The sequence below is a fragment of the Ahaetulla prasina genome, chromosome 1, assembly GCF_028640845.1.
Source record: "Ahaetulla prasina isolate Xishuangbanna chromosome 1, ASM2864084v1, whole genome shotgun sequence".
Lineage (NCBI taxonomy): Eukaryota > Metazoa > Chordata > Lepidosauria > Squamata > Colubridae > Ahaetulla > Ahaetulla prasina.
Genome location: NC_080539.1, coordinates 337,301,025 through 337,589,382, shown reverse-complemented (window position 1 = coordinate 337,589,382; position 288,358 = coordinate 337,301,025). Strand labels below are relative to the sequence as shown.

General features: G+C 39.0%; 1 protein-coding gene across 1 annotated transcript; it reads left to right on the top strand.

The window, feature by feature from the left end:
* Positions 1-87,810: 87,810 nt before the first annotated feature.
* Positions 87,811-280,715, top strand: BEGAIN (brain enriched guanylate kinase associated). The gene is made up of 7 exons (XM_058162712.1): positions 87,811-87,928; positions 88,834-88,862; positions 196,236-196,397; positions 205,091-205,157; positions 265,985-266,092; positions 273,469-273,552; positions 278,826-280,715. Exons 1-7 carry the CDS (start codon positions 87,842-87,844, stop codon positions 280,194-280,196), a joined length of 1,908 nt encoding a protein of 635 aa, XP_058018695.1. The 5' UTR covers positions 87,811-87,841; the 3' UTR covers positions 280,197-280,715.
* Positions 280,716-288,358: the final 7,643 nt, after the last annotated feature.

Sequence of the window (288,358 nt, the reverse complement as noted above, 5' to 3'; positions counted from 1 at the left end):
GTGGGAAACTGCTTTGTCAGTTCACTGAGCACAGGAGTCTCTTGTCTATGGGGATTCTTCCAGGTCATGGTTGTCCCAAAGCTGTTTTTTTTCAAGAGGCAACAGGACTTTCTTGGTTTCCAGAAAGTCCACTTGCCTCTTGAAAAAGCACCTTTGGGACACGAATCCCTTGCATTGCTTCAGGGTGGCCAAGCTACATGATTGCTCGCTGATAATAAGTGGAGCCTCCTTCCAATTAGTTATAGTTTGCTCTCATGATAATATGGCATAGTAACATGGCACCAATTGTAGAAAGTTAGTACCCACCCCTCTCCTAGAAGAATGAAATATTTTGAGAAATATATTCTTCCTTTTTAATATTTCCCTGGATAAGAAATGGAGAAATATGTTTTCTTAGAGGGAGAAAGCAGCCCTCACATTCCCTAATAGATGTCAGCATTTAAGAGATAAAGAGATAGATAGCTATATTCATAGGCAAAAATTCCCTGCAGCAAGGTCCAAACAAAGACAGAATGGGATTAGCCCTCACTCAAGATGTTAATTTGTCTCTCTAACTCAGCATTTTGTAGGCCAAATATGCCCACCCACTTTCTGGAGAGCTTAAATGACCTCTCTGCTAAAGGGTTTCAGTTTATGAGCAAGAGTTGGCTGTATTTTAACGATTTTAATTCCTCAAGGTGCTCTGGCACCCTGCCTGATTTGTAACTCTGGGTTGCAGGTATTGCTGAGGAAAAGGAAGGTATTCAGACAGAATGGTTTAAGTTTCCATGACAGCTGTGACTCATTGATCTTCAGTGTGTATTCCCACATTTCTAATCTAATGATTGGTATTTTGTAAGCAAAGAAGCTTTTTGAATTTTTGTACAGGTAATCCTTGACTTACAACAGTCCATTTAGTGACCACTCAAAGTTACAATGAAGAAAGTGACTTATGACTGTTTTTCACACTTACAACCGTTGCAGCATCCCCATGGTCACGAGAGGCTGGGCGAGGCTAAGCACCCCTTGACGTGAGTGACATCAAGTTGGCCATTCCTACTCAGTCACATGACCACCCAGCCACGCCTACCCAGTCGGTCATTAGGGCAGAAAACTGGTTTTTAATTTATTTGAAGCCAATCACTGGCCCTAACACTTGAATACATAAGTATCTTAATTCTTAAGCAGTTCTTATTAGACTTACACTCCTGGGGGGAAATTGACCATTGTAATGGTATGTGGGAACAACTCTGGGAAACAGGGTAAAGGAATACAACCAAGGGAATGGTCAGATAAAAAATAAATTGGCTTGCTGCAGGAAAGAGGATGGGGTGGAAGGCTCAAAAGGGACCCTCTCTAGTTTCTTGGGTTATAAAGATGAAGGGGAGGAAAATATATTTTCAGGTTTGCAAGATTCTCTTCATATAACCTTCAAATAAAGTAGAATAACTTTTTCTGGCCATATTTCCTGTCTGATTTAACTTGCAAGGCTGACAATCATGTACTGAAGGGACTTGTGATAACTTCTCATCAAATTAATAATTTATAAACTGGCATCCTTAGTTATTTTAGCAGTGTTTCTCAAACCTGGGAATTTTAAGACATATGGACTTCATAGTTCCAGATTCTGGGAGTCTTAAAGATGCCAGGTTTGAGAAATATTGTTAGCATCTCAGATTTGAATGGCTGCTCTAGTTCATAGGTTTGTTTTAATTTAAAAAAATCTACTGCCAAAATCTGTAAGCAATGCGTTCTACTTTATTATCCATGCATTTACATGGTTATGTCAATCTGCTTTAACTTTTCTGGGGTGAAACTAGTAAAGAATTAGGAAGAAGACAAAATTGTCAAAATATGCCACTGTTCTTGTTGTTAGTTGCGAAGTTGTGTCCGACCCATCACGACCCTATGGACAAGGTTCCTCCAGGCCTTCCTGTCCTCTACCATCCTCTGGAGTCCATTTAAGCTCACACCTACTGCTTCAGTGACTCCACCCAGCCACCTCATTCTCTGTCGTCCCCTTCTTCTTTTGCCCTCAATCTTTCCCAGCATTAGGCTCTTCTCCAGTGAGTCCTTCTTTCTCATTAGGTTGGCCAAAGTATTTCAATTTCATCTTCAGGATCTGGCCTTCTAAAGAGCAATCAGGGTTGATCTCCTCTAGGACTGATGGTTTGATCACCTTGCAGTTCAAGGGACTCGCAGGAGTCTTCTCCAGCACCATAGTTCAAAGGCTTCAATTCTTTGGTGCTCAGCCTTGCTACTGAGTAATATGCTACTACTTAGTAAGATAAGAGGTACTACTAATTTACTTGGACTTCAGTAAAGCATTTGATAAAGTAGACCATAACCTACTACTAGATAAAGTAGAAAAATGTGGGTTAGACAGCACCACCACCAGATGGATTCGTAACTGGCTGACCAACCGCACTCAACATGTAGTCCTCAACGGAATTACATCCACATGGAGGGAAGTATGCAGTGGAGTACCCTAAGGTTCTGTTTTAGGCCCAGTACTCTTCAACATCTTCATCAATGACTTGGACGAGGGGATAGATGGGGAACTCATCAAATTTGCAGATGACACCAAGCTGGCAGGAATAGCCAACACTCCAGAAGATAGGCTCAAGTTACAGAAAGATCTTGACAGACTTGAACATTGGGCGCTATCTAACAAAATGAAATTCAACAGTGAAAAAAGTAAGGTTCTACATTTAGGCCAAAAAAACAAAATGCACCAGTACCGTATATGTGGTACCTTGCTCAATAATAGTACCTGTGAGAGGGATCTTGGAGTCCTAGTGGATAACCATTTAGATATGAGCCAGCAGTGTGCAGCAGCTGTTTAAAAAGCCAACACAGTTCTGGGCTGCATAAACAGAGGATAGAATCAAGATCACGTGAAGTGTTAGTACCACTTTATAATGCCTTGGTAAGGCCACACTTGGAATATTGCATCCAGTTTTGGTCGCCACGATGTAAAAAGATGTTGAGACTCTAGAAAGAGTGCAGAGAAGAGCAACAAAGATGATTAGGGACTGGAGGATAAAACATATGAAGAACGGTTGCAGGAACTGGGTATGTCTAGTTTAACAAAAGAAGGACTAGGGGAGACATGATAGCTGTGTTCCAATATCTTAGGGGCTGCCACAAAGAAGAGGGAGTCAGGCTGTTCACCAAAGCACCTGAGGGTAGAACAAGAAGCAATGGGTGGAAACTGGTCAAAGAAAGAAGCAACTTAGAACTAAGGAGAAATTTCCTGACAGTTAGAACAATTAATAAGTGGAACGACTTGCCTTCAGAAGTTGTGAATGCTCCAACACTGGAAATTTTTAAGAAAATGTTGGATAACCATCTGACTGAGATGGTATAGGGTTTCCTGCCTGGGCAGGGGGTTGGACTAGAAGGCCTCCAAGGTCCCTTCCAACTCTGATGTTATGTTATGTTATGTTATGTTACTTTATTGTAAGATTTTTTTAACAGACTATTGCAAGGTTGAAAGTACATCTCTTCCCCCTGCTCCCCATGACTGCCGCCTCACCTGCAGAAACTAGGGAGGGTTCCTTCTGAGCAGCGGTGGGATTCAAATAATTTAACAACCGGTTCTCTGCCCTAATGATTTCTTCCAATAACCAGTTCACCAAACTGCTCAGAAAGTTAACAACCTGTTCTCCCGCAGTGGTGCAAACTGGCTGAATCCCACCATTGCTTCTGAGACATTTGACATGCCCACATTCTACTGTGGGCTAAGCTGCCTCTTATCCAACCATTCCCCTTGCTGTTGCTTCCATCCCCCAATATCACTCCCACTTGATTATACACAGCTTTAATTTCATGTAATATCAAGATTTCCAGCATCATGTGGTCACTTTCTCTCCAAGTTCCCATTCTCTGTTTACTAAATTCTATTGGCTGGCATCAAATCACAGATAGCATATCCTCTTGTGCATTCCTCCACCCTCTGAAGGAAAATGTATTTACTAAATTGACCCAGATTGGCAAAGTTTGTTTCCCAATAATTCTCACTCTAATTCTAACCAAAACTTTAATGATTTTTTGCTAAAATTAAAGCTTAAGAATGACGATCCTCCCAATCCACTAAAAGATTGTCACAATGGAAAGCGGGTTTTTTTGTTCGTAATGTTTTAGGGTGCAGCAATGATGTTGTGCAGTGGCAAGGGACACTTTATTGAGTTTTTGTTTGTTTAGTAAAATAGGCACATCACCTATTTTACTTCATTTGAGAAAGAGCTTTGTGAGCCACAGAATAAGGCTTAGAGGACTGCTGATTACCTTTCATAGCCAAAGCAGCTTGGAAACTTTTCTTCCTGCTTTTTTATGACTTTGCTTTCTCATGCTTTGGAAAACCAATAAATAAATGGATTGACTTTGCTGCTAAAATTCCAGATGAGGGGCATAATTACTGGTTAAATGATGTGCTAATAATAATGTCATTTATGAAATTAGATTGATCATGTATTCTGTCCTACCTCACAGCACTGTCAAAAATATCTTCCAAAATAAAGGATGTTGCACACTAAGCAGGCTGTATGGAAGATTAATACAGTAATCACTATTTTTAGCATTAGATTTTTTTGGTAATATTCCTCAGCCTGACTCCAGATCATCTTTTCCTTAAACACAATCTGTCAAAGTGCTTAATTATGTTTTCCTTCCTTAGCAATGCTAATTATATATTTCAGTACATGAAGTAAAATCACTATGCCAGCTGATATTTCCTGTGCATCAGCACCTGTTTCTGAACCTATGGGATTATTTTCAATCACCTTCTGACCATTACTGCTCATTCTTAATGTATTATGTGTAAACAAGAATGCATGAAAGTAATGAGTTACAGTTACTGAATATGGGTGCCTTGTCCCATTCATTCTTTGTAAGGCAGTATAACTGTAATTCAGGAAATGAGATGAAAGTGAGAAATTCTAAGCCCTCAATCTGTTATTATGGATCACAGTTCAAAGTAAAAGTGAACACTTTCATGTAGACTATATTCTGATGAATAATGATTTTTTTTTTTAAAAAAAAAGACTCATGAAATTCCTATGACACTGTGCATATTTATTGTGGCATGAAGTTTTACAACAAAAAACACTTCATCAAATGAATATTTGTTTGAGATTTCCAATAGCTACCATCTTTAAAACTGCCTTTGAAATGTCAGTTGAAAATCTGGATAATGACATGAGATCTGCAAAAACAAAGTTGCCACAAACTGGAAAAAACAGACAAGCTCTGTAGGATGGCAGCACCACAAAGGGAAAAAGTTGTGCGTGTCCCCCTCACACTTTCAGTGAAAATGGTATGAAGCCTACAAATGAATTGATACATCTTTTCAAATCAGTCAACATTGTGAAATGAGAGAGGTTCTGAGCTTCTGCTTTAGAAGTGGAGGTACCTTCACATAGAGTCACCCAAGGTTTCCCAACAAAATACTACAAAATTGGGGAAGAGGTAGAGCCCACCCCATTCTCTAGTGTTTCTCAACCTCAGCAAGTTTCAGACATGTGGTCTTCGACTTCAGCTTCAGCTCCAAGATTCTCCCACCCAAGCATTCCTCAAAGGAAGTCCATACTGCTTTTATTGGAACAATTTTTTTCTTCAAATTTTTACAACAGACTCATAGGATTATTTTCACTGGAAAGGAGATGGAATGATTTTAGCTTCCCCTCCTATCCAATATGGATGTGATGATAATGCTAAAATTCTCCATGTCTGTTGACTTTTTTTTTTGAACCAAACTCATTGTTGTATGCTTGAGACATTTTTGAGCTGAGTTTTAAATTGACCATCTTTTAAAATCTTAAAAGATGCAACCATATTTTATTCAGAATGAGATGTCCCACATCAAAATAGAGATCCTATTTAAGACACTACCCTTAGTCAAAGTTTCTATAATACTGACTCCTTTTCCTCCATTTTAACTCTTATGTAGAAATAGTTATTAATAATAAATAATAAAGAGGTCTCATTCTATTTAAAAAATCCTAAAGGGTAATTAATTGAATAAGAATGGATACAAGACATTCATTTCACTAATCATTATTTTAAAGGAAATATGTCCCCCTTAATAGCATGTTCTCAGCAACAGTTGATAAGAAAAGGCAGAGTTTTCAGGTTTACATCCTTTCTTGTTTCTTTCTTATTTCTTCATACAAATATTAACTTGCCCATTTACTTTTCTAGCAACAGGGTTCCCCTTAGTCTGGAATGCTAGCTTCATGTCATGATTAAATCAAAACAGTTCTCAAGAGCTCTTAGAGCTAAGGCTCCAATTAGATAAAAATATAGCCTTGATGTAGTTAGCTTTCTCTGTAAGCACCTCATGAAAGGAGGCAAAAAATGTCAAATTTCTGCCACAATCATCATGAAGTTCATTTTGCTTCCACTTATGCCAATTTCAGCTGGAGGCAATGATATTATCAACCATCTCTAGCTGGATTTGATAAAGTTTATGTCATATTAAATGCAACAGCACATTTTTTGACAATGAATAATTTTCTGCCCAATTTTTTGTGTGGCTACCCAACAAAAAAAGAGCTCTGACTCTTTATTGCTGGTCTATTGTTTTTCAAAATTCTGGAAGAAAACAGACCACTACACACAAACCTTTTGGCCTGATGTTGAGTTTACATGGCACTCTCCATTGCATGATTTCTTCTGTATTCCTCAGCATAATATATTTCAGTTAGAAGGATAAAAACAAACTGACTGTTAGAAAAGATACTTTTTGGCACATTTTTCTTTCAAATGGAAGATAATGCTTAAAATACTCAGTTATTTCCCATCATCCAAAGATGTTTAAAGGTAAGAGGCTGCAGAAGAGAATATCCATGGCTCAAAAACTCTTGCCCATTCATTAAATCCTTTTTTTAAAAAAAATTAAATGAAACACGGTCCTTTACCACCAATTATCTCACTGGAATAAATTTTCTTGCTGTATCCAATGTTCCCTTGGGATCTAATTACAATCTTACAAAGTCAGAGTGGCTTCTAATCATACTGCATAAAGTTAATTATATGATTTTACCAAAAAGGCAAATGTTGCAAGTCACAGATATGCCAAAACTTTGCTCGAATAACCAAGAGGGAAAAACAAGGTAGCATTTTATATAAGTTGTAAGAGATAAAGAGTTGTAAATAGCAAGAGAAACCATCTAACAACAATCCACTCCACATTCTCCACTCAAGAGATGTCAGTCTGTGTTCTAAGTTAGATCAGAAAAAAGGGATTGCAAAAAATATCCTGCTGTTAAATCCTAGATTTTATTGTGTAATTGACAGGCATCCTGTTCACTTGTCCTAAACTTGCAGAACTTCAGCCTAATGGAAGTATGCCTTATTTAAAAACATACAAGCAAAGAGAAAAAAAACAGAAAATAATGACCACGATTCTATTCAGTCTTCATTCATTTTCAAGTAAATGCCACTCCATTCATAATACATTCAAGCAAGGGAGGGTCCCTGAAATTCACAAGGAAAGCCAATGGGTGCCTGATCTATCTAGGCAGGATAAATTCAGTACAAATAGAATAGTTAACTCTAACCAGGAAAGGTAGCATATTTACCAAAGGAAGGTAGGAAAAGGCATTATGCAAATACTAGATTGTATCAGAGTAATGGCTCGTTCAAGGTGAAAGGAGACCAGCTAAAACTCTGTACCAATAAAGGAGAATATTTGTAGTGGAGTGTCAGATTATTCATGAACTGGCAGAGATATGGTAACAAGGTCAGCCAATGAATAGGCATAGCAACTAAATCAGCCAATTGGGAGCTGAGACAGACTGGAGCCAGGGCGTGTCTTAGTCTGCAGCTTCTGAATCTGTGCAGAGAATCAAAACTGAAACCAGAGTGTGAACTTGTCTGCTCTGCTAAAATGAAACTAATTGTTCTCTCCTGCCTTGTGTTTTGCTTGTAACTTGAAGAAGAATCTATATTGTTATTGTACATTTATCTTCATGTATTATTATGTATATAAAGAAGTTAATGAATCCAGCTGAATCAGTTTATCTGTGTGTGCTTCTGGATTTGATTTTTGCAAGAAACTCTGATATGGAGGGTTGAAATGAGGGGTCTCTGAGGTTGGTTGTTTTCTTGCAGATGTTTCATTACCCAAACTACATAACATTATCAGTGCTAGGCAAAAAGCTCTCTATTAATAAAACAATAAGAAATTACCAAGAGCCAGTTGAAACTTAGCAGTCAATATTTGTAATGTAGCTGGTTCCACAATTTCTTGAAGGCTTGTCTAGACTCTTAAGAAACTGCCATCAGACACTAGACATATTTCTGCAAATCCAAGAAGATGGGCCCATCTGGAAAAAAAAAGAGAAAACTATATCCACTTTCTGGAAGGGCTTTGTCTTTGATACCTTTTTACAGAAGAGAAAGCCAGAAGTTTATCCTCATCAGAAATTTTACCTGCACCCAAAACGTCTGATTGCTATGTGGCCTCAGAAGTCTTCCCAGTGAGTGATGTCTGCTTGGGTAAATAGCATTTGTACAGTAGCTAATCTAGATTGGCTTTTTTTCCCATTTTCAAATTGTACAGAATGATGCAACCATATTCTATGAATAAAACAAGTCATGAGATTTTGATTGGGATTCAAATCTGCTCCCCTTCCCCAAATCGTCATTTGTACAAAAAAAAAATTTTTTTTTCAATAAAGGAACACATAACAAATGTAGGGTTTGATTTGGAAGCACAAGACTAATTTTCATTCAAATTGCAAAGAGGATATTTCTTTTTTTCTAAAAGTGTGAAATTACACTTTTGTAGTTCACTCCACTGTCTGTTTGTATGATATTTTCTATCAATTTGGCAAATTTGTTCATATCTTTAATCAACATGTTCTGGCTTTCATTTAACACATCAGCTGAACCTCAATAGACAAGAAATGTGGATTTTAAAAAAAATATTAAAATATTAAATATAATATCACAGTCTATCTAAAGACCTTTAGAATTACTTACATAGAATGCTTAATGCATGTTTTCACAATCCTTAAAGCCAAGTTTACTATTCATTCAGAATTCAATTCTACTTAATTCATTGGTAAATATGCTTAGGATTGCAATTCCAAATTCCAAAATAGGACACATAAATATTTTAAATTGCAAATATTATCCTAGGTTTAGCGCAGAGGGATTATAGAAAATGGGGCAATGGAGAAATCACAGTAATATAATGCCATCAGCTTCTTAAACAATTCATGCTTTTCAAAGAGCAATTCTGATTACACTATAAGGTGAAATGAATGAAAACTGTCAGAAAATGTATGTAGGTGTGCAGTAGCCAGGCAGCTGGGAGTTGTGTGTGACTGATGTGACGATAAGCAAGTTAAATGAAGAGAAGGAATTTAGTATATTTGAAAAGGAGTTTGCAAAGATGTTATAATAATATGCCTCTCTCCTTTTGGAGATAATTTGTCCAGATGTTTTATTATGAATACCTTTGTCAAAGAAACTTAATGGCACCATTTATCATGATGTGGTTTTAATATCTGCACTCTAGGCTCTGTTTACATCATCTTTCAAGAGGTTTTTTTTTTAATTTCCTATGTACAGATCCTTCATTGGTTCCCCCTTTTCTTTTGCCTTTTTAAACATGAGAACAAAGGGGTTTTTTTTGGTCCAGCAATCTATTTTCCAAAGTAGCCAAGTAGAGGTTATGCAGGAAAAAGTATAATAACCTTTTCCTTTTTGCAGATAAGATGACCATCCACATGTTGTTAAAAAGGCAATCTGAGATTTAACATAAAAATAATTACTCTAAATAAAAAATATAAGCTATTTAACATAGTTGGGAAAACTCTTAGAAGGAACATTGGATAGTTATTCAGTCTACTTATTGTTGTTCATCAATTTTAGATTGCCAACTATCCCTAGTTTTGATCCATTCTTTTTAAAGTAGACTAAACAGATGTTTACATAAACCATACCTTCAGTTAAAAGATCATCTTATGCAAAGCAAAACACACCCATCTTTACAGAGAACCAATAAAGTTGCAGTAAAATTCATTCCCATGAAGGTGATATAAAATAAATGCATACAATTATCAAAGAAAGCCACCAAGTGAGGTATGGAGAGGTATGGTGAACTGAAGATGGCTTTGCAAAAGCAAGGCTAACAACTGTGGAAAGGACCAAGGAACCAGTAAATAAATTGATTCCTTGGAACTGTCTGGATAAGAAGAGAATAGGAAATTGCTCACATGTAGATTTGAGACCACAGAACAACAATTTTCCATGGGATTGAGTGCAGGGAGATTATGGGATTAGCAATCTTGCTCACAACTACAGGGAAGCCTTTTAAAGCAGCAATTCCCAACCTTTCCGACCATGGGTGGGTTCCACTTTTCTTTGCTACCAGTTCACAATGGGAGAGGGCATGTGCGTGCTCGCTTTGCTCATGTATGGCACTTCTGTGCATGCTCAGAAGCTTCTGCACATGCGCAGAGTGTCCATGATGATGTCTGGCCGGGTGGGCGGAGCCTCCCACTTCCGTTACTACCAGTTCGCAAGATCCGGACCAAACCGGTAGCAACCCACTACTGTTTCCGACTTTGCAGATCGGGTTGCATGCATGCACAGTTCCATTTGCACAAGAGGCAGGCACCCAAACCCACTGCTTGCACAAGTGGATCTGTGCACACAGACACATTCACCCACTGCTTCCATGCCCAGTTCCAAGTAGGACCATATTGGTCCGTGGCCCAGGGCCTGGGGATCCCTGTTTTAAAGGACATTAAGTTTGCAAACCTTACTTATTAGTGTGCTAAAGCTGTTAGAGACTTTCAAATCGATAAATTTGAAAAATCCTCATTGGGTCAATTTATCTTCAATTCTGAAGAAAATAAAAATTAGTTATAAGCTTAAGAACTTTAAAAAATGTTAAATAAGATTTTGATCTAAGACAGTTATAAAAATATTAAGGGTTCTGATAAATTTAACTATAAAAATAAAAGCCTCTACATGGGAAAACAGACTAAGTTTGACTATCCTGTCATGTCACGACAAAAGATAAGTGATAAATTTAAAAACTGGAAACTAGAGGGGACTAAAGTTTTTAAGCAACAGAAAATAAAATACAAACCCGGACTTACAAAATGAAACAAAGCATTATAATGTCAGAAATATTAAAGGAGATCTTTGAGGCATGGAGCCAGAAATTAATAACTATTATGTCAACATTGTCAGTAATGTTGTCTGCTTCTGTATCAAAAAGATGTTAATGAAGGAATGACAGATGAGGAACAAATTTTACCTGACAAGACAAAGAACGTGCCAAATATGGAACAATAAATGATAGCCACCAAGCAGCTCAGATTTGGGTGCTCTAAGCAATACTTTTCCCATAAGAGTGACAGGGATCTTTGTCCTAACCATCATAACATGTCACTATTTAGGAGCATTATGAGGCAGAGGAAAACATATCTAATTCTTCTTTCCCTGTATGAGATGGAAAGTGGCAAGTTATGTGGAGAGGACTAGGAGTCCCTAGTTTCAAGAAGGAGGAGAGTATCGTCCTATTTCTAACCCAATGTTCATACATGGTGCTATGTTTTTAAGGAGAAGAAGCCATAAACAAATACGTCCTTTGATCTGCTCATCATAATGAACAAGATATTTTTTTTATTCAGCATATTATGGGGAACGCCTATCATATGCAATTCTATGTTGATAGAATTAAGTCAGGCTTGTGAAGTTGTTTTGCTTCATGGCAGTTATTTGTTTATTTAGGTCAGCATTTGTCCTGGTGAATGATTGTAGTTTTCTGGGATCCCCATTACCTACCATGTGAATTTCTAAGGTGGTAATAGTAGGGAGTGAACTCTGGACCTTTGGCATACAAAGCATGTGCTCTGCCACTGAACTATGGCTCTCCCCAGTGAGGATATGTGTGCTTACATTTTCATAAAGTTTGACATTTGTTGGTGCAAAACACCACCCAGGGAATTTATGTGCATAAAAAATTGCTGCGGGCATGACTGGGTGCCACATACAAAAAGATTCCAACTCCTTAGAGTGATTTTCTTTATAGTGCTTCAGAGCAAGGTGTCATTCTATTATTGTAATTGGGGCTCACTCCTGGAATAATATATTAGTCCAAATTAATGACAACCATAACTTGACCCTTTCCATAACCAATCAACTCCTTGTGGCCATCAGTAGGTCTTTGTACAGAAGGAATGACAGATTTGGGCTTGCTGCAAAGTAACACGGTATCTTAGTTTACTTTGTCCTGCCACTCATAGCTTTGTCATGAGTGTCAGTTGCAAGAACCAAAAAATAAAGTCACAATTAAAGAACCCTCTCTTTGATATTATTAAAATTTGCAACATCATGAGAGAGCTTTGATCACATTTTTTTTTTCATTTAAAAAAGTGAGTGACCTTTAATAATGGTTTGCTCTGCAACTGACCAAAAATAGAGATGCCATTTCAACATACCTAATGTGAAAATATATACCAGGAACTGCTGAAGCTGAATATACCTAATAAGCTACTGGTATTTCTGACTCTAACATTGCAGGCACTAGAAAAAGAGAGTATAAATAAGCAATCCTTTTAAAGTGAGTATTTAAAGTGTTTTTTTCTCTACATTGCACAGCATGCATTTTATTTAATTATTTTTATTTATTTATTTCGATTTTTATACCGCCCTTCTCCCGAAGGACTCAGGGCGGTGTACAGCCAAGTAAAAATACAGTATATACAGATTAAAAGAAATTAAAAGAAAACATATTATATTGTGGCCGAAAATTTGGATTTAGAACTGTACTAGAGGGGGAAAATAGGCCTTGGTATGGGAATCATGCTACTGCAAAACAACATCCGAATTGTTTATTTTAATATGATTTAACATGCCTGATTCTACTTTTCAGGAAATGATGCTGCCTTTTAACAAGATATTGTTTTAATGCACCATAGTACAGTGATAGCAAATTAGAAAGAAAGGGTTTCCTATAGTCACAGAAAAGAGAAAACTATTTTATTTATTTATTTATTTATTTATTTATTTATTTATTTATTTATTTATTTATTTAATCAAATTTTTATACCGCCTTATCTCCCGAAGGACTCAGGGCGGTTTACAGCCCGATAAAAATACAAATATAATACAAGATAAAACACTAAATTAAAAAACTTATTTAAATAGGCCAAAATTTAAAATTACAATTAAAATGATAAAAACCCCATTAAAATTAAATTTAAAATTAAAATTCTAGTCCAGTCCTGCACAGATAAATAGATGTGTTTTAAGCTCGCGGCGGAAGGTTCGAAGGTCAGGAAGTTGACGGAGTCCTGGGGGAAGTTCATTCCAGAGGGTGGGAGCCCCCACAGTGAAGGACCTTCCCCTGGGTGTTGCCAGTCGGCACTGCCTGGCGGATGGCACCCTAAGGAGTCCCTCCCTGTGAGAGCGCATGGGTCGGTGGGAGGCAATCGGTGGCAGTAGACGGTCCCGTAAGTAACCTGGCCCTAAGCCATGGAACGCTTTGAAGATGGTTACCAAAACCTTGAAGCACACCCGGAGGCCACAGGCAGCCAGTGCAGTCTGCGCAGGAGAGGTGTCACATGGGAGCCACGAGGGGCTCCCTCTATCACCCGCGCAGCCGCATTCTGCACTAACTGGAGCCTCCGGGTGCTCCTCAAGGGAAGCCCCATGTAGAGAGCATTGCAGTAATCCAGGCGAGATGTCACGAGAGCATGAGTGACCGTGCATAGGGCATCCCGGTCCAGGAAGGGGCGCAACTGGCGAACCAGGCAAACCTGGTAAAAGGCTCTCCTGGAGACGGCCGTCAAATGGTCTTCAAAAGACAGCCGTCCATCCAGGAGAACACCCAAGTTGCGCACCCTTTCCATTGGGGCCAATGACTCGCCCCCAACAGTCAGCCGCAATTGCAGCTGACTGTACCGGGGTGCCGGCATCCACAGCCACTCTGTCTTGGAGGGATTGAGCTTGAGCCTGCTTCTCCCCATCCAGACCCGTATGGCCTCCAGGCACCGGGAAAGCACTTCAACAGCTTCGTTGGGGTGGCCCAGTGTGGAAAAGTTCAGCTGAGTATCATCAGCGTACAGTTGGTAACTCACACCGAAACCACTGATGATCTCACCCAGCGGCTTCATATAGATGTTGAACAGGAGGGGCGAGAGAATCAACCCCTGCGGCACCCCACAAGTGAGGTGCTTCGGGGTCAACCTCTGCCCTCCCGTCAACACCGTCTGCGACCGGTCAGAGAGATAGGAGGAGAACCACCGATAAACGGTGCCTCCTACTCCCAATCCCTCCAACCGGTGCAGCAGGATACCATGGTCGATGGTATCAAAAGCCGCTGTGAGGTCTAATAGGGCCAAGGCAGACGAACAACTCCTATCCCTGGCCCTCCAGAGATCATCAGCCAACGTGACCAAAGCCGTCTCCATGCTGTATCCAGGCCGAAAGCCGGACTGAAACGGGTCTAGATAGACAGTTTCATCCAGGTACTGGGGTAATTGACGTGCCACCACACTCTACAACCTTCACCACAAAGCGAAGGTTGGAGACCGGACGATAATTACCTAAAACAGCTGGGTCCAGGGAAGGCTTCTTGAGGAGAGGTCTCACCACCGCCTCTTTCAAGGCAGCAGGGAAGACCCCCTCCAGCAAAGAAGCATTCGTAATCCCCTGGAGCCAGCCTCATGTCACCTCCTGTGTGGCCAGCACCAACCAGGAGGGGCACGGGTCCAGTAAACGTGGTGGCATTCAACCTCTCCAATAACCTGTCCATGTCCTCGGGAGCCACAGGGTCAAACTCATCCCAAACAGTCTCAACAAGACAGCTCTCCGACCTCTCACCTGGATCCACCCAATTTTGATCCAAGCCCTCCCGAAGCTGAACGATTTTATCATATAGATAACCACTAAACTCCTCGGCACGTCCCTGCAACGGGTCATCCCGCTCCCCCTGTTTTGTGTAATGCTTTATAATAGAGTGTTAAGAGCATCAAAGTAAGATTTGGGAAGGAAGAGAGGATGGAGTTCTGGTTCTTTCATTTGCATAATGCATGTCATGGAGAAAATCAATTCCATCTCATTGTAAATGGAATGTGCATCGCATATATGTGATTGGCTGTCAAGTACAAAATCAGCCCTGTCATTTTTGATGAGCAGGAGGTGCAAGGTAGGAATTGCAATTTGCATCTCCTCCCCCCCCCCCCATTTATTAATTAGAAAGCTGGGATTTACATGATAAAAACATACTTTAGCTGTTTAGATTAAACATTTCTGGAATATTTTTTAATAACGAACTGTTTGCTCAATCATGTCAAGAATTGTCCCTTGCTGATCAAAGCCACCAATATTTGCTGCAATGCATAGATGAAATAATTGTTGTGTGAATAAATGTTAAGCATGATTTGATTTGCATTGGCAAGTTGCCAACATTTTTGTACCAGAGGATACTCCCACAGCTGTTTCAGGGGCACAATGATAGCTCAGAATACAGATCCCCTTTAAAAACACTATTTTTATAGCACAGTATCTTTTTAGGATAGGATAGGATAGGATAGGATAGGATAGGATAGGATAGGATAGGATAGGATAGGATAGGATAGGATAGGATAGAACAGAACAGAATTTTATTGGTCAAGTGTGATTGGACACACAAGAAATTTATCTTGGTGCATATGCTCTCAGTGTACATAAAAGAAAAGATACTTTCATCAAGGTACAACATTTACAACACTTAATGATAGTCATAGGCTACAAATAAGCAATCAGGAAACAATATCAATATAAACCGTAAGGATTCAAGCAACAAAGTTACAGTCATAAGTAGAAGGAGATGGGTGATGGGAACGATAAGAAGATTAATAGTAGTGCAGATTTAGTAAATAGTTTGAGAGTGTTGAGGGAATTATTTGTTTAGCAGAGTGATGGCATTCGGGGAAAAAACTGTTCTTGTGTCTAGTTGTTCTGATGTGCAGTGCTCTATAGCGTCATTTTGAGGATAGGAGTTGAAACAGTTTGTGTCCAGGATGTGAGGGATCTGTAAATATTTTTACAGCCCTCTGTTTGATTCGTGCAGTATGCAGGTCCTCAATGGAAGGCAGATTGGTAGCCATTGTTTTTTCTGTAGTTCTAATTATCCTCTGAAGTCTGTATTTGTCTTGTTGGGTTGTAGAACCAAACCAGACAGTTATAGAGGTGCAGATGACAGACTCAATAATTCCTCTGTAGAACTGTATCAGCAGCTCCTTGGGCAGTTTGAGCTTTCTGAGTTGGCGCAGAAAGAACATTTTACAATATTTTGTCCAGTTGATGTGACTCAGAAAAAGAAAAAAATGATTTAAAAAACCTCCCTCAGAATTGCCTTTACATGTGGGTAACAGAGGCTTCCTCCACCAGTTTGACTATTTTCTGTAGCTTCCCTATCAAATTTACTGCTTCTTCCAGGATGTATATTCTACAGCTGCTAAAATATATACTAATTTGGGGCTAAAACACCAAGCAATGATTGCTCTTCAACTACAGGCATCTTCAATTTATCATTGTGCCATCAATTTTATTCAGAATGGTATATACATTTCACATCTATCTAATCAATATTTTCTTGGACTGTATATTTCATATATTTACTGGTTTGATCAATTTATTGGAAGGACAGTGGTAGATTCTTGAAAATACACAAAGTAATAATGGATGTAGAAAGTCCCTAGAATAGACATAGTTTGGGATGGAGTCAACATCTTTGTTTATATAAATACAATTATGGTTCTTAGGCACAACTAATAATTAGAATAGAATTTTAGCTAGTGAATAAGTACTGGCTGATAACTTCAATACAAGCTGATCTGATTGAATGAATCTAATTTTTTTGAAAGGAATCAACTGATTTAGAAAACAAACAGGTATGTTTTTGTTATCTCATGAATCAGAGATTCGCAACATGTGGCACTCACACTATTGGTAAATCTGGGGGTTACAGTTTGATAATATCCATGTATCATAGTCTCATTGGAAAAGATCCTGATAATGGAAAAAATTAAAGGCAAAAGAAGAAGGGGATGGCAGAGGATGAGAAGGTTAGAGAGTGTCATTAAGTCAATGGACATGAATTTGGGCAAAATCCATGGTCACGAAGTGTCAGACAAGATTTAGCAACTGAACAACAAAATGAAGTGTCACAATCTCTCTTGTAAATTGCTTCTTCAAATTTAACTTTCTTCCTCTCTTTTTCCCCCTTTATGGCTAACTCCCATTTTGTTCATGAAACACATTAGATTTTGTATTGTTACTTGGCAAACAGTTGATTTCCAGATTTCTCTACCAGAAACAACATTTAATCCTTTATATAGTAACCATATTGGTTAACGGGAACATTTAGCCTTGGGAAGACTGAAGGGGAAACTGAAAGAGATGTCACACAGAGACTCAAGAGCTATTTTGTCTTATCCCGGAATGCAGGATAGAGAATAATGATTTAAAGTTAAGGGAGGCAAATTTCAGCTAAGTGCTAAGAAAAGGTCTCAACAGTAAGAGGAGTTTGACAGTGGAACCAATTACTGAGAGAGGTCTCCCCTTCAGTGGTGATGTTCAAGCAGAAGCTAGACAGTTATCTTCTAAGTTTGCTTTAATTTGGATTTCTACTCTGAACTGGGAATTGGAATCAGGAGCCTAAATGATCTCTTCTACCACTATGATTCTATGCAGCCCTAAATCCAAATCTTGAACTGAATATATATGTTTATAGGGAATTATTGTGGAAGATGATCTTGTCTGAAATGGAACTTAAAGAAGTAATAAAAAAAAAACCTCAAAAGAGCTGCTGGCCACAGAAAAAAATGATATTCACAAAACTAACTAGTGTTGAGACTATGGATAGAATAAAAATAAGAATTTGTAATGTGACAAATCCAGCTTGGTGGCTTTTTTGAAGGCATCAACTTTCAACCAGTCTGCAGTTAATAGTTAATTTATTTTCATTATTTTGTGAAGGTGTAGTCAAAGAGTACCTTATCTTTCACGTTATGGTTGTGATGACAGAGTGAAGTGAATTTAACTTCAGGCACAGATTTACAGTAGAATCTGCACAGATTCGTTTACTCCATAACATTGGGACAGGTGATGAATTGGTCACACTATATTGTAATAAGATGTGGGTAAACAGTGTTTATCAAACAATGCATTGACATTTTTTATACCAAAATAGTATGGAAAATGAGTTCTTGAAACCACTGCAAGTATCTTACAGGCCTGTGTTCTTAAAATAAAATGTTGAGGACTATTTACATTCTATACACATTTTTTAAAAACCCCTACGTTCTCCTTCCTATCACTTCAGAGAGAAGAAAAAAACATGTCTCTCCCCCAAATTTGACAGTCTCCTAGAGTTCAGTTCTACCAGTTGAAATCATCTTCCATATTTGCTCCCTGAGAAACTACTGTATATCAAATAGTTCATATGTTGTCTGATAACTCTATTGCACTATGCTGTGATTCCATGCCAAATACTTCCATAAAAAGAAAACTATTATTACATATTAAAATAGCTTTATTTGTAGAGCAGGGGTGTCAAACTTATGTCACCATGGTGGCATCGCATGACTTATCAGGACTTTTTTCCCCTTCACTAAACCGGGCATGGGCATGGCCAGCGTGTGATGCATCCAGCCCGTGGGTCGGGAATTTGACAGCCCTGTTATAGGGTCAGTGGTGGTATTCAGCCAGTTCTATCTGGTTCAGAAGAACCGGAAGCGGTGGGAGTGGGAGGCTTTGCCCACCCACCTGGACGTCATCATGTCCCATTTTTGTTGCTCTGTGCATGCACAGGTCCTGCATATGTGCGGCAGTGGCGCATGTGAGCAAAGCAAACCAGTAGTGAAGGTAAGTGTGTAGGGTCACTTGTGTAGGGTCATTCCCTACTTCCACCCCAAATTATAGATGCCTAATCACCGAGTTCAAGGAAAACAGTCAAAGTGTTTAGAGGATTTCACACCTGATACAAGATAATATAATACCAGCTTTTCTTAAGCTTCAATGAAGAAAGCTGTTGGGAAATAAAAGGAGCATAACCCTTATAGGGAATTTTTGTAGGAAGGGAGCAAATGCTTTATGAACCCATTCAAAAAGCACCTATGCCCAAGGAGCTGCTGATCCAATTCTACAGAGGAATTATTGAGTCTGTCATTTGCACCTCTATAACTGTCTGGTTCGGTTCTGCAACCCAACAAGAAAAACACAGACTTCAGAGGATAATTAGAACTGCAGAAAAAATAATTGCTACCAACCTGCCTTCCATTGAGGACCTGTATACTGCACGAATCAAGAAGAGGGCCGTGAAAATATTTGCAGATCACTCGCATCCTGGACATAAATTGTTTCAACTCCTACCCTCAAAACGACGCTATAGAGCACTGCACACCAGAACAACTAGACACAAGCACAGTTTTTTCCCGAAGGCCATCACTCTGCTAAACAAATAATTCCATCAACACTGTCAGACTATTTACTGAATCTGCACTACTATTAATCGTTTCATAGTTCCCATCACCAATCTCTTTCCACTTATGACTGTATGACTATAACTTGTTGCTGGCAATCCTTATGATTTATATTGATATATTGACCATCAATTGTGTTGTAAATGTTGTACTTGATGAACGTATCTTTTCTTTTATGTACACTGAGAGCATATGCACCAAGACAAATTCCTTGTGTGTCCAATCACACTTGGCCAATAAAATTCTATTCTATTCCAAGTCATACTGAACTATTTTCTCCCTCAGCATGGAGAAAAAAAGAATGTTTTTTTTTTAAAAAATGATTCTTATTGCTTATCTGAATGTTCATTAGCACAGGACTATTTTTTATTTTATTTTATTTATTTTATTTGTCACAACAGTATATATAAGCATAAGCATGAAATAACTATACGATATATAAGCAAATATATAAGCATAAGTATGTAATAACTATATGAAACTGGATACAATCAAAGGGAACATTAGGACAGGAACGGTAGGCACGCTGGTGCTCTTATGCACGCCCCTTACAGACCTCTTAGGAATGGGGTGAGGTCAATAGTAGATAGTCTTTGGTTAAAGCTTTGGGGATTTTGGGAAGAGACCACAGAGTCAGGTAGTGCTTTCCAGGCATTAACAACTCTGTTACTGAAGTCATATTTTCTGCAATCAAGATTGGAGCAGTGAACATTAAGCTTAAATCTATTGTGTGCTCGTGTATAGTTGCGATTGAAGCTGAAGTAGTCTTCAACAGGAAGGACATTGTAACAGATGATTCTATGAGTTAAACTCAGGTCATGCTGAAGGCGGTGGAGTTCTAAATTTTCTAAACCCAGGATTTCAAGTCTGGTGGCATAAGGTATTTGTTGTAATCAGAGGAGTGGAGAACTCTTCTTGTAAAATATTTCTGTACACACTCAATTATATTTATGTCAGAAATGAGGTGTGGGTTCCAGACAGGTGAGCTGTATTCAAGAATTGGTCTAGCAAATGTTTTATATGTTCTGGTTATCTGTAATCTTTCTGGAGAAGAAGCTACGCAAGATGAAGTTTACAACTCTTAAAGCCTTTTTTGCGATGTAGTTGCAGTGGGCTTTGGCACTTAGATCATTGGATATGAAAACTCCAAGGTCTTTAACGGGGTGAGGGTCATCAACAAGGTAATGTTCACACAAGGTAATGTTCACACAAAGTCGAGGTCTTTTTGAAGGGTAGCCGTATTGTTGGTAGTGTTAAATAGTTTAACATCATCAGCGAAGAGAACACAATTACTTATAATATGTGTTGGTCCTAGAACGCTGCCTTGGGGGACACAGCTATTGACAGGAGCAGGATTTAATAGGGCACTGCCTATTTTGATCATTTGTTGTCTGTTTGACAAGAACACTGTTATCCAATTATGGAGGGGTCCGGAGGATTTTAGTTTTAGAAGAAGTTTGTCATGTACCACTGACAAAAGCTTTACAAAAGTCTATGTAAATTGCATCTATTGCTTTGCCCTGATCAAGATTTGTAGTCCATATGTTTTTGCAGTGAAGAAGTTGCAAATTACAGGATAATTTTTTTCTGAAACCAAATTGTTTATTAGAGAGTAGGTTGTTTGTTTCTAGGTGGAGGGTGATGGATTGGTTGATGATTGATTCCATTACTTTGCAAGTGACGCAGCATAAAGAAATTGGTCTGTAATTTTCAACTAGGCTGGAGTCTCTTTTTTTGAAGACAGGGATGACCATGGCTAGTGACCATAGTTTGGGAAGGGAGCTGGTCCTGAAAGATTTTTCAAAGATTATGCTTAGGGGTTCTGCTATATTAGTGGAAATCTTTTTTAAGAAGTATGCACATAGACCATCAGGTCCAATAGATAGAAATGGTTTCAGTTTGCGAAGGGCCTTTTCAACATTATCTTCTGTGAAATCTATTTGTGTTAGGTCGTTGTGATCATTGGTGGTACAACTGGGGAATGTTGAGTATGAGCCATTGTTGTTAACAAAGACTGAGCCGAAGAACGTGTTAAAGATTAAATAATGTGTTAACTATCTGTACAATACTTGAAAGGATATCAAACAAAAGATTAAAATCTGTTCCCTACCATCTCCAAATGGACACAGAATAATGATTTAAAGTTATAGGAAGATAGATTTCAGCTGACTGTTAAGAAAAGTTCCTAACCGTAAAAGCAGTTTGATAGGAGAACCAATTACCTTTCATTAGATGTGTTCAAACAGAGACAAGACAGCCACTTGTCTGGGATGCTATAATTTGGATTCTAGCATTGAGCAGAAATTCGGACTCAAATCCATTAAATGGCCCTTTCCCTTTCTATGATTCTAATGCTTCCCAAAGAAACTCCATTTCTGAAAGGTTAGTCCAAATCCATTTCTATGTCCATCAGAAGGAATGGAAGGCAGTAGGGTTAACTTGAAGCTATACGTTTTATGGTTATCCATTTTATGGTTTGAATTTTATGGTCATTTTTCAAACCATAAAATATATAAAGATCAGAGTTGTTTTTACATTAAACAGATCCTTTCCTGTCCAAGCAATGACTGTTTTATGTTTACATAATATATTAATACACTAATTCCAACTTTGATTTTATTTAAGTGTGGTAACTGTCTTGGAATATTAGTCCATCTCTCACAGACCTCTCAGTATTAACTTTCTGGTAAATACCAGCTGTCACATAGGACAGTGATGGTGAACCTTTTTGCTGTCATGTGCCAAAAGCAGAGGGAGAGCAGGAGGGTCACCTGCGTGTGTGCCCACACCCATAATTCAATGCACCCTGCTCCCCACGCATGCACCTGCGATTCCCCCACACTCCCCCTGCTTTTGGCACGCGATGGCAGGGTGGGCCCGTTAGGCCCGTTTTTGGTCCTCACCAGGCTCCAGAGGCTTTCTTGGGTGAAAACGGCCTTCCCCACCCCCATCTCGGAGGCTAGAAAAAGCCTATTTCCCAACTTCCAGTGGACCTGAAAGGCCCAAAAATCAGCTGGCCGGTGCACACATGCACGCCGGAGCTGAACTAAGGCAACAGTCGCATGCCTACCAATATGGCTCTGTGTGCGACCTGTGGCACACATGCCATAAGTTTGCTATAAGTTTGCCATCATAAGTTTGACAAGACATAGCAGTTTTCCCAGTCCTGTCTGAAAATGGGGCCGGTTTAGCTCACGCTGGTAAAGCCTGTTATTAAGAACACAGTAGCCTACAATTACTGCAGGTTCGAGCCCGGCCCAAGGTTGACTCAGCCTTCCATCCTTTATAAGGTAGGTAAAATGAGGACCCAGATTGTTGGGGGGGCAATAAGTTGACTTTGTAAAAATATACAAATAGAATGAGACTATTGCCTTATACACTGTAAGCCGCCCTGAGTCTTCGGAGAAGGGCGGGGTATAAATGTAAACCAAAAAAAAACCCAAAAAATGGCATTTTCAGTGACTAAGTCTGGTACCTTTTGTGCACTAACGTTGTGCCATCACATGATAAAATTCTGAAAACAAACAATGTTCCACAAACTTGTTCTCTAAGATCTATACACTGTATATAAAAGAAAAAGATATTCAGGATTTATACCTAAAGCTTAACTAGGACACCATTCTGTCCACCTCTAAAACGTGAAGGCATTAACTGCCTCTAATGTATGCTTTTATTGCCCTTGTACAAACATTACTATATAGCCATAGTGACTAGCAGAAAGTCATAGCCTTAGCCAGCATGGATGTGTCTAATCCTTTCCTAAAATCAACTAAGTTAGGAGCTATCACTGTTTGTGTAAAGAAGCATTTCCTTTTATCTGATATGAATTGCACCCACACTGCTGGCCTTTATAGCAATTTTGATGTTTCATTAGACATCTCTACGGTATACAGAAGAAGTTCTACATATGACAAAGAAGAGAAGCAAGAAGCACACATCCTTTCCACCCAGTTCCTTCCCTGTACTTGTTGGTCCCCATTCAGAGGACAATTGTACGCAGCAAAAACTTCCCTCTCTTTGTAGAGGTGACTCCTGTGATTTGAAATCCTGAACTCCCAGTGTTTAAAACCAATAAAGGAGAATTGGAACGCTTTACCTGACTCTGTGTTCTCTTCCCATGATCCTAAAAACTTTAACCAAAAACTTTCTACTATTGACCTCACCCCATTCCTAAGAGGACCATAAGGGGTGTGCATAAGCGCACAAACGTGCCTACCGTTCCTGTCCTATTGTTTTTCTTTTCTTCTTCCTATATATATATATGCTTATACCTCCTAATATTTACTCATATATATGTTTATATACTATATAATTTTTTTGTATGACACATATATATTGTTGTGACAAAATAAATAAAATAAAATAAAAAATAAAATAAAAATATTTGTAGTGCAGAATTCAAATGAGGGATCCTTGATGCTCTCTGAACTGGGTTGTTTTCTTGCAGACATTTCATTACCAAACTAGGTAACTTTATCAGTGCTAATAAGGAGTGGGGTTTGCTCTCAGTTTATATTCTAGTGACTTCTGTCAATGTTGATGGAAGTGGTCTTAAAGTTTCTTTAGTCAGGCTGTTTACAGTCGGCTTGTTTTGGTAGTTCTTTGATTGGGGTATTGTTTACTTAATTGTTGGTCTGATATGAATCCTGAAGTTAATCTAGGGTTATCTGGGTGCCGATTGTTGGTGGGGAGGCGTTTTGGCCTTTTTGATCTCTTTTTGCCTTGTGGATCATTTCATTTGCATAGTATGTAGATATTGTTTATGTCTATGTATCTATTGATGGCTAATTTGTCAGAATGCCAGGCTTCTAGGGTTTTTGGACTTGACAGTCTTTTGCTTGTCTGTCCTATGGTTCAGAGGAGTTTTTCTGTTTCTGACTTGAATTTATAAGATGTAACAGCAATTGTAAGTACTCACATCATTACAAGTATTTTTATACCATCCTTCAATCAAATCCCCAAGGCAGTTTACAAGAAGCATTAAAATTAAAACGTAAGTACAAATAGCAAAACATAATAAACTAAAAGGTCATGAGATAGGAAAAACAGCACAAAATAGTTAGGAGTTTAAAATTATCTCTCAAGAGCTTGGAGCATAAAAGGTCTGTGCCAGGAGGAAAAAAAGTCAAAATGCTGTAAGTTATTCCTAAGAATTTTCAAACAACTGACTCGGTTCCCAATCTGTTTCCATAGCTAAATAATTGAAGAAGACTTGAACCTCTTATTTTATGACACCTATCCAAATGTTTATTACTCTGTGTGTGTGTGTGTGTGTGTGTGTGTGTGTGTGTGTGTGTGTGTGTATGTTTGCAGCCATTACACTTTTAAAATTTAATTAAGAAATTAAATAAAGGAGAGGTCTGTTCTTTTTTCAGATATGGTTTATGTAATGCCCTTTACAAGGAGGTTTAGCACCAACCATGAATCACTGCAAAGATTCAGTCAATAGCCACGGGAGGGTGTATGTCAAAACAGACAAAATGTTGCTTGCCACCAACATCTTGACTTTTTTATTCCACCTCCCACAACTTTCCTTGAAATATTATTTTATTTGATCTCATATTCTAGCAGTTTGCTATGAGTAGTTTCAAAAGTGGTTTTTATTGGCTTTCTGCACTTCTCTGCTGTTGCAATTTTAAGGTACCTGTGTTCTAATTACATCTGGAAGAAAAACATCACTTCAATTTTAAAGAGAAATAGCTTGTGAAATAGCTGTTCCATCCAAAATTTGAGTCATTGATTAATTCCTTTAACCCATCAGAATGAAATCATTTGAACTCATTGGGATTTTTGTTTTATGCTGTTCAATCCCAATTCTCCCTTTCCCATCCCATTTCCAAAATCAAGACGCATCCTTCAAAATGACTTTGGTCTTATTTTTTCTCTTTTATTAAAAAATGATGGATTGAAACAGTTCATTTCAACAAGAATGAAATGATTTGCAACAATCACTGTAATTCTGAGCCAATTCTCATTTTATATTATCATTATAACTTGCTATTTTATCATTTTGTACTGTGCCATCTTAATAATTTTTATTGCTAAAGAACAGCCTAGAAATTCTTTAAATAAATGTTGATGGACATTTTTAGAAATGTTTTTCCAACATAATTTAAGAACTTGTTGAGCATTATACCGCTGAAAGTTTCAGGGCAAATCTAATGATCACCCATTTCATTTTAGTAGCCAGATGTGGCTTGTCTAGTCTTTATTCTCTCTCCCCCCTCCTTCACAACAACCCTTATTCAAATCCTGCTTTGGCATTGGTATATCTTAGTTCACATGATATTATTGGAGATAATGGGATTTAAGGATTTTTAAATGTTTCTGCTAACAGCTATGTTTTCTATGTGCTATAGGCCAGTGATGGCTAACCTTTTTGCAGTTGCATGCCAAAAGGGGGGGGAGCGGGGGGATTGCACATGCACGTGCCCATGCCCAAAATTCAATGCCCCCCATACCCCACACATGCATATGCACGCATGCCCCCCCCACGTTCCTCACACTTTTGGCACACGAAGGCCCGGTGGGCCCAGTAGGCCTCTTTTTCACCCTCCCAAGGCTCCAGAAGGCCTTCCCTACATCCCCAGAGGCCCTCTGGAGGCCAGAAACAGTCCGTTTCCATACTTTCCATGGGCTCAGAAGGCCCAAAAATTAGCTGGCCGGTGCATACATGCGCACTGGAGCTGAGCTAGGGCAACGCTCACGTGCCCACAGATATGGCTCCATGTGCCACCTGTGGCACAAATGCCATAGGTTTGCCATCATGGCTATATATTTCATAGCAGAGATTTAATTTTAGTTTTCTTTCTATGTTATTCAAAATTGGATTAATGATATATATTATAGTTTTTAAAATGGCAAATTTAGTGAGAGAGTCCTTATCCATGGAAGTAGCACAAGTTACTTCTGCAACCAAAAATGCCTTTTCTAATGTCTTCCTCTAGACGTTTTGTCAACAACAATGCAAACAGTGCCTATGGAGATTCTCAGTAATCCAGATCATGGTTGCACCAATGGTGCTTTTTCAAGAGGCAACTGGACTTTCTTTGTTTTTCCTTGAAGACATTGGGCTCTGGTTTTTTATGAGCAATGTGATACAGTATATGCTTTGTAATGCAATGAGATATGTGCAGATCTGTACATTGAAGAAACAAAACAATCACTTCACAAACACATGGCACCACATAAGAGAACAAACCCATCAGGACAAGATTTAGCAGTCCATCTGCATTTGAAAGACAAAGGTCACTCTTTTGAAGACAGCAAAGTCCACATTCTGGATGATGAGGACTATTGGTTTGAAGAGGGGTCAAAGATTGAACAGCTCTCTCTCTCTCAACAAAGGGGGAAGGATACGACACTACCTATCTCCTGTTTAAAACACAGTTCTTTCAGCAGTTCCAAAAGGGTTCCACACCCAGTTGCACTATTCAGGTGACCTAGGGCACAGATAAATCTCCAAGTGGACCCAATGACTCTCAGAAAGAGTGCTAATGACTACAAGGAATATAAATCCTTCCATTTCCCACCATTCAGTCAGAATTGAAGAAGTTTCTTGTATGAGAAACGAAACATCTTCAATGAAAAACAAAGAAAGTTCAAGTGCTTCTTGAAAAAGCACCTTTGAAATGTTGGAAGAAATATCCATCTGGGTTCAGTTCCAAGTGGGGACAAAGACACTGGAAACATGGAGGCTGCTTGGAAAGATGGTTTAATGGTGGTCAGGATAACATGGCTTGAGTTCCTGAACAGAAAAGGCTGAGATCCTGTGTGCTCCCTGGCTTTATGCTTTTTCTGAGCTTTGAACTTTCTGGGGCACAGGAAGAGTATCCTGATTGGTTGTCAAACTCCCAGGGGGTGTAGGTCTTAGCTAGCCTTGCTGGCTGATGTAATCTTCCCAGGTGCCATGTGGTGAGTTTCAGTTGCTAGATGGGTTCTATTATGATGCAGATGATGGTGGCCCATTGAGAAAGGTGGGGAGAATGAGTTTCTACCTCTGACCCATTGACAAAGGTGGGTGGGTGGAATCAGGAAGCTGCTTTGTCTTTAAAACATGTTTCTCCATTTCTCATCCAGGGAAATATATTCTGCCTTTTTAAATATTTTCTAAAATATTTCATTCTTCTAGGAGGGGGGTGGGTGCTAAATTCCTACAGAAACAACAATGCAAATAGTCTTGGGCAGGATGTAAGAGCTGAGGAATGAAAAGGGCTTAACAAAGAAAGAATGGAGATGCTGTACTCAAAGCCTCTCAAGCAATATTGTCCTGATGCAGCACAATAATAGCTGCCTTCAGGATGGATCCTGGAAAGCAGGATCCAGCAGCTTGACAGATTCATTTTGTTAGAAGATTAATGCTGCTGCTTCTAGCTCCCTGAATATCCACTGCTCTTCTATTTAAATTCAGAAGAAAGATTTATTTGCAGGTTAGCAACTAACAGAGCATACAGAAAGTATTTTCCCTTACTCTTTTATGAGAATGACTTAGTGCAAAACTATTTAAAACTGTTAAAAAAATTGTATTGTACAAAAGTACATGCAACAGTTTAAAGCACAAGTGAAGTTTTAGTTATAAAATTATACTCTTTTAGTATGTAAGCTACATGGGGTGTGAAGGAACTGCATAAAAATAGAAGAACAATATAAAGCAACATTTAAACATCTAAAAATCAGATGTAACTTTTTAGGCACTCGGCCATACTCTTGCTTCTGAATTCATGACAAGAGACTACAAAGCCTGGAGACTCAGTCTCAAAATGTTGAGTTCAAACTTTTAAGTAGAATTTAATATTATTTAACTGATTTATGGTTGTTCAGGAAGTATGTGCTACTTTTCTACTGAAAATGCATTTGCAACTATATTATTTTAAAAAATGGATAAAATTGACAGATAAATACAAAGGTTCATCATTCCAGTACAGAAAAAAAATCTGCTGCTATTATAGTTAAATTGTAAAACTTCACTGCAGGGCAAAGAAAAAAAAGGCAATATGTATTGGCAGAGAATTATTTTACCTTCTTGCTCAGTCTAAAATAAAAATTATTTTCATTTTAATTCCCCACAAAACTTAGTGTAAAAGGCAAATGAAGACATGTTTAAAATTCTCTTTCAGAGCTCATTTTCACTGTGGAAGTGGGACATTTGGAGGAAATTGCTTCTGCTGTCAAAATGTAGGAGGTAATACCTGTAGCAAGTGGATATACGCCTCTGCTATTTTTAGTTCATTGTTAATAGGTGCCATGTGAGCATCAATAATAGCATAGTACAGCACCTGAAATTACTCAGGTGCCAAAGATGAGAATCAGCTATATCAAAGTCCAATTGCTTATGCTGTGACTCCTCAGTGTTTCTCACTACTGTCTACAGTCCTACAAGGAGCCTTGAAATAAATAACATATTTTCTTTGTTTAGAAAGCTATCGAATGTCTTTTTTTCCCTTCCTTTCAGTTATTTTCCACTTTTCATGTTAGAAAAACAGTCATTGGAAATGATTTTTGCCCATTTTTTTCCCCCAACACAGTTACTATTTTTGCTCACATCATGGGATCTGAAGTTTGCCCATTCAGGCAAACAATCTACAGTCCGCTTGCACCATATGATTTGAAAGTGAGAACCAAGCCAGATTCTGAAGGGAGGAAACTGTAGCTTAATCTGAAAGTTTTGTTCAGTCAATGTGGAATTCCCATTGACATGAGAAGTTACATTGTTTCCAGTTAGAGGCTCCCATGTCACTTGTGAAAGCCCGAGAAACCTTCTAAAATTAGTCTTGGCAAGCAGGAATCTTTTTTCCCCAATTGACTGTGACATGTTATTTCTCTAGAAGAGCCTCATAAACATTTAAAAGTACAATTTCCCAGCTCCAGATATGTATTCACTTAACCCATGCACTAGAATAGAACAGAACAGAACAGAATAGGAAGGGACCTTGGAGGTCTTCTAGTCCAACCCCCTGCTTAGGCAGGAAACCCTACACCACCTCAGACGAATGGTTATCCAATCTCTTCTTAAAAACTTCCAGTATTGGAACATTCATAACGTCTGGGGAAAGTTGTTCCACTGATTAATTGTTCTGTCAGGAAATTTCTCCTTAGTTCTAAATTGCTTCTCTCCCTGATCAGTTTCCAACCATTGCTTCTTGTTCTACCCTCAGGTGCTTTGGAGAATAGTATAATTCCCTCTTCTTTGTGGCAACCCCTGTGTTCTATCCCCACACCTCAGGTCGGGAGACACATGAATTGACTCAATTAGCCAGCAATTTAGTTCATGGCAGCTATCAGCTCTGGCAGCAAACCAGTGATCGTCTGCCAAGGTTTTCTTTATCTTCCCTGATACTGGCGTCACAGAAGCTCGTTACTGGAGCAACCAGGAAGTCAGGAACAAACAGCAATCCAGGCCAAATGCTCAGTCAAATAGTTCAGCTCAAGTTTTCTCCAGTCAGTTTGTTTTGTCCATCACAAGTAGTAGAGCAGCCCCTCCTGCTTTTATACCCTGTGGGGTGTGGCTCTGTGACTCTGCCCCACCCCTTCTTTTGTTGTTCCCGCCTCTCTTGTCTACGAAACCTGGGATCTAACCAGGACTGATTGTCCACAGCTGGGTCTGGAAGCGTTGCCTGGGCAGGGGGGAGATAAAGGAGACAGAGACCTCATCACCTCCTCCACCTGGCCTGCCTCTGGCTCCTGGAGCTGAGCTAGAAAGGCCGGCCCTGCAAAAGGGAGCCCTGATGGCCCTTCCCCCTCACTCTCTGAGTCACTTTCTGGCAGGGGTCCAGGCCCGGGGGTGGGGGCTGGAGCCACAACACCCCAAGATATCGGAACACTGCTATCATATCACACTAGTCCTGTGATGGCGAACCCATGGCACGCATGCCACAGGTGGCATGTGGAGCCATATCAGTGGACACGTGAGTATTGCCCAAGTTCAGCTCTGGCACACAGGTCCACTGGAAGTTGGGAAACAAGCTGTTTCCAGCCTCCAGGGGGTGGGTAAGGCCGTTTTCGCCTTTCCCAGATTCCAAGAAAACCTCTGGAGCTGGGGAGGATGAAAAACGGGCCTAATGGGCCCACCGTGGCATTGCGTGCCAAAAGCATGAGGAGTGTGGGGGGAATCATAAACGTATACACGGGGGGGCAGGGCGCATTAAATTATGGGTGTGGGCACACATGTGTGTGACCCTCCCATGCTCCCCTCGCTTTTGGCACACAACAGCAAAAAGGTTCGCCATCACTGCCCTAGTCCTTCTCAAATTCAGTCTCAAAAGATGATACTTCACTAGGTATGATCTAATAGTTATTAGCATCCTTTTTTTTTCAGGGTGAGAATTTTTTATGTTTACATTTAGAATACAAAATATTGACAAAATGCCTAAATAATTAAAATACATACACAGCGGTACTTCGGTACTCGACGTTAATTGGTTCTGGGTGGCACAACAAGTATTAAAAACTACAAGTGCCAAACAAACCAGGTGATTTACCACATGAGCCTTTGTTTTGGACGGGAAGAACTTTTTGACTGTCTTTTTTCCATTGTCAACTTCCTATCTGCCTTCTATGGTTATCCCCTCTCTTCCTTTTAACATACGTGCTAGTCGTTGCCGACTCTAGGGGGCGGTGCTCATCTCCGTTTCAAAGCCGAAGAGCCAGCGCTGTCCGAAGATGTCTCCATGATCATGTGGCCGGCATGACTCAATGCTGAAGGCGCACAGAACGCTGTTACCTTCCCACCAAAGGTGGTCCCTATTTTTTCTACTTGCATTTTTACGTGCTTTCGAAACTGCTAGGTTGGCAGAAGCTGGGACAAGTAACGGGAGCTCACCCCATTACACGGCAGCACTAAGGATTTGAACCGCCAACTGCCGACCTTTCGATCGACAAGTTCAATGTCCTAGCCCCTGAGCCATCATGTCCCTCTTCCTTTTACAGCGCGCCAAATACCGAAGAAGCACCGAATAGCGGGACAACATTTTCACATCAAAATTTGTCGAGTACCAAATTTTATGAGTTTTGAAACAGCCAAATATCAAGGTACCACTGTATATATACTCTGTTAACTGAAACAATATTTAAACTTGAAGAAAACATAATGGAAACATTAAATAAGGGGAAAAGGATAAACAAATAACTAAATAGATTATAATTTTTTTAAAAAAAACTACCTTACAAAATATATTAAATGTATCAATGGCCACTGGTTTATTAATAAAGTCAGAGTACTATAGCATAGCATCATATAAAATTGTATAACCAACACAAAATATAAAACATCAAAAGTCTCTGCCAAAGTACATACTTGTACGTACATACAAATACACACACAATAAGTAGTACATATCATGGCAATGGTTTGATCAGTAGTAAATATAGCCTTTTCCATATCCATTAGGTTACACATTTCCAAAAGCCATCTCTTAAGAATTTCTCAATTATTTTACCGCTCCTCGCCCCCCGCCCCACCCCTCCGTTTTGCCTCTGGCCCAAATGTTCAATACAATCATAACTCCTTATAAACAGTCAAATCCCAACCTCTAATATATAATTTAACATTACATTAGCAACTTTTTGCATTAATCTCCTTTTATGTATGAAACTATCATTGCAAAAAGCAACCAGTGAATTGCATGGTCACATCATACAGGTAACTGAATCTTTATTTTTTCACACCATTAGTGAAAAAATCCTGATGTCAAGTTTATTCTTTGGGGAGTCCAATACATTCTAAACACAATTTTTGATTAATCAGCTTTAATCTGAAATCTGTTGCTAGTGCCTTAAACATTTTAAAAGGATCTGATGCCATTGATGGAGTACTTGGTAGAATCTTGATTGACTGATATGAGCATAATTCTATCAACACTCAGTTTTTCTAGAGCAGGGGTGCCAAACTCAAGGGCTGAGGGTTGGATCTGGCCTGTGGGATACTTAGATCCAGTCCACAGGCCTGCCTTGCAAACAGTGAAGGACCGGCCCATGGTGCCTCTACCAGTGAAAACGGAGCTCGGAAGGGCCACGTGTGACCTGCCTGGGCTCTGTCTTTGGCTGCGCCAGCCTCCTGCAGCCTTCTGCCAACAAAAATGGAACTTGGGGAGGCCACACACAGCCCACCCAGGCTCCGTTTTCAGCCACAACAGCCTCTGCCAGTGAAAATAGAGAGGGGGTGGGAGGAAGGAGAGAAGAATGAATGGGTATTTGGATAACATCTGAATGAGGAACAACAGCTTCAGATGAACCCTGGCAAGCTTGAGCGGCTCTGAGTTGTGAGGCCTACTAGTTCTAGGACTATGCTGCCTTTGGTGTTAGATGTAGTTCACTGTCCCTAGGACCACATACCAAGTTGTTAACTTTCAATTATTGACCTAACCAGTATCACTACATGCTTAACAGTATGATGAAGATAAATGTGTTATACAATATAACTACAGAGAACATTTAACAGCACAAAACAAAAACATCCTTCTGAGCAATTCTATTGGAAAATTCCAGTTGTCATAACAACCTCAGTTGCAGCTCCTTTCCTATCACTACAGGAGATTTCATTTACTTATGACACTTCCCAGAAAAACAAAGCCCTTTTGAAAAATTAAACATAAGCCCAGTTCAAGGGGAAAAAAGGAGAAACTTGACCTCATGCATACAGTGACAAACACAAAGAACATTCTTTTCATTTCATGGTATACTGAAAAACTGTACACATTCATTTCAAGCCTTCAGTATACAAGATGGCCTTGAGAGTCATTTCATTCAGTCAATGAATGGAAGATAGTATGCATTCTCTATTGTCTTTATTAAGATTGCTAGGTGTTCAAAAACACTTCACGTGATCTTGATTCTAACCCTCTGTTTATGCAGTCTAGAACTGTGTTGGCTTTTCTGACAGCTGCAGCATACTGCTAGCTCATATTTATTTCATATTTTTAAATGGTATTTTAATCTGTATATTGTATTGTTTTATTTTGCCTGTACACCGCCCTGAGTCCTTCGGGAGAAGGGCGGTATAAAAATCAAATAAATAAATAAATAAATAAATAAATAAATAAATAAATAAATAAATAAATAAATAAATAAATAAAGTGATTGTCCACTAGGACTCAAGATCCCTCTCACAGTTACCACTGTTGAGCAAGGTACCACATATACTGTACCTGTGCATTTTTTTTCCTTGCCTAAATGTAGAACCTTACTTTTTTTCACCATTGAAATTCATTTTGTTAGATAGTGCCCAATGTTCAAGTCTGTCCAGATCCTTCTGCATCTTAAGCCAATCTTCCGGAGTGTTGGCTATTCCTGTTAGCTTGGTGTCATCTGCAAATTTGATGAGTTCCTCATCTACCCCTCATCCAAATCATTGATTAGTTGAAGAGTACTGGGCCTAAAACAGAGCCCTGGAGTACCCCACTGCATACCTCCTCCATGTAGATGTAGTTCCATTGAGGACTACATGTTGAGTGAGGTTGGTCAGCCAGTTATGAATCTATCTGGTGGTGATGCTGTCTAACCCACATTTTCTATTTTATCAAGTAGTAGGTTATGGTCTAGGGACGCAGTGGCTCAGGGGCTAGGACGTTGAGCTTGTCGATCGAAAGGTCGGCAGTTCAGCAGTTCGAATCCCGAGTGCCACGTAATGGGGTGAGCTCCCGTTACTTGTCCCAGCTTCTGCCAACCTAGCAGTTTCAAAAGCACGTAAAAATGCAAGTAGAAAAAATAGGGACCACCTTTGGTGGGAAGGTAACAGCGTTCTGTGCGCCTTTGGCGTTGAGTCATGCCGGCCACATGACCACGGAGACGTCTTCGGACAGCGCTGGCTCTTCAGCTTTGAAACGGAGATGAGCACCGCCCCCTAGAGTCGGGAACGACTAGCACGTATGTGCAAGGGGAACCTTTACCTTTACCTTTAGGTTATGGTCTACTTTTTTTTTTTTTTTTTTTTTTTTTTGTTTACATTTATACCCCGCCCTTCTCCGAAGACTCAGGGCGGCTTACAATGTATAGGGCAATAGTCTCATTCTATTTGTATATATTTACAAAGTCAACTTATTGCCCCCCCAACAATCTGGGTCCTCATTTTACCTACCTTATAAAGGATGGAAGGCTGAGTCAACCTTGGGCCGGGCTCGAACCTGCAGTAATTGCAGGCTTTGTGTTCTTAATAACAGGCCTTACCAGGCAGAGCTAAACCGGCCCTTAAGCTAAACCGGCCCTTACTTTGCCAAATGCCTTACAGAAGTCCAAGTAAATTATATCAACAGCATTCCTCTGGTCCAATAGAAGTCTGGATCATAAGTATTCTTTTGGGGGTCTATTATAATTTTGAATGGTTGCTAAGCAACTATTCATAAATCAAAGACTACCTGTATGCAGTAAATATATAGATGTGATTCTGGCATTAAAAAAACGTATTTCCAAATTAAGTAAGTTTGTGTCTAGCTAATGGAAAGTTATCAAGAAATGCTAGGATTCTGGTCTAAGTAGATTGGGAAATTGAAAAACATGCCAGAAGATAGTAATGGGAAACCAATTCCATAATTGTAGACCACTTTTGATAATTGTCAGACACCACACAATTGTGAGACAGAATTGCAAGCAATCAAAAACTAACACTCAAACTCTTTCCCAGTTTCACACAATGCATCTTTTCTAATATTATCCTGCATCAGTTTATTTCACCCATACAATCTGGTCAGAAACCTAAAGGATGCAAGAAATATTACCAGATAGAAATTTTCTGTATCTATTCACCAAAGCATTTTCTATTCAGTAGAAGATGCCAAACCCTGACTCCTGTGAATGCCATACTAAGGTCCTTCACAGTTGAAAAGAAACAATATTTTTTTCTTTTTAATAATTTTTTGAGATAGAAAATGTAGTAAATATTCTCTTTAAAATACTGTGGAATCATAGCAATAAAAAAGGAACAGTATGGAATTGACTCCGTTGTAATCTTGAAAATCTCTGCCCTTTTGAACTAAATGGATGTTGAACAGGATATTAACTACTAGAACAGACACAAGAGAGATGCAGATTTCAAAGTATGCACCTCCCTTTTTTCACACATCCAGCAATGCACATTTCAGACCCCAAAGGGGACAAATGTAGTATTCTGTACAATGTACAAGGCTTAGTAAATAGAACAATGTAGCAGCAATATTATTCAATAAAGCATAAGAAATTGATGTTTTTCTTCTTTTTTTAAAAAAAATCTTATATTTCTCCGTACAGGCATCCTTTTTTATTCTTTCAAATTCAATATAATGTTAGAAAGCAATTATGGAAAACTTAAGACTCTATATAGCTGCCTGCCCATAGGAGGATAATTTTCTGAAAAACTGAATAGAATGGGGCCACATTTGGTATGTGAGGAGGGTGAAACTAACAAAAGAAAGATCAAGTTAAAAATGAGCTATAGCCAGCTCTGGGCTGCGGAGAAAAATGTTCTCCAAAAATTATCCAATGTAGTCCACGAAATAAGCAAATTCATGGCCCAGAGTAGAACTATTATTTAGATTTGGGAAGAATCCTAGAAGCTGTGCTCTGCATGATTTTCCTACTTTGTTGGTGATAAAAATGCTAACGATGCACTGACATTTAACAATATATAGGAATTAATGGCCCAGGCAAATCTCACTGTGGGTGTAATATTGATCATGTAGAGATGTTTCAGAGGACTGATAGAATCTGATAAAAATCCAATACAACTGGATATTGGGAAGCAACAGGAAATTTATGCCTGCCCTCCCTTCTCCATACAATGCAAATTAAATTTGCCCTGGAGCACTTGAATATTGGGCAGATAACAATTGCAGGCACCCATACATCTTCTGTTCTCCCGAATATTTCACTGTGTGTGGTCTTTCCCTGGTACTCATGAAAGCACACCAATAAAGAATTCTCTGCTGCAGTGATGGAACTGGATTATGTGTTAAAACTAATTTTGTTCGATTTGATGGCTCCTGTTAGATTTGTACATTTTTTTCTGATAGAATGGGGAGCATTGGTAAGAAATGTCAAACCATCAGGTGATGTTCTCTGTTATCTGAATTTTTTTTTAAATGACACAGCAGGGTAACTGCCCCAGAAATTAGTGTGAATTGATTCACATCACTTTAGATAAGCTCACAGTTCAAGATGGGAATGTATCATATGTCTGTCTATATCAATGCAAACCCACATTTCTCGACACCCTGGATGCATGTGTACAATGAAACCATTTAATTATATATCTAATTAATATGATACAGATTCACAATTGATCTAAACTGCTAGATACTGCAAACTATGAGTGGGATGGAAGAGTTATTTATTTATTTATTTTATTAGACTTCTAGACCACCCTTCTCCCGAAGGACTCAGGGCGGTGTACAGCCAAGATAAAAATAAACAATGTACAATTAAAAATAAATTAAAAAACTTATTATACAGTTAGGCCAATAAATTAAAATATATAATCTAAAAAACCCCAATTTAAAACTTAAATAGCAATTAAATTTAAAATCTAAACAATTTAAGAAAGCCCCGCGCAAACAAACAAATATGTTTTCAGTTCGCGGCGAAAGGTCCGAAGGTCAGATATTTGGCGTAAACCAGGGGGAAGTTCATTCCAGAGAGTAGGAGCCCCCACAGAGAAGGATCTTCCCCTGGGGGCCGCCAGCCAACATTGTTTGGCAGACGGCACCCTGAGAAGTCCCTCTCTGTGTGAGCGTACGGGTCGGTGGGAGGCATAAGGTAACAGCAGGCGGTCCCGTAAGTACCCAGGCCCCAAGCCTAGACTAGGAGTATAAAAAGGAGAAGTATCAATAACCATTCTGCCATTTAGCATGGATAAAAGAAGAATGGGAATGTTGCTTTACTAGTGATAGGTCATATTCTAATACATACAGAATACATTATGTTGTTGTCATATTAAGGCAGAAAATGTGGAACATGGCAATGTCCCCAAAAAGGAAGGGTCTACAAGGATAGTTGAAGAATGATTCTGCAGTGCTGCTGCCCATCTATGTGCTTATGAAGCAGAAAGCAAGCTTTTGGGTATACTGGGCATAGACCACTATTCAAAACCCTGTAATTCTAGTGTAAAGATGTTTTGAGCTGTAAAGTAGTGCAAGATCAACAATTGTAAGCTTTGCTAAAGACAAAGATGAAGATTATCAAGCTCAAAATTTAAATCATAACCAGAAATGGAGTGAAAAAGATCCATCATCTGAAGCATTTTTGGCTGACCAACGCAACCAATCTTTGCTTGATCAAAACAGAGAACCTCAGCCAAAAGCCCTCATGACAAAAGAAGACACACAACAAAAGAAGTCAAGGATCCTCAAGCTCTGTGGTAGAAGAAAAGATTGAAGCCAAACTCAAGTTCTCACAGTGAGACTTTGAGTTTGGCTTCTTAATGAAATTACATTCCAAATGTTCAACCCCGTGAGCCTGAGCGCTTTTCACACTGTCAAGCCCAAAAGTACCCTTGAGTCAGAAGGAAGAAGATCGAATGGTTTGCACAAAATCTCAAAGTCAAATGGAGAGATGGACCTGAAATGTTTGGCAAGTGATGCTTTTGTCCCTGAAGTATGTATATCCTGAGGGAAAAATATTTTGCCTGTGGGTACAAGATCCGCTTTTGGACATTATGGGCAGCATAGAAATGAAATGCCATGTCAAGTAAGAGCTACTCTCCCTTGGGAAAGCCTTATTTAGTACAGCTGTGAAATGCCTACCAGAAAATCTGCTTCTTTGCTTCAAAGTACTTGGGTGGTGAGCCAGTTTAAAAGCATTTCATAATATGCATGCTAATTTGATTTGGTATACTGTTGAATAAAATATAGCCTCCTCATTCTATTTATAGGTTGCAAAATTAGGGGAAATGTGCTTGAAGGTGATGAGAAAAATCTCCAATTTATTTTCAAATGATTTTTATCAACCAGGCCACTTTTTGATCCTCCACAATGCCCTCAGTGTATGTAAAAACATTAGCTACTCAAATAAACAAGTTTAAATAACTAATTTTAATTAGTTATCACAAAATATCGGAAAATATGCTTCAAAATTATTATTTCTTGGGAAAGGAGGCAGTGAGATAAACAGAAAGTTATCAAACACGATCAGAATTTATTTTTGTATTGAACAATTTCAGCCCAATATAAATGAGCTTGTCAAAACACGAGTTCAAGTGCCTAACGTTATCCATGCTGGCAGCCAGCAGAGGCCTATACCCTGGGATGTAATACAGCAAGTGAGAAGAACACTCACAGGCACAATATAGAGCGGAGGTCTCCAGTCTTGGCAGCTTTAAGACTCGTGGACTTCAACTCCCAGAATTGCTCAGCCAGCAAGTCTTAAAGTTGCCAAGATTGTAGACTCCTGATATAGAGGTTTGTTCTAAACACTGTAAGTTAAAAGGACATAAAGGCATGATGCGGGTCAGCATTGATGGAATCGAAAGGTGATTTAAAGATTGCTCAGTGTGTCTTCATACATTCACAGGAAACTTCATGTATGCCAAACCTGCTAATACAAGTGGTTTCTGCTATATTGTGATCTATAGGTATTGGCTACCAATTATCATGTTCAGAGCTTTTCCCCAATCCTTGTTTTTAAGCCTAAAACTTATTTTTTTTACTTGCATGAAAAATAAGCATGAGATTGACAACATCTCCCCTATCTCCTTTAAGGACCTTACCTCACAGGAAATACAAGCAAGCTGGCCTTGGGAATATAAATCCAGATCATTCACAAACTTGATTTTAAGCTGAGCATTTACATTAAAAAACTTTTATGATTAAGAGAAAACATCTAGAGAAAAGCCTTCATACTGGTAAATATAAATGGTTAGAAAATACTTCTTGCTTCAATGTATAGTTCATCCGTTCATCCACTAAATCTAGGCAGTATTATATAAGTATCAAACATCTATTTTATAAACTGTCTCTAACTTTTTGCTCTAGGCCAGAAGGGATCTCAGAACAAAACTCTTGGTTGAAGTCAATAAAAATTCAGGACCGGTATGCTCTATTCCAAACTATAACCTTGAGTTACAGATGAAAAATACTGCATAAAGAAAATAATGGTAATGATCACTACACAAAAGGCTGCCATTAAATGTTTGTTTTTCTAGTACAGAATGTGCAGCAATCCAACAATGTAGTCAACAGGCAACTACTTCCCACGTAATCAACTCTGACTCCTGCTCACTTCTGAACAAAGCTAATGCTATGCCCTACTAGCTTGTAAATCTGACTGATCAGTACATTCTAAGGATGCTGTTGTGGCCCAATCAGGCCTACATTCTCTCTCTGATCATTTCTTTTTCAGTCTGCTTGAGGTATTGTAGCTAGTAGAAATATGGTATCTTCAGTTCTGATGATTAGACTACTCAACTGAGATGAGTCGACTCTTTTCTCAAGAATTGTATTTTCATACAAGATGATACTTTATGATTATATTAATATGGCGCTGCTTTGGGATTCCCATCTTTCAACTTTTTATTTATTCATATCATATATTCAAAAATATAGATCATTTTTCTTCATTACTTTTCTGCTTTATTTTCTGCCTGAAGCACACAATTCCTTTGAAAATGTTAAGAAGCGAGAAACTAGTACCACCAAATATTTTGATAGCTATATACGTAATTTTCTCTTTTCTTTAACTACCATGGGAATAGCTAAAATATTTATAAATTAATACCATGCTTTTCATTATAAATATGCATGTTGCTGCTTCAAAAAATAATCATTATTTAAAAGTTCAAATGAATGAAAAGAGTATGTCATACATTAAAACCAAGAGCAACTAAAAGCAATTCAATTGTTTCAGAAATGTCAGGTGGTGATTTTTTTTTTTATGTATCTAATAACAGAAAGTCTGTAAAAAGTTCACATTTTACCTAACTGAAAAATCATTCTATTTAGTAAAATTAAAATAAACAGCTTTAGTACATGACATATATAATTCATGTACCATCCCATAGCTCAGTTTCAACAGTTAAGGCTAATACTTAATTGGTTCATAAAAACAGTAAGCCATAAACCATGGTTTATGAAACATAGTGGCTAGGTTTATAACTCAAGATGTGCCAGATTGAAATCAGATTGTGTTTTATGTGTTGTAAACAAACCATTATATCTAAAGAGGAGGCTGCAGTTTAATGTTAGTTACTAACTGAGATATGAAATTAAAATTCATAAAATTTGGTGGGAAAGTTTCATTTCTCAGACTTACTTTTCTTGCTATAAATCTGTAATAGAATTATTCTGACAGAAGTTTACAAATTTACATTTTGTAAACTTTTTGAGATGTTACTCAAGAGGATGTGGGAAGAGTGTACAATTTGTAAATTGTAAAGGTTTATCCCACATCTTACTTGGTAACAACTGAAAGCATCCATCCTGAGATATCTACCTCAGCCTACAAATATTATGAATGGGCAACCTTATGGCCAAGTCAATGAAATTAATGGCTGGTTTCAACCAAATAATCCCACCTATATAAAGCAATTGTGGCATTTAGATTAATTTTTAAAAACCCTCTTGCAAATGAAACAAAGTAGTAGGTACGCATACATGGCTTGTTGTTGTTGGCTTGTTGTTGCTTTTTTTGTTTTGTTTTTTTGTTTGTTTTTGCATTAGCTTGTTCTGTTTGTTTGCCTCATATTTTTTTCATGAAAAATATACTTTTTATTTTCATAACAACAAACACAACACAAATACACAAAATATGTCTGGAAGGAATATCCAATTTTCTACCGAAACCTAACTCTTTACAGAAATGACCACTTATAAAATGCTGTGTTTTATCAAAAAATTAAGTTTCACATACATAATTCCTTGGGGAAGAAGGTAAATAAAAATTAAGATTGATGAAAATAAATAGTATTTTGATAGAATATGATGTTATTAGAAGCTCACTGTGACTGGAAGTCTTCCTTGTGAATGAGCAATGGGTTTTTGTCATAAGGATGTTGAAGAGAACCATGGCTGTGGTAGTTGGAAGATGCGTTTTGCAGGTAATCAGAGGTGGGTTCTTGGATGAGTGTGCATTAAAATGATTGAATGTGAAAGTTCATTCATCTGTCAAGATACTTTGTTATACATTGGAGCAATATATAATAGAAGAAAAGGCCTACTGTTCTGGTGGCAGCAGATTGTTAATACAATGAATATATTTTAGAATAAAATAGAATAGAATTTTTTATTGGCTAAGTGTGATTGGACACACAAGGAATTTGTCTTGGAGCATATGCTCTCAGTGTACATAAAATAAAAGATACGTTCATCAAGGTACAACTTTTACAACACAATTGATGGTCAATATATCAATATAAATCATAAGGATTGCCAGCAACAAAGTTACAGTCATACAGCCATAAGTGGAAAGAGATTGGTGATGGGAACTATGAGAAGATTAATAGTAGTGCAGATTTAGTAAATAGTTTGACACTGTTGATAGAATTATTTGTTTAGCAGAGTGATGGCCTTCGGGGAAAAACTGTTCTTGTGTCTAGTTGTTCTGGTGTACATGCTCTATAGCGTCGTTTTGAGGGTAGGAGTTGAAACAGTTTATGTCCAGGATGCGAGGGATCTGTAAATATTTTCATGGCCCGCTTCTTGACTCGTGCAGTATACAGGTCTTCAATGGAAGGCAGGTTGGTAGCAATTATTTTTTCTGCAGTTCTAATTATCCTCTGAAGTCTGTGTCTTTCTTGTTGGGTTGCAGAACCCAACCAGACAGTTATAGAGGTGCAAATGACAGACTCAATAATTCCTCTGTAGAACTGAATCAGCAGCTCCTTGGGCAGTTTGAGCTTACTGAGTTGGCGCAGAAAGAACATTCTTTGTTGTCCTTTTTTGATGATGTTTTTGATGTTAGCTGTCCATTTTAGATCTTGCAATATGATAGAACCTAGAAATTTAAAGGTTTCTACTGTTGATACTGTGTTGTCTAGTATTGTGAGAGGTGGAAGTATGGAAGGGTTTCTCCTAAAGTCTACCACCATTTCTACGGTTTTGAGTGTGTTCAGTTCCAGATTGTTTTGGTTGCACCACAAGGCTAGCCGTTCGACCTCTCGTCTATATGCGGATTCGTCATTGTCTTGAATGAGACCAATCACTGTTGTGTCATCTGCGAACTTCAGTAGCTTAACATTCTCATTCTGGATAAGAAATGAATCACTTTTCTTATCCACAATGATCCATCTCCAATAAAAATACAAAACAAGGACATTTCTTTTCACATCTGAATTGCAGTCTCTTCCCATAATCCTAAAAACTTTAACCAAAAACTTTCTACTATTGACCTCACTCCATTCCTAAGAGGACCATAAGGGGCGTGCATAAGCGCACAAACGTGCCTACCGTTCCTGTTCTATTGTTATTCTTTTCTTCTTCCTATATATAAATATGCTTATATCTCCTAATATTTACTCATATATATGTTTATATACTATATAATTTTTTTGTATGACACTTATATATATTGTTGTGACAAAATAAATAAAATAAAAACAAATAAATAAATAAAGTATAGACTGCAGAAATGTTTCTAATGAATTAATAACGATCAACCTGGCTAGATATCCAACCCCCATTTCTGAAGATTCATTTGGAATTCACATAATTCATTTCCTCTGCTTCAATACAAAATTGTTAGTAATAGGTTGGTTTCAAAAGTTTTTATATTAAGAAAAAAACTTTTCCCTTAATGAGGCATTGATCAAATCCAATCATTTTGAAGAGCTGAATTTGGATGGGATAAATTACATTTGAGCATCATCATGACCACCATCTACTAAGTTATTATTTTAGATATTTTGTATTCCACGGGTGCTCATGCTTTCATATTTTAACATTTAGAAAACCTAGAAAAGACTGACCCAAGGAAGCCATACTAGTCCAACTGCTAAGCAGCTTTGTCATAGAAGAGATAAAGACATATTTTGCCTGGATTGTGCACTGATGTATATTTTGCTGTAATAAGCAGTAATTAGTTTCTGAGAAAAACATGTTTTCCTGAAGGATTTGACTGAATCTAGTAAGTCACAGTTCAGAAATTAAAGAAGAGTTTTGAACCAGAAGAGACAGAAGCAAATATGGTTATTCCCATATGCTACTTGGCCTTTTCAAAATAGCTTTAAAAGCAAACCAAACTTTGGTTCAAAGGTTTATTGATTTTACTTCTATTAGAAATTGTCCAAGAATTTCTTACCTCAAAAGAGGTAGGAGACTATCTAAACTTCTTTCAGATTCATCACCATTCCACAACAGATCCAGCTTTTAATTTTTGAGTCTCAAAGAAGCATGTTGACATGAATAATAAAGCAACTGCCACACAGAGTCATACAAATTAATTTTCAGATATATTCAATTTCACAGCAGTTGAAGTCACTAAAATATGTGAATCAGCTCATGGTATTAAAGGGCATTTTTCAATTAGCTTAAAGTGAGAGGAGTTTTAAATGTTTTAGTATCTGAGTTAGTATTATGGACCTGGGAGAAGGGGTGATGCTGCCCAAATAATGCGTCATTTTTTTAACCAAGTTTCTCAGAGGAGAAAGAATAGAAACAGCTTATTATTTAATTTGCCTACTTGGGTAATTGCAAACACTTCCACACAGATTTTTTGGGGGTGGGAAAAATAAAGAGAAATTTTGGATTTTCTTGCCCAATACAATTTTAACAAATTTTGTGAAAATCTTAAAAATGGAAGGGCCTTGTTCTCTTAACACGTTTGACTCAGCTACTGACACAATCAAATCTTTACCATTGATTCCACAAGTTATCATTGCACTAACTAGGGTACTGGGGCCTTCTGGACGGGGCAGCCATGGTAAATTTCACTCATTATCATCACCACTATCACCACCACCCCATCACCATTTTAAGTATACAAAATTGTCGCTCACTCTGTTTAGAAGAGGCTTCCATCCCACAAGCTCTCAGATCAAAGGGATGCTGGCAAAGCTTCAATACATCATCCCTTCTTTTCCCATCAATCAGGCACCAAAGTATGTGGGAAGGGAGTGGCCTTCAAAACAAATTGTGATAATTCTAAAACAATGGCATACGTGTGGTGGTGTGAAGATACCTACCAGGTTACATCACCAGGCTCAAAGATGACTCAGCCTTCCATCCTTCCAAGGTGGGTAAAAGGAGGACTCAGATTGTTGGGGGCAATATGCTGACTCAGTAAACATCTTAGAGAGGGCTGTAAAACATTGTAAAGCAGTATATAAGTCTAAGTGCCATTGCTAATGCTACATCATCACACAAATGCACGTAAATTATGTACTTCCATCCTAACAGCTCTTATACAAGTTTGTAAGTTGTAGCTTTTGTGCCATGATATCATTGTGTTTCCTTATTTGCCTCCATGAAAATATTCATATCCCAGGCTCAATTTACACACACACACACACACACAAAATGCTACTCTGGTTTCTGCTGGCTGCCTATCTCTGCAGCAACTCCTTCCTCCGACGAGGCTGTTGTAAGTTCAGTCACTTTCAATTATTTATGATCTGGTGGACCTCATTTTGCCCAGATTCTCTGTCAGTAACTGCTTCTTTCAGCTCTTGTAAGTACATGCTCGTGTCCTAACTGATCGTATCTAAACACCTCAAACACAACACAACATTTGAAAGACCTGATACTTTGAAGATAAATGATGGTAAAGGAAATAAAAGGTCTGCACCATTCCCACTTTCTAGCATGGTGCCAATTTACCAGATGCTCCAGGGGGCACTGTTGAGCCATAACAAATTATAGGATTTGACACAGGGCACATTTTAAGCATGTTTGAACATCAAGCTTTCCATATTCCTGAAATATATGCAAAATAAACCAGGCACAAATTTAATATTGCTAAGAGCCAGTGATGGATTCTGTCTTTGGTGAGAGTTTATCATACTTAATACATTATGAGAAACTAGAGGATAGAGCGCCCACATATTACTAAATGTTGTAACTCTTTTATTTTATGAAATTGATTTATCATATAGTGTATGATCTGATGAAGCAAGGGTAATATCCTTGCTTTTCTGAAAACTTCCTTCACGGTAATAAAATGCTTTTGTAATATTCTATCTGGCTATATAAAATGCCTCTCTTACTCAAGCTGCCTACATTTTCCTATAATGTATTGATCTGAGGTAGTCAATAGAATCCTTATAAATTTGATCTGTGCTGGAATTTGCATCGCAGTCCATTTTCCTGGCATAAAATTAAATGAACATGAATGTTACTTCTTAGCTAGGTCATAGGGAAGAACATGTTGCTTAAACACCCTGATCAAGACTACAGACTCAATCAACTAAACCAGGGAGAGTTACTGGCCTGGGTCTAATGTAAAATAGACTCAGGCCTATGTGTTACCAATGTAACTCCCCAATCATCCGAATGTCTTTATGTGGAATTATCTTTCTCTTTTTTTTCTGAAGTAGACAAGAAAAGCTAAAGAGGCTAATCATCGAACAGTTTGCCTCTAGAAGTTGTGAATGCTCCAGTCACTGGAGCAACTGGATAGCTATTTATCTGGAATGGTATACAGTCTCCTGCTTCAGCCGGAGGTTGGAGTAGAAAATTTCTAAGGTCTCTTCCAACTCTGTTATTCTGTATTTCTGTAAAACAGGATCTTCCTAGGTGTTTGTCGATTGTTTTTAGGAGTCTTATGGGAATGTGGAAGGCAGCAGAAATGTTTGGGACCAATAAGTACCTTGATTCTGCCCATTATCCCTGACTTCCAAAAGTTCAGGGAGGCTATATTCAGATGGACATTGTTATCCTGTTATTTAGTTTCACATTTTCACAGTTGGAAAATAGCGATCAGACCTCATGATCTACAGCAGGGGTATCAAACTGGCAGCCCGTGGGCCAGATGTGTCACATGCAGGCCATGCCCACCCCAACTCCGCGAAGGGGGGGAAATCACAAAATGTCACATGATGGAAATGTGACTCCAGAAGTTTGACACCCGTGATCTATAGTAAAATAGTTTTCTCATTCTGGAATGTTTATTTGTGTGTGTGTGTGTGTGTGTGTGTGTGTGTGTGTGTTTTATACTCACACACACCCCAACATGATGAGTGCATTTTTACAATGTATGAAGTATCCCCCCCCCATAATTTCATTAACTATAGTCTTGTTCTCTGCAGTTCTACTGGTTGGAACAGAAGCCCTACATTTCTATCTCAATTTCATGCTATTGAGGTTTGTCACTTTACCAAGCCTAACTCATATATTCAGGATTGGCAGTCTAGGACTACACAAAATTTGTTTTCATATGAGTAAATCAGGTCTTGTTTTATAATTTCTGAGTTATATAATAATGATCTTCCTTTTGTGAGAATGATTTGGGACTAGGATTGCCTATTATTCTGCTACAACATTGACTAATTGTGAGTCAAATTTGCATCTACTGCTATGACAAGTTGTGTAAGTTTAAATATCTGATCAACTCAGAAGTGGCTAGACTCAGTCCAGTTGAAGATATTTTATCTGGGCTGCAAACATCCAGATGACTATGGTAGTCAAGAGTTAGATTTTTCTGTACCTCCTTGATGCCATCTAGTGGTTATTCAGATTTTTGCAACCTATATATGTTTATGGTTGGTTAATTCATGATCAAGTTAAGCAAATCCAGTCTATTACTTTCTAGTATTATTTATCTCCCCAAATAATCTAAGAGGTCTGGAAACCTGTCCAGCAAAAATTGGTAAAATGCACATTATCAAAGTGTTTTCTTATTCACATGACTATTGCAATTCTCACTGCAGAGGAGAAGAACACAAAAGACAAATTCTATTCCAGCAAACTAGCATTTTGAATCACTGTCACAGAATGCAATGAAATTGGAGAAAACCTATAAAGTATGCAATGAAGCAAAAATACCATGATTGGCAGTCAGGCCTGCACAGCATGAGAGAATGGCCATAAACACTAATCAAAGTGAAGGATGAAAGGAGAGAAAACACTTACAAATAGAATTTTCTTCTGCCTGGGGAATAACATGCATTCAGTTAACATGCAACTCTCTCTTTGTTGGTCAAGGGCTTCATGACCTTCTGTTTAAAATTATAATCTTCTTCCTTGCTTCAAGTCATGTAAAAAGAGATCTAAAGATAGAGGGTTGATCCTACAATTATTAGACAAAGTGAGCACTTTGCCTAAGGGATAAAAGCTATGGTTAAGTCCTGAAAACCTGGTTTGAGTACCTATATACAGCCTGGCCTTCTCCCAAGTGGTGTTCCATCAATAGGCTTGAGAGACAATTCAACAGTCAGTTTTGGACATGGAACTAATTTGGGGGTGTCCTCTGCTATCTCGCTGCTGATAACAAAATATTTTACCATCCATAATGCCATTCAATGTAATTCTGATTTTCTTGCACCTTAGTATGTAGTACTTTAACTGTACTACTATGACTGCCTAATTATACTGTAGTTTGTTTTTAGATATGGCCAAACTTCCATTAAAAATTAATGGTGCTCTAGTCATCTTTGAAGAAGCAGAGACCACTCTACAGCAGAGATTGGCACCCAGAGGCCCAACACTAGATGCCAAACCTCTCTGGACAAAAAAGAACATTGTGAAATAAGTCATGTTTAAGAAATGTTTTCCAAGCAGCTGATCCCTGTCCAACACTCTTCCTACTTTACATAAATGACCTTTGGGATCATATTAAAAGCAACTGTGTTCTCTTCGCTGATGATGTTAAACTATTCAATACTACAGACAATGTAACTACCCTTCAAAAAGATCTTGACTATGTATCAGATTCAGTGGTGGGTTGCCCCCGGTTTGGACCAGTTCTATAGAACTGGTAGTAAAACCAGCAGGAGGCTCCGCCCACTGACCCAAATGTCATCAAAACTCTTCTGAGCATGTGCAGAAGCTTCTGTGCATGCACAGAAGAGCCCACACGCACGTGAGTGGAGCAAGTGCGCATACAGGGGCACGATGCGACCAGTAGTAAAGGTAAGTAGAACTCATTGCTGGTCAGATTGGTCTAACAAGTGGCAACTTCAAATCTCAAACAACAAATGCTCAGTCCTGCACAGTGGCAAAAAAAATCAAAACAAAAATACAAATTAGATGGACCTTATAGATGACCCTCACTCTGTCAAGGACCTTGGAGTACTCATTTCTAAAGATCTAAGTGCCAGAGCCCATTGTAACAACATTGCCAAAAAGGCACAAAAAGGCACTAAGAGTTGTTAATCTAATCTTGCGTAGCTTCTTCTCTGGTAATATTGTACTACCAGTGGTGGGATTCAGCCAGTTTGCACCACTTCGGGAGAACCAGTTGTTAACTTTCTGAGCAGTTTGGTGAACTGGTTGTTGAAAGAAATCATTAGGACAGAGAACCGGTTGTTAAATTATTTGAATCCCACCACTGTGTACTACTAATTAGAGCATACAAAACATTTGCTAGACCAATTCTTGAATACAGCTCATCTGTCTGGAACCTGCACTGCATATCGGACATAAATACAATCGAGAGAATCCAGAGATATTTCACAAGAAGAGTCCTCCACTCCTCTGCTCGCAATAAAATACCTTATGCCACCAGACTACAAATTTTGGGCTTAGACAACTTAGAACTATGTCAACTTCAGTCTGACCTAAGCATAGTACATAAAATTATCTACCACAATGTCCTACCTGTTAATGACTACTTCAGCTTCAGCCACAACAATACGCGAGCAAATAATAGATACAAACTCAAAGTAAACCCCTCCAAATTTGATTGCAGAAAATATAACTTCAGTAACAGAGTGGTCAATGCCTGGAATGCACTACCTGGCTCTGTAGTTTCTTCCCCAAACCCCCAAAACTTTAAGCTTAAACTGTCTACTGTTGACCTCACCTCATTCCTAAGAGGTCTGTAAGGGGCGTGCATAAGTGCACCTATGTGCCTACCGTCCCTGTCCTAATATTCCTTTTTTACTTATTCTTTGCATGTATCCAAATTATGTTTATACTTTTACTTGTTATCTTAAATATGATTGACAAAAATAAATAAATAAAAATAAATAAAATAAAGATATGGAAATGTTTGTGGTTCGCTCACAAGTTGAGCAGCTGGGAGATGTGGAACTCCATCTATATTCATATTCAGCTATGATGTAGCCTATGTGTACAATAAAACCAGGCAGGCATTTTACAGATTGAGAGAGATTTCCTTTTACAACAAGTAAGTGTTCTTCTTGGTGAGTCTCATTTTTTTTCTGGATTACAAAATTAAAAGAAGATTTAAAGACTTAAAGTATAAAGAATATTTGTCAGAAAGCTTAAAAACCAATGATATAAGAAAACTTAAAATGGATAAAGGGGAATGTTGTTTTTAGAAAGATTAAGTTTTCTATAAAACTGTATTGGGAATAACTGACTAAATTAGGCATCTGACTCAGGTCTTCCTAAGGAGATGTGAATGTTATTTATTTTTTACTAAAAACCATAGGCAAGTGATGGAATTTACAAAGCAAAAAATAAAAGCAAATTAAGTAATCTGAGTACTCCAGTAATGACAGAGATGGAAATGTGACATGTACCTACAATTACAACATCAAAACACAAGAAGAGAAAAGAAGGGGGAATTTTGTTTTTCTCTTTAACCTTGTTTAATACTTTAACTTTTGGATTGTCACACAATGACATCACATAAGGCTGCACAATTAGAGGACAGAAAAGAGTCCTTAGAACAGCCTGCAGAGGGGGAAAAAAATGGATCATCTTGATCACAAATTGCCTGACTCACTTGAGACTAAATTTACAGCTTTTGAAAAAAAAAATAGATGAAAGTCTTGATACAATAGAAAATTCTATAAAACACATGTCTGGAGATACAAAACAACTTAACGATAACATGGAAATTTTGGAGAATAATAGAGTTATAGATGAAAAATTGAAGAGATAGCTAACGTAGTTCTATTGGAATTGAGAAAGAAAGAATTCTGTCTGAGATTTTGAACTATCCTACAGAGCTCTAATGAAAATATTAGAGGAAGAATTATACAAGAATATAGAATAACAGAGCTGGAAAGAACCTTTGAGGTCTTCTAGTCCTGCCTCTACTGAAGCAGGAGAACATATACCATTCCGGACAAATCGCTGTCCAATCTCTTCTTAAAAACCTCCAGCGATGGGACATTCACCACTTCTTCAGCAAAAGCTATTGAAAATTTCTCCTTAGTTGACATTTTGGGATTGGAAAACACAAAGGCAAAGTCAGATAAAATTTACAGAATAAATTCAAGATTTGGGAGAGCAAAAAATATTTCAAGGGATGTTTTAGCCCATTTTGTGAGGATTAAGTTCTGCAATAATATTTCAATACAAGATTGAAGATGGTGAATGAAGATTTCTTTTACTGGGACAAATGAGGTTTGACTTTTAAACAGCAGAGATTCTGATTGAATTCCATTCAAAAGGTAAGAGAATTTTTGGAAAAATTTAAATGAGAACTGAAAGGAATCCAAATAGAACCTGCAGAGGAGACTGTACGAAAATTGTATAATGCAAAAGTACTCTAGCAGAGATGATACTATTTATTAGTATTAGTATTTCTCATAAAATTAAACTTTTGTATGTTCAGTAAGAGAAGTAAAAAAATGAACTATGTAAAGCAAAAGAAATGAATTTACAAAGTAGGGAAACAGAAAAGAAACAGAAAATAAAATGATATTGAAACTTAAAAGAGGACACATTGTATTAAGAATGCTATACAAACATTTCATCAGTAGTATAAAGAGCATGATATTTCTTTGGAGGAAATAGATTTTTTTTTTAATTATCAAGGATTACAGAGAAACAAAGATAAAATATGATTGAGCTTATAAATATATGGGAAGTTTCTAAAGCTATACAAAAGGTAAAGGTAATGGTTCCCCTCGCACATACGTGCTAGTCATTGCCAACTCTAGGGGGCGGTGCTCATCTCCGTTTCAAAGCTGAAGAGCCAGCGCTGTCCAAAGATATCTCCGTGGTCATGTGATCAGCATGACTTAACGCCAAAAGTACACGGAAAACGCTGTTACCTTCCCACCAAAGGTGGTGTCGTGTCCCAATCCTCCTCTGACGGCCGGGTCGAGGAAGTCCGTATCGAGCGTGCCTCTGCAGCTCTGCCAAAGTCCTATCAGAGCCCTCAGGGCAGGCAGGAATCCAAGGTGTGACTTCAGCAATCCAGATTAGACTTTGCCTGACTCAGAGAATGCCAGAAAGCATATCCTTTATATAGGCCAGGGTGTGGCTTCATGACTCAGCACTTATCCAGGCCTGCCCCTCCCTTCCTTTTGCTGATGTTGCCTCTCCATTCTCCGGAAGCGAGGACCTGTCCACTGCATCATTTCGTCCCCAGCTGCCGGTAATCCCAGCTCGTGGCTGGCTTCAGGCGCACATGCTATCGGAGGGAGGTTTGTTTGCTCAGTTTCTCCGGGCATGGTGCCAGGACTGGGGGCTGGAGGCATGCTAGGACATTCTCCTGTACTATCAGTGTCTGGCAGGAGATGAGAAGGGCCCGGCTGCGGCGAGGGGGGCGAGCGAGGCACAACTGGTGGTCCCTATTTTGTCTACTTGCATTTTTACGTGCTTTCGAAACTGCTAGGTTGGCAGAAGCTGGGACAAGTAACGAGAGCTCACTCCGTTACATGGCAGCTAAGCTGCCGACCTTTCGATCGACAAGCTCAACGTCCTAGCCCCTGAGCCACCGCGAGATCGAACCAAAAAAAGGTTAGACCAGATGGATTATTATATTCTTATTACAAATATTTTGAGAATGAACTTTTATAAACTTTGAAAACATAATTAATTCTATTGTACAGGATGGAAATATGCCAGAAACTTGGAAAGAGGTTAATATGGCACTAATATCTAAAGAGGCATGGGGGGGGGGTGACGCAGCTCCCTGCAGCCCATTTTGCTCCCAGGAGGCTGCAGGGAGGCCTACTAGGACCAAAATGGGGTGTAGGAGGCACCCCCCGTGGCCCATGGTGCGGGAGGCCCCCCTGTGGCTCGTGTTTGCTCACAGGGGGCCAAGTGCTGACTGTCACACCAGGCCCACTATGGCCATGGCCACCTAGCTGGTCATTAGGGCAGAGAACCAATTGTTTAATTATTTGAATCCCACCACAGACTTGAATTATTAATAGAAAAGCTAAAAGAATTGGTGCATTAGCTGGTTTTAAGATTAACAAACGGAATACAAAGATGTTAACAAAAATTGAAGCTGCAAGATCAAATAGAATTGATGAATAAAATGGGTTTTAAGATTGAGAAAAAAGTAAAATAATTGGCATTTGACAAATATGAACAGTATGTAATTTCAAAAAATTATGTTAAGACATGGAATAAAACATATATTAAGGTGGAATAAAATGCAATTGTCATTGTTGGGGAATCTTAAAGGTGCTTTTTCAGGAGACAACTGGACTTTCTTGTTTTTTCTTTTGAAGACATTTCACTTGGCAACAAAAGAAGAAATTCAACAAAAGAAAAAACAAGAAAATACAGTTGCCTCCTAAAAAAGCACTTTTGGGACAACCATGACCTGGGTAACTAAGAATCCCTACAGACTCATTGTTGGGGAAAATTTCTGGAATTAAGATGAATGTTTTTCCTGGAATCTTGTTTTTGTTTCAGACAATACCCCCCCACACACACTTTTTTTTTTTTACAATTGTTGTACCCATTAAACAATGGCAGAAAGATATATCTAATTTTTTGTGGCAGAGGAAAAAAAGCATGAGTTAAATACAAGATGTTGAAAATGCAAAAGAAAGGAGGATGGTTTGATTTGAAATTACACTTTGTAGCTTTCTGTCTACTTTGGAAGAAAGACTGATTAATGCTGAGAAACAGAAGATATAGAAGGACATGGTTTGAAAGTGGGATGGCATGGATGCTTATGTTACGATAAAGCTAAAGTTAATATTAGACTTCAAAAATCAAATAATTAGATGTGCATACTCAGAATGTGGAATAGATATAAACCTAGGTTGTATCCAAAAATACCTTTGTGGCTGTCAACACAAGAAGCTTTTCACAGATGAGAAATGATAAACACAAATGGTTAACCTATTGTGACATATTAGAATTTTGTCAGGGGGAATGTAGAAATGAAGAGATGATCTGGTGGCAGAAGGAGTTTAAAACACCATTGTGTACAAATGATGAACATGTTATTGCTGAAGTACATAACATGCATTTACTGAAATTTCAAATAGATGAACAAATAATGCTTGATAAAACAGGCTAAATTTTTTGGTTACTCATTCAGATGGAACAACAGAAGGGTATGTGTGGATGAAACAATTGAAATTTATGTTGTGTTATAATTTTGAAAAGAATTTTTATAAAATGATGATTTCAAAGTAATATACAATTAAAAACAGGGTTTTTTTGGAATTGATTAATAATCAGAAAACAGTCATGGAACTTTGTTTTTATACATAACAACTGCAGCAAGATTATTATATGCACAAAGATGAAGAGACTTGACATTTTAAGAAGCTGTGATAGTTTTAATATTACTAAGTGCACTTAAGAGTTATACTCAAACCAATTTAATCTATTTTTATATAGACATATTTGTATCGCTATGTGTAAAGATGTTACTGAGCTCTATCTTATCTCTTTAGTGATCCATTTCCTCTTTTTTAATTTTTTTGTTGACATAGCTATCTCATCAGAAAGTATCTTTAAAACAAAATAAATGCTTAAAATACACATTTGCCACTATAATAATAATAATGGTTAGATTCTTATTAATAATCATTAGATGCAAGGAGAAATGAAATTGTTGTTGTTGTTAGTTGCAAAGTCGTGTCCAACCCACTGCGACCCCATGGACAATGTTCCTCCAGGCCTTCTTATCCTCTACCATCCTCTGGAGTCCATTTAAGCTCATGCCTACTGCTTCAGTGACTCCATCCAGCCACCTCATTCTCTGTCGTCCCCTTCTTCTTTTGCCCTCAATCTTTCCCAGCATTAGGCTCTTCTCCAGTGAGTCCTTCCTTCTCATTAGGTGGCCAAAGTATTTCAGTTTCATCTTCAGGATCTAAAGAGCAGTCAGGATTAATCTCCTCTAGGACTGACTTGTTTGTTTGCCTTGCAGTCCAAGGGACTCGCAGGAGTCTTCTTGTTGTGTCTTGCCCGCTCTCACCGCAGCCGGGGTCTGCTTATCTGCTTCCGAACGCTGAAGAATGTTCTCCCGGCCCCAGCCCTGGCTTCATGCCCAGACAGGCTGAGGAGGGGGCATCTCCCGGCCCCAGCCCTGGCTCCATGCCCAAGCAGGCTGCAGAGGAGGGAGCACCCCCCGGCCCCGGCCCTGGCTCCATGCCCAGGCAAACGGAGCAGCTAGACCCCTCCCCCTCCTCCACAGCATGTGAGCCTGAGGAAAGTTTATTTCCAACAGCTGCTGATTGGAGTGACCCTCGCATCAGAAGACTGGATAGGTGGAGGCAACAGAAGGAAGGGAGGGGCAGGCCTTAATGAGTGCTGAGTCATGGAGCCACACCCCATGGCCTATATAAAGGATCTGCTTTCTGGCAGTCTCTGAGTCAGGCAAAGTCGAACTTATCTTGCTGAAGTCACTTTTTGGTCTCCTGCCTGCTCTGAGGACTTTGCTAGGACTTTGGGCAGAGCTGCAGAGGCAAGCCTGATTCGGATTTCCCTGACCCGGCCGTCAGCGGAGGAGTGGGACACGACACTTCTCCAGCACCAGAGTTCAAAAGCCTCAATTCTTAGGCGCTTAGCCTTTCTTATGGTCCAACTTTCACAGCCATACATTGCAACCGGGAAAACCATAGCCTTGACTATACACACTTTTGTTGGCAGGGTGATATCTCTGCTTTTTAGTACGCTGTCTAGATTTGCCATAACTTTTCTCTCCAGGAGCAAGCTTGGCTGCAGTCCCCATCTGCAGTGATCTTGGAGCCCAGAAAAATAAAATCTGTCATACCTCCATTTCTTCCCCATCTATCTGCCAGGAATTGAGAAGGCCGGATGCCATGATCTTAGTTTTCTTAATGTTGAGTTTCAAGGCAACTTTTGCACTCCCCTCTTCACCCGCATCAAGAGGCTTTTTAGTTCCTCTTCTCTTTCTGCCATTAGAGTAGTATCATCTGCATATCTGAGGTTGTTGATATTTCTTCCGGCAATCTTAATTCCAACTTTTGATTCATCCAAGCCCGACTTTCTCATGATGTGCTCTGCATATAAGTTAAATAGGCAGGGTGATATTATACAGCCTTGCCGGACTGCTTTCCCAATTTTGAACCAATTAGTGGTTCTGTGTCCAGTTCTCACTGTTGCTTCTTGACCCGCATACAGGTTTCTCAAGAGACAAATAAGATGATCTGGTACGCTCATCTCTTTAAGAACTTGCCACAATTTGTTGTGATCCATACAATCAAAGGCTTTAGCATAAAGCAGAAGCAGAAGCAAACGTTTTTCTGGAACTCCCTAGCTTTCTCCATGATCCAGCATATGTTGGCAATTTGATCTCTAGTTCCTCTGCCTCTTCGAAAGCCTGCCTGTATTTCTGGTAGTTCTCGATCTACATACTGCTGGAGCCTAGCTTGTAGGATTTTAAGCAGTGGTGGGATTCAAGTAATTTAACAACCAGTTCTCTGCAATAATGATTTCTTCCAACAACCAGTTTGCCAAACTGCTTGGAAAGTTAACAACCGGTTCTCCCGAAGTCGTGCGAACTGGCTGAATTCCACCACTGACTTTAAGCATAACCTTACTAGCATGTGAAATGAGTCCAATGATGCGATAGTTTGAACATTCTTTGGCATTGCCTTTCTTTGGAATTGGAATGTAAACTGACCTTTTCCAATCCTGTGGCCACTGCTGAGTTTTCCAAATTGAAATCAAATTACTGAGCCCCAATTATATAATTATTTCTTTGGGCTGTATATTGAGTCAGAAGAAAATTTATCTATGTCTAGGAAGGTGAAAGGCGTGTCTTCAAATATTAACAATTTGAGAAATATAAATAAGAGGTACAGATATGATAAAGAAAAAAAAAATGGAATAATTAACTTCAGCAGCAAAGTTGTGAGATTTAAATTAAGGCTAAGAGATATGTTTGATACAAAGCTGTACGAGCTAATCCAAATGAGGAAACTGACTACTGGTAGTCCTTAACTTACGACCAATTGATCCCAAAATTTCTGTTGCTAAATGAGACATTTGTTAAGTGCCCCATTTTTGCCCCATTTTATGACTTTTCTTGCCACTGTTAAGTTAATAACACGATTTTTAAGTGAATATGGCTTCCACACTGACTTGTCTTGTCAGAAGGTCAGAAAAGATTATCACATGACCCGGGACACTGCAACCATCATAAATATGAGTCAGTTGCCAAGCAACCAAATTTTGATCATGTGACTATGGGGATGCTGCAACCGTTGTAAGTGTAAAAAAAAGTCATAACTAATAGTCAAAAAATAATCACTTTTTTCAGTATTGTCGTAATTTTGAATGGTCACTAAACAAACTGTTATAAGTTGAGGACAAGTTGTTCTAAACTGAGGCAAGACAAGAAACAAATGGGTGGAAACTAATCAAGGAGAGAAGCAACCTGGAATTAAAGCGGAACGGTCAGGCCTGGAAGCCATCTTTTGCATTGGACCTTCAGGCCTACTACTTTTACTGCTAGAAATCTGCTTGGAACCCTAACAGGAACTTCCTAACAGTGAGAACAATTAACCAGTGGAACAGCTTGCCTCCAGAAGTTGTGGGTGCTTCATCACTGGGGTTTTTTAAAAAGAGATTAGACAGCCTCCTGACTGCAATGGTAAAGGGTCTCCTACTTGACTAGGGGGTTGGACTAGAAGACCTCCAAGGACTAGAAGACCTCCAGCTCTATTCTGATTGAGGACTACTTGTACACAGAAAGAATATAATAGTAACAGTATCCTGCGAGTCTGACTGCATTTTCTCTTCCTTTCTGGTTAGAGATTCAGCCAATCTTGAGTCTTTTTCTAATAGTTTACCTCCTCCCTAGTCTTATACATACTTCTGTACCTATTCTTGTCTTTACAGCTTTTGGATGGCTTCTCCAAGGTCATCTCCATGGCTCCCCACACTAACAGTAGTCTCTGTCTTTCATTTCCCCTCCTCCTTCTGTTAACATCTTCTGAAAGAAATCTTAAAAACCCATTGGAGCTCTAGATAGAAATCTTGCTATTCCAACCATGTTCCTCAAAGAAGGGATTATATATCACCTGAAGCAACCTTGCCCACTTCTCCTTGCTTAGCAAGCTGAAGTGGGAAGCCAATTCTCCTTGGCCTTCTGTTTCACCTTTTCAATGCAAGAGCAGTAGGCAAGATAATTATATTTCAGGGAAATGGAATGAAGCTTTTTTGACACTTAGATTCCTTTTCAACCCCCTTCCTCAACACTGCTTTCTGTCGTGCCTCAAAATGCTGCAGATTGGTGGTGGGGGTTTGAAATGCTTTTTCAATAGATCTTTGCTGGGCTATATTTAGAGAGAATCATCTTAACACTTTTTCATTTTCTCATGGGAAATCTATCATAAGCTATTACAGTGGAGTGTGTATGAAACATGGAATACATTGACATCACATTCCTTGATTTTCCCTAATTACTAGGTCTTATGATGAGGAGAATCAAGGCACATGGGGGCATTTATTAATGATAAATATTGAAGGACCAGATCTGAAGGACTAAGAATCTTTTAAGTTATCACAAAAATAATAATATACAGGAACTCTCATCCTCCCTGATGCTCCATGCCTCTATGTAATGGAGGACACAGGTTTGCCTCTTGACTATTTGAACCTTTAAACACTTGATCAATTAGGAAATTAGATGTTGAGTAACAGACATTAAGAGATGAACATTCATGTACAAACTAATCAACATCAGATTTTTTTTTCTCGATGAAGAGTTTCATAAGTATCTGTGAGATTATCTGTTTGGTCATATGATGCAAATCCACCCCTACACACTTGTACTTTGATGTCTGATACGAAGATGTAAATTGTGATTTTGCCTAATTCAGTTGCCTTCAAATGTATGAACTACAACTCTCATCATCTTCAGATAACTTTTCCATTTCATCCTCCATAAACAATTTGCCGCTAATAGAAGGAGATTGAGTTAGGCTGCCATAGGCTTTTTTCCCCCTTTGAAGGTTATTGCAAGAAAAGAGGATGGATGCTGAATCTGTTTATCATATAAAAGTATAAAAGGTTTTAATATTACATAGATGTTACAATAGCAATTCCCCGTATAAGTCTTTAGGAAAATATTTGCTTTATTAATAGAATGTGCTTACCTAATTTGTTCTGTATCTGTAAAGTTCTCAACTACTCCAGTGTCTCAGTGAATAACTTATTTAATCCAGCTTCTTTTATTCCGGTTATAACCTCTTCAGAGCATCCCTATTCCTGAAAATTCCAAGTTACTATTTAGAATTAATTCAGCATTATTGGGTTTTAGTTTTCAAAGAAGTATTTGTTCTTTATTTTCTCTTGAAATCAGGTCAACAGTGACTGATTTTGTTTGCCTTTATACCATTAATACACAGCCCCAACCAGAAGCTTTCTGAGTGTGTTGAAATGCAACTCTTTCAGAATGCTCAATGGTTATGCCCGGTGACCAATGAGTGGAATTTAGTCCAACACATCTAAAGATGGTCAGAAGACTGAGTTGTCTTTTTCACCCAACTGGCATTTAAGGTAGCATACATAATTAGATTGACTGGAGAAGAGCCTAATGCTGGGAAAGACTGAGGGCAAAAGAAGAAGGGGCGACAGAGAATGAGGTGGCTGGATGGAGTCACTGAAGCAGTTGGCATGACCTTAAATGGTCTCCAGAGGATGGTAGAGGATAGGAAGGCCTGGAGGAACGTTGTCCATGGGGTCGCGATGGGTCGGAAATGACTTTGCATCTAACAACAACAGCATAATTTCCTATCTGTTTCATTTTCATAATAATAGAGACAATGCAATTCAGAAGCATCCCATTGTCAAGAGTTGAGCTAACAACCAGCAGGTAAATTGGTAAAATGATATGCTGGTAGAATTAGTTTTGTGAGAGAAAGAAGAAGCAGATGGAAAGTAGTAGAGCAGAAGGTAACAATTTAGAGGCACAAGAAGAGAACCTGCTAGTTTCTGACAGCCCTTCACAGTTCTCTAAATAATTATTTGTGCAATAGAGGAAAGTACAGATCTATTTTATTGCTTTATACTAAAAGTTAGCATCTCACAGGAGAACAACTAAACCTGGCTGCCAAACTAGAAAGAATATGATCTTCTTTTAGAAAACCTCAGCTGAAATGGTGCTTCCATTTCTTTATATATTTATTCTAGTGGCAACTGCATCGTGTATCCTGAATATTTTTGAAAACTCAGGCTTAAATTATCTTTCACTAACATAGTATCCTCCAGAGATACTATCAAACTCTTTTTCAAGTTCATCTAGCATGGCTTTTGGCCATGTTCAAGGGATGCTTGGAGTTATAATCTAACTATTCTGGAGGAGACTAGCTGGATAGAAGCCCAGCCGGAATATTTCATGATTACAAATAAAACTACTTGACATTTTATTTCAATAGTCAATTGCATTGAAGGTGCAATGCACACATGACTTAGTAAAACATAGGTCCCAGTGGCACCTAGAAAATAATTCTACAAGGAATAGCTATATTAGTCTCCCTTTATTTCTTTGTCGGTAAATTTAAATTTAACACAAAATAGTTTGTCGTGGAAGCGATTGCCTGCAAAGGCTCCTGAATTGGGGCTGAAAGGAGAAAGCAGAATCAATATGCTCCTTCCCATGCTTAGGTAAATCAGGTTGTCCTGATGGACCAGTCTCACCGAAAAAAACTACTTAATTCTACAAGGAGTTGAGAATTTTCTATAATTAACTTCTAAACCCAGCAAATACTCCTCATAATCAGAATTATAATAATAGCTAAAGTACTTTCATCTGAGATCTATCTATATGGTCACTAAACATTGACTTCATAGCACATAATCACTGAAGATTGTTCATTTATGGATACTTATATGTGGACTGCATAAAACTGGATGAAAGCAGGAAGGTAAGAGTTACATATATCTCTTTGATTCCCTCTAGTGGTTTTATTTATTTATTTATTTTATTTTATTAAATTTCTATACCGCCCTTCTCCCGAAGGACTCAGGTTGTCTGAATACTTGCCATAAGATATAGCACTCCAGATCTAATGCAATTGCAATGTATTCTTGCTTGATTAAAAAGCACAATAAGAAATAGATAACAGCATATGTATTCTCTATGCTAACCTTTCTCGCTTGTCAGAGAGCATAAGCATTTAAGAAGATAATGTAGTTTACTATTTTTCACTTTTTGACTATCTACTCCATCATGTTATAGAGTATCATAGGAAATAAATGCTAGCATAAATCATTTGTAAATTAAAAGATACATTCTGATATTTTGGGTTGTTATTTTAAAATAACATCTGAAGAAAGGGAATGGTGATGGGATTTATTTTTCCTTCTGACCCGTGATAATCCATCATCCAAATTTTTGACAAAGCTCCAGAATTAAGCAGCATGGATTCATCTTGTATGATCCACTCTCTGAAAACTGTTACCAAATTGCTGTATAATACCTAAATGTTAGCTGCAATCCAAGAAGCTCCAGTTAAAACTAATGTCATTATTTAATTCAAAAGCTGAAATTAAGGGCAATTTCCATCATTTATTGGTTATTTTAGAAATGCATAAATTTACCCAACTTTAAAATTACTTTAGCAGCATATAGCATAAATAATCATGCAATACAATTAAAAGTATTTTAAAAACTCCACCCAAACTACACAAGAAAAGCAACCATTAAAAGCCATCCACTCCACTCCAAGTCCTGGGTAAAGATGTAGCTTTTTAGAGCTCTTTTGATTAAAGCCAGGATGGAGGCCAAATATATCTTGGGGAAAATAGTTTTGCAGGAGGTGCTGCAACAGAGAACATATTCCGAGACTTCCAGAATACTTCATTTTAAACTGCATAGTCTTTTCTGATGTTCTGGGTAATTTTCTAAATATCTTGGCCCTTCAAACATCTTTTCCACCAACTTAATGCCACACTCACTTTTCATGTCATTGGCAATGGGATGGTCTACTGCAGTATCATATTCTTACTTTATATGTGTCTTTTATCAGTGTTTTATCAAAAATAACAGAGAAATGTTCTTTGTTATACAACCAGGAGACAAGGTAATTTAGAGATAAGGGCAGAAATTGCTACAAGGTTGCTTTTGGTAATCCTATGTAATTCCACCAGAGAATAATATTTTAGAGTGCTGATAGCAGGAGGTACAGGAAGATGGAAATCAGATTTTTATCTTTGTTTCATGCACAGCATGAACTCTATTTCAAGACCAAACAAGATGAGTTGATGGAGATCAGTAATGAGATACCTCATCATCTTACCTGGTGCTAAAAAACAGTGATGGAGGCAACAAACAATTCTGATCTGGACTATAGTTTGGGGAAATAACATTTCATTTCTTTACCCTCTGTGCCTTCCTGTTGGTTTTCCCTATCCCCTAACATACTGTTATTTACTCCATTAGTGTGAATAGTCGTGTATGTTTACATAGCAAGTAACAGCAGAGCAACAATTATTACATGGACAACTTAAAAGAAAGCCCATCCTTAGCACCAGAAATCCATCCTAAACTTAAATCTCCAATCCCTCTCTCAGTCCTTAAAAAAATGGAATAAAAGTAATCTAATTAGATGTTTCTGAAACCACTTAAAAGCATATTCTAGTCCCTGATCTCATAAAATGAAAAGTTCTAATATGTCGGCATCCAGAGATTTAATTGAACCACGCTACTTGAATTTCATATTATCATCTACTGCCATATGGCATCTGGAAAAATAACATCTTTCAGCCCTGGAATATAACATATTGGCAGTGGTTTAGATGTCACTGAAACAAAAAGCAATGTGAAAGCAGCTTTAATGTTTTATTCATAACACCTGAAACTCCCATCAGATTCTCATGCTAAAACTCTTTGGGTTAGATATTCAGGTGAAAGAGAAAAAGAGAATATAAAGGGTATCACCCACTCCACCTGGAGACTTTCTCCACTTCACTAGGCAGCCCAGGGTGAATGCAGCGGTGATGGTTTCCCCCAGTAGTCCTGCCAATATCTCCCCACCACCACTTTCCTTTACTTACGAACATCAGAGAAAGGCTAAAAAAAGGAAAATACCTTTCCTTTCCTTCTAATGAAAGGAAGGGGGGGGGAACCACTTAAGGGCAATTTAAGCTCAACAGCCATTAGTTGAACTGCAGAGTCCTAGCTAGGCCACTAAAATGTATTATCAGACACACAAACACACACGTCTGTTTTTGTACTATTTACTTTATGACTTTATGAGAAGCAATGTGAAGCATTTGGGATTAATAGAACAAGAGCTGGATTCAAAGAATAAGTTTAAACAAAGGAACTATAGGTAGACTCCTTCCAGAATAAAGAGTGAGCCTCAGGGAAAAATAGCTACGTAATGAATCAGACAGGGTTTTGAGCACATCTAATACACAAGAAAATTACACATGCTGCTTACATTGCTTTTGGAAGGCTGCATGTGATTTTGAAGTCTTGAAAAATTTCTAAATTTGTCAAGTATGTTCTGTTTTCTTTCTCAATAGTCAGTCCTCCTCCTGGAAAGATTCCTAGATAAAAGCCCTTAGTAAGCTCTCTCCTGGCTAGTTAAATTCATGGGGTGAGATTAATTCTTCTTAAACAGGAACTAAGCCAAGGGTATCTCCAAAGTTTCCTTACCAGTTGGTTGGGGATCAATTGTACGTATGTGTTCTGATGCAACAGGGACCTCTAGAGCAGGGGTCTCCAACCTTGGCAACTTTAAGACTTGTGGACTTCAACTCCCAGAGTTCCTCAGCCAACAAAGCTTAAAGTTCCCAAGGCTAGAGACCCCTGCTCTAGAGGCTTTTGTGGTTAGAAGTCCTTTCAGCTCAAAAACTCTTGGTGAGGGAACCTAGTTCCCCAGATAGGTGAGTGCCTATTAGGAGTGCCTCCTGGTTATGTGTAAAGGCAGGGCTCACAATTTGATTCAGATTAATTGATTAATTTCCCCTCCTCTAAATAGAATCCAAAGAACTTAGAAAAAGTGTCTACTTCTACCGTATTCATCCACTGAAGTCTTCCCTTCTAATTTCTAGTCAACCTAACCAGTGGTGACATCTGAACCTGTTTACCACTGGTTCGCTGGCTGCGCATGTGCACTGCACGCGCATGTGCAATGCATACCACTCACCAAATGCGAGGTGCATGCGTGCGCGGTGCATGCCAAAAGGAGGCATGGGGTAAGTAGAACAGCGTGCGGGGGAGGGTGTGATCAGCTGTGGTTCGCAATCTTTTTTTAACTTTTAAAAGCAATTTTTTACAACCTATTCGGCTGAAAAGGTGATAAAAAATGCTTTTAAAAGTTTTTAAAAAGCCTCTGACATCATGCAGCTCAGCTGGGATCGTCAGAGCCTTTTTTTTTTTTTATTCTTTAAAAGCATTGTTTTAACAACCTCTTTGGCTGAAGAGGTTGTAGAAAAATATGTTTTTAAAAGTTAAAAAAAGGCTCTGATGATCGTGTGGCTCAGCTGGGCATGGGTGGGGGAGGGGTGCAGGGATTTTTGCTACTGGTTCTCTGATCGGCCGATCCGGTCCAAACTGACAGCATTTCACCTGAACCTAACCTACTACTAAACATCTCTCCTTGATGTTTAACAGCTAATAGGGCGGAGGTACAAGCAACATCCAAAAGGAAGTTTTCTCTTCTGCATGGTGTCCTGATTATCAGCTGCTCATCAATAGGACCATATCATTTAACAGTTCACAGGATGGGAGGAGGGGTATGTGCAGAATTTCAATCTGACAATGTAGGGACATTTTATTAAAAAAAAATCTACAAAAGAAATTGCCAGGTTGAACCCAATGGAAAAATAGAGGATGCTTTTTAAAACTTCTGAGGTAACTAAGCAGCCTCCTCCACCTTTAACTTTTTAAAAATGCTATCATCTTGCTGTAAGTATACCATATTCTTTGCAAACTAAAGGCTTCTCCTGCATCTCCTGAAATAGCAAAGTGACAAAGTGACACCCTATCTCATGGGTGTCAAACTCGCCATGTCACATTGCCGTCACATGATGTTTCACTGTGTTTTTCCCATTTGCCGAACTGGGGCGGGCGTAGCCTGCGCATGATGCATCTGGCCCACAGCCTGCCAGTTTGACACTCCTGCAGCCTATCTGCAAAGAACCTGTATTCAACAGAGTAGCACCTTTTGTAGTCATGCCATTAAAGAAAAATGAAACTTATCCTGTATATTTTAGAAGATGTGTCAATTCATGTCTGATCCCCTTGAGTTATTTCTCATTTTAATTATTCTATGGCCTAACGTGCATAACATCCTCAGCTATGAGTTAGTTGGTTTTATTTTGACTTGGGTGATCAGTAAATCTAGCTGTATGGTTTGTATACAATGGTTTAGGACAATATAATAGTAACAGAGTTGGAAGGGACCTTGGAGGTCATCCAGTCCAACCCCCTGCTCATGCAGGAGACCTATACTAGGGATTTGAACCGGTGAACTGCCAACCTTTCTGATCGACAAGCTAAGCATCTTATCCACTGAACCACCTAGCCAGGCTCTTGGGGCACCAAGATAGTGTGCAAGCTCAGTCAAATACTGTATGTCTTATTGAATAAGCTAGGCCATGGGTAATGAAACCATATAGAAGCAAAATTTTAGAATTTTTAAATCTCAATTAATGTTTTGATTGGGGTTAGTTTGAGAAACTTACAAAGTTCAAGAACTTTGCTAACTTCTCTAGTAAGTTGCATGCAATTCTGCCATCTCCTCCAGTATTGCTTGCAAACCATGCCCAGAGACTGGAGGAGTACAGACACCCTTAGATTTTTTTAAATGCTTTACAAGGTGCTGCATATTAACACAATATATAATAAGCAACGCCACTTAAATAAAAAAAATCACCCTTGTCTATATAATCATGGAAATATTTTGTAGCTCAAATTTCAGACACTGAAGATCTTATTCACAATCTTCTTAGGCATGAATCTCATTGTTATATTTTATTCTTTTTTTAATGCCCAATTCTACTTAACGTGTATTTTAATGGCTATGAGGGAAAGATTCTTGGAGGATCTATGGTTGCTAGGAAACTGTTGCCTCAGTTGTGCAGATATTCTACACTGCGCATATTATTCTGCATCAGATTTTATTGTGGTTTGGCAGCCTTAGGAAACGGAGGTTGGTTTTATATTTTTTTCCAGGGAGATGTTGGATGACTTTCACAATACAGATTATTTACAATAAAAATGCCTGAAATGTCATCATTATCCAAATCTAGTGTCACTGTTTTATAATCCCAAACTAATACTGTTCATCTGACTGATCTAAATCTTCAAAACTTAAAGCGATGTGATCCAAGGGGCAAAAATAGATGTGGAAGGGATGACTGGGCCAAGTGCATGAAAGGTGATTGCACAAAAGAAGTACACTGAAGTGCCTTGGTCCAAAGAAGCCAAGGAGTGAGGGAACTGCTGGATAACTATAGAAAGAAACAGGGAATGAATTGAGGAGGAAGGACTAGATGGAAAGACTGAGGGCGGAGTGAATGATGGTGTTAATGGGATCTTCAAAAAGAGAGAGTGAGAAGTTTAAAGAACAAAAAAAATGTGTAAACTGGTGTATTAACATGACACAAACAAGGATAATTTGGAAAGATAGAAGGGGACATAGATGTAGAGTGAATGATGTTCATATACACTCTTCTCATTTTCTTCTTGTCTCCTACTTGTAATTGCTTTTCTTTCTACCTTTTCTCTCTCTTTTTTTTCACGTCGCATAATATTGCATACCTTGAACTATACATCTGTGGAATATACATGTGTATTTACATTTTCCCAGATGTTCATTGGCCTGGCCAAGTGCTCGTTCAGATGGATATTAAGTACTATCCATCTAATGTCCCAAAAATATAAAACAGGTTTTCAACTTTGTAATTAAATTTATTGAATCCAAATATATTGGACTGCAACAATTACACAAGAGCTGTAGCAAAAGTGTAGGGGTACAGTCAGCAGAATTTTGCTCTTTGTGCTATTCATCAAGTTTCAGCTAACCTTGGAAGCAAATACACCCCAATCCTCCCAGTGTGTCATGGAGAATTATTCATGAGTCTAATTTGCCAGCTCAATATGTTTTAGTTTAATTAATCTTTAAAGCAACATCTTAGTATTATCAGAAGCTAGCATCTTGTAAGTTGTTTTATCCACATTAACAAATTCAATATTGGTCAATGTTGTTCTTCAGGGACCTTCAATAATCTCTAAACAAACAAATGTTGCTTATTGCTAAGGCTTAAATGGAAAGTTTGCAAAATCCTATTCAGATATTTCCATCGGTGCACTTAGATCCCAAAAAATTATCATGTATGTATCCTAATATCCAAGCGAAATGTTGGAGGTGTGATTGTGATGACGCTACATATTTTCATATTTGGTGGACTTGCAAGAAAATTAAGGTCTTTTGGATAAGAATTTGGTGGATTATTCAAAATGTACTGAAGAAGAAGATAAAGTTCCTGCCACAATTTTTCCTTTTGGGAATTATAACGGATTGTACAGGGATTGAGACTAAATTGATTCTGAATTTAATAACAGCAGCAAGACTGTTGATTGGACAATACTGGAAGAAAGAAGAGATACCAACAATAGAAGAATGGATACTGAAAGTTATTAATTTGGCTGAGATGGCTAAAATCTCAGCTTTTTTAAAAGACAATACGCAGGAAAGATATTTAATTGAATGGAAAAAATGGATTGATTATCTACAAAATAGATATCAGATTAAGAAATATCAGATTGCCTTTGAATAATTAGAAAGTTATTTTATGTAATGGGAGGGGTTGGGAGATGAAAAGCTTTGGATGTGGTTACCTGGATTGGAAGGGAAAATTTTATTCTATGTTTGATTTATGTATAACAATACCTTGTGATTGACCCGGGAAGCCGGGGTGGGGGAGGAGGGGAAGGGGTTTTGGGAGGGGGGGGAAAAGGGGGAAAAATGTTTTTGTTTTTTAAAACTCTTTCAATAAAAAAAAAAAAGATATTTCCATCGGAAAAGATGAAAACAAGAATCAGGAACCAAAACAATTCCATAAGTTTGCCCTATATATATATAATTCTATGAATGTAAAATATATCCTTCTTTTATTCATTAAAATGATTTTATTCATTTATTCTTGTGCTTTCAAAAATTGTTGAGCGATTGGAACATTTTCTATTTGTTTTCTACTTATGGTCTTTATAGAGGCAAGGGTGGTAGGGAGAGATGAAGCAAATTTTTTAATGCATTTGAGAGGGTCATTATGGATGACATCTTTATTTGCCAGTTCTAACCTACTGTTCAGAAAGCCAGTCTGGCATAGTGATTAAGCCATGAGACTAAAAACCAGGAGACTATGAGTTCTAGTTACATCAAGCACATAGTCAGCTGTCTTACTTTGGGCCAGTCACTCTCTCTCAGTCCTAGGAAGGAGGCAATGGCAAACTACTTCCAGTGTTGAGCTTCAGGGTTCAGTGACCATGATCTAGACAACAGATTTTCTGCTATTTCACTGGCATTTTCAGAGCCAAGGCAACTGGTTTCTTATTTTTATAGCAAGATATCCTGATATGCTGTCTTTAAGTACACTTTCAAAATCTTGCCAAGAAAACTACAGGGATTTTTCAAGGCAATTGCCAGGAGTTAAAACTAGTAATAATCTACTATTACTATTTCTTACTGGTAACCATCTTTTCATGAGTCATTTAGAGATGGGGAAGAGGGATAATCGCTTAATGCATTTTTTTCTTGGCCTTTTATAAGTATAATTTATTTCATGAGTATATATTATGCTTGAAAGCCATTCATAAGTTTCAATTTTGAGGTTCTTTTTGAAACGTCTTAAATCCTAAGAGTGTGTTTTTGACTCAAATAACTGTTTTGAGGGCTTTTTTTTAAATAAGAAATATTAGATTAGATTAGATTAGATTAGATTAGATTAGATTAGATTAGATTAGATTAGATTAGATTAGATTAGATTAGATTTTAACTTTCCTCTTTATATTTAGTTTAGATTACATTCTCAAGTGAGAGCCAGTTTGGTTGGGTGGTTAAGGCACCAGACTAGAAAACAGGAAATTGTCCCACCTTGGGCACAAAGCAAACTAGATAACCTCAGGCCAGTCACTTTATCTCAGCCCTAGGAGGGAAGTAATGGCAAATCATTTCTGAAAAAGACTTATCCAGGCTGCCTCCAAGAAAATCACACAATTGAATGGAAGAGAGAGAAAAAGATTCTAAATACACCCTAAAATCACATAGCTACGGAGAATGCTTCTGAGCTGGTTTTCCTGTATGGCATAATAAATTTGTTTACAATTCTTCATGGAAACTGGACAATGGTTGAGCATGAATTCCTTGACCTCATTTGCAAAAATAAGGGTGTCACTACAACATTATGTTTTTATAGTATATCCACCCTACATTGGAAAAATAAGAAAGCCATATACTGGAAGAATATCCACACAGTTCATTATTGACCGGTGGCAGAGATTGTGGCAGATGCTGACACTGACTGGTAGCAGATTGATACAGAGGCTTTCAGGAAGCCTTATTCAGGCTCAACATGGGAGTGTTTCTAACAAAGGATGGCTTTTTCTCATAGAGTCCACCCATATGGTTCAAATAAAGGTCCCTATCACTTGACGTCTTATTACTAGATTGTACATTTGGCTGCTGAACATATGAGTGGAGTCACCTGTTGTTTTTGGTTTAAGTAATCATAAAATAAGTAATTATAAAATTTGAACCAGTTATTTAAATCTCTGGAAGTACAAGGCCACTCTGCATTGAAAAATTGTGATATTTTTGCATTCGGAAGCCACAGCCGGTGCAGTGTGTGGCACCAAGAATAGCCCATGTAACACCACTGCTCCACAACTTGCATTGGTTGCCGGTCTGCTTCTAGATTACAATTCAAGATGTTGGTAATCACCTTTAAAGACCTTCATGGCATGGGTCCAGGCTACTTAGAATAACAGAGATGGAAGGACTTCTAGTCCAACCCCCTGCTTAGGCAGAAAACCCTACACCATTTCAAACAAATGGTTATCTAATCTCTTCTTAAAAACTTCCAGTGTTGGAGCATTTACAACTTCTGGAGCCAAGTTGTTCCACTTATTAATTGTTCTAACTGTCAGGAAATTTCTCCTTAGTTTTAAGTTGCTTCTCTCCTTGATTAGTTTCTACCCTTTGTTTCTTGTCTTGCCCTCAGGTGCTTAGGAGAATAGCTTGAGTCCCTTTTCTTTGTGGCAACCCATGAGATATTGGAACACAGTGTTCCTTCTTTTCATAAGACTAGACATATCCAGCACCAGCAACTGTTCTTTATATGTTTTAGACTCCAGTCCCCTAATCATCTTTGTTGCTCTTCTCTGCACTTTCTAGACTTCCAACATCTTTTTTGACATTGTGGCGACCAAAATTGAATGCAGTATTCCAAGTGTGGCCTTACCAAGGCATTATAAAGTGATATTAACACTTCACCTGATCTTGAGTCTATCCCTCTGTTTATGCAGCCTAGAACTGTGTTGGCTTTTTTAGCAGCTGAAGCACACAACTAGCTCATATTTAAGTGATTGTCCACTAGGACTCCAAGATCCCTGTCACAGTTACCATTGTTGAGCAAGGTACCACATATAATGTACCTGTGCATTTTGGGGTTTTTTTGCCTAAATGTAGAACCTTACTTTTTTCACCACTGAATTTCATCTTGTTAAATAGCTCCCAATGTTCAAGTCTGTATCTTAAGCCTTCTGTATCTTAAGATCCTTCTGTATCTTAAGTCTATCTTCCGGAGTGTTGGCTATTCCTGCCAGCTTGGTGTCATCTGCAAATTTGATCAGTTCCCCTTGTCCAAGTCATTGAGTTTTTATTTCTTTATGATTGTAAGCCACCCAGAGCTACCCTGAGGTAAGATATGCAGCCCATACAGTTTACGAATAAACAAAAATTTAGACTTTTCACCATTTTTATGTTCAGGCTAACATTGAAGTTAAAAAGGAACAAGCAACCGAAACTAAGGTCTAATTAGGTGTGGGGCAGTGCTGGGTTTCAAATTTTTTTTACTACCGGTTCTGTGGGTGTGGCTTGGTGGGCGTGGCTTGGTGGGCGTGGCATGGCTTGGTGGGCGTGGCAGAGGAAGGATACTGTAAAATCTCCATTCCCTCCCCACTCCAGGGGAAGGTTACTGCAAAATCCTCATTTCCTCCCAATAAGCTGGGACTTGGGAGACAGAGAATAGATGAGGGGGGGCAGTCAGAATTTTTACTACCGGTTCTCCGAACTACTCAAAATTTCCGCTACCGGTTCTCCAGAACTGGTCAGAACCTGCTGAAACTCACCTCTGGTGTGGGGGGAATCACAGCACTCATCTAGTGATTGGAGTTGCCCCCATCGAGCTCAATGGTGCCTGCTAGTTAGTATGTTCATTTAACTGGTAACATACATTGAATTTAGCCAATGAACTTTGGCCAATTGAAATGTTAGCTTGTGATTAGAAATGCAAACCTTAACGCAAAGTGTAACCACCTGAAAGCAGCAGCATAAAGTGCAAATTGCATTTTCTTTTTTAAAAGGTCTCTGTAGCCTCAGTTTGATTTCTTTTGCCTCTTCCCTCTCTTCCGTTGTGCTAACGTATGAAAAACAGTAGTAAAACCGCAATTGTTATTGTCATTGCTGCAGTCTTTTGACATTTATTCCAGGGCTCCTACCAATGATATCATTGTCACCCTTGCTCCAAAGTAAACTCTGTGCTGACCTGCATTCCCCCTTTTCGTGCTGCCAAAACCATAGTTCCATATATGTCAATTTTTCCATGCAGAGTGGCATTGAAATGCCAGAGATTTAAATTGCAGGTAGAACATTTATCATTCTGATTTAACCCAGAATCAGTACAAGGTTTCCAGGTGAGCATGGTTTTTTTTCTTTCCAAAGCTCATCTTTCTGGCCCTTACATCACATGGATTTGTACAAATGCACATACTCTTCAGAGCAGAGCAAGCAGCACTGGCAACAGCCGGTGCTGCTGAATCATTGACAACTTCAACCTTAACCATCTTCTCGTGCTTGCCTTGACAACTAGTCTACTGAACTGCAATTGGATGAAACCCCTCTCTAAAAATAGCATCACATATTCACTGAGTGTTCCTTTGGCTTTGCCTCCCCCCTCCTCCTTTATGGGAGTTTGTACAGAAAGGAGGGAAAGTAACAGGGAGGAGGGGAAGATAAGACACCTGTGAGGAGCCAACAATCATTTTAATAAATACGGGTTGCTTTTGACAAGAAATCTCTAGAGTCGTATTTCAATATCTGCTTTGCAATCTTAACAGCTACACATTTTGTTGTGGGGGTTAGAATTGACTTTTATGTTTACAAATAATGACCTGGAGAGAGAAATGCTAAGCCACAGAGCAGCCTGAATCAGGGTAGGGGATGAGGGGAGATGTAAAAAGATTTCTTTTATAACCCTTTGATGACACAAATATAAGTCAGACCCGATGTAGCCTTTAACTTGAGCTGCATTCATGGTGATACCATGTTCAGCACAGCTTAGAGTTTTGGAAAAAAAATATTATTATGAGCGGGGGCTCATATCGTTCTTTGGGGGCGCGCGCTCGATGTTTGCAGGCGACCGCGCGCCCCGAGCCCCCAGACTTCTCCCGTTTCCCGGATGGTCAAGACTCTCAGAGCCTGGGCCTTCGGCTGATGCTGTGCAACGCACGGTCCGTGGCCAATAAGGCCCCCCTAATTCATGATCTTATCCAGGGGGGTGCCGCGGACCTTATGGGCGTTACGGAGACCTGGTTGGGTGCAGAAGGGGGCGTGCCCCTTGTCGAGATGTGCCCACCGGGTTTCCGTGCATTCCATCAGCCGAGGGCTCAGGGTAGGGGTGGGGGGGTGGCGGTTGTGATTAGAGAGAGTCTGGAGCCGAGGGAGACCACTGTACCTCAGATTGCCGGGTGCGAATCCCTCTTTGTGAGATGGGGTCATAGGTGTCAGATGGGCTTGCTGGTCGCGTACCTGGCTCCTTGCTGCGTGACAGCTGCCCTGCCCGAGCTCCTGGAGGTGCTTGCTGGGGTGGCAGTTGAGACCCCCAGACTTTTAGTCATGGGGGACTTTAACTTGCCATCTTCCGGCTCGTCATCGACAGCAGCTCGGGAGTTCATGGCTTCCATGACGGCCTTGGACCTGACCCAAGTAGTTGATGGCCCTACTCACATTGGGGGAGGCACTTTGGATTTGATTTTTGTCTCTGGTCAGTGGTTGAGAGATCTGGACTTGAAGGAAATAGTCATTGAACCTTTGTCATGGTCAGATCACTCTCTCCTTCGCCTGGACTTTCTGACCGCCATTCAACACCGCAGGGAGGCGGAGCCGATCGTTGGTTCCGTCCCAGGCGCCTGATGGACCGGAGAGGTTCGGACGGAGCTTGGGCCACTTCCTGAGAGTCTGGCTCACGGCACGGCTGAGGAACTTGTTGCGGCCTGGGAACAGGCGCGGTGAAACCCTAGACCGTGTCGTGCCTTTGCGGCCTCTGACCGGCGCGGGTCCCAACCGGCTCCTTGGTTCTCCGAGGAGCTGAGAGGATGAAGCGCCGGAGAAGGCGCCTAGAGAGTTCCTGGAGGTCTAGCCGTTCGAGGCTGATCGGACACTAGTGAAGTCCTATAATAGGGCTTACCTAGTGGCATTGAGGAAGCGAGGCGTAGCTCGCCTCCTCCCTCATTGCATCGGCAGATAACCGCCCAGCCGCCCTGTTTGGGTGACTCGTTCCCTCCTTCATCAGGGGCGGGATGACCCGTTGCAGGGGCGTGCTGAGGAGTTTAACGGTTATCTATACGATAAAATCGTTCAACCGGGACGGTCTGGACCAGAATTGCGGTGACTCAGATGGGCGTCTGAGGGTGGTCTTGGTGACATTTTGTGGGATGAGTTTGACCCTGTGGCTCCGAGGACATGGACAGGTTGTTGGGTAGGCTGAATGCTACCACGTGTTTACTGGACCCGTGCCCTCCTGGTTGGTACTGGCCACTCAGGAGGTGACACGAGGCTGGCTCAGGCTATTCTGGCGCTTCCTTGGTGGAGGAGTCTTCCCAGCCGCCTTGAAAGAGGCGGTGGTGAGACCCCTCCTCAAGAAGCCTTCCCTGGACCCGGCTGTTTTAGGTAATTATCGTCCGGTCTCCAACCCGCTCGGCGAAGGTTGTAGAAATATGGTGGCATATCAGTTTCCCTTGCACCTGGAGGAAACTGTCTATCTAGACCCGTTCCAGTCCGGTTTCCGACCCGGTTACAGCACTGAGACGGCTTTGGTCGCGTTGGTGGATGATCTCTGGAGGGCCAGGGATAGGGGTTGTTCCTCTGCCCTGGTCCTATTAGACCTCTCAGCGGCTTTTGATACCATCGACCATGGTATCCTGCTGCACCGGTTGGAGGGATTGGGAGTGGGAGGCACCGTTTATCGGTGGTTCTCCTCCTATCTCTCCGATCGGTCGCAGACGGTGTTGACAGGGGGGCAGAGGGCGGCTCCGGGCGCCTCACTTGTGGGGTGCCGCGGGGTCGATCCTCTCGCCTTCTGTTCAACATCTATATGAAGCCGCTGGGTGAGATCATCAGTGGCTTGGTGTGAGGTACCAGCTGTCGCTGATGACACCCAGCTGTACTTTTCACACCGGGCCACCCCAGCGAAGCTATCAGTGCTGTCCCGGTGTTTGGAGGCCGTCTGGGTCTGGATGGGGAGAAACAGGCTCAAGCTCAATCCCTCCAAGACAGAGTGGCTGTGGATGCGGCATCCCGGTACAGTCAGCTGAGTCCACGGCTGACTGTCGGGGCAGTCACTGGCCCGATGGAGAGGGTGCGCAACTTGGGCGTCCTCCTGGATGAGCGGCTGTCTTTTGAAGATCATTTGGCGGCCGTCTCCAGGAGAGCTTTTACCAGGTTCGCCTGGTGCGCCAGTTCGCCCCTTTCTGAACCGGGATGCCCTGTGCACGGTCACTCACGCCCTCGTGACGTCTCGCCTGGATTATTGCAATGCTCTCTACATGGGGCTCCCCTTGAAGGGCATCCGGAGACTGCAGTTAGTTCAGAATGCGGCTGCGCGGGTTATAGAGGAGCCCTCGTGGCTCCGTATGACACCTATCCTGCGCAGACTGCACTGGCTACCTGTGGCCTTCGGGTGCGCTTCAAGGTTCTGGTAACCACCTTTAAAGCGCTCCATGGCATAGGGCCGGGCTACTTACGGGACCGTCTACTGCTACGGATACCTCTCACTGGCCCGTGCGCTCTCACAGAGAGGGACTCCTCAGGGTGCCGTCAGCTAGACAGTGCCGTCTGGCGGCGCCCAGGAAGGGCCTTCTCTGTGGGGCTCCCACCCTCTGGAACGAACTCCCCAGGACTCCGCCAGCTTCCAGACCTCCGAACCTTCCGTCATGAGCTTAAAACACACCTATTTATCTGCGGGACTGGACTAGTTTTTAAATTTTCTAATTTTAAATTTTCTAATTTTAAATTTTTAAATTTTCTAATTTTAAATTTTCTAATTTTAAATTTTCTAATTTTAAATTTTCTAATTTTAAATTTTCTAATTTTAAATTTTCTAATTTTAAATTTTTAAATTTTTAAATTTTTAAATTTTTAAATTTTATAGGGGTTTTAATTGGTTTTAATATCTATATTATTTTAATAATCAGGCTTTTGAATATGTTTTCTTAATGGTTTCTTAATTTGTATATATATATATATATATATATATATATATATATATATATATATATATATATATATATATATATATATATATATATATATATATATATATATATATATATATATATATATATATATATATATATATATATATATATATATATATATATATATATATATATATATATATATATATATATATATATATATATATATATATATATATATATATATATATATATATATATATATATATATATATATATATATATATATATATATATATATATATATATATATATATATATATATATATATATATATATATATATATATATATATATATATATATATATATATATATATATATATATATATATATATATATATATATATATATATATATATATATATATATATATATATATATATATATATATATATATATATATGCTGTTTTATTTGCCTGTGAACCGCCCTGAGTCCTTCGGGAGATAGGGCGGTATATAAATTTGAATAAAGTAAAAAAAGATTGTGCACCACAGCTGATCACCCCACCCCGATGTGCACTGTTCTACTTACCCTATGCCTCCTTTTGGTGTGCACTGCACACACATGCCTTTGCTTGCTGCCATTCCGCCATGATTATTTTTACAAGTAACCTAATTCAGGAACGTTTCCAACACACCTTTCTCCTCCTCAATGGCCATAGAGATTCTCAGTCTCCCAGGTCACAGTTGTCTCAAAGGTGCTTTTAAAGGTTACTTTATAACAAGATAGTCCTTGCTGATTCAAATCCTCATTTATTCTTAGACAAAAAGCAGAATATAGAGACTGTTTAAGGGATATTATTGGTTATATTCATCATTTACAGTCTGCAGCACAATCCTATCCAAGTTATTACCCAGGGGGGAATCAGCCTACAGTGTTCAATGAGTCTTACTCCCTAGAAATTGTTTAAGGAACTCAGCCATAAATATCCCCAAATGTATCCCCAACAAGTGTGAGGAATAGCTCAAATTGTTCCATATTGTGGCAAACAAGACATTTATTCAAAATGAAAGCTTTCATCATCATGAGCTCATGATGGATGTAATTGAGCCTAGGTATCAACTCAAATGTTAAGGTTAAACCACAATTTCATTTGGTTGACTAGAGTAATCTGAATTTACAGAAGGAAAACTTTCTGAAATATTTGTGAAAACAGGACTAGAATTCACAGTCTCCCAGTTTCTAGCCACTTTCCTTAATAACCACTAAACCAAACTGGCTCTCTGCTTAATTCATGTTTTATGTATTTTTATTGTTTATTAAATTTGTACACTGCCTAACTTCAGGATACTCTGGGAAGTTCACAAAGTAAAAACACAGGAAAAAATAGCAATAAAACAGCGTAACTATAAACACAGAGGAGAAAAAAGGTGGCAAAAACAGACAGCAATTAAAACACAGATAATGCTACTCAGAAGCAGGGGTGAAATGCTCCCAGTTCAGACCAGATCGGCCAGTCCAGTAGCGATGGCGGCAGGTGGTTCAGAGAACCAGTAGCAAAAATCCCTGTCCCTCCACCCACCCATGCTCACCATTGCCTGGTCGCCCGCTTCCCCGCTTCCCACTTCTTTTTAAAAAATGCTTTTAAAAGGTTAAAAAAATGGCTCTGATGATCACAGCTGAGCCACACGATTGTCAGAGCCTTTTTTTTACTTTTAAAAGCTTTTTTTTACAACCTATTCAGTAAAAAGTGCTTTTAAAAGGTTTTTAAAAAGGCTCTGACGATCCCAGCTGAGCTGCCTGATCGGCCGAATAGGTTGTTAAAAAAAATGCTTTTAAAAGTAAAAAAAAAAAGATTGTGCACCACAGCTGATCACCCCCACCCCCGATGTGCACTGTTCTACTTACCCCATGCCTCCTTTTGGTGTGCACTGCACACACATGCACCTTGCATGCGCAGCCAGCGAACTGGTCATAAACCGGTTCAGATTTTACCACTGCTCAGAAGGGACTGACTGGGCAAACAGCCTAGTCTTCAAGGCTCCCAAAACACTAGGAGGGTTGGAGCCACCCTGATCTTTGGAAGGAGAGGGGAAACTACCTCATTCCAAAGAGTAGCTGCTGCTACATTAGTAACATTTCATTCCTACCTTTATTTTTAAATAGGGCCCTACTTTAATTTACATAGTAAACCTACTATGGTTAGGGCTCAGATATCAATTTCTGGGCCCTATTTCTCCAGCTTTTTTCACAAAACTAATCTATTATCTTTTCTTTTTTTTTAATAATGCAGACATTTTAATATAACTTCCTTTGTTTAGCCATTATTCCTTATGCACAGCTATAATTGTAGTTCTTCAGTTCAGCATCCTTAGAAACAAACCTTTGGAGAGTCTGTCTATGCAAGGGACAGGCCATATTTGTAGTTTTGCTTAATAGGCCAACTCTGTCCTCTTGTCAGTTTTGCAAAATCCTGTTTGCACAGTGCTTGCCCATCTTCCCATTTCTTAAAACCTAGGGACACTTTCATAAATCAAAATGGCATCAACAGATGAAAGGTCATATCTCAAGGACATAGGAAATTGTAAAAGGACAAATTCAAGATGTCCAGATTTGCTCTGCCTGAAAAAAAATGCACCGGATATCTGAATAGAAACCTTTGTACTTAAATTGCACAATGCAATTAAAAATAGCCCCTATTCCTAGTATAAATGTAATATCTCTACGTTATGTTGCACACCTGCAGATGTTATTTATAGTTTAAACTTAATACTAAGTAGAACTATGTACTAATTCTTTGATTGTGTAATCTTCTGTCATTCGGTTACTTCATCAGCCAATGTTATTAATAAATAATTTGTATCTTGTAAGGTCAAACTCAGCTGAGTTTTCCACAAATGAATCATTTCAAAAAGTGTGGCATTGTATTGCATTGTTCCCCATTGTTTGTTCCACAAACAACATTAATTGAAGATCTACATAGTTTAATATTTTAAATATATACAGTGGAGGATTTATTTAACCCCTGGTGATGTAGTGGTTAGAATGCAGTATTGCAGGCTAACTCTGCCCACAGCCTGGAGTTCAATCCTGAAAAGACTCAAAGGTGGCTCAGTCTTCCATCCAACTCAGTAAAATGAGGACCCAGCTTGTTGGGGCTAATTTGCCGACATTGTAAACTGCTTAGATAGTGCTGTAAAAGCACTACGGATCCGTATATGTTAAAGTGCTATTGTAATTTATACGATTTGTACAGTTGCCCATTTCACCAAATTACCCTAAGTTCTGGTTTCTCTGATAATGAAATTGTATATTCTCCTTTTGACATTTATTCAAAATGAAAGCTTTCATCATCATGAGCTCATGATGGATGTAATTGAGCCTAGGTATCAACTCAAATGTTAAGGTTAAACCACAATTTCATTTGGTTGACTAGAGTAATCTGAATTTACAGAAGGAAAACTTTCTGAAAATATTTGTGAAAACAGGACTAGAATTCACAGTCTCCCAGGTCACAGTTGTCTCAAAGGTGCTTTTAAAGGTTACTTTATAACAAGATAGTCCTTGCTGATTCAAATCCTCATTTATTCTTAGACAAAAAGCAGAATATAGAGACTGTTTAAGGGATATTATTGGTTATATTCATCATTTACAGTCTGCAGCACAATCCTATCCAAGTTATTACCCAGGGGGGAATCAGCCTACAGTGTTCAATGAGTCTTACTCCCTAGAAATTGTTTAAGGAACTCAGCCATAAATATCCCCAAATGTATCCCCAACAAGTGTGAGGAATAGCTCAAATTGTTCCATATTGTGGCAAACAAGACATTTATTCAAAATGAAAGCTTTCATCATCATGAGCTCATGATGGATGTAATTGAGCCTAGGTATCAACTCAAATGTTAAGGTTAAACCACAATTTCATTTGGTTGACTAGAGTAATCTGAATTTACAGAAGGAAAACTTTCTGAAAATATTTGTGAAAACAGGACTAGAATTCACAGTCTCCCAGGTCACAGTTGTCTCAAAGGTGCTTTTAAAAGGACAAATTCAAGATGTCCAGATTTGCTCTGCCTGAAAAAAAATGCACCGGATATCTGAATAGAAACCTTTGTACTTAAATTGCACAATGCAATTAAAAATAGCCCCTATTCCTAGTATAAATGTAATATCTCTACGTTATGTTGCACACCTGCAGATGTTATTTATAGTTTAAACTTAATACTAAGTAGAACTATGTACTAATTCTTTGATTGTGTAATCTTCTGTCATTCGGTTACTTCATCAGCCAATGTTATTAATAAATAATTTGTATCTTGTAAGGTCAAACTCAGCTGAGTTTTCCACAAATGAATCATTTCAAAAAGTGTGGCATTGTATTGCATTGTTCCCCATTGTTTGTTCCACAAACAACATTAATTGAAGATCTACATAGTTTAATATTTTAAATATATACAGTGGAGGATTTATTTAACCCCTGGTGATGTAGTGGTTAGAATGCAGTATTGCAGGCTAACTCTGCCCACAGCCTGGAGTTCAATCCTGAAAAGACTCAAAGGTGGCTCAGTCTTCCATCCAACTCAGTAAAATGAGGACCCAGCTTGTTGGGGCTAATTTGCCGACATTGTAAACTGCTTAGATAGTGCTGTAAAAGCACTACGGATCCGTATATGTTAAAGTGCTATTGTAATTTATACGATTTGTACAGTTGCCCATTTCACCAAATTACCCTAAGTTCTGGTTTTCTCTGATAAAGAAATTGTATATTATCCTTTGGACATTTATGAATTAAGAAGCCAGTCATAAGCATTGTACTGCAGGGTGACAAAAGATGAAAAAAATTAAGATAAGAGTCAGCATAGACCACAGCTGGATACTCAACTGCGCAAAATGTTCAGAAGAGACCCTTCCCAGTTTCTCAGACTGTAACAGAGACCGGTGGGGGATGTACTTTTAAACTTATAAGATTCTGCCAATGCAGTTTTACAATAAAACAGAATTAGTTCCTCTGGCCATGTTTTCTATCTGGTCTGCTCCATAAAGCTATCATCAAACTTGGAAGTCTGAAAATATACTTCTCCCCCACATGCCTTTTTTACAACCTGAGAAACTAAGGAAGGTCTCTTGGTATGTCCCACCCACTGTCCAGCTGTGGGCAACACTGTTTCTTAATGATTGCTCTCTTTGCCACATCTCCCAAAGTCTTTCCCATTTACCATTACATTCCCACATACATTTGTTTGTTTCCATTCCGCCATTATTATTTTTACAAGTAACCTAATTCAGCGAACATATCCAACACACCTTTCTCCTCCTAAATGTCTATAGAGATTCTCAGTCTCCTAGGTCATAGTTATTGCAAAGGTGCTTTTTAAAAAGGCAACTCGGCTGGGTTTTTTTCCCTTCGGGAAGAAGATCCTTTGCCTCCCAGTCCAAGAAACTTCATCAGTTGTGATGGTGGGGGAATGGAATGAGAGGTACTGACAGTTGAGACTGGATGGGGGCGGGGGGGGGGATGGATGGAAGGTTCTGAGAGGATGATGGGAGGGGGGAGGGGATGGTTATATCTCTTGGCAGTCAGATAGTTGTTAGCACTCTCTCTGGGAGCTGTTGAGGCCACTTGGGGGATTTATCGATGCCCTCAGGATCACCTGAATCGGAGTGCAAATCAGGGGTGAAGTCCAGAAGGTTCTGACAGGTTCTGGAGATCCGGTAGCAGAAATTTTGAGTAGTTCAGAGAACTGGCAAATACCACCTCTGGCTGGCTCCAGAGTGGGGTGGGAATGGGGATTTTGCAGTATCCTTCCCCTGCCATGCCCACCAAGCCACACCACGCCCACAGAACCAGTAGTAAAAAAAATTGGATTTCACCATTGGTGCAAATGGTTGTGAAATCTTATTAAAATTGCTGGTCTGCATTGTAGACACCAGATAGTTAGTGTCTTATTCCTCCCCTTCTGGGAGGGTTGTTAAATTCTGACATAGATGGACTCTTTTAGCCCTCTTTCAAACCAATGGTCTTCCCTTTGCAAAGTGTGGAGTTTGCTCTCTTCATAAGGGTGACCTTGGTCTTTCCAATGCAGACAGACTGCTGAATCCTGTCCTGATGGATCTGATCTCCTAGGTTGTGCCATGCGCTTGTGAAGTGGTTGTTTCATTTCATCAATGCACAGATCTGCAGAAATCTCACTGCATTGTATTGCCTATATCACATTGCTCAGTTTGTGCCCAGGTGTTTTATCTGCCTTAGTGTAGTCTTAGGTTGAAAGTGTTGTTGTGTTGTGAAGCTTCTTGGATGGGAAGCGAAACCTCTTCTTTTTCTTCTTCAAGGAGAAAAACAGTCCAGTTGCCTTTTTGAAAAAGCACCTTTGAGACTTCCTCTTCCTAAGGAGGAAGTCCTCGACTTATGACCACAATTGAGCCCAAAATTTATGTTGCTAAGCAAGACATTTGTTAAGTGAGTTTTTCCCCATTTTATGACTTTTTTTTGCCACCTTTGTGAAATGAATCCTTGCAGTTGTTAAATGAGTAACCCGGTTGTTGAGTGAATCAGGCTTCCCCATAGACTTTGCTTGTCAGAAGATGGCAAAAGGTGTGTTCACATGATCTGGGGACACTGCAACTGTCATAAATAGGAACCAGTTGTCAAGCAATTGTGTCATCTAATAGATGTGGGTATGTGCATAATATTTATTTGTTTGTTTGTTTGTTTGCCATGTTTATGGGCTGGTGACCCTTTGAGAGCTGAATGCAACGAAATTTTATTTTAATGTATGCCAATTCGTGTACATCTGAAGTGACAATAAAGTTATTCTAAGTCTAAGCATCCAAATTTTGGTCACATGACCATAAGAATTCAGCAATGGTTGCAAGTGTGAAAAATGGTCATAAGTCACTTTTTTCGGTGACATTGTAAGTTTGAACGGTCACTAAATGAACCGTTGTAAGTCGACTACCTATATTTCCCTCCCCCCCCCAAAAAAACCCAACAACCCTGTGAGGTGAGTCAGACTGAGCGGGAGCGACTGGCTCAAAGTCATTTAGCTGGCTTTTATGGCTAAGGCGGGAACTTGCTCTCTTGTTTTCTAGCCTGGTGCCTTAACCACTAGACCAAATTGGCTCTACCATTACATCTTATATGTGCTTCCAGTTCTTTCAAAATATGATGGGCCAACCTTGCTGCATTTGGTGGCTCTCTAATGTATTTGTTTAAATGAGACCCTTGACTGCTGCCCTAAAACATTGCCTTAATTGCATCACTGTGCTTCTCTGCTTTTTTTATCCCAGGCCAGTAGCAAAGCTAGGATTATGATGACCCTTGTGGTCTGAGTTTGGTATAGTAAATCGCATCATGTTGTGCAGAATTGCTGTATGGCTCCAGGGCTTGAAATATTAAAATATGGATTTCTTCATATTATGCAGACATGATATATACTACAGCTATGTTGTGCAAAATGTGTGCTCTGAAATAATTCCCAGAGGATAGTCTGAAGACATACTTCGCTGAAGCTAAGCAGATCAGTACCTACTCTAAACACGAAACTGCCCAGGAATACTATATAGTTGAGAAATTAGAAAAGCCAAATCTGTAAAAAATAAGATTCTTGTATATTAAATTGTATTATCTATCTCTGTGAAAATCAGGGCTGATTTGCACATTCATGGTAGACTTTCATCTGCAAATGAATCATCACAATATTTCTGTAACATGCTTTTTAATGAAGCCAGCTCATCCATCCATCTATCCATCCAGCCTTCTGTTAAGTCTAAATGTTTAAGTAACCAAGTGATGTGAATGCAAATATGGAGCTGGTTCTGTGGACAACATATAACTGAAGCATTGTACAAAATTCATCTAGAAAAGGCTCTTGGCTTCTAGGTAACTCTAGATGTGTCCAACCTAGATTTTCACTCTCTGAAACCCAAAAATACAAATGGTTTACTTTAGAAGATTATTTTTTAAAATATCATCTTCTTTTCCTAAACCAATTACGGTGATTGAATATATATGTTGCCTCAGCTTTAAATTTTCCTACTTCATGTACAAGCTCTTATGCCAAACCTTCCATGGAGACGTAATAGTGCTAAACACAAAATTGGCCCACCACTTTAGTGGAGTACTCAACTACTTATTGATTGTGTACATTGATGAAATTGGGGAGAAAATCATTTGAATGGATATAAAAATCTCATTTACCCCATGCAGACTCCAGTCTCTACTACTGACATTGATGAAAAGACACGTGTGAACCAATCTGCAACTGAAATATTCAGGTGGCTCAAGTGACTAAGACACTGAGCTTGTTGATCAGAAAGGTTGGTGGTTCGAGTCCCCAGTATAGGTCTCCTGTGTTAGCAGGGGGTTGGACTAAATGATCTCCAAGGTCCCTTCCAATTCTGTTATTGTTACAATTTCTAAAAAGCTGTTCGTTATATCTAAGTATTCATGTTTTGGTTTTCAAACTGGAGAGCTTTAGGTGTTAATTTTTTTGGACTTCACACTAGAAACCTCAAGATCTGCTTTCAGAGAGACAAGTTACACAACTTTCTGTTCTATTATTATTCATTACTGAGCAATAGGAGGTCCTATATAAATTCCAGAAGTTATGATTTCAGTACCTCATTTACTCTCACAAGGACCATGTGAAATTGAGAGAATTAGAACTGATCAAAGGTCTTCTACTGAACACTATTGTTCATTGAGCTTTGAAACATACATTTTCCTAATTGCAGTTAAGGATTTCTAACACAATTTACCAAATATCCTATCTTACAATAAAAAAGCAAATTGAAATAGACTTATTTGATGTGTAGAGATAAACTTTGAGTTTTTGAGAAGGTTTTATTTACAGATGGGTCATCCAAGATAGGATTCAATTCCATCATATCACCTCTTTCTATAAGGAAAATAAATTAGTGATCTCAAAATCTTTCAGACTTCCAAGAACAAGAGTTGAGCCATTAAATGTACTCTTATGAGCTTTTACACAAAAACAAAGCTTGGTTCGCTCATCCATCAATAGGTTTGGCCACTCAGAACTATTGTCTGTGTTACTTAAGATCTATACAGTAGATCTATACTATCCAGTATTGTCATATTAAGATTTGCACCTGATAACTTTTGTTCACAAAGCAACTTTATGTCCAAGCTTCTATGCTATTATCTAAGTTCCTTGTGGAATAATGTGTTGGAGCACAATAAAATCTGATGAAGACATCTTTCCAAAAGCTAAAACCAATTGAAACATAAGAGCTTCCTGGAAGTTGAATATTCATTTCAAACCATTTTTCACAGACACACACTGACACACAGACACACACACGGGCATACTAACTTGAAAAAATGGCAGTGTGAACGGCAATATGTAACTTGAAAAAAAATGGCAGTATTATGCAGCATTTGCTGCATAATACTTACAGACTGTGGATTTGACTACCGCACGGAATATTCCTTATGAGCAATAAAATCCCCATTTGGAAATTAGACTTTCCTAAAGAAATATAGAGTCCTTGGGCTCTTTGAGCTTGGTTGTTTGCTTGTAGACATTTAATTACCCGACTAGGTAACAATTTCAGTGCTAGAATGGAGTGGGGTTTGCGCTGTGTTTATGTACATTAGCTTGTCCTGTCAGTCTTGTTTTCTGCTTGGTAGTTCCTTAATTAAGCTATTGTTTACTGCTAGATTAAGAATAGTCTACAAACAGAGAGAAAACTCCATTCTCTTTTAGCAAATGTTACCGAGTCAGGTAACAAAATGTTTGCAAGCAACAATCAAGCTTAGACAGCCCCAAGGACTCCACAACTCAATCTTGAACTGCATATATTCCCTTCTATGGTTTTTCATGAATAAGGCCAGTACTGTGTCTCACTTTATGAAAAAACTAGTTATTCCAAGGATTGGTAGCATGCAGCCCTATGTTGTTGCTCTGTGACCTTTCTGATTGCTAAGTTATTGGGAGCTGTAGCCAACACTTTTGGAGATGCTAAGTTGGTGAGTCCTAACCTTGCTGTATTGTGCTATATTATGTTGTAGCTGATCAAATTGAAAAGTGTCTGGTTACATCCTAGTGTCAATTCTATTCTTCAATCTGTTTCTCCCTAGTTGCCTTGTGTCAGGCAGAGAATTACTCCTGTGATTATCCACTTCCTCCCCACCTCTTATTTATTAGGATGAAAGAGAATTTGCTTTAGAAATTTCTTCCAGGGAAAAATGGGAATTTCAATGATATGCTTATACAAGATCAAGGGGTATGTCTAAATATATATTGTTGCAAAGTTATCTCTTCAGTGTTCAGCAGCCTCTCTGTCTACACTTTCATTTGATGCGAAGGGCAGATGTCATTCCTTTCAATGGGCTTTTTTCAACCATAGCGCTACTGGCAAGATTCATTTTTCTCGCCATGTACATGTATATATCCGAACTAGACTGTGTTGTTTCTCTGTGTCATAGAATATATGTGGATATGTGGGTACATGCATATTTTTTGTCATGTTTATGTAGTGAATATTGGAGGTGGTGACCTTTTGAGAGCTGTTGCAATGAAATTTCATTTTAATATGTGCCCATTAGTGTACATTTAAAGTGACAATAAAGTTATTCTAAGTCTTAAGTGGCACTATTAAGAAGGTTACATTTCCTAAGAAAGTGGTTTTTTTAAAAAAGGCATTTAAGGCATTTTCTCCTTCTCTTAGTAAAATTTGGGCATTTTTCTACCTGCAAATTTGGCGAAGAGCTTTAAAAAAGCCATTTGTGGCCAGCTCTAGTTGCATTACTGCCAGCTCACTAGTTCAGTAGTCTAGAAGCAAATCCCAAGAGGCGTTGCATAGGGCAGGGAGGTAGTATACTAATTATTAGGAGAGTACAAAGTTAGAAAAGATGCTTTGCATCACTAATGCTTTTCACCAAGCAACCCTTTGAAGCTGCTTCAGAAAAGCAAGGCCAAGCTCCCGAATGAATTAATTTGTGTTGCTTCTCACACCTCCCTTCCAACAGGGGGAAATTTGTGTATGGTCAGCACATTTGCAGAGGTCTCTTTCAGCTACAAGAATCCGATAGGGCACATCATGTTGTTACTGAACACCAATGAGGCAGATCTCTGCCAACTTGCACAGACCTATTAGTTATACATGTTGCTAGGTTAGATTACTATGTTAGATTTCCTTTGAAGATTGCTCCCCTTCCAGTAAGGCCCATTCATCAAACAGTGGGTCCACCACCGTGTGCATTGTATATTCCCTTGATATCACTGATAAAATACTTGCCAAAAAGGCTGGCCACAATATTATCTCTATTATCTACACACCTCTTATCTTCCTCTTTGTTCTTTCCTCGCAGCTGTATGAAGATTTAGATTAGATTTAGATTTATTAGATTTTTATAGGAATCAGTGCATAGGAATATGCACTGATGCAAATGGGAACCTGAATTTGATCTTCTATGTTTGTGTAAAACATAGGAGACGTGGGCTGATTCAGGAAGTTGCACCAGCATATGCGAGTTTCTTGGGAAACACAAGGCCATAGGGATGGTGGGGGGGGAGAGCATTCCAGTTACATAGCACATATGCCAACTCTTACTCTTGAGATTTAGGGTAATCAGGCACACCTATTGATGTGACATTTGGATAGGGTGTTTATTCTTGCACACCAAACGATATGAGAAAACAGGGGGGAGATGAATCAATAGATTCTCCATGCACTTCACTAGAACTGCCAAGGCAACAATGGTTTGGAGGGGGTGGACAGGACGATATCAATATAGTATAGAAACTGTGAAGTAAATGGATCATAGGGAAATAGGAATGATTTGGGGATCTGTTCTCACTGGGGAAAAAAAACAGCAAAATGTTACCATATGGAAGTTCATTTCCGACTTTAATTCGTCTTAGCTTTTTAAGTATTCTAAGCACTTTCTGTTGCACAGACTATATAAAACCAGAGCACCTCAAAAAGTAAGGGAACTTTTTACTTTTTTGGAACGAAGCTTGGGGGGTGGGGGTGGGGGTGGGGGAGGCAAGACACTTTTGGAAAATGTGCGATGACAAGCTTGCTTTGTGATGTTACCCTCTAACCCACAAAATCGGGGACAAAAGGTCCTGGATTTCATCGTACTAAGAAGCCGGCGACGGAAAGAGGCAGGTGGATAAAGGGACACTTCACCTCGCTGCAACACCAGAGCCTCGCTTTAGCCATGGCTTCACCGGGAAGCAACGGGTTAATGGCGAGGCTTCCCGATGTCCCGGTTCCGTACACCGCCACAACCCGGCGCCTTCCCGGCGTCCCGGACTACATCTCCCATCATCCCCGGCCGAGCGTGGCCTGCGCCGGTCGGGGCTGTTGGGAGTCTGGTCCAGCACACCTGGAAAGCGGCAGGTTGGGAGCAGGCTGCGGGAGCCGGCGGCTGCCGGGTGCGAAAAACATGAAGCGAAAGGGTTGCGTGTGCCTCGCGCTCTCTCTCCTCCCCGGCTCTGCGGGGAACGGGCGGAACCGGTGGGTGAAGAGAGGCTTCCTCCTGGCCATGTCCGTGGGCTGCAAGCCGGAGAAGAGGAAGAAGAAGGAGAGGGGGAGGCTCAGGCTAACGGCTCGCCCTGAAACTTTCCCCGAGGTGTGTGATCCGAGCCCGGGCGGGGAGGCGGCTGGTGCAGCGCGGTGCCGCTGCTGCAAGAGGAAAGAAAAGCGGTAGAGAAGGAAAAGAAGAGAGGCAGAGAGAGAGAGAGAAGCGGGGGGAGCGTGTGGCAAGAGATGCAGAGAGCTGTTAATTTTAAAAGGCTCTGAATTACGGGGGCGGACGGCTGGGTGGGGGGGGGCACTTGGAGGAGAAGGAGGGGTGGGGAAGAACCTCTGATCATTGAAACTCTCCGCCCGACTTTCAAGGCTTAAGCGCCGCACTCCCATCTGTCGAGATCTTTGGAAACGTGACGAGGGAAAAAACACGCGCGGCCGCGCCCGCGCGCGGCCGCCCGCCCGCCGAGCCCGTGCCAAACATCTCCGGTTTCCAAGCGAAGCTTAAACCGTTGGATGGTTCCAGCCGGCAGCCTCAAATCGCTCTACCGCGTCCCTCCCTCCGTCCGTCCTTCCCTTTCTCCTCCTCCCGCTGCTGCCGCTGCTCTGCCCCTGCGATTTCAAGTTTCTCTCTCCTGGCATCCGAGCGGCACAGTAACCTGTTACTGGCAGCCCGTTTTCCCTCTCTTCCTGCCTCTTCTCGGCGCTCCACATTGAGTCATCCCATGCTTGCTCAGGCCTCCTGGGTGCCCAGCGTCTTTTCTGCAGCCTGCTGCGTTCTGCTGGAGTTTCAGGCTCTCAGCCCCTGTGTGTGTGTGTCCGTGTGTCCGTGTGTGTGTTCGTTCATGTTAATGCTCACCCCGAGACCTAGCCTCCGTTCGCAGTGGGCTTGGGAGTCACTGGCCGGCAGCAACTCCTTGGGGTAGATAGCCTGAGCTATGCATTAATCTGCCCCGGGAAAGCTGCACTCCCTTGCCATTCACTTGCTCCTTGTTTGATTTCTTATAGGCCTCTGCGGCAGAGATGGAGAAAATAAGGTAAGCCAAATATCTCTCTCCCCCCCCCCATGCGCTCACACACACACATTTCTTTCTTTTAAGGCAAACAGTCTTGGGTGTATGAGAGAGCCCTTCTTCTTTCAGTAAGCATTGGTGCTTTCTGTCATGGGCTGCACCTCCTGCTTTGGTGTACCCGAGGAGCAAATGGCATGCAGGGAATGAGTGAGGTGCTACCTCATTTGTTTTTTTTGTTTTTTTATTGAATGTATTTCTGCAAACATGATAATTGTGAAAGGAGCATCTCTGCAGGCTGAAATGTTTCTGTTCCAAGTGGTGAGGAACACTTGCTTAAACAAATGCAGTAGCCGCTGCCACCACTTCTCAGTTTGACTGCAAGAGCCTGCTTTCCCCCCTGTTCAGTGAGAAAAGCCAGATCAATAATGCCCAGGAAAGGGATGGGCCGTGGGGGTGGGGTGGAGGGAGTAGGGGGTGGGGTGAAGCTATTACATTCATTCATCTTTTTAAAAAATCTTTGCATCAAATCATCTAATTGCTAATGTTCATTTCTGTGTAAATGTGGCAGCACTAATATTTGATTTTATGTTTCATGTTTCTTGAGTGATGGCAATCCCTCTTTTAAAAAAAAAAAATATGTTGCTTTCTCTGTGTTCAAAATGCTGTCTGCCTGTGGAAGTTTCTTGTGGATGTTACTCCCTCCTTTAAGTCAAGGAGGAGATGACAATTGGAAGAGGACACATTTTCCAGTTCATGTCTTGACCGCTAAGTCTGCTTTAGAAATTTCTTGTATGTCTTGCAATAACTAATTCACCTTAGATAAAGGCCATAACACCTTGTTAAATTGTTGTCAGCTCTAGCAAAGTGTTTTAAATATATATAAGCAATCCAGTCTATGCTTATTGAAGAAGAAGCCCCACTGAACACTACCAGATTTATATTGGAGTAAACTAGTTTCATGATGTGAGCAGCAAAGTGGAATTTTGAACCTAAAAATAATTTATTTTGTTTAAATAATTAACATTGAGGGTTATTTTCTAGGACTCTGGTTTATTAGCTTTATTCCTTCCAATTTTTAGCATTGTAGGCAGCATATCCAACGGTTTTGGATTTCTCAGTATTAAAAGGGTTTCCATTAAGTTGGCAAATCTTCTAAATAAAAGACAACCAAAATCAACTAAGAGCTGAGTTCTTGAAGACAGGTGAATGATTCTGTTTCTGAGAATTTAACTTGAAAAAACAAGGTCTGGTTTATTTTTAATGGGATTGTGGGAAAACGCCATCACTGGAACATTCAAAGTGTTTTAGAGTAGTTGTATGTGAAGTTCATTCATTATTCTGTTGAGTCATAGGAATTGAAGATTGGAATTTCTCAGGATGATGGAAAATGTCTTGGTGAATATTCATTAGAGGACTTTGAAGGAATATTGCAGTATGATTTGTCAGGATGTCCCTAAATGTTAATTACTTATACCAAGAACAACTTTGTCAATATTTTTGAGTTAATTATTGTAGATGGTCCACCATTGAATTATGAAAAAGGAAAGGATTTGAAAAGAATGAGTTAAATGATGTTTTTCAAGGCAAAGAGAATAGTAGGTCAATGCAAAGGATTAAAATCATAATTCCTGAGCTAGAAATGTTTCTGCCTTGAATAGATTCTTGTTTCCATTGTCATAGTCATGATTTTTGTAGGGATTTTGTTAAAAAAGCAGTTTATAAAAATATAAATCACAGGAAGGCCTAGATCTCCAGTACTTGTACGTTTTTTCATATCCCAGTAATTTATGATGGGAACACAAATATGCTCTTTTGGCGTATAGAATGGAGTGAAAAGAAAATAGGCTTTAACGGTATGCTAACACTATGAGGGAGCTTTGCTTGATGCAAGTCAGATTGAAGAAGAGATGAAACGACATCCCTTAGAGTTTGCTGTCCTTAATTAATCTTCTGGAACACTTTTCTTTGGGGCGGGGGTCAACTCTGTTATTCCACAGAGAAGATGGATCTTCACATAGGTGTAACTGACAAAAAACACAGATCCCTTTTCTTTTTTTATATCCTGTGTTGATGTAATTTTGCTGTAGTTATTATGAAAAGTGAAAATCAACGTACTACATACCCTTAAAATCCTGCAGTTGGTTTTTTTTGGGGGGGTGTTATCTTAATTGCATGTAAATTCTGCTGGGAATTGTTCCTCTCAAACACGAGCTGGCAGTCTGCTTCTGGATATACAAAGACATTCACCTTACCCTTTGCTTTCCAGCTAACTTTTCAAATCCCTGCTGAGAATACTTTGCCTTTGGCCCTGCCTCGCCAAATAGAGGGGGCATGGACACATCCTAGGCTTATGATGGTGTTTGGGTTAGCATTTTGTTTGTTTTAGCAATGAGCTTCCATTTACAATGCCTTAGCACTTTCTCATTTCCAGCTAGGTTGTCAGCAAAAGTGTGCTAATACTAAAATGAGAAGAAGTGCTATTGTTTAAATTCATACATGTGGGTTTTCTGTCGTTGGAGGACATCGCACAAAGATGAAAGATGCCTGTATGGAGCATTTAAAAGAAAATGCTTCAGTAGGAATCATGGAGGCATCCTTCGCCTTCTTGTTTTTCCTCTCGTTTTCCATCTACCTGTGGCCTTTGTTGAAAACCATCAAAAAAGTAAGGTTATAGCTATGTATGTTTTTCTCTCATGCAAGAGTGATTTCCTTCCCTAGGATAACAAGAAAAGCTGTCATCTTATCTTATCTTATCTTATCTTAGCTTATCTTATCTTATCTTTCTATCTATCTACCTACCTACCTATCTGTCTAATTTTCTGTCAAAAAAGTAATTTGAGAAATCTGCTAGATGATTTCTCCAGAGGAAAGAGGTAATTCTCTAGCCATTTCTCAAAATCAGGACTTCTCCCTAGCAGTGACTGCAACACTCCTCCTGAAAAGCTCAATGCAAGGAGATCTCACCAGTATCTTCCCCTGGGATTTAATTGAAGTGGGAAGCCAGGCAGGTTGCAGCCCACTGGAGAGAGAATGGTCCAGTCAAGGCAGGATAGCTGCACACTTTCTTTTGGCTACCTTGTAATTATATCGGTGCAAGAATACCACATACCCGTTATGAAAAATAAATCTCAAATTTATCTTCTCTCAAAAGTCTAAAGCAAGTTCTTTTTCATCAAATTGAATGAGAATTGTAAAATGGGGCACGATATTTCTTTGCCTTGCACTAATTATATATTTAAACATTTAATAACAGGAGTCCAATCACAGCAGTGGCTTCCCCACCCCCAATGCCGGTTGATAAGGTTAATTATCAGCATAACTCCAAAAGGTTTTTGTAGAGATTCCTCTCTTTGGTCTGGAGCACGTCCTTCTGAATCATTAAAGCAGTTTATAAAAATATAAATCACAGGAAGGCCTAGATCTCCAGTACTTGTACGTTTTTTCATATCCCAGTAATTTATGATGGAAACACAAATATGCTCTTTTGGCGTATAGAATGGAGTGAAAAGAAAATAGGCTTTAACGGTATGCTAACACTATGAGGGAGCTTTGCTTGATGCAAGTCAGATTGAAGAAGAGATGAAACGACATCCCCTAGAGTTTGCTGTCCTTAATTAATCTTCTGGAACACTTTTCTTTGGGGCGGGGGTCAACTCTGTTATTCCACAAAGAAGATGGATCATCACATAGGTGTAACTGACAAAAAACACAGATCCCTTTTCTTTTTTTATATCCTGTGTTGATGTAATTTTGCTGTAGTTATTATGAAAAGTGAAAATCAACGTACTACATACCCTTAAAATCCTGCAGTTGGTTTTTTTTGGGGGGGTGTTATCTTAATTGCATGTAAATTCTGCTGGGAATTGTTCCTCTCAAACACGAGCTGGCAGTCTGCTTCTGGATATACAAAGACATTCACCTTACCCTTTGCTTTCCAGCTAACTTTTCAAATCCCTGCTGAGAATACTTTGCCTTTGGCCCTGCCTCGCCAAATAGAGGGGGCATGGACACATCCTAGGCTTATGATGGTGTTTGGGTTAGCATTTTGTTTGTTTTAGCAATGAGCTTCCATTTACAATGCCTTAGCACTTTCTCATTTCCAGCTAGGTTGTCAGCAAAAGTGTGCTAATACTAAAAATGAGAAGAAGTGCTATTGTTTAAATTCATACATGTGGGTTTTCTGTCGTTGGAGGACATCGCACAAAGATGAAAGATGCCTGTATGGAGCATTTAAAAGAAAATGCTTCAGTAGGAATCATGGAGGCATCCTTCGCCTTCTTGTTTTTCCTCTCGTTTTCCATCTACCTGTGGCCTTTGTTGAAAACCATCAAAAAAGTAAGGTTATAGCTATGTATGTTTTTCTCTCATGCAAGAGTGATTTCCTTCCCTAGGATAACAAGAAAAGCTGTCATCTTATCTTATCTTATCTTATCTTAGCTTATCTTATCTTATCTTTCTATCTATCTACCTACCTACCTATCTGTCTAATTTTCTGTCAAAAAAGTAATTTGAGAAATCTGCTAGATGATTTCTCCAGAGGAAAGAGGTAATTCTCTAGCCATTTCTCAAAATCAGGACTTCTCCCTAGCAGTGACTGCAACACTCCTCCTGAAAAGCTCAATGCAAGGAGATCTCACCAGTATCTTCCCCTGGGATTTAATTGAAGTGGGAAGCCAGGCAGGTTGCAGCCCACTGGAGAGAGAATGGTCCAGTCAAGGCAGGATAGCTGCACACTTTCTTTTGGCTACCTTGTAATTATATCGGTGCAAGAATACCACATACCCGTTATGAAAAATAAATCTCAAATTTATCTTCTCTCAAAAGTCTAAAGCAAGTTCTTTTTCATCAAATTGAATGAGAATTGTAAAATGGGGCACGATATTTCTTTGCCTTGCACTAATTATATATTTAAACATTTAATAACAGGAGTCCAATCACAGCAGTGGCTTCCCCACCCCCAATGCCGGTTGATAAGGTTAATTATCAGCATAACTCCAAAAGGTTTTTGTAGAGATTCCTCTCTTTGGTCTGGAGGGAGCACGTCCTTCTGAATCATTAAAGCAGTCTCACCTTTTAACAGCTGGTGAGGCTGCTTCGGAAGCTGTTCCTTGTCACTTGCACTTGTACATGGATGCATGGACACTTGATTTTTCCTCCCCACATGAGTGGAGACTAATGGGAACTTTTTCTGAAACACTTGCATGAGCCTAGAAAATCTACTTTAATGGTTAAGCAAACCAATCTCAGATAAATGCTAGGACATTCTGAAGCTCCTGTTTCAAAGGATTTGTGCAGCCCTGCCTTTAACTCTCTGAACTGCTTTTTTTTGTTCTGATTCAGTATCACAAACTGTTACTACTTTTAAAAAAAAAAAAATTAGTAAATTATTTAAATGTTTATCCCTACCTGATCGGTAATCATCCATTGAGCGTGAGGATTTCATGGTTTAGTCTTTAATAAGTCAAGGCAATTAAGAAAACAAGAGAGGGCAATGTAAATGACATTTTTTTCCCAAGGAGTAAATTACTTCAGAAGTAAACATTGTTTGCAACAGCATTCTCTTAGCACTCAAAAGTAATTCTTATTGAACTGAGTAAGATAGATAAATTTATGGGATTGCAAGCTGAGATAGTCAGGCTCCACTCTGCCGAAGAATCTGCACATCTCCGTAAAATGTCACGGAAGGTCTGATCCTTAGATTTCATGGGAACAGGAACAATCTTTGTGCCCAAATTCTGAGATCTTAGCTTAGTTCTGTATAACAAGCATTCTTAGCCAGAAGCAGTCCTTTATGTCTGTAATTTTGTTGTTGTTAGTTGCGAAGTCATTTCCAACCCATCACTATCCTATGGACAACGTTCCTCCAGGCCTTCCTGTCCTCTACCATCTTCTGGAATCCATTTAAGCTCATGCCTACTGCTTCAGTGACTCCATCTAGCCACCTCATTCTCTGTCGTCCCCTTCTTCTTTTGCCCTCAATCTTTCCCAGCATTAGGCTCTTCTCCAGTGAGCCCTTCCTTCTCATTAGATGGCCAAAGTATTTCAGTTTCATCTTCAGGATCTGGCCTTCTAAAGAGCAGTCAGGGTTGATCTCCTCTAAGACTGACCGGTTTGATCGCCTTGCAGTCCAAGGGATTTGCAGGAGTCTTCTCCAGCACCAGAGTTCAAAGGCCTCAAGTCTTTGGCACTCAGCCTTTCTTATTGTCCAAGTTTCGAGTCTGTAATATACTCATCTAAAACAAGCCCTGAAAAACAAACTTTTTAAGGGGTGGAGGAGGACATCCACAAAACAGTTATAGATCAAAACAGATTAGTATTGACAAAACAATGCCTGAATTAAGGTGCTTAGATTTCAGCTTTTTCATCCAGCTATGTTGCACTCCTGGATACAGGTAGTCCTTGACTTACAACAATTCATTTAGTGACCATTCAAAGTTACAATGGCACTGAAAAAAGTGGCATGACCCTTTTTTCCCACTTACGACTGTTGCAACATCCTCATGATTAAAGTTCAGAGACTTGGCAACATATTTATGATGGTTGCAGTGCCTCAGGGTCATGTGATCACCTTTTGTGACCTTCTGACAAGCAAAGTGAATGGAGAAGCCAGATTCACTGAACAACTGTGTTATTCACTTAACAACTGTGGGAAGAAAGGCCACAGAAAACCTTTGTGAGTAGAAGACCTCCAAGGTTTCTTCCTGTCCCATGATTCTATGGTACAATAGAGTAGACATGAATTTTTCTTTTTACACAAAACCAGTTTTGACCTATTAAAACGAATCAGTTTTAGTTAAATGTAGACATAGTTCAGACATTGTAATAAAGCCTGTGATTGGTTGGTTAGTTAGGGTTTTTTTCCTTACACAGTATGGGAATGCATTATTTGTAAAATGGCTTAGTATATTGTGGGAACACAGCCAATTTTGGTTTATTCAATAAATTATAATGTAATGTATATGTCAATGTAATCTTTAAGTAGCCCTATTGAAATTACTCTGACTTTAATTAATCATGTCTGATTTAAACTTCATTGATTTCAGTAGACCAGTTCTGAATTTGACCAAAAAAAACCTGAGTGAGGATTTCAGTTGATTATAAGAGAAAAAGTTAAAAAATAAATCACGGGGAAAAAGATTAACAGATTTATTCTTCTTTTTTTCTAACATAATAATTTCACATTCTTCATGTAATTCATTGGAATAATGCATAGTTTAGCAGTCTTTTTGGTACCAAGGATCTTATAAGTTGTCTGATAGAAGATTTGTGTTATTTGCATACCTCCACAACAATATTCACACACACACACACACACACACACACACACACACACACAGAGTATATGTCATTTCTCTTCCTCTTTCATTCTCTTTCCTCCCCGAGTCCAATTTTGCCATTAGGATTGGGAAACCAGATTACTTTGTTTTCTGATAAATAATAGGAAGCTACTAGTAATCTACTTCTTGTCAGTTGGCTCATAATGGTCATTCATTTTCAGCTCCAAAGGCCAAATATTAGATGTATGCAGCTTTAGGGTAAAAGTTGCCCATCTGTGTCATAGTATATTTCTTCTAACACACATAAATCCGAGGTGGTGATTCATGAGAGTCTTCTCCGCCATACATACAAAAATACTACCAAGACCAACTCATCCTTCAAGAAGCTCAAAGCAAAATGAGTGCTTTCTTCCCTATTGTGTCTGCACAAATGCCTGCATAAGTACAGTAGTTCAGGCTGAGGAAGACCCCAGGACAATCAAGGAACAGTGAGTGAGAAATGGAACTTATTTTTCAGATCTTAATCCTTTTAAGGTCCTTTTAATCATTTTCTTAAGAGAAATGTATTGCTTCTGTAGGCACAAGTGTACTGTAAACTGAGAGCTATGTTTCAGATACCCGGACCTATTTTAGAAGGGCAGTTAAATATATGAATAGGTGATCTAAATAAGTATATGAAAAGCTTAATTAGCTTTTTTTCTTTTTTAAAAGCTCATCTGTCCTCACTGTTAAAACGGAGTTTGTTCCCACTCATCCTTTGAAGGTCAAAAATATTTTTTAGCAGGCCACATATATTCTACTCTAATAACTTCATCATCTTGACCGATACTGGCTTAAATGACAGTTCAGAAAGAAGGTGGAAAAAAGAAGAAAAATTGGTGCACAGGTAGTCCTCAGTGTGACCACAATTGAGCCTAAAATTTCTGTTGCTAAATGAGACAATTGTTAAATGTGCTCTGTCCCCATTTTGTGACAGTTGTTAAGTGAATCACTGCAGTTGTTGAGTTAGTAACCTGGTTGTAAAGTGAATCTGACTTCCTTATTGATTTTGCTTGTCAGAAAGTCACAAAGTTTATTTTGATCATGTGATCTTGGGGATGCGGCAACTGTCATAAGTGTGAAAAATGCTCACAAGTCACTCTTCTCAGTGCCGTTGTAACTTCAAATGGTCATTAAACAAATGGTTGTACGTCAAGGACTACCTGTACTTTGGCAAATATATTGCATTAACCATTCTTAGTTTAAGCTACACTTTTGCTCCACGGAGGTCTCAAAATGTTTTAATAGGAATAGATGATAACTTCCTCCTAATTCAAGAGCTGAGATGGCCAACAGTTCCTCTGAAACCTGGGACCGTTTGTATGCAAATGGAGCAGAAGTTGCTTTAAGATTTTCAGAGAAAGAAGTTGGGTCTTCAGTCCCCTAGTTTATGCTGTTTCTTGTAATATTGCATTGCTCACCTTTCCCCTCATTAGTTATTTCCTCCTCTTCCACCAAACCAATATAAGAAGAAGGCAATGTACTTTTTCCATTTGGAAGAAAAAAGAGATGGAAAGGTAGGTTTTGAAAAAGAGTGAGAATGGAAACCAAAGATTGGGATGCCCAGATAACTTGTTCCTTCCATCTACTCCTTCTTTTGCTTCCTTTTGGGAGATTCATTAAAAAGCCAATTATGTTACTAGAGGTGACTTTTTAATATATGCACCATTTTTAGTAAAAGCCTAACAAGATTTTTACACTGATGTTTTTCTAGGAATAACAACTATTATGTTATTGTTTTTCTGTGGCAGCATTTCAATTGGCAAATCTGGTTAATGTGGATAGGAGACAAAAATGTCTTATTTAGCACAAAGAAAAAACATTTCTTAACTTTATCATCACAGACTCCTAAGCAATATCCTTTCAAAAAGAAGAATCTCAAAAGTTGAAGAATTGAGCCAGAACTTTGAACCTATAACAAAACACAGCATTTAAAAAATATTCAGAAAAGTTGTCCAAAACTCAAGCATCTAAGAAAACAATCCCTTTCAATCAGGACCCCTGTCAAAGTTAAGGAATATTCTTGAAGTTATAAGATGTTAGATGTTATGTTTAAATCAAAATTCTTTTCTCTCTCTCTGAGATAAGATCATCTCTTTTTGATTGCATAAGCAGGTGCTTTGTGTCTGCATAGAAATAGGTACAGAGCCGTGCAAGATTGAAGTGAGATCAAATAGACATTGCTGTGTGCTTTTTTATGGAAAAGAGGATTGTTTCAAATTAAGAGTCAGGTGGTAACATGTCTTCATATGATTAAAAACAACCGTCTGTCATCTAAAATAAAATTGAAATGTTTGTGTAAAAATAAGGATGACAGTACTTCATCAGAGGTTGACTACCATTTGATAGGCAATACATGCCTAATGTTTTATGCATTTCCTTTGAGAAGATTGGAAATGCATACTGCATAATGTACAAATAAATACAAAATATATGCCAACTATGTTGGGTCTGACAGGTGAACGTGAATCAGTGACACAGAATAAGTACTACTTCATTAGCAGATCTTTGCTATGTGGTCCACAGTCAGTGTATCAGAAAGTTCATATATTCTACAGAACCCAAAAAAAGTCTGTTATATTTCATTTAACTAAATTCATTTCGTACCTGGGAATACAAACTTCCTCTACAAAAGTGCAGAAGTTAAAGGTGTAGTTTAACTTTTAAATTTATTGCATTTTTCTTCCTTCCCAAATCTGCCATCTATCCTAAAGCTCCTTCTTAAAAGAAATACAATTAAGCCCTACTGTGAGATGAAAGTCACCATAGTAAAGAAACTTCGCTTTAAATTCATTGAAGTCTGAGTGAATTTTGCACCTGATAAATCTTTGTACCTGCAACTTAGCTATTGTTGCTTTCTTTTCTTTTGAAGTATTTATGTAATCGGATCATCTGAAGGCAAATCTGCCGTTTTGCATGTGGTTGAAAACTTCCTCTCTTTGATGCCATGCAAATGTTGTCCATTTTAAAAATGCATTATATGTCCATTCATAATGAACACAGAAAAAGAATTTTATTGCCATAAATAGAATAGAATAGAATAGAATAGAATAGAATAGAATAGAATAGAATAGAATAGAATAGAATTTTTTATTGGCCAAGTGTGATTGGACACAGAAGGAATTTGTCTTGGTGCATATAATCTCAGTGTACATAAAAGAAAAGATACCTTCAACACTTACAACACTTAATGATAGTCATAGGGTACAAATTTAACACTTAACGATACAACACAATGATAGTCATAGGCTACAAATAAGCAATCAGGAAACAATATCAGTATAAATCGTAAGGATACAAGCAACAAAGTTACAGTCGTAAGTGGAAGGAGATGGGTGATGGGAACGATGAAAAGAAGTAGGTACAGGTAGTTCTTGCTTAATGACCAGTTGCTTAGTAACCATTCAAAGTTATGACTGACCTCCCCAGAGCTACTTATAACCTGATCACACACAAACACGTACCATAGTCACATGATTCACATTATGGGTATTGGCAGTTTGGCTTCCATATACAGACATTTGCAGTGTCCTGCAGTCACATGACCACATTTTGCCAAATGGGAAACAGGTTTGCTAAATGAGTGTGGCATTTGCTTCACAACTGTGACTTTCGCTTCAAAATGGGTTGTAAAATCAGTCACAGTCACAGTTAATAACTGTCACAACTTTGTAATTCTGGGCTCAATTATGGTAGTAAATTGAGGACTACCTGGACATACACTATATGTATGTACACTATACCAGGGCTCTCCAACCTTGGCAACTTTAAGACTTGTGGACTTCAGCTCCCAGAACTGGGGAGTTGGCTGAGGTATTCTGGGAGTTGAAGTCCACAAGTCTTAAAGTTGCCAAGGTTGGTGACCCCTGCACTATACAACTACACCAGGGGTGTCCAAACTACGGCCCGCGGGCCAACTGCGGCCCGCGGGTCAGGTTTTATTGGCCCGCAGCAAATTCTCGGGGGACAGGGGGGTGCGGCCCCCGCCCTGGCTCCCCAAGGAAGCCGCCGCCGCCGGTTGCAGATGCGGAGTGGCTCCGCTGAGGCGATCCCCGCCCACCCGGGGCTGCGGGCCGCCCATTCCGCCACTGGGCTGTAGGGGGCGCCCAGGACGCCCATGGCTCCAGCCCGGCCCACCAGACAGAGGAAGAGGCGGGCGGCGACGCCCATCGCCCCCAGCGGGCTGCAGCCCGGAAGCCAGGTGGGCGGCGCTCTGCTTCCCAGCCCCGCGGATCCTCTCCGGGCGCGGCGCTCTGCACGCTCAGGGGCGCTTACTTGTCGCGGATGATGGTCTGCAGCTCCCGGATCTGGTCGTTCATGGGTAGGAGTTTGAGCTGGGCCGCCGATCCCGCCAGTCGTGACGCTGCCGCCGACGTGGCCGTGGCCTCCTCGGCGCCCCGTCGCCCGCACAGCAGCCGTTCCGCCAGCGCAGCAGCATCGCTGCCGCCGCGCTGCTGCTGCTGCTGCTGTCCGGGCTCAGGCTGTCACCGCTGCCCAGGCCGGGTCGGCGGCGCAGCTGCCGAGGCCCGCCGCCGCCACCGGCATCCCGGCCTCTGCCCCGCTGGGCCCACCACGCCGGTCGCGGCAAGGCATCGCCTCCATGCGCCGCCGAAGCAGCCGCCGCGGCGCCCCGCCACACACTCCGCTTTACCTCAGCCGCGGGCCCGTGTGCCGGCCCGTGACGCGGCCAAGCTCGCCCGCTCCCATTGGCCGCCGCGCCTGCCGCTCCGCGCCGCGCCGCCACTCGGCGTTCGGAGGAGGGGCCGGTGCCTGCCCACTCTCGCCCCCTAGTTAGCCCCGTCCCTTTCTGGCCTGGGTGGGAGCCGCGTGGCACACCTGAGTGGCTGCGAGGAAGCGGTGCAGGCCTCGCCGGGCCTCCCCGGAGTCCCTCCATTGGCTGCTGTGTCTCCCTCAGTGGGAAGAGAGTTCGCGACGGACGGCGGAAAATCCCCAGTAAATACATGCTGGTTGCCAAAAGCTTGACTTTTGATGTAACTGGGGATGCTGCGAAGGTCATAAATGCAAAGACTGGTGGTAAGTCACTTTTTTCAGTGCTGTTGTATTGGTCGCTAAATGAGTGGTTGCAAGCCAAGGATTACTGGTAGCCGCTGTCAGTATTTAGGTCTCTATGTATTTAGGTTTCTATACCCATAGCCACATCCACTCAGTCACATGAGGAGTTAGCCACGCCCACCAGTCACATGACCACCAAGCCACACCCCAAAATAAGCCACGCCCACAGAACTGGTACAAAAAATTTTAGCCCCCCCCCTCTGTGTTGAGCCTCTGTGTTCAATCTCAGTACATTTAACTATCACAGACTTCTTCACTGTGTACACTCTAGATCAGGCCTGTCAAATTGGTGCCCACAGGCCGGATACGTCACACAAGCAGGCCACACCTACCCAGCTCCGCAGAGGCAAAAAACATCATGATACATTACGATCCAGCCCATGACGCGATCAAGTTTGACATCCGTGCTCTAGATCAGTGTTTTTAACTTATGATGTATGTACTTCAACTCCCAGAATTCCCCAACCAGCATGCCTGGGCTGTAAAAATACATAGACTGAGATGCTGCCATCTGTGTTTCCACTGGTTTTGAAAACGAGGCTGATATCTGCAGAAAGATGGGTCTTTAGGGTAACTGCTCTTGTATAATGGACTATTTTATCACCCGAAGTTTATTAAGCTAGTCCTTATGATTGGTTGTTGGCTGAAATATTGGTTGGTTGTATATTTAATTCTATTTTTAATTACCTTGTTTTTTAATGTTGGGTACTTTGTAATTAGACAAGTAGCTGAAAAATATTTTGAATGAATAAATAATCTCCAGCCATCATGGCCACACTAGTTTGTTTATTTGAAGCATTTTATACCACTTCTAATTATTTCTCAATTCTCATTCTCTGTGGTTTTTCAAATCCTAAACCCGAAAAACATTTCACAGTGAAAGCCAGAGTAAAAACAATCCATTAAAATAAATTGGGAGAGTGGAAAGCCAGGGAATGTCCATATAAAAAGCTACCTTTTAGAGATGAGAATTATAATCAAACATACACTATCTGAAAAGCATTAGGTTGGTTAAGACATGTGCCCTAAACTTTAAAGAAAAGTCATGATAGTCAATGATTCAGGAATGATCCTTTGGGTTCCCATGTATGGGTGTGTACATAGCATCTGCCCTCAACCCTTTAAACCCGGTGTCGAACTCGATTTCATTGAGGGCCATGGTGGGTGTGGCCAGCTCAACATCACTTTTGTGATCAAATTCTACTTTTGCTAGTAGTTTGTTTTGCTAGCATTCTGCCAGCGAAAACGGAGAATGGGAAGGCTGCAGACAGCCCTCCTGGGTTCTGTTTTTGGCTGTGACAGCCTCTTGCAGCTCTCTGGCAGAGAAAACAAAGCTTGGGAGTCACCACCTCCCTTTTCGCTGGCAGAGGTACCATGGGCCGCCCCTTCACTGTTTCTTCACGGGCAAGATCTAAGCATCCCGTGGGCCTTGAGTTTGACACCACTGCTTTAAACCATCAAAATATGTCTTTTCCAAGGAACACACTCAACAGCAAGTTAGCATGTGTTCTTGAGAAAAGATGTACTTATTTTAAGCAGTTGCAGAGAGATACTACTACGTATCAGTGTTCATTTGTGGTCGAAAAGCATATTGTTGTCTTTTCAGTCCCAAGCAACAGCATCCATAATAAATCACAATGATATAAACGTAATGGCACATATGCAGTGGTGTCATCATAGAGATGTTAAAGTTGTACTGCGACATCTGATTATGTGATGATGACATTCTGTTGCTTGCTTTTCTCTTCCTTTACTGCAGATGGTCACGATCCATGCATAGGCAGTATTATTTTGTTAAAACTCTTCTGTAAGCATCCTTTTTACACTTTGTTACAGCAAATAAAATGACTTTTTTTAAAGGTAATGACCAAGACTGCCTTCATAGGTTACAATCCCTTCAAGATCTAGCTAAACAGTTTAGTTTCTTTTTCTTTAATTTTCAGAAATGTTTAACTTTAGAAATTCTCTAGCCCTTTCATTAGGTTAACATTAACATTATGATGTAATTTAATTTATTTTAAAAACAGTGAAATATTGTTCATATTTTCTGTTACTTTCTTGAAGCTATTCGATAAATGGCAGATTAATGTTTCAAATAAATAAATAACATTCAAACTGTGGTAAGTTACAATAAATTGCTAGCACATGTAAAACATATGAGATGTATCTGCTACTCAGACAGGTTTCATTTCGCAAACCTGAACACCTAATCCTGTGAATCCCATGACAGAACAATAGTTATCTACGGGACCGCCTACTGCTACCGAATACCTCTCACCGACCCGTGCGCTCTCACAGAGAGGGACTCCTCAGGGTGCCGTCAGCGAGGCAATGTCGTCTGGCGACGCCCAGGGGAAGGGCCTTCTCTGTGGGGGCTCCCACCCTCTGGAATGAACTGCCCCCAGGACTTCGTCAGCTTCCGGACCTTCGGACCTTCCGCCGCGAGCTTAAAACATACCTATTTAACTGCGCAGGACTGAGTTAGATTTTAGTTTGTGGGTTTTAACTTGGGTTTTAATTTTTTATATTTTTAATTATTAGGCTTTTGAATAAGTTTTTTAATTGTTTTTAGATTGTATTTATTGCTTTTAAATGCCTGTAAACCGCCCTGAGTCCTTTGGGAGATAGGGCGGTATATAAATATAAACAATAAATAAATAAATAAATAAATAAATAGGGCTAGTACTTTTTTCAGATGGCTTTGGTATCATTCTGATGCATTGTTTGTGAAGTGAGGTGAATACTGGTAGTTCTCGACTTATAACAGTTCATTTACTGACAGTTCAAAGTTACAACGGCACTGAAAAAAGTGACTTACGGCCATTTTTCATAGTTACAACCTTTGCAGCATCCCCATGATCACACGATCAAAATTCAGACGCTCGTCAACTGACTTATATTTATGACCATTGCAGCATCCCGGGATCACGTGATCCTTTTTTTTGTGACCTTCTGACAAAGTCAACGGGGAAGGCAGGTTCACTTTAATAACCCGGGTTACTAATTTAGCAACTGGAGTGATTCACTTAACAACAGTGGCAAGAAATGTCGTAAAATGGGACAAAACGCCCTTAACAAAATCCCACTTAAAGACATTCGTTTTGGGCTCCACTGTGGTCTTACATCGAGGACTGCCAGTGTTTATGGGGATGAAAATCAACTTGCATTGACTTCTGTTTTTTATCCTTTACAACCCCGCCCCATCCCCACCCCCACCAGAAGAAATGTTGGAAGGGAATTATATGAAGGGGCCTCAGACTTTTGTTTATCTGTACATTTTTTGATCTGCCAGCCCATCAGAACAATAACTAAAAAAGATGGAGAGAAAATGGACATTTTGAAAATTCTCTCAATAAAAGAGGCAATTGGATAGTGGCCAGAATATTGCCGATTGCTCCATTCTGACCCCCTTTCTCTTCTCCCTCCTAATCATATGACTTACAGAGGAATATGTGCAATCTACCCGGTTGCTTCCCACTTTACAGATGCAATGTGAAGGGAAAGAAGAATTGTACATACAATGTTTCATTATATACTGCTGTTACCACATGCCTCCCACCGACCCGTACGCTCTCACAGAGAGGGACTTCTCAGGGTGCCGTCCGCCAAGCAATGTCGGCTGGCGGCCCCCAGGGGAAGGTCCTTCTCTGTGGGGGCTCCCACACTCTGGAACGAACTTCCCCCGGGTTTACGCCAAATACCTGACCTTCGGACATTCTGTCGCGAACTGAAGACGCATCTTTTTATTTGCGCGGGGCTGTCTTGAATTTTATCTTTTATCAATTTTTAAACGGGGTTTTTAGTATGGAAATTTTTTAATGTTAGGCTAATTTAAATAAGTTTTTTAAATGGTATTTTAATCTGTATATTGTATTGTTTTATCTTGCCTGTACACCGCCCTGAGTCCTTCGGGAGAAGGGCGGTATAAAAATCAAATAAATAAATAAATAAAATATAAAAGAAAGTACATATGATATCAGTGGTCGGTTGCTCCCGGTTTTCTCCGGTTCTTGTGAACCGGTAGTAAAAGCAGTGGGAGGCTCCGCCCACTACCCTGATGTCATATTTGGCGATCTGGGCCTGTGCAGAAGCGCATGCTCCCGTTGCGAACCAGTAGTAAAGGTAAGTAGAACCCAGCTCTGTACGATATGCTTCCTATAATAAACCGGTTAAAAGTATGGAAGAGCCCATGCTCTCTATTGCTTTTCCAACTTGTTATTCTGGCCAACACAAAAAATAGAAAATTAATAGCAATAAATAGTTTGTTTTTAGTTGCAAGTCAAAGAGTAACTAAACTGTCCAAGGACAGTTTAAAACCCATATATGGGATCACATTGTTGCTTGGAAAACCCTTCAGTCTACCTGTCCCTGTATTATTTGGTGCTATAAAATTTAGTTAGTGCAGATTGCACACTATTAATCATGTAACAGATACATTGTAAGAGGCTAAATCCTGTAATCATACAGTATATTTAATTTCTAAGGCAATAACATAGTAGAATTCCCAGATAAGGTAGAGTTAGTAATTGTAGTAGAATATATTTAAAGTCCAGTTATGTTTGGTTGCACCAGTTAGATATTTGGGGACTTTCTTTAGACAATTCTCATTTGGAAATATTTGTAAAAGTGCCATATCTGATCTGGAAGAAACTTGTGAAGACTATTCTCAATCTGTCATGGCTTCTGGTTAGAGGCTTTGTTATAATTTTGACAAGTTTCAGCAACAGAGCAGACAGAAGATCTGCTCCATATGGATTCACTCCATTGCTGATTGATTACAAGTCCACCAGTCCAATAGGAATCACCCAAGCATTTTTTTATTGTAATCCTCATCAGTTCTGAATGCAAGGGATTGCCTCTGGAATCTTCCCCTTTAAGGATTCTGTTTTTCTTAAAAGTATATTTAAGGAATAATTCTGCTGGGACTGGACAATATTTATATATGTGGTTTATGATCGGCAATAGCAAAATTATTTCTATTGAGAAGGGAGTAGCATAGCATAGCATAGCATAGCATAGCATAGCACAGCATACTTTATTTGGCCAAGTGTGATTAGACACATAAGGAATTTGTCTCCTGTGCAGAAGCTCTCAGTGTATAAGCAAAGTAACACAGTCATCGTCATCATCATCATCATCATACCAATAAGAGGAGGTAGTAAAGAAGATAAGAAAGATAATAGTAAATTAATAGTATAATAACAGATATTAGACATTTGACAGTACTGTGAGTGTTAGGTTCGGGAAGTAATGAGGCTGGAGACCAGGGTAGTGACAACAGCTCTTTAATATAGGGTGAACCCAGCGACAGGCTGGGCGAAAACCCTCTCCTTTTATACAGTTCTGTTGGAGGTTTTGACCAATCAGCAACGTGCTGATTTCCCGCTCAAATATTTAAAGGTACAACACTAATACATAACACTCCTCCCCTCCCAGAAAACACTTTGCCTCTATTTACATAAATATTTACATGTTATTTTTCGACGTAGTCACGCAAATAACCTGGGCGTCTCCTAGTCCTTTCTGACCTGCGCGGTTCAGTTCTGGGTGGTGTTTTGAGCTGGTCGGAGGGGCTGTTTTCTCCTCCCAGCTCTTTCTCTGAGCCAACGGGCTCCGGATTATTGGCCGACTCTTTTTCTTGGCCATCCGGCCTTGGATTACTTTTTCCAATTTCCCTGCCGCTTCCCTCGGGAACCTGATGGCGTCGCTGGAACTCTGGGATCTCAGCTAAGTCTTGCGCCTCCCCCGGGTCATTGTTGGCTGTGGAATCAAATTGGTATTGATCATGATATGTTTCGTTTGGTTCAGTTTGGTCGGTTATTCGTTTCCTTAACTGATCTATGTGGCGCCTCCACACTCTGTTGTCGGGTAGCTCTACCACGTATGATTTTGGGCCAGTTACTTTAATTATTTGTCCTGTGAGCCAACTAGGGCCGTCCCCATAGTTTCGAGCCCACACCGGGTCGCCTATGCTCATTTCCCTGGTCTTTTCTAGTTTTCCCTTGTAACCCTCTGGTGTGTAATGGGGATTCAAACGGTCCAGTGGGCACCGGAGTTTCCGTCCCATTAGCAATTCGGCTGGGCTTTTCCGGTGGCGTGCTTGGGGTTCTGTGCTGGACGGCTAGGAAAAGTCTATTTTGTTTGCCAGTCACCTGGCTTTAGCCTGGACAATGCCTCCTTAGCGCCCGGACGGAACGCTCTGCAAGGCCATTCGGCGCGGGGTGGAAAGGCGCAGAGAGGGCATGTCGGATGCCTTCCTCTGCCAGGTATTCTTCAAACTGGGCTGCCGTGAATTGAGGCTCATTGTCGGACACCAGAGTGTCCGGCAACCCGTGAGTTGCGAATAGGTGGCGCAGGGTTGCGATTACTGCTTGGCCGTAGTGGATTTCATGAGTATGACCTCCAACCATTTAGAAAATGCATCCACAACTATTAGGAATGTTTGGCGTGAAAGGGCCAGCAAAATCAATGTGGATTCTTGACCAGGGCCCTTGGGGCTTTTCCCATTCTCTGACTGGGGCCGTTGGGGTAGAGGTCTGGATTCTTGGCAAGCCTGGCATTTCCCTCCCCTCTCAGCAATCTCTGCGTCCATGAGTGGCCACCATACGTAGCTTCTAGCTAACCCCTTCATCCTTACGATCCCTGGGTGACCCTCGTGGAGGAGGTCCAACACCTTTCCCCTTAACTTTTCAGGAATTATTACACGATCACCCCATAACAGGCACCCCCCTTGAGCCGAGAGCTCATCTCGTTTTTTGACAAATTCTTTGAACCGTTCGCCCGGCGCAGCGGGCCACCCTCTCTGTACCCAACCGAGTACAGTCCTTAACACAATGTCGGTATGATGCCCGACCCACTTCCTTTGATGTGACTGGGCCAGAGTCCAACGAGTCAATAAGTAGGACGGGTGTCCCCGGAGTGGGGTCTTCGGTCGCCCCGGGTAGTGGGCATCGGCTTAACGCGTCCGCATGCCCCACTTCTTTTCCTGGTCGATGCTGCAGCTTGTATGAATAAGCGGCTAAGAATATAGTCCATCGGGTCAAGCGTGGCGAAAGTGCCACAGGCGTTGGCGGTCGCCAGCCAGTATTCCTAGTAGCGGTCTGTGGTCAGTCACGATTTCAAAATTCCGCCCAAAGACATACTCATGGAATTTTTGACCCCTGACACAATGGCTAGTGCTTCTTTGTCTAATTGGCTGTAGTTCCTCTCTGGGAGGACATCGTTCTAGAGTAGAACGCTATAGGGGCTTCTGTGCCGTTTGGAAGTCTATGGCTGAGTACAGCCCCACCCCATAAGGGAGGCATCGCAAACCAGCACTAGGGGTAATGAGTCGTGATATTGGATGAGCAGGCTATCACTTGAGAGCAGGTTCTTTACTGCTTCAAAAGCCCTATTTTCTGACTTTCCCCAAGACCAAACAGTATTTTTCCTAAGAGCCTATGCAGCGGTTCCATAGCAGTTGCTTTGTTCTTTAAAAGACCGCGTAAAATTAACCAATCCTAGGAATGCCTGCAGCTCTGCTTTGTTTTTGGGCGCTGGAGCCTTCTAATTGCCTTAACCTTGCTCTCAGTAGGGTGAATTCCTTTCTTGTCTATCCGGTAGCCCAAGAAATCGACGGATTCGACCCCTATCTGGCATTTGTTTGTCTTGACTTTTAATCCGGCTGTCCGGAAAATGCCCAAGACCTTTCTTAAACGCTCCCCCAGTTCCTCCATGTTTTCCCCTGAAATTAGGACATCATCAAGTAGGAACTACCCTGGGAGCCCTGCAGTAGTCGTTCCACCAGGTTTTGGAACAGCCCTGGTGCCACACTGACCCCAAATTGCAATCGGGTGCACTTGAAGGCACCCCTGTGCGTCACAATCGTTTGGGCTTCGGCTGTGCGGGCGTCTACTGGCAGTTGTTGGTAGGCTTGGGCCAAGTCTAACTTTGCAAAGACTTGCCCTTGCCCCAAAGAGTGCAATAAGTGTTGCACTACAGGAACCGGGTAAGCGCTTTTCTGTAAGGCTTTGTTAAGCGTTGCCTTGTAGTCAGCGCAAATTCTAATTGACCCGTCCGGTTTTATGGGGGTGACGATTGGCGTCTCCCACCTTGCGTGATCGACTGGCACCAAGATCCCTTGATTAATGAGCTTATCCAGCTCCTTATCAATTTTTGGTTTTAGGGCAAAAGGGACTCTCCTCGCCTTAAGCCTAATGGGGGCTACCTGGGGGTCTAAGTTGAAGGAAATAGGGGTCCCTTTGTACTTGCCCAGGCAGTCCTTGAAGACATCTTCGAACTCGTTAAAGAGAATGTCTTTCAGGTTACAGTCACTTCGGTAGATGCCAGTCACTCCCATGCCCAGGGCACGAAACCAGTCTAGTCCCAACAGACTGGGCAGAGTTCCTTCGACGATCGTGATGGGCAGGGTCTTTTTATGTGGACCATACTCGACTCGGACGGAGGTGGTCCCTCGAACAGGGATGCGATTTCCCTGGTAGTCGTGCACTCGTAGCCGTTGTGCTTGCAGGTGGCGTTTCGCGACGGACGGCAGCGACCTCGCCAGAGTGTCCCAGGACATGATGGTGATCGCTGATCCCGTGTCTACTTCAAGCCTGCACCGTACTCCCTCTATCTTGGGCTTTGTGAAGATCTTCTTTTCCACTTTGGTTGAGGCGCGGCCTATAATGACAGTCGTTTGGTTAGACTTCGCGCCTTTCTTGTTTGAACCAATCGCGGGCCGCCTTTCCGGTTCCGCGTTCTGATTGGCCGATTTGAATTTTCGGCGGGAAGGTTGGGCCGCTCTGCAGACCTGAGCTAAGTGCCCTTTCTTCCCACACCGCCGGCATGTTGCGTCTTTAAACCTGCAGCGTTGGCGCTGGTGCTGCCCTCCGCAGCTTCCGACTCGCCACGGTCCTCCATGTCGCGTTTCTCGGTCCGGCAGACCCTTCCTCATCCTCGCCTCACCGCCGGATTCGGACTGAATCTCCTCCTGGTGTACTGGCGTTGGCTTTGCGCCGCCTTGGATTGAAGAGGCTTTGCAGGGTCTCTGCTGCTTTAGTAGACATTTCGTGTGCTCTGGCTTCGCCCAGAGCGTTGGCTAGTGTCAGGTTGCTCTTGGCTAGCAGCCGTCGCCAGACGGATGTCCTTGACCCTCGGACGAGTTGCTCGAGTAGCACCTCGTCTAGGTCTCGGTATCCGCAGTCCTTGGACGCTCTTCTTAACGCGGCCATGTAGTCACCGATGGACTCGCCCTCCATCTGTCTACGTTCTCCGAATTCAAACCGCTGCACGTATTTGGACGGCGTCGGCGCGAAATGGTTCTTCAGCAAAGTCTGCAGAGTCGGCCACGATACCGATTGTATCGGCGTTGGCTCTGCCAGGGCTTCCGCAATCTCGATGACCTCCGGCCCACAATGGCTTAAGAAGTAAGCCCGTTTGCGGTTATCAGGGATCCCCTGTAGTTCGTTGGCTTCTAGAAAGCTTTCGAAACGGGTCATATACGTTCCCCATTTCTCCTTGACCGGGTTGTACGGTGCGGGTGGCGTGTTTGCCATTTCCGCGTTTCTGCCCTGAGTTTGCTGGGTTCGGAACTATCGCGCTTCAGCTCGGTTCTGGTTCTCCTTAGCCTCGAGATCCCATCCTCGTCGCCAATGTTAGGTTCGGGAAGTAATGAGGCTGGAGACCAGGGTAGTGACAACAGCTCTTTAATATAGGGTGAACCCAGCAACAGGCTGGGCGAAAACCCTCTCCTTTTATACAGTTCTGTTGGAGGTTTTGACCAATCAGCAACGTGCTGATTTCCCGCTCAAATATTTAAAGGTACAACACTAATACATAACAGTGAGAATTAGATTGTCCCAAAGGTGCTTTTTCAAAAGGCAACTGGATTTTCTTGTTTTTTCCTTAAAGATCTTTCACTTCTCATCCAAGAAGATTCTTCAATTCTGATAGAATGGTAGAGAATGGAAGGATTTATAGTCCTTGCAGTCATCTTCAGGCAGTAAGAACTTAAGTACAGGTAGTCCTCGACTTACAACAGTTTGTTTAGTGACCATTCAAAGTTACAGTCGTGCTTAAATGTGATTTATGACTGTTTTGCACAGTTATGACCTCTGAAGTATCCCCATGATCATGTGATCAAAATTCAGATGCTTGTCAGCTGGTTCATTTTTATGACCGTTGCTGTGTCCCAAGGTCATGTGATCCACTTTTGTGACCTTCTCTCAAGCAAAGTCAATGGGAAAGCCACTTTCACTTAACAACTAGGTTACTAACATCAGCTACAGTGATTCACTTAACAACTGTGCCAAGGAAAGTCGTAAATTGAGGCAAATCTCACTTAACAAATGTCTCATTTAACAACATAAATTTTAGGCTCAATTGTGGTCGTAAATTGAGGACTACCTGTACATCTTATATTTCCTATTTCCAGAACTCCAGCCACTGGCTCCTGGAACTATTATCTTCCAGGAATACTGAACATATTGATACTTGATACTTCCAGTGGTTTCTCACGCTTTGACATTTCCCATCATATGTGCAATCACAATTCTAGTCTGTGGCTATCACGACCGTAAAAATGCAGGTAATCACATAGAACACAAAGAGATTGAGATCAGGTAGCTGAGACCAAAGAAAACAAGTACACCATGGTTTTAGCAGTACATATACTGAATATTATTTTAATACCCAAGCTTCTCACACTTGGTTTTTGTCTATCGAAGTTAGGAGGAGATAAAGGAAAGAGAAAAATAGAAAGTTGAAGAAAGTCAGAAACAGATTTTGCCTGCAGACAGAGAAAAAAAAATAGTGAATGCTATTTTTCTGAGCTTTCTTTCTGTGCATAGTTACCTTCACAGACCCATGTTTTATATGACCTGAAGACCACATCTGTTCCACCTGCTCAAATCCAGATAGAATATAAAAGAAGCATCAACTATGAAACGTCTAAATATTTCATACTAAGATCTGCAATAATAAACCATTTTAGGAAGCAGAATGCAGCTCCATTGATAATTCAAAGGCACCAACAGTTTTCTTTCCTAGCCAAGTCAAGGCATTATAATAAAAAACAGTGCCAATTAAATTACCTGGTTCTGCAAAACAAAGCTGTGCTTGAAGATAGAGAGAAATGGTCAGCCACTAAAATTTTAACATGTTGGCATGATACTATATGATGACACTGCAAAACTAGAATATTCTATTGACTAGTCAAGGTTGCAATTTGATTAAAGTGTTATATATAATTAACACTTTAATCAAATTGCAACCTTGACTGGTCAATAGAATATTCTAGTTTTGCAGTGTATATATATACTGCATACACACACACACCACATACCCTACCATGCTTTTGTGCTTTTAAAACATCTGCTTGACCTCCAGAAATTAGCATGTGAAGCTAATTATCAACTAAACTGTCTAAACTGTAGGTCAAATATCAGCTTAAGATAGAGTTATAAAGTATAGTTGGAAAGTTGGCATCTTGTTCAGTGCAATGGCGTTTTAAAGCCATGTTTAAAAGTGTAGAAATAGTACTGGTTTGCAAACAGCTGAAGAGGAATAAAAAAACCCCTCTTTTTGTAATTCTTGATGTCACTCTGCAAATGCTGGTACAAGCAATATCACAGCTAGCTATGTTCAGCAAGGTTTGGTATGAAAAAAATGCTCAAAATGCCATTGAAAAGTATGAAATGTGGCATTTCAGGTATTTCAGTCTCTGATTCATTGCCTATAATGTTTTGGTAAATGCATTTACCGTATATACTCGAATATAAGCCGATCCGAGTATAAGCCGAGGTCCCCAATTTTACCCCAAAAACTGGGGTAAACTGGGGACTCGAGTATAAGCCGAGGGTGGGAAATGAGGCACCTACCGGTTGGGGAAACCCTCCCTCCCTCAGCTGAGAAGGCTGGCGGCTCCCCCGCCCCGCCCTCTCACTGCACCGGCAGGGCTTCCCCGCGCCGTCCGGTAAAATGTGAAAAAAAGAAAAAAAAACACCTCGAGTATAAGCCGTATATACTCGAGTATAAGCCGAGGGGCTTAAAAAAAAAAAAAAACTCGAGTATAAGCCGTATAGACCCGAGTATAAGCCGAGGGGACGTTTTTCAGCACAAAAAACGTGCTGAAAAACTCGGCTTATACTCGAGTATATACGGTATTAAATAACCAAACCTAAACTAAACTCCACTGTATATGCAGATTGTGGTTGTTCATAGCCTATAGCATGGTCATCATCTGCCATGACAGAAACATACTGCTGGAAACTGATTTTTTATAAAATGGCTCATGCAACTTCCTCATGGAATAGAAGATGGCCTATCTTAATTCACTTCTATATGTGAACTGTGCAGCCTGCAAGTGAATTGCAGTAAGAATCCTTCTCTTGATACCTTTAATGTTCTACCTCTACAACTTGACTTTTGAGATGTTTACATTCATGCTAATAAAGCAAAAACAAAACAAAACACCTTTGCACGATGGGATAGGAATGTAGAAGCTGTGTCAGGACTTAATCAATATTAGCATTTCACTACTTAAGTTGTGTAAATTTTCTCAGAAATCTTTTGCTCAGATCGTGTTTCCTCTGTTGTTTTTCTCAAGCAGCCTTCCTACATTCCTTCCCTTTCCTTAGGGTCCTTTTCTCTCAGTCACTGAGCAACATTAAAGTAAAGGTAAAGATTCCCCTCACACATATGTCGTTCCTGACTCTAGGGGGCGGTGCTCATCTCCGTTTCAAAGCCGAAGAGCCAGCGCTGCCCGAAGAGGTCTCCGTGGTCATGTGGCTGACATGACTAAACACCAAAGGTGCACGGAACACTGTTACCTTCCCACCAAAGGTGGTCCCTATTTTTTCTACTTGCATTTTTATGTGCTTTTGAACTGCTAGGTTGGCAGAAGCTGTGACAAGTAATGGGAGCTCACCCCATTACGCGGCACTAGGGATTCGAACTGCTGAACTGCCGACCTTTTGATCAACAACCTCAGCGTCTTAGCCATTGAGCCACTGTGTCCCCTATGAGCTACATTACTTCAATTCTATTTCACACAATACCTTGTCCTTCATAGAAACTGGAATACTGCTTTGTTCTTTAGGCAATCAAACATTCTCAGCCAATATACTAGAATGATGAGTTGATATAAGAGGCTTTACTTCAGAACAGTTTCTTCTGCATATTAATATAAACACAAGATTTTATAGTATCATTAGACCCACACAGGAAATGCAGGAATGCCAACTTTTTCAAGTGCCAGGAGGAATTGGATGGATAAAAGGCCAATAGCAAATACCAGAGGTACAACATAGACTGAGAAGTTGAAAACCGTCCCTGACAGACAGGAATGCCAAACAAGTTCTGTACCATCTCCAAAAACAAATGTGTAGTTGTGTCTCTACAGCTATCGGGAATCAAGCTTGACTCAAGGCTGCCTTTATCTTCTATTTTATTGTTAGACTCATTTGTCAACCCAAAATCAGTCTGTTCTGCCATGTCTACCTGTCCATGTTGTGACTTCCTGGCCTGTATATAGTTTCTCATGAGGACAGTTAGGTATTCTGGCATACATTCAACTGCTTGATGTGATCAGTATCAAAGGCCTTTAAATAATTAATTAAGCACATGGTGGTGGTTGTTTTAATATTCTTCGGCTTTCTCAATTATCTATCCTGCATCTGAAATAATGTCTCATGTTCCTCAGCCTTTTCTAAAGTTGGCAAGAACATCGGGATCTCTTTTTCCAAGTAGGACTCTAACCTAAGCATTATTTAGCTAGCATGTGACATTAAAGATCTGGTTCAATAATTTATATATTATGTTAAATCTCTCTTTCTTATTTTGGAATGTAGATTGAGCTTTTCCAATCTGTTGGCCACCAAATCGTTCACCAGATTTGGTGACATAGAACCATCACTAATTATTCTTCTTGCCATATGTCTATGGAGATTCTCAGTCATCCAGGTCATGGTTGTCCCAAAGGTGCTTTTTCAAGAGGCAATGTCTTGCCATATTTTGCCACATTTCTATGAGTTTTCAATTTGTTCCTAAGGCCTTCCAACTTGTTAATGATGTACTTCTTCTTAGTAGGTAATATCTTCTCAGGTATCTTGGATGTTGACATCTCATGGTACAGAATTTCAATATACTACTTTCATCTTAGTTTGATCTGCTTTGAATCACTTACTGTATCACTCCATTGGCGTTCTTTAGCAAACAGATTCCAAGGTTGGAACCTCCAAGTTCAGATATATTTTAAAAGACTTTGTTTTTCCATGTCTGTTTCTATCTTCAATGTCTTTACAGGTATTATTGTAATACTGCTTCTTGTCTCTTCCAACAGTTATATTACTTGGGTTTGGCTTCTCTTTTCTTCTTTGCAATTTCCATGGTTTGTTCTGACATCCAGTTTGCTTTCTTTCATTTCTTCATTCCTGGCAATTTATTTTTACATTCATCCCTAACAATATCTTAAGATCATCCCATAATTTCTTTGGTTCTCTATCAATGAGATTGGGAATTTCAAAGCAACTCTTGATGTCCTCCTCAAAAATGTATGTATATGCTTTTATAAACTGACTGGCTTTCTTCTTATTTAGCTTAACCTAGAACTTGCCCATAAGCAATTCATGATCTGTTTCATAGTCAACACCTGACTCTATCCTTAATGGTATAATTGAGTTCTTCCACTATTTTTAGCAATAATGTAGACAATTTGATTTATAGACATTCCATTTGCTGATGTCCATTTTTAGAAGCATCATTTTGGATTATAGAAGATAGGAAATATGCATCAACAGTCATTTACTTAGTATTTACTTAAGCAAGAAAAAACCCAACTCTATATTGGTGATAAGGTAGTCTGACTCAGCCTTAACTCTCGTGCCTCTGTTTATTAATTTTGATCTACAATCCTTTCTATTTTAAGATAAAGTGACCCTTTTCCATACTTCTTCACAAAATGCAAGTCTACACTATATTATCTGCCTCTTGCCTCATTACTCAGGCCATTTGAAACTGAATTAAAATATCAAAGGGCAACCTGAATCACAACAACTTTCTTAGTCCTATGCAATTTTCTATTGACATAAGAAATATGATTTATACATAAAAATCAAAGTCCTAAGAAAACTTTTAAAGAATTTTAATTTTTAAACTCCACACATTTTTCATTATTCCTTTGATATATGATTCATTTGGGCCATATGGTAAATGCAGAAGGCACCTTCTCAGTGGAGCCATTTTAATATCCCATAATATTCCAGAAGAGCAGTATTGTAACATTATAGAAAATTTAAATCATTTTCTATAACAATTTTCTATAACAATCTATAAGAGATAGAGTGCAGATGTGATATGCCTTTTGTTGCCATACAACCACAATACTACTTATTAATAGGATACATTAATAGGGTACTTATTAATAACGGATGCAGTGGCTCAGCGGCTAAGATGCTGAGCTTGTCGATCGAAAGGTCGGCAGTTCAGTGGTTCGAATCCCTAGTGCCACGTAACAGCTCCCATTACTTGTCCTAGCTTCTGCCAACCTAGCAGTTCAAAAGCAAGTAGAAAAATAGGGACCACCTTTGGTTAGGAAGGTAACAGTGTTCTGTGTGCCTTTGGCATTTAGTCATGCTGGCCACATGACCACGGAGACCTCTCCGGGCAGTGCTGGCTCTTCGGCTTTGAAATGGAGATGAGCACCACCCCCTAGAGTTGGGAACAACTAGCACATATATGCGAGGGGAACCTTTACCTTTACTATTTGGCATCTTCACAAGAGTGTAATATCCTGACACCAAATCCAAATAAAATCACCCAACTTCACCAGTCACTCAGAATGTCTAACTAGGTCAAGTGCAGTTCAGTAAAATAAAGTATAGAGTCTGGATTCACTATACATTTTATGAGAGCTTAATTTATGATCATAGTGAAGTCCAGACTTACAGACAGATTTTCCTCCATCCTCCATTCAGGATTTTTGACAGCAACTTTATATTTGGTTAACAAGTATATTTTGAACAGAAATTTCTTTTCTCCCCCAATCAATATCTCTTTCATTATAGTTTGTTCTCCTATCTCTGTTAGCTTGTTAAACGTACTCTGTATTTGAGCTGTGGAGGCTCTAATCCATAAACCATTTAATGTGCATGAATCCGATTTATTTCAGCAAAGCATCTTTCATCAAAGCTCTGATAACTAGCAAGGAAAGCCAATTACTTCTTTGCAGACTTCAGAATCAGAAATCATTCTTTTTCCATTTAAACTGCTAAAATACAATGTTTATATCAGATACATATCTCTTTGCTTTAATATTTTTTCTTTGGCTTTTTGGTTTGAATGGCTTATTCTAACCAACCCACAGTTAACACAGTTACCATTTATTAAGATATTAACTTGTAATTGCCTTTTGCATCCTCAAGTTCAGAATTTCATTTGCAAAGATAATACCAGCTAGAATGTATATTATATTCAACACAGGGTTCTTTTTGCTTTCCTTATAAAGAATACTAAATGTATAATTCCAGACTAAACGTTGTTAGGGTCATTTGGGAAAACACTAATTAAGCTACATAGTTCAGTAGGAACAAAGGCTTTGCATGTATAGTTTTAATCCTTAGCATCTAGGATATGTTTGTGTGTAATATGCTTTTCTGATTACACTCCACTCAGAGCAGATAAAATGATTAGCTTAATCATAAAATGCTGTAATATTCCCAAAGTGATAAAATAGATGGTACAAGAAAAGCGAGAAAGCAGATAAAATATGACAGACATAGAATTAAATGTGATTCCTAGTGGAAAGAACTCCACAAGTATTTTTATAAGTCTCCCAAAAAAATTGAGTGTCAACAAATTAGGAAGGAAGGAAGGAAGGACGGAAGGAAAGAAGAAAGGAAGGAAGGAAGGAAGGAAGGAAGGAAGGAAGGAAGGAAGGAAGGAAGGAAATGACTGCAGAAGTCAGGGCTGTTTTTATGACAATTGATACCTGGCTGAGGGGGATTAGGGTCTTGAAAATAGCCATTTCATCGTAATAATTGGTTAAGAAAGACTAATTTAAGCAGGACCACTCAATCTGTGAATTTAAATCTCAGTTTAAAATTGAAGTACAAACTGCTTCAAACTGCACATTCAACTGCAATTCAAAGATTTCTGCTTGAGACAATGAGCAAGAGCACCACTTAAAGATTTAGGAGAAGAATGGCCTTCAAACACAAAACACAAACTGCAAAGCCAGCCCTATCAACAAGCAGAGTTAAATAGCTATCTTAGAGGACAGATCTTGGCAGATACATGGCAAAAAAATATGCTGTAGAGAAGACGGAACCATGAGTTCCAATCAGCTTGCTCTTTCAAAGTTAGCTTGCTGTTTTCAGATGTGGTAGAAGTTATTGTCCCATCACGAGCAGTGAAGTAAATTTAATCTGTTAGTCCAGTTGGTTTGTATGAATGCAATGGATGTGGAAGATACCATATTCAGGTGCTCTAACTGGTTGTGTTAAAACATCATTAAAGCATTATATGCTAAATAAAACAGAAAGATGATAATTGGTGTTGCAGATTCACAAGATAACTTGGTTTATTTATTTGGTTGATTATTTGGTTAGTTCATTGTATGTTTTCCCCTTCCTTTTAGGTAATTGCACATTGTCCCTTTGCAGATTGCTTAAAAACAAACCAAAATAAACCATAAACAAATTATATGCACCTCCTAGTTGGCATATTTATTCTACATATTTAGCAGACCCATAACATTAGCTGTCTGACTACTTTACTCATAACTGCAATTGTAGAACTCAGGTTGTAAATAATAAAAACATCACAAAATATTAATGCTAAAACACAGTTGAAAATGTTAGTTTTAAATTAAGAGGACTAGCCTAAAAGATTTCAATTGGAAGTGACATTTGACCATTAAAGAAGATCCTAGGGTTTAGGTAGCTATATACACATGAGAAAAGGAGTCCTTTCACATGGCTTGATCAGTACCTTTAATAGAAAATGACCAGTTAAATTGAGTGTGTAAATGGATTAGGAGACAGTACAGTTAACAAAGTACTATCAAAATACTTAGACTCATAAAGTTTAATCTTGCAGGTCAAATACTGGACAAAGTTCAGTTTCAGCACTATTTTATTTTTTTATTCTTACGCAAAAAAAAAATATCAGTCTTCTAAATGAGGGATTAGATAGAACATGACAAAATAACCAGATTTTTTCAGTGCCAATAAGTTTGCCAAAGTGGGCTTCAACTACAAGAGTCCTAGAGGTTTAACGATAAAAGTACATCAATCAGTATCTCCAGGTGGCAAACTAGACAGTTTAGGAGAATGTGGCTTTAAGTTATCTTACAGTGCTATCATTAACATTAGATTCACACATCGTGCTAAATTGCCATCAGGGCCTTTTTCATATTTATTTATGGGAGAAGCAATTTCATTTTGGAAGTGTACCTTAGCCAAAACTTCTCAGAAAATAGTCTTGGAGAAAATTTCTAGCATGTTTTCCTTTTACTCCTGCCCCCTATTCCAAAGAGGCCACTACTGGTCCTAATTGTGTTATATAAAACAATTGACCTTTTAGATTCCTAAAACATTTTCTCAACCAACAGGCTTTTATGTTTCCATGTTGTTACTAGAATGCTGGAGAATTTCTTTGGAATTTCTCCTGGAGATAACAAGATACATAAAAAGCTCTGCAGTATATAAGATATAGATCTTTCTGTGTTACTAAAAATGGCAAAAGGCAATATGGGTAATGCTTTCTATTTCCACTAGTCTGCAGCCCCCTTGGCTGTCCATGCTTCCAACCCCACCAAATCCCCAAAATCCAGAAGATATCTTTCATTGGGATTTAACTAAAGCTTGCGAAGCTAGAGACCCATACTTTGGAATAATTATAGCACATTAAAAAAAAGAAAAAGACATGAACACATTTGGACTCTTTTCAGCCACCGAGTAATTAATATAGGAATCCCACCTTTTCTTTCTTCTTCTTTTTACTAATTGAACATGAAGAGTTAAAAAGCTATTGTAAATGGTCTGACACCTTATCAGCTCTTATATTCGTAAGCAACAGCACTTATAGCATCTACTGTATGTCTGAATAACCTGGGTGTGCTTAGATGCCAAGAATACAATTTTGCTTTCTAAAATTACAAACAACCAAATTCTGGGGGGGGGGGAGATCCCACCACTGAATGTAGTAATGCTACAAACCCACATTCACATTATCTTCTTCCTTGTACCACCTCTCTTAAGCTTTCAATGTGTAACTATTATTGAAGCTGAATCTCTCTCCTCTTAATATGAATTTGCTGCAAGTGGACTGGCGCAGCGGGCCTGTATTTCTTTAAGCCGTATTCATTCAGTCCTCCTCCCTCCTCCTTTTTCTTTTCTTTTGAATCACTCATTTTTTGGGGAAAGATGAGTATTTCCATTCTTAGAACATTCTTATTCATAAACCAGAATTAGAGCATATGCATATAAAAACAATCTCTTGGGGAGAAAATAGCTCAGCAATTACACGAAGCTAGCAAATTGTGCTGACAAGCCTCAATTAAAGGCCAATGCAAGCCCTAATATAAAACAAAAAGTTATTTATTTAACTCCATAGCTGTGGTTGCAGTCTCCTTTGAAGAAGAACCATTTAATAGGTTTAGTCCATGGACTGTAATCTGCCTTGTAAAGCATTATCGCCATCGCAGTAGATACTGGCAGTCCTTCCAGAAGAGATTTCAAAGCACAGCACATTGCTGGAGGACAGTCAGCATTTCTCAAGTTGTGTGTTCCCGTCATTTGTGAGATCATAATAACTAAAGTGGGAAAGGGGCTCCCTGGTTCAGTTCTTTGTGATTTGACAGGCTGTCGCTGTATCATCTTTCTTCTTATGCTTTCGTGCTGTATATTCTGGATGAGTCACCACACTGTCCCTTGTCCCCAAATGACTTTGCCAATATTTTCTTCAAATGATAGCGTCTGTCCTTTTGGCTTATCTAAAATGAATAAGACCTATACTTAGGCAAAACCATGCGGAGGTATTCTCAAATTAGTATGCTCTAGGAATGATCCAGCCAAAGGCACATTTGTTCCCTGATTGTCATACTGTAGACTGATTTATACATCATCTAGTGTTGCTTTAGAGTTGCTAAGGCCAGCAGCCCACAGGCAGAAGAATATTGTTTTAACAATTTATTCTTGACTGGCGCAATATATGCTGGATTTATATTTTGGCCCTGTATAGTCAGTGTGGTTGGTACAATCCATCTTGATTTCACAGTTCAGTCAAGATAGATTTGCAGTGTTTTAAAAATCCAAATTATTATCAGCATCTGAACAAGCTTTAGATAATTCTAAATTTTCAGTACTTTTTAATAAACGGTGAAAGAATATCACTAAGGTTGACATAAATTATGTGCAAGGAATCTGGAATAAAATTTGGAATATTCCTTATTAACAAATCAAGTGTATTAAAGAATATTAAATACGTTGCTAATGACTTTAAGATTAAGACCAGTTCAAGGCAAGATTATTTTTCATGTTTACTAGACACCACAAGAATGTTAAAAAAAGGCTGACTATTAAGGATATTGGATTAGTGAGGTGCACAATGGGTTTTTTGGTGTTCTGCAAAGACAAAGAGAATTATCAACTATCCTGTGTTGACCCAGAAGTGTAAACATCTAGGTGCCTAGGCTTAATACAGAGGGGCTCTGCTCCCAAAGCAGGTTTAACTGGGTCAATGATAGGGCTGGTCTATTGTGGGAACATGAAAAAGAAATCAATTAGCTAACCTGGAGGAGGTCAAACATAATCCAAAATAGATTTAATCACACATAAGGCTTGTCATTTAAAAACTCAGTCAATTGACCTATTTTCAAAGTTGGTCCTCCAAGAAAAACAGCTGAAAAGAAGAGGAAAAAAAGAAAATTGGTAGGATTACATCCAAAGATATAATAAATAAATAAATAAATAAATAAACATAATACCCCTCCTAAGACTTGATTGGATGCAAGCTGGATCTACTATTATTTTCCAAGCCAGTGGAAATGAAGCCAATGATAAACCCTTGTTCTTTTGGTGTAGGGCAGGGGTGTCAAACTCAATTTCATTGAGAGCCACATCAGGGTTGTGTTTGACCATGGGAGACTGGGATGGGCGTGGCCAGCTCAACGTCACTCGTGTCAGGGGCGCCTGTGGTGGCCTGAGTGCTCTGCCAGCAAAAATGGCCCCTTGAGCTTTATTTTAGGCTGTGATAGCCTCCTGCAACCCTCTGAAAATGGCGCTCGGGAAGGAGGCTCTGTCCCCGAGCTCCGTTTTCTCTGGCAGAGGCATTGTGGGCCAGTCCTTTGCTGTTTCCAGGGCTGCCCTGCTGGCCAGATCTAAGCACCATGCAGGCGGGATCTTGCCCCTGGGCCTTGAGTTTGATATTCCTGGTGTAGGGCATCTATATTGCACATGGCAGATATTTTCCATTTTTTTCCATTTAGTTTGAGGGGGAAGAGGGTGGTTTTCCTTTCTCTTTTCCTAATTGTGCTATATTACAGCTACACTACAGTGTGGAGGTTTCCTGCTTCAAAATTACTGGAAATTGCATGTTGCTAATTTTGTTTGTTGCATCTCTGGGCCTCTGGTGGCTCAGTAGACTAAGTCTGTCTGTTATTAACACAGCTGCTTGCAATTACTGCAAGTTCAAGTCCCACCAGGCCCAAGGTTGACTCAGCCTTCCATCCTTTATAACGTAGGTAAAATGAGGACCCAGATTGTTGGGGGCAATAAAAGTTGACTTTGTATATAATATACAAATGGATGAAGACTATTGCTTAACACTGTGTAAACCGCCCTGAGTCTTCGGAGAAGGGCGGGATATAAATTCAAATTTTAAAAAAAGTCTTTTTAGGAGAAAATGTAAAAGGAGCAAAACAAAAAAGTTTTCAGGGGCCCATCTGTAGCAGATTCCCCACGAACAGAAACCATAAAACACGTTTTTCACTGAGGCAAGTTGAAATACCTGCCTCACTAAGGAAAAAAAAAACTTTTGGCAATGTTAAATGTGTTTCAGCATTGATGGGATTCCTATTCAATCATCCAAATTGATTGTTGAGTATGTATTGCAATAGTGAGGGGAAAGTAGAATTTTTGTAGGATGATGAATCAGCAAAACGTGCTCTTAGTAAGCCAAGATCAAGGTGGGAAAGAGTAGAGGAGATTTAGAGACTCAGAAAGGAATTTTTGAAGATGGAACGTAAAAGGAGCTACAGGCTTCAAATTTTGGAATGGATAAAAAATTCTCAGTCTTTGGGGAAATAAAATGGAGACGATAGATTTGCCAAGTATCTCCCTGGACCACTAAAATGAAGATAGAATTAACATTGTAAAATAGAATGAAAATTGTAACCAGATTTTTTTTTTGAGAAGTGTTAGAAAAAAGTGAAGCATTAAATTAATGTACTTGTTAGGAGGTATGGGATTTAATTATGCCTGCCTTTTAAATTACACCTGGGTGTTGTATTCATATTTATTAGTTTTTATTAGTCTATCTTCAGATGGTTTGCAGTAGATTAACAAAGACTTTGAATAAAAGCAATAATATTAGCACTCAGTCTTTCAGGAGTTACATGAGATTTCATAAGCTTTCTTTCCAGGATTGAGATTTGTTTCTTCTTTTTTCAGGAGCTTTAGTTTATACACACAAATTTGATTTCATGTTAGAATAAAGACTTGATTCCTGCTCTCTGGAAGCTCTATCCAAATTGTAAAGGACCTAAAAGAAATTTGTTTGTTTATTGTATAGCTGAATGAATTAGCTCAATGCGACTTCTATGACAGAGACCAGACCAAAATAGAGAATCCTGGTTCAGATAGAGGAATCTTTTAAGAAGGTGATTTTGGGGGTGGTGAGGGTGGTAAAGTATTGAAAAGCTTATCAGATTTGCAAATTTGATGGCAGGTATATTCCATTTTCTCACCAAACTAAGTAGGATAGACAGTACTATAGAAGGCAGAAGTAAAATTCAAACTACTCCTCATTGGTTGGTGAAATAGACTGGAAAAAAAACCCCAGAATAAATTAATTAAATAAATAATTAAGACTAATAAAATAAATACATCATTAAATAAACAAAGAAAGAAAATGTGAAATGGTATCAATTGCTTCTCAACCTTTTGGCTAAAACCAAGTATCAGATGAGTGAAACCAAATACCAGGGATAGGATGAGGAGAGCTCATTTGATTATAGCACATGTGAAAATGACCTTCGAATTATAGCTGTTCCCAACTGAATATGAATCAGCAGGTCAATGTGGCTCCCAAAAAGACAAATGCAATTTCAGACAGCACAAAAATATCATTTTCAATATAATTGTTGTTCACTACCCAGAATTGCTTTTCATGAGATGGGCAGCTGTATAAATTTGATGAACAAATAAATTCATGAGGAAAAAATGATTCCACTATACTTCACATTGATTATATTCTATCCAGTATACTATGTCCAGTTCTAGGAACATATTTTAAGAAACGTTCCAAGAAAGAGTGAATGGATGATCAGGGACTGGAAAATTTGTATCTTAAATGAGAAGAGATGAGGAAACTAGTGGGGTTTATTTTTGAGAAAAAAAGTGACTAAGGGTGGATACACATGAGCAGCTGAAGGAATATCATCCAGAAGAAGGTTCAAACCTATTCTTTATTGTCTTAAGGCATAGAGTATAGAATTGGAATTGGATTCTTAAAAGGAGGTTGGTAGTGAAGAACTTGAAGATGGTCTGGAACTTGTTTCAGGTCCTGAATGTAGTGCAATCTGCAGCCAGTGGCAATCTAGAAGTGCTAGATTATGAACATTTGGAAAAGCTGTATTGCTTTCCAAGTTCAATTTGTGTTGATGTATAAAAAACCCCCGATATAGCTTAGTCCCAAATTTCCTGCATTTATCTTTGCAGTTACTTGCTCAGCATTCCTGTACTCACTAGGATAACATTTGTGAGTTATACGATGGATATATTTGGTATCAACAATATGTTCTTGGGGGGGGGGGTTTCCACGGGAGATCCCTATTGTATGGAATAAAGTGCCACTGGATAATTTTTAAAAAAATGGTTTTCCTCTTCTTAACTAGTTTACATTGAAGCTGAACACTTATTTTTGTTTTACTCAGGCCTTGTTAAGATTAGAGAGTTTTTACCATTTACTGTTAATGCTGTTTTATAATTTATGTGTTTTCTACATAGTCTCGTAAGCTTCCTACAGTGTGTGTGTGTGTGTGTATGTGTGTGTGTGAGAATGGGTGTCAAACTCAAGGTCTGGGGGCCAGATCCAGCCTGCAAGGTGCTTATATCTGGCCTGCAGGGCTGCCCTGGAAACAGCGAAGGACTTGCCCACGGTGCCTCTGTCAGCAAAAATGGGCTCCCAATCTCCCTTTCCTCCTTGCAACCCTCTGCCAGCAAAAATGGAGTTCGGGAGGGCTGCATAGATTTTTACTGGCGGAGGGTTGCAGGAGCCCTTCCCAGCCAAAAACAGAGATTGGGAGCTCGCTTTCACTTACAGAGCACTCAGGCCACCCCAGGCGCCCCTGACATGAGTGACATCAAGCTGACCACACTCACCCAAGCCTCCCCCACCCCCGAGGTTAAACACAACCCTGATGCAGCCCTCAGTGAAATTGAGTTTGACACCCCTGATCTAGCTATAGGCATAAATACTAAACATCTAATCTTGACACCAAACCATTCTTTGATATACAAAGTTATTTTCCTACTTAGATTATATAGTATATCCAAGCTGTTGATTCCATGCAGCTTTTGTTTTCTGAGGTTTTCGCGGGTGTTTGTATGTAGGTCTTTGGTTATTCGGGTTTTCTCTCACGTAAAATTGGAAGTGTCTTGGCGACGTTTCAACGAAGTCTCATTCATCATCTTCAGGCCGGGTGCCTTCTGCTTCATGCTTCTAGGAGCATTTGCAATTGCTCCTAGAAGCGTGAACAGAAGGCACCAGCCTGAAGATGACGAATGAGACTTCGTTGAAACGTCGCCAAGACACTTCCAATTTTACACGGGAGAAAACCCAAATAACCAAAGACCTACATGCAGCTTTTACATATACCACCCAAAGTAAGTTATGTTAAAGTATTTTGGCTACTTTTTGATTCACATTACTCTAGTTTGCTTGGACTTGGTTTATTAAATAGAACAGTTGACTGCCTTTACATAATATGCCTAGTCATAAATTAGAGTTTGCAAGGGAGTGGCTGGATTCACATAATTCACTAATTTAAATTCTAATAAATCACATTAAAGTTCAATACCACTGACTGGAAGACTCCTATCCTGCTGTAATCCAGTCCTCATCTTGCATAATGCTAACCACATTATCATATTGGTACTATATGTCATGCCAGGGATTGATCCTGGGACTTGCTGCATACTAACTAAACTATACCAGCAAATAGTGGCATCTCATGAGGTTTTTGGTGCTTTCAGAGCTTGGCTGTATCCTTGCAGACATTTCATTATCAAACTAGGTAACGTCATCAGTGCAGTGCAGTGATACCTCATCCTAGCAAAGCTGTTTTAATTACATTATGTAACATTATGTAACGGTCCCGGGGAAGGAATGAGAAATATGCCAGTTTCTACTTGGATTAGCTCTCTTTCAGGTTCTAGTTCATCTAACTTTCAGGGAGTTGATATGTCATTTTAAAAAGATTAATAATCTAAAGCTAACTTCATTCTATAACTACATGAGCCACTTGGCAAGATGACAATGAGGATGTTTCATATCCTCAAAATAGGCTCAAAAAAGCACCCGGGCCATTCTGGTTAGACCAGGGTTGATCTAGTACAGCAATGACTTCCTCTATCATTCCGCTAGACACAATTGCAGCCTTTTTACTTGTGTTTCCTTGCAAATTGTATTTAAGCAATAAGATCCGGCCCTCATGTCTTATTCTGGTATTCAGATGAGCTGCAAAGGTAAAACAGAGACTTGAGAATTGCCGGAGGCATATTCATTCCTCTGCTCATCATAAATGCATTTTGCTTGGAATTTCATAAGGCTATGGCAAGGGTGTTTTGTTTCTTGCCTCACATATAACCATGACTGAGAATCATCCAATAGATGTGTTTGAAGTTCTGCACAGTCTAGTAAATCCATACTGTCTTCTTTCCCAAGCAGAGCCATCTGTTCAATGCTGTGTAGAGTGTAATGGGTTTTTTAAAATTCTAAAATCAGTCCGATTAAAGCCCTTCAACTTGGTTTACAGATTTATTCTTGGAGGAGTGCCTCCTTTGGGTTCTTTCGAGCATGTTTCATTGGCAAACTGGAAAGGTTCTGCATTTCTCAAATTAATCTCTTATGTGTTAACCGATCTTGGCTACTTTAACCTGCTGGGAGATGATTATTTCACTCTTTAAAGCAAACAGGGCCTCACTGATTTTAAAGTTGCTAGTTGGTAGCTCCTGCTCAAATCTCTGTCTTCTTCTATTCCTTCTAATTACTGGACAAACTCTAATTCCCTATTTTTAGGGAAGTTAATTGAGAAAGAAGTGCTTGAGGAGATATGGGAATCAATATCAAGCTGAGTTTATGCCTGAATACAATATGGAGAATGCACTCACCACTGTTTGTGATTATCTCCTTTTGGTGATCAACAGTGGGCCTTTCAATCCATCCTGCTTCTGCTGTTAGATCTACCAGTGAGTCCCAAAAAGACCAATGGGTCTTTTTCAAAAGACAACTGGACTTTGTTTTTTCTTGAAGATGTTTCACTTCTTATCCAAAAAGCTTCTTCAGTTTGGATCCAAGAAGCTTCAGTGTTGTGTCTCGTCCAATCTCACCTCAGCCGGGGTCTTCTTATCTGCTTCCGAACACGGAGGAATGTTCTAGTATGCCTCCCGGCCCCAGCCCTGGCTCCATGTCCAGACAGGCTGAAGAGGAAGAAATACCTCCAGCCCCCAGCTCTGGCTCCATACCCAGGCAAACGGAGCAACTAGACCCCTCCCCCTCCTCCACAGCATGTGAGCCTGAGGGAGGTCAATTACCAACAGCTGCCGACTGGAGTGACCCTCGCGTCAGAAGACTTGATAGGTGGAGGCAACAGAAGGAAGGGAGGGGCAGGCCTGGATAAATGCTGAGTCATGGAGCCACACCCCATGGCCTATATAAAGGATCTGCTTTCTGGCATTCTCTGAGTCAGGCAAAGTCTAAACATATCTTGGTGAAGTCACTTTCTGGTCTCCTGCCTGCCGTGAGGACTTTGCTAGGACTTTGGCAGAGCTGCAGAGGCACACCTGATTCGGATTTCCCTGACCCGGCCGTCAGCGGAGGAGTGGGACACGACATTCAGATCTTTATCCAAGAAGCTTCTTGGGTGAGAAATGAAACATTTTCAAGAAAAAACAAAGTCCAATTGCTTCTTGAAAAAGTAATAGGGATAATCATGATCTGGATGACAGAATCTCCATAGACATCTATCAGTCGGGTTCAATTCTGTTCATTGATAGTGTTGATGCAGAGGCTCTGGTCCTTGGCATGATCCCAGTTCAGTTTGAAGCCTCAGACCATTTAATAGCAATGGATAATGTTCCCTAGTTCTGGAATCCTGTGTTTCTGGGTTTCCAAAAAGAGCTCACCTCGAGTTTCATGTTCAGGTTTTAAGGTAAAGGTTCCCTTCGCACATATGTGCTAGTCATTCCCGACTCAAGGGAGCGGTGTTCATCTCCATTTCTTTTTTTTTTTTTTTGTGCAAATTTTTTTTATTTTTCCATAATAATTCCCACAATTTGACCAGTGTACAATACAATCACTTATCCAACAATCAGTCCTATACTCAAACTATACTCAGTCAGGGCTGCTCGACTGCCACTCCCCCCTTTAGTCCTTTCTTCCCTTCTCATCCTTCTTAAACTTCCCCCACCACCTTCTCCTCGCTTTCCTACTTCCCCTCCTCTTTCCCACTTCTCACTACCATCCTTTCTAACCCTCTATCTGCTCCTTCTTCTCCTCCTCCTATCCTTTCTTCTCCCTCCCTTCTTTCCTCCCTACCCACCTACCTACCTACTTTCTTCCTTCTTTACTCCTCTTTCCTTACCCTTTCCCTTCGGGAGTGTTTGCCGAGCAGTCCCGACATTACACCATTCCAACTTGTTTAATTCTACCATTATTCCTGTACAATGGCAACCAATCAATTTATAGTCTTCCCCTTTCCCGCCTCCTTCCCCGAGACTTCCCAGAACAGAATACAGGGTATTGTAACTAACAAACATAATCTAAAATATAACATAAAACATATTCCATTTCACACCATCACACTATCAATTCCCTTCTTTCTTAAACTAATACATAATAATTCCTAACTTCACTCAAAAACTAATTGATATTTTTTAATCTGATACTTATTTTGAATATAATCAATCCACTTCCTCCATTCCAATATATATTTTTCTTGTGTACAGTCTTTCAAGTAGGCAGAAATTTTTGCCATTTCTGCTAAATTTGATACTTTACTAATCCATTCTCCAATTGTAGGTAAGTCTTCTTTCTTCCAATATTGTGCAATCAATAATCTTGCAGCAGTTATTAAATTCAGAATCAGTTTTGTCTCTATAACAGTGCAATCTGAGATTATTCCTAATAAAAGAACTGTGGACCAAACTTGATCTTCTTTTTCAAAATGTTCTGCATAATCCACCATATTTTAATCCAAAAGGCTTTAACTTTTTTGCAAGTCCACCATATATGATAATAGGTAGCATCCTCACAATCACATCTCCAACATTTTGCTTTCACATTTGGATACATACATGACAGTTTTTTAGGATCTAAATGCCATCTATAAAACATTTTATAAAATTTTCTCTTAAATTTTGTGCTTGCGTGAATTTAACATTCCTCACCCAAATTTTTCCCATGTTTCTAACATTATAGGTTGTTGAAAATTTTGTGCCCATTTTACCATACAATCTTTAACCAACTCCATTTCTGAATCAATTTCAACCAATACATTATATAATCTCTTTATATGCTGTTGACCTTGATCTTTTATTTGTTTTACCAGATTATCATCACTTTGCCTTATACCAATTTTCTGATCTATTTTCCATCTAGATTGCAATTGTCCATACTGGAACCATGTATAATTTCTTCCTTCATCCTCAATTTCTCCCTAGATTTCAACTGTAATTCCCCTTTTTCCATAGTCAAAAGCTCTTTGTAAGTGATAACTTCCATTTTTTGTAATATATTTATATTCTCTATCATATGTCTGGGGATGGTCCATATTGGTATCTTTCCATCTAACTTATATTGATATTTTTTCCAAATCCTCAACAACGCACTTCTGACCATATTATTCTTAAATGTCTTATCAATTTTCTTGTCATATATTACATATGCGTGCCATCCATATAACAAACCATAACCTTCTATATTCAAAATCCTTTCCTCTGTTAAATTAATCCAATCAGAAATTAAAGTTAAAACAACTGCATCATAGTACAATTTCAAATTAGGCATTTTTAAACCCCCTCTTTCCCTAACGTCTTGCATTATTTTTAACTTTATCCTCGGTTTTTTACCCTTCCATACAAAATTATTAATCCCTTTTTGCCATTCTTGTAAATTTACATCTTTCTTCAATATTGGAATCATTTGAAACAAAAATAAAAATCTAGGCAAAATATTCATTTTTATAGCTGCCACTCTTCCCAACAATGATAATTGTAACTTCTTCCAATTCTCCATTTCTTTAATTACTTTCCCACACAATACCTCATAATTATTTTTATATAATTTTACATTCGATGCTGTAATATATACTCCTAAGTATTTAACCTTTTTAACTACTTCATATCCAGTTATTCTTTCTAGTTCTTCCCTCTGATGTGTATTCATCTCCATTTCAAAGCTGAAGAGCCAGTGCTGTCCAAAGATGTCTCCCTGGTCATGTGGCTGGCATGACTAAACGCCAAAGGTGCACGGAACGCTGTTACCTTCCCATCAAAGGTGGTTCCTATTTTTCTACTTGCATTTTTATGTGCTTTTGAGATTGGCAGAAACTGGGACAAGTAACGGGAGCTCACCCCATTACGCAGCACTAGGGATTTGAACCGCTGAACTGCCAACCTTTATATTGACAAGCTCAGTGTCTTAGCCACTGAGCCACTGCATCCCTGCACCTATTAGGATAACTGCTTAAATGTAATGGGTTGTAGTATCATATACATGGAGTTAGTACCCAGGTATATATCTTATTTGGTTCAGATTGGATAGATCTAAGTCTAGATCTGGTTAATATTGAGTTGCCTAAAATTTGATTCTAATAAGATTAAAATGCTGTAATATTAGACAGGGGAAAGGATCTGGGAGAATGGACTAAGAGATGGTATGTGATTCTCAAGAATCCAGCTGAAAATCATGCCAAAGGGCAAGATCTGAGTGTCATTGTAGGCCTCTTATTCTATCATCTCAAATAAATGCTACAGTTTGGAACTGCTTTTCACAGCTGATGGGGTTTGTCAGATCTGCTTTTTCCCCCTCAAATACTCATCTTACTATGGCAGTGCATGCTCTGGTAGTTTCCATGTTGGACTATTGTGAGTCACTCTATGTGGGGCATTCTTGATGCAAATTCATCAAATTCAGGCAATGGAAAACAAAGCAGTGCAGTTGCTTTAGGGAATATCAAATCTCTGTTCATTGTGTTTCAGGAACTTTATTGACTATTACTGGCCTGAAAGGTATACTTCAAAGTATCTATGGAGATTCTCAGTCATTCAGGTCATGGTTGTCCCAAAGGTGCTTTTTCAAGAGGCAACTGGAGTTTCTGGTTGAAGAAACTTCTTGGATGAGAAGCGAAACATCTTCAAAGAAAAACCAGAAAGTCCAGTTGCCTCTTTAAAAAGTACCTTTAGATAAACTTCAAAGCTTTACCAATTGTATGTATAATGCTCTAAGTGTCTTGGGACTAGCATATTTTATTGATTACTTAAACCCCACTTTCCCCTGTGTAGCCTTAGTTACCATAGTCATCTTCATTTTGTCTTATAGTAACAAATACCATAACTCAATGATGTATTATGTGAAGTGTTCCAAAATTGGCCCATATATAGCTATTTGGAATTTCAAAGTTCCTTCTTATCTATTTTCTATATACATAATTTAATATATTTCTAGTAATTTATAAACCATGGTTTATTGTTTACAAGTTGTATGTAACCAGTCATTATGGTTTTTGTAGTTAACCATGTTTTAAAGAGTCATAACTTGGGATGTCCTGATAGAGGATGATTATTTTAAATCACCTTGTACCTTAACATCACAATGCTGGATGCTGAGCATCTGCATACGAATAATTCTTATAAAATAGCATCAATAACTTTGATTATCTGAGTATGGGATCCATGAATATATCTTCGATTTGGAGAGGCATAGTGTCACCTTTAGATCTTTTGCCTGATTGCCGTATTCTATCCTTGTGCTTTTCTGTCCTTAAGGAAGCTCAAAGCAGGCTTCACTTTTTCAAAAATAAAAAGTATAAAAAGAAGAATGAGTGAGTGAGTGAGTGAGTGAGTGAATGAATGAATGAAATTTTCAATAGGATTTTTCTGCCTGTTCATTCGGTTCTTAGTCCTTTGATCTTACTGCACTTAAAGGTGTGAAGCAAATTGCTTGCTTGTATCTAAGCAGGATACAGAATAATACAGTCCTGAATGTCTTAGTTTAGAACAATTAAATAGTAACTCTTTAGCAAGGAAATGGTAACCTTCATATTAATCAAGTGAAATACAATAGCTTTGGGGAGTAGCACTATATTGTCTCAATGCCTGTCCTAGTTTGGGATTAAATGACATGTCTTTTCTTCTCTTCTTTAACTTCTGAATGATAAGAAACCAAAGCAGAATGGAAAGAGAGAACACTTTAGGTATTCAGTAGACTTTGTTTATATATTAGCACAATGGAGAGAATAGTATTTGTCTAAAGATTGGAAAGACTAAAGAACTAAGCCAAGTATCTTAAGACTGTGAAGAGGAAGTCATTGCATTGCAAATTCTATATAGCATAATAGTGAGTGAGATTATGAGAAAAATGATCATTGGAGAAATGACATGTACTGCTAGAGGCAGACAGTTGCCTTGTCTAAAATATTCTTAAAAGTATCTCCCATTAAAACTGGAAATGGATATGGAGCAAGTAGATCCTAATTACTGTTGTCTGAGGTCATCACTTTTATAAAGAATATAAACCAAACACCATTGATAAATGATCTGTGATTTCTTGAGATGGTTTAATTGTTTTTATGAAGTTGAACATTTAAAATCTTATTCTAAAACAGTGATTCATATAATCCTTTCCAGATTGGATCTTTCCAGGTGTGTTATTTAATTTTCAGAAATTGATCATACTGTTTTGAAATGCTGAAATGCAATCTAAAAATATTTTGAGGGCATTGGACAGATAAAGTGTTTGGTTTTTCTCATGATCAGAAACTAGCTTAGATTCTGAGAATTATATATTAAAAATGAGAATGCAAGAGAACTTCATTCAGGTATTCACTTACCTTGGTGGCAGGTGGCGGTGGGGTGGCAGGCCCGGCAAGGCAATAGGGCAGCAGGTGGCAGTGGGGCGGCAGGCCTGGTGGGGCAGTGGCCAGCAGGCAGCGGCAGGGCAGCAGGCCCTGTGGGGCAGTGGGACACCAGGTGGTGGGGTGGCAAGAGGTGGGGAGGCAGGTGGCAGTGGGGCAGCAGGCCTGGCGAGGTGATGGGGCAGCAGGTGGCGGTGGGGCAGCAGGTCTGGCAGGGTGGCAGGTGGCAGTGGGGCAGCAGGCCTGGTGGGGTGGTGGGTGGCAGGCAGCGGTGGGGCAGCAGCCCAGAGGTGGAGCGACAGGCCCTGTGAGGTGGTGGGGTGGCAGGCCCAGTGGTGGGGTGGCAGATGGTGGGGCAGCAGGCGGCAGCGGGGCAGCAGGCAGCGGCTGGGCAGCAGGTGGCGGTGGGGTAGCAGGACTGGCAGTAATACAACAGGTGGCACATCAATTACCCCAGTACCTGGATGAAACTGTCTATCTAGACCCGTTCCAGTCTGGCTTTCGACCCGGTTACAGTACGGAGACGGCTTTGGTCGCGTTGGTTGATGATCTCTGGAGGGCCAGGGACAAGGGTTACTCCTCTGCCCTGGTCCTATTAGACCTCTCAGCGGCTTTCGATACCATTGACCATGGTATCCTGCTGCGCCGGCTGGGGAGTTTGGGAGTGGGAGGCACCGTTTATCGGTGGTTCTCCTCCTATCTCTCTGACTGGACGCAGAGGGGGGCAGAGATCGACCCCGAGGCGCCTCACTTGTGGGGTGCTGCAGGGGTCGATTCTCTCGCCTCTCCTGTTCAACATCTATCAGGGGGACCCCCCCTTCCGTGCCCAACCAGGTCTCCGAAATGCCAATCAGGTCCACACCCCCCTCCTGTATAAGATCGGAGATGAGGGGGGCTTTATTTATAACGGACCTGGCACTGCATAACATCAGGCGAAGGTCCAGCTTCTGAGGATTTAAGTCACTCGGGGAACGGGAAACTATCGGGGGACCGGAGTGCGCAATCGCTCGTAAATAGTGCGGGCGCACTCCCCGAACCCGATATGGGCCCCCGCGTCCACCATACCTGCCCCTCCCACCTACCGTGCAGATAGAGCTACCCTCAAGACCATGAGCTCTAGCCTCTTCTTCTACCTCAGAATCGATGATGTTTATGCCGAGAGCCGGCACAGGATCTAACAGTAGCTCCGATAGGTATCCCCCTGAACCTAACTTCACCGTCCCACCCTTCCCCCTGGATAACTTATATAAGAATTTATTATAACACCTAGTTAAAAAACCCCTAAGCCTCCTCTTAGAAGCATGCCATCTCTCGGGATTCCAAAATCCGTCATCAAGGTAGGCCCTCGATAAAGTGGAGGGCCATGCCCGCGAGAGGGGGGAGACTCGCAGGCTAAGAAGCTGCGATCGCGAGTACATTTCGGAGTTTATAGAGGGTGGCATATGGTAACAGTCTTAATCTGGCCAATCAGATGGTCACAATAGGTTCCGGACAATAGATGGAATTTAAAGCTCCTCCGGTAAAGCGATGCTATTAGATGATAAATGAACGTAGGGTGGTAGGACCCCATCGCCGCCGTTGTCATAACAAGAACAACGTCGGTCCCCGATCGGGCCCCCATCATAACGTCCCAATCGTCTTTAACCCGGTTCGGTCATATATAGCTAATACAACATTCAGTGTATAAGATGCAGTGCAATTTTCACCCACTTTTAGAGGGGGGAAATGCGTCTTATACTCCGAAAAATATGACATATGTTGATATAACAATATATATGTTTTCTGTAATATATATATATATTTGTTCAGTTATGTAGGAACATAACTGAACAAATGCAGGCTGTCATTGTCCAGGAAAAGAATGATTTGTATATCTCAATGTATCTTTTTAAAAGGAATTGAATAAATTGACTTCATTTCCTGGAAACATAATTAGATAAGTTTTCGTATTGCCACTAGAAACAATTGCATTAGATTAAATTAGATTTCTGATATACGTACCATCTTAATCTTCACAGTCTCTAAGTGGTTTACACATATTAAAATGGCAATAAAATTTCATTATAAAACTTCAATAACAAAATTATAACAATTATTATCAAACAGCATTTGTGTATGTGTGCATGTCAGTGTGTATATATAAGGGGAGCCGCTTCTGACAATGCTAGGCATTGGAGTGTCTCCTAACACACCTCCTAGAGATTGAGTCCCTTAATAAGTGGTCTCTGGCCATCTGGATTGGCTGGACACAGACTGTTCAGCTTTTTAGATACCCAGATCCCAAGCCATATAGGTTTTAAATGACCAGCACCTTACCTTGTACTCAGAAATACACTGGCAGTCAATATAGTTCCTGCAGCAGAGGTGTAACATGGTAGTACCAGGATTAGCCAGTGAGCGCTTACTAAGGGTCCACTGTATTCTGGACCAGCTGAAGTTTCTAGGTGGTCTTGAAGGACAGCCCTATATAGAGCAAACTATAATAATCAAGTTGATAAATAACACAGGCATGAGTGTCTGTCATCAGAATATCAACATATATCAGAAGAACAGTGTTATGAACATCATAATAGAAATGTTACCACAAGAAATGGAAGTAACCTGGGAAATCTCTTGTAGCCCATGATTCTGCCACAGACACCATATGGTTACACGACTCACCTAGCAGTTGCAGAGTTAGTCTCAGGGAAAAAAGGACCATCCCTTCACATATGATAGGATCTGAATGGGCTTCCATCACAACCATCAAATGCGCTCTAAGAACAAAGCATAGTTGGTTATCATGATCCTCTTTACAAATTTACAGAGGAATTATTGAGTCTGTCATTTGCACCTCTATAACTGTCTGGTTCGGTTCTGCAACCCAACAAGAAAAACACAGACTTCAGAGGATAATTAGAACTGCAGAAAAAATAATTGCTACCAACTTGCCTTCCATTGAGGACCTGTATACTGCACGAATCAAGAAGAGGGCTGTGAAAATATTTGCAGATCCCTCGCATCCTGGACATAAACTGTTTCAACTCCTACCCTCAAAACGACGCTATAGAGCACTGCACACCAGAACAACTAGACACAAGAACAGTTTTTTCCCGAAGGTCATCACTCTGCTAAACAAATAATTCCATCAACACTGTCAGACTATTTACTGAATCTGCACTACTATTAATCGTTTCATAGTTCCCATCGCCAATCTCTTTCCACTTATGACTGTATGACTATAACTTGTTGCTGGCAATCCTTATGATTTATATTGATATATTGATCATCAATTGTGTTGTAAATGTTGTACCTTGATGAACGTATCTTTTCTTTTATGTACACTGAGAGCATATGCACCAAGACAAATTCCTTGTGTGTCCAATCACACTTGGCCAATAAAATAAAATTCTATTCTAAATCAGGTGGCTAGCTGGGCAAAGAACAAATTGGACCTTTTTATTGGAAAGAAATACAATAATATGGCCCAATTTGAGGAGTGGGGTAGGAGTGGCAGCCCTATGTCAAGAGTTATTTTGTGTGCTGAATGTTGAGTCTGAATTTGCACAAAGACAGATGGAAGTTCTGCTTATAGTTTCATCACTTTAATGATTCATTTCTTACAGTGACAAATAATTGTTTCAAGTATAAGGAATATGGATTGTTCTTTTGGGTGAGCAACAATATTTTCAAAACTGTGGTCAAAAGATTTCAATATTGTAGAAATAGAAAATTTCACTGCACAAAGCATTTGTTTGGATTCCAAAAAAAATGTTCAGACTTTGAATCTATTCATATCTAGCCAGAAACTATTTTTGCAATTACAACTGCATGCTTTCTAGCCTTTGCAATTATACAAATAGTTGCAGCTACCTCCATCATTTAGGAATGTCATCAAAGGTATGAGCTTGCCTTAGATTTGCTGGCAACTAAAAATATAATTAAGTGAATTAGATCCAAAGAATATTAAGAATATTGGAAGAAAAGAGTTCTAAAATCATTCAGATCTCCCATTACATATTCATTGAAGGTGCTAAATTGAAATAAGATTGCTTCCATCATCGCTAAAAGATTGGAGTATACAACACAATTTTATAATCTTCATCCTCAACATAATACATATAAAGAGCCCTTTCTAAATGTAATTACTAGGAGGGAGGCATGCCTGCTTTTGTATATCTAGCAAATATTGTAAATCCATGAGCAGATTTGTTTTTAAGACAAAACTTTTGTAGAGGAATGCAGAGCTAAACTTAATCAAGGAATGCAAGAATTGTTAGCAGAAAGTAGGAGAGAAAGTGATATGATAGCATAATCCTGGAAAGAGTGTACCATGAGAAATAAACTCAAAATAAGCCATCTTGATGCTGTATACGGTAAGAAGAAGCAGAGAGAAACTCTGTCAGGTTTTCAAGATTCTGTGATTGATTGATTGATTGATTGATTGATTGATTGATTAAGTGTCACCCAGTCAGTGTCAACTCTTTGCAATCACATTGCTAGATTTTCTTCATGATGATATGCCCCTAACCTGGTCCTTTGGGTCTTCCAACAGTGTACCCAGCACAACTGTAAGTGAGTCTGTTCATCTTGCTGGTGAACCTCTTTTCTTCTACCTTTCCTAGCAACAAGCTCCTCACCAGAGAAATAAGTCTTTGCATAATGTGCCCAAAATAGGATAATTTGAGCCTGCTCATTTAAGAGAATTCTGAGTTGATTTGATCCATTGGCTTGTTCTGTTGGCTGTCCATGGTATTCTCTGAAGTTTTCCACACAACCAAAATTTCAAAGCATCGTTCTGTCCTGCTTTCATTTCCGTACAACAGTGTTTTTCAATCTTGGCAACTTTAAGAGGTATGGGCTTCAACTTCAATTCTGGGAGCTGAAGTCCACATCTCTGAGAACTGCCAAGATTGAAAAACACTGCCATAGTGTATCATAGGGAATACCATGGCTTGCATAATTCAGAACTCTGTAGCAGTGGTGAAATCCAATTTTTTTTTACTACCGGTTCTGTGGGCGTGGCTTGGTAGGAATGGCAGGGGAAGGATACTGCAAAATCCCCATTCCCTCCCTACTCCTGGGGGAAGGATATTGCAAAATCTCCATTCCCACCCCACTCGGGGGCCAGCCAGAGGTGATATTTGCCGGTTCTCCAAACTGCTCAAAATTTTCACTACCGGTTCTCCAGAACCTGTCAGAACCTGCTGGATTTCACCCCTGCTTTGTAGGCATAGATAAATCACAGCATTTGAATTCTTATCTAAAGCCATTATGCCTCGTCTACCAAGCACTAGTCTGCGGTTTATTTCTTGACTGCTTTTTCCTTGTTGATCATTTATCCTAAAAAGCAAACGCTGTCTACCATTTCAATATCTTGACAGGCAGCAAGAACAGGGAACTGGAAAGTTGTTTGTTTATATCCACCTTTATTATTTTTACAAATAATTAGGCAGAAAACATGTTCAATACTTTCTTCCTCACAACAATAACCCTGTAAGCAGTGATGGGATTTTACCGGTTCTCACCGGTTTGGTAGAACCCGTTGTTAAGTAGTTAAGCAGTTCTGAGAACCTTGTTAAGTAGTTAAGCAGTTCGGACAACTGGTTGTTAAAAGAAATCCCCTTTTGTTTTTTCCATTTTACAGGCTTAATCCTGTAAGGAATTGCAACTTTCTGTGTTGTTTTCTAGCCTAATCTTTATTGCCCTGCTTACAGAAACTTCCTCTCCGTTAACCCTTATTTCATTCTTGGCAGTATTTCCCGTTCCATAGCTTCTCTGAGTTTTTTCTTTCTTTCTTGACTTTCTTAAAGGGGAAGGATTGTTTTAAGCTTTTTACACCGCTGTTGGGAGGAAATACTCCCCTGTTGGAGTTCTTCCGGTCAGGATGCAATGATTAGCTCTTTGAAGAAATAATTGAATAACGAAGCAGAAGCTTTTAATGACAAGGAACCAAGCTGAATGACATTCAGCAAGGTTTATTGGTTAGCTAGAAAGATTGACATTCAAACGTGAGTTTACATACCCTTTCTGACTTTTGGTCTAAAACTGGTTTTTGGTGAAGTTTAATTCTGTGCTTAGTGATGAGATAATTTTCCCTATTCAGCTTTGTTTGAAAGGAAAAATGTTAATCTCTGTTCCTGAAAGAAGCTGCTTCGGATATCTGACTAGTTCCTGTGTCCATTTGTTTTGTTTTAACAAGCAACAGATACTCTGTTTGCTCCTTTGCCTCATTCTGGAGAGCTTAAATGACCTCTCTGCTAAAGGGTTTCACTTTATGAGCAAGAGTTGGCTGCTGATAGTTATCATTGCATTTTAACTATTTTAATTCTTCAAGGTACTGTGGAACCCTGCCTGATTTGTAACTCCAGTTTGTAGGTATTTCTAATGATTGGTATTTAGGGCAGCTTTTTGCAAGCAAAGAAGCTTTTTGTATCTTTGTACAGGTAATCCTTGACTTATAATAGTTTCAATGGCACTGAAAAAGTGACTTATGACTGTTTTTCACACTTTGCAATAAACTGTCATTAGGGCAAGAAGCTATGTTACATGACCACCTGGCCATGCCCACCCGGTCACATGAAGCACCACAGTTGTGAAATGAGTGACATGGTTAAGAATGCTGCAACAGGCATAAATGATGACCCATCATAAGTGCAAGGACCTGTCAGAAATCACTTTTTTCAGCCCTCTGGATAGTCCCTATGTGCATAGGGACTACTCAGAGGGCTGAAAAAGTTATTTTTGACCTGTCCTTGCACTTTGGACCAGTTCTTGCACTTATGACTGTCCTCACATTTTATGTTTTGTGCCCTATCTTGTAACCGTGGTGAAGAGAAGCAGTTGTGAAAAGAGTGACATGGTCATTAAGAATGCTGCTACAGGCATAAATGTAAGAATGGTCATAAGTGTAAGGACCGGTCAGAAATGACTTTTTTTAGCCCTCTGAGTAGTCCCTATGCACATAGCCATGTCCACACAGTCACATGACCACCTAGCCACACCCACCCAGTCACTTCACCAAACCATGCCCCAAAATAAGCTACGCCCACAGAACCGGTTGTTAAAAAATTTGAATCCCACCACTGCCTGTAAACAGATTGGGTGAGAGAGAGTGACTGGTACACACACACATATATACACAAACACACTATACTTCTGACTGGTTCTGCCAGTTGTTGTTTTTTATAAAGGATTTATTTTTATTAAGTCTGTTGATCATCCAGTTTATTCACATGATAAATCCAATCATTTAAGATTAGGCCATCTCCTCACTTTTACTTAGTCTCAAAGGGATAGTCTTGCTATTACCTGCCTCCAATTAGGGGAGGTAAGCAGCCATAACATCAGGTCTCCTCCTGAGGTGCCATGACGGAGCAATAATGATAATCCTGGATTGCATTTAGTTATTATTTAGGAGGAAAGATGTCAGTGTAACTTGTGATACATTGTTTTTTCATGCCACAAGAGCATATCTTGAAGTGTGAACAGCTTTTTACTACCCTTTATTGTCCTGGTGAACTTTCTGCTCAAACAGGCAACCTTGCAAATCAGACATATCTGGAAATCAGGAAAGTTTGCCAAGTGACCATATCAGCCCAAAAAGTATTCTCCTTCCTCAGCATTCAGAAGGCAGCAATTGCAGTATGTTTAGGCACTTCTTTAAAACGTTGGCCTTTATACGGGCCTACTTTTCACATTTTGCCTTTAAATATGTTTAAATAAATTTAATTGTGCAATTGTTTAATTTCGTTTCAGATTTTAAAGTGTCATTTTAATCAATTTGCCATAGTTTTTTCTGGAATTCTTGGGGTTTTCATCTCAGACCCAGTTTATGATCCCCCCCACCTTTTTTTTTTATTCAGCAAGCATAGCAACATAAGCCTTTAGTTTCTATTCCAGGAAGCATTTCTGTACAGTTTGCTTCTTCCTCCTAAAACGGATAAGAGCAGCGATAAAAAGCAATCAGTAGCAGCTTGAGCTACAGTGGAAGCAACTACTCTTTTTAAAGTGAACTCTTTTTTTTTATTTTATTTTGTCACAACAATATATACAAGCATCAACATAAAATAACTACATATCATATAAGCATATATATGAGCAAAAGTATGCAATAACTATATTAATTTGATATAATGAAAGGAAACAATAGGACAGGAACGGTAGGCACATTTGTGCTCTTATGCACGTCCCTTATAGTTCTCTTAGGAATGGGATGAGGTCAATAGTAGACAGTTTTTGGTTAAAGATTTTGGGATTTTGAGAAGAGACCACAGAGTCAGGTAATGAAAAAAAAAACCACATTTGTAAGAGGACTCTACGGGGCGTGCATAAGAGCACAAATGTGCCTACCGTTCCTGTCCTATTGTTTTTTCCCCTATATATAGAATAGAATAGAATAGAATAGAATAGAATAGAATAGAATAGAATAGAATAGAATTTTTTATTGGCCAAGTGTGATTGGACACACAAGGAATTTGTCTTGGTGCATATGCTCTCAGCGTACATAAAAGAAAAGATACGTTCATCAAGGTACAACATTTACAACACAATTGATGATCAATATATCAATATAAATCATAAGATTGCCAGCAACAAGTTATAGTCATACAGTCATAAGTGGAAAGAGATTGGTGATGGGAACTACGAAACAATTAATAGTAGTGCAGATTCAGTAAATAGTCTGACAGTGTTGAGGGAATTATTTTTTTTTTTTTAAAATTTATATCTCGCCCTTCTCCGAAGACTCAGGGCGGCTTACAATGTATTAAGCAATAGTCTTCATCCATTTGTATATTATATACAAAGTCAACTTATTGCCCCCAACAATCTGGGTCCTCATTTTACCTACCTTATAAAGGATGGAAGGCTGAGTCAACCTTGGGCCTGGTAGGATTTGAACCTGCAGTAATTGCAGGCAGTTGTGTTAATAACAGACAGACTTAGTCCGTTGAGCCACCAGAGGCCCCTTTGTTTAGCAGAGTGATGGCCTTCGGGAAAAAACTGTTCTTGTGTCTAGTTGTTCTGGTATGCAGTGCTCTATAGCGTCGTTTTGAGGGTAGGAGTTGAAACAGTTTATGTCCAGGATGCGAGGGATCTGCAAATATTTTCACGGCCCTCTTCTTGATTCGTGCAGTATACAGGTCCTCAATGGAAGGCAAGTTGGTAGCAATTATGTTTTCTGCAGTTCTAATTATCCTCTGAAGTCTGTGTTTTTCTTGTTGGGTTGCAGAACCGAACCAGACAGTTATAGAGGTGCAAATGACAGACTCAATAATTCCTCTGTAGAATTGGATCAGCAGCTCCTTGGGCAGTTTGAGCTTACTGAGTTGGCGCAGAAAGAACATTCTTTGTTGTCCTTTTTAATGATGTTTTGATGTTAGCTGTCCATTTGAGATCTTGCGATATGATAGAACCCAGAAATTTGAAGGTTTCTACTGTTGATACTGTGTTGTCAAGTATTGTGAGAGGTGGAAGTATGGAAGGGTTTTCCTAAAGTCTACCACCATTTCTACGGTTTTGAGTGTGTTCAGTTCCAGATTGTTTTGGTTGCACCACAAGGCTAGTCGTTGACCTCTCGTCTATATGCGGATTCGTCATTGTCTCGAATGAGACCAATCACTGTTGTGTCATCTGCGAACTTCAGTAGCTTAACAGATGGATCATTGGAGATGCAGTCATTGGTATACAGAGAGAGAAGTGGAGAGCACACAGCCTTGGGGGCCCCTGTGCTAATTGTACAGGTATTTGATGTGATCTTGCTTAGCTTCACCTGCTGCTTCCTGTTTGTTAGGAAGCTTGTGATCCACTTACAAGCCTGTTTCGGTACCTGTAGCTGGTTTAGCTTAGTTAGGAGAATGTCTGGAATGATGGTATTGAATGCTGAACTAAAGTCTACAAAAAGGACCCTTGCATAGGTCTTTGGAGACTCAAGATGTTGTAGGATGTAGTGCAGAGCCATATTAACAGCATCATCTGTTGATCTATTTGCTCGGTATGCAAATTGCAAGGGGTCTAACAGCGGATCCGTGATCGTTTTCAGGTAGGAAAGCACTAGCCTTTCAAAGGTTTTCATGACTACAGATGTTAGAGCAACTGGTCTGTAGTCATTCAGTTCCTTGATGGTGGGCTTCTTCGGCACTGGGATGATGGTAGAGCGTTTGAAGCAAGAAGGAACATAACACATCTCTAGTGATTTATTGAAAATATGGGTGAAGATGGGGGCCAATTGGTCAGCAATTACTACTACTACTACTACTAATAATAATATTTTAATTTTTATACCGCCCTTCTCCCGAAGGACTCAGGGCGGTGAACAGCCAAATAAAACAATACAATATATTACAATAAAAACTATTTAAAAAACTTATTCCATATGGCCTAAATTTAAATATAAAATACATAATATAAAAACAAACCCCATTTAAAACGAATTAAAAACCCCTATTAAGCCAATCCTGCTCGGAAGAATAGGTATGTTTTCAGCTCGCGGCGAAAAGTCCGGAGGTCAGGAAGTTGTCGAAGTCCTGGGGGAAGCTCGTTCCAGAGGGTAGGTGCCCCCACCGAGAAGGCTCTCCCCCTGGGGGTTGCCAGCTGACACTGTTTGGCTGACGGCACCCTGAGGAGACCCTCTCTATGGGAGCGTACCGGTCGGTGGGAGGCATGTGGTAGCAGAAGGCATCCCGAAGATATCCCGGTCCTATGCCATGGAGCGCTTCAAGGTGCACATCTTGAAGTGCACCCGGAAGACCACAGGTAGCCAGTGCAGCCTGCGCAGGATTGTTGTTATATGGGAGCCACGAGTGGCTCCCTCTATCACCCGCGCAGCTGCATTCTGGACCAACTGAAGCCTCCAGGTGCTCCCCAAGGGGAGCCCCATGTAGAGAGCATTGCAGTAGTCCAGGCGAGACGTGACGAGGGTGTGAGTGACCGTGCATAAGGCATCCCGGTCTAGAAAGGGGCGCAACTGGCGAACCAGGCGAACCTGGTAAAAAGCTCTCCTGGAAACGGTCACCAAATGATCTTCAAAAGACAACCGTCCATCCAGGAGAACACCCAGATTGCGCACCCTCTCCATTGGGGCCAATGATTTGCCCCCAACAGTCAGCCGCGGTTGCAGCTGGCTTTACCAGGATGCCGGCATCCACAGCCACTCAGTCTTGGAGGGGTTGAGCTTGAGCCTGTTTCTCCCCATCCAGACCCGCACGGCCTCCAAACACCGAGACAACTTCATTGGGGTGGTCAGGGGTGGAAATGTACAGCTGGGTGTCATCCGCGTACAGTTGATAACTCACCCCAAAACCACTGATGACCTCACCCAGCGGCTTCATATAGATGTTGAACAGGAGAGGCGAGAGAACCGACCCCTGTGGCACCCCACAAAGGAGGCGCCTTGAGGTCGATCTCTGCCCCCTGCCAACACCATCTGCGATCGGTTGGAGAGATAGGACGAGAACCACCGAAACACAGTGCCTCCCACTCCTAAACTCCCCAACCGTTGCAGCAGGATACCATGGTCGATGGTATCGAAAGCCGCTGAGAGATCTAGGAGAACCAGGGCAGAGGAATAACCCCTATCCCTGGCCTTCCAGAGGTCATCCACCAACGCGACCATAGCTGTCTCCGTGCTGTACCCGGGTCGGAAACCGGACTGGAACGGGTCTAGATAGACAGATGTTGTAGGATGTAGTGCAGAGCCATATTAACAGCATCATCTGTTGATCTATTTGCTCGGTATGCAAATTGCAAGGGGTCTAACAGCGGATCCGTGATCGTTTTCAGGTAGGAAAGCACTAGCCTTTCAAAGGTTTTTATGACTACAGATGTTAAATCAACTGGTCTGTAGTCATTCAGTTCCTTGATGGTGGGCTTCTTCGGCACTGGGATGATGGTAGAGCGTTTGAAGCAAGAAGGAACATAACACATCTCTAGTGATTTATTGAAAATATGGGTGAAGATGGGGGCCAATTGGTCAGCAATTACTACTACTACTACTACTAATAATAATATTTTAATTTTTATACCGCCCTTCTCCCGAAGGACTCAGGGCGGTGAACAGCCAAATAAAACAATACAATATATTACAATAAAAACTATTTAAAAAACTTATTCCATATGGCCTAAATTTAAATATAAAATACATAATATAAAAATAAACCCCATTTAAAACGAATTAAAACCCCTATTAAGCCAGTCCTGCTCAGAAGAATAGGTATGTTTTCAGCTCGCGGCGAAAAGTCCGGAGGTCAGGAAGTTGTCGAAGTCCTGGGGGAAGCTCGTTCCAGAGGGTAGGTGCCCCCACCGAGAAGGCTCTCCCCCTGGGGGTCGCCAGCCGACACTGTTTGGCTGACGGCACCCTGAGGAGACCCTCTCTATGGGAGCGTACCGGTCGGTGGGAGGCATGTGGTAGCAGAAGGCAGTCCCGAAGATATCCCGGTCCTATGCCATGGAGCGCTTTAAAGGTGATAACCAACACCTTGAAGTGCACCCGGAAGACCACAGGTAGCCAGTGCAGCCTGCGCAGGATTGGTGTTATATGGGAGCCACGAGTGGCTCCCTCTATCACCCGCGCAGCTGCATTCTGAACCAACTGAAGCCTCCGGGTGCTCTCCAAGGGGAGCCCCATGTATTGAGCATTGCAGTAGTCCAGGCGAGAAGTGACAAGGGCGTGAGTGACCGTGCATAAGGCATCCCGGTCTAGAAAGGGGCGCAACTGGCGAACCAGGCGAACCTGGTAAAAAGCTCTCCTGGAGACGGTCGCCAAATGATCTTCAAAAGACAACCCGTCCATCCAGGAGAACACCCAGATTGCGCACCCTCTCCATTGGGGCCAATGATTCGCCCCCAACAGTCAGCCGCGGTTGCAGCTGACTGTACCGCGATGCCGGCATCCACAGCCACTCAGTCTTGGAGGGGTTGAGCTTGAGCCTGTTTCTCCCCATCCAGACCCGCACGGCCTCCAAACACCGAGACAACACTTCGACTGCTTCATTGGGGTGGTCAGGGGTGGAAATGTACAGCTGGGTGTCATCCGCGTACAGTTGATAACTCACCCTAAAACCACTGATGACCTCACCCAGCGGCTTCATATAGATGTTGAACAGGAGAGGCGAGAGAACCGACCCCTGTGGCACCCCACAAAGGAGGTGCCTCGAGGTCGATCTCTGCCCCCCTGCCAACACCGTCTGCGATCGGTCGGAGAGATAGGACGAGAACCACCGAAATACGGTGCCTCCCACTCCTGAACTCCCCAACCGTCGCAGCAGGATACCATGGTCGATGATATCGAAAGCCTATCTAGAGATCTAGGAGAACCAGGGCAGAGGAATAACCCCTATCCCGGGCCCTCCAGAGGTCATCCACCAACGCGAACAAAGCTGTCTCCGTGCTGTACCCGGATCAGAAACCGGACTGTAACGGGTCTAGATAGACAGATTCATCCAGGTACTGGGGTAACTGATGTGCCACCACACTCTCAACAACCTTCGCCACAAAGCGAAGGTTGGAGACTGGACGATAGTTACCCAAAACAGCTGGGTCCAGGGAGGGCTTCTTGAGGAGGGGCCTCACCACCGCCTCTTTCAAGGCGGTGGGAACAACACCTTCCCCCAAAGAAGCGTTGACAATTCCCTGGAGCCAGCCTTGTGTAACCTCCCGGGTGGCCAGCACCAACCAGGAGGGACACGGGTCCAATAAACATGTGGTGGCATTCAGCCGTCCCAGCAACCTGTCCATGTCCTCGGGAGCCATAGGATCAAACTCCTCCCAGATGGTCTCAACAAGACTAGCCTCCGTCACCTCGCCCGAAACTACCTAATTTTGGTCCAGACCATCCCAAAGCTGAGCGATTTTGTCAAACAGATACCTGCTGAAATCCTCAGCACAACCCTGTAAGGGATCATCGCACCCCCCCCCCCCCGGTGAAGGAGGGAGCGAGTCACCCTAAATAGGGAGACTGGGCGGTTCTCTGCTGATGCAATGAGGGTAGAAACATAGGCCCGCTTGGCCTCCCTCAATGCCACTAGATAGGCCTGGGTAAAAGACCTAACTAGTGTACGGTCAGCTTCGGAATGGCTGGACCTCCAAGCGCTCTCTAGGCATCTTCTCTGGCGCTTCATCTCCCTCAGCTCCTCAGAGAACCAAGGAGCTGGTTGAGACCTACGCCGGGTCAGAGGCCGCAAAGGCACGACACGGTCCAAGGCTCCTGCCACGGCCTGTTCCCAGGCCGCAACAAGCTCCTCGGCCGAGCCGTGGGCCAGATCGCCAAGGAACGGCCCAAGCTCCATCAGGAACCGCTCCGGGTCCATCAGTCGCCTGGGACGGAACCAACGCATTGGTCCCGTCTCCCTGCGGTGTTGAGCGGCGGTCCGAAAGTCCAGACGAAGGAGAGAGTGATCTGACCATGACAAAGGTTCAGTGACTAATTCTCGTACTTCCAGATCACTCAACCACTGTCCAGAGACAAAAATCAGATCCAGTGTGTTTCCCCCAATGTGGGTGGGGCCGTCAACTAATTGGGTCAGGTCTATGGCCATCATGGAGGCCATGAACTCCCGAGCCACCATTGACGACATACCGGCTGATAGCAGGTTGAAGTCCCCCACGACCATAAGCCTAGGGGTATCAACCGGCTATCATCTCCAGCAACTCGGGCAGGGCTGTTGTCACGCAGCAAGGAGCCAGGTACGCGATCAACAAGCCCACCTGCACCCTACGACCCCACTTCACGTAAAGAGATTCACAACCGGCTATCTGAGGAACAGTGGCCTCCATCGGCTCTAGACTCTCTTTAATAACCACCGCCACCCTCCACCCCTACCTTGGGCCCTCGGCTGATGAAATACCCGGAAACCCGGTGGGCACATCTCCACCAGGGGCATCCCTCCTTCAATGCCCAACCAAGTCTCCGAAATGCCCATAAGGTCCGCAGCCCCCCCCCCTGTATAAGATCATAAATCAGGGGGCTTTATTTACTATGGACCTGGCATTGCATAACATCAGCCGAAGGTCCAAGCCCTGAGGAGACTGGCCACTCGGGGAACGGGAAAAGTCTGAGGGGCCGGAGCGCACAATCGCTTTTAAACAGCGAGTGCGCACCCCCTGAACATGATACGGCCCCCCACTTCCGCCATATCTGCCCCTCCCACTTACCATACTGATGGAACAGCCTTCTGGAATTGGAACGAGAAGCTTCCCCTTTACCTCCGGACCTGATGAAATATCACCGTGAGCAATCGCTAGAACTGGCTCCCTCCCCAACAGGTTTCCCCCGATATCCGTTTTTACCCTCCTACCCCTTAAAAATTGTTTATCTAAAAAATCCCATAGGTTCTTTTTCAACGCATGCCATCTCTCTGGGTCCCAAAACCCGTCATTGAGATGGGCCCTCGATAACGTGGAGGGCCATTTCTGCGAAGCGGAGGACCCTCGCAGATGATGGAGTTCAGCCGAAGAATAAATCATATCTCGAATCAGGCATAAATGGTGCATAGATGGAAATGTGTCTCTCATCCATAGAAAATGGTAAAGCAGTCATATTTGGGTCGATGACATAAGACCCAGAGATGGTAAAAAACGATGGACATTCTCACATGGAATCCTCTTTCCAGATGTTAAAATAAAATAGTCGGTGCCAGCATCCTCCCCCTATAAACACCACACGCCCGAAAGGGTATGCAGGAGAGGAGGGGGGGGGAACCAAGGATAGGGCTGATCTTAACCTGGACTAGCCAAAAATCTAACCCGAAGGCCACGCATGATCTTATAGCGGTCCTAATAGGTAGCACCAGTACTATCTTGTTTCTCCTCATATATATGTTTATATATTATATAATCTTTTGTGTTATGCTTGTGTATATTGTTATGACAAAATTAAAAAAATAAAAAGATAAATAAAAATGTGTTCCAAGTATTAATAACTCTGTTGCAGAAGTTCAAAAAAAAAAAAAGCTCAAACTTTCTCAACAGGCAAAGTAAAGAGCTCTGTTCCTGGTAAAGTCTACCTGTTATGTTAGCTAAATTCAGATATTGCTACTCCTATGATCTGTCCTTTCCTCCTACATAGAGATAAGTAGGGAGTAATTACACTAGCTGGCATTCTCTCTCTCTCTCTCTCTCTCTCTCTCTCTCTCTCTCTCTCTCTCTCTCTCTCTCTCTTGCTCGCTTTTCTCTGGTTAGCAGGATGTAGTTTCTCCTCTGTCTTCCCATGAAAGACAGTTTCCCATGAAAGCTCTTTGCCCCATTGCACTCCTTTTCCTTCTGAGGGTCTTCAGACCTCTCACAAACCTTTGGATTCTTGTCCTGGGGTCTTCGAAACAACAACTCTTTAACAATCAATTCTTTCTAGACCCTCTTGGTGTGCTCATCCACCTCCACCTCCTTTTCCTTCTTGTTCCAGGACTTCTCCTTAAGTTTCCACCATCTTCCTTCTTGCCAGCTAAGCAGCAGCACCCTTTCCCTATGGGAAAGTTATGAGAACCTGTTAGATTGATCTCTTCTCAGCGTCTACTTAATCAACTAAAGAAATGTCTATGGAATTTGAAATGGGAAAAACTACTTAGACAGACAGATCACTGGGTGGCAGGAACAGCATGTTGGTCTAACATAAGCCAAATCAGAGTCAAAGACTTCTCGATTTGAAGATACAATGGAAGCTGACTGCCTGAAATATTGTTTTGCTGCCTAACTGTACAGACTAAATTCTATCAACAATAGTAATAGCAAGATGTATTTTTTTTTCTAGATTAGTTCCAGTTACCAGGGATTTTCCAATAGAAAAATAGAAAATTGCAAAAAATATAATAAATAGAAAAATAGAAAAAATAGAAAATAGAAAAAAAATAGAAAAACAGAAAAACAGAAAATCGCAAAAAAGGCTCTAAGAGTTGTAAACCTAATCTTGCGTAGCTGCTTCTCCAAAAACACTACACTACTAACCAGAGCATATAAAACATTTGCCAGACCAATTCTTGAATACAGCTCAACTATCTGGAACCCATACCACATTTCTGACATCAATACAATTGAACGTGTCCAGAAATATTTTACAAGAAGAGTTCTCCACTCCTCTGAATACAACAAAATACTTTATGCCACCAGACTTGAAATCCTGGGTTTAGAAAATTTAGAACTATGCCGCCTTCGACATGACCTGAGTTTAACTCATAGAATCATCTATTACAATGTCCTTCCTGTCGAAGACTACTTCAACTTCAATTGCAACAATACACGAGCACACAACAGATTAAAGCTTAATGTTAACCGCTCCAATCTTGATTGCAGAAATTATGACTTCAATAACAGAGTTGTTAATGCCTGGAATAAACTACCTGCCTCTGTGGTCTCTTCCCAAAATCCCAAAATCTTCAACCAAAAACTGTCTACTATTGACCTCACCCATTTCTAAGAGTTCTGTAAGGGGCGTGCATAAGAGCACAAGTGTGCCTACCGTTCCTGTCCTATTGTTTTCTTTCGTTATATCCAATTAATATAGTTATTACATACTCATACTTATATATACGCTTATATATTGTATAGTTATTTCATGCTTATGCTTATATATACTGTGTGACAAAATAAAATAAATAAATAAAGAGTAAAGAATCCTAATTCATGACCCTCATATCTTTCCATCCTCTACCTTGCAAATGCATGCGCATAAACTCATTGCAATAAGGGGAACCATGATCTATGAGATATTTTCAAATCTCTCATTTGCTGGATCATATGAACAATAAAGTACTACTGCCCACATAACATGTGGACCATTATCATATGATTCTTATGATGCTAACATCTACCATTATCATATGATTGACTCCCTGTAAGTCTCCAACACGACACCTTTGTGTTTCTAAAAATTTTCGTGCTTTTTCATTTTCTCCTTTCGGTTCTGTTTGTCATGTTATTGGCAGAATTCCCATAGCACACCAAACCATATGGAAGCTTGCTTGTTTTACCTTTAAATATTGTATGAACCTAGCCATTGTAATTTATAAAGCCCGATTGATGACTCAAATGCTATTTAATGCCAGTGAATTCTATTCAATAAGCCTTAGCTATGTAAACCATGTTGTGGCATGTTGTCTGGTACAGTTAACACTGTGTTTGTGTCCAGAGAATACCTACCAAACTGTATTAGAATTTTTTAAAAAAAAAACACTGTCAGCCTGGTGCTCTGGGGCTTATATCTAGTCTTCTCCTAATACATCACAATCTTAGCAAGTGCGCAGAGAGGCAGCAGGCATTGCCCTTGTCCATGCATTGCTCTGCTCATGTAATTTGCTGCTGCATTGCAGCAATTGTTTGGACAGTAAACAGCCTGATGATCTGGGGACTATATGATTACCCCATTCTTACTGTTTATTCTTACTGGTTTGTCATTAGTGCAACTTTGCAATGCAGCACTGTGAACAAAGGCAGCCAAAGGTCAGCACACAGTAATCCCATTGATTCCAATGTACAAAAACTAAGTGCATGATTTAACTGGCCACTTTAAAAACAGCAGAGGTAGGTGCTCATTATTATCATTTGGCTGAAGCATGCATATAATACCAGAAGCGGTCTGAAGTAATAATCTTGGCAGTAGTTATGGATTAAGTGTTTCTTTTGTAAGGAATCCAGCTTTGCAGCAGGGAAATACAAAGCATAGCCTGGCTTGTAATAAAGGCAAACTTATTCTCCATCCTTACTGAGCCCAAACACCAAGAGGAAGGTAGCAACAGGTATGATAAATCTCACAGTATACAGAAGTAGAGACATTCCGGGAAAGGGCCATTGGGGTGGGACCATTTGTTAAGAATGCAATGAAGTTCAGTGAACATATGACGATGGTTAGAACTGAATAACACCGAAATCTGGTATGTGGTGAGGAATAAAATTGTGACATTTTGGCAAGCTGACCAAGTTGAAATCTTAGACAGGAACAGTCCACAATATTTGTATCCATTTTATTTGTTTAAAGTATTCCAGCATTATAAACAGATGTGGTATTCAGCCAGTTCTGACTGGTTCTGGCAAACCGGTAGTGGAAATTTTGAGTAGTTCGGAGAACTGGCAAATGCCACCTTTGGCTAGCTCCATCCCCTGATCTATTTGCTACCTCTGAGACCCAGCTGATCAAGTCCCAGATGATTGGCTGGGTTTTCTTTTGTTGCCCTGCACAGGAGAACGGAACTGGAAAGCAGGTTAGTGGAGTGAGGTGGAAATGGAGATGTTACGATATCCTTCCCTTGGAGTGGGGTGGGAATGGAGATTTTACAGTATTCTTCCCCTGCCACGCCCATCAAGTCACGCTCACAGAACCGGTAGTAAAAAAATGTGAATCCCACCACTGATTATAAGTGTATATGGCATTATAGGAACTACCCCAAGGAACTTAAAATCTAAATGTGCACCTTGGAAGCTTTTTCTTTAATTCCCCTGCCTCTGTCCAGTTCTACCAGCTGTTCAGATTATGTTGAAGTTATTTGGTTTAAGGAAGGAGAGGAGGATAATGTGACCATCAATAGAAATAATGAATTGGATTTAAGGAAAATGGTTCTCACTCAATGCTGCATTTATCATGTGCTTCAACCATGCATACATTTGTCTTTGCACTGCACATTACTTATGATTAATATGTAATATTCGGGGCAAGGCAAGATGGGCAAACAAGGCCAACCAATCCATCAGTTAAAATGGACTTTGTCCCACCCATAAAGATTGTAGTCAATCTTTAAGTATGAAGGGGCACATACAGCCATAAACCAAAGGCCCCTTTTGTTGAGTATCATGTTTCTAACATGGGGTGGGTGGTTATTTTCAAGACATATATAACCAGAAGATGATGGAGAAGAACTAACAAGAGGAAGGAGAAAGAGACAGGAATACTATAGTCTTCTATTTATTTATTTATTTATTTATTTTGTCACACAGTATATATAGAAGCATAAGCATGAAATAACTATACAATATATAAGCATATATATAAGCATAAGTATGTAATATCTATATTAATTGGATATAATGAAAGGAAACAACAGGACAGGAACGGAGGCATGCTTGTGCTCTTATGCACGCCCCTTACAGTCCTCTTAGGAATGGGGTGAGATCAATAGTAGACAGTTTTTGGTTGAAGCTTTAGGGATTTTGGGAAGAGACCACAGAGTCAGGTAGTGTGTTCCAGGCATTAACAACTGTGTTACAAAAGTCATATTTTCTGCAATCAAGATTGGAGCGGTTAACATTAGCATTCAAGAATTGGTCTGGCAAATGTTTTATATGTTCTGGTTAGTAGTGCAGTGTTTTTGGAGAAGAAGCTACGCTTCTTCTATGGAGAGATGAGACAGAAATTCTGATTAAGCCCTGAAAAGTGTCATTTCTCCCTCATTCTTCAAATTATAACCATTTTCTTGCAAATTCAGTTAGTTCAGCTTGGCGTTCTCTTCAAAGTCTCTGTACGCAAAGGACACTGTTCTAGACTTTTCTTTTTTTATAAACCTTGTAACTCTATCTAAGTTTCTCCCTGCTGGTTTCTTTAGTGCAGCTCCATCTATCTTTAATACACATAGCCCATTTAAGAAAGCTCCATGTTTAGAGACAAGAACATAAATAAAGATCATGTAATGAGCATCTAGAGTTAAATGACTTTATTCATTATTCCAGGGTAAGAAGCTGACACTGTTTTAAAATTACGTACAGCTTTGCAAATCATGTCCCCACATATTTATTTTCAGAATTTTGGAATTGATTGCATTTCATGGAATTTTATCCAATTAATCTACTCACTTTCACTTTCCCTCTTCCCCAAAAACCTGTATAAGTTCATGTGTTCCTGCATAATTGTTGGGGGGGGGAGGGTGTTGAGATACATGCTTTGTGTCAATTTATTGTTTTATAAAGTAATTGCTTTTTTTCCTTGGATAGAGATCAACTTTGTGATTATTTGTAATATGTTACAGTGAGTCATTACTTTTTGCTTTTTTATTGCAACCATGCATTTTCATTCACAACACCATATATCTACATCTATATCTCTTCTTTTTTATTCTAATAAAGTTAAAGCCCCTGTTGTCAGATTAAATTGCTTTTCATTGATTTGGACCATTGATCTGTCCCGTCAAGTATTGTGTACGGTAACTGACAAGTGACATTTGCCAGAGAGAGTGAGAGATCTTAGGCTAAACCTTGTCCTGAGGAAAGGCAGAATATAAATGGATGAGTGATACGATTTTGAAAGGTTCTGAGCAGCACAAAAATTGAGCTAGAGGGTTAATGTAATTCATAGTCCATAGATTGTTTACCTATGTTTTAACAGTTGTTTGACAGTGATGTTCCATGCTACTGGATTATAGGATAAATTTCCAATCTCTTTCATGAATTCAACAATCCGGGTTCACTTGGACATTTTAAATATAGAGTCTTTTTAGTATGGATGAATAGATATGTGAATGTTGAGTCTGAATTCAAAACTGCACAACTGCATGGACTACAGAAAATGTGCCACTCTATGTAGGTATAAAAAGAGATTGTAGTCAAATTCAGTTCCCAGAGGAACATATCCGTACTGAAGTACATTACATTAATTATTTTAATTTCCAAGGCGTACAGAAATAATTAGTTGTACACTGGAGGTATTGTATATAAAGCTTTGCAAAGTATGTTGAACAATTGTTTGTCACTTATTCACACCAATGTTAAAATAAAAAAAAAGCAGGTGAGAAGCAAGAAATTAATTCCTTGTTGTATGAAGTGTTGTTAAATTAAACTTGTCCTGTTGAGCAGCAGCTATCATTCTGCAGAAGGAGCCCTAGTCAATTCTTTGAAAAGGAATTGCTGAAAAGCACTGTCAAGCCAAGTAATGATTTGAATAGAAAACCACTTGAGCATGGAAAACTGGTTTAGAGGGGATGCTTCTTATCTTTGTTTGGTTTTTTAACGCAAGAAAAGTTCTAGGGGAGAAAAAAAAGGCTACATTTAAAAGTCTTCATGCCTGTAAATGATGGAAATGGGACCGTCAGTAATATGCATGGTAGGTAGCAACTATGACATTCTAATTCTTGCAGAAATTGCCCATGCACCATTGAAAAAACTCCCTAAATATTTCTTCTTAAGTTCTGACAGCCTGATAAAGAATATTATTGTAATATACTAAGTTTCTACTGTTTAGTTGATTTTCAGCAATGAAACATTTACATGATAAGGGAAGAACAATAAAAAAAATGATTTCCAATATGCATCAAATAATACAATCAGATATTTCTGACTAGATGGCTCAGTGGCTAAGACACTGAACTTGTCGATCAGAAAGGTTGGCAGTTCGGCGGTTCAAATCCCTAGTACAGGTCTCCTGCGTGAGCAAGGGGTTGGACTAGATGATCTCCAAGGTCCCTTCCAACTCTGTTACTGTTAAACTGTTAAATTTCATTAAATATATATATAATATATATATAATGAATCTAAAATTACAATTGTTTAAAAGTTTTAAGACCTAATAGAACATGGTTTATATTCCCAGTTTTTAATTTATCAAAGAAAATTTACTTGAGCAACAAAAAATATTTTGCACCCATCATCTTGAAGGACAAAATGGAGAGTGATTCTCATTGTCTAAGAATTGTACTGCCAATGTTTGTTTTATAATTGTCATGAGCTATGTGCAATGTCAAGAATATTTTCCCCATGCCAATGAAAGTCCAAGTTCAATCTACTCAGTGAGTCTATGGGTCAATTAACTGAACTGTCTATGACAAATAAGAACCTGATTCAATAGTAATGAGAAAGAAGGAACAGACTCTGTCAGCTTAAATGCCACAAAAACACCACCTCTCATTTAAGAGTCAGAAGTGGGAGCTGTATAAACAGTCTCTGGGTGGTGCTGAGTAATGTTATGAATTGGAGTGACTGTCTTTGACCCTGCTCATGTGGAAATTGCCACGTTTATTTCATGCCCAGGAGAAGATCCTTTCTTAAATATTGGTGCAGAAAGGAAGACGAGAAGAAGAAGACATATAGTTGCATAAATCTGACCTGATTTAAAAGCCATTCTTATTTGAAATTGATCACTAAAGGAGTTCATATCTTAGTGTCTGAATTAGAAGAGGGACAGAAGATGAGAAAGCTTTTGGGGGAAGAGGATATATTTGTCCTTAGTTCCATGGGCAACATGTGCCAAAGGACACATCTAATGAGCTGATGTCATCAGAGAGGGGATCCATTTTGAATTCAATTTTGGGAGATTGTGGGACCTTGCAACATGTGAAATATTAAGGGGTTCAAGATTTTAGTGGCTAAAGCACGAGGGTAGAAACCAGGAGACTCTGAGTTCTAGTCCCACCCTAGGCCCAAAAGCCAACTGGGTAAGTTTTAGACCAATCAGATACAAAGTCAAGGTCTTTTTGAAGGGTAGTAGTATTGTTGGTGGTGTTAAATAGTTTGACATCGTCAGCAAAGAGAACACAGTGACTTGAGATATGGTCACAGAGATCATTTATGTATAGTATGAAGAGCGTTGGTCCAAGAACACTGCCTTGAGGAACGCCACTCTTAACAGGAACAGGATTTGATAGAGCATTGCCAATTTTGACCACTTGTTGTCTGTTTGACAGGAAAGCAGTTATCCAATTGTGAAGAGGTCCTGAAATGCCGTAGGATTTTAGTTTTAGGAGAAGTTTATCATGTACTACTGAATCAAAAGCTTTGCAGAAGTCTATATAGATTGCATCTATTGCTTTGCCTTGATCAAGATTAGTAGTCCATATGTTTTTGCAGTGGAGAAGTTGTAAATTACATAATTTTTTTCTGAAACCAAATTGTTTCTTAGAGAGTAGCTTGTTTGTTTCTAGATGGAGGGTAATGGATTGGTTGATGATAGATTCCATTACTTTGCAGGTGATGCAGCATAGAGAGATTGGTCTGTAATTTTCAACTAGGCTGGGATCTCCTTTTTTGAAGATAGGGATGACTGTGGCTAGAGCCAAAGTTTGGGAAGGGAACTAGTCATGAAAGCTTTATCAAAGATTATGCTTAGGGGTTCTGCTATATTAGTGGAAAGTTTTTTTAAGAAGTATGCACATAGTCTATTAGGTCCAATAGATAAAGATGGTTTCAGTTTCTGAAGAGCTTTTTCAACGTTATCTTCTGTGAAGACTATATGTGTTAAGTCGTTGTACTCATTGTTGGTACGATTGGGGAATGTCGGATATGTGCCATCACAGTTAACAAAGACTGAGCCAAAGAATGTGTTAAAGAGGTTTGCTTTAACTGTTTCATCATTACATTCTCTGCCATTAGATTCTTTTAGTGGTGGGAGGATCTTGATTCTTTAAGTTTATTGTTCACAAAATTATAGAATAGAATAGAATAGAATAGAATTTTTTTTATTGGCCAAGTGTGATTGGACACACAAGGAATTTGTCTTGAAGGTCTTCTTCTTGCTTGGTGTGGTAAATGGTGCATTCAGTTTTTATTTGGTTGCAAATATTTCTGTAGCGGTTTTTGAAATTAGCTACATAGCCCTTTTTGTTTCTTCTCCAGAGGGATTTTTTTTTTGATTGAAGCTTTTTTATTGATATGGGTAATTTGCTTTTTTTGATTTTGGTGGTGATTTGTGGTACGTAAAGTTTAATGATTCTATTGATTTCAAGTAGGAAAACTCTATAGTGGTCATCAGCAGTGATACAGGTTGAGAACAGATTTTGCCAGTCAAGAGATGAGAGGTAGTTGTTTATAAGGTCATAGTTGGCTTTTTTGAAATTGTAATTAGGAGTACTATTATTATGATGATTTATGTGAGGGCGTATATTGAGACAAAAGTCTATCATGCAGTGGTCGCTCTTGGAAAAGGGTTCTTTTATTTGTAGTCCATAAATTGAGTTTGTGTTATTGCAAAAGATGAGGTCAAGGCAGTTGTTGAGTCTTGTATTGTTAGTTACAAGTTGTTCAAGACCTAGGTTTGTAATAGCGTTGTATAGTGTAGTATGGATTGGTTCAGTTGTACATTCATTTGTTATCCAGTTAATAAAAGGTAGATTTAGGTCACCCAGGAAGATGAGAGGATGTGAGCAAGAGGTAGCCCATGTTAGCAGTATAGTTAACATATTTGCATGAGCAATGTCGTAGTCAGGGGCTCTTTAGCATAGTAAGAATCGAAGTGTGGTGTTAAGGGACAGGTCACATACAATAGTTTCAGGAAGAGAAAGTTTATGTGCGACTTGAATATTTTTTAGGTTCAGTGACTTTTTGTAAAAGATAGCCACTCCACCACCTCTGCGGTTTTCATGATCTGATCAAAAAACTTGATACTCTTTGTTTGAAATAATGGAGTCAGGGAGGGATGAGTTCAGCCATGTTTCACAAACAAATCTAATATCAAATATACCATTGTTTAACAAGAGGATAAATTCAGGCAATTTGTTTACAATACTTCTTGCATTTATTAATTTACATTTAAGACCTGCAGTGTTTGGTGTTGAAGAGGTAAGGGGCGTGCATACCTAGTTTTGATTGATAGTTGATTGAGGGTTATGTACAACAGGTGGTTGGAGGAAGGTTGGTTGAGCAATGAGTGGTTGATCATTGGATGGTTGGAGGTTTTGTACGGGTAGTTGGAGGTTGGTTGGTTGATCGACAGTTGATTGAATGGATGGATGGATGCTTTGATTGTCAGATGGATGGATGCCTTGATTGATGGATGGTTGGATGCTTTGATTGAAGTGTGGTTGAGTGATGGCTATTTGATTAAAGGATTTTCTTTTTATGCAGTCAGCAGGGTAATCAATGTAAAGGTTGGTTTCACCTTCTTCTTGCCGTCGTTTGAGTTCTGAACGAAGTTCACGGGATCTAATACGTTGTAGGAATGATAGGTCAGGTCTAGCTCTAAGTTTGTTGAGTTTATTTATTTATTTTATTAATTTATTTTATTATTTATTATTTTATTTATCTATTTATTTGTTGAGTTTATTTATTTATTTATTTAAGTTTATTCATCTGCATCCATACCCTATTCTCTGGAATAGGTAGTTGAGCTTGGATCATTTAGTTTCTTTAGCTTTTACATGTTTCTAATACACTTAAGGGGCACGTTAGATGAGCATAGATATTACATCTGTCTTGTCAGAAGGACAATTTCCCTCAAGTGCTACATATATCTGCCAGCTATTAGGAAACAATGAAAAAGCTAAAAGCTATCAGCTGAACAGCATACAACCTTGAATTAGCATTAGCATGTAGCTTTATCATGGTCTGCTAACAAAAGATTATTGATGATGTTTCACAATGATCTTACATACATGTGGATGCTGTTGGAGCTTCATTTAATAAAAGCCTATGCATTTGTTCCTTTCTCTTTTTCCTTCTCCCTGATAAACCTTTTAGTTTAATTCTTATTTATTGAAGAGGCACTAACTTTTCCACAGTATATTCATACAATCTGGATTAATTTGCCAAGGGATAGATGGTTGGATTTTGTGCCATCAAGTGAGTGTCTGCTCTTAGAGGCCACATAGATAAATCTTACCTGGGGGATACTCTATCTGCAGCCTGGCCCTTCAGACCTTCCAACATTGCCATTAAACCAATCCACCTTGATGCTGATTCTTCTGCTCTCCTCTTTTGTTCCATCTTCCCAGCATTATAGAATTATTAAGAGAGCCAGAATACATCCAAAAATATGATAATCTGAGTCTGGTGAAATTTCAGCACTAAATTCAACATAGATAAAGTCTATGCAGTGGAGACACTGGACAAAGAGAACCACCTTTGGCCTTCTGTGCATTGAGTTGCTTTTCGTTCATAAAAGCCAGGAACTGCTTGTTACTTCACTAAAGCACAGAAGGAAACTTCTCCTCTGATATCCTACATTTTATTGATTTTTTAATTTTATTTGATTGGTGCACTCTTCTTAATGATTCTTCCCATTTAAAAGGTAGAAAGCAGAATAACAATGTTGGAAGGGACCTTGTTGTTCTTCTAGTCCAACCCCTCCAATTAGAACTGTTTACATTAATTTCATGCTACTGTTGTGACCCAGACCCAAGTAGGTAGTAATAAACTTAGTCCATGGAAAAACAAACTTTATTCGAACAGCTGGGAATTACTTCATTCCCAGCATCGTTCAACTCAAAGTAAAATAAATGCCTCCCAACACAAATTCCTCAGTTATCTAACAAACCTTAGTCCAATTAGGCAAACTGCCAAAGGCCCTTCCTGGCAAACGTCCAGAAGCCAAAAAACAAACAAAGATGTACACGAAACAGAAGACGGAGCGGAAGACAGAGCTACAACGTTGTTTTCCGGCAAAGCTGAAACACCGTTGGTCTGTTTTAAGCTTTATGGGAGGGGCCAATCATCTCTTGGGCCTACTTCCAAGTTGTCCTCTCTGCTTGAGCTGCTCTTGCCTTCTGGCAGCTCTTCTCATGCGTGCATTAGGAACAGGCTCCTCCTGTTCCTCTGCCTCACTACTATCAGTCTCTGGAGGCTCTGGAGTCCGCACCTGACTTCCCAATGGCCCTGGCCTCACCTCAGCCTCATTGCTGTCCGACTCCGTTGCCACTCCATAGGCTGCTGACAGACCACAACAGCTTCTGCCCCATGTAACAAGGTATTTTCTGCTTCTGTTTTCAGAAACTTTAAATGTGTGTGTGTATGAACACACACACACATATGGATTGACATGTGTGTATCCACTGAGTATTGGCCATATTGACTGGAAGTAGTTCTCTAAGATTCCCATTGGAGTTTTCCCAGGCCTATTTACAGATAGCAGGGATAATTTTTCTGCATTTCCAGCATGTGCTTATTTAGAGAACCAAAAGTGGCTGAGGAAGGGCCAATAGAATGAGAGTGTCAATGGAATGGCATGGCTGGAAGAATGAGAATTCCACACTGAAGCCTTTTGTTTCAGGTCAGTCTTGTTCTACATCTACCAGCATCACTCTGCAATGCTTTGTATAGTTAGGAATTGAATGTTCATCCATTTAATTTTGTCGGATCTGAATGAACAGGGGATAGGAAATTTCACTGCATATTTTTTCACCAAAGAAGTAAAGTCATCTGCACATTGTTTACACAATCAGAAAAATGCATCAGTCTGTTCTGAATCCTAGGGGTTTACGTCTTTCATTTCCATCAAGCTTCTCTGAGACAAAAAACATACGCTAAACTACAGAAAGCAACCTGATACCAACCGAGGAAGAATTTTGCAGCACATTTGCTGCCTTTTAAAAAATTCATGTAAGAAAGAACCAATAAACCAATATACAGAGATAAAGGAAAACTTTTTGTTACCATTTTTTAAATTTTATTCTCCATTTTGTTTGTCAAGATGGTTTGGGCAGTGACTGAAGAGGATCATATCAAAAGGATGCACTGTGATTCCTACTTTAGAGCAGGGATCTCCAACCTTGGCAACTTTAAGCCTGGCGCACTTCAATTCCCAGACTTGGAATGGGAAATTCTGGGAGTTGAACTCCACCAGGCTCAAAGTTGCCAAGGTTGGAGTCCCATGCTTTAGAGGATAGTTCTCTCTTTGAAGGTAGCTGAGAGTCTGGATGTTTTCTGTACAAAATTGTAAGAATGGAGAAGAGAAACCTCAGGGTTGCCAGATGGCAGTTAGCAGTTATAAAACAGCAGCCATGTGACCACCGAAGTCCCAATTTTCCTCACTCTAGTAAGCTGCATGGAATTTCTATTATGGTAATTATTTCCAAATTGGAATTTTTCCATAACATGCAAATATTATGCAGATTAGTGATTTCTTTTGTCTTTTTTGGGGGGGATGTAATATAAGCGACCATTTGAATAGAAATAAAAATTAGGCAAAGATCCTTTTCATACATTGCATACTCTTCCCCCAATCCCAACCCAAAATCTTTGCACTATACCAGAGTCCATTCTAAAGGGTCGGAGGAATATCCTGAAGGTGTATTATATTGGTGGGTTGTGATATTAGATATGGAAGCCATCTGAAAACAAAGAAATTTACAAGAGCAAATTTCTTTCATGCAAGGAATAACCCAATTTTGTCTATATTTCTTTGCCCTTAGCAATTACCCATTATAATAAAGCTCTAATTGTGCATGCTATAAATAAATTAATGTGCATGGAGAAAGTAGATTTTTTCCCCTCTTTCCACTTATTTTTTTTTTCTTCTGTTCAATGTTGTCCAATTCCCAGAGACTACCTGAACAAGTGCAGTTTTCTTGGCAAGGTTTTTCAGAACTGGTTTGCATTCCTTCCTTTTTAGGGCTGAGAGAAAATGATTGGCTATTGTTATCCAGCTGACTTCTAGGCTGATAAGAACTCATAGTCTCCTGTTTTCTAGCTTGATGCCTAACAAATATGGTACAACAATATTAGCTTTCTCCTCTTGTGAATAGGACTAAGATTTATAAGCTTCTGTATCTATTTGTAACCAGTTGACTTGTGATACATCTAATACATACCACTCAAACACACACACACACACACACACACACATACACACACACACGCACACACACATACGCATGTATATGTGTACGTATACACTTAACAGGTTAATCAACAAAGTTAAACTTCAGAGTTTTGTGTGTGTGTGTGTGTATTACAGCTCATTTTATCAGATTACTCAAAAAAGGTGCTACCATGCTCTTCATATTTGTCTACCATAAAGTAACAGGGCTGTCTTCCAACAATGTTTGTTATTTCTAATAAAATATAATCTCATTCAGAACAAGGAAATCTACCACTCTCTGGAATTGTAACCTGAATATGATGAAGCATATCTATCTCACCTCAACTCAGGTTTAATTTATTCATTACCAACTGCAGGCAGGCACACCATTACCTTCAGATATTATAGATTTGGAAGTCATCAGTCTATTGATAGTATATATAGCTTTAAATTTCCCAGCAATATCCCCCAGCATTTCATTTAGATATTGAAAACTAGGAGATAGAATATAGCCTAAGGGATGCTATATAACTCTATGTAATAGCTCCCAATTCCAGGAGCAGCTGTCTCCAGCTGGCACTTTCCGATATCAGTCTGACATAGGAATAACTGCATCATTCACACAGTCCAGAAGGAGAGCACACTTGATATAGAAAGTTGCTGAAGGGCCAAAAAGGAACAATATGTTCAAAAAGGTTCAATACATTCCTTGTATTGAACCCTATGCAAAGATAATCCATCATGCCAAATAAGGTGATCTCAGCTCCATAATAGCCCATTCAGAAGCCAGTTTGAAATATCTTGCCTTCAGGAAATGGACAAGCCATTGTTTCCTTCTCATGCAATCCTAAACTTCAGAACTGTCAGCTTTTCTTCAGATTGCAGTGAACCAGCTTTTAATTGTTCCCATCTTTCAAAGAGGCTTCCTAGCACATGAGAAAAGCTGGCCCATCCTTGTGTGACAGTTACATACATTTAGATGTGAATTTCACATTAAGGCAGTCATTTTAAGTTTTTTCTTTAAAAAATAAATACTAAAGCTTCCCTGCCCTTCAAATTTTAAATGCATTGAGACTTTCCCTCTTACTGCAGAGCTTGAAAAGAAAGAATCAATGAACACATGATGAGAGTCACCCAGGTGGCATGAAGTCTCATCTGGATATACAGATTTAAAAAAAAAATTGTGAAACTGAGACATGTTTGACAATAGTTTAAAGAATGAGAGTAAAGGTAATTCAGGCATCTCAAAATGGAATAATTATACAGTGATTGCTCACACCTGGTACATTTTTAAAGCTCTTCTATATTTTTAGTAATTAAAACAATAACTCTGAGTAAATAAATATTACTCTGGTTAGTAATATTTAAATTCTAAAGCCTTTACCAGATTTATCTGCAAAATGTGTTTTGATATATTGATATATTCCATTTAATTTTCTTATAAGCCATTTTTGCTATCCAGAATAAGACAATGCTATGTTCAGACCCAGGGATGTGAAACTTGTGGCCCATGGGCCAGATGCGTCACGCGCTGGCCACGCCCATGCTCGTTTAGTGAAGGGGGAAAAAGTCACGATACGTTACATGATGATGCCGTGATGACACAAGTTTGACACCCCTGTTCTGACCAAATAATCTTTCCATTTGGGATCATTGTATTAATTTATTTGCTTGGGTCTTCAATTGTTGGGCACAATCAATCAGAATGTTCTTGACATAACCAGTTCAATTTTTTTCTCTTGCAATATATTATTTAGAGAAGAGTAGGCAAGCCATGCCCATACTACAGTTATTCCCCAGGAACAATTTGGCAGCTCCTAAATATTGGATCCGAACCATCAACTTTATATTGTTATCTACCTGCATTCCAGAAAATGTTGCATGTACAGTAATTGTAAAAGGAATAATTAGTATTATTGGGCCTCTGTGGCTCAGACTGGTAAGACAGTCTGTTATTAACACAGCTGCTTGCAATTACTGCAGGTTCTACTCCCACCAGGCCCAAGGTTGTGCTCAGCCTTCTATCCTTTATAAGGTAGGTAAAATGAGGACCCAGATTTTTGGGGGCAATAAGTTGACTTTGTATATAAATATACAAATAGGATGAAGACTATTGCTAACATAGTGTAAGCCGCCCTGAGTCTTCGGAGAAGGGCGGGATATAAATGCAAATAAAAAAAATAAAAAAATAAAAATTATATTTGTATTATATGCAGTGTAATCACTGCACATAATTTCAACTCGTGTTTGGGGGAGGATACTGTAGAACAAGTTATCTATTAACATTTAAAATTAAGCATCTGCTATAGAAAAGAGAGTGTTGAATGCCTTTAAGGTGTTACTGATGTCTATTGAAATGTGAAGATATATGATATGCATGTAGAAGAGCAATATATTTGCAATATATCAAGTTATGTAGGCTGAGCTATAACAATACCTAAGCTCAGCATTTGCTTTATTATAAAATCTATCAACAAGCTTTCCTGTTTATTCATGTGATGTCAGCCGTAATCCCCACCCACTTTTGATTGTTGTCTAATGGTTAAGACCATTCACAGCTGATTGGCCTATAACCAGACTTTTTTCTAGTTGGATACTTAAAGAGACATTGGTGTAGGAAGCAGGTGAAGTATCTGATGTTTACTTAAGTTGACAATGGGATCAGAGAGGGAATGTTTTCTAGAAATTTAGCCTGTCTTAGGGAGATAAAGGGTTCTCATGTTAGCTATTTATTAGGCTAGTCAATTTGAGCAGCAAAATTTGAAATGTCTACTGTAAATTATTATTTTTATATCTCTGTGCTGATACCTGTGGTTCCTCTGTATTTTTGCAGTCCATATCTGATAGCTCTAATATTGTGAGGTCCTTGGTGCTGTCTGTTGTTTTCTTGCAGACATTTTATTGCCAAATTAAGTAACATCATCAACCCTGAGATACTAATATTCTTTTCTATTGGAGCCCTAAATTATTTTAGAAATTTTTTTACAACTAGTATATTTCAAAACCTCTTAACAGCAGAGATGTTAATTGCTTGAAAATTGTGTAACCCTGACTTTCTAACAGGCAAATGCTGATTTTCCTCTGTTTGGTACGTTTAGGATCAAATTAGCTATAAGTGGTTTGTAACATAGAATAATGATAAATAAACCTCCATGGTGGGAGAAGCAGTTAGGAAAAGGAGATTATGATGTTGGGAGATACTAAAAGTACAGTCATAAAGAATTCCAGTGAGTAGAGTAAAGAAAGCTAGAAGAGTCCAATGTGATTGTACAAATTGCACACTAAAAGTAATAAAGGCTACAAATAGGAAACAAAAAGATCAAGGAAGAGTACATAAAGTAGCCCATAACTGTAAAGATGATGTCAGAAGACATAAAGTTTAGAATAAGCTGGGATTAGTGCATGAAAAGATCTTTTTCAGATATGTTCAAAATAAAAAGCAGAAAAGAAATAGATGCACCAGTTTCTCAAAGAAGGCAAAAAAGGAACATCATATCCACTCAATACCTAATTGACTGAGTCTTCATTAAAACTTCTGAGCAATTGTGAGGACCAGGTGGGGCTAGGAACTATCTTGAGCTAATGCTATTTCCAGATTGGAAGCAATGAGGTTAACAAAATTCAAAATATCTACTGTATATTATTTTCATATCTCTGTGTACTGCCATCTGTGGTTCATCTGCATTTTTCCAGTCCATATCTGAGGTGCTTCCATGGTGAAAGGATTATCTGGTGACATCACCATTGCCCAGAGTACACCCATTTGGGGGCTCCTTTTATGACCCTGTTAATTAGGTCACCAAAGTGGTACCTATTTATCTACTCACGTTTGCATGCTTTTGAACTGCTAGGTGAACAGGAGCTGAAGCGAATGATGGGAACTCAACCCCAACATACCATGGCACCAGGCTTTGAATGTGGGCTAATCCAGCCTCCTAACTATGTGAGCCACTGCTCTCCTTATCTCGAGCTTATTATTCAATATATTGTTATGGAATACTTATTGAAATTAAATAAGTTTAAATCTCTAGGGCCAGATAATGCCTCACAGAGTACTGAAAGATCTTATTGATGGATTGGCCAAATCTCAATCCTTCATCTTCTAGAAACTCTGGAGAATGAATAAAAGTCAGGTGACTGGAGATGAGACATTTTTAGTTTCGGAGATGAGACATTTGCCCTGTGTCTCATCTCCAAAAACAAAACAAAAGAAAGAAGGATTCATGGAGTTAGAAATCTGATTAATCTCTCATTAATACCCAGGAAGTTTCTAGAATAGATTGAAAAACAATCAGTTTGTATATTCACCTATCAGGCATCAGGATGGATTTGTAAAAATCAACCTTGCCACCTAAATTTATCTGATTTTTTAATTGAATTAGCTACCTTATTAAATTATGGGAGAATTATAGATCTAATGTATCTTAATTTTAACAACCCTTTTGACAAAATATTCCATGCATTCTCATTAGCAAGCTGCTATGTCTCAGTGTCTGTCTCACCACCTATTGCCAGCTTCATTATGGGATAAAGGAGTAATGATTTTCTTACAAGATTATACATGTGAAAGCTTTTGAACAGTGAAAACAAGACTCAAATATTAATTAATTGTTGATGTGCTCGCTGTTATAATTTTTATTAGTATAAGTGATAAAACTTGGTTTTCATAATTAGAAGCTTTTTTCTGCTGATGAATATTTTCATCTCTCTGTTTGGATTTGTGAAAATAATATTTTAAACTAATAAAACATTAGATGAATTAGCATTTTTGAGTGAGATTAAAGCATGTTTAATGATGCCTTAGATTGCTTCAATTTCTTCTCATCTTCCAGAACTTCAGGAAGATTGTGGTTAATTTGCTTTTATTATTTTGTGTGTGTGCCTTCAAGTCAGTGTTGACTTTTGGTGATTGCCTGGACATGATCCTGTTGTTTTCTTTGCAAGATTTCAGACGTGGTTTGCCATTGTCTACATTGTCTGTTAGGGATGAGAACAAGTGACTGGCTCAAGGTCATCAATCTAGCTAGGGGCCTAAAGTGGGACTAAAATGTAGCGTCTCCTTGTTTCTAGTTTGTTGCCCTAACTACCATGCCTTGTTGTTGAAGTAATTTAGGCCACGGAGGCAAAAGATCCCACAGGGTCACCTGAACACAGTTCTTTCAGCAATTCCACAAAAGTTCCACACTGATTTGCACTCTGATTTAGAAGACCTTGATGGCACAGATAATCCCCCAAGTGACCTCAACGACTCTCAGAGAGAATGCTAACAACCAGATGACTGCAAGGAATATAAATCCTTCTGTTCCCCACCATTCAGTCAGAACTTAAGAAGCTTCTCAGTTCTCAGAAGCAAAATGTCTTCAAGGAAAAACTAAAATGTCCAGTTGCCTTTTGAAAAAGCACCTTTGGGACAACCAGTACCTGGATGACTGAGAATGCCCTTAGGCAAAGAGAATTTCATCTACTCCAGTAGCCAAAGTATTTGGCCAGTGGGACCATGGAAGGTGAGCTGGTAACACTACCTGACAAAAACAGTAAATCCTCCCCAGAAGTTCAAACCAATCTGAAATCCTCCTACCTCCCCATATTTGCCCCCACTCCACATTCTTGGACTTTTACATCCTAGCTCCAACTTGTTATTGTTAGGTTCCAACTCTTCCCAGGCCTGTTCAGGTAGTAAACTTTTGACTTTGTAAGATATAGAGACTGGTAACTGAAGTCCTTTCAGCTCAGATAGAAGCCAGTGGTTCTGCAATTTCTCACAGTCTTTCTAACCAAATAAAGTGAGGGGGGGGGGAGGATTGTTATGGCCTAAGGCCTAATCTATATCTTTAGTATAGCTGAGGGAGTGCCAAAGGTTCATGAAGCTCTCAAACTTCCTTTACTTTTACCAAGCACTGGAAAAATTCTAATCTACACCACAGTATATATTAAAAATTATACTGAGTCAGTAATGAAATATGAAAATAAAAAGCAAAATCAATTACATTATCAACCACACAGCACAATAAAAAGCTTCCTTATTTCTTTTCTTTAATACAGAATATTCAGCATTTGGCAGAGCTATAGAAATAAACCATTTTGTGTTGTTCCTGGCAGGAAAGCACACCAGACAAAGTAATAAAAATAATATTTTTTAAAAAAATAGATGCATATATTGAATTGATGTCTACGCTTACAAAGGCAAAAAATGGGCTCATCAAAGTATAGCTACATTTCCTGTTGGTTTTTCAATGAAAACACTTTCATCAGATAAGAATTAATACTGGAATGTGTCAAAATCTTTCCTCCTTTTATCAAAGATAAAAAGGTTTCCACTGTAATTTTGGAATGTCACTAGCTTCATTTTCATATTTCTAATATATGAGGCAAATAAATAAGTCATATAATTGCTCATTATCTCTCAACCTTACATTTATGAATTGGATTAATGTAGCCACAGTGAACACTGATTATCTCTGACAGGAAGTTATTAAATCCCTTTGGGGAAATTTTTTAAACATTTTTTTTCTAAGCTGAGTTTTGCCACATTTATTACATCTCAATGCATTTCTCAACATTTCTTCAGGTCTTAGCAAAAGTTATGTGAGCGTTGCTAGCAATGTATGTCATAAAGCATATGAAGAAGGAATGAAGGAAAATATTAGTTATCAATCAAAATCATGGCTTAAAATTATGCTATACATTTAATTGGGGATTTTGAAGACTAAAAAATTTCATTGAGTCTTGACAGCAGGATATGATTCATATTTTTAATTTATTATGTCAAGAGTAAGTATGTCACAGAAAAAAACTCAACAGTATTATCACATGTGGGTATGTACCAAAATTGACAAGTTAGTAGTCAGCATGTTATGAAGCAAACCCTAACCCCAGGCTCCCCAATCCCCAGGCCCTGGCTCACTACCAGGCTGTGGCCCATTCAAAACCTTGCACTACCAGGCTGTGCAAGAGGGGGGGTGGGGTGCATGCTGAGCTCCACTTGCACAAGCAGTGGGCACTTGGCTTGCTCATGAAGGTCAGTGTGTGTTAGTGTGAGCGGTGGATGTGCGCACCTACTGCTCATGCAAATGGAGCTGCGTATGCAAGTGTGCGGGCCGCCACTCAAATAAAACCATTCCTTCTCCCCCTCCCCAAGCCAGAAAGGTTGGGGATGCTGCCCTAACCTTTTTGTGTATGTGTTGATGTCACACTCATATAGAAAAGGGGCAAGGCAGAGGTGAAATGCTACCGGATCAGACCGGATCGATAGCAATCGCGGCTGGTAGTTCGGCGATCCGGTAATGATGGCGCCCACACTCCTGGTGTCATTACTCCCTGGTTTTAACCAGGAATGCGCAGAAGGTTTTGCACATGCACAGGTTTTGCACATGTGCAGAAGGTTGTGCGCGCACAGTGCGTGCACTCCCAAGCCAGTAAGGAAGGTAAGTAGATTTCACCCTGGGGCAAGGTTTAATCATAACGGTCCATCAGCCCTCTTGCTGATTCTGGTTCTCCTCACCTTTATGGCACAGCTGGCATTTTTTTAATGATTTGTATAACTTTTACCTCTGTTTTACAAGATGTGGGTTAGGCATAAGGGCCAATTTAGGTGTCTTAAGTCTGCAGAAGTTATAGACTTCTATTGCAAAATTAAAAATTCCCATGCCCTGAAAGAATCAAGTCAATTTTTCTCATTGAAGTCAGTGGGTAAAACTTGGGTATCTTAATTCTCTGCAATACTTCAGGCAACAATTTTGAAACCTTTCAATACACCCAAATGCAAAAAAAAGGGCAAAATGTGAATGCATGACATGCAGTTAAGAATCAGGGATTGCTTATGGACTAGCAGATTTTTATTCTATAGTGTACTGATAGTGTGGCATAGAAATAAGAGAATCAACTTAAAAGAGAATCAAGTTATATGTAAAGAACAGTATTATTTCCTTATGTCTTGTGCTGGTCTGTTAGCATAGCAAAGACTATTTGGTATATTACAGATGGTAGGGAAATAATAGGGTTAGGTATGAAATAAAATTTAAGGCCTGCTGTTCAAACATGGTCTCTTCAGCCTACTTTTCTCTGTCTGGGATTCCATCCAGAGATGGAAAGCCCCAAAATAGCAGTTGTTGGAAAACCAGTTCAGTTTATTATTATTATTATTATTATTATTATTATTATTATTATTATTATTATTATTATTATTATTATTATTATTATTATTTACATTTATATCCCGCCCTTCTCCGAAGACTCAGGGCGGCTTACAGTGTGTAAGGCAATAGTCTCATTCTATTTGTATATTTACAAAGTCAACTTATTGCCCCCCCAACAATCTGGGTCCTCATTTTACCTACCTTAATAAAGGATGGAAGGCTGAGTCAACCTTGGACCTGGTGGGACTAGAACCTGCAGTAATTGCAGGCAGCTGTGTTTTAATAACAGGCTTCTTACAGCCTGAGCCACACCGCGGCCCTGGATGGCACAATCCTCTCTTTATTGGCTATTAGATGTTCTCTGATGATGTCCATTATTTGAAGATGCAGAAACATGAGAAATAGAATGACTGAATGGACATGTACTTAAAGAATAGTCCTTTATAACAGTGGTCCCCAACCTTTATGACTTGGTGGGCTGGGAGGGGAGGGAGTGCAAGTGGTAGGCTGGTGTGTGCGTGTACCAGCTTGTGTGAATCAAGCTGCATGCGTGTGCCAGCCCACCACTCGCAAGAGTAGAGCTGCAGGCATGTACACACTGGTCTACCACTCCCACAGCCCACTTCTGGAGCTAGCAATGGCCTGGTAGTGGGCTGTGGCCTGGGGGTTGGGGATCCTGCTTTGTAATGTTCATCATGAACACCACCTGTGTAACCTGTTTAACAAGGCACTCAGGCCATCTCTTTATGATGTGGTGGGGCCGTATAAGTGGTGGGACGCTCTCTCCGGGGGGAGGGGGGAATGAGTCTGCCTATCGAGATGAGGTGGACCGGTTGCTTTCATGGTGTGGAAACAATAACTTGGTCCTTAACACCAATAAGACCAAGGACTACAGAAGGAATAGACATCCAGCCCTTGGTTATCAATGGAGACCAAGTGGAGCAAATGGCCAGTTTTACGTTTTTTGGTGTTATCATAAAAGAGGATCTGACTTGGGGTGCTCACATTGCAGCACTGGTCAAAAGGACCCAGCAGAGATTATACTACCTGAGACTTCTCAGGAAACAACAACTGAATGAAAAATTGCTGGTGACCTTCTACCGCTGCACTACAGAGAGTATTTTAACTTACTGCGCCTGTGTATGGTTTGCTAATTGCGCAGTGGCAGATAGGACAGCACTCCAGAGGGTTAACATCATTGCCCAGAAGATCATTGGTTGCCCTCTCCCCTCTTTGGAAGACCTTTATAGCTCCTGCTTCCTTACGAAAGTTCAAAACATTCTTAAACATCCATCTCATCCTGGGCACCCTTTTTTTTTAATTATTACCGTCTGGCAGATGGTATAGGACAATAAAAACAAGGACAAATAGGCTGAAAAACAGCTTCTATCCCAGAGCCGTAACTATATTGAATTCTACTGTAAGCATTAATGCAGTATCAGGGGTTTTCAATTCAATTGTACAGAATGTGAAGGAGGTGTGTTTTTGTTTTATTTTTATAGTTTTTTAAGGATGATGTACACTGAAGATGGTATTTAATTTTGTTGTACGAGGTGCAATGACAATAAAATTAACTAACTAACTAATATTCTATTTAAAAACATTTGTTCAGTTCTGCTTACCTGTTTATTAATTAAAGCATGCCCATTCCTATTCACATTGTAATGGATGTCCTCTCCCTGTATCAGTGTGAAATCCACAAATTTTGAGCAGTTCAGAGAACCAGCAAATACCACCTCTGGCTAGCCTCAGAGTGGGGTGGGAATGGAGATTTTGCAATATCCTTCCCCCAGGAGTGGGGAGGGAATGGGGATTTTGCAGTATCCTTCCCCTGGGCTCAGGTGAGAATGGAGATTTTGCAGTATCCTTTCTCTGCCATGCCCACCATGCTACGCCCGCAGAACCAGTAGTAAAAAAAATTGGATTTTACCACTGCCCTGTATGGAATATCCTTCTATTTTGGTCTGAAAGTAGAATCCTTTACTTGCCAGTAGAGCCTGAAGTAAGGTTGATTGACCCCAAAGGCAGGAACTAGTTTTAGCCCTACCATTTTACAACATGAATCTTGGGCAGCATATGCTACAAGATGGCAGCAGCAGTGAGATTTAAGAACCTATCCAAAATCACCTAACCTGTTTCTTCCATTTCCAGAGCTAAACTCACATTCTTACTGAGGTTCAGCTTTCAGTTTAATTTGTAAATGGAATTAAGGGAAGACACATCTTGAGTTTCACTTCCGGCAACAAAATGTCTTAAGACAACCCTGTACCTGATTACAGGCCATCATAGCAAGGCCTTACTTAGATATGAACATGAGGAAATATCACTTTATTTCAGTAAACATTGGTAGTGTGGTTTGTAATTATAACCCTATTGTGCTTGGGAAATATTCCAGTGGTTTTTACCTCTGTTCTAAGGCAGTGCTGGCAGATTTATTCTGGTGTGTGGTAATAGAAGGGTATTTCTTATATGCATCATGCACAATACTGGGGGTGGGAGAAGGGCTGCAGAGCCATGAAGAAGGATATAAAAGTCAAACATAAAAAGAAATAGGATACATTAATCATTAAAAAAATATTGGGCTCTATTTTCCTATTGTTGTGCAGATATTCTTTTGAAGAGTCCTTGATGCTCTCTAAGCTTGGTTGTTTTCTTGTAGACATTTCATTCCCCAAACCAAGGAACATCATGAGTGCTAGATATTCTTGTTTTTTTAAAGCCATCTGCTTATTTTAGCAGAAATTCAAGAAACTGCACAAAATAGGTAGTTAAAATTAAAATTACTGAAAACTAGCGCTGCACAGCTGTGCCTTATTCTGTGGCAGTTCCTGTTGCTTAGCCTGCTTACCTGTTGTTCTTTTGTCAGGCACTCAATCTGCTTTAGCTGTGTGTTAATCATGGTCTGTATATTTGCTTCTTCAAGTTTATTTCCAGTTGTGTTCACTCCAATAAATTTCCAATGCTTCACATGTCTTTCTGCTTCTGCTGCCAGAAATGCCCAATTTATGAGATGCAGAATCTAAGTCCAGATCCAGTTTAAACTAAGATGCCCTCATCCTTTCTTTGGAGCAGTGGTCTTGATCCATTCATGTCTCTGACTTGAAGCTCTCCTTACAAATTGTTACAATTGCGAAGGGAAGAAAAAGGAACCCAGTTTTCCTTTCCATTTACCAAAATCCATTTACCAATTGATTTACAGAATCCAATTAAGTTACTTGATCTTTTGGGGGGGGGGGGAAGCATAAACCCTTGGTGTAAAATAATAGCTTCAGGATGTTCAAGTTGCAATTTTAAGATCATCCTTTCCTTCTTAAGACTAAGACGCTGAGCTTGTCGATCAGAAAGGTCGGCAATTGGGTGGTTCGAATCCCGAGCGCGGTCAGCTCTTGTTACTTGCCCCAGCTTCTGCCAACCTAGCAGTTTGAAAGCATGTAAAATGCAAATAGAAAAATAGGGACCACCGTGGTGGGAAGGTAACGGCGTTCCGTGCGCCTTCGGCATTTAGTCATGCTGGCCACATGACCACGGAGACATCTTCTGACAGCGATGGCTCTTCGGCTTTGAACCGGAGATGAGCACCGCCCCTAGAGTCGGGAATGACTAGCACGTATGTGCAAGGGGAACCTTTACCTTAATGATAAACTCTTTTCAGGGCACATACAAATTGACATATTTTAATCTCACATGCAACAGATCTTAAGAATGGATTCAAACTGTTATGTTTCTTACTTGCTTAGTCATCATTTCTGCATTGATATTTAAAGACCTATATCAGGTGTTCAGTATTGTATGATATGCACCACTCTTCCACAATCTGATGCTTTCCAGATGCAGTAGAAAAGATTATAGATTTTGGGCATTTTAATCAAACACTTTCTGAAAGTGCTAAACTGGGGAAGGCAGATGTAGACAAATGGAGTAGACTATCACATAGAAGAGGACAAATACTTGGTTGGCTTAGCGAGCAGATCTAGAGGTGCAGTAGAGTTAATTTTAGCCATGAACATCTGCAGAAGGCCAAACAATACAAAGGTATAAAAGGAATAAAGCTTCATCATGACATCAAAGCATATATTCAATTTCATTTTAATTAGTTCAATTCGCAAGGCCACTTAAATCAGAGTAACTCTGAGTGGCCTTAAAAGTTGATAAAATAGCAACAATAATCAAATAAGCAACACAGAAAATTGGGCACACCCAATGCAGCAAGAGGACTTATTTGATGAACTCTTGGCTTGTAGCAAATGATCCTAGTTTCAGATGAACAATAAGAAGAAACGTCTGAGACATTTTTTGACAACAGAATTAACTAGCTAGGTTGATGGTAGAATCGACTTTGTGGGAAGATCTTCAGTTAGAAGGTGATAATCCATTAGTTCTCAGTTTCGTGCTTAGTTTAATTTCTTTCCAGGTGTCTGCTTGTTGATCTATGAAGTGGTAGTTCTTTGAAGCGATTTGTTGACGTGACCATCATACACTGAACATTTTTCAGGGACCTAATTTTAACTAGCTCAATTCATATGTTTATATACATTAGCTGCTTGCAGGATTTTTGTTAGCTTATCACAGAGATGTTATTTTGACGAATTCCTAGCCATGGTTTATCCTCTATTCATGCTGCAGGGTACGAAATTCCTGGGTGCCTACCTGCCTATGGCAGCCTAGAATACTCCAGGGCAGGCTCGCAAAATCTTCATCTAGCCTCTGGGACAGGTAATTAAAGAGTGATATTTTATCAAGTTAATGTTTCTTTTATAATTTTCTGCTGTTGCTTTTTTTTTCATTCCCTATCTCCCTTGCCAGTCATTTTCCTGATGCTTTGATAAAGGAGACAGTATTTTGAAAATAAGCCCAATTTGTTTACCTACACCATCAGTTTCATGGCCATATAATCTAACTATTCTTACAACTAAAGGATGGCAATCAAAATATTTTTTTAAAAAAGGTTCTGTAATGACTTCTGAAAAGGAGACATGGTGGCTCAGTGGCTAAGATGCTGAGCTTGTCGATCAGAAGGTCGGCAGTTCAGCGGTTCGAATCCCTAGTGCCACATAATGGAATGAGCTCCTGTTACTTGTCCCAGCTTCAGCCAATCTAGCAGTTCAAAAGTAAAAAATGCAAGTAGAAAAATAGGGACCAATTTAGTGGGAAGGTAACAGCACTCCGTGTGCCTTCGGCGTTTAGTCATGCTGGCCACATGACCACGGAGACATCGTCGGACAGCACTGGATTTTTGGCTTTGAAACAGAGATGAGCACCGCCCCTAGAGCCGGAAACAACTAGCACACATGTGCAGGGGAACCTTTACCTTTACCTAATGACTTCTGAATTGGGTTGGCAACTTTTTGCTGGCCCCAAATCCCATATCTGAACCCTGCAGATAATGGTTCACTTCACATAAGATTTTTTGAGTACCCAGAAGCAAGTTGGATAGAACATTTGTAACATTGAACAAGAATCTCTTAATATAATGGTTACTGGAATTTAGCCATTATACTGTGAAGCTAGTTGATGGCTTTTTTAAAATTTAAATTATACTTACTGTGAAGCTCTAATTTCAATAGTTATGCTTCTGTTAAAAGAAATCAGAATTATGGTTGATTCTAAAATGACCAATTCTAGAATGCCTTTCCCTTTTGTGAACTGAACCTTTTTCAAATGATTTCTCCATTTATCTTCATATTAGTCATTCGTTTTCTTGAAAGCTGTAAATTTACCTTTTATTTTTATTGCGAGGCTACAGCTCGCTGGGGGCATACTTTAGAATAGAAGACGGCAATCTAGGCTTAGCATGGAGTAATTCAGTAATATACAGCCAGGAACACCAAAACTGGCTCAGCCAACAGACTGCATAGAGAAGGAGCCAGCTCTTCAAGCCCTAAAGATTACCAGGGACTGAATCTAAAGGAGTATATTGTTCCATAGGGCAGATGCAGGGGTGGGATTCAGCCGGTTCGGACCTGTTCGGACAAACCGGATGTTAATTTTAATCTGGTTCACTGAACCAGTAGTAACAAGGACTGACTGACCCCACTCACCATTCACCTCCCCTCCCAGGAGTCTCCACATGGCCCGTTTTGGATGCGAGGTAAGTCAGGGACACGCAGAGGCTCTGGGAGAGTGAATAATGGCCTACCGGAAGTCTGGAAACGGGCCTGTTTCTGACCTCCGGAGCCCAGGGGAGGCTGTTTTCACCCTCCTGGAGGCTCAAGGAAAGCCTCGGGAGAACAAAAAATGGGCCTACCAGAAGTTTCCAGCCTTCGGAGGGCCTCCAGAGCCTGAGGGAAGCCATTTTCACCCTCCTGGAGACTCGAGGAAAGCCTCTGGAACCTCGGGAGGGTGAAAATGTCCCCCCACACTGTGGCGCAGGAGGCCGAGTAGTCCATGTCCCCATGGCTATGCCCACCCAGCAACTGGACAGCAAACTGGTTGTTAAATTTTTCAACCCACCTCGAGCAGATGCCTTTGGAGAGGAAGCATGCTTGTTGGGTCTCATTAGATGGCACTATGTAATAAAGAGGCCAAGTATATGTCTTATGGAAGGACCAGAAATGTTTGGAGAAAGGCGGTTTCATAAATAAAACAGCCCTCTGCCATGCTGGGCTTTACAGGCAATAACCATCACCCTGAATTGAACCCAGAGGGAAACTGAGAGTCAGTGCAACTATTGAAGTAGAGGTAGAGTCACACCATAACTACCAATATCTCATTACTACATTCTGGACCAGCTACAGCTTTCCAAGTAATCTTTTTTTTTCAAATTAATTATTTTATTGCAATATAAAATGAAAAGAATATATTATAGAATACCGATGATAACTAGGTACAGTGGTATTTATACAACTAGAAATTGTTAACACTGTGATAAATTAGGTAAATTAAACCTTTAAAGAAGAGGAGGAAAAATGTACACCAGTGTTAAATGTGATTTCTAAAATGTAATGAATATAGCGTTGCTTAAATTGTACAGTTAATGCTAAATATGGCAGTGATAAATGGGAAAAGGCACTGTTATTTTTATGAGAAAGGTTTCAGTCTGAGACTAATATTTAATATTATATTCTTCCCTTCCTTGTTCTTTATAAGTATTAAAAGAGAAAAAACGGGGAGGAGGAGCTGCTTGGAAAATATAGATAGATATTTAATTTCTAACTTCATTTTTTATATTCTGATCAATTTACAATGTTCATAAATATTTAGACTTAAAACTATATTGTGTTTATATTTGGCTTGCTACATGATATACTGTGTATATGAAAAACATCCTTGCTTGAATTTGGTTAAACTTCTGTTTTGGGCATATGCTGTTAATTTTGCCACTGCTTCAGAGTCTCCAAGTTTAAACTCCCAATCTGATATAGTCAGTGTTGTATCTTTCTTCCAACATTGGTCATTGGAATTACAAATGCCCTGAGCATATATCTCAGTAAATTATGATGTTTTCCAAGTAGTTTTTAAGGCAGCCCCATGTAAAATCCATTGCAGTAATGACAATAGGTGACCAAAGAATGAGTGACAGTGAATATGGCAGTGATGAAATCCAGCCGGATCTATCCAGCTCACACAAGCCGGTAGGGCCAGCAGCGGGTGGCTCCGCCCACCCACTGGAATATCATTACGTCCTGTTTTTGACCCTCTGTGCATTCGCAGAAGAGGCACGTGCGCTCACATTTCCAAACTGATAGCGAAGGTAATTGCATTTCACTGCTGGAATATGGCCTTTTAATCTAAAAAGAGGTATACTTGGTACACAAAGTGAATGCTCTTCAAGCTGAATTCAAGAAAATAGAAATAGTCTATCATTGCCCATCAGCTCTTTTTGGAAAATGCTATCCCATTCAGTAGCAAGCTTATTAAAGCCATAGATTTAGGAAATCCTCCAAATTATCAGCCACTCAGTCTTGTTAGGGTTGAAATTGTCTCTGATCCTCCTCATCTTAGCCCCTACAACTTCCAGACATTGCAAAACCAGCTTGACAACATCACTTGGTCAGCATAGAGATATCTAATAGGGTATCTTCAATAAACCAGAGTCAACTTGCTTCCCAGAGTCAAGGTAGAAGACTTCTTCTCTTTCTAAGCTTTGCCCATTAAACCAGTTATCCAAGCTCCACCTCCCTGTCATCCAAGATTTTGTAGCCTGTCAAACTTAATTTGAATTGAAACACGTGTTACAGAAGCTCAAGAGGCTAAAATATGACAATTCAAGTCTTCCTTAAGTGTCCAGTCTACTTTAGATTCCTTTAGTCATCATTTAATTTGGCAGCTATCTTCCTGCATTTTCTAGTCAGAACAATCATTTATCTTCCTCTGGCCTACACTTTTACCTCTCTTAAATGTATAACCCTCAAGAAAGGGTTATATATTTTGTCTTCAGCAAAATCAGGTATCTTGTTAATAAAAATTAGCACAGTGTTTGAAAGATTCCAGATCAACTTAGCAATGAAATTTTATTTGATTAAAGGAGTGTTTTGGTATTTCAAGCTCTTTTTCCTGCTTCATCACTTGCCTTGGGATTCATTCATAAGTGACACATATATACCCCATTAAAGGGTTATTGGAAATCTCAAACCAAGTGAGCGAAATCAACATTGTGGATTATCTTTCAGCATAATCTCAGGAGAGTGGCTAAAGTGGAATGGCTGAACATACACTTCACATGCAGAATGTCTAAATTGCAATCTTCAGTATCTGCAGGTACAGATGAAAAATGTCTTCCTGAGATCCTGAAGAAATTACACCAGTCACAATCAGTGTTTCCTGTGATTTAAGTTTGAAAATGGGCATGTAGACCAGTGAACCCAACTCCCATCACAAAGCAGGAATTCAAATTAAAGCAGCCCCAATAGGTAACCATCCAATCTTCGAATGCATTCAGTAAAGTGAAGTTCATCATCTGCCTTGGAATTAATTTCACCATCAAATTATTCTTATTCCTTGGAACATTTTTCTAGTATTATGCTGAAATAACTCTTCCTCTCAATTAAAACCATAATTTTGTGCCTCTTCATTCTGGTACCATAGAGAACAAGCCTTAACTTCTTTTGGGGACATCCCTTCACTCACTTTAAAGGTCTATTGTATTTTCATTTTGTCATATTTTCTGAAAGCTAATCATGCAAGTTTTCTCAGTAAAACTTGGTTTCTAATCCCCTGCTTATTATGTTTGATCTTCTTAGCCTATGTTCTAATTTCTGTGAATCTTTCTCAACATTGAGAGCCCAATACTAGAGGCAGTATTCAAGCACATGTTGAACAATATAGAATGAAGTGAAACTCACCCCTTGATATGGAAAGTTGTCTTTTATTCATTTTTCTATCATAACTAAGCTGTAAAAATCTAGATGACTATTAATTGACAGCAAAGAAATGTAGAACTCTTTAACAGTTTGCTAGCGCACAAGTCCAAGTTAGATAATTTATGCATTCTAAAATTACATTTGCCTTTTCAGCAACAATGTCTTGCTAGTGATACATATTCACTTCAATTACAATATATTTTTCTCATATACTTAGTCTGGCATCCCCTGCTGTATCTTTCAAATTGATTTTCCCCCTAAGTGATTAACTCTGAATTTGTCTCTATTAATTTCATTGTGTTATTTTTCAAATCACGTCCCAAAACTGTCAAGATTAGTTTAAACTTTATTTCTGCCTTTTACAATATTAACTCTTCACCCAGTTCTGCATCATCTGTAGATTTGATAAGCATTTCTTCCATTTCTTCATCAAAGTCATTAATTATGAAAACGTTGAAGAATACTTGGCCAAGTATGAAATGATAGGTAAGGTAAGGGGTAAGGGGTAAGGGGTAAGGTAAGGTAAGGTAAGGTAAGGTAAGGTAAGATAAGATAAGATAAGATAAGATAAGATAAGATAAGATAAGATAAGATAAGATAAGATAAGATAAGATAATCTTGATTCTTTTTTACTGTGAGCACACTGGTCCACATTAAAAATGAAATTCTGTTGCTTGCTCTCGAAAGAAAGTATACGTATTCCTATATGCATACATAACACACATATACACATACTATATACATACATTAATATACACACATTCATAGATATATAGATATATATCAGTAGTGGGTTTCAATTTCAGCTGCTACCGGTCCGCTTGTGTTCGTTTGTGGGTGCTCGTGCACTCACGATGCTTCTGCGCATGCACAGAGACATCCAGGCAGGTGGGCAGAGCCTCCCACCACCACCGCTACCGGTTGCCCTGATCCGGGGCGTACCAGTAGCAACCCACCAGATGTGAATCCACATAATAGGCATACTATGCGTTTTATATAACTGGCTTCCTAATCAGAGTGTCATGAAAAGATACTGTCAAATACTTCTAGTAATCACTGCATTGTTTTCAAGGTTCTTAAAACAGCATCATTCTTGAATCTTTCCAGGTATTGATGTCAGACTGGCTGGTTTGTAATTCATTTCTACTGCGGAGTTTCACCGCTTTCTGACTATCTGAAGTTCTAATATATGTTTTTACCAATTTCTGAGCTGCCATCTTGTAATACTTCCCTCCCCCCTCCTTAAATGACAAAATTGAGAGCCCACTGATTTGTCTAAGTTTGGCCAAATGTTTAAAGGCTGAATTGCAATTTGGACTAGAATCTTCGATCCATTTTATTCTTTTGGCTGTTTCTCAATATATCCCCAGTTCCAAAAAGAAGATATGGCTGTCAAACTTAGAAGTGCAGATCCATGGGTAGCTTGTTGCAGCACATACACACACACACACACACACACACACCCCACACACACAGAATATTTGCCGTATTTACTTAATAGTAAATATGCCAAACATTTATTGTCGTATATAAGTAGGGAGGTGTCGTGTCCCACTCCTCCGCTGACGGCCGGGTCAGGGAAATCCGAATCAGGTGTGCCTCTGCAGCTCTGCCAAAGTCCTAGCAAAATCCTCAGGGCAGGCAGGAGACCAGAAAGTGACTTCAACAAGATATGTTTAGACTTTGCCTGACTCAGAGAATGCCAGAAAGCAGATCCTTTATATAGGCCATGGGGTGTGGCTCCATGACTCAGCACTTATCCAGGCCTGCTCCTCCCTTCCTTCTGTTGCCTCCGCCTATCAAGTCTTCAGTCAGCAGCTGTTGGTAATAGACCTCCCTCAGGCTCACATGCTGTGGAGGAGGGGGATGGGTCTAGTTGCTCCATTTGACTGGGCATGGAGCCAGAGCTGGGGGCTAGAGGTATTTCTTCCTCTTCAGCCTGTCTGGGCATGGAGCCAGGGCTGGGGCCGGGAGGCATACTAGAACATTCCTCTGTGTTCGGAAGCAGATAAGAAGACCCCGGCTGAGGTGAGATTGGACGAGACACAACAGGAGGTGTCCAGTGATCCCAAATTTGATGAGACAAATAGGGTGCGAAATAAAAATGGTTGGTGAAAAGCATGGAAGCTTTTGAAGATCAGTCATTTATACAGAGGGCCTGCTTCGATGGCTGAATTTTAACTGTTTTTGAAAACCTAATCAGAACTTATCTTTCTACATTCCTTTGCTGCTAAATTACCCCATTTCTGCATCTTCATCCAGTTTCTCTTCTTTCTCTTTGTACCTTTTTCTTTCCCTCATTCCCATCCTATATATTTTTCCTCCTTTTCTGTAGTTTCTTCTAGACTACAGGTTGTGTGCAGACGTATATATTTCTGTATGTGAAACTGATTTCTATAGAAGAGAAATATTTCTTGATTTATGTAAGAAGAGATTCATATGTGGGATCATTTATTTTATAAGCAATTAATTTTAATCAATACTTATTCAACCTATATCAATTTTCTTATCCCGCCCTTGACTTTTTTATGGAGCTGGGCTTCAGACAGACCAACATAAACAAATGCACATATACAAAGTGTCACATATACAAATTTATTGTCAGGGAGATCTCCAAGATTGATTCCTCTGGAGTTGCTAAACCTAATTTGACAAAGGGAGGAAGCTAGGCATCATGCAAGATTTTTATCTATATATTCATATTTATATTCCAATGTATATGCACTGAAATATATATATACAGGAATATAGGATTGCAGAAATGTTCATTCCTGTTTACTTTTTTTATTACGGTTTCAGGATCATGTTCTGAGGTCTTTGGTGAATTCTGGCCACTGGTATTGCTCCTGCCACAACCTTTTCCACCTCTCAACCAGACATTTAAGCCTAAGGTCAAAAAGACGAAAATGTCACTTCAATTAATTAAAAAGATGAAGAGTCAAAGGGAGTTTAAGCCCAGCAGCTAGTAAACAATTTACATTGGCTGTCTGTAGCAAACTACAAGATTACAACAATCTCAAATGCTAATAAGAAGAGAAATATCTGTTTGAAAATTTATACCACAGCTAAACATACCATAGCAAAATGAAAAATGAAGGACTGTAAATTTTAGAGAAAAGTAGTTGGATTCAGTGTATTACCAGAGTATAGCCAGAGTATAGGAACAATCAGCAAACTCATCTAAGCTGGTGGTTTAGCCAGCGCTGGATTGGGCAAACCGTTAGTAGCAGTGGCAGAAGGCTCCGCCCACCCTGCCTGGGCGTCTCTGCACATGTGCAGAAGCGGCACACATGCGCATCCATGAGCAAACCGGTAGCGGCCAAAACTGAAACCCACTATTGAGTTTAGCCTTATAGAAAACTCTGGTTCTTTAGTTACCCTGCATCCCTTCTTGATCCTGGAACATTCTCATGCCATATATTCTGAAATGGGTCTCGTCTTCTTTTTTCCTTTCTTGAGGAAGACTCTTAAGACTTCTCTTAAAAAAAATCTTGGTTTTTTTATGCTTCATAAGGGGAAGAGAGTGTTGTATAATTAAGAATTTATCAAAATGTCTTCCCTGGGTTTCATTAATAGAAATAAAGCTATTAGTTTAGTATCATTTATATGTCTCTTCTTATTCAATGTGGATTTCAAAGTCTTTTCTGCCTAAAGTTGCCTGTGAACAGGTCTGGGCACTGTTGTTCAGGCTAAGATATGAAAACATCTTAGTACTCTTGTTGCCTTCAAAATAATTTCCATGCATACTTCTCTTTTCTTTCCCTTCTTCCATCTCACCGATCAAGGGTCTGTGCATTCCGTTGCCACTGGAAGCAATGGAAATTGACAAATTCTGCCTAGAAACAGAAGGTGACCTAATTATTGTTTTTCCCTAATATAAACTCCAAAGATATTTGATGGTGAACCATTGCAAGGGAGGAGAGCATGACAAGATATAAACACTCTTTATTTCCTTCCACTCAAAAGGGCAGTAAATTGGATTGATGTAATTTGAACAGAAGGCTGGCAAATATCTCTAACTATTTTCCATCTTTGCAGGTAAGCTAAAGAATAAGGTCAGGCAATTAGGCAGAATGAAACAGGAGCTATTAATGGGAGGGATATGTCAGCCTTCCCAGGTAGACCAGACAGGAAACATGACCTAATGAGATAATTCTATTTTATTGTAAGGCTATATTAATAGAATCTTACAAGTCTGAACATACACATCTCCTGCTGTCTCATTTACAGCCTGAGAAACTAGGAAACGTCCCTTCTGAGCTTCTTTCCCTGCCCACTATCCTGCAGCAGACTATCTCTCTGTTATCTGACTGTTCCCTAGGCAGTGTCTCTTGGCCCTAAGTTCCTTCCCACATACCATTTCAGATCAGAGCTGGGTATATCCTATGAACTACATGGGCAAAATCCCCTTAAGCTGGTTTCAGGCCCAAAACTGAGAATGACATATAGCAATTCTTCCATGCTGAGTTCTTTATTGTTGCTGTTAGTTGAGAAGTTGTGACTGACCGATCGCAACCCCATGGACAACTTTCCTCTACGCCTTTCTGTCCTCTGCCATCCCCTTAAGACTGTTTAGACTCATGCCGACTGCTTCAGTGACTCCATCCAGATACCTCATTCTCTGCCGTCCCCCTCTTCTTTTGCCCTCAATCATTCCCAGCATTAGGCTCTTCTCCAGTGAGTCCTTCCTTCTCATTAGGTGGCCAAAATAGAGTTCTTTATTACTTTACACCAGCAGTAAAATCCACTTACCTTTGTTACCTGTTTGGGAATGGGAGCGCGCGTGCACTACACGCGTGTGCGCCTCTTCTGCGCATGAGCAGATGGTAAAAAATGGGACATAATGATGTCCCGTGGGTGGGTGGAGCCTCCCACCTCTGGCGCTACTGGTTTGTGCAAGCCAAATAGAACCAGCCGGATTTTACCGCTGCTTTACACCAATAGACAAAATCTTGCCAGACAGAATTTTATTATCTGTATTTGTAATATACTCTCTGAATTATTAGGGAGGGGCTGTCTTTACCCTCCTTCTCTCACACATAAATTGCCCCCTACTCCTCTGAAATGCACCCCTCTCCCTTCTGGGAATCCCCCTCCTCACTTCATTCCATCCCATCTGGCTTGCCATGTTTATTTGAACTGCCACAGGCTGATCTATATTGGGATTACTGTATGTAGGAAAATGGCCAAGGCATTCAGGCAACAAATGTCTTGGAACAGTCCTATTTATTGCTGATTTCCTCTGGGCAGCAAGATATATTATTTATGAATTGCTTTTTCTGCATTCCCTATCTATGTACTTCGCTTGATAATCAACTAGCTATGATCAAATATAGCAGATATCACGACGAATATCTAATGCTCATTAATATATACAGCATTTTTCTAAATGGTCACCTTTTGTTTTTTGATACCATCTAATGCTGGAGTAGCCATATTTATGCATGCAAGATTTGCATCCACCACGACAGCAATTATTTTCAGGCATTTCCCCAAATTGAAAATGTCTTCTGCCAAGTGGCTCACTTAGTCTTTAACACATCACTGGAAATTCCTTTAGCTTTTCCTGGCCTTTTAACAAAGATTTTATGCTTTAAACGCTTTAAATATTTAGGCTGCTGCTGCTGCTATTGCTATAGATTAATCATATTTCCTGCTTTATAAAACACAGTTCTCTTCCTGAAGAATTCTTTGAAGATTTCAAGACTAGTCTGGTCTAAATGTGGTTTAGAGACCAAAAAACAAAACAACAAAAAAAACATACAAGAAAGGAAAATAGGGACATTGTTCATTATCAGCAGGAATTTCATAGAATTGTGGACAGGCACAGTGAACATCTGATCATTTTCTCACTGGGGAACAATGCAACACCGAGTAGAAGGGCAGGGTCACCTACACACTTCAAGCAATCCTTACTCTTTGGCCGATGTGTTCTATCTTTTCCATCAGTTCAGAATTACTTTGAACTCTTATTGTGTTAGGATCATTTTTATCTACTGTTCTTTTATAAAAGCTAAAGACTGTGGATATTGCGTATTTTAAGTTAGCAGTTTCAAGACAACACCGAAGTACCAAATTTGGCTTGTTTTAATACCTTTAAAAAAATTAACATTCCCACCCCATTCAAGGTTACTTTTTATATGTATCTTTATATAGTAGTGATAAAAAATACTGTGTCTCAAATTTTAAATATTATTTTTGTAAAAAAAAAATCCTAATCCTGTTTAGGCACTCACAAATTTAAAGGTGAGTGAGATCAGAAATGAATTATGGTCATGCAAAAATCTTGGGGGTAAGATTTTTCTAGGCAAGAACTTGCTTCACTGTTGTTGTAAAACAATTAAGAAATATCTATTAGTACATCTAGATCTATCAGCCTGTTGTCTTTCCAGATGGTCAGTGGAAATCAGAAGATTAGAGTCTCTTGGAAACAATTATACCTTCTTGTTTAGGGCTGAGGAGATGGCAGGGGAAGGAGAGTAGAAACTACTTTTTCCATTGCATTTCTACCTGGCCCTAAGAGAACGCACAGAACGTAATACGATATTGGTTTGCCATCAGTAACCTCATTTTCTTGGACAATGAGGTCATTGTTGGCTTACCTTTCAGAGTTTTGACATCTGTGCTCTGTCACAGCATTGGTATTGCATGAAATTCAGGGGAAGATAAATAGCCAGTGAAATGTTTTGTTGTCTCTGTATGCCAGCTCCATATGTAGGGTGTGTTCCTTCTATAAAATATTTATGTAGCATAAGTGCCCTTGGAATTCTGGCAACATGGTTATTTCATTAAAAAATGACCAATCCTGCAAAAATCCCAAGACTGATGACTTGGGAATAGATGTAGAATCATACAGTGGAAGAGGGTCACGTGGGCCATCAAGTTCATACCTCCTATCAGTGAAAGAATCCAGCACCCCCAACCTTTGTTTGAACATCACCAAACAAGGGGTGTTACCACCCAATCCCACAAGAAGTTCTTCTGTTGAATTGTGCTTCTGTGACATTCAGTCCAAATCTACTTTCCTTTAATTTAAGATTGTTACGGTATATCATATTCTGAACTCATATGAGAGAGAACATGTCTTGACTTTCTGTGAAAATTCAGATACTTGCAAAGTACTTTCATATCTATCCCCTCCCAATTGTTTTTTCTCCACTGTATAAATCCTTTTCTTTACTTCCAGAATGAGAAGGAAGGCAATAATTCATTTACGTATGAACATTCTTCTTGCTGTGCTGCTCTCAAGAATAATCTGACCCTAAGTCTTCATGAATAGTGAGTGAAATAGCCTGCTGAATGTAATGCAGCAAATTATTTCACAATAAATTCCATTCATGATGATTTTTTTCATTTCAAAACCAATCCATGAAACTGGAATGCAATTTAATGGCAGCAGTTTGTTCTTTGTACTTGGCAGCATTTAATAAGTGGTAAGTGAATCATGATATCCACACATAATACAAATGTTCTGATTTTTTTTCTTTATAAAGGTCATCAAAATAGCAACTTATTTCCAGAATTAGAACTTATTTCCAGAACCCATTAGTGATTTCTTGTTCAGTCTCTTTAGGAGATATATGGTACTATAATTTCAAAGAACTGACCACCGGGTTGCCTCACCTGATTGGGCATTGAGATATTCCTAAAACTTAAATGTAGGTTGGATCTAGAAATTTGCAAACTGAATACTGTACTGAAAATAATTGTTTCCCATACAATTTCATTCATTTATCTCTAATATTTCCTTGTAAACATTGAGTATTGAGCTGAAACATTATGTGTATTAAAGATAGTTACTTGGTGTGGGTTATTCTGCATGGAGCTGTCCCTAGCCCTGAAAAAGAATGCATGTACATGACAAATTCAAGACATTTGAGAGCTTGAAACTAACTGTTCAGAATGAGGTGGGGTTTAGAGTATTACAATTCTGCCTTTAATGCTAAACAGTGAAGGCCATTCTAGACTCTAATTTAATGTATATTAAAATGTAGGTGGTTTCTAGCTTCCACAAAAGATCTATTGAATCTTAATTTCTACCTTTCTTTTTGTTGCAAAATATTATTGACATAAGTCATAATGTAACTGTTTTTCTTTGCTTTTTCTTTCTCTCAATATATTCAGTTCAAAATACCAAAGAGTCAATATTTTAAATGAAAGTATCAATAAATACATAAGAAAATATAGCAACAAATAGTTCTGCAAATGTGTATAAAATGCAAATATGTATGCATTCCAAATTGAAGCATTTAGAGTCTCCTATAAATTTCGTGGGTTGTTAAGTCAGAATATGGACCAAAAGTTCATTTAACCCATCTAAATTAGATGTGGCGTTGATCAACTATTTATATGTCTTTAAAAGAGAACTAGGAGCTATTATGGCCAATACTCTTTTTTTATTTATATCCTTGTCATTGAAAGCTTTATCAGCAATAATAAGAATTAATACTAACTAAAATAAATAAAAGGAAAGAGAGAAATAAAAGAAAAAAGTGCAATAAAAATGATTTTTAAAAAAGGAGAAAGATATAAAGAAAGATGCAAAGGTCTAAAGTGGCTTCCAATAATTCTTCACAGCAATTAAGTACAATTATATATTAATCTCTTTTCTCTAAAGTCGCACCATAACTCTCTTCTTTCTATAATCATCCTGTGTAATTATCAAAACCATAAATCACAAGTTCATTTTTTCATTTTTACACAAAAAGTCCATAAGGATTTTCCAGTCAACAGTAAATGTATTTTCCTTTCTCTAATCAAAGAAGTCAGTTTGTCCATCTCAGCAAATTCTGTCAGTTTTATTTCTTCACAGTTGATTATACACACACACACACACACACACACATATAATCTTTCATGGCTCAATGAAACATAGTTTTATTGCATAGGTTCAACTGGGAAAGTTCACTGTGATTTTGAAAAGGCCTCAGCTGCTAGATTGAGCACTGCTCAATTTAAATTAAAACTACAAGCAATCTCACAAATTGTGTTTACTGTTGAAACTGCTAACATGAAATAGTGATTCCATCCAAAAAAGGAGGGGGAAAGGAAAACCTTGACTAGGTTTCATAATTATTCTCATTCTTTGGCTCTCTTAATGCTCATCTGCCGTGCACAGCAATATCATCTCATCTACTTGCCAAAGCAAAAAGGATCTCCCAATAGGGAGATGATGACTTCATTTCTGCTGCTCAGAATTATGTTCCGTGGTGTTCCCCGTCCACTGCACCACAAGTCAAATGTGCTTGGCTTGCTCCACTTACTGCAGAGATTTTGCAAAAACAACAACAACAATTGCTAGCAACTTGAGCTATTTCCATCCAGGGATCAAAGCTAATGAGATGCCAATATTTTTAGAAATAGAGATGAGCAGACTATCCCCCCCATTACCACATAAACTAATCTTTTATTTGAGTGAGAGAACCTATTTCTTAACTAGCTGTTACCCAATATCCAATGTCAGATATCAGATACAACCACTTTGAGGCAACAAATAAATCCCATGAGATAAACAGGAGATAATGGGTGTTGCTATGAGCCTAATATTTAATCATGGGGCATTTCCCTCAAAAAGGGATGTTCCAGTATTCAGAAATAGAATTGATTTTGAACAGGCTATTTTGACCTTGAAATTAACTATTCCAAAAAAATTAAGTGCAATCCAATTGTTAATACAGCCCATTTGAGGGTCACAATTTTCCTTAATGGAACATTTCCACATCCCTAAACAAGTGCACCAGAAGTCTCTCTGTGAAGCTACTTATGAGTACAGGTAAATCTCCTTTCTAATCCAGTCACATGAACCAGTGAGAAATAGTGAATAGGAATAGTAAAAGGTACTCCAGAAGTTATAATCATTACCTCTGGTTAATTGAACACTAGTTTACTCAATTAATACAATTAACTGAATTCACATTATGCTTATATATACCAGGGGTGAAATGCTACCCATTCAGACCGATTCACCTGAACCGGTAATAATAAATGCTACCAGTTCAGGCAAACGGGTAGTTAAAAAAATGCTACCAGTTTGGGCAAACAGGTATTTCTGACAATCAGCTGTGCTGCGCGATTTATTTTCGCTTAAAAATCCTGCTTTCTAGCAAATCTAAATTGTGCGGCACAGCTGTTCCCCGCCCCCCGCTGTTCTACTTACCTTTGAAAACTCAGAAAAGGCTTCTTAATCCTCTTTTTTCAGCGCTGCACGGTAGCGCCTGCAGAGTGCATGCAGGTGAAGCACATGTTTGGTATGCACTGCGCATGCACGCGCCAAGCGAACCGGTAGCAGACTTCAGAGCATTTCAGCCCGATATATAACATGTACTGGGTCTAGAAAACATATTTGACTAAAATGTATTAGAAGAACAGGCATTCTAGTCCTTCCTTTGGCACAAAGCCACCTCGGTGACCTTGGGCTGGTCACTTTCTCTCAGTCCTAGAAAGGAGGCAATGGCAAACCTCCTCTAAAAAGTATTACCAAAAGATCTGTCCAGTAACCTGTCCAGGTAGACTCCAAGGATCAGACATGAATGAGTAGTAGAAGAAAAAATGCCTTTTGTTCAGTCTGTCTTACAAACACAGGCAGAGAGAAATGGGTGTTTGAAGAGGTAGAAAAACTGCATTTCCTTCTTTTGATCGTCTCCAAACCATCAGTTACTTTTTTTTTAAGGCAGTGGCTACATTCTGCCATAACAATGCTTATAAAGGTAAAATTCTTTGAAAATGTTACAGGTAAAAGCTCTACCCTTCTCTTCCTGCCCCCCAAACATACACCAGTTTACACTTAGTTGTTATCAAATGCTGCTTGACTCAAGGAAAGAAAGAAAAAACACAGATCCATTGAACAGAATGAATGGATATCTAACTTGGAGCCAATCCATAATAAAGTATTTTGTTTTAAATCCCATTTGTACATATGTAGCAATCAACTGCCATGTTGGTAATTTAATTTTTGTGCAGTAAAATCCCATTCACGTTTACTCAGAAGGAAATCTTAAGTTCATTGGCATGTGCTATGATGTCTATTTTAACTAGCAATTATTTTCTAAGGCCGTAATATTGGATTTAGTTTTATGCAGTGAATTAGTCCAATTAAAGCATGGTTAATGTTATAGAGCAGTGGTAGTCAACCTGGTGCCTACCGCCCACTAGTGGGAGTTCCAGCTTTCATGGTGGGTGGTAGGAGTTTTGTCCGATACTGAAGCACTTTCCTTTTTTTTAATTTAATTGACTTTTTTAAAAAAAAGTTAGGTTTTCATAAAATTCCCCATGACAACTTAAATTTCTGAAAATATACTATTTGTATCGCCCGAGCATAAGTTTAGTTCATGTTACATAAACATAATGCCGCTATAGTGCTACTGCAAACAAAAGAGCCTCGTCCCAGAATAGCTCGCGCATCTCCCCCCACACCACGCAGCAGTAACAGACAAGCAGAGCTGGTAGCCAGCACCCCTCCCAACCAATCCATGATGCGTGAGAGGCATGCGCAGACAATGCTACACGGTGCATTACTGTGGAACCAGTGGACGGTTAGAAAATTTTACTACTAACAGAAATACAAAAGTGGACAGTAGGTATAAAAAGGTTGACTACCCCTAGTATAGAGTATTGTGTGAACTAATCCAATTGTGGCTTAGTCAACCAATTAAGGTTAAATAAAGCATGACATAATAGCAATAGACTTATATACTGCTTCACAGTGCTTTATAGCCATCTTTAAGCGCTTTACAGAGTCAGCATATTGCCCCCCAAAATCTGGGTCCTCATTTTACCCACCTCGGAAGGATGGAAGGCTGAGTCAACTTTGAGCCTGGTGAGACTCAAAGTGCCGAATTGCTGGCAGCCGGCAGTCAGCAGAACTAGCCTACAGTACAGCATGCTAACCACTGTGCCACCGCGGCTCCTAATGCAATGTATAAATTTAATTATAGGCTTTGGGAAGCAATTATTCCCAATCTTGCTTCTTCCAACTGTGTAACACATTCAACATTATTGGCTGGATTCTAATTTCCAAGAAATGATGTGATTTTTGGCTTTGAAACAATTTCATTTACCATTTCTGGCAATAATAAGCTTGGGGTGAAAACTGGATTTATAATGAAATGTGAACACTATTTCTCAGGGACAGTGCTGTTTACAGCTTTGAACTTCTCTCTATCAGAAAGAAGGAGAAGGGAATCTGGGATGTTTTTTATGAAATCCAGTTTTCCTCTCCAACTGTTAAAATAGCTAAGGTTGGCATTAGACAAGGTCTGCAGTATTCAGTGGATAGTGCTTTTTTTAATGCTATTTATATCATAAAAGACCCAGCTTTAGTACAGAACATAATGTTACTCAGATATACCGAAATCTGTGCAAATTAAAAAAGCTGATTCTTAGAAAAACAATGTTGTGTACAGGTAGTCCTTGACTTACAATAGTTCATTTACAGTGGCACTGAAAAAAATGACTTATGCCCATTTTTGACAGCTACAACTTTTGTAGCATCTCCATGATCATGTGATCAAATCCAGGTGCTTGGCATCTGGTTCATCCTTATGACCATTGCTGTCATGTGATCATTTTTTGTAACTTTCTGACAAGCAGAGTCAATGGGGAAGCCAGATTCACTTATCAATTGCAGAGATTTACTTAACAACTGTGGCAAGAAAGGGTGTAAAATGGAGAAAAACTCACTTAACAAATGTCTCACTTAACAACAGAAATTTTGGGCTCAGTTGTGATTGTAAGTCGAGGACTACCTGTAGCTGTTTGGCATGTAAAATAATACAGGAGTTATGCAATTACAACCTTGCTGCTATGTAATTGAAGTGGAGTTACATTTTGATCATTAGCTGATTTTATTGTATATGCTTTTATTCAAATTGCATTGTTTAATGTATTTTGTTGTAAATTACACAGACCTTCAGCTATTGGGTCATTTTAAAAATTTAATAAGAATAGAATGAATGAAAATGAATGACAGAAGTTTTGAGTCTTGCAAAACCAAAACATTTCTTCACCCAATGCACTTATTTAAGATTGCATAAGAGAGAGTAATGGCCACTAACTCAGAAAGTTCAAAAGAGGATTAGACATATTAATTGAAGTTTCAATGGCTTTTAGTCAGTTTTTCTTTGCATTCCTGTCACTGATGAAAGACAGCAAGAAGGAACTACTGTGCTCTTGTCCTACTTACTAGACTCCTTTTAGGCTTCTGGTTTGCTGCTGCTGAAAAGACAGCTCACCTGAACACTAACCCCCAATGCTCTTATATTTTAGGACTTTTAATACAAAGAAGCCTTAATAATACAGTTTATAGGTATAATACTATTTATATTTATGGGATGGGGTATGGGGTATGAGCAAGTACCTAGAATATGTAAAGCCGCTGTTGTCAAAGACATATAATTTGTCATCCAACATTTCTAAGTTGTTCATATACTTCCTCAAAAAAAAAATTGTATTATGCATTCATAGATTCAGCCTGCAGGCTTCACCCAGAACTGACATAACATACTTCAGTGAACGCAGTTCAATTTACAAAAGGAATATATAGAAAAGATTCTGTTTCTACATACCGTTTTTTGGTTCAGATTGATTTTTCCCCCCAAAATCATCTTTTGTAATTATAAATTGTTTTTATTAAAATAATACATTCTAGTTTGAATGCATTATGAACTACATTATTTTAATAACTGTAACTGAGCTAATTCATTCAGTGTTTGTAAGTCACTTTACCAAAAAAGGTACTGAGGGTTATCGCATTCTCTTAGAAATATGTCCTTAAATCCTTCCCTTATCTTCCTTCCCATCCTATCCTATTATTGAATTTCATTAATAGAAAGGTTTGTTAGTATCCTGGTATAGATAATGCTTAACTTACAACAGTTTGTTTAGTGACCATTCAAAGGTACAATGGCGCTGAAAAAAGTGACTTGTGTCCATTTTTCACACTTATGACCGTTGTAGCATCTCCATGGTCACATGATCAAAACTCAGATGCTTGCAACTTAATCATATTTATGGTTACAGTGTCTCAGAGTCCTGTGGTCATCTTTTGCAACTCTTTGACAGGCGAAGTCAATGGGAAAGCCAGATTCATCTAGCAACCCTGTTTGTCAAACCCGAAAGTTGACATGTGTGTAGCCATTTTAGTTATCCCTATTTATTCCTTCTCTTTCTCTTTACTTATGTATGGGGAGTTTTTTGGGCTCGCCACATTCTTAAGGTTGGGAGGAAGGGATAGATCAGTGGTGGGTTATTACCGGTTTGCCCCGGAACGAGCGAACCGGTAGCGGCAATGGCAGGAGGCTCTGCCCACCTGCCCAGACATCTCTGCGCATGTGCAGAAGCATCACGTGCATGCACCTGCCCGCTTACGAGCGAACTTGTAGTGAATGAAATTGAAACCCACTACTGGAATAGATAGTGAGGATTGTTTTGGCTAGGTGACTTTCTTTCCCATGGAAACAGAGGCTTTCCCTGCTGAGAACTGAAGGTGGAGTTTGAAGACACTGGGCAATGTTGATTTTGCTTTCATTGGGGAATGTGACTTTTGTGGGATGTTTCTATTTTACAATATTATGTGGTGTCATTCTGGTTTGTGTCAGATCCGGAATTATAACAGACTTTGCCAATTTGATGTCTAACTAAATAAAAGAAATTTGTTTTGGAAGATGGACTTTGCATATTTCTTTTTTGAATGGGTTTCATCACTTGAAAACCTGACACTGTTTGTAACTTAACTGCAGTGATTCACTTAACAACTATGGTAAGAAAGATTGTAAAATGACTTAACAGCTGTCTCACTTAGCAGCAGAAATTTTGGGCCCAATTGTAGCTATAAGTCGAGGACTACCTGTACCATATAAAAAAGTGAGGCAATTTTTTTGTTTCCTTTCCCTTATCTAAAAAAAAAAGTGGAGAGGTTAAAAAGAGGGATTGGATGTAGCAGCATAGGAAATAAAGAATGTTCCAAAACTAGATGTCTCTCCCACTTTCTATTAGTCTTCGCAATCCTAGGTAGCATGGAGCTACTATTTATTTGTTTACAAGATTTATGAGGCTGCCAAATTCAGCATGACTCTGGATGGCATATAAAATAAAGGCAAACAGGAAACCAACAAGTTCCCAAACCCATACAACATTAAACATCTACAATATATAAATACAGAATACGAAAAATAAAATAGTGACCAAGCAACTAAACAGAACAACCAGTACTAACAACCAATGGACTATAGGTATCCAATTGGTGGGTTTGCCCTTGAAATCTTGAACTCTGAATCCATAGCAGGAACTTCTACTTGGCCCCATCATTTTTGTTTGATTTGTGCAAAAGATCTTAGTTCCATGTATTTATATCTCCAATTAATAGTTCTCAGTTAAAAGGCTAATTCGCTAGAAGTCTAATGTTCACACACTGGAGAATTATACTGTAGGTAGTCATAGTAAACCAAAACATTGGTAATGATTTTCACTTTCTGAAATTTTGTTCTAGAGGATGACAGCTATAATTGAATACCAAGAAATAATCATGAACTTCTAATATTTGTTACATTATGTAAATTGTATAATTCATGTGACCATATCTGTCACTAGGCTGTCTGTAAGGGGTGTTAATCTGTTGCACTCTTTGTCTTTCTAGCACGCTACAGGAACAGAAGGGGGAACTCTGTAAGCGTCTTTCTTACACAACTCACAAACTGGAAATGCTTGAAACTGAATTTGATTCTACACGTCAGTATCTTGAAGTAGAACTGAGACGCGCTCAGGAAGAACTAGAAAAAGTGACCGAAAAGCTGAGACGGTTTGTGTCTGAATTCATTGACATTACAGAAAATAAATTGCACGTATTATTTTTGTAAAATATCAGAAATGTGATGAATGTTGATACTGATTAAAAATTAGAAAGGAATTTAATGTTGGCATTAATTAAATCTCAGCACTGAACTAATAAAATGATCAAAGGACTGGAGCACCTCCCCTATGATGAAAAGTTACAAAATTTAAAGTTGCAGGAAGGTGGAACAAGTAAGGTGAGATAGGATCAAGATACAAAAACTTATTCATGAGATAGAGTGATTAAATAGGGATTCTTTTTCTCTCTCTTTTCTCTCTAATAATGTTGGATCTTAGAGTCGTTACACAAAGCTAATGGATAAGAGATTCTACATAGACAAAAGGAAGTTATTTTCCTTCCTAGGCTGTGGGTTACTGGTTGGCCACTTAACAGAACTAAATGCAGGACTAAAAAGATCTTTCATCTGATCCTGCTCTTCTTAGTCCTTCAGTAAACAATTAAATATGGTCATTTTTTTTCACCATTTGCCAAAAAGAATGAATGAGTGAATATCAGAAGTAAGAAGTAAGTAAAATGTTTCAATTATTTGTTTCAGGTTAACAACAGGGTTATATGTACTCTCTGTGTGTAAAGGAATGAGACTGTTGGGTGCTAAAGATCAGGACCACACATGAAGTTCCAATTAAGCTGATTTATTACTAAACATGCCTGTGAAAAGGAATCTACTCAATTAATGATTAGCAGTATTTTGACTTTAGATAAGGGTCAATGGAATTCAAGAAGGGATGGACTTAGTCCATTTATGGCCATATAGAGGCTGATTCCTCTTTTGATTCTGCCGCCAAGTTCGCCTCTCTTTCTCCTGTGAAGTCTCATTGAATTCAATAGAATTTACTTCCAATTCTAGTTGCAACTTTGCTGGTTTTATTTTATTTATTTATTTGATTTATTGATTTGTTGACTTATTTATACCTCATAGTATGCTGACCATCTCTCCAGAGGCAAATCTCCAGAGGCTTACAGACATTCAGTTAAAATGCTCTATAAAACATTAAAACAATAAATAGATACCATACATTGAAAATTCAACTAAAATAAAACTAACCGGAAGAAAGCAAAGTGTGCACTGAGGTTTTATCTACTACATTAGCCACTTCCAAACTTCCAGGCTCCCATTGGGTCCCAGGCTAGTCTTCACGAATTTTCAGAAGGCCAAAAGAGGGGATGAGGTTCTCATCTCCAGGGGTTGATGTTCCAGAGAGCAGGAACCAAAATTCCATGGCCGATGGAATCCACAGCCCTTCTACCCGCATCAGCAGAGCAGGTTAACTCCAGCAGGGTAAGCTGGTTCCTCAGGTAGCCTGGATCCATGCCATGAAGGGCTTTAAAATTGATAACCAATGCCTTGAATTGGACCTAGAAGGAATCTGAGAGCCAGTGCAGTCTTCAGAACATTGACATGGACCAGCCTAGGGCCCTCAAGAACTGCCTGTGCAGCTGCTTTTTGCACTAGCTGGAGCTTCCAGATTCTCTTCAAAGGTAGCCCTATGTAGAGCGCTACAATTTTTTTTACAGGAAACTCCAGGTTACCTTAATAAACATTTATACATAGATAGAGCTGTGGTGGTGCAGGCTACTTCTGCTGACTGCCTGTTGCCTGCAGTTTGGCAGTTCGAATCTCACCAGGCTCAAGGTTGACTCAGCCTTCCATCCTTCCAAGGTGGGGTAAAATGAGGACCTAGATTGTTGGTGCAATACGCTGACTCTGTAAACCGCTTAGATAGGGCTGTAAAGCACTCTGAAGTGGTATAGAACAGGGGTCTCCAACCTTCACAACTTTAAGACTTGTGGACTTCAACTTCCAGAGTTCCTCAGCCAGCAAAGCTGAGTTGAACTCTGGGAAGTTGAAGTCCACAAGTCTTAAAGTTGCCAAGATTGGAGACCCCTGGTATAAAAGTCTAGGTGCTATTGCTATTGCTCAGTACAATTTCTATATTATATTTCTCCGTCTTTTACCTATAAATTCCAAGAGCGAATGGAAAAAAAATGTCCCTATAACAAATTATCCATATTGCATACATAGGAATCTTTGCAGCACATTATGAGGATAGGTACTATTATATATTGATTCTCAAAATCATGGTGTGCAGCTTCATGTGAGAGACTGAGGGAAGTGAAGGAGACACTATTAAATGTTTACTTCAGAAAAGGAAACTAAGCCCAGCTACTGAAAGAGATGGGGAAAGGTTTAAAAGAAATTCCATCGAAATTAACTCCGTATAACCACGGCAGAGAAATTCCTATTAGGGTTTTTAAGAGTCTGTATTAACCCCAGCCGAATATTAAAGCGATCTGATTAAAGTCCATGTCCTTCTTGCTTCCTTGTGAGCAGAGGCCACACTTAAAATCCAATGAGGGCTGAAAGAGGTGAAATATCTAATGTTTTCAGCCCATTTGTCAAGGGATTTGTGAAAAGAGATCCTCACAGCAATTCTTCCTAGTTTCTTTTATATTAATCTGAGTCTTTATTAACTGCATTTGTCCATAGTAGGTTCCTTTTGACCTTCTTATATGGACCAATTTTTCTTCTTATGGGAAATCAAAAGGGTTATTTAAGAAAATGGGTTCTTTAAACTTCTGCAAGACTTCAGTCTTTCAACCACACTTACCTCAAAATAAAATTTTAAAAAATCAGTCCAAAATGTTCCTTCCCATCCAGCACGGATGCCTCAAGAAAGATGCTAGGGAATTGCCTGCAGCCTGAAAGTTAGCTATATTGCAACTTTTATATATGATGATGGCAATTCTCATAATAAAATCATTAACATTTTATATTATTTTTTCACCCAGACTTGCAAGATGGGTAGTAACAAAGCCAAACAAATGTATTTTTACTGCCAGAAATTCTCCAGGGTTTCACGTCAAAGTTCTCCATCCCTATTTAAGAGTCAGGTTTTAAACATTTATATTCAAAATTCAATTGCTTGTGATCTTTTCTGTCTTTCTACCTTGTATGTGCTCTGAGGTGGAAATGCTGAAAGCTGGTAGTCACAGTTTACACAAGATACTAGCAAAACCGTACTCAAGATCCTTCAGAGAAGAAAAAATACCCGATGCATGGAAAAAGAATAAGTGATTCTTATACACAAGAAAGGGGCCAAGATTATTTAAAGTAAGCCTTCTTTCAGTCATCTACAGTGTTTTCACCAAGATAATAGCAAAAAGAAGATTGAGCACATTAAATATTTGTCTGAAATGGTGTAGGTTTCCTGCCTGGGCAGGGGGTTGGACTAGAAGACCTCCAAGGTCCCTTCCAACTCTGATATTATTATTATTAAATAATCACGGCCAAAGAAGCAGGCAGGGTTCAGAAGTTATTATAATGGATTACATCCAGGTTGTTCAGCAAGTCATTGAATGGCACAATGAGTACACCATGTCTCTGTCCAATTGGTACATGACTTTCATTGACTACAAAAAGGCATTTGACTGAGTATTACAACAAGCAATAATTAAGGCATTGCTCAACCAAGGCGTAGACACTACAATCAATGTATGAAAAAACAATAGCAGTAATTTGTCTTAATGATCTTAAAGTGGAAATCAACCTAGAACAAGTGTACAATAAGGCAATACAGAGCCTTGGGGTACTCCACTGCATACTTCCCTCCATGTGGATGTAGTTCCGTTGAGGACTACACGTTGAGTGCGGTTGGTCAGCCAGTTACGAATCCATCTGGTGGTGGTGCTGTCTAACCCACATTTTCTACTTTATCTAGTAGTAGGTTATGGTCTACTTTATCAAATGCTTTACTGAAGTCCAAGTAAATTATATCAACAGCATTCCTCTGGTCTACTAATTTTGTCATTTTGTCAAAGAATGCGATAAGATTAGTCTGGCATGATCTGTTTTGACAAACCCATGTTGGCTTTTGGTTATTACTTTGTTTGCTTCTAGGTGTTCGGTGATTCGTTGCTTGATTATCTTTTCCAGAATCTTCCCCGGTATTGAGGTCAGACTGATAGGTCTGTAGTTTCCTGGATCTGTTTTTCCTTTTTGAAGATGGGAACTACATCAGCTCTTTTCCAGTCCTCTGGCAGCTCCCTGTGCTCCAGGATCTTTGAAAGATATAGTTCAGTGGTTCTGAGATCACGTCTGCCAGTTCCTTCAGAACCGTGGGGTGTAATCCATCCGGTCCTGGTGATTTGAACTCGTCTAGGGTAGACAGGTGTTCACTTACCATTTTCTTCCCTATTTTAACTTGTGTTTCTAATCTGTTTTTGTAGTGCTGTTTTGATAGGTTGGATTGTTTTCCCTTTTGTGTAAAGACAGATGCAAAATATGAGTTAAGTAGATCTGCTTTCTCCCTGTTGTTTGTCATCTTCTTGCCACTTTCTCCCAGCAACGGGCCAATTGTTTCCTTGACTTTTTTCTTGTTTTTAACATGTTGGAAGAAGCTTTTTATTATTTTTACTTTTGTCGCTAGCCTTTGTTCATTGTGAGCCTTAGCTTTCCTCACTTCATCTTTACAGGCTCGGGCTGTTGCTGATATTCTGCCTTAGTTATTTGCCCCTCTTTCCACTTTTTGTCCTTTTTGTCTTTCAATTTGTCAGATAGTTCTTTATGCATCCATGCTGGTTTCTTTTGTGATCTACTATTTTTCTTCTTCATTGGTATTGTGTTAGACTGTGCTTTTATAATCTCACTTTTCAAAATTTCCCAAGCTTCTTGAGTTGTTTTCCCCCTGAGGATTCTCATCCATTGAATCCTTCTCAAGATCTCTCTAAGTTTATTGAAATTAGCTCTCTTAAAGTCCAAGACTCTAGTTTGACTTTGTTCTACTACTTGTATTTGCTTAATGTTGAATTCCAATATTGCGTGGTCACTTGCCCCCAAGGTTCCTGTAGCTTCAACACCTTCTATCATTTCATCTCTGTTAGTGAGAATTAAGTCCAATATGGCTGATCCCCTTAATAAACATTTATACATAGATAGAGCTGTGGTGGTGCAGGCTACTTCTGCTGACTGCCGGTTGCCTGCAGTTTGGCAGTTCGAATCTCACCAGGCTCAAGGTTGACTCAGCCTTCCATCCTTCCAAGGTGGGGTAAAATGAGGACCTAGATTGTTGGTGCAATACGCTGACTCTGTAAACCGCTTAGATAGGGCTGTAAAGCACTCTGAAGTGGTATAGAACAGGGGTCTCCAACCTTGACAACTTTAAGACTTGTGGACTTCAACTTCCAGAGTTCCTCAGCCAGCAAAGCTGAGTTGAACTCTGGGAAGTTGAAGTCCACAAGTCTTAAAGTTGCCAAGATTGGAGACCCCTGGTATAAAAGTCTAGGTGCTATTGCTATTGCTCAGTACAATTTCTATATTATATTTCTCCGTCTTTTACCTATAAATTCCAAGAGCAAATGGAAAAAAATGTCCCTATGACAAATTATCCATATTGCATACATAGGAATCTTTGCAGCACATTATGAGGATAGGTACTATTATATATTGATTCTCAAAATCATGGTGTGCAGCTTCATGTGAGAGACTGAGGGAAGTGAAGGAGACACTATTAAACGTTTACTTCAGAAAAGGAAACTAAGCCCAGCTACTGAAAGAGATGGGGAAAGGTTTAAAAGAAATTCCATCGAAATTAACTCGTATAACCACGGCAGAGAAATTCCTATTAGGGTTTTTAAAAGTCTGTATTAACCCCAGCCGAATATTAAAGCGATCTGATTAAAGTCCATGTCCTTCTTGCTTCCTTGTGAGCAGAGGCCAACTTAAAATCCAATGAGGGCTGAAAGAGGTGAAATATCTAATGTTTTCAGCCCATTTGTCAAGGGATTTGTGAAAAGAGATCCTCACAGCAATTCTTCCTAGTTTCTTTTATATTAATCTGAGTCTTTATTAACTGCATTTGTCCATAGTAGGTTCCTTTTGACCTTCTTATATGGACCAATTTTTCTTCTTATGGGAAATCAAAAGGGTTATTTAAGAAAATGGGTTCTTTAAACTTCTGCAAGACTTCAGTCTTTCAACCACACTTACCTCAAAATAAAATTTTAAAAAATCAGTCCAAAATGTTCCTTCCCATCCAGCACGGATGCCTCAAGAAAGATGCTAGGGAATTGCCTGCAGCCTGAAAGTTAGCTATATTGCAACTTTTATATATGATGATGGCAATTCTCATAATAAAATCATTAACATTTTATATTATTTTTTCACCCAGACTTGCAAGATGGGTAGTAACAAAGCCAAACAAATGTATTTTTACTGCCAGAAATTCTCCAGGGTTTCACGTCAAAGTTCTCCATCCCTATTTAAGAGTCAGGTTTTAAACATTTATATTCAAAATTCAATTGCTTGTGATCTTTTCTGTCTTTCTACCTTGTATGTGCTCTGAGGTGGAAATGCTGAAAGCTGGTAGTCACAGTTTACACAAGATACTAGCAAAACCGTACTCAAGATCCTTCAGAGAAGAAAAAATACCCGATGCATGGAAAAAGAATAAGTGATTCTTATACACAAGAAAGGGGCCAAGATTATTTAAAGGAATATTGCCCAGTAAGCCTTCTTTCAGTCATCTACAGTGTTTTCACCAAGATAATAGCAAAAAGAAGATTGAGCACATTAAATATTTGTCTGAAATGGTGTAGGTTTCCTGCCTGGGCAGGGGGTTGGACTAGAAGACCTCCAAGGTCCCTTCCAACTCTGATATTATTATTATTAAATAATCACGGCCAAAGAAGCAGGCAGGGTTCAGAAGTTATTATAATGGATTACATCCAGGTTGTTCAGCAAGTCATTGAATGGCACAATGAGTACACCATGTCTCTGTCCAATGGGTACATGACTTTCATTGACTACAAAAAGGCGTTTGACTGAGTATTACAACAAGCAATAATTAAGGCATTGCTCAACCAAGGCGTAGACACTACAATCAATGTATGAAAAAACAATAGCAGTAATTTGTCTTAATGATCTTAAAGTGGAAATCAACATAGAACAAGTGTACAATAAGGCAATACAATATCATCTATCCTTTTCTCAGCCTGCCTTGAAGAAGTACTTTACTAGATTGGGCAAAAGATGGAATAAAAATCAATGGTGCCTATTTAAATCTTTTAAGATTTGCAGATGATGTTGTTCTCTTCTGATAAGATCCATAAGAGCTACAAAGACACATACAAGAGCTGCACAAAGCAGGAGAACCATTTGGCTTAAAAATAAACCTGAAAAAGAACAAGGTTATGTATAATAAATTCACCAAAGAAAGGAAAAAAATTATATCTGGAGAAGAACTAGACATAGTAGACTGCAACATATACCTTAGCCAATGGATCTCAATGGAAGGAGATACAATAAAGGAAATTGAATGATGTGTTAAATGTGGTTGGCAGGCATTTGGCAAGCTAAGCATAGTTTTCCAGAACAGCCTCCCCGCCATGCCTGAAGAGAAAGGTTTTTGATCAGTGTGTGCCACCTGCTCTAACATATGTCAGTGAATCATGGACACTAACCTCACAATCAATATGAAAGCTACAAATGGCACAAAGAGTCATGGAAAGATACATGCTCAGCATTACAAGACAAGATAGAAATACCTGCACATGGATTAGAGAACAAACGAAACTGTACAATATCATCAAGAGAGGAAAAGAATTGAAATGGAAATGGGCTGGTCATATAATGAGAAGAACTGGTGGCAGGTGGATCAAGGAAGTCATAGAATGGATCCCACTTGATAAAAAGCATCCACAAAAGAGACCCGAAACAAGATGGATCAACAACATCAGCAAGTATTGTGGGCCCAATTGGCAAAAGAAAACTCAGGACCGAATTGAATGGAAATGTGCAGAAGAGGCCTTCATCCTGCCGTAGATACACAATGGCTGAATTGTTATGCTATATTATTAACAATGACTATGGCTTTTCTTTGCTTTAGAGCAGGGAGGGAAATTTTACTTCTTCCTTACTTCTGCCAAAAACTCTCTAGTGGACAGGCCTGGAACTTGTCTCTCCAGCTGGTTTTTGATGACCTCAGATAACAATGAACTCAGAATAGAAAGAGAAAATGTCCTCATCATGAACACTTGATCAGTATCAGAAAGGAGCCATTCTCAGAATGCTTGTCCCTCTTACTTTCAAGGAATCAAAAATAATGATAGACATGGTCTCCCCCTTTAATTTCCATGAAGGGAAAGAATGTGAAAAGTGTCAGCACCAGGGCACAATTCTTTATCTAGTTCAACTTATTTTAGACTCCAATATTTCACATCAGCCTTTGAATTTGCACCACAATGAGGAGTAGGGAACAGTAAGTTCCACAGTTGTTTGGTCAGGTTCTTATTGTTTCCAGGTTTAATCTTAACTTTGCTGTCAGGTAAATTATATGTACAGTGTTTCTCTCTTCCTTTTCTCTTTTGCCCATTACAGCTATCCTGTGAGGTTGGCCTAAACTCAAAGAAAGTATTCAGCCCAAGATTGGCCAATGAAAGCTTCGTATTTGAGTGGTGATTTGATTCGGTGTCCTTTGGGTTTTAGCTGGACCATTTCATCATCTTGCTTTTCAGGTTTATTAAAGATAAAGTACCTTTCTCATATATAAAGAAATAGGAACTAAGTTGCAACTGCTCAGTTAAAAAGTACAAAGTGAAAGTGCAAAGATTATGTAAATTACATGATTTCTTCTTTATTTTAGGATACAAAACAACTACCTAGCCTTACAAAGAATTAATCAAGACTTAGAAGATAAATTATACAGGATGGTAAGTACAAGAGGCTATTGTATGCGTATTAAGTAGACCTGTATGATTCTTTGGTTGCTGGAATAAATTGAAAATGAAGAATCTTATATTTTCATTATGACTAAGTAACTCAAAAGTAAGCCTTACAATACTGAATTATGATATCTTCTCTAATAAGTGTGCTTATAGTTGCAACTTATAACTCGGTAAAAATTTTCTGCTATTCTGCATGAACAAATTTTTCTTGTCTAATGAAGTAAAACTCTCATTGTTAAGAGAATGAATTTAGGAAAGTTTTAATGTCGTCATTAGATTGTCCTGTAAAAATTAACTCATCTGGCATCATTTTACAAGGCAACTTCTGCAGCTGCTTGGAACTGTTTTGCAGGGGGAAATCTGAACAGACGAAAATTAGATGTCCCTAAAGAGTCCAATGATAACCTAGCATGCAGCAATCAAAGAATATGGTGACTGAGATTGGGAGAGAGAGAAAGCGAGAAAAGTAAATAAAAATTTAAGTTTGAAATGGAATGGAATTTTCTGGGAATAGGCATGTCCAGCTGGCCTCTCCAAATACCTACTATTTACTGTAGTGTTTTGTTGCAGACCATACTTACTTGCTCCAGTTACAGAATCAATGTTTCCAGTAGTGATGGATAGAAAAGAATTCCTATATAATACTAAACATTTGCAGCTTTAAGACAGGGAAGCTGTAGACTAAAGCACATGAAAATGTGTCTTACCTACATTGCATAGAATTTTGTTTTCTCAAACTGTATCTTATTTTACAAGTTGATAATCCCAGCTTTATTCTTTAAAAGTCTCTTATGAAACAATTTTGATCAACAGGATTTGGGAAATACTTCTTTTTAATAATCTTGAAGGATGTTGCCCCTCATAGCATAGAGTAGTAGACAATACAATTTTTCATTTTCTGATACTTTATATAATACAAAAGAATAAATACTTCACTCAACCATTGCATTGTCTAAAATCTTACAGAAAGTGAAAAGATGAAAGTAAACAAAGCAAAAGCTAAATGGGGATAGCATATGTGATTATTCCTGTTGCACACACATATATAGCAAGATATTTATAGAGTTGCTTTCTAAAGGTTGCCATCTTTATAGTACATTAGTTACAAGTGCTGGGATTCCCAGCTAAATAGGCAATTTTATTTATTTATTTATTTTGTCACAACAGTATACACAAGCATCAACATAAAATAACTATATATCATATAAGCATATATATGAGCAAAAGTATGCAATAACTATATTAATTTGATGAAAGGAAACAATAGGACAGGAATGGTAGGCACTTTTGTGCTCTTATGCACGCCCCTTATAGTCCTCTTAGGAATGGGGTGAGATCAATAGTAGACAGTTTTTGGTTAAAGCTTTTGGGATTTTGAGAAGAGACCACAGACTCAGGTAGTGTGTTCCAAGTGTTAATAACTCTGTTACAGAAGTCATATTTTCTGCAATCAGGATTGAAGCGGCTAACATTAAGTTTAAATCTATTGTTTGCTCTTGTATTATTGCGATTGAAGGACCTCAACAGGAAGGACATTGCAATAGATGATTCTATGAGTTAAATACAGGTCTTGTCGGAGTCAGCGGAGTTCTAAGTTTTCTAAACCCAGGATTTCAAGTCTGGTGATATAAGGTATTTTGTTGTTTTCAGAGGAGCGGAGAACTCTTCTTATAAAATATTTCTAGACATTTCCAAGAGTTGCAGTTCAAACTATCCACAAAGTGACAGGTTTGCAAAAGCTGAAGTAGAACATAGAATGAATCACTTGGAAGCCAAGTGCCAAAAGCCTAAATTTGCCATAAGGTTCTGTCATACTGTATCCTTAAGTGATTTACCAGCTATTTTTTCTCATAGTTACCTATCTATGAAACGGGAATGGCAGTGATTTTCTCTATTGCTGTTTTGCAATAAAAACATATACTGCAAATATTGCAAATATTTATACATTTTTCAAATAGTTCAGAGAAGGGGTTCTTTCTGTTTCTCCTGAAATCTTTTAGTTAGCATGAGGTGTCAAAAAAACCTTGATGTAAAATGCAGTCCTGTACCATTAAAAAACAGATAATTTAAAGTAGGAGATTCTTCTTCACAGTTTCCAGTTGGTAAGAGGAGAAATTACCATTTTTAATGCAATAAATTTAATTAATCTCTCTTGAGGTTCCTATTATACAACTTTTTGATATTAAGTTAGGTGTATCCTATCTGGCTGGCAAAAACCTGGGTGACTACCAGATGGCTATTAAAATTTTCTTTAAAGATCCTTTGGATTTGCGCAATTTAAATATGATAGGACTAATTAATTGGAAATGGTACAGAGACTCATTCACTGCATCAGAGGTGGTATTCAGCAGGTTCTGACCAGTTCTGGAGAACCGGTAGCGGAAATTTTGAGTAGTTTGGAGAACTGGTAAATAGCACCTCTGACTGGCCCTGCCCCCATCTATTCTCTGCCTCCCGAGTCCCAGCTGATCGGGAGGAAATGGGGATTTTGCAGTAACCTTCCCCTGGAGTGGGGAGGGAATGGAGATTTTACAGTATTCTTCCCCTGCCACACCAACTAAGCCACGCCCGCCATGCCACACCCACCAAGCTACGCCCACAGAACCGGTAGTAAAAAAAATTGAATCCCACCACTGCACTGCACTGCACATGCTATTGGTCAGAAGGTGAATGTCTCTGTTTCTATCATCTATCTGCATCTATATCTTCTGTATCTATCTATAAATCTATGTACTGGTATATTATCTATATTGTTACCTACTTTGGAAAATTATAATATTTGACAACTGTATTCCCAACTTGGAATACAGTTGTCAAGTCCTCTCCAACGTGCCATCCTGTCAGAGTGTAGCTCCAAAATGCTTAGACAGCCTCAAATTAGGGTATATTTAAAATTCTGAAATAGATCATACTTTAGAAAAGAGGTCTATAGACATGAGTGTGCATGCATTTTCTGACTAGTAGGAAAATGTTTATATTGCAATGGATATTAAATGTAACTAAGAAAGGCTCAGACTTTTTTCACTGTATAAAGTTCGTTGTTTTACATTTTTCATGATTAATGGAGCAGCCGTATGATGGTTTAGAGCAGGGGTGTCAAACCCTAAGTGTCACATTGTTATTGCATGACGTATCATGACTTTTTTCCTCCTTCACTAAATGGGGTGGGCGTGGCCAGCACGTGAAGCATCCAGTCCACGGGCCACAAGTTTGATACCCATGGTTTAGAGCCTAGTCCATTGAATTCAATAAGGTGCACTTTAATTTTGGGGAAATTGTTTAAGGATGTGATACTGGCAAGGAATAACTGATTATTAAGAACTGCTGTAGTGTATTCAGAGGAAAACATAAAAGACCTATAATTTATTTATATGTTTCTGTCTCCATTATTAATAGCAGATTTTAGTAATGTGGCTTTATGGAATCATCCAAGGGAAAACAATTAAATTCTTGTCGTCCCGCCCCCACACTTAACACAAAGCAATCACTACATTTAATAGCTACTTTGGCAACATAAAAGTAAAAAATATATGAAATTTAATAATTGTATTATGCAGACACTGGTGTAATTTATACATTTTTAGGTGTTCTTAAATTGGGGTTGAGGAAGTCAGTTGTTTCTAGAGTTATTGGTATATGTCGCAGATCTTTTACTGACATGGAATGTTCCTAGAAACTTACAGCAATGATGGGTCCCTTGCCAGAGAAATCATCTATGGGCTGCTAAACACAACTAACAGTAATCCAAGGTCGAAAGCTGTTTTAGATATCCTGTGAATTGTGAATGAAACCAGGCAGGCAATTTCTATCACTCTAGTGAGAGAATATTTATTAAATAGTTTTAAGAATTGTAAAGAGACCTACATTACAACGAATAAGCATGAAAGACTTCCTTTGAAAATTCTTGATCTAAAACTGAATGAATGCTCCAGGTGCAGCTTTTATGAAAATGTGTATTTTTAGACATTTGACATGTATTCTGTATACAGTGATTATTATGATTGGAAAAGGTATTTCTAAGCCAGTTTTATTACAGTTTTAAATACTGTAATGTTGCTCTAGTATAACGAGGAAATTACATTTTTAATTTATTCATTAATTGCATGCTTAGTTTCTGATATCATTTCTTCCTGGATTGTTCTCTCCCATAAATCAGTGCTGAACATGCCACCTGCCATTAGCAATTCTATATAATTTATAGTGTCCATATTTGACATACAATCACAGCTTTTTGAATTGCCTTGTCCAAGAGTGTGACAGATTTATTGCCATGACAAATTCTTGAAACATTTATTACAGTATATATCATTTTATGGCAGGATCTCATCTTCCTAGACTAGATGTAAATTATCCTTATAAGCGCATACCTAAAGCATTTTCCTCAATAAAGAAAGATTTCAATTCATAGTGGCTAATTAAATGCCATTGCCCATTCTTAGAATGGCAAATGTGTCTAGTGTCAGCGCTGCCATCTAGTCTATATTTAATAGGACTTAAGATTGTTTTTCACAGTCACAACCTTTGTAGCATCCCCATGGTCATGTGATCAAAATTCAGGTGCTTGGCAACTGGTTCATATTTATGACAGTTGCAGAGTCCCAAGGTCATGTGCTTACCTTTTGCGACCTTCTGACAAGCAAAGACAATGGGGAAGCCAGATAATCTTAACAATTGGGTTACTAACTTACCAATTGCAATGATTCACTTAACAACTGAATCAAGAAATGTCATAAAGTGGGGCAAAAATCACTTAACAAATGTTTCACTTAACAGAAGAGAAATTTTGGGCCCAATTATGGTCATGAGTCTAGGACTTCCTGTATAGAGAACATTCAGTTTCTAGGTGAACATTCACCTAGAATATATTTCAGAATTCTGAACCAGTGTATTTCACACCAAAATTCAGTAATTAGGATTCATGAAGCCGTAAATTGCTAAGAGTCACTTTACCCGAAAGGATTGTTTTCCATTTATAAATTTATAAATTGAGATCTTTCAGAAAAACACTTTACCCTCATCCCATTCAGGCATTAAGAAACATAGCAACCTCTCCTCTCAGATCTTTCCCACCTGTGATAGGAATTATGCTAAGAGTTAATAACTAGACTAAATCCTTCAGTGAGATCCTTACTTAAAATGTGGAACACGGATTTGGTCAATCCTAGTCCAAACCTTTAATCTCTAAAAGGTACAGTACCTTACCTTATGTATCAGAGCTCCCCAAGCTTTCTGGTGTTGGAAAGGGTGGGTGCTAAATTCCTACACTGGGTTGGCGGCCTGGAATTTGATTAATTTGTATGTAATTGGAAAGTTTGCTATGGTATTGCTTTCTTCTTCCTGGGCTATATTGTTGTGCTTAGTGTACAGATAAAGATACAATAAGTACAACATACCATTAAGCACTGTATACCATTCAAAAGAGGCAATCAGAAGCCAAAGAGGAAACAAAAAGACCAAAACACCTCCTCACCAGCAATCAACACTAGATGAGCAGAGATTAACACCTAAATTAAACTAGACCTACAATCAAGAAGTAAATAATATCCCAATCAAGGAACTACCAACTTAGACAAACAAGCTAACAGTAAACAACAGCCTAATCAAGGAACTACCAAGTCCACTCCCACCAACATTGACGCAGCAAGCTACTAGTATATAAAATGAGAGCAAAGCCCCCACTGCCTTCTAGCACTGATGATGTTAACTTACTCTGGTAATGAAACATCTACAAAAAAAAATAACAGCAACCAAGTTCAGAGAGCACCAAGGCCCCCAGTGTGCTTACTCCACTAAGTAATTTCTACAGTTTTGGAATGTGGTTCTTCCTTCTTTCCCCCACGAATGGTACGTGTTTTCACTTGCCCTATAATTTCCACTTCCTATCCGAAGAATAACTTAAAGTTATGCATGAGTCCAGTCACTTGTGTGTTTTTCTTCTCAAACTATGGACAAATGATGAGTTAGCCTTATTTTGCTTCTTTTATTATTATTTTGTGGGGCAGCTTGACAGAATAGAATAGAATAGAATAGAATAGAATAGAATAGAATAGAATAGAATAGAATAGAATAGAATAGAATAGAATAACAGAGTTGGAAGGGACCTTGGAGGTCTTCTAGTCCAACCCCCTGCCCAGGCAGGAAACCCTACACCACCTCAGACAGAGATTGGTTATCCAATCTCTTCTTAAAAACTTCCAGTGTTGGAGCATTCACAACTTCTGGAGGCAAGTCGTTCCACTTATTAATTGTTCTAACTGTCAGGAAATTTCTCCTTAATTTAAGTTGCTTCTCTCCTTGATTAGCTTCCACCCATTGCTTCTTGTTCTACCCTCAGGTGCTTTGGAGAACAGTTTGACTCCGTCTTCTTAATTTATTTCATTCCATTGCTTTCTTGGTTTCTCTTTGACTCATAATTCTGGTCTCCCACTCGCAAACAAAGTAAAGGAACTCCTCATCTGCTTAAAAGCAGACACAATGTTCTGACTGATTAGGATCATTAAAGGTACCTAAATATTCTATTATGTTTTGAAATATATCCATGCTGTTTCTGTTCATTTGCATAGTTACATATATTTAAAAGCCAATCAACCTTTGTCAGCAAATATCAAGTGCTCCTAATTCTCATGATTCTGAACAGCAGTAGGTTTTAAAAATTAAAATAATGTCTAGTTCTTTCTTACATGTTTTTCTTTTCATTGTGTAATGCTTTAGAGCTACAAAAAAACATTTTACTGTCCTAGACATTTTAATGTGTTACTATGCTTAATGCTGCTTAAGGATTTTAATGAGAGGAGATAGTATTTGTGAGAATTTTTTTTAATTCAACTTCCTTCTACTTGGTGCAAGATCATTCACTTTTAAATTCACTTTTAAACATTTTATTATTCTTTTCAGTCCTCTCAGCTTAATCTTTTAATAAAAGAAAATGACCTTATTATGAGAAAAACTCTCTCTGAATTATGTTTTCAAAGTTTTGGTGAATCTTGTTCAACTTGTCTACACACCTGAATTGCCTTCCAAAAAAGAAGAAAGCTTCTTCAATGTTGCCATAAACTACTGAACCATAAACCATTGATGAAGATTAAAAATTGGAAAGGAATGATATAAAAAAGAAAGGAAGAGAATTACTGTAGAGTTTTATTAGAAGGGGAACTGGAATGGGAGGTAGATGTACCAGCTGTTTCCGCCAGTGACATTTATCCTCATAGACATTTTCTATAATTAACTCTGTTTAGTGCTGATTTAGTACCATTATAACAGAAACAAAGAGCATTTGATCCATTGCCAACCTCTTCAGTGAAGTGTCTCGTGGCTTTAATGCCTAAAAAAAAATGAAATCATGATCTTTAAACATCTCTATCCATAAGGTTGTACAAACTCATGTTCCTGCCTATTCAGAACTCTGGAACCAATGGCTCTGGTTCTACTAGTTAAGTCCCATTGACAACTGCAAGTCTATGTAAGGGTAGCTGGATACCAGCCAGACCCAATGAATGAATGAAGTATTGTTTCCAGGTGTTCTGCCTACAGGAAGTTCTGAATAGGCAATTCATGTGCAACGACTGTGCATGTGTAGGCAAACTGCTAAACATCCCTGGTCAAATTGTCTATTTCAATTAAATTGTAAAGGAATAGAACCCTCCAAAAAAGGAAAATCCCTGAGCATTAAAGCGGAATATCTGCTTCAAGGAATCTTCTACTTTCTATATAAATAAATAAAAATATTGTAGCCATGGATCTGCACTATATTGGCTGATTTTTGTTTTTGGGTGCTACACCTTCATTGTCTCCCAAGAATGGAAGAAAGGGTTGAATCATCAAATCATTTATCTCTTTACTACATAGCCATAAGGTTAGCTACACACACACACACACACACACACACACACACACACCAGTGTTATAAGGTAGTGAGGAGATAGATGGTGACAGGCAGAGGTAGGTTTCAGCAGGTTCTGACCAGTTCTGGAGAACCGGTAGTGGAAATTTTGAATAGTTCGGAAAACTGGTAAATACCACCTCTGACTGGCCCCACCCCATCTATTCTCTGCCTCCCGAGCCCCAGCTGATCGGGAGAAAATGGGGATTTTGCAGTAACCTTCCCCTGGATTGGGGTGGGAATGGAAATTTTACAGTATCCTTCCACTGGAGTGGAGTGGGAATGGAGATTTTACAGTAACCTTCCCCTGCCATACCCACCAAGCTACACCTACCAAGCCATGCCACGCCCACCAAGCCACACCCACAGATCTGGTAGTAAAAAAATTTGAAACCCACCTCTGGTGACAGGGCAAAATATCAACTCACCATCAGAAAATGGGACCGGTCCAAAGTGTGAAGATCTGAAGAAGGGAGTTTCAGTTTCCAAGCTTCCACTCTTTAAGTTCAGCTGGTGTTCTATAAGCCCAAATATTAGGAGGACAGAACCATACCCTGAAGCAAAAGGGGGGAAACATGGGTGTTAGATAATGTTAGACTGTAATTGCCATCATTATTTATTGTTGGTTGTGGGCACAGATTTGCCTAGATTTCTGTCTTAGGAGTTGTTCCAGCAGATTCAAATCTCCTTATCAATAGTTCTGGCAGCACCTAAAATAACTGGATCAAAAGCTGATAAGTGATTTCTAGGAAGCAGTTTTCTTTTGTATTGGATTTCTGTACTTTGTGCCTAGGTGACTATATAAAATCGTTAAATAAACAGTTTCCATTGGGTGAAAAAACGTCCCTTTATGCTATCTCCAGTGCACTTGTCAGATGCATTGGCAAGGCTTTGTTAGCCTTTTTCCTAGCCATTAATGGACATGGCATAGCCCACTGCAGGCAATCTATCTTTGCAAAGTGTCTTCTCTAATGATAAGACTTGGCAGAGAGTACTGGGGAAAGAAAGCTATGGAAAGCTTGCCTTTTCAGCTTTTTTCTCTTGCTCTTCTTTTTGGAAAACTAATTAAACAAAACAAATTAGCTCAATATTTCTCAACCTTGACAACTTTAAGATGGGTGGACTTCAATTCTCATAATTTCTCAGCTAGCCGTGTTAAAATCCATCCATCTTGAAGTTGCCATAGTTGAGAAACACTGAATTAATCAATTGGGCTTCAATCTTCCTATATCATGGTTAACTAAATTGAGCTAATTTAATTCCATGCAAGACTGGGTTGGTTTGAAGCTAAATATAATGTTTACATCAATTCAATGACTGTAAGTAGCTGTTATCCATATCAACATATCCGATTGTAAGAATAGGCCAGAGTGCCACCACCAGCTTCTGGTTTTACTCTGTTTCTAACTTGCTTTTCAATAATGACCTGAGAAATATTCAGAGTCTGTCACATTGCTGGTAGACTCCAGGTTGGTTTTGCCTATTTCCAAGTTACAGGAAATAACCATTCTACTTTATTTGGTCTTGAGTGGGCCTAATGATCAATTAATAGGCACACATGTTAATAAGAATTCAATCTCACCTTTAAAGCACTCCATGGCTTAGGACCGGGCTATTTACGAGACCGCCTTCTGCCACCGATACCCTCCCAACGACCTGTGCGCTCCCACAGAGTGGGCCTGCTCCGGGTGCCATCAGCCAAACAGTGTCAGCTGGTGGCCCCCAGGGGGAGAGCCTTCTCTGTGGCAGCACCGACCCTATGGAATGAGTTACCTCCAGGGCTACGCCAACTTCCCGACCTCCGTACCTTCAAGCGGGAACTGAAGATTCTACTATTCAATTGGGCGGGACTAGCCTAAATATTTATTTTAATTTAATATTTATTTTAATTTAATTTTAATTTAATTTTAAATGTATTAATTTATTTATAGTTTTTAAATTTTAAGGGTTTTATATCAGTCTATGACCGTTTTAGTTTAAATTGGCCTGTTAAATATTTCATCTTAAATGTATTTTAAATCTGGGATTTATATTGTGTATTTATGTGTTTTAAATAAGGCTGTACACCGCCCTGAGTCCTTCGGGAGAAGGGCGGTCTAGAAATCTAATTAAGAAAGAAAGAAAGAAAGAAAGAAAGAAAGAAAGAAAGAAAGAAAGAAAGAAAGAAAGAAAGAAAGAAAGAAATTAAATCAGATTCAAAGAAGAGCAACAAAAGTAATCGGGGCTAGACTTTATGAAAAGAGACTGAAGGGACTAGGAATGAAAAGAGGAGACCTGGGGAAATAAAAACAGTCCTTTTCAAATTTGTAATAGGACATCACACTAGAATAAAGTCAAGCTCTGATTCTGATCAAACGATAAGAAAAGCCTTAAAAATAAGATGACTTTGACTTGGTGCCTAGAGATTCAGTAATTATGAAGTCTCCTTCACTGGATCTGTTCAACTGCAAGTTGAACAGCAATCTGCCAGAGATGCTAGTTGCTTAAATAGCCCCTAATTTATATCATGTTATGAGCTTACTATCTGAAAAAAAGCCCATGGGAAGGATTCCTGCATGATGTCTTCCTGTGGGATTTAATTGAAATGTGAGCAGGCATGCTGGCTGCAGATGGCTAGGGAAATTATTGTATAGTGAAGGATAGAACACCTACACAAAACATAGGTCAATTTGTAACTAATGTAAGTTCAAGTATGAGTGTTCCTTGAAAATTTAAATTGTTTTCTGTCAGCCTGGATGTAAAATACTCTTGACATTGCAGTAATGAAAAGCTCTGATCAATATTACTAAACAGAACGCTAAAAGAAAAATCTGTTCTTGGTTATGTAATTGTTACAGGAGTTATTGACCATCTATTCCCCACTAATAATGAATGCCAATATTTCATTTTAATCCCATTTACTGGTAGAATTTATAGAGAAGGAGAGAGGGAGGGACAGACAGACAAAATACTCAAAACAGTTCTTAATTAAATAGTTTTATAATACAGTCTTTCTCAACCTGGGGGGCTTCTAAAGTTATTAGAACTATTACTCTTCAGAAATCATGAGAATGAATGTGCATGATTGCTTAAGTATCCAAAGGAACTTCAGAAATAATGAAGGGCAAGTGCAGGTTCAACTGTTGATATCTTAGCAATGCTTAAAAATGCCAACATTTGCCTCCTAGCCAGAGCTCAGTTATACTAAAGATAAGTACCAAGTGGTTAGGAAGCTATACCATAAAAGACCTAAATACACTGAAAGAATATTTTGTCAGGATATTCTTGATGTGCAATGGAGTGTGACTCTTTGAGACCCATCGAGATAGCAGTGCTGTAATGAGCTCAATTTTTTCAAGACGATCAAGAGAAATAGGGGAATGGATTTATCATACCCAATCAGAAAACAAACGTTAAGGGATGTTATGTTACAATTTACAGGAAATCTTTTGGTATAACAAATGCTGTGGAGATATATACCACAGAGATTTATGATTATCCAACTGCTAGGAAAGAAAAGCCTTATTATTAAGAACCGATCGAAGATATTTGATCCTGGACAGGCCAGAGAAAATGATTGTGGTGACTTATGGTACACCAGAAGCCATTGTGTACTTTCTGCAAGTGAAATACAATAAAGACACTGTTAACAGAGGCTTTTGAAGTTTAATTTAGCTCTTGGTTATACCTGTTACTAGTGGTGGGTTGCTACAGGTTCGTCCTGGATTGGACGAATCAGTAGCAGCAGCGGGAGGCTCTGCTCACGCACCCGGATGCTTCTGCACATGCACAGAAGCATCACACACGAGCACATGAGCACCCACGAGTGAACTGGTAGCAATAGGTTTTGAAACCCACCCCTGCCTGTTACCTGTTAACTATGTCCAGCTAAGTGGCTTGGATAAACAGTTTTGTAGAAATTTCTAAATTGTGTACCTGCTTCACAAGGAAAAATTAGTTATTTATCTTTGAAATATATTTATCAGTATTCAACTGGGGGGACAATTTATGTGTATGTCTGTTTTGGTTTTTATGCATCTTTTGTGTAGTTTTGTCTTGTTTTATATCTATGGAGTGCCACAGATATCAAAAAGGAATTCAGCAAAGGCTCTCAATTCTCTGTGCCCAAAAGCAAGGCAGTGTTATTCATTTCATAATCATAATTCACTGTTCCTACAAACTGACATCCTTCAGATGTTTTGGGAATATTCCCATGTGAGCCATTCTGGGAGCTTCCGTTCAAAAACAACTGGATGGGGCCAATTTAAAGAAGGCTTTCGGTGTACACTGTATATGCAGTATCCAAATACTGCAAGTTTGAAAGGAAACTGCAGCCACCTATCTCCATAACTCCCATCTCAGACACAACAACAACAGCCAAGCCTCCTACAACTGACCCCATCCCATTGGGTTCACAACCTCTAGTGATCACAGAAAAGGAAGTGCAGGACCTATTTCACAGACAAAAGCCAGGAAAATCTCCAGGCCCAGGCAAGATAACTCCTTCTTGCTTAAAAGTCTGTGCTGACCAATTGGCCCCCATCTTCACCCATATCTTCAATAAATCACTAGAGATGTGCTATGTTCCTTCTTGCTTCAAATGCTCTACCATCATCCCAGTGCCGAAGAAGCCCACTATCAAGGAACTGAATGACTACAGACCAGTTGCTTTAACATCTGTAGTCATGAAAACCTTTGAAAGGCTAGTGCTTTCCTACTTGAAAACCATCACAGATCCGCTGTTAGAACCCTTGCAATTTGCATACCGAGCAAATAGATCAAACAGATGATGCTGTTAATATGGCTCTGCACTACATCTTACAACATCTTGAATCTCCAAAGACCTTTGTAAGGGTCCTCTTTGTAGACTTTAGTTCAGCATTCAATACCATCATTCCAGACACTCTTCTAGCTAAGCTAAACCAGCTACAAGTACCTGAACAGACTTGTAAGTGGATCACAAGCTTCCTAACAAACAGGAAGCAGTAGGTGAAGCTAAGCAGGATCACATCAGATACCTGTACAATTAGCACAGGGGCCCCCCAAGGCTGTGTGCTCTCCCCACTTCTCTTCTCTTTGTATACCAATGACTGCATCTCCAATGATCCATCTGTTAAACTACTGAAGTTCGCAGATGTCACAACAGTGATCGGTCTCATTCGAGACAATGACGAATCCACATATAGATGTGAGGTCGAATGACTAGCCTTGTGGTGCGACCGAAACAATCTCAAAACTGTAGAAATGGTGGTAGACTTTAGGAGAAACCCTTCCATACTTCCACCTCTCACAAAACTTGACAACACAGTATCAACAGTAGAAACCTTCCAATTTCTAGGTTTTATCATATCACAAGATCTAAAATGGACAGTTAACATCAAAAACATCATCAAAAAAGGACAACAAAGACTGTTCTTTCTGCGCCAATTCAGAAAGCTCAAACTGCCCAAGGAGCTACTGATCCAGTTCTACAGAGGAATTAATGAGTCTGTCATTTGCACCTCTATAACTGTCTGATTTGATTCTGCAACCCAACAAGAAAGACACAGACTTCAGAGGATAATTAGAACTGCAGAAAAAATAATTGCTACCAACCTGCCTTCCATTGAGGACCTGTATACTGCATGAATCAAGAAGAGGGCCATGAAAATATTTACAGATCCCTCACATCCTGGACATAAACCGTTTCAACTCCTACCATCAAAACGACGCTATAGAGCACTGCACAACAGAACAACTAGACACAAGAACAGTTTTTTCCCGAAGGCCATCACTCTGCTAAACAAATAATTCCCTCAACACTGTCAAATTATTTACTAAATCTACACTACTATTAATCTTCTCATCGTTTCCATCACCAATCTCTTTCCACTTACGACTGTATGACTGTAACTTTTTGTTGTTATCATTAAGGGTTAAATTGTACCCTACGACCATCATTTGTGTTGTAAATGTTGTACCTTGATTAAGGTATTTTTTTTTCTTTTTCTTTTATGTACACTGAGAGCATTTGCACCAAAACATATGCATGCCCCTTGTGTGTCCAATCACACTTGGCCAATAAATTCTATTCTATTCTATTCTTCTTCAAATATGGATTAATCATAGTTAGAAATGCCAGACACTTTTTATAGTTGTTTAATATGCACATCACTCTTTCACATTATGCTATTATTATGCTTTCACACAAGGGATTGTCAATTGCCTATGCAATTCAATACACTACCTCTGACCATTATGAGCACATATAAAGAGACATAATTAGAAACTGTATTGAAACTTGATTTCATAGTTGAGGTGAGAACTATAACTATCTGATTATATCTACCTCATTAATTAACATTTTCAAAACTCTGATTTATATTTAAGGGCTCCTGTAGCCAAGGTCATAGGAAATTCTGACAGCCTTTAAAAAACTGATAGTCCTTTACATGTTCTTGAGGGAACCAGTTAGAAGAAGGCTGTTCTAAAGAATACTGAATAGGACAAGACAGAAATAAGCAACACTAAGATCTGTTTCATCTTTGGTATTATAAATATCAAATTTATAGTCCAGATTTCTTCAGCGGTGTCAAGAGGATATTCTCTGCTGAGTCATGAGTGCTGGAATACTGTTTAGCTCCTTCTATACCAGATGGCGAAAGGAGAGAGGGAATCAAATTTTGAATGGCATCACTAGAAAATTAGCAGAGAATATGAATTTTCAAGATGAAAATTTAATAAGCATTTTACCTTTGTGCTTGCTTTGTTGTTGCTGCTTATATCATCTCCAATGACTGCATCTCCAACGATCCATCTGTTAAGCTACTGAAGTTCGCAGATGACACAACAGTGATCGGTCTCATTCGAGACAATGACGAATCCGCATATAGACGAGAGGTCGAACGACTATCCTTGTGGTGCAACCAAAACAATCTGGAACTGAACACACTCAAAATCGTAGAAATGGTGGTAGACTTTAGGAGAAACCCTTCCATACTTCCACCTCTCACAATATCAACAGTAGAAACAGTATCAACAGTATCAACAGTAGAAACCTTTAAATTTCTAGGTTCTATCATATCGCAAGATCTAAAATGGACAGCTAACATAGAATAGAATAGAATAGAATTTTTTATTGGCCAAGTGTGATTGGACACACAAGGAATTTGTCTTGGTGCATATGCTCTCAGTGTACATAAAAGAAAAGATACGTTCATCAAGGTACAACATTTACAACACAATTGATCAAAAATTCAAAAACATCAAAAACATCATAAAAAAGGACAACAAAGAATGTTCTTTCTGCGCCAACTCAGTAAGCTCAAATTGCCCAAGAAGCTGCTGATTCAGTTCTACAGAGGAATTATTGAGTCTGTCATTTGCACCTCTATAACTGTCTGGTTCAGTTCTGCAACCCAACAAGAAAGACACAGACTTCAGAGGATAATTAGAACTGCAGAAAAAATAATTGCTACCAATCTGCCTTCCACTGAGGACCTGTATAGTGCACGAATCAAGAAGAGGGCCGTGAAAATATTTACAGATCCCTCACATCCAGGACATAAACTGTTTCAACTCCTACCCTCAAAACGACGCTATAGAGCACTGCACAACAGAACAACTAGACACAAGAACAGTTTTTTCCCGAAGGCCATCACTCTGCTAAACAAATATTTCCCTCAACACTGTCAAACTATTTACTAAATCTGCACTACTATTAATCTTCTCATAGTTCCCATCACCAATCTCTTTCCACTTATGACTGTATGACTGTAACTTTGTTGCTGGCAATCCTTATGATTTATATTGATATATTAACCATCAATTGTGTTGTAAATGTTGTACCTTGATGAACGTATCTTTTCTTTTATGTACACTGAGAGCATATGCACCAAGACAAATTCCTTGTGTGTCCAATCACACTTGGCCAATAAAAATTCTATTCTATTCTATTCTAAATTCTATTCTACTCTATTCTATAGAGATTTCTTGATTGTTTATTAATAATACCATTTTTCACATGTTTGTACTGTATATTATCATTGTTGACCTCATTAGACTATTCTCAGAGTTTGTCAGTATTAGGACAGACTATAAATCTTACAATTTATAACATATTCTTATTGTATAAAATAAATATTTTTCTACATTTGACCACTCAAAATGGCACCCCAAACCTATAATTAGAAGTGCTAACATACCCTCACAAATCTCATTTTCTTGCTTTTATAGGTGAGACTAGACTCAGGAAAAAAGGAGATAGAAAGGAGAAAGAATAGAACTCTTGTCTTCAAGACCATATGGGCCCTACAGAAATCATATTTCAAAGACTGCATATTGAGTTAGTTATTCATTCATTCATTCATTCATTCACTTGTTCATTCACTCAATCACTCACTCACTCACTTACTCACACCAGCAAAGCACATGCCATACTTGTACTGGATCACATCTTTCCTGACTTTTATCACATGATTTGTGTGTCTTCTAGAGCTTAGATAGATATAACAGGAAAACAGATTGGAAATAGTGATAGATGTATGGTTGATTTTCTGTAGATAAATAGAGTCCTGATTTCCACATATTTGATAATAAGAATAAATTAATACAGAAATGAACAAAAATTGGGATATTCAAAATTGGAGCTCAGTGTATTATTAATATTTTTTATTAAGAAATGTTACTTGAATAAAAGAAAAATAATAAATATATTATTTAGAGTATAGAACACCAAGGACACCACAAAGGAAAAGAAAAAGGGGTGGGGGGGGAGATCATCAAAGAAGTGAGTTCTGACCATTACAGCAGTTACAATCAAAATTATTGTATTTCCTTCCTTTTAAACATAACCATAATTCCTTTGCTCCCTTATTCAATACTTTACAATCACCTAGCCTAAAATCATCATTTTGGCTCTTTCTACTTTCAACAAAAAGTTCATTAAAGTGTCAGTATTCTGCAAAAGTACTTACTGTTTTATCATCCATTGTGTTTACTTCAATATATCTCAATTTTATACACATATTAATCTTACTGGACAACAAAATATTATCCCCTTTTGTGAATGTCAGTTGTAAAGAAATACATTCTTCTGGAGTTATCAATAATCTTTTTCCTTCTGTAACTTTTGCTCCCTTTAGTAATAACCATTGATCTTTATTCTATAAAAAGGAAGTAAAAAATAAAAGAGGCCTTTTTCCCCCATCCATAACATTTTAGTCCCTTTTAGTACTGGTACATAGCTTAACGTTTCTTTTCTCTTTCTATTTATCACTGACCTATTATTTTTTTCCCTTCTCCAATAACAAATTGTTGTGTTAAATTGTTTTTTTCTTTTTTTATTGTACTCCTTTTATTGCAAAGGCTGGTTAAAGACTATAATAAAAATACTTGATTTCATTTCAATTTATCTCTTTGTTTAATACAGTTAGCTATCAGGTTCCTTAAAAATTTAAACTTTCTTTCTCACAGAGATATACTGTATATTATCTGTTTATTTCAAAAAATATTTTAACTGAAGCAATATTCCAAATTTAAATGTCCCTTTAATTTCTGTGTGTTTTTTTTAACGTTCTCATTCCAAAATCCCGGTAAGCTTTTTGCATTTAATTCTTTTTTTAAATCTTTGTAACTGGTTCCTTCCTTTTTAATTTAATCTTTCTTAGGTCAAAGGTCGATTCATCCAGGTGGCTTTAGGGGCTTTGCTGTTCTGAAGGTCTCTTTGCACTACACAAGTTTGCTCCATTTGATCTTGCCTTAGAAATTAGATTGGGCAGGCCTAGCATCTTTGAAAGAGGCATTCTTCCAGGTTTGAGCATGGTGTCTTCTTCCATAGCTGCTGGTGCTCTACTGTCAGGTCACCTGCAGGCTTCCTGACAAGCAGCTAACCCACCCACCCACCCACCTCTGCTCATGGCTTCTCTTGTTTGGAGAAGCTGTGTTATCTCAAGCATATCACTCAGCTGTTGCATCATCCCTGCTGATTTGTGAAGACTGCCATGTTTCCACCCAGAGGTCCCATGACTGGAATTCTTTGTTGAAGGACAAGGAGTTCTTTTCCATTCAAATACTGGGGGAAAAAAATGTTCTTAGACTGAATGTGCCTAACATTAAACAAAATTTTAATTATGCTTTACTAAGTAAGTGAAAATGGCACGTGTAATAAGTCTGGGTTTTGGATTCAAACAATATGTAAACCAAAATCAAATAAATCTCATTATGACTAAGATCAATATTTGAATGCAGCTAGTATAGTTAGGTTTATCCATTGTACTCAGCCACAAGAGGAAGGGGTTGCATGATTGAGAATTCAGCCATTGTGAACCATGATTATTCTTTAACATTTATGAACTCAGCACTGATTATATTATTTATTTGGGTGGTGAAATATTTGCAAGCAAACAACCAAGCTCAGACAGCATCAAGGACTCCACAGTTCAACCCAGAGCTACGTATGTTCTTTTTATTGGTACCAAGTTCAACCCTGAGCTACATATGTTCTTTTTATTGGTACCAAGATAATTGTGATTATCTTGGTACCAATAATTATTTACAATAATAATTGTAAATTGTTATTCAACAAATTATATGTAAAGGCTTACCAAGACCACATTTAGAATTCTGCATCCAGTTCTGTACACCATATAAAAAGATGTAGACACTGGAAAGAGTGCAGAAAAGAGCAACTAAGATGATTAAGACTAAAACATATGAAGAACGGTTGCAGAAATTGGGTATGGCCAGTCTAGAGAAAAGAAGGACTAGGTATGACATGATAGCAGTATTCCAGTATTTGAGGGTCTGCCACAAAGAAGAGGAGGTCAACTCAGAGGTGGGCAGCTCATGAATTAACAACCAGTTCACTCAAAATTCACCAAAAATGTGAGCGCGCACAGGCATGATTGCTTTGCTTGAGTGTGCGGCCTTCCACGCATGCGCTTTGCTCACGTGCCACTTGCATGCATGCAAGCGGCTTAAACACAGCTAAATAGGACAGCATAGCACCGGGGCAGGTAGGCGCACCTACCGGCAGGTCACAACTACCAGTTCACTTGAACCAGTCCGAACTGGCAGCAGCCCACCACTGGGTCATCTTATTTTCCAAAGCACCAGAAGCCAAGACCAGAAACAATGGATGGAAACTAATCAAGGAGAGAAGCAACATTAAACTAAGGAGAAATTTCCTAATAGTGAGAACAATTAACCAGTGGAACAGCTTGCCTTCATAAATTGTAGGGGCTTCATCATTGGAGGCTTTTAAGAAGAGACTGGTCAGCCACTTGTCTGGAATAGTATAGGGTTTTCTGCTTGAGCAGGGGATTGGACTAGAAGACCTTCAAGGTCCCTTCCAACTCTTCTTATTCTGTTAAATAAACTATGGGTTAATATGATGGGTGAATCTAGCCAGTTTTTATGATCAGCAAATCTCAGAGTTATACTGAAAATAAATCAATTTGCAAGCCTCATGTTTACTTATTTTCTATTAAACTCTGACACTGTGAGACAAAATTGTAAACAATGGAGTAATTAGTGCAATGCTTCCAAGTCTGGATAAATTACTCAAAATTTCTAAAAGTGGTTTTTCTTTGGGTAACAACACATGAATCCATTACCCAATCACAACGGACATTTAAATTGACTTAAAACATTTTATCTCTATTGGGTAGAAAGGACTTTCTAATAAGTGGTTTTGGGTAATGAAGAAAAGAAGTTTGGGAAGCACTGAATTAATGAGACACATTTGAACTGATTTGCTTAGCCGTCCATCCTCATTATGCTGAGCAGATGCTAACTTTTTTCTATTGGTCAACCAGCATCCCTTTTCATTAGGCAACTTCATCCTAGATGATTTTTCAATAAAGCAGTGGTGCCAATTAAACTTATTTCAATTAATTTGAATATGATCATTTTCAGATTATGTTCTGGAATGGTGTTCCAAAAAGACATTTTATGTACCGTAAATGATTAGAGGATTAATAGGAAGAATTCACTGCAATACAGTAAATTTAAGTGTATCAATGTACTGACCCTTTTAACTGGCAGAAGGAGAGAACATGATACTTGCATAATAGTACTGAGACATTCCCTTGTGATTTACTTAGGTCAAACACCTGCTTATTTCAGAGAACACTGGGAGCATATTTAGTTTTATTTCATTCTTTGCATTTATATAAGAGGATTTTTCTACAGGCGTTAAGAAACTTAATCATATAACCAAAGATTTTGTATTTATAGAGGACTGATATTTTATGTCTTTAATTTTGTACCGAGGAAGGGATATCCACTGGCAAAGTAAGCACTGCATTAATTTTGCTATACCCAGGCTGATAGAAGAGGAAAAATGACTTTCCCCTTGAACCAGGAAAACCCCTCCATGTGTAGGTAGTAGAACCTATCCAGTCTTGGTTGACTTCTGAGTTTGATTTATTCAGTATTTAGATGGGAATCCCTAGGAAATACCAAGCTTTAGGATAGATTGAGAAATTGGGAAAAGTTAATATTTCCTGAGGCTACAGCTTGAGAAGTCTTATTTTTCTTGTGTTGAATAGCATTGTCTTATCTTGATCTCACATGGCCTTGAATGGTCTTTTTTTTTTTTATTCAAAACGTTTTACAAAAAAAAAAATCCCCCCCCTTTTCCCCCAACCCCCCTCCCTTCACTAAACCCTCCCCCCTCCCCCCTGACTTCCCGGATGAAGCACAAGGTATAGTTAAAAATAAAACAAACATATGCTAAGAAAATTTTCCCCCAAAACTATTATACCAATTTTCCCTTTCTAGCTCTGTCTTCCTCCTAACACCACCAAAATCCTCCATGAAGAAAAAATATATATAAAAAATAAGAAAATTAAGAATTAAGAATAACAAAATATATAAATCAATAAAACAAATTAATCCTAAAGTATATAAAATCAACTAAAACATAAAAATGCAATCCAGTTCATAAAATATCTCCCTTATAGCTTCTATAACCATATAATTTTTCCCCCCAGGTCTTCCTTACATAAACTCTTTCAAAAATATTCTATTCAAGATACAATACAACACATTATAAAATTTCAATACCAAGCGTTACAGTAGCTATTCAAGTGGTCCTGGTCATTGTCTTTCGGGGACAATAATATTTTTGTCTATTAATAATTCAAAGAATAATACTTTTGTCTCTTGCCATTTTTTTTGATGCATTAATCTCTGTCTTTCCTTCATTTCTCCTTTTGAAAAGTCAGTCACAATATTACCTAGTAAATCCTTACGTTCAAAAATCCACAAAATACTACCATATATTCCATCAGTCCAAAGAGGGAATTCTTGATAAACATTAAGTCTATAAGTTTTTCCAGTTCGGGAGACAGCCTCCTGTAGCACTAATTCTGACATTTCATCCAAACTATTTAAAGGAAGCTTCTTTACATCAGCTTGTTTATTCACGATCATATCTTCATCCATTGCATTTAAGTCCTGTTTCAGTTCGTATTTTTGAGTAATTAAATACATTCTTTCTGTGTAATCCTGTATAAAGTCACGAATCCATTCTTCTGAAAGAACCTTCATAACAAAGTTCTTGCTGAAAATCCCCTTATGAAATACTTAAACAACGTAATATGATCCAACAAACCAGAATCCAACACAATAAGATGATGTCTCCATTCAGTTTCGATTTCACAGCAAGCTATTTGCAGTTAGTTAAAACGCCATTTTAAGAGAAGGAAAAAAAAGAATAATTTTTCTCTCTTTAAAAAGAGGAGGAAGTCAGGAAATAAACAATACTTGCAAACCAATAATTATTTCACTTCTTCCGCCTGCTTATAAATCCATAAAAAGAAATCAATTGTTAGCAGAACTTGGACACCTTCCTCTTTTCCTGCTGTTGCAAGAGACGCGGTGGATAATGGAGATAGGAGGGATTCGAAGGGACTCACCTTCCAGGACTTTGCATAACAAAAAAAAGCCCCTAAGGGAATCTACCTCTCTCCCCCCTGCTCGTTCCCCTGCTCTCTCAACCAGAGAGGGAAAATTAAGTCGGGAACAGCTGTTTGAAAGCTATTTACACCGGCTTTTACAATATCCAGCGCGGAGTGCCAGAAATTAGCACCCAGCGAGAAAGGTGGAGCCAAGCGGAAGTCGGCCTTGAATGGTCTTAACCTAGAATTGTGTCAAGGGGAAGGGGAATTTTTTCCCTTTATTGTCCAAATACATTGGTCACATGTTGTCCATACATTGTCCACACACCTAACAAAGATTGGGACAAAGTATATATTTTGAAATGATATGGAAGAACTTACTTCTTAAGTAGAGTGTAACAAGCCTTGTTCTTGAGTAATAAGAACCTGACTGATCAGGTCAAAGTCCTATGTAACCCAGCCTTCCTCAAACGGCTTTATGACTATGGATGGTGAGAACTGCATTTAACACTCTTAGGAACTGCTGGAAAGATGCCCATGAAACTTTTTTGGGGGAGAGCAGGAGCTGAACTCTAAAGAGGAGAAAGTTATTTTTCCTAGATACAATGAGGATAAATATAATTTGGCTGTTCTTTTAAAATTCTTCCTTTGATTTTCATTCTTGTTCCTCAACAGACTATTTCACCTTATTTTCTGGAAATTCCACCAAAACTCCTCTCACTATTTTTGCTTCCCAGTAATTTATATTCCAAGACATACTTGCTTTAAAAGCAAGAAAACCCAAGAAAAGCTGTACTGAATCAAACCAAGAATGCTCTGGGCCTGTACTTTCTTCCCGCTGTGCCTTAACAAGTACTTCTTGCACACCCAAATGCAGGACATGAATGTAATAGCATTCTCCAAATTACGCTCCCATCTGATTCCCAACATATAATTGCTATATAATCTTTCTTGACTTTTTTCCCTTCCTTTTAGAAGCCACATGGATTGGTGGCCATTACCACATCTTGGGAAATCAAATTTGACAGACAAATAGTGTATGAATGAATGAATGAATGAATGAAACCTCCTTTTTGCCTGTCTCCATCTTTAGCTTTGTTGAATATCTCTGGATTCTAGATTTTAGAAATAGAGTATTGGTATCCACATTCTCCATGATGTGCACGTTGTAATATGGGAATGTAAAGTTGTATGAGCCATGGTGGTGCAGTGGTTAGAGTGCAGTACTACAGGCTATTTCTGCTGACTGCCAGCTGACTGCAATTTAGCAGTTCAAATCTCACCAGGCTCAAGGTTGACTCAGCCTTCCATCCTTCCAAGATCAGTTAAATGAGGACCCAGATTGTTGGGGGCAATATGCTGACTCTGTAAAACCACTTAGAGAGGGCTATAAAGCACTGTAATGTGGTATATAAGTCTAAGTGCTGTTGCTATTCCATTGAGATTAATAATTGCCAAGAACAGATTTTCTTTCATGAGTTATTATTTTCTCCTGATCTACTTATTCCTAACATGGAATGACATTTGGATTCCTTTTGCCATAGGAAAAGTAAGCAAGTAGACATCATTGGAGAGACACAATAACATTAATGTGGAAAACTCTGCATTGTTAAACTATTCTGAGTGAGTTTCAGGAGAGATCAAAGTAAATGCCACTTCATACAGGATACTTCTTTAATGGGAGATTAATGTCTATTGCTATTCCAGAAAAATTATTTTGTATGTTTTCTTTCAAGTCTACTTTGATTTGAATAATGGGTATAGCATGGTGTTGATTCATCAGTTGCATGGTGACCAAGGCATGTATTTCACCATGCAATCATCTCTCCTGAAGTCTGCAACATTCCTAGACTTACATTCCAGTTAAATCCCAATGACTATTAAGGAAGTATTTCTCTTCCCCTTGGAGCTTTTTCAAGTTGGGAAATGCAAGCAAACAGGGAAAGCAAAGCAAAGCTGGCTGAGGAACTCTGGGAGTTGAAGTCCACAAGTCTTAAAGGGACCAAGGTTGGAGACCCCTGCTTTAAAGCATGTTCAATAGCCATTGGCGGTCTACGCAGAATGCTGCTCTTAAGGCTCAGTCTTAAATTACAAGACTATTTCTTGATTTTTCACTTGGTGGAACTCAGCAGTCTATGTTCATTTGTTGGTTTACTTACTCAATGAGCTGTCCCCAGTATGAGTTATGAAGATGATCAGCCTTAAATAATGCAAGCACTACATGTCCTGAAGGGGATAAATCAAAGACAAGAGTTTATTTTCTTTAGAAGTTATTAGAAAAATAGCTAAAATGTTTTTCATTAACAGTATCGAGGATTATCTAGTGAGCAATAAAAAGTGTGTCTTTGTTTATGAGACAAACCGTAAAGGTATTAGGATGATGAATGAACTTGCTCACATTATTATTTCACTGTAACCTACCATTATTCCCACAAGCCACTTTAAAAAGAGAGAGAAATGATGCATAGTCTACCATTGCTCCGTAGAGGAGAATCAAGCCTTCACAGAACACTTAGGTTTCAATACTCATGGAATTATGGATGTATCCAAGATGATCGCCTAATTTGGCAAGTTACGTTGTGCCTGAGATGATAGCTTGGGAAATATTGCATAGATGCTATTTCATGATGGCAATGTTTTCTTTGTGCCTCTCCCCGCAACTGTGTCATAGTTGAAATGCATGCTGTCCTATCGTTACTTGGTGTTTTCTACCCTTCCACTTCTGGTCACTGATCTTACGGAATACAATGGAGGGACAGAAAATTGTGCCAGTAGTTCTTGGCTTATGACTGTTAATTGATACTGACAATTACAGTGGTAAGTCGTGAAAGTTGTGATGTGGGTCATTTTTTTTTTGCAATAGTCATAAAGTGAACACCGTAGTCATTAATTGAATGCTGCAGTTGTTAAACAAACCCATTGCTCACTATGGGTTGTTTTTAGCCCAAAACCAAAAGCAAACACCAGTTCCCACAAAAAAGTTACAAATCATGGTCATGTGACTGCAGCATACAGCAAATGGTCATAAATATTGGACACTAGCTTAGCAGCCACAATGCAGTCACATGAACGAACCCCAACCCCATAGATTTCAATAAGAAAATATCATGTTCAAATCAAATACTTTCTCATTGAGCGGCCTAATTAAGAGATGTGTAAAATCACCATAGTAGAAACATGTTCTTCTTGCCAATAGGACAAAAGAAAACTTTAATTACCCAAAATATGGATAAAAATGTCCTTCTAGTGGTACATCCCAGAAGTATTTTAAATTAAATAATCGCTATAAAACTAGTTGGCTTCTATAATTGGTTTTTCATATAGTAAGCATAAAACTGTAAGTTAAGGAAAAAAGGAAATTTAAAAAGCAGACAACCTAAATATGCATGTTGTAGGAATATAGATTGGGGAGAGAGCTGGTGCTATAAGTACCTGGAATTATATTAGAATATGCAAAATTTAATAATAAAATGCCTTTCAGTAGTGATTAGGCATATATTATATTTTATTTTCTGGACTCCATTGCCCATCAAGCATATTCTTTCCTTTGCTCATTTTTACTAATATAAGATCATGCAAAGGCCTGGTCTTCTTTCTGAACCCTGCCACCTGAATTAAAAATCCTAGTAACTCAAGCTGAAATACTGAGAATTGGGGAAAAAATAAAAGCATATTTTTATTGTCAATTTATACTTCAGTCAGTCTCTCTTCTGTCTTTTCCTATATTGGCTGTAAGAGTAAAAATTTAGATGTATCATACAATGGAAAGGAAGATGTGATTGACATAATCAGAAAACAAAATAAATGGGAAAATAGTAATTGTTTCATAGCAAATACTTCTATGTTATAAAAGGAAGTCCTAGGGTAGTTGTCAAACACAAGCTCTGAACAAAGAAAGCATTTCTAGAGGGATTTTTTTTTTTCTGATGAGATTGAAACTACGTGCGCAGAGGCAGAATTGTTCAGAAATTGTTCTAGAAGTAGGACAGAAAATAATGGATTTCAGTTAAAAAGAACTAGATCTTGGTTGTCTCCAACCACCTATCTCCTACTTTGCCTCCTACTTTCCCACATATGAGGAAGTGGCAGCACGGAAGCTTCCGGCCTAATATGGCTTCCAAAGCTGACAGGTTGGAGATCAGAAAAAAAGATCAAATGGTTTGATTACCACAGGAAATGTTGAGCATCCTTTTAGTGGAGGTGTTTAATAGAGGCTGGACGGCTATCTCTCAAAATAATGGATTCATGCATTGCATATGGGCTTGGATAACATGGCCCTTTCTAACCTGTCAACTTTTATTGTTCTGTAGTATCACAGCCAAAAAAAAAATACCTCAAGGGGGAAAAAAACCAGAGGAAAGATCCAGAACTGGAATTAATTTGTCACTCTGAAATTGAGTGGTCAGCTCACTTCAGAGATTGAGACTCCTTAGGCATCTTAACTTTGTAACTGATTCCATTTATACTCCATTTTTCCATCCCAAGGATGTGCAAAGCAAAAGGAGCCCTCCTCTCATCTTCTCATCCTCCACTAATGTAGCTAAATGTAAATAATACTTAACTAAAAACAGCAAGTAAAATTAATTATTGGTTCATTTCCAAAAGTTTGGCTGAAAAGGAAGGTCCTAACTCCTTTCTTAAGGACAGTGCTAGGGATGTGCGCACCGTAGCTGGAAACGCCCCACTCAATTTCTATGACTATTTCTGTCCAGCTTGTTTCTTCACCAATCATCAACTTTTTGTCTTTAGCTTCATGCTCTGAGTCTGGACAATGCAGAATCTGGCCCAATGCTGCAATAACATTGCTAGTCCCAGGAGGACATTATTGTTGGTCCTATAGTAGAAAGGAGTGTACCTTTGGCCTGTCTTGGCAGATTAGAAATGTGCGTTGTTGCAAGCTGTCACATTTCAAGCGTTTTAAATTGTGTATCCTCATTTATCCTTTTTTCACTTTACTGTATGTTTATATCTTGTTTACCTATTGAGAGTCCAGTAATTACAGCTGTACACACGTTTGCCTAAATCAATCAATCTTTCAGGATTCTCAGCTTTATGATCTTCCAGATGTACAGGCAAATATGCATCCTAATATTGCTCACTGAGTCAGCATGTTTCTTTGATCTGAGAACAGAGCACTCTTCAAAATGCTTTGCAATTGCAAAGATTCTTCATTCAAATTCTTAACAATTTCAGCTTGTAGAATTGTGAAAGGGGCAGAGGGATCTGCTTATGAAAGGGGAAAAAAACAAACAAGAAACAAACAAATTGAGACAAATCCCAAGGCCTATGTAAACAGATGTAGTTTGCTTTGTTAAATGAAACATATTAGCTTGTTATCCAAAGTAAAAATAAATGATGTTTTTATATAGAAGGGAGATTGAATAAATTATATTCGAGTCTTTGCACAGCCATAATGATGTTGAAGGATAACAGCCTGATTCTTTTTGCATATTTTTCTCCAAACTGTGGCTCATTATTATGCAGAGTTTTCTTGCTTAACACCAACAAAAAATCTTATTGGAAAATGCAACTCTGGATTTTCCCTTTCCTCGTTCATAAATTTTACATTATCCCATGTCAGCAGGTCAGCATACAACAGGATGGAGAATAATCTTTGACTCCATATTAACTACTTGGAATGATAATATAGGAAATCAAAGATTAAGTTTAAGTCAAGTTTAAAATCTGCAGTGAAAATCACCGAGGGTTTCCAGCCCCTGCTACATTAAGGTAGACCTATCAAGGACTATGAGAAGTGAATGCTAATTCAAACAGCCATAATCAGAAGTGGTATCCTAGCCTTTTCCAAATCCCAAAACTAAATGCTAGGTTCTATTGAATAATTTCCTAATCACTAGTCACATTGGCAGGAATTATCAGCCATCCACATATTTGTTATATTAACTGTAGCCCAAATGTTGCTATCTAGGGATAGTTAGTGATCTTTCTCCATTTAGTTTAGTTTGGTTTAATAAAACATGTTTTCCACCTCTTTCCTAAGAAACATAGACAATCCAGATCTCTACATCAAACTTAATCTGCCATTTTAGTGGATTGAAGAATTGTTAATTCAGTTCGCTTCTGTTTCACATGCATTCCATTTAAAACCATACCTTTCTATTTCTCTGCAAATTTTTATGAAGATATGTTTTTAAAAAAATCTATGCCATTTCTTTTTTAAATAAATGTTCCTTCAAGACAATTCAAGGGATGGCTCAATTCATTAATACTGCATTCATGTTTGAAACAGCAGCAAGAAAATAGTATTGTTTCTACATGAATAGAAACTGGAAGTATTCAAAATCAGCTAGGAGCAAAGAGATGAGATTTTCAATACTTCTCAGGAGCATTGTACATTTGGCCTTGTATCTGCATAATAATGAACAGTTTTTGAACCACTTTTGAGGGAATGATTAGAGTAGAGTAGAGTAGAGTAGAGTAGAATAGAATAGAATAGAATAGAATAGAATAGAATAGAATAGAATAGAATAGAATAGAATAGAATTCTTTATTAGCCAAGTGTTATTGAACACACAAGGAATTTGTCTTTGGTGCATACGCTCTCAGTGTACATAAAAGAAAAGATATATTTGTCAAGAATCATGAGGTGAGTTGTCCAATATACACATTAGTGTGGAAGTACAGATCTGATGATTTTGCTTTGGAAATCTCTTCCAATTTCTCCTTGGAAATCTGTTTTAATTTCTCTTTCATCCATAATAGTTGGTGAGCTGATTGAAACTGTTAAGATTAATGATGACAAAATACAATACTGTTGGAAATGCAGCAGGGTATCAATGGGAGCACACTAAGGTCTAAATTCATGCTGCCTCCCATAACTTTTGTCTTCTTTGGTTAGAGGGATCGGTTGTTTTCCACTATTCTCATTTCAGTTCACATAGCAAAATTATCAGTCTATGATGCAACAAAGGGATTTATTTTTCAACTAGTTTGTTGCAGAACCTGATACTGATTTGTTCTGTGGGGGAATGACTGGCCCAAAATTCAGTTGGCTTCTGTGCCTAAGAAAGGACTAAAACTTGGGTCTCCCCACCACGCTAGTTCTCACCAAGGATGAATGGATGGATGGATATGTCAATATACACCATAGGTGCATTAGGTGTAAATTTATTGCTACAGAAATATTGGAAAAGGCATAATAATTATATGTGAAACTGCCAGGGGCCAGAAATACCATCTATTTTTAAATCTTCATATTCTTACTTTTTTTAAATGTAAGAAGTCTTACAGGAAAAGCCATCGCTCAGCGATATAGAAAAGGGTTAAGTAACCTAATTTGGATAGTTGGAACATTTTGCATTTTAAGAATGGCACAGACACTTTTGCAGCATAAATGCCATGGTGCTTGGACATTCAGAAAGTGATTGCCTTTTCCAGGAATCAAACCGGTGAAGATGCTGTCAGCTACCACCTTGAACCATCAATGACACTTCCTCTCATCCCTTAGTTCAGTCTCTTGTTTTTATGGACAAGAATATATCCTTCCCAGGTATTTAGTAGTGGCTGCTCTTACTAGATTTTCTAAGATTGTTGGGTTTAGAAATATTTTTTGGCTTCAAAATATTGGCAGAGCCTTGCAGTTTTTGTTCTGATGCATGCCACATTTACATTTGAATTTTTGACTCAGTTCAAAGACTTTTTAAAGAATAATGATGATGATGTTCGTCCATTGTGTTCAAAGAGGTTGTGGGCTGTCCACGGTGTGTCTGCAGGTGGCTGGTAAGGCCTATATGGGCACGGAATATTCTGCCACATGTTGGGCAGACATGTGTGAGCACCATTGTTGCAGCATTTGCAGATCTGGCTTTGCAGAGTGCTTACTTCTCTTGTGCTGTGGTGGTTCTTCTGTCTTCAAATGTCTGGCAGCCTTGGTGGATCAACATGTGCCGTGTCGATCGATCTTGTACTAGAGTTTCCCAGGAGGAGGTGTCAATATCCAGGAACTTAAAGGAGGCTTTCAGCAAGTCTTTGTATCACTTCCTTTGTCCTCCGTGTGATCACTTTCCTTCAGGCAGCTCACCATAGAGGAGCTGTTTAGGGATGCGGTGATCCGGCATCCTTGCAACATGGCCTACCCAGCATGTCTGGGCTTTAATCAGCAGGGTATGAACTGATAGCAGGCCTGCTCTGGAGGGGACTTCTGTGTCTGGCACCTTGTCCTGCCACTGGATCCTCAGAAGTCTGCATAGGCAGGTCATATGGAAGTGGTTCAATTGCCTAGTGTGCCTCCTATATACAGTCCAAGTCTCACTGGCACGATCAGCCACTACTGCTCGGTAGACTTTGAGCTTTGTAGCAAGGCTTATTCCATGTTGGTCAGTAGTCTGCCATATGCAGAGCTTGCCTTGGTGAGGTGCAGTTGACCTCAATGTCAGTTGTCACTGTGCGGGAGAGGGTGCTTTCAAAGTATGTAAATTGATCAATTGCTTGCAGCTTCTGCCCCTTCATTGTGATGGTGGGCTGTTGGTGTTGGGCTTTCGGAACTGGCTGGTGCATCACTTCTGTCTTCTTTGTGTTAATGAGGAGGCTGAAGTTGTTGCATGCTACTGTGAATTTGTACATGCTGGCTTGCATTTCCTGCTCTGATCCAGCATTCAGGGCACAGCTGTCAGCAAAAAGGAGGTCTCGTAGCAGTCTCTTTTATCTTGGTGACAGCCTGGAGTCTTTGCAGGTTGAACAGTTTCCCATCGGTCCTGTATCTCAGGCTAACTTCCAAGGAACTGTTCTGGAAGGCTTCTGACAGAATGGCTGAAAACATTATGCTGAACAGCATTGGTGCCAATACTCACCCTTGCTTGATGCTGTTTGTAACAGGAAAGGTCTATGAAGCTTCTCCATCATCCAGATTCCAGAACATGAACCATCATACCGTTGTGGAACTGACGTACCATCAGGATGAATCTGTCAGGGCACCAAAAGTTTGACATGATGCTCCACAGACCTTCGCGACTGACAGTGTCAAAAGCCCTTGTGAGATCAACGAAGGTGGTATACAATTCACGATTCTGCTCTTGACATTTCTCTTGGAGCTGTCGGACTGCAAAGATCATGTCCACAGTGCTACTCTCTTTGCAGAAACCACACTGTGGTAATAGACACTGTTCCAAGTGGTCAGTCAGGTGGTTCAGCAACACTTGTGCAAGGATTTTGTCTGCGATAGAAAGCAATGTTATTCCTCTATGATTATCGCAGACTTTTTTTTTAATTTGCATTTATATCCCGCCCTTCTCCGAAGACTCAGGGCGGCTTACACTATGTCAGGCAATAGTCTTCATCCATTTGTATACTATATACAAAGTCAACTTATTGCCCCCCAACAATCTGGGTCCTCATTTTACCTACCTTATAAAGGATGGAAGGCTGAGTCAACCTTGGGCCTGGTGGGACTTGAACCTGCAATATTGCAGGCAGTTGCTGTTAATAACAGGCTGCATTAGCCTGTTGAGCCACCAGAGACTTGTCGATTCCCTTTCCTCTTATAGAGGTGTATGATGGATGCATCTTTCAGTTCCTGAGGAATGAATCCTTGATTTCAGAAGGATTGGAACAGCTGAGTGAGTTTGTCAATGAGCACTACACCACCATCCTTACAGACTTCTGCTGGGATCGCATCAGATCCTGGGACCTTGCCACTGGACAGCTGGCTGATGGCCTGTAGGGTTTCAGTCTGGATGGTGGGGCATCCAGCCTATAGTTGATGTCCTCTTGGAGTATTCTGTCAATTGCTTTGTTGTTGATGGAAGATGGGTGGTTAAGTACAGATTGGAAGTGCTCCGCCCAGCACTGTAGAATCAGAGTCTTCTCTCAGTAATGACAATTGCACCATCCAGTAGAGTCCAGTAGAGGGAGCTCCATGAGGACTGAGGTCCATACAAGGATCTGAGGGCTTCGTAGAACCGATTAGCATCGTTTTTATCAGCAAACCTCTGAATTTCATCTGCTTTGGCACTCAACCAGGAGTCCTGCATCTTGCAAAGCTTGCTCTGTACAGTCCTGCGAGTGTTGTTGAAGGCATTTTTCTTAGCTGTTGACGACGGGTCGTTCTGATAAGCTGGGTGAAGGCGGTGCTTTTCAGCAAGTAGGGCTTTGATCTCTTCATTGTTGTCTCATTCTGGTTGTCAAACCAGTCCTGCTGTTTCCTGTGTAATGGTCCAAGAACCTTTAGTGCAGAAGAGTGCACAATATCCTGGAAGCATTCCCAGTCCTTTTCAGCATTTCCCTCTAATTGCAGCTCTGAGAGTTGGTTGTCAAGATCTTCTGCTAGTGAAGCTGCTATATTGGGGTTCCTCAGTTTACTGACATTAATCCATTTCATCACAGCTTTGTTTCCCTGTGGACATCTCTTTGACTTGAAGTGAAAACTTAATTTGGAGATGATGAGTCTATGGTCAGTCCAACAGTCAGCGCTCGGCATGGCCTTGGTCACCCTTACATCCTGTCTGTCTTTCCTCTGCACAATGACATAATCAATAAGATGCCAGTGCTTGGAGTGTGGGTGCATCTGGGGCATTTTTTTGCAAGTGGGCAGGCGGAAGATGGTATTGGTGATGATCAGATCATGTGCCACACATGTCTTCAGTAGTAATAGGCCATTGCTGTTACGTTTGCCGATTCCATTTTTTTGCAAAGATGTCATCCCAGGCAGCATGATCAGATCGTACTGTAGCATTGAAATTGCCAGAAATAATAATAATAATAATAATAATAATAATAATAATAATAATAATAATAATAATAATAATAATAATAAATATTATTATTATTATTATTATTATTATTAAGTATTTTTGTTCAGTTGACTGAGTTTCATGTTTAATGAATAAAGTATATAATAATCATGATGACGATGATGATGATGAATAAAGAAAAGACAAACACTGAGCTTGGTGGGGATCAGTTATTTTTTTCTCGAAGCAATGTACTAAAGGACCCATATTCCATCCTTGACATCACTACATAAAAGAACCCATCAGAAAGTGAGAGAAGATACTTCTCTATGCCTGTGAATTTGACTAGCCACTACCAAGCCAAATATGAGGTGGATGGAAAAATAGTTTAAGCATATATACATACATCCATGTGTATTAGGTTTCTTTTTTTTAACATTTTATTAATACTTTTTCATTTAATATACGTAAGTACTTTGTGAACAGTGCATTGTCTGGGTCAATTTGCTTACATAATATTTACCCCATTCCTAATTTCTACCTCTATTATCCAACCATTTATAAAATAAGTCCCACGTTCAAAAATACTCTGTACCTTCTTTTTCTTTTATCTTTAATGTCAGTCTATCCATTTCTACACAATGTAATATTTTTTAATTACAGCTGCTTCTCTTGGAGTTTCCTCATTTTTCCCATAATGTGCAAAACAATTCTTGCTGCTGTCAAAACATATAATATTAAATATAAACTCCACTTATCATACTTTTCTGGTATTATACCTAACAAAAATATTTCTGGTTTATAATCTATATGTAGCTTTAGCATTTTTTCTAACCATGTATCTATTTTTGTCCAATATTTTTCTGCTTTAACACATGTCCACCATATGTGATAGTATGTGTGTATGTTAGTTTTCTGTGAGGAAATTATATCAAGCAGAAACAGGAAGCGTGGCACAAAGTGATTGTCTTTGCTAATGTTCACTAATGTAAATATTCTTATCAACTTGATCCCCTCAGGTTATCAGTTTAATTTAGCAATCCACAAGTGGGATGATGATCTTACACAAACAAATACAAATATATGAAAAGGACATGCAGAAGTTCACCAAAAGCAGAAAGAAATAATCTCATTAAATATGCATATTTGTTCTGAGATTTAGTATATATATTTATCAAGGAGCCACCTGCTATAAACATAACTTATCCTCTCTGGGTGAGTGCCAGGAAGCTTTAATTTAAAAACAATCTTGCATTTGTATTTGCACAAAGTACAAAAACCAAATAGGAATTTCAGGCAGAACTGTTAGCTTGAATTATGTCTCATATACTGAATGATACAAGTGTTGATTAATTGATTAATTACACAGCTGTATGTAGTCCTTCTTTTTCACTCTAAAGGGAAAAAGAACAACTATATTTTAAACATGGATTGAGCTTATCTGACCAAGGTTCCTTGGAGAAGGAGGCCTGGACTATCATATCTGGGTAGCCATCTTTACTGCTATCTACTAGTCTGCTAAATGTCCCAAACGTGCTTTTTTAAAAGGGAAAACTGGCTTTTTTATTTTCCTTAAAGAAGTTTTACTTTTCCTCCAAGAAGTTGCTTCAGCTCTGATTGAATGGTGAAGAATGGAAAGATTTATATCCCTCACATACAAATTTACCTCACTTACCTTCTGTAAGGGGTGTGCATAAGCGCACCAGCATGCCTACCATCCATGTTCTAATATTCCTTTTTACTTACTATTTTCATGTATTCAAATTATGTTTATACTTTTACCTGTTATCTTATATATGCTTGACAAAATAAAATAAATAAATAAAATAAAAACAGACATCTGGTTGTTAGCATTCTTTCTGACAGTCATTGAGGCCACTTGGAGGTTTATATGTGCCCTCAGGGTTACCTGAATAGTGCAAATGGGTGTGGAACCTTCTTGGAACTGCTAAAAGATCTGTGTTGTAAACAGGAGATAAATGGTATTGCATTCCTCCCCCTCAGATGAGAAAGGGCTGTTCAATTTTGACGTAGATGGCCTCTTTGACCCTTCTTTCAAACCCGCACAGTCCTCTCTGTCCAGAATGTAGATATAAATTTTGGAAGACCATTCCAAAATTTTTCTTTCATCAAGTCACTGGAAAAGCTCTTGTCCACTTTAACCTGCATTTTCAAGCTGTATTATGTTACCTTGTTATTCCTAATTGTAGAGCAGAGCCTATTATAGTTATTGTTAACAATGTGGCCTTCTTTGTTAAGATAACATGACAGTTGGGGGAAAATGTTTATCTAAATTATTGTGATTATTTTTCATTTTTGTGTGGTAATGGAAATCCCTGATATATGTCATTGTGTACCTGCTGAAGTGTTAATAATAATAATAGTAATATAGCCCAATACATCAAAAAGCAAGGCAAAGAGCTTTGGAATAAATGGTTAGAAAAAAGGAGAAATTTTCAGCAAATACTCATAAGGGACAGATAGTATACTTACATGCTTACCACTTTCCTGTGTTGTGACAAATTCTAGGGCGTTTTAATAATATTTAAACTTCTGTCCTATGCATATTTATGTGAAAATAGAGTTGGGCAAAAAGAGAGTGAAGCGCTTTCTTCCTGTATTCAATCTAAAATGCAGATATTATTCAAATTCACATTTTTCTCAATATTGTTGTGTTTTTTACCATTAAAATACATTTGGAAAAAGTTTCTGTAAATAATGTGAATACAAAATTATCTATTTTAATCAACGGAATGCAATATATTATACTTATAAACATGCATGTAATATATATTAGATTTGTGTATAATATAATGAACAAAGATGCATATATTAGAATAAATACAGATAACAGCACACAATCATTTATTCTTTTTTTTAAAAAATCAAACTAATTTGGAAATTTTGCAAGATTCTTAACTAAAAACTGGTTATGATAATTCAACATTTCCTCCCATTCTACCTCAGATTAAGGTCACTGATCTCAAATGGGCTGAGCAGACATTTACAGCATTGTTAAGGTATATATCCCTAGTGCCGTGTAACGGGGTGAGCTCCCGTTACTTGTCCCAGCTTCTGCCAACCTAGCAGTTTGAAAGTACATAAAAAATGAAAGTAGAAAAATAGGGACCACCTTTGGTGGGAAGGTAACAGCATTCCGTGCACCTTTGGCATTTAATCATGACCACGGAGACGTCTTCGGACAGTGCTGGCTCTTCGGCTTTGAAACGGAGATGAGCACCGCCCTCTAGAGTCAGGAACGACTAGCACACATGTGCAAGGGGAACCTTTACCTTTATTTTAAGGTATATGCATTAGCATATTTGAGAGCTATATTGTGCTGAGTAAATAACCATAGGACTTTGTCATTATTGTTTTATGATAGTGGTGAATATCTGTAACTCGGGTGAAGGATGAGGGTGGAGAATCATTCTCCAAGCTTATGGGTTGGTTTCCGAATGTTTCGTTACCAGGCTAGGTAACAACTTCAGCAGAGTTTAGGGGATGTCAATGTGTCAATGTTCCTCTGTTTATAAGGGCTTTGCATGGTCAGTAGGTCTTGTGATGGTGAGGTCAGGTCAGGGTTACATCAAGTCACCCTTGTGGTTGGTCTTATGATGGGTCCTGTGATGGGTGAGCTGTGGGTGTGTCAAGTATTTTTTATTTGGGCTATCAATATGCATACAGTAGTGCAGTATAGATTGCAGGAGAGCTGTTCCATGTCCTGACATGCTTATAACTTCATTTAAAAGGAAGAGAAGAAGACAAAAGTTAGCATAGAAGCAATGTACATTACTTTCAAGTATACCTACTAAGTTGCTGTACTCTTAGAATAAATTCAGAACATAAGTGAAAGTGAAGTGGCTTTTCTACAAAGCAGAAGGTCCCAAAGAATGCTATTAGCATAATACAGCTTAAAACCATTTTACATTTGGATTTACTTCTGGATGGCATAGTTTCAGTTTGTAAATATCTTCTCTAATATTTATCTCATCTATTTCTCCCATATCTATAATATCGAAAAAGCCCTGCCCCACCCCCGAAACAGAATTAACACTATGGCACCCTACCTTTCTCATTTTTTTCTTCAAAATTGGATCATTGAAATGCAGCAGCAAAACTCCAAAATTGGGTAACATAATTGATTAAAACACAAAAAGTAAAATTGGATACATGCACACACACACACATTTTTTAGAAAATCTTGTATAGTAGAATGGGACAATACTCATACTCCATCTGTTCCAGGGCAATTTCATACCAACAGTGTTTCTGTGCCCCTGACCTTCACAGAACAGCTGATCCACAATTGCAGCGAAAACTGCTAGCCAGTCAGTTCTCAGTCTCGCTTTCTCAGCTGAAGGATGTGAAGATTGCGATCCAATCAGTAAAGTAAATTGCTAGTGCCTTTCTCACAGCCATCTTTTTCAAGAGTTTATTTGTTTGCCTTTATTTGGTGGCTTTAAAAAAGAGAGAGAGAGTTTGCTGTGATGGAAAGGAACATAAGGAAAAGTATTGTACAAAAATGTTAAATGTAGACAGAAGCATTGGAATCTCCCAAAGTTTTCCTGTAAAATGACCATTATTCATTCTCTACATTTAAAACATCTGAAGGTAAATGTTAGTAAATTTGTGAAATTGTAGAGACATGATTTTCTCAAGATCCATGATTAAAACCATGTGTATGGCTATAATGGATAGTGTTGTGGTCCGTCAGCAGCTTATGGTGCTGGTGGCAGAATCGGACAGTGATGAGGCAGAGGAGAGGCCAGGTCCATCGAGAAATGGGGTGTGGACTCCAGAGCCTCCAGGGCCTGAGAGTAGTGAGAGTGAAGTGCGGACTCCAGAGCCTCCAGAGGCCGAGAATAGCGAGGAGGAGGAGGAGGAACTGGGAGAGCCTGTCCCTAATGCCCGAATGAGATGAGCTGCCAAGAGGCAGGAGCAGCTCAAGCAGAGAGGTCACCTCGGGGATAGGGCCAAGAGATAATTGGCCCCTCCCATAAGGTTTAAAAGGAGACCGGCATCAGTGTCTCAGTTTGCCGGAAAACAACGTTGGAGCTGTGCTCGTCCCATTGTCTGCTCTGGATGTTTCTCCGAGAAGACCTTGGCAGCTCTCCATTCTCTGCTCGAGACGCTTATCTGTAAAGGATTTTGGCAACTATCTAAATTTGACCAGGTTGGAAATAATGACAGACTGTTTTGTGTGAGAAGTCTTTGCTTTCATTTGAGTTTCACGATGCTGGAAATGGGTCAATTCCCAGCTGCTTGAATAAAGTTTATTTTCATTAAGGACTGCGTTTGTTGCTACCTCCTTGAGTCTGGGTCACAACAGATGGAAGTAAAGGAAGGCTCCAATGTCTCTATGGAGATTCTTAGTCATCCAGGTCATGATTGTCCCAAAGGTGCTTTTTCAAGAGGCAACTGGACTTTCTGGTTTTTCTTTTAACCACTTCATAAATACATGGCACAACATAGGAGAACAAACCCATCAGGACAAGATTCAGCAGTCCATCTGCATTTAAAAGACAAAGGCCATTCTTTTGAAGACAGCAAAGTCCACGTTTTGGACAGAGGACCTCTGGTTTGAAAGAGGGGTCAAAGAGGCCACCTATATCAAAATTGAACAGCCCTCTCTCAGCCCTCATCTTTCACCAGCCTACAACACAATCCTTTCAACAGTTCCAAGAAAGGTCCACACCCATTTGCACTACTCAAGTGACCCTGATGACATAAATAAACTTCCAGGCCTTAATGATGCGCTAAAGAATGCAAATGACCAGCTGTCTGCAATGAGTATATATCCTTCCATTCCCCACCATCCAGTCAGAGCTGAAGCAGCTTTTTGGATAAGTGAAATGTCTTGAAAGAAAAACCAGAAAGTCCAGCTACCTCTTGAAAAAGTACCTTTGGGACAAAAGGCAGGCTCCCAGAAGAGGATTCTGAATCTTGATACCCTATGAAGAAATTGAGAAATTACTGTGAGACACTGCGTGTGAGTTGGGCAGCTATATAAATGTATTGAATGAATGAATGAATGAATGAATGAATGAATGAATGAATGAATGAATGAAATGAAAGAATGAATGAATGATTTGAGGCCAGTCTCACCCATGTTGAAGAAAATAGTTTAGAACAAAGTCAGAAATAAATCAGCAGTGAAAATGAAGTGGTTCCCAGAAGTGAACAATGTCACGAGATATATCAAGTTTGCAGTAAATCTCAGAGTCATTCTTGGGAAGTGCCACCAAGGATACCATTGCATGATTGCTTCTGTCTTGCAGCCCTCATGGGTTAAAAAAAAAAGTAAAAACAAAATGTCAAGAACGTCTGTCCACTTTGGTAGCTTTTCCACTCTGTGATGCACAGAAAAATCTTATGCTTTCTCTAATGTATTCCTTGCTGGGATCATGAGTTCTACCTTGTCTCCTCCCAAATGCTCTTAATGGTTTCGTCCTTCATCGCTATGTTCCCCCACAATTGAGATACAAGGCAATTAATGAGCTGTGTGTCCTCAATCTACCTTGGGCCCTGCAAAGTAGAATGCTTTATGTTTATTTGCAAGCTGGCTTGGATTTGTTTCTGAAGAACAAAGGACCTTTTGCTCATAAACTGAAAGCAATACACTTCTTGCTTTTCATCTTTATTCCAGTGCTAGTTTAACAGCTGGTCATGTTTGTGACTCATTAGTGAAAGTAATGTATAATACCCATTTTATGGTTTCCATGTCCCTGTCACTTAGCTGTGATGGAAAAGGAGGAGGATGCCAAGCATCCATGGGAGGGCAGCTTTTGAGAATAAGGAGATAGAAGCATAGATTGATACTGCCATATTAAGGGGCACTGCATCTCCAAATAAGAGCTGCTAGGACTAAGCAAGAAATGATGACTACTACACTGGTGTGTCTTGCTTATGAGCATGCAAAGAAATCTAATTATTTATTATATTTCTAAAGAACAATAACCATAGTTCTCTGGGGTTGAACAAATCAGTTATATCAACAAAATGATTAAAACTAACAGTAAGCACAACACAGTAATGGAGAGAAAATCATAATCAGCAGTGAAATAGTGCACAGATATTAAAATGTTTGAAATGATAATAACAAAGGTTCCAGGTAAGCGTTTTAAAGCAAGGTGTCCCACCAGCAGGGTGCTACTGTTTTTATTATTGCCATCTATATCACCTAATCTGTTAGAGAAACTGTAGGATGAACATTTATGAAAGGTCCATATTTTAAGTCATGCCTAAGTTGGTCACATGATCTCCCAAAGGAGAAATTTAATTTATTAGCAATGCTTGCCTGTCGGGGAGATTATAACACTGAAAGTTCTATTTCGAGTTCAAGTGGCTTTGCAAATCTGATTAAGCCCATGGGCTAGAGGTTATGTACACTGAATGTACTGTGTAGATTCTACACTATTCTAAGACAGCCTTCCAGGGCCAAAGAAATAGCTCATATATAAGACACATCACAACATTTATGTCTAAGATGCTGTCAGCTGCAAAGAACCAAGAACGGCAAGTGGAATTGCTTTTGAGTACTTTTCTTATTGTTGTTTGCCTACAAACAGAATCTTGCCAGACTAAAGCAATGATCTGCCATAACTATAAACTATACTCTGTGAATTGCTAGGGAGACTCCAGTCTTGCGTTCTTCCTTCCCATCAGATATTCCAAGCTCCGCTTTCTCTTTGCCTCTAGGAAAGAGTCCCTCCCTACTGCAACTCCTGATTACTTTCCACTACAGATGCATAGGATCAATCTAAATCATTCTTCTGGTTCCTCTCTCCCATTTATTAACCAGCCTTCAGTATAAAAATGCAAAAGGTGATACAAATTATTGATTGTTCTGGGGAAGCAATGCCGGAATAGAATTGAGAAACATATTAAATAAGTTTGGAAGCCAAATCTCCCCACAGATATACATTTTAGCCAGCAATTTGCGTAATGGCCTTTCCCTTTTTAACAAGTCTATTTGCTTTAGAAGTTAACTAATATAGTTATTTGACTGTAGATTTTTAAACTGACATATTTAAAAAGCTATTTGAATTAAGGGGAAGCTGAAACAGAACAATTTATATTAATGAATCTCCTTCTCTCTAACTCGGTTGGGAGAGAATGCTTGTAGACAGCTTTTTCCCCCCTTCCTCATTTCCTTAGGGAGCTTCAGACGATGGAGAGTGGGGAATCTTAAATAATTTTAGCCATATTGAAGATCTTCAAAAAAGAATAATGAAGATGCCTTAGAAGACTACCAAAGATAGTTTACATTTGAGGGGGATATAGAGGAACTCTGGCTACCGCTTAAAAGAAAAGATACTTGATGGGAATAGGCATAGCAGTGTTTTTCAATCTTGGCAGCTTGAAAATGTGTGGACTTCAACTTCCAGAATTCCCTAGCTAGCATGGGTGATTGAGATATCATGTGCTTTGGACCTATGCTGAGAACTTTTCCCTACATATGAACTTTTGAGTTGCGAACTTTTGTGGATATGAATAGACTTGTCTGAAACGTCAACCTAATTATTCAGGAAGTCAGGAGAAGACAGAAATGCGATAGTATACAACATGCTGCATATGTATGCTTGGCAGTGCTGTTATGTGAATCGTCTTGTCAACAAGGACGAAGGCTGTGCCCTGCACTCAAGGGAATGGGGCTAACAGACATGCTTAGCCAAGCAGAGCAAAGACAAGCATGGACGCATCCCAAAGAGGGAAATATGGTGGTGTGAGAATGGCTATCAGGACTGCATTAGCTCTGGAAAAGTCCCCTGGAGCCAGATTCCCACCATCACCTGGAGCAGGGATCTCCAACCTTGGCAACTTTAAGCCTGGTGCACTTCAACTCCCAGAATTCCCCAGCCAGCAAAGCTGCCTGGGGAATTCTGGGAGTTGAAGTGCACCAGGCTTAAAGTTGCCAAGATTGGAGACCCCTGACCTGGAGGATACTCCCTTGGCCTTCACCCAGGAATGAGTTGCAAAAAGAAGTCAAGGCATTCACTGTTGCTACTCAGAGGGCATGAGGGTAGGGTTAGTCCCTGGTCAATCAGATGAAGAAGAAATGTAACTTAACAGTATTGTACATGTTTTTTTTTTTGGTTGGGCTTAAAAAAATGGATTTGTAAACACCCTCTTAGAATGTAACCTGCTCATAAGGAAAGCCCTGTCTATGCCATCAAGGACATTCTTTTTTTTTTCTTAAATAATTTATAATAATGCATTTTAGATGAAATTGTATCAAAAATCTTACAAGAGAAATAGATGCGCATTCCGTTGCTGATCTTTTCTTAAAGAAAAAAGTTTTTTAAAAGCCCACCAGAATACACCTCTGCAAAAATGGACTGCAGTTTGCATTTCTGATTATAAGTAAAGCACCAGAAGAAAAAATAGCCATATCTCCCAATTAAGAAAAGCCAGAGTAAAACAGTTCACATTGAAAACCTCAAGGCTAAGAGGGACATCAGATGGCATCCAAGAAATCCTCAGGTTTCACCCAGAATCTCTTTATGGCATAAATGTCCATATAATTTGTTTGGAAGTCAATTCATTCTAACTCAAACTTCTGACACATTTTTGATTCTCTGTGAGATATAAATAGCCACAACAGCTGCTGTTAAAATCAATTGCTGCAGTTTTTCCCATCGCCGAACCATGAATGTGTGCACAATTTGTTCTTTAGACTTTACTAGATTTTGTTTTCCTGCCTATACAAACAATTACCCTGACCTTACCACACCAAGATAGATGTGATACAAAATTAATATGCTGGTAAAATATGTGGAAAAACTATGAATATGGATAATTGTGCAGCACTGATTATTCAATACATTTTTACATCAACTGTGTAAACATTAAAAAAAATGCTCAGACAACCACAAGATTTCAGATAAAGAAACACTGTTTTTAATAGTATTCCTGAAGGGGATGAACATAGAGATGAAAGTAATTATTACCTTGTAGTTCAGCTTTTCTATCTATTGATGTTAAACTACATAACATAACTGATATTTTGTTATTATCACAATTGTTATCACAAGAGAAGATCCCTTCTAGATTGGACCAAAGAACTAACAGTGTCCATCCTTTGAGATAACCAAGGTAAAGAAACAGACACTGCAAGGATTCCAGGAATGCTATTTTATTCTTGTAGGATATATTTTATTTATTTATTTTTATTTATTTATTTATTTAATTTATATACCGCCCTTCTCCTGAAGGACTCAGGGCGGTTTACAGCCAGGGTAAAAAGTACAAATCAAAAAGTTAAAAAAGCATTTAAAAACTAATTAAATTAAAGGCTGAAAAAATTATAATAAAACTATATTAAAACCCCAATAAAAAACTTCATTAAGCCAGCCCTGTACGATGGAACAGAAATGTCTTTAGCTCACGGCGAAAGGTCCGGAGATCAGGAAGTTGACATATCCTCGGAGGCAGTTCATTCCAGAGGGCAGGAGCCCCCACAGAGAAGGCTCTCCCCCTGGGGGTCACCAGTCTACATTGTTTGACCGACGATACCCTGAGAAGACCCCCTCTATGGGAGTGCACGGGTCTATGGGAGTGGATATTAATATTGATAGCAGCAGGCGGTCTCGTAGATAACCCAGTCCTATGCCATGGAGCGCTTTAAAGGTGATAACCAACACCTTGAATTGCACCCGGAAGACCACCGGAAGCCAGTGCAGCTCACGCAAGATAGGTGTTACATGGGAGCCATGAGTTGCTCCCACTATTACCCGCGCGGCCACATTCTGAACCAGTTGGAGCCTCCGGGTGCTCTTCAAGGGGAGCCCCATGTAGAGAGCGTTACAGTAGTCCAGGCGGGAAGTGACGAGAGCATGAGTGACCATGCATAGGGAATCCCGGTCCAGAAAGGGACGCAACTGGCGTATCAGGCGAACCTGATAAAAAGCCCCCCTGGCAACGGCCATCATATGCTCTTCTAAAGACAGCCGTGCATCCAGGAGGACGCCTAGATTGCGAGCCCTCTCCATGGGTGCCAATGACTCGCCCCCAACAGCCAGCGATGGAGTCAGCTGGCTATACCGGGACACCGGCATCCATAGCCACTCAGTCTTGGAAGGGTTGAGTCGAAGCCTGTTTCTCCCCATCCAGACCCGCACGGCCTCCAGACACCGGGACATCACTTCAACGGCATCGTATATTAAGAGACTATAGAATAGAATAGAACAGAACAGAACAGAACAGAATTCTTTATTGGCCAAGTGTGATTGGACACACAAGTAATTTGTCTCGGTGCATACGCTCTCGGTGTACATAAAAGAAAAGATACATTCGTCAAGAATCATAAGGTACAACACTTAATGATAGTCATAGGGAACAAATAAGCAATCAAATCATATTAGGAAACAGTCAATATAAATTGTAAGGATATCAGCAACAAGGTTACAGTCATACAGTCATAAATGGGAGGAGATCGGTGATAGGAACAATGAAAAGATTAATAGTAATGTAGACTTAGTAAGTAGTTTGACAGTGTTCAGGGAATTATTTGTTTAGCAGAGTGATGGCATTCAGGTAAAAACTGTTCATGTGTCTAGTTATTCTGGTGTGGAGTGCTCTATAGGTCTTTTTGAGGGTAGGAGTTGACATCATTGACAATCCTTTTTAAGGACAACAGGATCAAAATGGGACTGCTGTTGTATATTTATCCTGCTTTCTAACTTCTACAATCTGATTAATTGTTTCATGTCCCTTACCTCCTGTTACGGTAAGAGCTCAATTACTCTACAATCAAACTCAGATTTCTGTTTCTTTTTACTGAAGGCCAAGCAAATACCATTCCTTTTTCAGCTCTCCAGAAATCATTAAAACCAGTTACATAATTGTTTTTGACACAACTTAACTTAATATATATTATTTTTATTATAATTTCCTTAAATATTTTATAATTATATATAATTGTTATTAAAACTTTTTTAAACAAGATTAAAAACCAATACAAACAAATTATCACTCTTATTATTTGTCATTGCTATGATCCCACTGTCAGTTATCTTGAAGAAAGCATATCTTGGCTACCAAACAGCAAAACTGTTGAGAAAAATCTCACATTTGTTTTACAGAGCATATGGATGATCTGAAGCTTTATGAAAAATCAGAAATCAAAATCTAGTCACTGTAAGAATTTTTAGCATAGATATAACAAGGCAATTTGGCATAGATAAATGTGCTACAATAGCAATGAATTGGGGTAAAATAATGAACAATAAACTTAATTGAAATGCCACATGGCCAAACCATCAGGAAACGTCAGAATGAAACTTACATTACAAGTATCTTGGTATTTTAAAGTTGGATAACATCAAACATGGACATTTTTAAGATGTGATTGGTAAATAATACATCCAAAGAGTGAGAAAATTGCTAAAGACAAAAACTTTGTCCTCAAAGACAAAGACAATATCTTCAACATCTTCAAACACAACATCTTCAAAGTAATCAATTCCCGTGATACGATACACTGCTGGAATTATTAACTGGACACAAACTGAAGTGGACAGTTTGGACTCAAAAACAAGAAAATTGATGACTATTCACTACAACATCCCCATAATTATATTGATATTGATGCCCTGCAGAAATGGAGGCAGAGGTTTACTTCAAATCAAACAAACTCAAAAAAGTAAAGCATGCATTGGCTGATTATGTGAAAGACAGCCAAGAACAAGCATTGCCTTATACACTGTAAGCCGCCCTGAGTCTTCGGAGAAGGGCGGGGTATAAATGTAAACAAAAACAAAAAAAAAAATAAAATAAAAATGGAACTTACTGAATGTACAAAGGAAACAAAACATGGATATTGAAATAATAATACATAATAATGGCAAGGGAAATCATTACATGGTCAATTTCTACAAAAGATTGAAGAGAAAGTGAATAAAGATAAAATCTGGCAATGACTTACAACTGGACCATTACAAAAATAATCTGAAGGCTTGATTTTGGCTGCTCAAGAGCAAGCTATTCAAACTAATGCAATCAATTCAAGAACTAAAAAAATAATCAAATTATTCAAAGTATAGATTGTGGAAAGAGGGAAAGAAACAGTAGATCATATACTCAACTCATGCACGACAATTGCACAAACTGCTGATAAACAACAGCATAACACAGTCACCAAAATGATTCACTGGAACATCTCTAAAAACTTTCATATGCCTTTACTGAAAAAATGGTAGGAACATAGAGTTGAAAGAGTAGGTGAAAATAAAATTACACAATTAAAATATCATGAGAATTCCAAATGCAAACTGGTAAAGCCTTGGTACATCATACATCACATTTAACAATGGTAGAAAAGAAGAAAGTGTGGATAATTATGTGGCAATACCAGGTGATTGTAGAATAGAAGGCAAAGAATTGGAGAAGATCACAAAGTATCAAGATCCAAAAATCAGAGTTGAAAGATTGTGCCATAAGCCCACCATGGTGGTCCCAGTAGTTATTTTACACTGGGTATTATAACCAAAAACAATCTTGGATGGTGCTTAGAAAATCTGCATCTCTGAACTACAAATGGACAAACTACTTAGGTCCACATATATACTACACTGATACATTATGACATCCTGGGTTCTTGGAGGGAAATGCATATGAAGACCAGCTAAAAAACTGGCAGATGTAATTTCACATCATTGTGTTAATAATAATAAATGCAAATATAGAAACATTTACATTTTGGTTCAAGCATTTGAAAATGTTCAGGCTATATCAGAATCAAAATATTTTCTTTGAAAACTGTTGTGGTACTTAACAGTATGAAGTACAAAAAACCCTATGCAGCAGTAATAGCATCTTTTAAATGCCCTGTCTGGTGTTACAGAATAATCAATTTGACTGATGAGCATTCTCTTTAAACTATTGTGTGTATGCGTGCTTAACAGTATCCTGTGAGACTGTAAATCAATAACACTTTCATTTGCCATGGCGATATGTATCCTAGCTTAATGTACCATTCTGCTCCCACAGTGGCAAAGGCAGTTTTAGCTCCAGGTATTAATGTGGTACTTGGGGGATAGAGGGAAATTTGTTGCATGCTACACTGATTATGACATATTAGTGAAAACAAGCTCTGTGTACAGTATTTTCTTTTTTCAAAAACTCAGATGCAATACTCCTAGTCCCCTATCACTTTTTGCTTATTTCCAAGTTGGATTGTCCTAATGTCTGAAACAGCCAAACTCAAAAGCTGTCAGAATGTATATAAACTGGGAGGAGTCCTAATTCACTTCCCTCTTTGTAATCACTTTCAAATCTGATACGCTTGCAGCTTTAAAATTTGGTAGGCCATCATAATTCAATTTTAATTCCATACTGTTACATGTCTCACCTTTCTCCTATCACTGAATCCAAGCATACTCAGATTCTCAGTAGCTGTCATATTCATTTATTGAACAAATCTATACCATCTTAGCTGTGGATTAGCAGCAGCTGCATGCTCTGCTTAACGGATGGTTCTAGTTGAAAATAATTTTCAGGATTCTGTTAATGTAACTTTACAATAAAATAAGGTTAATTCATCTGGTCTGCTTCTGGTCTGGACTTGTCTCACTGGGGGCTTTCAAGAAGAGACTGGACAGCCACTTGTTAGAAATGGTATAGGGTCTCCTGCTTGAGCAGGGGGTTGGACTAGATGATCTACAAGATCCCTTCCAACTCTGTTATTCTGTTAATCTGTCTCACAAAGATGACATTAATCTTGCAAGACTGAAAGTATTTTTTCTCCTTTTTAGGTTCCTGAAAACTAGGGAAGGTCCCTCTGAAATGTTCCCCATGCCATTTGAGAACAGACTTTCTGTAATGGTATTTGGGACTGACCTTGGAGTCAGGGTGAAGAGACTCAGCCAAAGGAATGATCAGATAACAGGTAACTAGCCCCCAGGAGTAATATGGGCAGGACAAGTGGCTCAGATAGGACGCTACTAGTTTCTTGGGCTATGCAGGTGAATGGAGAAGAAGTCTCATTTCAGATGTGCAAGATTCTGTTCCTATAACCTTACATGAGATAGAATTAGCTTATCAGGCTATGTTTCTGCCTGGTTTGCCTCACAAGTTGACATCCATCTTGCAGTGTGAAGGTACATTTCTTCCCCTCATCCCAGCTAGGGCAAATCCTTCCGAGCCTCTTGCCCCATCCACATGTCTACTTCAGGCTGTTATCTGTTATCAATTACTGGTACCTTTTATCTGACCATTCCCATAGCTGCTTTGCTTTGCTCCGTCTCCCAAGTTCATGCCCCGCTACAAGTTCTTTAGATCCTCTGCTTATCATCCTGGGGACTGTTCAGTATGACCTTGTTGAGTGGAAATCTACCAGGAGCAAAGCCTTTTCAAAGTGATGGGAGTTTTGCAAAATCTCCATTTTAGACCTAGCTACCATGGGAACTGTATGTCTTGAGATCATTTCAGAAGATAAGCCTTTATTGACATTAAATATTTACTTCTAACACTCTGTGGATTGTATGTTTTATATTTTTATTCTTTTAAGTTTATTTATTACTTTGCTCTATATGCTGTCATATAGTGCCTCTGTTTTTGGATAGACATATTTTTCTTCCAAAATGATAAACACAGAACTATTTAAGGGGTTTAGTGTTATGCGTATAATGAGTTCTCACTACAGAAATTCAGTTTTCTCTTCCTCAGTGGCATCTAATTGAGACCAGGGAGATTGTTAATTGGATTTTCTGTGGGGAAAGTAATTCACTGAAAATATCTAAAGGAATGTTGTGCATTTTATTTTTATTTTTCAATGCCAGCAACATGGCAAAACAGGTATTGTTGGATGAATAGATAATTATTATAATATATGAAAAACATAGAGAAACTTATATAGTGGCATGAAAAGCCTAGGAAGACAAATATAATACTAAACTGTAATAGGGAAGTGCCTTGCTTTAGTTCTAATTGCAATCTGTTTCATTAAAAAAATCCGTACCAGCCATATTCAGCTTGAACTATTGTGTATGATGCACAATGACCCCTGGTGGCAGAGTGATTAAAGTGCAGTATTTCAGGCAAACTCTGCCCACAGTCTGGAGTTCGATCCTGATGGGGCTTGAAGTGGACTCAGCATTCATCCTTCTGAGATTGTTTTTTATTATTATTATTTACATTTATATCCCGCCCTTCTCCAAAGACTCAGGGCGGCTTACAGTGTGTAAGGCAATAGTCTCATTCTATTTGTATATTTTACAAAGTCAACTTATTGCCCCCCCAACAATCTGGGTCCTCATTTTACCTACCTTATAAAGGATGGAAGGCTGAGTCAACCTTGGGCCTGGTGGGATTCGAGCCTGCAGTAATTGCAGGCTGCTGTGTTTTAATAACAGGCTATCTTACAGCCTGAGCCACCACGGCCCATTTGGTAAAATGAGGACCCAGATTGTTGGACACAATATACAAACAATGCTTATGCTGTAAACTGTCTAGAGTGCTATGAGGTGCTGTGGTGTATAATACTATATGGACGGTATATAACCCTAAATGCTATTGCCATTGTACTACCTACTAACCAGAAAAACATATACATCCATCCCAAATTCATACAGGGGATAGAAGAGCAAGTCACATATCAAGAAAAAGTGCAGAGAAGAGCAACCAGGATGATTAGGGGACTGAAGACTAAAATATATGAAGAACGGTTACAGGAACTGGGCATGGCTAGTCTAGTGAAGAGAAGGACCAGGGGAGACATGATAGCAGTCTTCCAAGACTGTGAGAGGTTTCCACAGAGAGGAAGGGGTCAAGCTATTTTCCAAAGCACCCAAAGGCCAGACAAGGAATAATGGATGGAAACTGAACAAGGAGAGATTCAATCTGGAAATAAGGAGAAATTTTCTGACAGTGAGAACAATCAATCAATGGAACAGCTTGCCTTCGGAAGTTGTGGGAGCTTCATCACTTGAGACTTTCAAGAAAAGATTGGACTGCCATTTGTTAGAAATGGTATAGGCTCTCCTGCTTGGGCGAGGGCGGGACTAGATGACCTACAAGGTCCCTTCCAACTCTGTTAATTTTTATCTGAACCTAAGATATGCAGGAAGCAGAGACATATAACAACCACACAGCAGCATAACATAATACATCTTTATAGGAGGCAGTCCACTGATAAGCTATTTCAGCATATTTGTGTGCCCAGTCAGGTTTTAAATTCAGATTCTTTCGGCTTCCATTCAAACACAGCTGATATTGGTTACAAAAGTTTTATTTTGGAAAGCCTCAATCTATCCTCAGGCACTGACATTCTCAGGGACTCAGTGGTTTTAGCCCACATGCAGCCTGACTCCTGGATTTGGATTGACAGGATCTTATTATATCCCTTGGGTAGCTTCTCAAGATTTAAAGCAAATGATTCTTGTATAGCATTTATTCTTTGCCCTCGTGTAGAGAAGACATGTCTCATTGACCATCAAACCATAAAGAAAGATTAATGGGTCATTGATGAAATTCATGCATGGCAGGGTCTCTAGAAAGTGCTCCTCTGATGATCTAAGATTAGAAAATGGATTATACAAGAGTGGGCAGCTTTGAAGAGCCAGTTTGGGGCAGTGGTTAAAGCATCAGGTTAGAAACTGGGAGATTGGGGGTTCTAGTCCTCTGTGGATGACCTTGGATCAGTCACTCTCTGCTAGCCCTAAGAAGGAGGCAGTGGCAAACCATTTCAAAAAACCTTTGCCAAGGCAGTGACTAGTCCAGGTAGTTGCCAGGGAAGCTACTTTGATACGTACATAATGTTGGAAACCCAGAAGGTCCTGCTGACTATTCTTATGCCCTCATTCTGGGACAGCTAAAATTCTGAATTGCCTTCATGGTCCACTCAACAAAATATACATTGGAATAAGCATGCCTAAGCATGAGTATCTATAACTTTCTTGCAAATAAGGATGCACTTACTTGAATTAATAACTGAAGCTGGTAAGAAGCTCATCCTGTCAGTGATGTTATTAGCTATCCAGAATCACTTTTACAGTAGTCCAATAGTGCAAACCTCATCTTTAAGGGAAAGTCACAAGATAAATCTCCAAAATCATGATGAGTTACCTAGTTTGAGTACTGAAATGTTTGCAAGAAAAAAGTGAAGCTGCGTAGGCAGTCTCGTGACTGAAAAAAAATAGGTATACTTAGCTTGGTAAGGAGAAAACAGAGGGAGACTTAATAATTCCTGAAAGACGTAGGCATGTGTGGCATTGGAAAAACGTTCTACTAGGAAAAATCATTTCATCATGGAAGCAATTGGGAATGATTGATTGGGGTTTTTCTTCCTGAGGCCAGTGGTGGGTTTCAACTGGTGTTACCACTGGTTCGCTTCGCGCATGCGCTTTGCTCGCTTTGCGCACCCGCACGCCAATCTAGAAACTTCTCAATACTGAGAGCATATGCACCAAGACAAATTCCTTGTGTGTCCAATCACACCCGGCCAATAAAAATTTCTATTCTATTCTATTTCAGAATAGCTGAGGCGTAGCAATCCGTTCTGCCACACCTATCAGCTGGGCTAAAAACAAACAAATATATGTAGGTATAGTGCAGGGATGGGCAGGAGGGCCCAGCTGATGGTTGGAGCAAACCGGTTCGCTCTCACCTCACCATCATCACTACCGGCTCACCTGAACTGGGGCAAACTGGTAACAACCCACCACTGCTGAAGACTTTCAAGCAGGGACAAGATAGCCTTGTCCCTCAATTGAGAACAACCTCGCTCTGTATTTCCTGCACTTGAATAGGGATTATACCAGCAGACCTCCAAGCCCTTTCCAAATTGATGATTCTCTGTTTTTCATATATTGAATCCAAGAAGAAAATATCTGTGTATCAGGCCCCAGTTTTTTTAATAGGACTATCAAAGGGTAGCCAACTGGTAGTATTTAGTGTTATTGTCCTTCTTTTATCACATCTATTACGGTTCCAGGAAAGTCCAAAATCTCTTAAACAGTCTCCTGGAGAAATCCATGTCAAATTAACTTTAGAATTCTTCTGATGAATAACAGAGGAATAACTCTCTGTGAGTCTTTGATTTCCACATTAAAAATAATGTCAAGAGTTTTCCTTAGGCTTAGAAATATTAAAATTATCAGAAGATAAAGCTGTTTTAAAAATCAGAAGAAATGCATATACCATAATTATGATTTATTGTGGGATCTGTGCACCATATTTTTTTTAAACTGACTTTCTTATGCTAAAAAAATAGAAAGTATAGGGATGGTGATATCTGTCAGTCACCTAATATCAGTATTTGCAAAGACAGACACTAATTAGCTGGAAGCCTCAACTGACCTTTATTCTTCTTATTGCAAAAGTGAATGTGATCTGGGGTTTTTCCTGTCTCAAGAAATAATATTTGGCTTGAAAGGTTGTCATTTTGGAGTTTCTGACTGATGATCATGCAGTGGATTAACAGCATTGGAAACTGCTTGTTACTTAACCAGGTCATTGGTCCATTGAATACATTGCCTCTACGGTTGGAAGTGTTTTGGAAGTCATCTGGTCAAACCAAAGGTGAAATGCTCCTGGTGTGGACCGGATCACCCGGTTCAGTCCGGATCGCCTGATCCAGTAGCGATGGTGGCGGGTGGTTCAGAGAACTGGTAGCAAAAATCTCTGGGGGCCCCACCATGCCCAGCTGAGGTGCGCGATCATCAGAGGTGTTTTTTTTTACTTTTAAAAGCATTTTTTCTTCGGCTGAAAAAATGTTTTTACAAGTAAAAAAAAAAACCCTCTGATGACCGGGCAGCTCAGCTGGGATCGTCAGAACCCTTTAAAAGAATTTTTTTAACAACGTCTTTGGCTGAAGAGGCTGTAGAAAAAATGCTTTTAAAGGGGTCTGACAATCCTAGCTGAGTTGCCTGATCGCCAGAACCCTTTAAAAGCATTTTTTACAACCTCTTCAGCCAAAGAGGTTGTATAAAAAATGCTTTTAAAAGTTAAAAAAAAAAAGTTGGCCACGCCTACCCAGTCACATTAACCCCCACCAAGCCACGCCCACAGAACCAGTAGTAACAAATTTTACATTTCACCCCTGAATCAAACCCAATACCATACTGATAAATAAATATCTGGCTTCTGCTTAACTGTCCTGCAAAGGAAAGCCCCATCACCTCTGCAGGTAATCTGTTCCATTACCAAATAGCTCTTACTGCTAAGAAGTTTCTCCTAAGGTGTAATCGAAATCTTTCCCACAATTTTAGTCATCAAGGAGAGCCCATCACAGGTATAGATGTCGGAGTAATCTGACAGCTCAATCAGCATTTGGAAAAAGAAGAGTGGAATCTTGTCTCTGGCCAGCCCTTCATACATTCCTCTTCAACAGTTAGAACCAGTCAACCACATTATTAAGTCATGCTCAGTTTGGCTGTGAAATATTGTTGTGCAATGAACAGGTTGCTATAGCATCTGTATTGTCCAGTGTAAATATCGGATCATGGAGCAAGGGCAAAAACATGCAGCTCACCAGATTTTATTGAACATAATGTCTTTTATCCTTCACCTATTTGGGGCTGCTAGTACTTGTCGTTCTCTGATTTTTGGAAGGCCACTGCTCTATTTTTCTCTGCTTCAGAGATGTGTACTCTTGAGAACGTTCATGTTGTCAGAGGATGCTAATGAGAGGCTAGGAATATATTTGATGGAGATGAAAGTAAAAGTAAATTAAAGGAGTTTTTTAAACTGGAAAATCAACACCTTTGCCTTTGTTTTTACTTTGCTGTTAATGGCATTCCTGTGAACCTTCAGATTTCTATTAATCCATTACCATTAAAGCTACGATTGCCAAAAGCTACAAATGTTGTTGCAAAAGCAAAACAGCCTTGAAGCATATATAGCATTCTTCATTTGGTCTAACTGAAAATAAAGCTCTTTCTATAGAATTACAAATACAAAAATAACCACCATTTACTGAAGAAGTTATTTTAGTTGCTATAATCAAATAGACTACAAAAGATTGGAGAAGGAGCTCAAAGGATTCATATGTGAAAGCACTGCTGCTTTTGATGTATGTATAGGAGGATTAATTTGCAAGTTATATTGTGCTTGATCTTGCATAGGGGGACTTTATAATTCCCCAATTATGGTATCGAAATCCCATTTATTCCAGTAAGAATTCCTTTTAAGCAAACAAGCATAAATTTGAACTGAAAATAATGTTAAGTGTCACAGAGAAATAATAATATATTAAGTAAAAATCACTACCATTCAAAATATAAATTTTCAATAAAATATTTTAGGACTATACCATTTCAGCAAGCCAATAGGGAATAGATCAATGAATGTTCCCCAATTATCTAGCATTCTATGCACAGGGAGAAGATTTTTAATGAGAAAAATACTAAAGAAATATGTAATTTCATACTTTTCCATTTTGGAAGGATACAGACCCACATTTGATTTGCTTTTTCCTGAAAATACCAAAGAGCTTTAAGTATAGCACTATGCTGATTCTATGTTCTAGTAATATTTATATTTCTCTTTACACAGTATGTCAATCACTATGAAAGATGTCATATATCCTGAGTTACTGGTAGCTTCAGCTTTATCTTTGGGATTAGTTCCACCCTGAAATATCCAAAAATTATTAGCCACATAAGCCTCAACAAATTGTAGCATCTAAATTTTGACTGATCTCAGAAATTAAAGGGCACTGAAAGAAGTGACTTATGATTGTTTTTCACACTTATGAACTTTGAAGCATCCCCATGGTCATGTGATCAAAATTCAGACACTTGGCAAATGGTTGAAACTTATAACCGTTCACCATCCCCAAGGTCACGTGATCTTTTGCAATCTTCTGACAAGCAAAGTCAATGGGGAAACCAGATTCACTTAACAGCTTTTACTAACGGGTTACTAACTTATCAACTGCAGTGATTCACTTAACAATTGTGGGAAGGAAGGTTGCAAAATGGGGCAAAATTCACTTAACAAATGTCTCACTTAACGACAGAAAATTTGGGCTCAATTGTGCTCATATATCGAGGATTACCAATACTAATAGCTACTATCCTCTCCTGGTTTAAGTGCATATTCTGCATATTCTGGGAGCAAAGTTAGGAATGTGACCATTCCTAATCATGTTCCTCATTTTTCATATAACAGAGAGGTGCAACCTGGGGGTCCCGAGTCCCTTCATCATGATTGCTTAGATGAATATTAATGACATAAAATAATGGAATGTAGTGCAAAATAAAACTGTGCAAAGCTCTTCAAAGTTTTAGAGGTCCCAATAGAGCTGTCTCCAAAAGAAAGTTGGATTAGAAACATGTTTTCTTAAAAAGTTTGAAATGTTTCAATTTGCAATCATTCACACATTTTTCATGGGAACTTGCTAATCGATTTAGCTAACAAAAAAACAAAAGCCTGCACCACATGACTTCTTTCATTTTAATAGCATGAAAAAGATTTAGATGGTTTGAGAACTACAATTATACAAGCCTCATATGGCACATGATATGCCATTTAAGTTCCGCTTATTAAGACTTATTAGAAGTGAGAATCTTCATGGGAATTTTCCATAGTCAGTTCTCGGGTATGTGCCTCTAAGCAAGCATCTTGTATTGATACATCTAATTGTATCTGAACTTTTACAATCTCCTTTTGGTGACCACAGTGGTCCCAGTGTCCGAGATGACATTTTGCATTGCCCTGACTGCAATTGCTGAAAATTGATAGTACAATTGCTTGTTCTTTTGAAGGAAGAAATATACCAAAAAAAAAAAAAATGAGCATAATATTTAAAAAAAAAACTTCCTAACCTTCCGTGGGGAAAATCATTGGAAATGCTTCCAACCATAGATTTAACTGTTGAAATGGTACAAAATATTGCAGAAATGGACAGTCACTTAAATATGAGCCAGCAGTCTGCTACAGCTGCCTAAAAGCCAACACAGTTCTAGGCTTCATTAACAGAGAGATAGAATCAAGATCACGTGAAGTGTTAATACCACTTTATAAGAATAGAATAGAATAGAATAGAATTTTTATTGGCCAAGTGTGATTGGACACACAAGGAATTTGTTTTGGTGCATATGCTCTCAGTGTACATAAAAGAAAAGATACATTCATCAAGGTACAACATTTACAACACAATTGATGATCAATATATCAATGTAAATCATAAGGATTGCCAGCAACAAGTTATAGTCATACAGTCATAAGTGGAAAGAGATTGGTGATGGGAACTATGAAACGATTAATAGTAGTGCAGATTCAGTAAATAGTCTGACAGTGTTGAGGGAATTATTTGTTTAGCAGAGTGATGGCCTTCGGGAAAAAACTGTTCTTGTGTCTAGTTGTTCTGATGTGCAGTGCTCTATAGCGTCGTTTTGAGGGTAAGAGTTGAAACAGTTTATGTCCAGGATGCGAGGGATCTGCAAATATTTTCACGGCCCTCTTCTTGATTTGTGCAGTATACAGGTCCTCAATGGAAGGCAGGTTGGTAGCAATTATTTTTTCTGCAGTTCTAATTATCCTCTGAAGTCTGTGTTTTTCTTGTTGGGTTGCAGAACCGAACCAGACAGTTATAGAGGTGCAAATGACAGACTCAATAATTCCTCTGTAGAATGCCTTGGTAACATCATACTTGAAATACTGCATCCAGTTTTGGTTGCCACGATGTAAAAAAGATGTTGAGACTCTAGAAAGAGTGCAGAGAAGAGCAATAAAGATGATTAGGAGACTGGAGGCTAAAACATAAAGTATGGTTGCTGGAATTGGGTATGTTTAGTTCAATGAAAACAAAAACTGGGGCGACATGATAGCAGTGTTCCAATATCTCAGGGGTTGCCATTAAGAAGAGGGAATAAAGCTATTCTCCAAAGCACCTGAGGGCAGGACAAGAAGCAATGGAAACTAATCAAGGAGAGAAGCAACCTAAAAGTAAGGAAAAAAATCCTGACAGAACAATTAACTAGTGGAACAACTTGCCTCCAGAAGTTGTGAATTCTCCAACACTGGAAATTTTTAAGTAGAGATTGTACAACCATTTGTCTGAAATGGTGTAGCAGGGGGTTGGACTAGAAGACCTCCAAGGTCCCTTCCAACTCTGTTATTCTATTCTTTTCTAAATACATAGTCTGAAAGTAAGCATTTTTTTTGCAAATCAGTACTAAATACAAATTACCTTGGTTTCTTTAAAAAAGGGATGGGAAATGAAATTATTTTTCAGCTTTAAATATAGCATTTGGAAGGAAAAACCCGTGTGAAGGTAGAAACCTACACATATGAAAGAAGTTGTATCAGATAATGTTTTTCTAATCCACATGCTCCAAGTGTAGGAATTGAATATATCATTTAATCCTTAGGTAAATTTCATAGAAATGTGTATATTTTAGAGTCATATTCAAAAAAGTACATAAGAAAAAAGTACATGTAGCCTGCATAAGAAAAGTGTGTATTATTAAATTGCATCCCTGAACTCCATTCAAGCAAATCCTGTTTTTAAGGTGAAGCCACAAAACCAAGCTACTGTTGTTATTGTTATAGTTATCTGGACATTGCTTTGCATTTATTAACATAATTATTTTCATTTTATGCCTTGTTAAAGATATTCACCTGTGGCATCAGTTTTGTCAAGCATTTCAAATTAATTTCCAGAGGATATTAGAGACACTGTTCATTCATGCTGAACTATTATCCTGGGCTTGACCTGTAAGACATACCTATTTCTTTACAGAAAAAAAAATGTTCTCAGAGTTCGCGCGTGTAATAATTTATTAGTTTTCCTTCTTTTTATGTCTTCCACTGGAATTGCCTTACTTGAAATAAGTTAACCAGCTAAATTTGCTGCCATTTCAATTTACATGCTACATAGTTCATTTGGAAACAGTAGAGAGCTGCCCTGTTTTTTTGCCATCAGTTAAATTTGGGGAAACATAATTTCCCATCCACCCAAAAATAAAGTTTTGAAGTCACTTACATGTTGCGTCATGTAAGCAGTCTGTCACATTTTGATTTCTATAATCACATTTTACCTTTGTCCTGCGTTCCGTATATACAAATAAACATTTCCTACTCAGCTAGTTACAATAAACATTAAAATATGGAATAGCATACAAATATTTTCTCAAAGCAAGAAGTCCTTCTTAAAAAAAGACAGTGGGGAAAAAAAAGAGTACAGCGTTGCTGTGAGCATGTGGTTTTCTCCTCCACTCATCTCAAAAAGCAGCACATTTCTCTTACTTCAGGATACAATAAAGTGGGGGGTCAGGAACCATAAATACCTAAACCAATTAGAAGGAATAAAAGTAATGATGCTGGATGGATCTTGTCCTCCTATCACCTCCCCATAACAGTTGTCTTTTACATTGTTTTTTCTTCAAATTTTTCTTCTGGTGTTTTCCTTGATTTTTGCTTGGTTGTTACACTGAAATAATTTTGGGATTTTATAAAATGCTGTAAGAATTTGGCATTAAAAGATAAAATAAAATATGATATTACTTTATTTATTTATTTATTTATTTGCATTTATATCCCGCCCTTCTCCAAAGACTCAGGGCGGCTTACACTATAGTGTTAGCAATAGTCTTCATCCTATTTGTATATTTGTATACAAAGTCAACTTATTGCCCCCAACAATCTGGGTCCTCATTTTACTTACCTTATAAAGGATGGAAGGCTGAGTCAACCTTGGACCTGGTGGGGCTTGAACCTGCAGTAATTGCAGGCAGTAATTGCAGGCAGCTGTGTTAATAACAGACTGTCTTACCAGTCTGAGCCACAGAGGCCCATTATTATCTCATCATAATAATATAAATAAGAAATTGCTGGCTAAAAACAGGACTGAAACTTCCTGTGCTATCTCATGTAACAGGGAGCAAATGCGGGACAGTGCTTAGCATATCAGAGAAAATCCAACTCCATGTTTTGTCATGGAGCTTGATGAAAGTGGACAGTCTTATTCCTAGGGATACAATGCAGTGGGGAAGTGTGTTGTAGGCTTGCAATAAAAAGAAAGTGAAGATAAGTGTATGTCTGAGGAACCCTTTTTTGCAGAGAAGGAAGTTGTTAAAAGGAATATGTGTGGTGGTGTTTCTGCTTATCTTCCCTCTATTCTCTCCAAAGGGATATAAAAGGCTGCAGAAGTGAAAGGAAATAATACTAACAGTAGTATTATTGGGAGCTGGGAGATGAGGAGGAGGAGGAGGAGGAGGATTATTTTGTGGAAGAAAACCACTGGACTCCCATATTATGTTAAAGCATAAGTGGTTGGTTGCTTTAGGTTTTAATTTAATAGGGAAATAGGGATGCCTGCTCTATGAATAAAGCATAATTTTACATGAAAATTGGGATGCCTGTTCTATGAATAAAGCATAATTTGATATGGAAATAGGGATGCTTGTTCTAAGAAGAAAGCATATTTTGAAACCATAATTTATTATTAATTGATTGCAATTGTGACATCGCATGATTTGCCAGTAGACATGCATAGTTTACTCCTGGCTTAGTTTACACCTTTAAGCACCTGTAAACCTAGACGGAAAAGCAGGTAAAAGTAAGATAAAACACCCTGGAGCAGAGCAGAGCAAACGATCCGAACACTCTAATTTGCAATGTTATGATACACATCTGCAATATTCAGGTTACATTGAGTGGTATTCCTAGGTACACTTTAAAAATTGGGAAATAAATGCAAAAATTGTTGTATGAGTATTTTGTCTTGATGCAATTTGTGGACGTTTTTGTCAGAACCCTCAGGATGCATCTGGCACTCCCATCTGTTTCTCCAGCTGTACTGAAATAAAAATTGCCTTGAGCCACTACCCCAATTGATTGGCAGATAAAATAGTGCAGATGTCCCAATTGAAGAAGTTCTTCTGCCAGCAAATAATTGCACATTGACTGGAACTTAAAGAAAATAATGCTAGCTATGGGTCCCTCCATCAACTGACCGGAATGAAGCACAAAATCTTTGCCCCTCGTGCTTATAGAAGTTATTTCTTTTGATATACGATGTCTTGTAATGTTTTAATTTAATAGAGGCTTGGGTGGTCTTTTAAGGCCTATGAGTATATTTGGAATGCTAAAGACAAATCTGTCTTTAGCAGATTTTGTGTTATCTCACAAAATAATTGTTATGGAAGTTTGTCTCTTCATGTGATCATGGGTACATGGGCATATTGTCATCCACAAAAGAATTGTGTTTACAAGATAGTAAACACTACTCCCCATTAGCCTTTCTAGTTCCCCAAGATTCTCCTTTCTATCCTGCTTTGTTTTTGGTGAGTATAGTCACAAAGCGGCTGCATTTTGACTTTCTGAGAAGGTTTATGATGTCTACCTAACTATAGTTCAGGGCATCTTTTCTCAATAAAGATGTTGTTTTGCAGCCTGCTTGCTTTACATTTATTTTTTAGATTATTAGCCAAGTGAGTCTGGCACCAAAGGAGGTATATCAAAATATCACACTATTTACTGTTGCTTGAATTTTATAGGATTTTTTTAAAAATAAAGTTTTAAATCAGAGGTTCCCAAACTATCTCAGTTCATGGCACCCTAAGTGCTTCAATAATTGTTTCACAGCACCTGTAGGCTAAAACTGTGAACTACTGCTGTGTTTTTCTCACAAACTAAAAATATCCCATGGAGCCCTGGAGGCTGCAGTGCAAAGATCAAGAACTGTGGACTTTAAATGATTGTTGAGAGAATATTTGGTATTCTTCAGCTATAAACACTTTTGGCAAGGCACTGCCCTAAATGGCAAAATTGAAACCTTAGAAATAAGGGAACAGCTCAGGACACTGAGAAGAATTGGGCAAAATATGACATATCAGAGGTTTTTGAAGAAGGAAGGGAAAATCTGCATGGTGCTACAAACTTCCATTCCTCTGCTGAGATTTCTTCTAACTTTCTTCCACCCTGCAACCCCTTTATATTTTTTCAAAATCTGCTCTAGAAGATTGGGAAACATTGAGGGCCAGATTTTGAGGTCAAGTGTAGAAGTCATATTAAATAATTGTGATGGATCTATAAAAGCAAACTTAATTACCCTTAAATTGTACCTCTGTCTTGCAAACATTGACCATAAGAATATAAGCATGCTCTCACATTAGAGACTTAAACATGATACTAATAAGGAAAAGCACAGTATATTTTTCTGAAGGCCCTATATAAATATTACAGTCCAGTTGTACATGCCTGACACTGGTACCCGAAAACAATGACTGGAACCAATTTATATGAAAGTTGGATGTTTTGAAATGTCAGCTTTCAAGTCTCTATTATATGATTCTTAGTAAGAAATGTAACAGGAAAAAAGAGAAATATTAGAGAAAAGACCTTTCATACAATTATTCTTTGTCTGAGGGAAACAACAGCTCAGTAGCTCGTTTTAGAAGGGAAAAAATGTTGATTGAACTGTTTTGTACCCAGGCTCAACACTATGAAGAAGAAAAAAGAGCATTAAGCCACGAAATAATAGCCCTCAATAACCATTTGATAGAAGCCAAGGTGACAATCGATAAATTATCAGAAGATAATGTAAGTATTTTCTCTACTACCATACATAGAAAAATAAAGGTAAAAATTATGACATAGGATAGAAATATAATGTTGCAAGTAATTTTGGTATTCTTTTGTTATCTTCAGCTATTAACTACAGATAGTCCTTGTTTAGAGACTACTGCATTTAGCAACAATTTGCAATTACAACATGATGGAAAAGTAACCTTACAGCCAATTCTTGCATTTACAACCTTTTTAGTCTTTCAGTCTAAAGGAAAGGAAAGCTGAAATAAAATTATACGTACAGTTATAGTTTCACTGAGAAATTGCTTAGCTTAATGACCAAATTGTTGGTCGCTAAATTGTGGTTGCTAAATAAGGACTACCTGTACTCCACTTATGTACAGAACATTTATTTTATTATTAAAGGTTTAGCAAAACATGTTGCTTTTTTTCTTTTAACAAATGGGAGAATGATCTCAGTATCAAATGGAGCCAGCAACTACTGATACCTTCATTAAATTCTAATTATATGCTGTATGCTGGTCTACTGTTCTAAATGTTACTTTTTCTGTCCGAGCTAAAATATATGAGGAAAGGTTGCAGGCATTAGGTATGTTTAGTCTAGTGAAAAGAAGGACTGGGGTGACATGATAGCAGTGATCCAGTATTTGAGGAGCTGCCACAAAAAAGAAGAGGGCAGCCTATTTTCCAAAGTACCAGAAGGCAAGACAAGAAGCAATGGATGGAAACTAATCAAGGAGAGAAGCAACCTAGAACTAAGGTGATAATGAGAACAAAAAACCAGTGGAACAGCTTGCCTTCAGAAGTTGTGAGTGCTTCATCACTTGATGCTTTTAAAAAGAGAATGGAGAGCCACTTGTCTGGAATGTTATAGGGTTTCCTGCTTCAGCAGGGGGTTGGATTAGAAGACCTCCAAGGTCTCTTCCAACTCTGTTATTCTGCTATTCTGAAAGCATCCAGTCTCTGATTCAGAACTATCATGGTCTCTGTTTGAAAATATTCAGGTTTACTTTCCCTTAAAATGATTTTATGGGACCAGTTAACTTTAACAATAGCTTACCTTCTTTTATGCAGAATTTTAATTGGCAAACATTTAATTAAATGTTTTCCCCAGTGTTCTCATGACTTTCATTTCATCAGTGAAGCCTTCCTTGTTGGTTAGTATCAAGTCAATGATTTGTGCCTTTCTCTACCCTATGAAGAAAAAAGCCACTAGCAAAAGAAACCAATAATTTCCTGGGAAGACAATGCTTGGCCAAGTTTGTTATCCAACAAACGCTAGGAAAATTAAAGTACCCATCACTACCATCCCATGTCTTCTTGTAAGAAGAGTAATTTGCTCCTGGAAAGCATCATACCCATCTTTTCCTTGATTAGGCAGGCGATAGTATACTGCTTTCATTCATCCCTCCGTATATTTTAACCCAGATGCTTTTTAGAGCATTACCAAATGAATTCATTCACTTCAGTTTCTATACAAGCATGGGATGCATTTATTTACCATACCATTCTTTTTTACTGCTTTTACTTCTTTGAACTAATTGCATCCTTTCATTGCTATATTCCAGTCATGGAGGTCATCCCATTAACTTTCTGTTACATATATGTTAAATAATATATACTATAAAATGCATGAATATTATGAGCCAATCTTTCTGATTTTTTATTTAATGGTTTACTAGGATACTTTTCAATGTTCTTCCTTATTTTTAGTGTACAAGTCACTATCTGATATCAATACTATATATTTTATTCTCTAATCCCTACAGGATTCAATTTAAGCCATCCTGATCCACCTCATCAGTTTTAGGCAAACACGTTTTTTTCAGATCTATCTAAGATATAATCCATCTTGTGCCAAGAAACCTATGATGATTATCAAGTTTATGATCTAGGAAATCAAAAGTAACATAACTTGCACAGCCAAAGTTATTCCTTGGCAATATTCTTCTTTCTGTTTACAGTCCTTTCCTCACCTTCCTTCCTAGATGTTCAATGTCCCTAATGATGTAAATTGTAGCACTTTTTAGCAACCTCCACATAGATTACGAGGAAGTAATAACTGTTAGCAGATTTGTTAACTCATGGAAGTTATTTTGCTGCATTCTGATCCATGCTCTTGCTCCAATGAAATTAAAGTCTAGGCAATACACATATATTTTAGTTTCTCAGAACTGTGAATTGTGTATGTTCTTCAGTGATCTGCCATCCCATTTCCTGTTCAGCAATATCCTTTTCTCCCTTTGAAGATTGTAACTTACTTCTTTATTTCCGATGACCCATCCTATTTTCAAGGTAATATAAGTTCAGTTCTTTGCATTGATCCCCACCAACTGATTATACTCACATTGAATACTGTAATCTTTTCTCCATCCTTTTTTCTGAAAAGAAAATGGCATGTCAGAAGAAGCTTTTCATCATCATCGAGGAATATTTATAGAGATTCTTCAAAGTTCTTTTCTGCTTGAAGAAAATAGTCTACCAAGAGATTAATAGAAAAATCATGAAACTCTGATTAGCTGTTCCATCAACAATTAAGCAGTAGATACAGACATGCAGACACTGTTCTGTATAGTAGGAATTTTGCATGGAGTCCTTCGGGCTCTCTGAGCAACCAGCTCAACAACCAAGGACCGAGAGCACCAAAGTTCTTGATTGTTCAACCTTGAGCTACATATATTCTCTTCCACTGGAAGAATTTTATGTGAAATGACTCCCTAGTCTCGCAACCCATCGATGAATGTGGATTGCATTTGCCAGGACTCCCTAGACTAAAACTCATCTGTAATTCTGTTTTCCAAGTTTACATGATTTCACTTGGTTGCCAAGCTCAGATTTGCCTGAAATTTCTTTGATGTGTCAAAATTTTATTAATGAGAGAGAAAGAGTTCCAAGATTCAAATTTTGGACCTCCTCTTCCTATATCTTGGCTGCTCTTTTCTCAGGCTTGAAGTTCTCTACCAGGTCATCTAGCCCTTGTGTACTAATGGTTTTCCTGAGCATGAGAATTAGAAATTCTTATTTCATCAACTTCAACCATTTTGTTATTAAACAATTGTTCACCCTTAGTCAATGTAAGGGTGTAGTTCCCTTCTTACAACCATGGCAGGTTAAATCCATTGCTTTTTCTATGTACTTTTCTCACACTTCAGTGGAGACTGAACTTAAAGGCCAGCAATGGCTGGTTCTTTGCATAAGTGATATCTCTGTGCAGAGAACTGCTGACTCTCAGTTAATTTCTTATAGTATTTTCCCAATGTCATGGTATGTGAAACTTCTAGAAACTGCAGTCTCAACAAACCCAATAAAGGTGCCAGGGTTAGGCTGCTGTATATTATCATGAATCCATTTATTTTTTAGATGGGATGCTTTGACAAATACCACAAGAGCCTTCATGCAGAATGCATGTAGATATTCACCATAGCTTTCATGCACAACTCAAGTTGTTTGTGTGAATATTCTTTGTATATTAGAACACATAGTTAAAGGCAGACTTGTTCTATGCTCAAGTAACTCATTATTCTTGGCTTCCAAACTATTTTGGTTTCTTCAGAGAAAGCTATTTTCACAAACAGATAATCTCAGTCTAACTTATAAAATTAAAATAAGATATGTAAGCATAAACCTGCTGAGTGGAAAGGAGTAATTTACATGATGGTGACCAATTCTCTATTGATTGGAGGAATTCAGACAAAACCATCTTCATTATATGGTTGTCCAGCAAAAGAGCATCTACCACTTATATAATTGGATGGCTCCATCATCAAAATGCTCTTATCTTGTAGGAGATTTTTCCTTACATTCTGCCAAAATCTGCCTTCCTATAATTGTTCTAGCTCTACCAGAATTGAAAGAATGTGCTTCAGATAAAAGGATTCCTATGCATCCTTTACCCAATAGCTGGTTTTGATGCTGGTGGCCTTTACTCAGTTGAACCATGTCATCATGTGTCATCATGTCGGGAACTCACATTACAGTTATTAGTTGGGTCTGTAGCTATATGTAGCTATGTAGCATCATCAACAAAGAGGTGATGTTTAAATGATAGAAAGAATGCTATTTATATCTCATATGAATCATTCTACAACAGGGGTGTCAAACTCGCATCATCATGGTTTCATCATGTGACATATCGGGACTTTTTCCCCCTTTTCTAAACCCGGAGGGTGGGGCCAGCACATCCAGCCTGCAGGACGCGAGTTTGACAGCCTTGCTCTACAAGATATGAATTTTATCAGAACATCAGGTTTTGTCTGTCTCCAGATTTCATTTTCATGGAAATACCATTTATGCCCATTTTATGTATAAATCAACCCAACATTTTTGGTGATAATAATAAATAATCTTTTCAGAGCAAAACCAAGTGTTTTGAATTTTTTTGAATGGAAAAATTCTGAGAGCCACCCTGATTAAAGCAAATAGCATCAGTCTGTACTTTGAGGGCAACATAGAAACACTCAAACTTGATTCAAACCTGGCTCAAAACTTTTTTATATTTTTTGCTTGTCATGCTTTGTCCATGTTAAGTAAGATAATTTGATAGTACATATCTACTCAGCAAAACTCATTGAATTGAATGAGATTTACTATGCATTAAATGCATAATAGGGGTTATCAGGAAATTCACAAAAGAAAAGTTTTTCATACCACCATCTCTCTACAGTCACTGAACTAAAGAACCTGCTTAGGAGACTTGTAGACGCCACTTAAACCAAGCTGGAGAATGGCAGAACTGCTGAAAAAATGGAGATTTGTTCATAATCAAGCTGGAAGGTTGATAAATTCCTGCATTTACAGAAGAGAGTCTTTTGTCCATTTCTTCCTCTGGATCTGGGTTCCCATGTTGCTCAGGAGAGTTTAACAGATTAACAGAGTTAGAAGGGACCTTGTAGGTCATCTAGTCCAACCCCCTGCCCAAACAGGAGACCCTACACCATTTCTAACAAATGGCAGTCCAATCTCTTTTTGAAAGTCTCAAATGATGAAGCTCCCACAACTTCAGAAGGCAAGTTCACGCAGGGCCGCGGGTGGCTCAGGCTGTAAGACAGCCTGTTATTAAACACAGCTGCTTGCAATTACTGCAGGCTCGAGTTCCATCAGGCCCAAGGTTGACTCAGCCTTCCATCCTTTATAAGGTAGGTAAAATGAGGACCCAGATTGTTGGGGGCAATAAGTTGACGTTGTATGTAATATGCAAATGAATGACGACTATTGCTTAACATAGTGTAAGCTGCCCTGAGTCTTCGGAGAAGGGTGGGATATAAATGTAAATAAAAAAAAATAAAATAAAAGTTGTTCCATTGGTTGATTGTTCTCACTGTCAGAAAATATCTCCTTATTTCCAGGTTAAATTTCTCCTTGATCAGTTTCCATCCATTATTCATTGTCTGGCTTTCATGTGCTTTGGAAAATAGCTTGACTCCTTCCTCTCTGTGGCAGCCCTTCAAATATTGGAAGACTGCTATCGTGTCTCCCCTGATCCTTCTCTTCACTAGACTAGCCATGTCCAGTTCCTGTAACCATTCTTCATATTTTTAGTCTCCAGTCCCCTAATCATCCTGATTGCTCTTCTCTGCACTTTTTCTAGAATCTCAACATCTTTTTTATAGTGTGGTGACCAAAACTGGATGCGGTACTCTAGGTGTGGTCTTACTAAGGCTTTATAGATTGGTATTAGTACCTACCTCACTTGATCTTTATTGTATCCCTCTGTTAATGCAATTTAGGATTGCTTTGGTTACTGACTTTTCAGGGAAAAAATCAGGAGCCAGTAGTAACTATAGATGGAAGGATCTGTAAGTCTTAGAATTGGAAGGAGCCTTTTCAGCCATTCATTCCAACTCTCTGCAGAAATGTTCCTTTTGTGTATTTCCTTAATTTAATTTAGGCTCCTCCAAGTAATTGCATTCTTGGACCAAACTGAGATCTTTGTAAATACTGACATTTTAGATTGTATCTAAAGAAAGGGAAAAAAATGTAAATGTGTTATTTTTCAGCCAAATCAGTTTTCATATGAAAAACCACCATACAAGTGGCATTTGAATAGATCAATAGCTGGGCAGATTGAATTGAAAATATGTTGCAATTAAGCTGCTAGGTTGCTATTATCACCCCTTTCACCAAAGTAAAAATTCTCATTTTCTTCAGGGGTGAAATGAATGATAATTACTCTAATAAATATATCTGCCAATTCTGAGAAACAATGGCTGAATCTATCATGGTTGAGTAGTTCTCCTACATGAGATAACCCACCAGCCACTAACCTATGTAGCTATTGGTCTTGGTCAGTGTAAAATGATTTTTCCCTATAGTCTCAAAAAGTAAATGTAGACTCCAACTACTTTCACATGGCATATATTCATTTAAGTCCAGATTGGTCAAAATCGGAGTATTTCAAAATGTTTTTATTCCCGTTTCTCTAAATGAGCTGGCCACATAGGTAGTTGCCTGCTCTTGAACAGACCAAACTAAGAACTCATGCGACTGGATAGATCTTCAACCATGATCACCTTTATACAAACAGTGCGTAAGACATTTTTGAAAGATTTGGATTCAATATTTGGAGTGTGCCACTCAATTAAATTAGTGCTTCAGATGTCTTTGGGGCAATTTTCTTAGTCTTAGGTGAAATTAGAGGTAGAAGGCTATAAGACCTAAATAGACATTAAATGCAGGACTGAAATACTGAGCAGGGCAGAAATATACTTCCTATACCCCTGGGAGTCAATATGTATTCCCACGTCTTTCCAGATCATTGCCATTCAGTTTTACGAGCACCATAAGTAAATAGGGGGGGGAATCCTTTGAATTAAAGATTGCCCATATTTTTTGTGATGTAATCATGTATCCAAGTGGCCTTTAATCAGTGTTTCTTTCATTTTTTTCAAAATAAGCATTTATAGAGACAGCAAAAATCTTAAACTATGAAAAGAAAAAGAATGAAATTGGATTTGTGGAAATGTCTTTGTTATACTCATTTTGAAAATTGAAGTTGCTGGATAGAATAATAACAGGCTTACGTTGACATTCAATTGTGTTTGTATTGCATTGCATAACTATATGTAATATAGCCGTGATTGTCTTGGTCAATGGGTTACTTCTGACTTCTATTTGTTATTGTTCTACTTGGGAGAATGACAATAAATTCATGGACTGCTTGTCCCTTTAAAATAAGACATTTGAGAGCATGGACATTGTCCAATACAACCTTCCAGACTCATGTGAAAGCATTTGGAGTCTGGATTCTAATACAATAAACCTTTTGTTATCACATCATATTTGGGATCAAACTTAAATTTATTCGGTTCTTTCTCAGATCTCTGATGGCAGCTTTTTGGATGTTGTGGTAGAACTAATAATTTTAAATGTCATTTTATGTTATTTTTCAGGAGCTCTATAGAAAGGATTGCAATTTAGCTGCTCAGCTGCTCCAGTGTAGCAAGAATTACGACAGGGCGCATAAACTTTCTGAGGTAACATAAATAAATATATCAGTAAAACTCATCAATGTGCTTGCTATCGAGGCCTAATTCTTCTTTGCAAGAACTGTAAGATGGAAACAGCAGGATGGATGCTCTGATGCAGTGCCTAGGCAAGAAGTAGGCAGCAGAGAGAGAAGTAACCAAGGAACCCAAGGGCAAGTCCATGTTCACTAACTATCATGAGAAGGTCACTAAGATATAATGCCTTGACAGTAATATTCATTTACTGGAATGGAGAAGAGAATCTGGGTGGGATCCTAAATTGAAACAACTAGATGACAAAATACTACGAATGAGTGGATATTAATACAACCATGTTTGAGCCCAATAACTGCAAGGCCAAGATGCAAGAATTAAGAATGTTCAAGAAGCTCCTGTACATTTTTTTGATTTGCTTATATTGTCATAAACAAACTTCCATGGATTCTAGGCTGCTTATAAATCATAAAAACAATCCAATCACTCAGCTGCACTCCCTCTTAATAGTGTTATATGGTTAAATGGGTTTTTCTTACCACAAACTCTTGCTGAAAAGGATATCCTGAGTATTACTAGGCTACCCCAGACTCAACTGCCAAGCTGTAACAGTGTAAATGGTGGGAAATTCAGTTTTTTGAAATTCAGCAACAAAATATTTAAGGACGTTCTACCCAATAACATACTGTATATCCGCATATCCATTTAGCTATTCTTGTGAACCTCCCAAAAATATCTAATTCACAAGTTTGGGAGACATGAAGTACTTTCCTAGACTTATCTAAAAATCTAGCTTTGCCCAACTGTACTCCTCTAGATGATTATGGAAATTTTGGAGTCTGGAAGTTGAAGCCCTGCCATATGTGGAAAGCATCTGTTCAGTATAGTTCAGCAATTCCTAGAGATTAGCAGTTTTGTCTTTGAACTGGGAACCTGTCAAAGCATCATATGAAACGCCTGGGCGCATGTGTATGTGTGTATCTGCAGAGGCACAGACATAAGCCTATGCATAGACTTAGATATAATTCTGATTTTGGCATTCTTGTGCAAGATCTTGCAACCTCGTGGGATTTCAGTGCTTTTTGTTTTGTTTTGTTTTCTTTTATTTTGCTATGGAGCAGCCAGGATGCCTTTTGAGGGTCCTGCAGACATCTCATTGCTGTGCTTGCCTAACCTACTTAACCAGGTCAGTTAAAGACCTAGCAATTACATTTGCACAGTATGCTCATTTGAAATCTAAATTGCAGTTTAAAAAAAATCCTAATTAAACTTGAAAAGGGAAAGAAAGAAGTAATAAAGAATGAATAAAAATCTTGCCGTTAAGCTTTCGTGATATGCACTATGCATTCTTCATATTGGACTCAGTCATGTTTAATTCATGTTTGGTTCAAAAGTCATCAAATTTATTTTATTTATTTATTTTTGCATCTATTTAAAGAATGCCCAACTGCAGATTACGTTGGGCATTATACATAATAAAAAGGGAGAAAACTATAAAAAAGAAATAGATGATACATATCTGGAAAGACTAAATACAACAAAACCAACTAAATACCAAACGAAAACTCACAGGGCTCACTCACCATCTTGTCCTTAAGTCAGAGAAAATAGCCAGGTTTTCAGTGTCTTACCAAAATTCATCAGTGTATACAGACCTTGGAGTGAATGTTATTCCCAGAGGGTAACACTGCAACTGAGGAAGCACACTGGGTGACATTATTTAATTGAGGAAACATGAAACACGTTCATTCTTCCATATTGTACAGGACAGGCAGAAACAATTGTTAATCAGCAGCCTCTCAGAAAACCAGGACTTTAGCCCTGGAGGGCTTTATAGGTGGTAAGCAATAGCTTGAATTGTACCCAAAACTCCATTGGCAACTAATGCAGCTTAAGGAAGAGTGGTTTCCCATGACATATTGAGGCATGGTCATTGCTGCCTACACTGTCCCATTTTGTAACAGTTATAGCAATAGCAATAGCACTTAGACTTGTATACCACTTCACAGTGCTTTACAGCCCTCTCTAAGCGGTTTACAGAGTCAGCCTATTGCCCCCAACAATCTGCGTCCTCATTTCACAAACCTCGGAAGGATGGAAGCCTGAGTCAACCTTCAGCCTGGTGAGATTCGATCTACCAAACTGCTAGCAACCAGTGATCAGCAGAAGTAGCCTGCACTACTGCACTCTAACCATTGTGCCACCATGGCTCCTTAGAAGTTATAGCTTCTAAGTGGTTTTCAAGGGCAATGTCATGCTGAATGCATTATAACACTGCAATCATAAGGCGACTAGGACATGAGTGATCATTTGAAGGGCCTTCAGGTTGAGGAGCAAGTGCAACCAATGTACTAGAGGGATATGGTGAATACACTAGATTGTGTACCATTCTCAAATGGGGATTTGCTGCCCCACCCAAGATGAGAGAGGGAAGCTCCCCAGGACCAGAGGGCCTGAATATTCACAGTCACTTGGTCTTGTCAGAATTGGGCCTAAGACTGTTCCTTCCCATCCAGATTTGCAAAGTCTTCAAATAGAAAAAAGCAGCCCTTGGATGGTCCAGGGACAAAACATACTGCCACACTATCAGGAATCATAAACATATTTATTTTCACCAAAACTTCTTCAGCTAATGGAGAGCTAACAATATTGCAAAGAAGTGTGTCAAATGTTAGTGATACCATAACATTATAAAAATAAAGAATCCAGCCTCTAGTTCAATCTTTTCCTCAGTCTCTGACTTTTACTCTGCAAAGATGAATAAATGTTGAAGATTTAACTTAATTTATTCATGTACGAAAGCAAAATCATTGATAATCCTTATTCTCCCATTCTGAAAATTTAGAAGAGCTTTACTCTCCCCATTATACTACTAGCCTGAGCTCCTAAACGTATTTTAATATAATAATCTAGAAAATAGCAAATAACACAAGAGGATATGTTAAGTATTAAATATTTGACATTACCTCAATACTGGGAAATTGGCTTGTTTTGATGCAAGACTGATGAAGGCTCTTATTTTCTCACTGTGCTATCTCTGAGTATAGATAGCAAGAAACTTAACAAAGATGTGAATGATTATAAATACCTATTAAATCACAAATAAGCTATTTTTAATAAGAGAAAGGCCTTCCTTATATACCATCGCAATAAGATGGTTACTAGTAAACTTCCAGATGAAACTTTATGACTTCCATGTTCGCTTTACAACTGCCCCCCAAAGTCATAAAATTGGGTCTAGTCATGTGGTGATGTGAGGTATGACCCTCACAGCTTACAACACTAATTGTGGGGTTCAATTACCTCAAATAGTACACATATCTTTCAACATAAGAGGAGGGAGAGATGCAAAAATATCAGTCGTGACTGATTAAAAAAAAAGAGTTGATTAGTATCTGGATAGGACACCACAAGGAAATCTCAAAGTGACAAGCTAAATTGGGAATTGGAAAAAGTATCCCAAGAGCAGGGAAAAAAACCCAAATCGATATTGTTGCCAAGGAAACCATATATACCTATTCATGAAATTGCTAGGAGTTAAACGTGCTTAAGGAAGACTTTACTTTTCCCCACTCTGCTGAAGTCAGGCATCACCAGTGAGATCTAGTACAGCCTTGGAATCTAATCAGAGGTGGGGAGGAAGAGAATTGCATCAATAAAATTGTGCATCCATAGACAATATTATTTGCTTTTTAACTGTTAGCATAATCACCCGGATAGACCTCCTTCACAAATTAATTTTGAAAACAATCCCAAATCACTGCATTATAACACCATTTTATGCCTATTTACCAGGCTGGATGTCTCACTGGGATCTAAGGTGTTTGTTTGTTTGTTTTTTTCCCAAGCAAAACTCTTTGTAGAATTGCAAACTTAGTTTTGTGGACTCACAAAAAATGAGTATGGAAGTCTTTGCACTTCTGGGCCCTAAATTAGCTTTCAGGTTGCATGTTTTGTCACCATCTCTTTCTTCATTACAGCTGAGAAAACAAGAACAGCTGCTTTCATGGCTTCATAGCCTATGAAGGGTGTGGTTGCAGTGCATGTGAAGTGCATGCTGCTGTGCTGCAGATGTTCATATGCCATAAGATTGGGCTTGGGGGGCGGGAGATCAGGGACATTGAGTTATCTTGTAAAAAAAAAAGTATGGCCATATCAAAATATTTTTAATTTGCTTTCTTTGCTGAGTGCTGTAACTTGCCTTTATGTTGACAGTGACTGATTATCAAGACGAATGCATTTCGTTAGAAGTCAATTCCATTAGCACATCACACTTGCAAAAAGCTTCTTTACAAGAAGAAGATCGAGCTACTATAGAACTCTGCCCTATTGATTTATTGTGGTTTTGGGATGAAGGTTTTTTCCTAAAAGCTATATTTGGCCTTATTGTAGTACAGCTGTACTGCAGTCTTTTTCTTGCCATTTGGTCTTTATGCTCAGAGCCATTACCGAGTCGAACATTTAGGGCATCTTGTTAGGCAAATTGAAAGGGACACTTGAGGTTGCTGTGGGTGGTTGCCTTCTTCCTGTTTCTTTTACGTTTCAAATGGAGGACGGCACTGTCCATGCCACACAATCTTTCCTGTGCTTCCTGGACTTGCCTGCTACTTGTGTATTTAAAAACAACAAAAAACAACCAGGTTCAGTTACAAGTCCAGTCAGCTTCTGCCAGTGGAAAAAGCATTGCTGTTTCTCCCTTAAGTAGCTACTTTAACCACTTCTGTGATTATTGCTCACAATCATGTCAATGAGGAATAACTTTACGCCACAGTAACAAGCTTATTTTGAAAGTGGAAGTAAAGTAGAAATACAATATTAATATTAATATTAATTCTCAAGATTAATATTGATCGTTAATTTGCAAACATGTCTTATTTAACAGTAATTGGTGTGTAGGATATATTAGTGTATTGATATCAATGAAAAAACGACAAAGGGGAAGATATATATTTTATTTTTATTTATTGATCAAATTTATATACTTTATAAATTTATATTTAAACTTCTGAATGTTAAACATCTTCCCTCTATGAGGCAGGACAGCATATAACATATAAACACACAACGAATAGTTAACTCCTTTAGTCAACCAGGGCATTCTGCCATGTTTGAATATCTGAGTTAATAATTCATTCACGATAGGAGCCTTTTTATTTAGTACTGTTTTCTTTCACTTTAAAAGCCACATTTGTAGGCTTCAATACAGTAACTGGGTTTTCTAGATCATAAGCTTTACTGTTGACAACCCTTTTATATATTTTTCTTCTCCTTCCCTACATTTATTTCAGCTGCCAGCTGAATTTCAGGAACGTGTCAGCCTCCACCTAGAAAAGCATGGGTGCAGCCTCTCGGTACCTCTGTGTCATACATCATTTGCTGATAACATACCAACTTGTGTCATTGCAAAAGTCCTGGAAAAGCCTGATCCAAACAATCTTTCTCCCCACATGTCAAGCCCATCAAGCAGAGATCTTGCTTTCCAGGAATCTCTTGGAAAACTTGGCCAAAGACCTCAGTACAAGTCCGACATTTACTGCAGTGATACAGCTCTTTACTGCCCTGACGAAAGAAGGCGGGAGAGAAGGCCGAGTGTAGACATGCAAGTAAAGGGCGTTGGGTTCCTGAGGTCCCAGAATTCCACTGACAGCACAGTTGAAGAAGATGGCTTCCATTCCAGCTTCTCCCATGAAGCTTTTCCAGAATATGTTACCTCTCAACCTACTTCTAGTTCCTACTCCAGCTTTAGTGTAACATCTGAGGAGAAGGAGAATGCCCAAGCTAGCACTTTGACAGCCTCCCAGCAAGCCATTTACCTGAGCAGCCGCGATGAGATGTTTGAAAGAAAGCCATCTTCAGGTTATGAGCAGGGGAGTCCAAGGTTTGCCAAGGCTAAATCTATTCAACACATGGAGCTGGCAGATGACAATGAGAATTCCCCTACTTTCACTAGGACTATGTCACCTTATGCAAGTGAGCCTTATCATTTCTCGGCCATAACAACTCAACAAGCTTTAGCATCACAAAAGATGCGCAGTGAAAGCAGGAACTCCCATTTGTCAGAAGAAGATCTACCCGGACAGTGGAGACAGCTTAGTGTGGAAGATATTGGTGCATATTCTTACAGGAACAGTGGCAGGCTTTCTCCCTGCAGCTTTTCAGAGCAGTATTACAGAAGTCCTATAAAGAAAGGAGACAGTCGATCAAGTCCCATTTATGCTAGTTACAAAGGTGATAGCTTCTCAGAGGGAGATGATATTTGTCAAAGTAGACTTGTGGACTCTTGCTTCCTGAGGACAGACAGTGGTCTGAATATTGACATAAGTACCAGCTGTAAGCAGGACAAATTGCCCTCTTATAAAACAAAAGAACTGAGGGACAAAAAAAGTGAAAGAATTACAGTCCAGGTGTGCAGTAGCAAAAGCATTGATGGGAGTCCTGTGTTGAAAAGAGAATATGTTGATGTTAGTCCTAACAGTTCAGCTGAGTCCCTCAACCATAGTTCTATGGAGGCTTCAGAGATCCATCAGTCTTCCATCGAGCAAGGAAGCCATTCAAGCCTCCATAGCAAGCAGCAGCAGTTTCAACGGACTGGAAGTACCGGCTTAAGTCGAAAGGACAGCCTCACAAAAGCACAATTGTATGGAACTCTCCTTAATTGAAACATCTTCCAAAGCTGCAATAAAGAGATAGGTAGAATAAGACAGAACAGCAACTATGATGACATTTGACACGTCTAGTATCCTGTAGGTTTCTGAGAATATATATATTATATATGTGTATGTATATGTGTATACATATACAAGTATATACATATATGTGTGTGTATGTATATAGAGAGAGACACAGAGAGGGAACATACACATACGAACAGTCACGGTACTGCTTTAAGCAGGAAAAATGATAAAACCTGATAAAGGGAAAGAAAAATATTACAAGACACTTTTCACATACAGTAATGACTTTTCCATCTTGGATACTAACCCTTTGCCCACTTTTATAACCTAATATATTTTTATAAACAAAACGGTATTTATTAGATTATCCTTAGTACTCTCAAGCACTTTGAGTGACATTTTTTGTCCCCTTCAAGTAAGTTTCTTATTTATTTTTTGTGCATGAGGCCACATGTGCCTAAATTCTTGGAGGGAATGGGTTAAAAGAGAAAGAGGGAGCAAGAGAGAAAAAGAAGGGAAAAACTTTTGCAAGGACAAATCAGACCCTATAAGATTTTAAAACATAGATTGTGTGCAGTGCAAGATATACAAGAATGTGATATTATAAAGAAATCTATTTTTAAATGAACATATGTATTTAGGAAAGAAAAAAAAACTGGGGGGAAATGAATGCACAAAGCGATACAGATATTTTGGTTTGTCTGTCCCAATGTGTTTCAACTTCCCCACACTGTACACTACCTCAAAATTAATTGAGGGGTTCTTTGGTCACTTATTTTTCTGTAAGCTTGCATTTATATCGTCTCAACTGCATGGAGTGTCACAACTAGTACTGTATTTTGCATTACTTAATAAAAGGCACCAGTGAAAATGTTTTGATTTTTTTCTCATTAAAATATGTTCTGACAGGAAGTTGTTACTGTGTGTTCAATGGTTAAGCTATATACAAAACATATGGTACTTATGATACATCAGACCAAGCCTCAAGGGCTCTGATGGTAAGCAGTGCTCCCCATGATGTTTGTAATGAACTCAAGTGATGAATAAATGCAAAATTATGAACCACGCAACCATGTTCATAGGAAGCCGTCTGTTTACTACAACTTTTCAACAACAGTACGGTACTTGGAGATGCCTACCAATTTCTATTATGCAGTTCTGTTTATAAACTCCAAAATAGCTTCACCCCACCATTCAGATACAGTAAAATTGCACACTCAGAACAGGAATTATCATGACTAGGAAGTCTGAACATTTTAATCGCAATTGCTCTGAAAGATGCCTAAAGACAGCCAATACAGGATCATATACAGGAAGTTGCTTAATATTGAGTACTTATGAGTAAGTGAGCTCAGTATTGTCAGTATTGAGTAGAGCAAAATCTCTAATATTAAGAAGGAATTTTTTCCTGAAGAATTGGATGCGTTAGGATCTGTGACTGACCCAGAGCTCTTCAGCTGCCCTCTAAAATCTGCTACTCATCATTAATTGTTTTTTCCTGCTACCTTGAAATGTATTGCTGCTGCTATTGGTCTACCTATGGACTTATGTACCACTTTGCTTCCATTTTTCAGTATCAAAGGTTTGACTAAATATCTCCTTTGTTTCAATAACCCCATGAATGTATGCTCATTGATTAAAATGAACAGCATTGAATTAAATTGGTGAAGTTCTTTTTAAAGCTGAGATAACAGAGAGAGTTGGATTAAGGTTTCAAGGAAATCTTGATTCAAGTAATTATTCAGCCCTGTAATACATTGCCGGTCTTGGGCAACTTCCTGTACCTTAGCTTAATTTATTGGGCAGGGATAGTTTTAGAATTAAATGGATGAGTACCAATTATTCAATTATACATTTTAGAACATTAGTTGTTGAATTGTGTTCGTGGTAAACGGTTCATTGGGACCCTTTTGCTTAAAGGACAGGCGAAAAGCTATTTTTTAAATCCAACATCCTGTTTTTAAGAGAGGCTAAACAGATCCTTCTAGAAAGTTTATAATTAGGATACAAATCCTGTAAGCCTTTCCAAGCAAGTTGTTCTAAAGGGAATACTACCTCTGGTCACAGTAGATTGTGCAGCCATCACCTTAGATTCTGTGATACTGTTCTGTTTTGTTCTTTCATTTTTAATTAAAAACTCTTTAAGTATCAAAAACAGTTTAAAATTCTATTAAAAGATTGTGTTTTTGTGAATTCAAACTCTCAAAGATCATATGCACATTAACCAGGATGGGCATATAATCTTCATTCCTTAATAATACCTTGATTTGTGCCTATGGATAAGGACATTGTTTCAGATTAGATACATTCTGGTGGTGGGTTCAGACATACTAAATCATGGTTTGCTTAATTGATCTGTTGCCTTATAGACTGAATTCATAGAATATGCTAAACCATAAATCATAGCTTACTGCCCTCATGTATGGGTTCACCCAACACACATATCAAAAGTGGAAAAAAATACCTTAATAAAGTGTGTAAAGTAATCATATGCATATTTAAAGGTATTTTGGAGTGTCAACAAACCATGTTTTTTTTTAACTGCTGACTATCTAATGTGCAGTCTAATAAGAACAAAATAACAGGAAGCTTTCAAGATGGGTTGTGAATATGATCAAAGGATTTAATGTAAATTTAATGTAAATGGCATACAAGGAAAGTTGAAAGAAATGGTCTACAGTAGTGTGCATGAAAAAAAGTGAGTCATTTTCAAATATTTTAAAAGGACACAAAATAGCAATTAATACCTCTTTTTTGTCTCAGGCACAGGACATCAAGCATAAAAGAATGTAGAAGGACTGATAAAAACAGCTGTGCAAAATGCTTTTCTGTCATCTGCTGAAAAACATTGGGAAAAAGATTCTGCCTTTCTAAGGAAAGACAATTAGTTCTCATTATATGAGGGGTATTATTTGTTGTTCAAATGACCAAGATAAGATCTTGGTATTATTAGAAGCTGATCTATAACAGTTGATTTTAACTGGGCAACTCCAGTTTGGATTAAATCTGAATTCAGCCTGTTAGAGGTCCAGATATTTATGACTTCTCTGTGGAAGGCATTTCATCCTTGGGATGTTGCCAATGAGAGGGCCTTCCCCTGAAAAGCATCTTTTCACATCACTTGGGAGAAAGCCAAGATTAAACAAGGGCATAAATCAATATAAATCAAATCCTAATAGATGTCTCTGATAAAGATTTAAAATCTGTTGACAGTTTCTCACATTAAATAGTAACAACTAAAGGTATTAAACGTATACCAATGTGTACAAACAGTGCTCTTCACTTCCCTAATAAAATGCTAGCTTTATGAAAATTTCAAAATTGCAATTTAGCTCAGCTTTAAGGCATGCAGGCTTGGGAATCTAAATTTAACATTTGCCTCAGTTCATGGTTGCAAAACATTCTGAGTTTGCCAACTGAAGCTGTTCCTATGGCATCAATCCGGTCAAAGCTAAATTTGGCATCCCTCCTTTGAGGACAGCTTCAGCTAATCTTGCTTTTCAATCAAGATATAGATTTTATCCAATATGTCTGTGATTCAGTTTCTTTTTGTCCTTTTGCCTTTGAAAACCTCTTCCTTAAAGAACTTGACTACTATAAATGAGAATTGATTGTGAATTTGTCCGGGTCAATATTTAATTCTTGGATCAATATATTTTCTGACTGGCTACGATTTGCAAATCACTTTGTGAAAAGAGCAGTCTGGATTTGTAAGGTATTTCATGGCAGAAATCAAAACTCAGTTGGTAATCCAAAATGTAATATTTGTGTGTGTAAATATATGGGTTATATTTGTGAACATATACATGCTGCAAGATGAAAGGAGAGAAAACCAAAAAGCAACTAAATCTATTACAATATGAACATTAATAGGGTTGCCAGAAAAGAATATAATCTTAAAGGGTTTGTGCACAAGGGACAAATACAAGAAATGAGGCTTTGCTATTAGGAAAATTAAATTGTTATCTTGAACACACCATCTGACTATATAGTTCAAATCACTGTCAGAATGAATATACACTGATTCATACACTCAGATTAATAATAAAGTAGGTTAGGGTTTGATTGAAGGTGAAAGGTAAAAATTTGTGGCCCTGAAATAGAAACCAAATTAAATTGCACCTTGCAATGAACAACTTAAATTTAATCCAGAGTATAAATCGTAAGTATAGTTCTGCCTAAGGCTGAATAAACCTGTATGTAATTGTAGATTGATGAACAAACATTTTTTTTATTTAACAAGAGTATAGCCTCCTATCACAAAGACATAAATTGAAGCGACTTCAAGGTGAAAGGCAATGGCATTTACTTGAGACAAAGGAAATCAGACTGACAAAAGTGTTGCACCATCTTGATTCAAGCCTACGCTTCTATTGGTGTTGTGATATCACATAATGTCTCAGAGGTGTAGAGCTTGCAATGCCACAGTGCTGCTTTCATCATGCGCTTCCCCATTTGGTGTACAGTTCAGAGGTCCATCTGGACTCATGAGTCTTACTTGAAGAGCAGGTAGTAACTGTACCTAGCCTTTGGATAAATGTATCATATGCACCAACTGAACCTATTTCTTGTTACAGTCACTCCTGGCTTATTTGGAAGAAAATAAGAAATTGGTACCTTCAAGTCAGTCATGACTCCTAGAAATGGCTGGGACAAATCCCTGTAATTTTCTTGCCAGCGTTTTTGGAACTAGTTTACTATGTCTCCTTCCTAGGGCTGACAGAATACCTGGCCCAAAGTCACTTACCTGGCTTTGTGCCTAAGACAGGACTAGAACTAGTGGTGGGTTGCTACTGGTTTGCCCCGGATCTGGAGAACTGGTAGTGGTGGCGGTGGGAGGCTCCGCCCACCCACCCAGACACTTCTGCACATGCGCAGAAGCATCACATACAAACATGTGAGTGCCCACAAGCAAACTGGTAGTGATGGGATTTGCAACCCACTACTGACTAGAATTCATGATCTCCTGATTTGTAGCCTGGTGCATATGTACCAGCTGTCATTTCTGAATGGTCTTCAAGGGCAGTTCCACATGGAGCAAACAGCAATGATATAGTTAACCACTATATCATTGCTGTTTGCTCCATGTGGAACTGCCCTTGAAGACCATTCAGAAATGACAGCTGGTACATACTGCAGTATGAGTGGTTATGAGGATGCCTCATAACTGCATTGATTATCAATAAAATCTAGATGCAATTCAAGGAGCTGGAAGTCACCTATCTGAGACAGATCTGGATATCTGAGGAATTGTCTGTCTCCAATTCTCTTTAGTCATCCTATAAACTACAAACTCCAGGTTGGCATACTCTTGGTCCCATCAGCTGAACAATGTATTCTGATAAAGTGTGGAAGTCACAACTTCTTCAGTTGACTCAGCTAGTCAATCAATTAATTGACTCAGCTAGTCAATTAAAACCAGTCGTCATCTCCCCAGTAGTAGAGATGTCTACAAAGTGTTGTTAAAAAGTCGAGATGGTGGCCACAACAGTGCTACAGAAGCTCCACTTGCTTTATTATGTGCTTTTTGTGTGGCTGCCATCTTAACTTTTTTAACCACACCTTGAGAACACTTCTAATATGACATGCAGATATGCTATAAATATGTAAGGGTGGATAGAGATAGTTTTGCTAGCTTTGTTCCCAATACAGCGTTTGTTTTATATTTTATTACTGCATTTGTATTGTGATGCTCTTAATCCTGTTAAGTACCCAGAGGTACTATGAGAGTGGGTAGCCATGTACATGCACAGGGGCTGATGTGTAAAAGATTTTCTGAAGAGAGATGACATAACTTGAAAGCCCTACAGAAACACCTCGTTCATGAGCACAATTCTAGTCAATCATTGGGATTGTTACACATTGTCTTTGGATGCCAATTAATGGTAGGAAGGACCGAGTAATTTGATCTTAGCGTTTATTCTGAGCAACAATGCCAACAATTAAACTTACTTAGAAACAATTGGAACTTTCTGCTTTATTGCTTATTAGACCAGCTGATAATCATCAAGTATTCATTGCCAAGTAAGGTGGAATAAGGAGGCATTTATAAGCAGATTTAATGGGCTGTTTTCCAATGATGGCCACTTGTTCATTGTTGCTAAAGGACAGATGGTGTTCTGTACCCTTTCCATCAGATCCTCATTTAGTTGAGACAGCCTGCCTTGAGGGTTTTTCCATTTGCTTTCTTGGCTTCTACTCAGAAAGCATCCATGTGAGTGACAGGTTTCATTTTGCAGACTCACAACTGGAATTGACATGAAGATGTCCACCCACCTCAAAATCAGGAAGAAAGGAAGGAAGTTTAAAGAGGCACTAGAGAACACAGACTCCTTTTGCATGAGAGAGAAAAAAATGGTCCAAAAGTTTGGCTTGCAACTTTTCATCAAGTATTACAAAAACTTTGTTTTTAAAGTGTCTTTCAAGGGCTCTTTCCCTGATATGTTGTTGTTGTTGTTGTTCCCCAAAATCATGCTCCATTTTCAGATTTATCTTTTGGTCTTTTTCCCTTTTTTTCTCACAGTAACTTTATGAAATTGACTGAGCTGAAGAATAGTGAATAGACCAAGGCCACGTCTCAACTGAGATCTGAACGTACATTAGAGGCTATGGCTTTCCTCTTATCTTTTGCATTCATAGCAGTCTTAACTTCCCAGGTATCCTCAGATGTACAGTTAATGGGTGAAAGCCTATCATCCCCAGCCAATATGAGCAGTAATGGTATTCCAGGTCATCGGCAGCTAATGAATTTAGTAGAAGGAATGTAAAGGTTTATCTATACTGTTGTGTATTTGCTTATTTGTTTATTTAATATAGGGCATTAGTCTTCTTTCACAGTGTAATTCCTTGAAATGTGTTATGATGAGACTAGAAAACTATTTGCTAGTTTTGTTGCAACAGACCAATAAGGCATGGATCCAAGCTGTCGGAGGAAGCATCTCATCCCAATGGGACCAACCTGATCCACCCAAGCTGGCAGAAGGAACATGCTGTAAACCCCGTCGGTCAAGGAATTTCAGCTATAAAATCCAGAAGAAGAACCTTTTCTGCCATGGTCCTTGCTCTTTGGAACATTGTACCTCCCAAGGTAAGATCTGTGTCCATTCTTCTGGCCTTTCAAAAGGGCATGAAGACTTGGCTCTGCCAACTTTCTTTTGGAGCCCCAATGGGGATGTGGCACTCTGGAGATTAATTGAATATTAAATGTAAGGTGTCTATTCATTATCAATGTTTTATCTCTATTTTTATTGAGAGATTGTAAGCCACCTAGCATCGGCTTTGGTGAGATGGGCAGCATAAAAGTTTAATGAATGAATGAATTGTGGCTTCTCTTCTGAATCTGTGTGAGCTGTTCAGAATAGAAGATCTCATGTACCCTTGTTACACTGAATACACGAGGCCCTTTCTAGATGATCATTCTCATCCATGAAATTGATCCAGATCAGGGGTGTCAGACTCAATTTCATTGAGGGCCGCATCAGGGTGGTGCTTGACCTCAGGGGCGGGGTGGGTATGGCCAGGGTGGGTGTGGCCAGTTTGACATCACTCGTATCGGGGGCGTCTGTGGTGGTCCAAGCGCTCTGCCAGGAAAAATGGGCTCCAGAGTTCCATTTTCAGCTGTGACAGCCTCCTGATGCCCTCTGCCAGTGAAAACGGAGCTTGGGGGGGGGCACACACTCCATTTTCACTGGCAGAAGGTGGCAGGAGCTGAAAAAGGAACCCGGGAGGGCAAACAGGGCTCTCCTGAGCTCCGTTTGTGCTGGCAGTGGTACCGCGGGCTGGTCCTTTGCTGTTTCTAGGGTGGCCCCACAGGCCATATCTAAGCACCCTGCGGGCTGGATCCGGCCCTGGGCCTTAAGTTTGACACCCCTGATCCAGATAGTCTTTCTCCAACCATCCTCTCTGTAATGCCATCTGAACGGATTCTGAAAAACAGGGCATTCTGTAACAAGTTTATTTAGGCTACTTTGAATTTTCTGTGGTAGCTGCTTTCCCTTGCTATACTGTTTTTTTTATATCTAGCAATTTGGCTCCATTGGTTCAAAAAGGCGTTTCTCACTAAAATCCTTCTAACATGCAAGACTACATAGTACAGAGTACTATGGGTTTTTAAGATATTGTTAGTTTTGTATTTTTGAGCTTCAGAC

What these genes read in the sequence shown, in the direction of transcription:
- BEGAIN (XM_058162712.1), top strand. Translation starts at nt 87,842, where the DNA reads ATGTCCGTGGGCTGCAAGCCGGAGAAGAGGAAGAAGAAGGAGAGGGGG. An exon ending in GTGACCGAAAAGCTGAGACG is followed by an intron (nt 196,398 to 205,090) that starts GTTTGTGTCTGA and finishes TCTTTATTTTAG; the next exon opens with GATACAAAACAACTACCTAG. An exon ending in ATAAATTATCAGAAGATAAT is followed by an intron (nt 266,093 to 273,468) that starts GTAAGTATTTTC and finishes GTTATTTTTCAG; the next exon opens with GAGCTCTATAGAAAGGATTG.